General features: G+C 38.7%; 1 protein-coding gene and 1 long non-coding RNA gene across 2 annotated transcripts; one reads left to right on the top strand and one right to left on the bottom strand.

The window, feature by feature from the left end:
- Nucleotides 1–30,238: 30,238 nt before the first annotated feature.
- On the top strand, nt 30,239–131,476 carry LOC116489470. The gene is made up of 4 exons (XR_004253297.1): nt 30,239–30,347; nt 85,423–85,465; nt 130,309–130,350; nt 131,023–131,476. It is a non-coding gene; the product is annotated as an uncharacterized LOC116489470 (long non-coding RNA).
- SPON1 (spondin 1) lies at nt 90,510–269,834 on the bottom strand. Its single transcript, XM_032187876.1, has 16 exons — nt 269,541–269,834; nt 263,832–263,938; nt 234,298–234,431; nt 211,854–211,927; nt 209,593–209,715; nt 204,735–204,883; nt 116,016–116,080; nt 97,803–98,004; nt 97,504–97,644; nt 96,975–97,050; nt 96,362–96,544; nt 95,836–96,006; nt 95,554–95,721; nt 94,487–94,651; nt 92,497–92,760; nt 90,510–91,689 (listed from the first exon to the last, which is right to left on the bottom strand). Exons 1-16 carry the CDS (start codon nt 269,761–269,763, stop codon nt 91,526–91,528), a joined length of 2,409 nt encoding a protein of 802 aa, XP_032043767.1. The 5' UTR covers nt 269,764–269,834; the 3' UTR covers nt 90,510–91,525.
- Nucleotides 269,835–270,508: the final 674 nt, after the last annotated feature.

Raw genomic sequence — 270,508 nt, 5'->3', positions numbered from 1 at the left:
TCTGCCTATGTAAAGGGATTAAATATTCTAAAATGTTACATGGAATTATAGTTCTTTGTAATTCCATAAATGCACAGGATAACACCTTCATTATTTTTGTCCTGGGAAGAAGTAAAACATAACAGGTAGGCTTTTTCCAGTACACCTTGTTTTACTTCAGCAAACACTAAAGAGAACTTGATCCAGTATAAATCATACATTACTGTTTCTCTACATTTTCCATGTTAACTTAAACTTTAATTTCCTTGTGGAATTTTTGGCTTTTTGGTATACCTTGCAGATCAAAGGCAACATGATAAATACTGTGCAGTTACTGTGCAGTTGGCAGCTTTGTGTTTCTTTGTTTTGAACTGAAGACCTTAAGAATGATAACATTTATGTAATGGAAAATAATTTTTTAATAATGTTGCATGGCTGCATACAAATCACTTTCAAGTATCTTTTCCTTCCTTTTTTATTGTTTCAAGCATTCTTTGTATCATTTGTAATACTTTTGCACAGACTCAGAAAATGAGTGACTTTTACAGAGCTGAATTTAGATATAGTACTGTGTTTTTCATTTATCACAACTTACAAGATTTCCAGGCTTACTTATGCATTTTATGCTTTCCTATGGACTGTCATAGTTTACTTACAGTTGCGCTGTGAGCATGACAGTGCCAATACATTGCAATTTCTTTGAACAGTGTACACAGACTTCTCTTTTCCCAGCCAAATGAGGCTGCATACCTAAAAGAATGATTAATAGCAAGTGTAAGCAACATAGTTCTTGTTCCTGAAAATGTGTGTCTCCATCTCAAGTTGGCACAGCCCTTTCCTTAACATTGGAATTTACTCTTTGAAATCCATCTCTAATATCCCACAGAGCTATTTAAAGGAGCTTAACCAGGGTTACTGAATAGAGGATAGGAGAAAGAGTACTTGAGCTGTTTTAAAAAGGTTGTATTTGCAAAAGTGGGAGAGGTTCCTAAACTTAGGATGACCTGAACTAAAGAGGCCGGGGTACCTGGGGTAAAACAGTTCTCCTTTGGGCACAGCTGAGACAACTTTAAGTAGAATAAACTATAAAACTTATACTCTTATGTTAAAATCTCCCTCTGATTGTTTCAGGGTGTGAGGGAGTTTGCTTGTTGTTGTTGTTTTGTGTCTGCTATCAAGGGAACCTTCTAGCCAAACCTTCCTTAGGGAGGTGCTGAAGATGCTGCTAATTCCTGTCATTGTCTAGTTCAGCAGATGTTCTGTAGCATGGGTTGAAGGGGCTGACAGTTCAATTATTGCCACAGCTACATCCATCCTAGCTGCTGGTTAAAGTTACTGAAGGGAAGAGGCAGTGGTGCCACATCATTAACATTTTGAGCACTCTGTGTGCAAAACTGTGATAAACATAATCAAAACATGATTAGGCATGAGGCCTAACACTGAAGGAAGTATGCTCACCTCAGCCTAGGAATCCTTGGAGACGCAGTAATAACCAGACAAGCCCTAAGTACTGAAGATTGCCTCCCTAAACTAAGATTATGTTCTGAAAGGTGCTGAGCATCAACTCTGAATAAAATCAGTCAGAACAGAGAGTGTGCAGGGCAACAGAAAGCAATATAGAGGAAGTATTGTAGGTCTAAAAGCAGGTATGAAAGAAGGCCGCAGTTATGAAAAACTAGACTCCAGTAGACTGGATTGTAAACTAACGTGAACACTGGTATTTAGAGGCTTGAGGCAGGAGAAGGTGTTTAGGTAATCATCAGAACTGTAAACGTCAAGAGAAAAGGCTAAAGCATTGTAATGCTGTAGTATTCCCATATGGTGTCAGATAAAAGAGTGAAACTTCAGAATGGGAATTGTAATCTATCTCCTTCAGTATGTGTAAATCTAATGGATTTTGAAAGACCTCTCAATGTACACTTTTTAAGGAGATTCCTTAACTCCCATTTTTTTCCCACTAATAATAATAGAAATTTTCTTGCTGAGATGTAACGTGCTATAAATTCTGGGATTGTTTTTTCTCATTAGGAAGCACATGAAAAGATCTATAATGCATTTGCAGAGAACAGCTGCATCTTTATAGTATGTAGTCTTACTGTTAACTTTACTAAATCATGAGGGACATAACTATAACCATTAACCTGATTTTTAGCTGAATTAAATTTAACTTACTCTTCAGTCTCTACCTGAACAAATGCATTCATCAATCCTCTCCACGAGTTTGCAGCATCCTGAGGTTTCAGGCAACTCTGTCGTCCTCTGCCTGAAGGAAAAAAATGGCTCAAATCCATCTCAGTAGAGGATGGAGTTGTTTTCTCCCTCCTAAGGCAGAGCTTGCCCTTCTTCCCATGTTAGAAGCTATTTTAAAGATCTTGCACTAAAGATTTTTCTTCCTCGATTCCTGAATATAACCTTGGCCGTGTGACTCGCACTTCCCATTTAAATGATAAATTACAAACCTGTGTTTTCACCAATCTTTGTTTTAGCCTTGTTATATGTATTGTATGGAAGAAAGCTATATCTTTTATTCAGGTTTTAACTGGAATTATAGTTATATTTTGAATATTTTTCTCTGGAAGATGTCCAGTGCAGCAATAAGTCTGGATTAAACATGTTCTAAAATCCTACACAAATATAACTTTTTCCCCCCACCTTGTTTATCATTGGTAGCATCAATCATCATCATAGCACTTTAGTCCTCGCTGTCCTTATCCTTGTCCACTGTGTGGTCTGAACCCTAATCCAAGTATTAAACGAAGGCCAGTGATACCAACCTGATTCTTTAGATAGCCATCTGAGTAACTTTTATTCAAAATAAAGGAGTAACCCAGTAATAATTCTAGTTTTACAACCCCTCCTGTACCGATCTATAACTGTAGTACTAATTAGTCCAGTTTATTTTATCCTCACCCTAATCTTGAGGCATATTTAGTACTGCATTTAGTATGATGTTTTCCAGAACTCAGACACTCATTGATTATCTAACCTAGCAATATGTAACTGTTACTCTCTACGTTATATTTACTTTGATAAATAGAGTTTGTAAGTAGTACAAGTCATAACTAAACTTTTAATTTAAAATCATGCAGAAATAATGTATTTACATGAACAACTCAGTATATACATTTTTACTCTTAGAGACAGATTTTACAGAAAGCCATCATATGATACTAATATGACTAAAAGAACCCAAATATTTTTTCTGCAGCCTATCCATGTGCAACTACATGACATTTTCAGAGCATAAGGAAAAAGTCTGAAGCCCTTTCCTTCCTGCCTCCCTCTGCTCCCCCCTTAAGGCTAGATTTTTCCAAGAAGCTTCTCTCTTTAGGAGGGAGTACTTTGTGTGCTGTGCTCTCTTGAAAAATATGTCAAACTGCTATGATCTCTACATGGCAGATGATCTCTTAAAAAACCTGGCCTTCATCCAGATGAACCAACATATGTATATAGAGTACAGCCTTCCTTGGTGGACACATGGTGAGCTTGTTATAAAAGCTGTGTACATAGCATGATTTTTCATATAGATTGAATTCAGTCAAAGCACATTTTCATTGATGCATTCAAAAATACTTCTCAGGAAGGGATGTTTCAAGGCAGCTGCTCAAGTACATTTCTTCAACCATTTGAATGTTAGAATTTGTAATATATTTAACACTTTGTGAAATATTTAACACATTAAAGTGTATTTATAAAATACATCCTGTCTTGGAAAAACTAAGATTGCTGATTTTACCAATTCACTTGCTGTGAATTAATTGCAACATCCTAGCTGTAGGCAGTAGAACTTAGCTGGAAGGTTAATGTTCTCAGAGTAGTTTGGGAGCAGAAACTCCAGACCAGAATTCATCTATAAACACAGTTTGTTAATACAACTTCTGTTCTGAAATCACTTTTAGGATCTTGAAATTTCAATCTGAATGAGACTTCAGTGCACTTACGTTACTTACTATTAGATTAGTTTTATGAAGAGAATTCAAGAAACGGTCTATAGCAAGTGTGCATACAGCAGGCTAACTGCATACACGTGGTTATTGTCAACTTTTAACACTTTTATCCTGGGACTGATGAGAAGCATAAAAGCTGACTGGCAATAGCTAAGTTTCCTGCACTGCCACAAATGTGCTAAGTGCTAAGGCCCTCCCAGCATCCTGCTGCTTTAAAGGGCCACCAGACCAGTGGCTGAAGACAATGATTTCTTATTTCTTATGGGATCAAAAGGATTGACAACCTTGCTTAGCCTTGCTCCAAGCTTTGTGATTTACCTTAATAAAATACCATTTTGCCTTGGGCTTTCTGCTGACTGTGCTGTAAGACTTGTACCCAAAAATGTGTTTGTCAGTATGTGTCACATCACTTTTTATCTAGTTTGATATAGCTGCCTATTTATGTAGCCTTCTGTAGCATCAAATGCTTATCAACACAGGAATTCTGGGAAATGTTCTGTCACAGATATCAGTACAAGAATCGTGTATTCCTCCCCATCATGTTTCTGTAATGATGCAACACACCTGTGCCAGGTTATATCATGCAGCTGTAAGTGTTAGGAATCACGTAATGAGGTAAGGCTATGCTGCTAGGGAGAGATAAGAGTGAGTATGGGGTTGTAAAGGCTCAGCATCCGATTTCTGATTTGCTTTCTTTTCCTTTTTATCTGTGGAATGAGAGAGCTCCCAGTGCCAGGGGATTCTATGTGAATAAGGGATGTAAAGTCTTCAGAGTCTTGAGAATAGAAAAATGCAAAAGTGCTAACTTTGTATCTGGAAAATTATTGCTGTGAATAGAGACTGTATGTCTGTCCTATACAAAGCAGTTGGAAATGTGACAATTGCTAACAAAATAAGAGCATGGTGAATGCTTGATTGGTCAGATTAATGAAGATGGAATAGGATACAGCAGAATATATGTCAATGAAAGGGCAAAAACATGCAGAATTCTGTCATGGAAAAAAGTCATATTGCAGCTCCATGAAACATGTCATGAAACATGTCATGAGTAGTAGAAAATAAATGATCCAAACAAACAGCTAGTAAAAGAACTTGAGTGGCAGTTCTGCTGCTGACTTCGTAGTGAGATCAAGGCCCCACTTGCTAATGGAGGTAGAGGAACTCTTAAGTGATCTCCAGGCCGCTTCATTTTCTCTCTTCTGTTATTTCCTCTAATGTATGTTTTGTCAGCTCTCGGATCAAGGGGAATAGAATAACTAAATATTTTTATCAGTAAAGTATCTTTAAGATTATGTAGGGTTTTTGTTCTATTAAAAAACAAAACCAAACAAAATAAAACATTCTTCCTTATTCTGTCCTCTCTTATTTCCAGTTGTGCTTAGCATCTGGTGTCTTTTTCAAGCAAACCTTAACACTAAGCGAGACACGTATTGAATGCCTTTGTTGTTTGCCTTACTGGAAAGGTCCTAGACTTGCATTTTTCTAGGTCTTGTTCTTCTCTTTCTTATTGCTGTGTGCATCTCTTCGCTAATCTATTGCATGCTGCATACCCCATTTCTGGCATAACGTGTTAATGTTTTTCTCCTGTGCTGTTTAGGATTGCATCTTGTTTAATGTATTTGTGAGTGTGACCTTTAGCTCTCTTGTTGCTGCCCAGCTTCTCTCACTTAACTTTCCTCAGGACTTTGGGCTTTCTCTTTCATGAGCTCATTCTAAACAGCTTCACGCATCCGTAGTCTAAAATGCTTTATTAGTTGGGTCCAAAATGTTGGGTCTCCTAAAACAAAAGTTTTTTTTTTCAGCACAGTTCATGCACTTGTTGCTTAGTCTGTGTCAAGATACATACTTAGGTTGCAGGGACTTCCTGTTAACAGTTGTGCATCTCTTAGAGCTAACATCCCTGTCCTATGACACAGGGAGTAGGGATAACTTCAGAAAAATAGGGCTTCAAAGTAAATTGTGGAAACATCACACAGAGCCTGTTCATCTGCTACAGCCTTAACAAAGTAGAACTAGTATCCAAGGCTTTGGTGCATTTTGGTGATCTCTTAATTTTCCTTTATTACCATCAGCTGAGACAAATTAAGACAGGCTAAAATTAGTCCTAGCTTAGCCCAGGCTTGCCCTATGTGTGCTGATTGCTCACAACAGCACACTGGAGCCCTGCAGCTCACATCTTCCTTCTCTGTATTACTGAAGATTTCTATCTGAAATGAATATATGGAAGAAAGCAGGAAAATGAGGGTAAGGGGCCTAAGGAAATCAAAATGTGTATATATGCCTGGGAGGGGGGTAGTAAACTGTAACTGAAGAAGCCTGAAACAGTTTTTCTAAGAAAAAGCTAGTTTTGTTCTTAGTACTGTGTTGTAAGTAGGTGAGCAATGCTTGACTGGGGAGTGGGGGGAGACTACTGCATGCTTTGAAGAAAAAACAAAACACAAATCTGGTTTTGTAGATTACTTGGGGCTCCAATGTGTTTCGTGAGCTTGGCTGAGGAAGAAAGCAGAATCCTCCTGAGATTCTGGAAAATTAGGGAATTGCTGGTAGAACATAACCACTTGCTTCAAAGAACTGCTGATGGAGTGCAAGAAGATGTGTTTTGGATGATGGGGAGCTTTTGCCCCGTGTGTGCTAAAGTTAGATTGCTGCCCTGGCTGTTTGTTAGGTATAGTATATGTTTTGTGTTTTCATGTTGAGGTAGACTCTGTTTATGTTTTTCCTTGTCTAAAACAAGGACTGGTGATATCTAATTGCAGTGAATGCTCTGTTAAAAGTCTGTGACCTGACACCAGCAGAAGCTGTGCTGGCAAACAAACTGTCCGAGTTCTTATGCTTCTGGCTGACCTCTGGTTTGAGGAGCTGACCACCTCTGTAGCAATGAGCTTTCTTCTGGTCTTTGTGGCTTTACTTACCGTGTTAGGACTTTGAGACGTGTGTTAGGAGAAGCATATGCAGGTCACTTGTCTCCTTGGTAACCAGAAGATAAAATTACTATAGTTGTATCTGTTGCCTGTAATTTGATATAAATAACTTTTTGTTTGCCAAAGGATAACTACCTAGACATCGAGGTATTAACCAATTTGTAATGACTTTCTGTCTCGTGCTAAAGCAAGGGGGTCTTATAGTGGAAGAACAATAACAGCTTTCTTAACTGACCAGCTCAGGTATGCTCTTTGCCTCAAGCTTCCTGCATTCTAATTAGAAATCAAAGCATTACGAGGTGTTCCCTTTGTCTTGTACTCCTGACAGTTTATAGAGTTTCTGTACCTTTTATCCAGCCTTCTCTTTGTTTCTGTGCAAATATTTTAAATAAAAGCCTTGTAGAATAGGTTCTCTCTATAAAACTTAGACTGCTACGTCTAAGAGCTCATTTATAATATATGTCACGTAGTCGTTATTCCCATGGAGATACTAATGCTGCAATGCAAGGAGAATGAGCATGGGAAGGTGCTAAGAGTCTGATAACTGTAGGTCAGAAACACTGTAGCAGCTGTAAAAGAAGTGCTGTGTTCCCTCTAAAAGATAGATCCGGTGTGACAGGTGGTTTTTACTAATAACAGTGTGGTAACAAGCAGCAACTAGACAGATGCAGTCTAGGGAGTTTTTTGTCTCTAAGCATCTTTATTTACTAGATTATTTCTTGTGTATTGTAGTGTTTAACACAGGGAAAAATGACCACCTGCGGTGAGCCTCCTTGAATTTGATCTGTGTCACAGCTGTTGACCTTATGACTTGTTTTTTTTTTTTAGGCATTGGAGAGAGGATTGCATAGTAGGAACATTTTCCACTCTAATATGTATGTGTACATACAGAGTAATAAATCTGTTCAAAGATAACAATTGTTCCCGCAACATAGAAAATTTATTTCATCTTTTGGTTTATCTTTTTATTCTTCTCTATGTGCCACCTCTGACCTTTTACATAGGTAACAGTAAAGAACAAAGCTTTCTTAGCTCCCCTGTATCCTTTATGCCATTGTGGTGGTTTTACCGTGCTGGGCAGCTAAACCCCACAACCGCTCTCTCACTCCCCCTCTTTTAGATGAGGAGGGGGAGAAATAAAGCAAAGAACAACTCACGGGTTGAGATAAGGATAATTTAATTAAAGGGAAATAATAATCTTTATTTATTTATTATTATTATTATGAACTAAACAATTTAACTAAAGGGAAATAAAAAGGGAAAGGGAGGGGGAAAGGGAAAAATAAAAAGAAGGGAGGAAAACAAACAAAATAAATGAAGGCTATGTGGAAGTGCAGAGGAAAGAAATTACTTTCTACTTCCCACAAATGAGCGATGATTGACCACGTCCTTGAAGCAGGGCCTCAACACATGTAGCCGGTGTTCGAGAGGAGGACCAACGTTTTTTCAATGAGAGCCCACCCGTCCCCTCTTCTTCCTGTTTCCACCTTTTATTGCTGAGTGTGACACCACATGGTATGGAATATCCCTTTGGTTGGTTTAGGTCAGCTGCCCTGGTGATGTTTCTCTCCTCACTTTTTGCCCACCCCCTAGGAGGGTTAGAGAAAGGCCCGATGCTGTGCCACTGCTGCTCAGCAGTAGACACAACACTGGTGTGATAACACTGCTGTTCCAGCTACAAGTGCAGAGTACGGCACTGAATGGGCTGCTGCCGGGAAAGTTAACATTCCAGCCAGACCCAGTACAGCCATCCTTTGTTTATAGCAGAAAACCACAAAGTTTACTTCAGTAGCAGACTTTGATGAGGACCAAAACAAATCATTTTTCAAGACTGAACAGAGCAGTGTATTGGTGTGGTTTTTGACTTGTGAAGATTCCAGGTAACCAAAAAATCTAGTATCAATCTAAGATGATCAGAGGAATTGTATGTTAAGGCTAAACATCCTCTGGCTGAACAAACTAGCACTTAACATGCAAGTATTCTTTTTTTTCTTTTTTTTTTTTTTTTTTTTTCCTTCCAAACATTGGTAAACACTTTCTGAAGAAATGGCGAATTTTGTTGCCAGGAGTGTGGTTATACCACTTGAGAACAGTGGCTGTGTTTGTACTGTCCCGTGTGCCTATAGAACTGTCTTTACTTCAAACATCACATTTTACTGTGGGCTGAGGCTGCCCAACTGGCAAATCATTTCTCTAGTGCTATTAACTGTATGTACTAATTACAAAGTTGTTAATTAAAACCAATCCTTCTCCTGTGAAAAAAGAGTCTCCAAGGCTGCTGTACTCTTTTAAATTTCTGAGCTAATAAAAAAAAAAAAAAAAAGTAGGAAGAATTACAGTGCTGGTGAAAATGTGTGTTTCTTTTCCACTTTGTTGTGTCTGCTGGTTCTCCCTGTGTTCTCGAAGATCTGGTGTATGGAGCCACAGCAGACTGCTTCCAGCTGACTTTGTTGCCAACAAGCTGCAGTTTGTCATCCCAGATCTTGTGACTGTAACCATGGAAAGATGCTTTCAGAATTTAGGTTTCACGTGGTTGGGCTCTGCTTTGAGCAGGATGCTGCAGAGCTAGAAACAGTTTGAAAACCGTCGGCAGACCTGACAGTGGAGTGTTCGAGCCAGTTGTGTAGCTAGCCATGTTAGAGGGCAAGATGTTGTAATGACACTGAAATAGTTCACGTACATTTTGTTTCTGTGACTTACTTTCCAGCTCAGGACCTGATTTTGGTTACTTTCATGTTCCTATGTCCTGACAAACAATGTCCAGAGCCTAGCTTTGAGTGCTGGGCAGGTATTCCTGCCTGGAAACTTAATGCAAACTGAAACACGAATATGAAGTAAACTACTTAGTGCTGATGCAAGGTTTGCTAAGGGATTTCTAGGTACTTAAGTTAGCCATGGAGAAATGGACACCGGTTCCCATTAGCATTTAATGTTCTTCTATTTTTTTTTCCTGTGGTTAATCATTAATAACTTTGACAGTGACAGGAATGTGTGTGATGACTAAATCGTGCAAAGTGATGGTCTTTTATCACTGACATGGAAACATTGTTACTGTTTTGTTTTTTTTGTTTGTTTGTGTTTTTTTTTTGTTTTTTTTGTTTTTTTTTGACTGGTGACATAATGAGGCATAGCAAATTGTGTAGCACTAACTGCAGAAAAAAGTAAGTCTGTCTGATACATTTCCTTATTTCTGGTCCTTTAGCCTCATGTCACCAAGAGTTTTATGGGAGAGTCTGTTATTAAAACATACCTGTTTACAGTGCTCTTTGTTTTACCATGTTCTGTCCTACTTGTGTATTTGTTTGGGAATCTCAGAAATCTTATATTAAAACAAAGCTGCTGCAAACATAAACACAGAGGAGGCTATGTGTAAGGCAGCAGCGCTTGTATTGGTGTTTCACTTAATTTATTTCTTCAACAAAAACACACACACAACCCAACCAACCAAAAACCCCAAACCATGAGGGTATAAGGGAGTCTGGAGACACTAAATGTGTTAATGTAATTTTAACAGGCTAAAGTTTTAGTATGACAGAATATTCTTGAGAAGATAAAAAGATCCTGCATTATCAATGACAGCAGAAGGTATCTACAAACATTTTTCAATGTCCATATTGTAATTCCTGTTCATCTGAAGTTTTTCTGACTTTACCAGAATCTTGTAACACTCACTGAAGCAAACTACTTTAATGGGAAAAGTAGTTAATCTCTGTTCCAGGGCTAACACAGCTTAATGTTTGTATATGTTGCAAACTTAATGCTATACTGTAATGCGGTTTATGTTGCAGTATGTCAAAAATGCAAAACACAGTTCACCATTTCATAGAATTGTTCTATTAAATATAGTGTTGATGTGACTCCTGAGGTACAAAGCAAATCTCAAATACCTCACTGTGTAAATCTCAGCTCAAAAAATGTGGATTTGGTGAATTAAAGACAAATATTAGTATATCAGATGTACAAAACTGAAATAATGAACAGCATTATCTAATCAGAATTACTTCATTTCTGGATAACTAATCTTAGCATGCATATCTGATTCACTTTGATAGGGATCTTTCATCAGCTAAAGTTGTTAATGTAGCAATACAAAGCCCTGTTACGTGTGGGTAAACTCTGAAAATTGATAGGTTAGGCTGTCATTAGACCTTAGATGTTAATAATAAGTTATGAAACAAGCTATGTGCTAATATTTTCTTCTTCCAAAAGCTGATCTGTATAAATAATATAAGAAATCTGGGGGAAATGTTCACACCAATAACAAAAGAAAAAAATATGCTACAGCAATCTTGGGGAAAAACATATATAGAATCACAACAATGGGACATGTATTTGAAAGTAAAAGTTGCTTTCCAAAAGACACCTGAATTCCTGCAAGTAAAGATACTGTCATGTCTTTGGCTAGAAACTAACAAAATTTGAGAACCTTAATTTTTATTTATTTATTTATTTATTTATTTTTTTAAATAAAGAGTAAATGGAAAGGTTAGGAGCAAGTGCCTTAGTTGTCTAGAAAAGCTTACTTTTGTGTCCTTGTAACTAATGCAGCATTAAGGGTCTGTGTATCTTTGTGGTTGATGTCAGTGACAAACCTCTGTGGGTTCTTGCCTGTCCTATAAACTAGCCTTTGAATTTGATTGAGTGACCCTATGGGCAAATATGTCTGTATTACCTCCAGACATGACAAATCTTGATGTTTGTTTTCTTCCCAGAAGAGTAATAGTTAAATACTTACTCAGGATGTGTAGTCTTAGTGGCAATAATGCTGAAACCTGGCAGAGGTGGTTTGTAGCAGGGACTGTTTGGATTACATGTTCTAGCTCTCAGAAAACTGTTGGTATTTGTAAAATGCTATTGAGGTGCTCATCTCTGAAGAGGTGTTACAGAGATGCTGGCAAAGACAGCTGGTTGTGTGGCTGAATAAAAAGGCTGGGGAAGCTTATGGAGACCATGCAGTAATAAGAGTAAGTAGAGGTGAATAGTGTACAGTGCTCCGAATAAAGCTGGAGCTGCCACAAATTAAGTCTTATGTGCAGAGTTCACAGGGCACATGGTAGAGTCTTTTCAGGTATATCCGAAAGTGAAGTTCAGAGGACCAAAAGCTTTTTCTTTTTTTTCCCCCTCTGTATGGTAATTGGAGAAGGCAGTTATAGGAAGTGAGGAAGTGGAAGCAAGATTTTTTTTTTTTTTTTCTTTAAAAAGCACACAGCATTGACTTGTTGCTGCCCTTTCTGAATCAGTTGTATAACTCCATGTAATTTAATTCTGCTTCCAAGGAAATCAATTGTGAACTCTTCCCTAGTTACAACTAAAGCATTTTAGTGGTTCAGGATTGATCTAATGAGCTCTCCCTAGAATAACTAATATAAAAGTGGTTTGGTAAAGACTAATTTAATTTTGCTGACTACTACTGTCAGTTGTTCAGCTCTATTAGGAATAATCATCAAAACTCAATGGGTGTTCTAGAGGCAGTTGAGGTTGCAAATCAAAGCCTTTCTGGCTCTAGGTGATCTGATGTTCCTTCGCTCCCAGACAAGATGCTAATTTGCAGGTGCACACATAAGATTTTTACCTACATCTAGTTTCTGTCTACAGCACTGGTATGAGTTTTATTAGCAGAAAGAAAGCAGAATTAATAATGGAGCTGAAAAAAAAATTACATAACAGAAGTGCATTGAAATGGTTTGAATTTCAACTGAAGATAAATCTTGCAGCTCAGCTATCATTATGTTTCTTGTTCTTAAGGTGTCTGTAATTATTTGAAGTTAGCCTTTTATTGCTCAAATTAAATCTTTAGTTTGTGAAGGATCTTTACAGCTAGATGTAGTTCAAAAAATGTGTTTTTCTCTGGTATATATAGTTATTTTAAGCCAAGCTGCATTTAGTTACTAATGTATTGTTGTCCCACCCAAAGAAAACTGGGAAGAGAAACTGGAAAGCAAAAGAAAATGTTTTCTTTCAATAACAATGCTTATTTTTCTTATGAGTTTGGAGGTGGGGGGAATCATTTTGGAACTCTTGAACTATTTACTGTAAAATACTGTGAATTGTTTACAAGAATTATGGTTATATGAAACTACTTTAGCAGCAAGATGGTGTTTTCTATGTGACTTTTTTCTTTTTTCATTGGGATGGTTCTGATGTTAGGTTAGCCTAACACTATTTACAAATGCTCTCAAAACTTCTCAAAGCAAGCTTTTCCAGCAGACTACAAGTGAGCTTGCTTTCCAAAATTCTTGAGGTGAATACAGTTGAAGTTAATCAAAATGAAATTTTGATATAGAACTTCCTGTGTTTTCTGTGTAATAGACATATGTGTAGGAAAGGCTGACCTGGAAAGCCTTTATTCTATAGACAGTGGTTTGTTTGTTTGTTTGTTTTAAACTGTTTAAGGCTCAGTGACCGTGATAAACTATTCGTGGATTAAAGGGCTCCTGGATATGCAAGCATTTTTAATCTGGTCCAAAGTGATATGTATGAACTTCTAGTAGTTTCTGAAAAAGATGTTTGCCATTTTGGCCATCACCTGTTTATTAGCTTGCATTATGAAGTGTTGTACTGTCATATTTTGCCATCTTTGAAACATTTAAAAAAAAAAAAGTCTATGTTAATAATATAGTCAGGTCACTGGGAAAGCAGAACACCGTTGGGATGTATTTTCAAAGAAAGCAATTAATTTCATAATTTTTGCAGTTTATTTGCTGTTGCTGCTATAGTGCCAGAAGAAGATAAGTTACCAACTGTTACATATCCTATTGAGCTGTCCTGGTTTTACAGAAAATGAAGCAGAGATAATTTGTCAAGCATAGTCAGTGCAGTGTGCTAAGGCTGAAGGAGAATGCTGACATTTTGCAATTTCTTAGGAACATTAGACTGACCTTGTTTGCTGGTTTAGGGAGAAAAGAAAAGATGGTATGTTTATAGTGTTAGGATATCGAGGCTGTCTGCTACAATTGATTTTCTGGGCAATAACAGAAGTGCTAGATTAAGTTGCAATGTAAGAAGCGATGGAAGTTCTGATTCTTCTTGTACAAGGATTTTTGCTCAGAGGAGGTACAGTAGACATGTTCAAGAGCATGTTAGGAAACACCCAGTCTGTTAACAACACCCAGCTTCTTCTTTTGCCTTGCCACATGGCAATAAACACTATAACAATTGCTATTACTTGAGCCATGTAACTGTAATCTCCTGTTGTAAACAAGCTTGTGACTTCCTGTAATTTATCACTGCTAGTCAGAAATCATTAGATAAGAAGTGTTTGTATCTTATTTAGACCAAATCTAAGCAGTGTAATCCTGAATACGATGGAAGACATCCAGTAGCTCACTTATACGTATTAGCTATATCTAATAAACACGTATGAAAAATAATCACATTTAGAAGCTTTACAGAAGAGCCAAGGAAAAGATCTCAAGTCTTTCATAATTTCCTATAATTATTTTTTTGGATGAGTTAAAAAAGGACATTTATTACTGTAAAGTATACAGTATTTCAAAATGGAGCCTTCCTATGCACGTGGTGGATGCTGTATGCTGTAAATTGGCAGTAAGAACTGAGAGTCATCAAATTAAAGTGCTGCTATCCGTCAGAAGAAAATTAGCTTTTTTTTTTTTTTTTAAAGACAATTTCTGATCCAAACAGAAATGGCTGCTCTCAGACATTTGGAGAGTGAAATTTAAGAAATAGTGTATGACAGTTGTTGGTTTCAAAGTACAGGAAGTCCTTGCAAAAATTTTTCTATACCTAATTCCCCTTGGAGCTGTTGGCAACAGCTGTGTGGGATGCAAGTTGCAAAACTGTACTGGGAGATAAATATTTGTATGTTAGAGTTTAACTAACGGAATTTTACTGTTTCTCTGTGTTGCTATCAGTTCCATCCTTTGCAATCAGTGCTGCAAATATGGAATCATAGAGTGAGAAGAACTGCTCCTGTATTATCTTCTAACTGTGTCAGGTTTTTGGAACTGTCATCAGTTATTTCAGAGTAGAGTGGTGCTGTGCTGGACACCAGTGTTTTGTATTTTAAGAGAATAGGTAATTTAAATGCAGGTGACTAAGAAATTGAGATTAAAATCTTCAAAAAGAGAACTTTTGGGCCCTGCTATAAGCATTCTACCTCTATATAAAGCAATTTATTAAGGGCTGGATGGAGCCTTTTGACTTCATTGCCTTATGAAATGCTTTTACCCTCTGAAGCGTCTGAGAGGAGGCTGTTCCTCCAGGACAAACTTTCCTTTCCTCCTTGTCCTCTGGAGCAGCTCCTGTGTTGTGAGTGTCTTTGCTGTGAGAGATAAAAGGGGCAACTTCCAAAATGTTGCAAATGTTATCCTTGTGCTTAGCCATGTTTTCTCCTATTCTTCCCCACCCCTTCAGCAAACCTGGCTGTGAAGTCCCCTCTGTCCACACATGTGCTCAGTGAAGCAAGTCCTGCATGGCAAGTCAATGCATTATCCTCTCAAATTGCTCATCATAAGCACTGAATGGTGATGAGTGGTCCCTGCTCGTTTTTGCCACCTTCTAGTCTAATAATAAGATCAATGCAAGTCAGAATTATCATACCAAAGTGATGTTGCTACTAGTATTTGAACTAGGGGCTCTAACTAAGGACTAAGTAGTGCAAATTCTGTTTCTTGGCTAAGACCCTCTAGGAAAGGGAGAGATTTCTGCTGAGCTGTGGGAGTTAAGCATAGAAGATTACTGCTCAACAGGGATCATCTGCTCCCAGAGCAGCATTGGCAGGGATTGCTCTCCCCTCACACCTGCATGGGAAAAGGGGCTAAGACCTAAACTCGGGTCTCTGTAGGCTAGGCAAAGTCTTCTGCAAGCAAGTTTGTTTGTAAACTGATATTTTGAGTTCTGATAGCTGGTTTGACTAGTCTTAATACCTCCCATGCTGCTCACTTTCTGTGCAAACCTACATTAAGGTTGGACTATATGGATGTGCAGCGTTAATGTGGAACATCTATTTGTAGTTTTTTTCTTTTTTTTTTCCTGTTTGTCTGCATTGCTTTTCCTGGGGTCAGCACCTGACACTAGAAAGCTTTTTAGTATATGGAAGCAACTTATAAATTTCAGAAATTCATTCTTTTTAAATGTTTTAATGAGTACACAAATTCTGTGTAGACTATATAAATTACAAGAACTTTTGAAGCTATTTGAGTGTATATATAGACATCAATGTATCACCATTTCATCTTTTTTTTTGGTGATACATTTCTTCAATGTATCACGAATTCATCATTTCTAAATGATTAGCTAAACTTGAGTCTTAAATGGTGAATGCAACTATTTTATAAATACATATAAGCATTGCAGAAGTTTGATTTTCTTCAAGAAATACATATATATTTATCTATTTTTTTTGTCTTTGATGTTAAGAAAGCACATAAAAAATAGCTGCACAAAACTGAAAACTCCACCATCATTTCTAAAATGTATCTTGCTATCACCTTGGTTTTCTAAAAGTAAAATATCACATGTAATATGCTCTGTGGAAAAAGTGGTAGGAACATGTAACACTCAGTAAGGAAGTTTCACTTAACAGCAAAGTTGTTCAGGTCATTTTTCTTTTTCTTTTTTTTTTTTTGTTTAATCAAAATAAAATGGTAAAATAAATAAGTCACTACAGGCAGTTGAAACCAAATCACAGTAGCTCCTATGTCATGGAAGCTGTACTTAGCATGTTATTAAATGAATTTGTAGATATTGATGAAGTATTATGCTTGTTTGGGGGAGAGAAATTTTGACAATACTTGGATTGTGTTCTCTAACGTAGTGGTTACATCTCAAATCAAGGCTGGGATCCCTAGGAATATCAGTTTAGTGCACAGTGAGGGACCTAAGATTGGGCATGTTGTTTGGACTTACTGGGAAAGGAAGAGAGGACACAGTATTGAACCACTATGAATATTTAGTACATTTATGTATTAAACAGTTTGACCAGTCCCTGAAAGGAATTACAGAGGTGGTCAGAGGTATGGAGTAGTCTTATGTAAAGAAAGATAAGCAAATGAGAGCTATTAAGATTGCAAATAGAATCACAAAGGGGAGAGAATGGACATGTTAGACATCTAAACTCATGAGTGATACACAGAATCATCTGGGTTGGAAGAGACCTCCAAGATTACCCAGTCCAACCTCTGACCTAACACTAACCAGTCTTCCACTAAACCGTATCACTAAGCTCTACATCTAAGCACTCCCCCTTGTGCTATCACCAGGCATGTGGGAGAAGAGACCAACCCCCACCTTCCTACAGCCTCCTTTAAGGTACCTATAGAGAGCGATAAGGTTGCCCCTGAGTCTCCTCTTTTCCAAGCTGAACAATCCCAGCTCCCTCAGTTGCTCCTCATAGGACTTGTTCTCCAGGCCCCTCACCAGCTTCGTTGCCCTCTGGACTCACTCAAGCACCTCGATGTCCTTCTTGTAGCGAGGGGCCCAAAACTGAACACAGTACTCGAGGTGCGGCCTCACCAGAGCTGAGTACAGGGGGACGATCACCTCCCTAGCCCTGCTGGCCACACTGTTTCTGATACAAGCCAGGATGCTGTTGGCCTTCTTGGCCACCTGAGCACACTGCTGGCTCATATTCAGCCAACTATCAACCATCACTCCCAGGTCCTTCTCTGCCTGGCAGCTCTCCAACCACTCATCTCCCAGCCTGTAGCTCTGCTTGGGGTTGTTGTGCCCCAGGTGCAGGACCCGGCACTTGGCCTTGTTGAACTTCATGCAGTTGACCTCAGCCCATCGGTGCAGCCTATCCAGATCCTCCTGCAGAGCCTTCCTACCCTCGAGCAGATCGACACACGCACCTAACTTGGTGTCATCTGCGAACTTACTGAGGGTGCACTTGATGCCCTCGTCCAGATCATCGATGAAGATATTAAAGAGGACCGGCCCCAGCACCGAGCCCTGGGGGACGCCACTAGTGACTGGCCTCCAACTGGACTTGGCTCCATTCACCACGACTCTTTGGGCCCGGCTATCCAGCCAGTTTCTAACCCAACGAAGCGTGTGCCAGTCCAAGCCAAGAGCAGCCAGTTTCTTGAGGAGAATGCTGTGGGAGACAGTGTCAAAAGCCTTGCTGAAGTCAAGGTAGACCACATCCACAGCCTTTCCCTCATCCACCCAGCATGTCGCTTTGTCCTAGAAGGAGATCAGGTTTGTCAAGCAGGACCTGCCTTTCATAAACCCATGCTGACTGGGCCTCATCGCCTGCTTGCCCTGCAAGTGCAGTGTGATGACACTCAAGATAATCTGCTCCATGAGCTTCCCTGACACTGAGGTCAAACTGACAGGCCTGTAGTTTCCCGGGTCTGCCCTCCGGCCCTTCTTGTAGATGGATGTCATGCAGAACAAAGATTAGGAAGCCTCTTCCAGTACAAGAGGATGGGCTTTGATACAGAGTTCCTGAAGAATACAACAAAGGTTTGGAGCTTTTGAGGATTACTTTTTGTTTTGATTTCATTAAAATAGTTAATTAAATTATGGGATTTACTGTTGCAGAATGCAATGGAAAGCAAGATTAGCTACTCAGAAAGGAATTTGATATAGTTACGGAGAAAAAAATAAATGGCCAGAGTGTCTAGTAGCCTGTGGTACAAGAGGTTCAAGAAGTTTCCAAACAGCTGATTTCTAGGAGCTGGTATGACATGCAAGAAGATATACCTTGTTTCTTGTACTTTTTTTTTTTTTTTTTTTTTAAGGTGCTCTTGGTCTTTGTCAGAGGGTAGCTGACAAAGACAGATATACCTCTGTACTAGCTTATTTATGTTCAGTCTCAGCTGGGCTGTCAGGTTAAACTCAGATGTTCTCTTTTCAGCAGCAAGTTTGAGACCTGAATCTGCTGGATTTGGATGTGGAACAAGCAATAAGCAGAAAAGGATGGGGGGATGAGGGTGTGTGTAAAAATAATGGTTACAGGGTCATCACCATCCTTTGTGCAATGCCTTCTAAAGCTGTCCTTTCTAGATGAAACTGCCTAGCCAGCAGGCTCCAGACATTCTGTGTCCTGCCATCTGCCACAGCTGGTAAAGTTAGAACAGTTTGTCCATAGATATGTCGTCTTTGGAAACATTCTGATGTGTTTATGAGATAATTTGCATAAAATGATATCCATGTACAAAATGTGGTAGCTCTGAGCCAAATGTTTTTCCAAATTATTTACATAATATTTGCTGAATAATTCTGGCAAGGAAATTTTGAACGACCTGTTTGTAAATAACTCATGACAATACTTTTCATTTAAAATTTGAACTATTTGGATTAGACAGAAGTAAAAATGGGTGTTCCTCCTCCTTGAGAGGGTAATGCATAATGCTTAACAGTTGCAAACCTGAGGGTAGTGTTGCTTGATTGCCACCATTTTAAGACTCTTGCTTTCAAATACGCACAGTGTTTCCAGGTTGTTGGCAGTTAATTCATGATCTCCCCTCCCCTCCCTTCAGAATGTGGTAATGTTAATAATTCATCTTCTAAAAGAACTCTGAAATAGCTGTGGAAACATTTCTTGTAATATGTGCTGCCTTTGTAATTTTATCACCACCACCCTGGATATAAATACCTATATTGTATCTGAACAAACACAAATAGAAGCATGTAATGGTGTCTTGTTAGGGAAAAACAAACAAACAAAACAAAAAAAAAAACAAAAAAAAAAAACAAAACAAAACAAAAAAAAACCACGCTGCTTTGATTTTCCTATTCTATAGTGTCAGCTTCTATCCACACCTTCTGAAACTTTTCTTCCTGTGCTGTGTGTGCAAAAAGATTTAGGAAATCTTTGCATTTGAGGCTGACTCACACAAAGCGTCGTGTATGTCTTTAGAGTTCAGACATGACTACCACTGGACTGTCAAAAGCCAGCAAAACATCCTTCCAGGATATTATGCCAGCTGGCTAGGATAATTTAGTAATCCATATCTTCTGTAAATTTTTTTTTGCCTTGTATACGGACTGCTTTCAGTCCTGGAAGTGGTGAAGACTCTGGGCCCATGTGTCTCCAAAATGTCAGTTTGGAAAAGAAACAGAAAATGTTGTAGTTAGCTAATACTAATTGTCATTAATGAAACAGCATTATAAGCAGCTTCTGTCTTAAGGCAGCAAAGCATCCTCTGAGGTGTGTCAGAATTCCCATTAGGTTGGGTAACTATTATGAAAACTATAATCATGTTTCAAACCACTTTGAAGCAGTGATGTCAGTAAGAACGTGAAAGCTGCTACCAACGTTAACACAGGCAGGAAATTTAACAGGGACATGAGAAAATAAAGAACACAGCATCTTGTTCCAGTCCTTGATTCTGGTTCTCTCACAACTTCTAATGGCATCTGTTAAATGCTGGATAGAGAGATAAATGCTGAGAAAATGCTCTCTTCCTTGTTTTTGAGGCACTGTCATCTTAAGTTTCCTGGACATGTCTATCCCAATGGCAGAGTTTCAGAGAATAACTGGCTGAATGTGTTATAGAAGACAATGTCCAAGAGAAAATGCTGCTCAGTCTTTCGTTGGATTTTATCTATATCCTATATATATATATAATAATAATTGTTTATAAAGTATAACTACAGGTTGTAATTTTTAAAGAATGCATTTTTGAAGGTTTAGCAACAATTTGTATGTTATGTAGTAAAACCTTAGGATCCTAAACATAGTAGCTAGTTTTTCTTTTGTGCAACCACATCCCAGCCTGTACTATTACGCGTGAAGCTTGTACTCTTCCCATCCTTTTCTGTTCAGTGCTTGTAAAACATCTGGAGCACTGTATCCAGTCTGGGGCTCCCCAGTACAAGGAGGATATTGGCATGCTACAGTTAGGCCACCGGAATGCTGCTGTCTCAGTCAGAAGGCTGGAAAAATCTGATGTGTAAGAAGCTGAGAGAGCTCAATCTGTTCAGCTTGGAGAAGAGACAGTTGTTCCTCTCTTCACCTTCCTGATCAGAGGATACTGAGGAGATGGAGCTAGAATCTTCTTGGAGCTGTATGGTGATAGACAGAAAATAATAAAAATACCAGTTGGAATCTGGAAAACTGATCAGGTACTAGGAAAATATATTTTCATGATATATAGATTCCTGGAGAGGATGTGGAATATCTGCCCTTGGAGATGCTCAAGACTTGACTAGACAAAGCGCTGAGCAACTTGATCTAATTAGACAATAGATTCAGCACAAGTTTACTTTACAGGATGTCAGAATAGATGGCCCCTGGGCATCCCTTCCAACCTAAATTACAATTCTATAAGTTCATGGTTCTAAAAACTGACTAGAAAGGCTTTATCTCTAAAACTCAAACTTAACCCATAACAAAGATAGGTGGGAGTTGTTGCCATTCTTTCTTGGATATCATAAAACATGACAGCTGAGAGTATTTTACAGCTATCATCCTGAACTTGGGGTATCTCAGAGTGTTGTGAGTCATAGAAGAGTGGTCAGGATCATGCTAAGTGTGCTCCATAAACTAGTAAACTCAACACCCTTGGGACTTCAGTCATCTGGACTGGATCGGACTAGGCCTTGCAGCTGGTTCAAATCATTTGGAAGAAGTCACAGCCCCATTGCAAATCTCTCCTGTGTTTTACCTTTCTGTTCTATTTACCCAATTCACTGAGGTCACTGTGCTTTGAAAGCAGATCCATATTAATTCATTCTAATAAGAATTATCTATTGCTGTGTTTAAAGAAGTCTGATTTAAAGTAACAGAAGGATTTGGAACCTGAATAGCTTAAAACATATCTGGTCGACTGATTCTATTGTAGTAATATAGTGTCAAAACACATTAGCTGAAGAAAAAGCAAATAACCTAAAATGTTGACTGCATCATGTAAAACTGTCTTGGTGGAACTCTGTTGGCTTTTTCAGCACAAGCCTACTTTAGCTTAGTGTTTCATTCTCTAAAACACAAAGATGTTCAACATGACAGGCCTACTTAAGAGCATGCAGTGTGGAAGCTCTGTGAGGGAAGAGTCAAACATGGCAAAAATGTTCACCAACAGTCTTGCAAAATAAATCTTGCTCACTATATCTATAATCAACATCTAAAGTCTCAAACATTATCCAAAAAAAAACTAATCTCATTAGGTTGCTAACGGCTACTGCTGGAAGACAGGCTTTGGGACTTTGAAGGGGGGTCCATTTTATTTTGATGAGTGGCTTAAACAGGCATTCAAAAGTAATCAGAACCAAAATACTATATCGGAGTTTCATAAGGCAAAATAAGGTCATCAAGGAGAGTTTTGGAATATCCTAATTCTTCCAAACCTTCATTTAAGTGCTTGCTAGCTTCTCTGAAAATTCTTGAGTTAACAAAGGAGGCATAACCATTAAACTAAGAACAAAGTTGTTATTTCATGTTTGTATAAGTTTTATACCCATACTACACTACACTAAAATGGTTAATCCTTAAATGACTGTCAAAGCATTAGTACATTGATCTCAAGTTCTACTTTTTCAATAGTAATGGTTTATAAAGCAGTATATTCTTGCCATATAGTTTTTGTTGTTTGTTTGTTTCCTTGTTTTTTAAAAAAAGGAAAAAGAAAAAAAACTAGAGTTTTTTTTTTTCCAGAAAATCCTGTCCAATAACTGTTGTGGCTTAACCTGGGCAGGTGGCTAAGCACCATGCAGCTGCCTGCTCACATAGTGGGATGAGGGAGATAATTGGAGAAAAGGTAAAAATTCGTGGATTGAGTTAAAGACTGTTTAATAGGACAGAAAAGGAATGGAAAATGACGATAGAACATACAAAACAGCTGATGCACAATGCAATTGCTTGCTGCCCAGCCAGACCCCAAGCAATGATACCTCCTAGCTAATCCCTCTCCCCTCACTGTCCGGTTTACCATTCAGCACAGTGCCATGTGGCTTGGGACATCCTTCTGGCCAGCTAGGGTCAGCTGTCTTGGCTCTGTCCCCTCCCAGCTCCACGTGTATCCCCAGCCTCCTCATGGGAAGGGCAGCACCAGCAGCTCAAACAGCCTTGGCTCAGTGCGAGCTCTGCTCTGCAGCAGCTGAAACGTGGATGCATTATCAGCATTACTCATTCTGAATCCAAAACACAGCACCATAGCTGCTGCTAGGAAGACTATCCCAGCTGGAACCAGGACAATGACCCAGAACCTTTAGAATATAAATATTCATTTCTTCCTTTTTTTTTTTTTTTAACTCAAGAATTTGTCTAGTAAATGCATGATATCCATAGAAGTTCAAATGAAAATTAAGAGGCTGAAGAAAATAATGTTTTTGGAAAAAAAGAAAAAAAAGGGACTGTTTGGTGGACCTGGGAGAGGCCCATAGGTGAACAGGGAGGTACGGGAAGTAGGTTTGGTTTAAAATTGCATACATAGAGCATCAGCTTAAGTGCAAGCAGCTTGCTTAATTTTGCAAGAATCTCTTTAGCCACCCCCAGCTCCTACTCTTAATAGCCAGCAGTGTTATGTTATCAGAGGTTAGGGCTGGTATGTTAATATCCTGTGACAGTATTTATATTTAAAAGATGGAGTACATTTTAACTGGAAATGTTGCTTAGCAGTTTCTCTCAAAGGACATATTTTGCTTCAAGATATTGTACTGTTGTAAAAAAAAAAAAAAAAAAAAAGTTAATAGAAAGTTAACAGTAAGTACAGTAAATTTTTCCACCTACTCTGTACTGTTTTCATGATTTTTATTATTATTATTTATAGCCCAATATTCCAATATGACTATTCCTATGCAAGTAAAGCCTGCTTATACAGCTGGGAAATCAAGATATTAGCAGAAAGATGATTTTAAACCTTATTTCAGGTTATAATTATTTCAAAGGACAATGTTTTTGCATAGAAGAGATTTTAATAAAGAATTTAAAACTAAGCCAAGTAACACGCAAATGAACAAGTAATAATCAGGTAGCAAACAATTCCTGTCAGCTTTTTTTGTAAAATAAACCAGTATGTAAAAAGCTTGCAAATGTGATTAGGATGTCTGGCCTGACATTTCCCAATAATGCTGTTGACAAAATGTCCATCAGAAGTGTTTGCTTACTGTGGAAATCCTTTAAAAACATAAAACATGCAAAAGCAGATCATGTTTTTGCGGCAAGCTGTACAAGCTCACTGTGGCTGTCTTGGTATTTAACTCAGGACAGATAAGGTTTATCTTATCAGACACTTCTTCTTTCTGGGTCAGAGCCCATCAGCACAGGAGCAGCCATGCAATTCCTAGAGTGCCCAGCATGTGCTCATCAACGAACTACATTTGTGGGAAATGACATCCCTTGAGCTGCCTGAGGAAAAGGGAGGCTTGGGGGTGCTAAATTCTTGCTGCCCTAAGGTGCTTTTGAGATGGTTCAAATCAGTGGGGGTCTAGATTTTTAGGACTCCCAAACCACATATTCTGTGCCCACTGAGGGGCAGTTAGTGCTTCTGCGAGAGCTGGAAGCTGCTGGCTTGCTCAAAAATGAGGCATGAGCGTCAAGATAATCTTTTGATGGAGTTAAAAATGCATCAAGTTTCAGTAAAGTTTGCCACTATAAAAATAATAATTCATCTGTTGAGTTCATCAGCCCTTGCTAGGCACCCATTCCATACTCTCAATGTCATCTTGTTACATGCTGAGTAAAGAGGAAAAAAAAAAAAAAAAGCATGAAAGTTAGCCTTGTTTAAAGTAGGGGACTGGATCCTAAGAACTGCATGTAATGCATCATCCTAGGAACTGCCTGAGTGAGTCTGCTGTGGCCAGCCCCAGGGGAACCCTTCAGGAGCAATCTCACAATGGTCTCTGGAGCTAGGGATGCTATATGATACTGCAGCAGCACAAACAAACAAATCAGTAATGTCTGCATGATGCTACCCATGCTCTGAAAGTAATATTCCTTGGCACAAGAATGGGAGAGAACCAAAAGAGAGAATAAAGAATAGGTAAACATCTGTTAAATTGTCACTTAGTAGTTGGAAAGAAGCATATTAAAGTGTGTGTGTGTGGGGGGGGGGCTGCAGGGGAGGCCCGCTGTAGAAACTGATAGTCCTCTAAAATATTTTTGACTTTGGTCAGTTGGAATTGAAAGCAATATCACATTTGAAATGCCTTGGAACCCCCAAAGGTAGCAAGCACTCCTTTATTTATGACAGTACAAAACATACTTCAAACTAAGCTGCCCACTATATTTATTTGAGTGACTTTTAGTATGTCTTATCTGGAAAGAAAGGAGGCGGGATGGAAAAACAATAGAAGAGGAGAAAGGCTGCTCCATGTTTCCTCTGAAATGTTTCCTGGATTCTGATTGACTTCCAAGAAGGTGCTGCACTAGCAAAAAAGGGGGAGAAGAAAGCAGGAGAAGGACTGGCAGTCATTTGAGCATCTGATCATGTTCTTCAGCTACAGATCACATAGGATCTGATAGATCCTATATGATAGATGATATGAATGAATATGATAGATGGAGCCTGCCTTAGCTTCCCCTGTTAACATCACCATATTGTGGGAGCCCTTCGCTCTATTGAGCATCTGCCGTCTGTTTAATGAACATTGTTTCGAGGTAGCCTATTGTCAACATCAATAAACTTTGAAATGGTGTAAGTGTTTTTAGCTCTTGTTGGTAGAGAGGCCATGTAGCAAATACCAGCCTGACATTAGTTAGTATTTTTACTTTTTTTTTTTTTATGTAGTTGAAAATTCATGGCTTCAAGTGCTAACGCTGGGATGTTGGCTACCTTTCATCTCACAGTGATGTTAGTATAATACCAAACAGCCCGCACATTAATATCATGCAAAAATGCAGTACTCTTCCCTAGGTTGTTCTGGACTCAACAGTCCAATTTACATGTTTTACTGTTGTTGTTTTCCTATTAAATTTGTTTTTAAGTCACGCTTCTCTCTTTGAGATCGATATGCACAAATAGGAAAGCTATTTTCAGCACCATCATGGTTTTATACTACGTAAGCAGTTTAGTGCTGTAGGCAAGAAAGAGTACAGGTAAAATAACTTGTATTTTAATGGCTAGTTATTTCCTGTGTTAACGCTTCTGCCAGGTTGCACTGAAAGTCAAAGACAGCCCTTCAGGTATACACTTTGAGAAGCATCTCCTCTCAGAGAAACAGACCTAATTGGTATCTGACGCTGTTCCAAAAGGAAAGAAGAAATTAGCATCAGTGAATCTGACTGCATATATCCTTATTGCATGGTGCTTTGGGATGTGCAGCTCTTCATTAAAGCATCCTCATAAATGATTGAACTAGAAAGCATGTTTCATTTCTGAATGTATATACAGTGACTCTGGAAAAAAAAAAAAAAAGTTTATGAATTAAGTTTTGCATTGCATGATGATTTTCTGTGTGTGAAAACCCTGTGCCTTTTTGAGTTACAAGCTTCTATTATTTCCCCTGGAACTCTTGCTTTTCTGGATGCTGAATGAGATTAAGAGCTGGGTGAAATGAGAAGTGCTAATACTAAAAATACCTTTGTTTCTGAACTGTGGAGAAAGCACCATATTAACCTTTTCAATACCCTGTCTTGGAACTTGTGGCTCAATAGCCAGCCACGTACAAGGAGGCTGAAGGACCTGAGGACCTGCAGCCTCGGGACCCAGCTGCCACTGGAGCTGGGCGAGGCTGGCCTGGGGAGCAGAAGCAGGTGGGCAACTGATCTGCTCACCGCCTCTGAGAATAAATGGCAAGATGCTGACATCTGGGACCAGTGAGCCTCTGCTGTGCTGCTTTGGGCTGGAGGCCAGATCTGCAGATGTAAGAAGGACTGGAGCGGAGTGTCTTTGAGGAAGAGTAGTAAAGGGTATTGCTTGGAAGTGGTTTGTGCTGAAGCAGTGAGAAAGCAAGGGACCAGTCGTGCATCTCTAAAGCCTGAGGTGGTCTGCAAGAAAACTTGTGCAGTTGTTTAACTGTTAAACTTGCATTTTCTGATACCATGTGTATTCTACTGCTCTGTTTTATACGCTTTTTTATTCTCTTCATTAACCATTAGAAGTTCTGTGTAGATGTTAGGTCAAATCTGGTGTTCAATAGATGTCTCTTTTTCATGCCAAAGTAGTTTTTGATTCATTAAGGAGTGACTTGCCCAACTCAGCCAAAACAAAAACAACCACAAAAAAAACACTTTGCTAGGAAAACTGGTAGGCTTGTAGTAAAATTTTCTAATGCTGTGCATCTCTAAAATATCTTTTTTTTTTTTTTTTTTTTTTTTTAAATCCTAAAACAAGTTTCATGGGTCAGCTGATGTAAGGGCTCTGAAGATTTCTGGGCCACTGGGTTATAACCTTAAATCAATGCAATAGGGAGTAGTATCTAAATGTGATGGGTTTTGCTTCTACTATTAAAAAGAAAAAAGTCCTTGTGTTTTATGCACCTCTTTTATGTAGCTTCTAGTGTATAATCAAGCAGTATTAATGTGAGGTTTAAAAAAAAAAAAAAAAAAAGACAGTTATAATCAAAAATGTGTTGGTAGCTGTCAATGATTTCAAGTAGTTATAGTGAAATATTGGTAATTGTTACTGTTCTTACAGACATTTTAGTTTGCAGTTTTGATGGGTTTTTGTTTCATCTCAGATGATGTGGGCATTATTTTGCCCTGAGAGGGTAGAAGTGAAATCTAATAATGAGCTTGAAATCAACAGTAAGCAAACTTAGAAATAAAATCACATTATTTTTTTTAAGAATTACTAGTTTTTCCCCTACTTTTGTTCCTCTCTATTTAGAGAAGCATTATAAAAAAGGAGCACAGTGTGTCAAAGTCACCTCAAGATGCAGTTCTTTCCAGATACTCTTCTTGTCTGATAAAGTTGTTCTGATACAGTCAGACTTGCGTTTGCTTTTCACAAGTGTCCCTGTTTACAGGCATGTGGTTTTGTTGCAGGAGGACACCTGCTTGCTTTCTGTGTCCCAAAAAAGCAAGGAGCCCTCATGGGGTTACTGTATAGGACTGCTGAACCTGCCTCTTCCTCAGCAGAACTGTTGCTGGTAGCTTAGAGGGGAAAATGATCAACAGTCTACCTATTACCCTGCCACTTCTCCCACCCACATCAGCAGATGGAGCTGGGTCTGTGAGGATGCTCTGTTTGCGCTGTAGCTCATATTTCTTTGTGTTACAATTGGCGGCTGAATTAGCTGTCAGGCACAGGGCGAGAGCTGCTGGTGCCTTCCCACACACGCCCCGGCTCCTCTTGCTCAAGCAGAGGGCACTTGCTGTGCTCTTGGCTGTGCCTTGTTCTGTGGCTTTTCCTCTGCCTCAGCCAGGGCCTTCCCTGGTTGTGCTGCTTGTCTTGAGGCCCTTAAACCGTCTGTTTAGCCATCTGGTTGTATGCAAGTTGAGTTTGTCAAGAAGGGTGTTCTTCAGGTAGTCTGGTGTCTTCCTTGTCACGGTTGTGACATGTAATCTTACATGTGTTGCCTCTCCTCCAATGTCTTTATACTATAAGATTTGGAGCCAGCTTAGGATAACATTTTAAACTTTAATTCTTGAACCTGAGAGTTATTTGTAAATCAATGAACTTAGCTTGTTTGGTTCTGAGCATTTTGGACTTCAATAAACTAGTTTAAGAAAGTTAACAAGTGGGTTGAGCTTCCCTCTTGTGGCTACGCCATGTAACTAAACACATTTTTATAAAATAACAGCTTAATCCTGATAATCTTTTTCACAGAGGAAAAAAAAAAATCCTCTGTGACCTCTCTTGAGTCAATTGCTTGGAATTTTCTGGTTTTGAAAACTCCAGCTGTTGTTCTTTTATCGGCATATCTTATAATTACAGCATGAAAGGGGGAAAAATAAAGAAGATTTAAGGGTGACAATTAGGAACAAGTTGTAATTAAGTAGAAAACTTTATTTTCTCCCTCTGCTTGGGGAAAAAATCCCACTTACCTCACTAAGGCTTTTGGTCTCAACTCTTCTCTGCCAACTCTGTGGTCAGCCTCTTTGCTCACAAAGTGAGCAAGTTGGCATGAATGAATAAAATGCTGACCATTTCTATATTGGTTAATGGTGTCTACCCTTAATTTTTCTAGGTTCATGTTTGCTCTTCAGTAAAAAGATGGGGGTTTTATGCATCTTAAATGAACTGTGATATTAACTGCCCATAACATTCTTCCAGGAGGAAAGGCTTTTGTCACTTGTTAGCTTCCTAGGATATTTCAATGGCTTCTCTGCATTTACCTCAGTTTGGAGAAAGCTTAAAAATCGAAGTCACCCCCATGGTTTGAACTGATGTATTCACTGAGTTTGGCCATTAGGTAACTGGGTTGCCTATTCTCAATGTGGGAAATTGCAGTTATCTGGTAGGGATTAAAATGCTGACAGTGAAATAATTGGCATCCTAAGCAGCTCATAACTACAAACTACTACTCAAATTACGTGTGCATGGAGAATTGATGGTATTACAGAAGAGTAAATATAGTCTCAAAATTTCTGCTTTATCCTGTTCTAGTTACTGCATTGTGAATCTTGCAAGACCACATATAATTTCTTCCTCTTGTCACTTAGTTGATGTCTAGAGATGTTTCAGCATTTGCAGTGCCAACACTTACTCCTGGAGCTGAAAGGGGATCTTTGCTAGTCTCAGGAGATAGTACAGTGATTTACACAGAGCTTCTGCAGCCCTCCCTATGTTGTATCTGATCATTTGGTCAGGACCATGCTGCATGATTTGGAGGATGTAATAATATGTACAATTAATAGAATATTTTGAAAGACCTGTAAAAATCTCTCTGACTTAGCTGTAACAATGAATGCCAACAGAAGGTAAAAAAAAAAAAAAAAAAAAAAAAAAAAAGCAAACAAACAAAAAAAAACCACTCACCAATGCAGTATGCAGGAAGATTTAATTGAGTTTGTAAACAGAAGTAATATGATTTTCCTCTTATTAGTCATTAGTTTTCAATATTATTTTTTTCAGTAATTACTACTTTTCCTGGTTCAGCTGCAGTGCAGGTGGTAAAGTCAAGTCCACATTACAAGTGATACTTAGATGAGATTGTTTGTACAGTGAGGAAATTGTCAGGAATTCACAAGATAATGTCATTATACCTAGCGCACACAGGAAAGTTAATGAATGGACTGTGTTGCTCACCTGAGAGGTTTTTGTTTTTGTTTTGTAAAATAGGTACAGTGTGTAGAAGATTTGTAGAGGTATATAAAGTTATTACTATAGAGAGAAAATGTTGTTTTTCCTCGTTATTCTACCACATTCACTAACCCACCACTTTCCTAAAGCATTTCAGTTAATCAACAGGAAAATCAATATGATCTTGATCAATATTAGTAAGCAGAAGTAATTTACTGGTTAGTATACAAGACTTGACCCCTTGGGAGCACCATGGATAATTATTCACGAATCAAAGATGGTCTTACAGCATGAACTATTTTTATCTTTTTGAGAGCACATTCAAGGCAAAGCTTTTCTCTCAATTCACAGAGTGTTTAAAAACACAGTGCAGCCTGAAAGGAGAGACAAAATCAGAATCACGGTATGGATCCTGAGGACAGAAGTTACAGTGACAAGTCCTGAAATAAGCCTTCTATTTTTTCACGGTAAGATGTTGTTCCCATATCCTGAAATACTCCTCATTATGTTAGCTTGGAATTGCATGTTTTCTTTTTTTTGAAACACTTGATTTTAAATATTTTTTTAGTATGTATTAAATGCATGCATTTTCTCATTTAACAATTACCGTCTTTATGACGAGCAGCAAAATGTAAGTAGCCAGTATTTAACATCACATACTTTGGTATACTAACATAATAAGGTATGTGTAGTTTTCCTTATTCTGTTATGATATAGCTCGAATGATCTGTCAGTCTTTGAAGGATGAAGGGACTAAGGATGATGTTTGTAGGACAGAGGAAGATTCTGTAACTGTTTATCTTGATAAGTGGATCAGACAAAGCAGTTTTAGCGGTACTTTATTATAAAACTGTTAATGCAATGAGGATGAAGTGCATGTGTGTGTGAACATCATTAAAACTCGTGCTCTTTTTTGACTGATTTTTGGGTATGTTTAATGTGTTTCTGGTTGTGTGATTCTGAGTGGCATTGACTCTGAGGAATTATCATTTCTCTTTCTAATGTATCAGTGCATGAAGTAAGACCAAGGGCAAGGTTATACTGGGAAGGTCTATTAAATCCATTTGCTGTGGTGAGAGATAAACAGGCTCCTTTGCAAGCTGTTCCATTGGGGCATGCTGAAAGATCCATGTTCTTTTGCAGCACATGTCAGTTGATAGTGGCTAAGGGTGAATGTTTTATTATGTTTTTAGTATTTCTTAGGTTACTTGGCTTTGTAAAAGGTAATGATGATATCTAATTTCTTTTGCAAGGTGTCATGTTGCCCAAATTGGTCCAGTTTCTCTTTCCGAAGTAGAAGATAACCAAAAAGTATTTAAGGTCCTGTAATAAGCATTATCTTGTACCTGTAGCTAAGTACAGATGAATTTTTGAAAGATTCCAGTGGTACATAAGTAATACAGTAAATAGCCAGATAATAAAATTAAAGGATTTGATTCTTAGCTATTATGTGCCATGAAATGGGGGGCGGGGGGTGGGGAGGGAAATAAAGAAGCTGACTGAGAAGTGCAGTCATGTTCAGTTCTCAAGTAGGGATATTTAAAACCATCAGAACTCTGCCCAGCTAAGTGTTTAACTGTGATTTTTTTCCCCCCCTTTTGTTACTTCAGCCTTTTCTTTAGAAAGATATGTGTCACAACACTGTGATTAACAGATGAGTTGTTGAAGTTATGGTGAGGATTAAGGATGATTTTTGCTTTCAGTGTTGAAAAATAATGTCTATTCAGAATTGCAGTACTGATTTGATTGATATTAAATGTATTTTCTGAAAATATTCATTGACATCTTTAAATTTATAGTTTAACATATATCTTAGTCATCAGAGGAGATAATCTGTGTACTTCAGATATAACTGCAAGTCACTGCAATCTCAAGCGTATGCTATATTTAAAGATACTTCTGAGGCTTTTTGTTGATTTTTTGACTCCATTGTAACAGAGAATATATTTCACACGACTGTTCGCTGCTGTTCTGTCCTCTGGTTAATTTATAAAAACCATCAGACCACACTGACAGGCTTTCACATTTTGTTGTTTGAGGACTATTAGACAAGCGTTCTGTTTTTATTAGTTGTTTGTTCTTCCAGCCTCCTGTGAGTCTGTCTTGTGCTGTGATAGGTTAGAAATTCACCTCTCATTGAGTTACTTAGATTTTCATGTCACAAAGTATCTTTGAAGTCCTGAGACTCCTCAGAAGAATATGAGCTACAACCATAACTAGAGAGTTCTTCTGGTGGTACTGTACAATTTCTGGCTCTGTAAAGTGAAGAACCTTGAAATAAGATACTTTTAGATGTCAAGAGCTGTAATATATTACTTTCCTCCAGACACTGATGAATTTCAGGGTATCTCTGCTTCAAGTCTGCACTGTCTCTTAGGAGTCATTTTAGAGAGAGAAGACAGAAAAATGATGGTATAGCTGATAAAAGGGTCAGGCAGCATCAAAGAGCAAAAAAAGCAGCTCTAGTCTAGAGCATATCAGTAGATTTAGGGATGAAAAACTTAATTCCGTGATAAAGGAGATGATGTAGGCATCTGGGAGAAGAATAACTACAGAGATGTGGTGTTAGGATGAAAATGAAGAAAACATAAAACATAAATGAAATTAAATGGAAATGAAGGATGTTTAAAGAAATAAACTGAAAATGGGGAGAAGGAAACTAAAGAAAGGTGGCACAGTGTTAGGCATTAAAAGGAGCAGGAGGAACCCAGGTCAATAAATAAATAGTTTTTATTCCATTAAAATAAAGAATTAAACAACAAGCAGCTGCTCTGATTTGTATAACACTCTGAAGAGACAAGTTAAAAGTATAACCTGCAGTTCAGCCTGTGTGTTTCCTTGAAATAGTGACCTCATTGCTTATGCTTTCCTGTAAGCTCTTCGCTTAACACTATCATGCTTTCAATTTGCTCCACCAAGGGTGACCTCTTTTGTAACATTGCATACTTTTTTTTTTTTTTTTTACAAGTTCTTTGTGTAGCTGCCATTTTTTTTCCCTTGTCAATTTGTTCTTTGTACCTTCTAAATATAGCTTTTCTTTCCTTGAACATACATCACTGCTCTGACATACTGTCAATAGTAAGAAATATAGTGGCATGAGAAGAAACCATCAGGATTTAGAAAACCACTAATGTTTCCCAGGTTAACTGTGAGAAAGAGAGAACAAAATACAGTGGTTAGTTTAGACATGTTTTTTTTTTTTTTTTTTTAAGTGCTTTTTTCCTTCATGTTCTGAATCACCCTCCAGTAAATGTTCTTGGATTCAGATATAGTGCTCTGTTAACTTTCTGTGTTAAGCCATTAACTCTTTGCTGATGAACAGTCTTGTGTTATTTAATAATTCCTGTCCGTACATATCATGGGACTTCTTTGAATCAGTTACTTCAGATTAAATGTTATCCAATTAAATATAATTGCACTTTCTCATTTGTAGTCCTTTTTTAGAGATGATCCCTGAGCTTCTAATTAATTAAATATTGGCTAGCTATGGAAGTGGTGACTGTACAGATAAACCTCTTAAGTGAAGCTAATGCCTGTCTTTCTCTATTGCTATGCTAGGCTAGTTACTCACAAGCTAGCTTGGACAAGTTTAGCCCAAGATGCAGTTTGTGGCAGAGACCTGTCTGCTTGTCATAAGACTGAATATGCTTAACTGAAACCTGCAGATGAACAGCTCACATCAGCTCACTGAAAATTATTAAAGTTAGTATATGTCTGAATATTATTATTTAGTCTGTATTGGAATATAAGATGTTCTATGGGACGTTATGAAAAGTGTGAATTTTCCAGGTCTAATTACGGTCACAGTTAAACATGTGAAGTCAATTCTTTAGTGGTTGAAATGGAAATGAGACTTCGAAAATCTCAATAAAGATGTCAATAAATTCAGTTACCAAAGAGATTTCAGTTAGGGACAATCTTTTCCTTTGTGGAAAAAGAAACATACTGGATATCGCAGTGCTGCTGCTTTTGAATTAGAGCTGCTGCCTACAGCAGAGGTTTGCTACCACATATCAGAATTAGAAGCATCACATTTGGATTCAAATGCGTAGGTCCTGAGAGGCTAATGGGAGCTGTGCATCTTCTCTAGCAACCATCCATGAATCAGCACATACTCTAATGTGAAGTAAATTTAAGAAGCTGCTACCATCACTTCTGATGAAGCTCTGGCTTCGTTTTCCTCTTTCGTGACTGTGTTGGTAGTGGGTGCGTGTAGGTGAGGCTGTATTTGTGGCTTCCGTCAGCTTGGGAATAAACTGGAAGGATTTCTGTTCTTTCTAGCTTGTGATGAAAATTGTTCACTGTTCTCAAAGAATTTTGGAGAAAACCCATTCTTTCAGTTTTATTTATTAAAGATAGCAAATAAATTAATTGGAGAAGAGGATATCTAGCTGTTTATGAAATACATCTGGCACTTTTTCCAGGGGTGACTTTGGAATCTGATCTCTCATTGAATTCAGCATCTGTTTAACTCCTTGTGATGAAATTAGGACAAAAGCCAGTGCTTTTGTTTGGTTATTAGGTAGGGCTGTTTGCAAAGACGCAGGGGGGTGAATCTTCTTAAATAACATTGAGACATATATAGTGCTTGTGGGTGGAGTTGGATAAGGAGCTTTGGAGACAGAAATCCTCTGATTATTCAGAGAGCACATGGTGGAAGCAGTGTAAGCTCTTGATGGTCCACATAAAATTTTGATTTGGAGGGCTTACTACAAGTGATAGCTCATTTACACTCACCTTTGCATTCCTTCACATACCCTTTGCAAGGAAATTTCTGATTTCACCTTCAGTTAGGACCAGAAAGCTGACATTAAGAACTGAGCGGGAGACATGAGTACTTGTCAGGTAGCCAACCCAAGAGGTTTTAGGTAACAGCTTTCAGGTAATACCTGGGGGTTTGGGGCTGGTGATGAGGGCTGCATTTTAATCACTGATGTGATACCACTTCAGCACTCACCTGATGATGAAGGCTTTTATGGGCAGTCAGAAAGTTTAAAGAGACAAGTCACTCCTTAGCAGGTAGAACCTCTATCTGAAAACTAAACTTATTTTTGTAGCTCTTGGAGAACAAGTTTGTTCTGCAGCCTTGCTTGCCATCAGTGGGACTTCAGAGACCTCTCTCCCTGGACATATTACACAAAATGCATTTTATAAGCATTTTCAGTACCTTAGGATTTTTACTTTCCCATTGCACTTAACTGAAATTTGCAGGTGGATTTACAAGGCATTGAAGTCATGCAACCTCAAATCTCATTTCCTTAGGAGATATGGATAAGAAATAAATTTGCCTACAACTTGTGAGGGTAAAAAATGAGTGGGAAAAAAAATTGCTTTTGTAACAGTTTAATAGAAAGAATTGAGTCTGATTAATTTAAATGACAGTAGAAATTATCTTTACTGCAACAAATACTGTTGCTCATGTAGAGACTCATTTGTTTAAAGCTATCCAAATTTATTTTTTTAATTGCTCTCTCTGAAGCTGATAATAGTGGTGACAAGAAAAAGACCTTTACGCAGTTCAAGAATTCTTTAGGAATTTCAGTAAGACTTATGCATGCATTTATATTTTAAGTATGATTAAAAATTAATTCATCCTAAGAGAGTTATCCCTCTAATAATGATACCCAAAACAGAAGTAGAAGTGAAATAAAGTTATTCCAAGTCCTGTATTCATAAAGACTGTAACTGAATAATTTAAATTATCTCTCTTTCTAAAAAGAATTTCTGTAGATTTCTAGTAGCAGTGCTGTACTGCTTTATGATCCTTGAAAGGATGGTTTTATAGAAGGCTGTGACTTTCCATATAATTTTTTTTCTTTAATGGTAACAGGCAGCATAATTCTGTTGATGAAAGACCATTATAATGCAAGAAACCTGTCTCTTAGCTCTGACAAAAGAGACAAAACTACCTGAGGACAGTGTGTTTCTGTTGAATCGCATATGTGGAAGCCCAGTTGACTTTGATCACTGGAGACAGGAACTAGAGCAGCTTGGGAACATTAGCAAAGGGCTGCTAACAGCGCAGCTTTTAAGGCCCCGTCTTTGGCTGTGAATGCAGAGCAGGACTCAAGCTAGGTGGAAAGTGCTTGCATGATTTTTCTAGGGACGGATGCCTGCTCTGTTATTGGGTTACTGAGTCCCTGCTGGTACGCATTGATTTTCAAAGCAAAGACTGATCTCTAAGCTTAGAGTAGATGAATGGGTTCTGGATCTGGAAACTGCTGACTGCTTCTCTTTCATAAACAGCATCTCTCTTCTTTGGGCTTGTCTGTTTTGTCTGTATGTTATCTAAATCCCCCTTAAATGCTAAGAGTCTCACATGTTTGCCTCTTTGGCTTCTTCAGTGACTTTCTAGGCTGGGATCGAGCTTTTAAACTCTTTTGAAGGACTAAGCCTTGGTGTCTTGTCAAGATTTTGAATTGAAACTCTTCACAGACGTATACATATTTCCTTGAAAGATATAAATATGACAGAGCAATGATCACAACATGATAGTGGAGGAATATCCTTAAACTGTATGATCAGTTCTTATGTACTTTTAATCGCTTTTCAATTTTTTCTCCTTCCCCATAAAGTCTGTTCCTTAATTGTTACCAACAGTGAGTATCTGTAGTAATCTCAAAGACAGCTGGTTCCTTTGGTATTATTACCTGGAAACAGATAGGAGCAGATATATTATAGCCCATCTATGCCTCAGATATTTGAAAATTTCATAAAATATTAGCTGTCTTACAGAAATTGTTCAAAGTTTTGTTCACATGCTGCTTAGCTTCTTTCACGCTTAGGGGAAAAAAATGTATTAAAATGTGTGGTTTTTGGAATTAACAGTAATACTAAAAATATTAAAATCACATGGATTTGGAGAGCTGAACTGTAAGAATGTAAATGTCCTGGAGAAATATTGCTCTAGGTCTTTCTGTAAAATTACCTCTTTTTTTTTTTTTTTTTTTTTTTTTTTTTTTTTTTTTTTTTCCCCACACACACACATTCTGAGTGTGTGTGTGGAGGAAAAAAACAATTTTCATGGATCCTTGGAACTCTGCACCAGACCAGCTGCCTTCACTTCATTTGGTATATCTATAAGAGAAGCTGTTCTTTTTTTTGATATCATCCTCAGAACTATTTTCTAAAACCTATCTAGTCTCACTCTCCTATGCCTGCATTTTGTCTGGAATACCACTAGGTATGGATATTTTCTAAAATAACATATGAAGGTATGACTGAATAGCCAATGAAAGCCTTTATGATGAGCAAGAGTCACCATTTCTTAAATATATTTTTGGTATAACATGTACATATCAATGCTTTGGTTTTCTGAGTTATTTGCAGTTCAGTAATTATGTGCTTGTCTTGCTAGAAGAAAGGATTAGGAAACTAATATCAGCATTTCTGCATAGAAGTAACAAAAATTGCCAAAAAAAAAAAAAAAAAATCAGCTATGATTTTTAAGCGTGTTGCAAAACTTTTAAGAATAATATAGCATTTTACAGTTCTTCAACATTTGGTAAGCTCTATTTATTATTAATGGAAGTAAAATGAATAAGTAATATTGAATGGCAGCAGACTGTTGAATTTTGCTTGTAAAAAGACTATATTAATGGGGACTGCTGTTACCACACATCATGAAAACAAACCTGTTTACTTGAGAAGTGAATTTAAAAATCAGGCAAAACAAAAAAAAATGTTCTGAGCTAAAGCACAACTAAAAGTCTTTGAAATGATTTATTTATTGGGGGAGGGTGGTTTTTCTGCCTTTTTTTTGTTCCTTCCTGAAGACTTCTCATCAAAGTAACTGGATTAGAAGATCAACAATTACTATTTTGTTCCAATCTGGTATGTGATACCAATTTCTTTATTTCTGTATCTGCAGTGCACTTACCTATATATGAGCAGTCTCCTCTCCATGCTTTTTCATGATGTTAATTTGTATTTGGTGATGTTAATTTGTATTTAGTGCAGAATCCCAGAAAACAATACAGTGCAAGCCCTGGAGAAGCCATCTGGCTTCACCAAGGAATGTACTTTTGCATCCATAACACAGTTCTGACTTTGACAGCTGTCTAAGCTGATTCTAGAAAATGAAATTTCTTTGAAAACTGAAGAAGCACTCAAAGTGCTTTATCTGTATTCATACCTATACCTGCATTTTATTGGGTATTCCATCAGGTATGTATATTTTCTAAAAAATATATATGCAGGTATGACTGAATAGCCAATGAAAGCCTTTATGATGAGTAAGAGGCACCACTTCTTAAATATCCTTTGAGTATAATACTTTATTCATATGTAACATATAACAGATAATCACAAAACAGAGAAAGAAAGGGGAGAAATGTATCTGACTGGAGGTAGGCCATTTTAGGTGCCCACCAGGTGTCTGGCTGCCAACTTTGGCAGGAGAGGACCCCGTGGTTTCTGTGTCAGGGGGTGTAAGGGAGCTTAGTAGCATTTGTGATTCAAGAAACAGTGTAAATCAATTGAATATAGAGAAGAACTTGTGAAATTAGTAAGACTGAGGGAGAGACTATTGTGTACAGACTTGGCATGATTTTGTAATGCTTTAAAAGTCTGGACCACCAGCTATAATATATGAATAAAGAATCAGTTGGCATTTGACAGTACTAAAACTTTTGTAGGAAATATTATTGGCCTGGCAGTTGCTGACATTCATAAACTCCGAACTTTAAAATACAACAAACTAAATAAAATATACAGTCCAATGGGATAAATGTAACTAAATAAAATTCTGTTTACTTCAGCTACTCATTGGCATTATAAAGCAGATGGGGAAGAGAACATATCTAATCACATTGCTGAATGTGTACAGACTCTAATGCAGTTTTTCCTACTCTTCGCTTTGTGTATTTTGTTGTTGTTGTTCTGAGAGTACTACCTAGCAAAAGTCATTTTAGTATCGATAAGAAGTCATATTTAGTTGGGAGAATTTACTCTCTTCTAATCCAATTGCTGTTCTTGCATTCAAGCTGTCACAAAAGATTTTCTAGGACTCTTAATCAAAATAAGAGAGTTTGAACTTTTGTCTCTCTAGCTCCTTCCTTTGTTGAATTTCAAGTTGCAATGGTTGTTTAGGGAAAGCACATTTAAAATAAATGTGAAAAACAGCTCAGTTCAGAGCAGCAGGATAAATATAGGCTAACTTCTTATTTAGGAACAGTTGAATCAGCATGCAGTGCTGATAAAAAATAAATAAATAAATAAATAAAAATCACTGACATTTGTAGGTGTGGTGGTGGAAAAGTGCACATACTCTTTTAAATCCTTGCAGTACTATATAGTCCTTTATAGCTTCTGACTAATATATGGTATTATTTTCACCAAACATTTGGTTCGATAAAAGTGATGGGAAAGTCGCTGTTCTTGAAATGAAAGAAAGATTGCTGAATGTTTATGCTATGATAAGTTAACACTGGGGATTAATTTTACTATTATTTTTCATTGTGTTTCCTGCTCATTAAACTGCTTCATGGGCTTTAGTTCAGTGTAGTTTGTTTCTAATATGCATCAAGCTGGCCTTTGCATTTGCACACCTCCATTTTATCTCCTCTTTTCTAATACAGTTTGTAGTCTGAGGCATCAGTAGAACTGTACTTAATTGAATAGAACTCATCAGCAGTCCTTTGATGTAAATCCTCAGAGGGTTACTGTGGCTTTGTTGTTGCAAAAGGACGTTTGCTTCCAAATAATTCAAAAGACAGGCACAAATCAGCACAAACAAGATTATTTATTTATTTATGTATCTGGAATTATAGCTAAGGCAAATAAATGTGTTGGACATTTCTTAGCATTGCAAAGGAGAACTGAGTCCCCCACTTTTGCAGTTGTCAACTCTTCTATTATACCATTGCTCTGGACTCTGTTTGGATGCAAAAGTAGCAAAGACAGAAATTGTGCTTTCAGGATTAATACCTAGAAGTCAGCAAGTGTAAAGCACATTGCTTATTGCCTACTGAGAATAAGAAATACATTCTGCTGCACTTTCTGCATCAACTTACTGAGTATTTGACTTACTCTAAGCCAGTGGATCACTTGTTCTGCTAAGGCAGGTAATATAAGTACTTTTTTAACAACCTTGCTGAAATTATACTAATATTATTCAGAGAGTTATTCTGGGGTAATGACAATATCCAGTAACATTGAAGAACGCTTTAGATTCAAAATGAAAAATACATACTGGGTTTGGCTCTCTTCTGCAGTCTCCAGCCCCTGGTTCCACTTGCAAGTTACCACAGGTAAGGAGATGGAAAGGTTAAACCTCCATGTGCAGCTGAGAAGAGAGAGGGAACTCACAAGGATTGGGGGTATGGTTTATTTAGGATTAGGGAAGTGTCTGGAATAAATGAATTCTGTACAGGAGGGACAGGTTTATCTGAACAGCAGCAACAAAATAAGTAATTAAAATGTTGACACAAATTTTAAAAGGAATAGAATTGTTTTTAAACTAAAGTAAATCCTCTGAAAGCAGAATGGGGACTATAAATGGACACAATATCAGAAAAGCTGAACTAAAAGATTTACTAAAAGTTTTAGGGTGGTGGTGTGTCAAACAGACAAATTTGTGTCATTGTAGCAAGGAAATGCTCTACCAAAATGTAGAGCTGTTTCCAAATGGGAAATATACAAAAGCTCTTAGACTTCAGCAGGTTAGATGTAAAAGCACAAGCCAAGATGAAAAACAAAACAAAACAGCAAAAAAAACCCTACACAACAAAACCAAACAAACCCAAACCATACATTGCAGACAGAATGAAGATAAATATTAAAGCTCTTTTTTTTTTTTTTTTTTTTTTTTTTTTTCCCCCTCCCAAAATGCATCAGAATCAGGATTCCCGCAAGATGGTAAGGCCAGCAGATGATCAAGGTGTAGAAGGAGCACTCAGAGGAAGTAAGCCCACAGCAGAAACTTAGTCTTCATGTTTAATTCTGTGCTCTGCACCCAGCATAATTAGGTGATGGAAGTCTTTACAGTACGATGACACAAATTCTGAAAGCTTACACATCTTTCCCTAGCAGATCAAACAAATTAATAGAAGAGGAACTTACTGAGGGCTAACTACAAAGATGTTCTCTCTCTCTCAAAAATTACCTGAGCCAAACATCACAGGATCTGAGAGAGCACACTGCAATGTGTTATACTTTTCTTACGTGTTTCTCAGAGTGTGCTCTTACAGATTTGTTTTCCTCTCCTTTTCCTGAGAGCATCGTAAAGTTTTACTAAGTGACTCATCCATGGCAGGATTTCAGAAGACTGGAACAGAGTCAGGGTTTGAAGTGATATTCAGCATGTGGCAGTACAGTGCACTCCTCACAAGCACGTATTACGGGGCTGCTATGAAGCTGACAACATGAGAACAAGTGTTGTGGCTAGAGAGGGGTGCAACAAGAGCAGAGCTACCCTGGAAGGACAGTTCAGATAAGGGGATTAAATTAGAATTTCCTGCCAGCACCCAAAGAAAGTGTGCAGTGTTCAGTTCTCTGTCAGCTTTCTAGAAACCTGGCAGGGGGGAGGAGGGGGATGGAGAGGGTTTTGCTGGCTACAGACTCCAGGCTGGATAGACTTCTGGTCTGGATTATCCTCTGTACCTGTGGATAGGAAAGGCACAGCATTTGCCTTTCACAGGTACAGTTCCTGCTTATTACGAGTGGGGAGAGATGGGTCACTGACTGCCAGGGGCTTGGGTTGCACAATACCTAGCCACATACATGGAGAAACTGCAATTTCTCCTATCATCTTTTCTTTAAACTGAGTTATGGCAGCACTGCATATGGTTTAACTGAGCTTGAAAAAGTGACATTACTCTAACTTATCTATTAATTGGTGGAAAAGTCTGGTATAAAACCTGACTCTCCTTTTCTGACAGTATTTCATGTTACATTGTCTTGATCCAGAACTGATGAAAATCTTTTATAGGCTGAAGCAGAAGAAAAGAAAGGTTGGAACTATAGGAGAAAGCCCTTGGTTGTCCAATTTCAACATGCAGAAAGTGACTCTTAAATAACTAGTAGATCTTGCCAACTCTTGGCAATTAATTTAAAGCAGAAGTGAATGGGAGTTTTCTGTGAAGGGTTAAGCTAAGATCGACTGAATCATTTTCTTTGTTAATTTTGAAATGAAAAGTTACAGAATTGATCCATTCATTTTCTGGATCATGAGATTTTTGGAGCTGGCTGGCTGCCATTATTTACAAAATATTTTTAGAATTTTGAAAAATTAGAATAATAAAAAAGAGCTAATACTTGATATATGCTGAATATGACTTACCCTCCTGCAAAATTTTTCCTACTGATACCTCAATTCTTCTCAAATTTTGTGCCAGTCTAACATAGTTGGTTTCAGTGGCGTTACCTCAATTGTATGTCAATTTACATATTTTCTAAGCCACGTTTTTGAAGATATTCTCAATTGCCTTTTTATAATCATCTTACCAATGGTAGTTGGCAATATTTGAAAAGTTAATATTAAATAATTTTAATATTAGGCTTTTTTTTTTTTTATAGTATTATTATTTGTCTGTAGTATCACAAATTGAAGGCTGTGAATTGTAAATGAAACTTTGCTCTTGGGCTTTTTCCTAGTGTTTTCCTTGTATATTGTAGCAAAGGAACTAAATGACAAAATTATACAATGTTAATCTGTTCATTTGATAGCTGCCCTTTGGTAATTGAGCTGTGTAAGCAAGAAAGAACAGCTACAAGCAAATTATTGGAAATGGTTCTTTAGTTATATGCTAATATAACAAGATTAAAGGTGAGATTTGAATACCTATTTAATTTATTCAGGATATCTGACCCTATGAAATGTGTAGTGGAAATTATTAACTCACAGTGACTTCAATGCTTAACGAAAATATGGGTTTCCTGCATCCTCTGCTAATGTAAGGAAATAATGTTATTCTCCATGTTACAAGTGTGTAAAAGTGCAAAAAGACCTATGGCACAAACCTTCAAAGTTATTTAGACATCCACGCAGGGCAGGAAACTTCCTGCATTGTGCAGATCAGGTTAGCCTAGGTTTGCACCAGTGTCACCAACCAGTGAGCCTGTAGATTTACTTCTTTCTTCATTCAAGTTAATGCTTGGTGCTCACTGATGCACATCTGCAGCTCAGTAAGTGGCTTTAGGCCAGTCAATTCTTATTCACTTACTGGTAATTTCTTTCTAAAATCCTTGTCCTATATTGTCTTCTACACCTCAGTAACTGCAAATGAAGAAAAAAAAAAATGTCTCTACAAAAACTACTTTTTTCAACTCAAAACCATTCTTTCAACTCAGCTGCTAGCTACAATCTCCTTGTGCTCTTGTTACTGTCTCAGTGGTCATTGACAGACCATTTGAATGCAGTGTCACATAGATTAAGATAAATCATTGCTAAGGGTGGTTCAGCCTAATCTGTCTCAGCACAGAAATGGGCTAGGACTGTTCATGAAATCAGTTCTGTTGAATACAGTTAGAGAAACTTTTTATTTCTTGTCCGTGAATTTCTGTAGTTCTTCCTATTACTCTACTCAATCTCCAAAAATGTGAATGGGAGGGAGCCTAAGCATGTAGCAGGCTGGCTTCATTCTGCCCTGGGCTCCTGGTGACTTCCAAGCATGGTCAGAAGGGTGCAATATCAGTTGCTAGCATGGATGGATGCCAGATTGGTTGGCAAACGTGGAGTAAATTTGGGTATAATTAAGAGTTACAAAATTAAAGGTTCACTTTAATAGGCTAGTATGAATAGTAATAAATGTTTGAGCTGGAGGTCATCAGTGTCAGAACTATTCACCTATGCAAAAAATTATGAATTATATATGTTCAAATTAATATTTAATAAATGTCACTATTAAATATGAAATTCAAAACCTTAGCTAAGAAAACAGTATCATTTTCAGACCCAGTTAAAGGGAGTACTTTAGGAATGTTTGCAATGGAGTGAAATTTTTATAAAACGTGATTTTACCTCACAAAGGCTTTGTTAGGGGCTTTCATAAAGTACAGGTCAGAGAAGATTCTTTATTTTTTTAATTGTAAGAAGTTATAGGTGGAAGATGAATTGAATTCCATCTTTTGCTAAATTAAATTATAAAAAAAGTAGAGGCAAGATATACAGTTAAAGCTCTACAGCTGTACCAGTATTTGGTTTATTACTGAACAGCCAGAGGGAGGTCTTGCCTATTGCTGAATATTTTGTACTTCTAAAATATACAAGACATCAAATATATGTATGTATGAGTTTGACAGATGAAATTGCATCAGAGAAATACACTGATATCAAATGGGTCTAAATATTATACAGTGACTTTTCTATGTGGAAAGTCTTAACATAAGCCGTGTGCTTGGAGCCCTTTGCTAGTGCGGGGCCTAAAGGGTGGCAGGGTTGCATGGAACAGCACAGGTGTGATAGCAGGATATACAGCTACCGGTGCAGAGGTCTGAAATCTAGAGCCTGTTTCTTGAAGTTTTTCACACTTAAGCTTGTGAGGTATCTCACTGACTGCTCTGAAACTGCTAGGCATGCTTACTGATTCCTTTTTTGTTTTCTTTAGCGAGGGCTTTGCTTCTGGATGGTGTTTGAAAGCCCAAATGAAGGAGGTAATGCCCAACTTTATCCCTGGGAAAATGTTATGTTATGGATTTCATTTTTTCCCTTGTTTTACTTTTATGAGGAACAGTTTTTTAAAAAGTTGAGGAAAGCAATTTTCTTGTGCTGACCTCTGTTATGGAGTTACAAAAAACATCCATCTTGTAAATTCTAAATATATTATGCTAAGTGTTTCAGGCTAATTGACAGCCTTCCATTAATTTCCTTTGCTGAAAGGGATCTGGAACATTTCTAATGCAGTTATTTCTCCTTCCAACTCATGCATCACAACATCCCTCTTATTGCTGATATCGGTCCATTCTCTTCCAATTTTAAGACACATATATCACACAGTAGTAATTTATCATGTGCTTAGCTACCTGCTTATACTTGGGAATCTAGTTTAGTCTGCTCACAGCAGGATCTTGTCTTATTTCTTCCATTACCTTACACCAGTCTTTTCTCCTTTTTGTGATCTTGAAATTTTGCTTTACTTGAAAATCACCAGCAGAGGATACAGGGCACTACTGAAAGGAAAGTGTTGTGGTTTAACCCGGCCAGCAGCTAAGCACCACACAGACATTTGCTCACCCTCCACCCTCCCTCTCTGGGATGGGGGAGAGAATCAGGACACTGAAGCCTGTGGGTTCAGGTAGAGGCAGTTTATTAGGACAGAGGAGAAAAAAGAAAAAAAAAAAAGGGGGGGGGGGGGGGGGGGGGGGGGGCCATAATGATAATAGTACTGCTAATAATAATTTATACAAAACAAGTGATGCACAATGCAATTGCTAGCCACCCCTATATATTGTTTAGCATGATGTCAGATGGGATGGAATACCCCTTTGGGCACTTTGGGTCAACTGTCCTAGGTCTGTCCCTTCCCAGCTCCTGCTGCACCCCCAGCCTGCCCACTGGCAGGACAGAGCAAGAAGCTGGAAAGTCCTTGGCTTGGTGTAAGCACTGCTCTGCAACAATTAAAACATCAGGGTGTTATCAACATCATTCTCATCCTAAATCCCAAACACAGCACCATACCAGCTACTAGGAGGAAAATTAACTCTATCCTAGCTGAAACCAGGACAGAAGGTTACAGAGAAACTGCTTTGACATTTGGAAAGTAGGATCCGAGCCTTATAGCAAGAAGGCAGCTCCTCAAGAATGATGAATAGCCATAAAGGAGAGATCTAAATTTTTTTTAACTAACATTTTTTTTTTGAGTGATTTGATAAATACCGCAATACTGAAACATATTTCTAACTTCTTTCTTCTTCTGTGTAGCAGTCCAATCATCTGCCCCACAGTATTTGCAGATTCATAGGCCTGTGCAATATCAGCTCTTTGAAACAGGGTGAGAAGTGTTGATGAAGATCATACAGCATTTACATTGGCTAGTAAGTCTTCAAAGCAATTAAACATGTGATGCTATTGTTGAGGAGATTTTTATTAATACCAATTTCTTAATAGAGGCCATGTGTGTGTTTTTATTGTTTAAAGTCCTGGCAGATCCCTGTCCATCTGAAGATTTGGGAAAAATCAAAGTGTACTTGCAAATATTTCATTTTGATAAATATACTTTTTTGTTGTTGTTGTTTTGTTTTGAGATGCTAACAAAGTGCACAACATAAACAATAGATCCTGATTTTCATTTCCCTAGCCCTGCTGAATTGTACCTTACCCTGCAGTGGACACATTGAATTTGGGTGAAATCACTTACAGAATTATGTAGTGCTCTCGGTAAGCATGTTAAAATTGAAGCATCTTATTAGCAGGAGTAATAGAAGTTTGGAGTTTATTTCAGAATAAGTAATGTATATTTCTGAAATATTAATTACCTGAGGCTCTTTGAGCCAGAGTCTACAGCTTTACTCTAACTCTATCACTAAATAATAAGCGAAGATTACACAGATTTTCTTTGTATGGGATACAAAATGTCTCAACGGACCTGTGGTATTTACTAGAAAGGAGGATAATTCCTTTTCTAAGAACAAACAGCCAAGTTTTTGAACTTCAAATTAGGAGTTTAGAACTATTTTGTTGGGCAGTGCTTTACTTAACAGAGGGCTGCCAAGAGTGTAGAGGTGAGGTATCTAAATAAAGCAGTCAGGACAAATATTTCAAAACATATTTGTCATCCAGAAATTAACTATTTAACGAAGGTCTTCACAGGTCTCTGTGAAAATGTGTTTGAGTACATTAATGATACTATCCAAAGACATTCTCATATGCTTAGAGGTTATGGAACTTCATAGAAGCATTGAGTGGTTTGTTTTGGAAAGGATCTTAAAGCCCATCCAGTCCCAGCCCCCTGCCATGGGCAGGGACACCTCCTGCCAGACCTGGTTGCCCAGAGTGCCATCCAATTTGGCCTTGAGCACCTCCAAGGATGGGGCACCCACAGCTTCTCTGGGCAGCCTGTGCCAGGGCCTCACCACCCTCACAGTAAAGAATTTCTTCGTTATATCTGATCTAAATCTTCTGTCTTATAGTTTAAAATCATTACCTTTTGCCCAAGAGGTGCTCTAGCCCTCTCATCATCTTCATGGCCCTCCTCTTGACCCACTCTACCAGCTCCATGTCCTTCTTTTTCTGGGGGCCCCAGAGCATGATGCAGGACTCCAGCTGGGGTCTCCCAAGAACAGAGCAGAGGGGGAGAATCACCTGCCTCATCCTGCTGGTCACACTTCTTTTAATGAAGCCCAGGATATGAACTACTTTGGATTAAATAAAAATAAAAAAAAAGTATTTTGCAGCTTCTTCATTTTGCAGAAGGAGGCTATGGGGAAAGATTAAAAATACACATATTATGACAAAAAAAAAAAAAAAAAAAAAAAAAGCTCATTACCTGAGTCACAGTCAGTAAACTAGAAAGATAATTTAATCTTTGTAGTCAATCTCATGGATCTGTTTCAACAAGTACTGCAGTACACTTGCAGGCTGGGCCAGAGCCAGACCCAAATATCCTGATTCCCAGAGTGCTCATCAGTACTTCTGCTCTTTGGCAACACTTGGGAAGTCAAGTATCTCTCAAGTGCCAAGCAAGGATTTCTAGGGCAAAATTTCTAACTTACTGCAGATACTTAGGTAATATTTTGTGATCAGTGAAAACGGTAAATTTTAGGTTCAGATGGCAAGGAATTACTCCTAAAATTAGCAGACACCACTGGCTTAATCTCTTCATCTGGGTACTGTTAAGTCCATAAATTCCTCCATGCATACCAATTCTGTATGAAATAGCATTAAGTGGGGAAAACCAAGATTCACCTGTATGTTGTAATATAATAAACATGCATGTATACATATGTGTCTGTATGCATAATAGGAATAAGGAAAACTTGTGCTCCACATGTAGCCTGGTCCCCACCTAATGAAGTGAACATGAAATATCTGTACAATGTTTTACGGTTTTCCTAGTCCACTCCGTTTGGTATCAGTCCAAGAGTCAGAGGTACTGCTGACCTTGATGGTTCTAAAGAGGTGTGAGTGATCTTGGACCTTACCCTGATTTACAGTAATAAAATATCTCAGCAAGAAGCTGCTGAGCCACAGCGTCTAGTTCATTGCTCCTTAAAAACAACTTCTTGTTATCCTTTTATAGACCTTTCAGCAGGGGGAAGCCACCTTCCCTGCAGAACCTACAGAAGAATCCTTACTCCAAGGTGTAGATTATTTTCTCCCCCTCTTCACCTTCAGTTTAGACACAGTACCTCATGGATTTGGGGTGTGAATCATCATGTACATCTGTCACAATTTATTTTTAGGACAATAAAGCAACTAAAGCTTTTGCTGAACATTTTCTTGAGCCCTATGTAGAGCCTTTCCTGCAGTTCTGAATCTGCGGCTGCATATTAACTCCCAGTCTCTAAACCACATGTGGAATCATGTCTTAACAAATACGCAGGCACTGCCCAGTGTTCCTGGTAATTATTATTGAGATTCCAATGCAAGATATTACTTTCATGCAAACATGTATGTATTCTTAAACCTTTCAGCAGGAGTTACTGACTGAAAGCATGTGCCAAAACTTCTGAAGTATGTAGTTACAGCCTCCCTTCTGGAAAACAATTGAAACTTTCAAGGCTTTACAACATGTTTAAAATCTGGCTTTTTGTCCTATTTTTGTGCTGGATGCTTAAGATGCCCTAGAATAAACTCTAGAATGTAAACATGTAATATACATATTTTTTTTTTTGTAATATAATTCACTATTCTGTAAAGAAAAGAATAAGCATAGTTAAAAATTCTACCGTAATCACTACACTCATTCTCCTCTAAGTGTTTCTGAACATGTGTGTGTAAATTATGCAGGAGACAAGTCTCTCCTTGGCTTCAGCCTTTAAAGATAAAAGCTTTAATCTTGAGGTAATGTTTGTTTCATCTTTTCTTCATCAAAACCTTTTATGTCTACAAACATGCTCAGGTCTGCTCCAGTATCTCTTCTTGTTAAGAGCCCCTCTCTTCCTTTGCATTCCTTGGGAATTCAGTCTGTGTCATGGTTTTCAACAATGAGAAGCCCCGTAAGGAAATGGCTGCACCAACTCACAAAGCAGCTGGTTTGCTCCTAGAGAAAGCAACATAAACTCTTGGAGCCTTTTATAGTCATATGAACAAAGGCTGGAACAGAGGAAGCTATTTGCTACTTAGTACCTCAAACAGATTCCTAAGCATGTTAAAAACGTCAGAAACAAAGCAAAAACTGTGCCATTTGTGAGGGGGATGGAAAGGACTTGGTGGTGGTATCAGGGTTATAAAAATCACCATGCTTTCCTTCATATGCATTCTTCTTATACAGCTGCAGCTGCCTGTCTCACACAAATCCTGTAGTCATTGTCATGGCTTGATCTGATTCTTACAAGTCTATCATCCACTAAGCGTTAATGTCAAAAGCAGCATAATTGTATGCTGCCTCATCTCTGGGCCATCCCACTGTACTAAGCACAGAATGTGATTATGGGCATGCATGCTTTGCTGCCCAGCTGTTGTCTTAGTCTAGAAATATTTTATAGGAGTTATTCATAAAAGCTTGAGATTTCATGGCAATAGAAAGGGACCGTTAATGGTAAAAGCATTAAGAATTATAGAAAGACAGTTCTAAAAACTGTGACTGAATCTTCTTACCTGGGATGGTGCTACTGTGTGGGTTTTTAGGGTACTGCTTGGACGGATGCAATGAATTCTATTTCCAGTTAACTTAGTGGCTGAATTTACTTGCTTCAGTGGGAATAGGACTAAATTCTTTGATAACAGAATTTCCTGAAGAAGAAAAGCATAGCATGGTCATGGACAAATCTAATAATTTTTCTGCTCTAATCATTTTATGTCTCAAAGAGGCACTTATGCCCCATGGGGACTGGTATTTCCATAATTGTAATTTATTGGGTAAAGATTTCCCTAATGCAAAGAAACATCAAAGTGTTTGTCTTCAAGTTCTAGAATAATTTTGAACTTCACATAGAAATGAAAGGTAAAGGAAAATATTTCTTTGGAGCAATTAGAGAGAAATGCCACACCATATTTTAAATTGTATAGGCTATTTGAGTATTTTTAAAGAAATGTAAGTAACGTTTTGTGGTAAGTACTTATCAGTGCCGGTACTGGACACAATGTCCATGTACATGGCTGGGGGGGGTTGCTTGAGTATCTGATTAAGATAATTGGTTATGTACTTGAGCAGAGTGTTTGTAGAAAATTAGTGCAAATGTAAAAGACAGCTTCCTCTAGCATTTTATTTTGTCTCTAAAGGATAATATAGGGTATTGTAATTTCAGTAATTATGCCATAGTATGTATGTTCAGGAGAAATACTGATTGTTTATCAGTTACCTCAAGCTGTAATAACTTCTGATTGCACCTCTTGAATACTTAAATATAGGCTTGTTTATTTAATACTTCCATGCATTTTGTGTGCAAATTCTTGTCATCCTTTTTGTTAGTCTCAGGTAGGTTTAATTCAAATAACCCAGGGATGCAGCTCTATACTGCTTGTGGCATAATAATCTCAAGGTGCATTAAAAGTATGAATTACTCAAGTTTAATTGTTATAGCTTCCTACATATGTGGGAAGTGCTTCACTCTTCCTGCAGGCAGGAAGAAGTGAAAATGGAAGCCAAGAAATGAAGCAGGAAAGGTCCTGAAACTAAAACCACAGCTCTTCTTCTTCAGTGTTTGTTACAGTCATTGGTAATGGGTTTTCAAAGTTTTTCAGAACATAAGTATTGTGGCATTGAGGTGTTATGAGTGTTTGGTTTCAGTGACAGGAAGAAAGGCAGTTGGGAAGTGACTTTTAGTAGATTAGCTGATGCAGTTGGAGAGTGATTAGTAGAGAGCTCACACAACAGGCACATGATGAAAAGGAATGTAAGGACAGCTTGAGAAGCAAACGTTAGGAGCAGCTTCCTAATACACTCTGCCAGAAGTGGTTTTCATCCCAGCAAAACATAGGAGTGAGCGTTTCTGCTCTTAGGTGATCATCATCCTTCAGTTTCAAGAGGAAGGCTAGGAGTTTTAAAACAGTTAAAAGGCTTGGGCTTTTTTTTTTTTTTTTTTTTTTTTTTTTTTTTTTTAGCATTTTTCCTGTTTTCCTGTCTAAATGAGAGGTTGGAGTTGAAGCTCTAATTTTGTATGGATTTAATATGCAATATAAAAACAGAATAGCAGACTTGAACCTTTTATGGTGCAAACACAAGTAGGAAAGAAATCTACATACAATGCACAATGTTTTGTTCAAACATTTGAAACTGAAATAAATTAGTTTCAATGAAATGCCTTTTTTTTTTTTCTAGTTCCAAGTTTATTGAATATTTCAGTGTCAGAGAACTTCTTGGAAAATTATTCTTTTTAGTTCTTCTATTTGGATCCGATAGGGGTGATTTTTAAGTTTGTTTTTTACTAAAATTACGCTAGGGACTTCATTATAGCATTTCATATTTTGTAGCTAAGGTGCCGAAACACCTATCAATTGGCTTACACTGTACAAGGCCAAAGCCTTATCTGATCAAATACAGTAGTAGAGTATTAGATAAAAGATATGCTAGATAATTCCAAATTCTGAATTAATTAAAAACGTGATCTGTTTTCCCATGTTTTATGAGCAGAAAATCCTGGTCTTAAATTAATAGTTTATGAATTGAAAACTGAGTTTAAAAAAAAAAAAAAAAAAAAACAACTCACCAAACTTTCTGTCAGTAAGGCGCTGTAGTCAAAAGGTGACTTTTCTCAAATGTAAGCACCCAGCACATTGAGGATGATAAAAATGTTCTGTTTTAATGAGTAGTTAATGGCTCGTCAGTGCTGTACCCTATGCATTACCAGTTGGGAGTAACAAGTTCACACAATTTCATCCCTGGTGAGGGTTTTGACTTGTTTCTTTTTTTTTTTTAGCTTTTTTACTGATTTAATCACAGGTAATTCAAAACAGGTAAAGATAAAATAGGAAGAAAGGGAATGCAATAATTACTAATGAAACTGATGAAAGCAGAAAAGTGGTGGTTCCACTTGACTTTGCCACCTTCCTGTGAAAAGAATTAGCATTTTCTAGTGAGCCTCTTGGAAGGAACATCATGAGTCAAGGACTGATGGTGCCTAGGTCTGCACTGGGTCTCCCCCACTAGGTGGATGCTGTGGCATGTGGGGCTGCAGGATCTACAGGCACCAGGTTTCCTTTCCATGGAAGAAGAGGATTTTGTGAGGGTTTGCAATCTGCGCTTACCTTAGCTCACAAGGGTCAAGTTGCTCCCAGATCCTATAAACCCACTAGGATTTGCTGCAGAAAGTTAATTAATGTTCATGTGAATCACTGCACTGGGATTTTCCTTCACATTTTAAAAGTAGATAGATGATGTGAGACCATTTCTCAGACAGTATTTTTCACTCAGATTTTGTTTATTAATAGAAATTATAATGGAGAGCAGTTAATCCCCCCAAGCATTCTGATAACATGCTTATGCATGTATTTTGGTTTTATTAATCCTTTCAGTGAAATTCCTGTTATATCTCTTAGTAGTGCCAACAGTAGTTGCCCTACCAATTTTAGTATCTCAAAAGTTTGCAGCTAATTACAAATTTTCAGTGATTCTCAACTATTTTGATGATTAAATATCATATGTATAAAGTACCTCATGTATGATATACAGAACTTGGGTTTTCCTGTTGAATTTTTTTTCTAGTGGAAGATTTTTAAAGAAATTTGTCTGACAGAAATAGCCACACAAGGCATTGTTTTAGGTCTTGATTCGTCATAGACTGTAATTAGTGGGTCTCTTTCTATTGACTTTCATCGGGATTTGAAATGGGTTCTTATAATATGTCTATTTTGCTAGACATTTATGTTCAAATCTTCTAAGAGATTTTAAGGAGGAGTTTTAAGGAAGAGATTTTCTAAGGAGGAGTTTCAGGAGAATAGCATTTGGGTTAAGTGACCAAACCCTGCAGAAAAATTACTATTAAGCATCAATTGCAGGAGTATTTGAATAATGCTGGAATGAGGGGTGGGTTGCCTTGCCCTGATTTGTACAAGAAATGCCCCTGAGAGATTTACAGGCCCAGCTGTATTCCCCAGTCAGGGAGGAGATGTGCTATTTGTAAATGTTTTGGTTGCACATGCTAGCAAGCTCCTCACCTGCTCCCAACACTGAACAAGCCTCAGGCTTGTGATGCTCAGGGTCTGGCAGTTTTCTGCAGAGGCAGACCAAGTTGCTCTCCCGTGCTACCAGCCACCTCTGACCCCTGTGTTGCTTTGTTACTGCTCACTGAAACATTGAATTTTAAATCATTCTTCACTTGCAGAATCTTAATGTGACATTTTTTTTATTTTATTTTTTTTTGTCCCCCTTGTATAACTGTGTGAGGAGGACACCGGGAAAAAGGCAGGAGAAGGATGCATGATTCACCATTTGTTTCTTATAGAGAGAATTGGTATGGGGGGTGGTGGGGGTGGAATTGTTTTTGGCTTTTAACATTTATTTTAGTGGTACATTAATTATCACTTTTATCTTTGTCTTCTGACCTATTTTACTTTTGATAGTCCCTAATTAACATGCCTTTTCAAATTAAATATTGAAGTGCAACCCTTTTGACTTCTAAAGCCTGTGACTCTACCCGCTGTACTTTCTTGCTTCATGTCCCCTCTCGGAGGGTGTTTGCAGCAGGCCCCCGGCAGGATGCACGGCTGCCATGGCTACCAGCAGCACTGGCTGCGAAGGCTATCATCAGACAGTGGGAGCAACAGAAATAATGGGTGAATGTCCAATTTTATACAAGTGCAAATTGTCATCCTTCAGCTTAGGTCAACTGTGCATACATCAGCAATTATTTTTCTGCTTCCTCCAGATGTGAGTTTATATAACTTTGAGTAGACTTGTCTATTATTCATAAGAAATGGTTTTTTTTCATGTAATGATTCCCTTTAATATTAGATTGGTTTAGAAACTATAAAAACAGTGGTGAATATTGAGGTTTAAGCCTGTGAATCAGCAGGAGGTGCTAGTTAGTGAACACGTAAATGATATTGCAGATGAACTGTGGTGTATTTGTCTATTCAGATGCTAAGAAATGAACAAGTGGACAGTTGAAGACACTTAAAATTGGAATAAGCCCGAAGTAAGTACTCTGAATTTGAGGTGGTAGCACTACAATATACACGGTGCACAAGCAGAGTGCTCAGTGGGGAGGAAACCAGCAGTTCTCAAAGTGTAGATCCAAACAGTAGTGATAGAGCTGCTGTAGAATTGGGTCATTTGCTGACCACACCAGTACACCTGATTTCCCTTGCAACATGCATTAGTAGGAGAGCAGCTACACCACATGTGGAGGTAGCAGAGAAAAGGAACGTACTTGTGAAGGAGCTGTTGAAATAAACTGGCTTTTAATGTAATTCTGAATGAGGGAAAACTTATTCTGAGGTAGCATTATTATGCTTATTCACATAGTAGTCCCTTGCACAGTAGGCTAATTAATAGGCCATAATTCAACATGCCTTTACACATCTGTCATTCATGCTTTGCTGGGGGTTCTGGGGTTTAGGTAGTGAGGAATCAGCTTTAATGATAGTTTGTTGTGGGATTCAGTTTCTCTGATTTTATACAGGCAATTTGCCTTGAATTTGTTTCAGTCAATCCTTATGGCCAGTGGGACAGGTAGGATGGAGGTACCTCTTCATTTATTCCATCACAAGATTTTGTTGCCTCCACGACTAGAAACATTTTGGGACTCTGATAAAATTTGTCACATGGTACAATTGTGTGAAAGGTTTCCCTACTGGAAATAGTTTAACTTCCTCAGGCCCCAGCTTTTTACAAAGAGAATAACAGTGGGCCTTCAATTGCCCACATTTTTCATTTTGTGCATCTGAAGCAGGACTGCCAGCAAGTGAGAGCAGGGAGCTTTCAGCAGGCTCCGTACCTCTGTTCACAGAGGCATTATGAGCTGACTGCATTCGTTAGTTTTTCCCTCAACTGGAGAACCTGTCACTAGTGAGGGCTGAAAGTGGTGGATGCAGTGCAGTGAGTATTGTTTTGAGAGCCCTCAGGCACTGGGAAAACATCTGAGATGCAACTCAAGGTAGCTTTATGGCGTCTGTGCTTTGTCTGTTTGCTCAGTGGAAGCTGAAGGATCAGGTTTTTTAAAGGGGATTGGCCTATAATTCAAAAGATGTGATTTCAAATCGTAACTCGGATTTGAACTTCAGGCAAATCTTTTTAACTTGATTTTTCCTTTTGTTTCTTCTGCATGGTCAGTTAGTATGGTAGGCCTCCTGAATTCTTGCCATCAGCACATACACTGTCTGGCTCAGTGTGACTTGGGCCTTAGGGAGGTCTCTTGGTACAGCTGTAATGTGATTAAATCTGTCTCCAGCATAATAACTTTTTTGAGTTGTATTTACATTGCTCAAGCTAGACCCAAGTACACATAGGAGACTCGATAACATCAAACATTCAATAAGGATTGCATCACTGGAAGACATCGAATAGCTGTGTGGATGCTTTCAGAAGCGATAAAAGTTCAGATCACACGAGTGTATGGTAAAGCAGGTGAAAAACAATCCAAGTGCTGCTTTTTTCACTGAATCCATTGAAATCGAGTCAAGTATAACTATAGCGACAGTGTGTTGTGTGTCTTCTCACCCAGTTACATACCCTTCACATGGAGTGATCAGGGCAGAGGAGTGCAGTTTTTCACTTGTATGATTCCAGCATAAATTTGGTCTAAGATGGGCAGGAAAGGAATCATGTTTTCAAAAATACATGTACAGTTTATTCTGGCTGGTAAGTGTCCAAAATGGGTTGTTTTGTGCCACTTAGGGCAATTACGTGTACAGCTGGCAAGGTAGCCTTGTGTATCATTAGCATATGCAATTAAGCTAACTTTTAGCGATTTGATCTCCTGAGAAGGTCATGCATGTGAGTTGCTGCTTAACACATTATAAAATTGGACAAATGGCTTAAACAAGGTGACACCTTTAGATTTAACTAAATCATTAATATGTTAGTACCTTGTAGCATCTCTGATGTGTGAGGTAGTGCTGGATGTGCATGGCAGCATCACAGAGCCAGGCAGCTTATTAGAGTACCAGCTGTCATGCTTTTAATACTTTTTGATACTCAGTCTTAAGCATTACATAAAACAAAAGATTATCTAGGGGTTATTAGTGGGTGGGGAAGCATACAAGGATGCTGTGTGGACGGTTTTATACAACATGATTGCCTGAGATAGCACTTGATGACCCAGTTGATGTTTGTGTTTAGGTGATGTTATTAGTCATGATGCTGTAAGTATCTGAGAAAACAGCTCAGCACCTACTGTCACTTACTGTTGGGAAAAAAAGGACCACGTTGCTGCTACAGATTTTGGCATTGGTCATTTTCCTTTTACCTAGGAGTTTTCTGTTTCAGGAACTGAGTTGTTTGAACGCCTGTTTTAAAACAGAGAATGGGCACTTCCTGGAGAGTGTTGACTTAAAGTTGCAGTAGAGTAGACTTTGCTGTAAGACATTTGTCTAAAATTTTAGAGTGGATCCCTTCACGTTTGCCAGATCTTGGAGAATTAACTTCATAAACTTGACTGGCTTGTTGTTTGTGGCCCGGAGAGACAAATACCAACATAGGCTCAACCTCTGCAGTAAATGAGATGTGCAGTCATCTGCTAGCAAACTGAATGCCACTAGCCATATGAAAGAGTTTTAAGCTCTTTTTTGCTCTTCAGACTGTTGTCTGTAGAAAACAGTACACTCAGCTCATCACATAGGAGCATTAAACAGTGACACAAAAAGGTAAAAGAGATGCAGCAGGAGTCTAAGAGTCTGGAAAAAATGTGTTGCTTGGTAAATGTGATAAATGATAAAACTGTTGAGAAGGGGAAGTAGGGAACAGTTATTTAAAGCAAATATGCCAGATCCTTGGTGAATAACTGGTAGAGCTCTAAATAACTTTTGCTTCAGAAGTGTTTCATTTTTCAATAGGGACTGTCTTATGTGACAGCCACTGTACTACAAGGCTGAAATTGAGGGCATCAGGGAGAGAGTCTGTGTGTATGTTGAAGATCGTTGCTGATGCTGTGGTGAAGAGACTGTTGTAACAACAAAGAAAACAATATCTAAACATAGTTAATAATCTACAAAGAAAATAGCGATGATACATAGACAAGCCTAAACCATGGAGCAGATCCTCAACTGTTGTAAATCAGCATTGTTCCAGGGAAGTCAAGGGAGGAATACTAGTTTCTGTCACAGCTGGTACTTTATTTTGTTGAACATGTACTTTAATTCTTTGTTTACACAGAGGATCAGATTTACTCATCTGTTCATCTCTGTACGTCAGCCAGGATTCCCTCAGTCTGATAATCCATCATTTTTGTGTAACATCTTAATCACTTCTGATGCAATCAGTTATAATATTGTGGGTACAGAGAGGACTATAATTTAAAATGAGGAGCAAGCAGCTGAAACAGAAGAATTCTGCAATGCTACTAAATTTTTTACCACCTTTCATCTCAGGTTCTTTGTTACTTTGGTGGTACCAAAAGAGAATATGGGACATGAGAAGAGAGGATTCTTGCAGGGCTGTAATGGTGAAACAGCAATCTGTGGTGTGTCAGTCCTTGCTCTAAATAACCTAAAATCCAGGTTCTGTTTTAAGCAAAGAGTAACAGGGAATATCCATACGGTATCAGCAGAATTATGTCTGATTTAATTGTAGGGGAGTTATTTCTCTCTCTCTCTTCTTTTTATTTATTTTTTATTATTGTTATTTTTGTAGAATGTATTCTCGAGTATCTCTAGATAGTAGTTACTCTGAGATAAAATCTCTTTGCATGCTAACTGTTGAATCAAGAAAACACTCTTGGATTTTCATTACTGAGGAGCACTTTCAGGGCAGGCACTGGACAGGTCAGAGAGATAAAACAGCTACTCTCAGACTTTTTAACCCAATAGTGCTAATTACAGACATTTGTTCCTCTGAGGAAATATTTTAGATCTTGTTCTCTAATGTCAGACTAGATTGGTAACATTTGATGTATTACACACATCTAAGCTCTTTTATGACTAACACAACAATAGATGCTTCGTGTCATCTTATAGTAGTGTAAAAAAAAATAAAAAAAAGGACTTCTTGACTTCTTAATGGAAAATTTATTTTGTAATGTGATGCTACTAGGACAGGGAGAGGACAGTACTTTAGCAAAGCTTTTCATACCATGGAAACAATGGAAACAGACATCCCGTGGGACCACAGTTAGACCCAGGAGTTATTTAGGACAAATAGTTAATTAACCAGAAGATGCTTATGTCATTAACCAAAGGCCGTTTATATTGAGCCAATTAGATTCACAGATGTGGGTCAAATGTGCAAAATTGTTCATTTTTGAGATGTTCTTTGTTTTTAATTCCCAAATACAATTTTTAAATGTGAAAAAGAGGGTTTAATTAAGTGAAATGTAATTTTGGAGTCAGATGAAAAAGTGGTTTATTTGTGGAGAAAATGGGAGTATTCTGGTTGCAGGTTGACATTTTCCCACATTTTGTCTTTGGCTAAAGAACTGGAAAGCAGCGTTTTGGTAAAAACCCAGCTCATAAGGTAGGTCAGCCTGTCATTGCTGCACGCCTCCGGACATGGAGCCCTGGCCACCTGCCTCTCATCCCCCTGCCCTGTGTGCTGTGTGTGCTCCGACACCTCCCCACTGCTGCTCCCCTTGCCATCGATTTGCTCTGTCACCATGGTTTTTGCTGCTGCTGCCACCATGCCACGGGGGTGGGGGGACCTGACAGTGATGGTGACAGGTGCAGCAGTGGAGGTGGTGGCAGGAGATGGCACTTCGAGTGTTTCAAATTACAGTACATAGACTGCTTCTAGGGCGTGTAACCCTCTAGGTCCTTTCATTCGTTACTAGATTCTCCTAGGGGATTTTGTGAGAGCAGTAACAGTTCAAGGACTACGTTTGCCTTCAGTGACAAGAAAAAACACAGAGCTGAACCTGAAAATATCTGCTCAGCTTATGTGCAGAGTTAACCTCCTTCACATGCTGAGATGAGAAGCGTCGGCGGCAGTCACTAGCAGCTTCCTAAGGGAAGTAATTCGCAGTGAATGTGGTCGTCTTCAGTCACATGCTGAGCAATACTAAAATGAAATTACACTTCAGACTAATTTCTGCTGTTGTTCTCCATCTTGATAACATGGGTACAGTAAGTTCTGCATAAACTGATTATCTGCCCCTCGGGCTGCTCTTTTGTTTGCGCTGTCTGTAAGCCCTGATGCGAAGCTTTTGTTTCCCAGAGATATTGATCGTACTGTATTGCATCAGAAGGAAATGATGTCTGCTTCGGCTGAGAGGAGGCTTAGTTTCAGCGTGCAGCATCCATGCAGTAATTGCTCTTGATTTCAGGAAGGAAAATTGAGTTACGTAGAGTCAGACATCCATACGTACAGCTGTTTGAGCATGACTCTGTACTTGCAATTTAAGTGCAATTGATGAGTTTGTCATTTGCGTAAGGAGGCCACAATAGGTTGCAATATTCAAATACAGCTGTTCTGAGCCCCTGCTGGCTGCAAGATGTGCAAGTTGGATTGTTCCTGGAGCACTAGATATTTGGAAGAAGAGTGGTAACGACTGTATTTACTTACCTCTCATCACAGTAGTGGTAGTGATATTCAAGTTCAGTCCAATAAGATGTATCATGTGCTACGTATACTGATAGATTTCTTCTGCAGAAAAATGTTTGTTTCCTAGTTGATATTTATGGGGTTTGGTTGTTTGTTTTTTGTTTGTTGTTGGATTGGTTTGTTTGTTTTTTGTTTGTTTGTTTTTCCCTCAATACTTTCTGAATTTTCAGTGCAAATAGATTGCGTTTTAGTTTATGTGTTTGCCAGAGAGACAAATTGCAGGGAAAGAAATTATCCTGATGAGCTTTAATTCCTCTAAGTGGTCTGAAAACTATTCCAAAATTCTAGATGCTAGATGGCAAAGGGATACCCACGTAATACTGAATTGTTCAAGTAACTGCTGCATGATTCCCTCACACCCTCCTCTGTCAGAAGTGAAGTTGGTGGCACAGATGTATCATTGCAGAGGTGTAATTAGCCAAATACACAGCTGCTTAACCAGAGGGTTAAGAAAACAGAAGGACAGACTGACTTCTGTTCCAGGCCCTTTACCAGCTTTGTAGCCCTTCTCTGGATATGCTCCAGGGCCGTCAAGGCCCTGGACCATGGCTGGAGAGTTTCTGGAGAGCTTATTCACTCTGACGGGATGTGGTTATCTCCATGTATTAACCCTCCTCTTTGTTACTTCTACCATTTTGAAGAGAGACGACTGAGTGTAGGTTGTGCAGAGCTTTCCTCTGATAATCCTGGGGTAACTAATAGCTGTTATTGCTGCCTCATTTTGCACAAACCCTAATCCCTCTCCCCTTGAGGGATGGAGGAATCTGTCAGTCTCTCCATTAGGAGAAATTTATACCTCTTTGTTATTAGCTTTCCTCCTCCCTTGCATTTTATGCTGAAGGGATAATAGGACTCTATATTACAAAATTGCCTTCCATTATTTATCAAACCAGCCACATCCTGGCATGACTTTGCTTTTCCCTGTAGTGAGGCTCCTGAGCCAAAACTTAATAAATACATTCTACACAAATGCTATTACATCCAAAGTGCTCTGCATCACTTGGACTAAAATGGTTGTAAAGTGCCTGCTGGGTGTGTGGACCTACACACCTAACGCATATGTATATAAGCTTTTTATAGTTATGCTAAGAAGTTATTGAACATAACTAGTTGTTATCAGCGCAATGTGTTGAGAGAGTTCAGAGGTCAGGCATGTTCCAGAGATGTAACTCTGCTAAAACGAGAGGTACAGCACTCTCTGTGTGTGACATAGACTGAGCATTCGCAGGGAGTGAAGGCAGTAAATCATAAAGAGGGCCTGTGCGCTGAACACGCTGAGGTGACTGTGGGCCACTGGTTGTGGCTGGAGTGGGATACCTAAGCAATTAAGGGCCTGAATAACTTGGTGGATTTGGGATTAGAAAAAGAATTTTTAGAATCTTAGAAATGCTTTGAAGACATATTTCAACATTATGTCTAAGTATAGATGAACCATTTTCTTTTTAACTATAATGCTATCTTTTGTACTTATGAATTAATAATTTTATATTAAAATATATGTAATGATGCGGATTAATAACTGGCAAAAACAAAAATCCAGGGTACCTTGAAATGTGTTATAACACTTTACTTTCTGTTGCTGGTTTTACTAGCAGGGATTAGGACATGGAGGTATAAGCTAGTTATTGCATGAACTTAAATCTCAGTGAAAGAGATGCTGCAGAATAAAGTTAGGCACATTTGAAGAGCATTTCAAGAACACAAGAATGATGCCCACTTTTTTTTTTCTTTTTTTTTTTAACAACAAAAATGCTGTGTTGATAATTAACTAGAGTAAAATTAGGAAAAAACTTTGCTCCTGTTTGTGTTTTCTTTGTAGCAGAGCTTATCCTCTCCCTTAAAGAGTATCCAATTTCTGGCAGCTTTTTCAGGATTGCTAGTAGAAGGAGGCAGTATGGTCAGTACTTACTTTTGTACATTAGAATCTCTTTTTAAATTATTTATTGATATGTTTTTAAATGATTCACTCCATGATTCATTTTGTTTTATGCAACTTCATAAAATAAAAGTTTATCAACAGATTGCATTCACAAAACCACAGTAGTGTTACACGTTTTGTGACATTAGGAACTATGTCTAAGGCCTAAAAAGCAAACAAACAAATAAACAAAACAGGTACAACCATAGCGATAAACCTAAGGGCACAAGTCTGTATCTGGCAAGCAGAAAATTATATATGGAATTACTCTTGCAATGTCTAGCTAAGAATGTAGTTTTCCAGAGATTCCCATGAGACAGATAATTTTTATAAATGCAATTTTTTCAAAAAATTTACACAACTCTTACTTTTCAGGAAATTTAATATAAAGTAAAGGTCTGAATATTTTACATGCTGCATTTATAGACCTTTGATTACTCAATGTCAAGTTACCTTCTTGCAACCTAATACAAACCTTCTGTAAATTACAGAAATCATATTGGACAACTTAGTCCTTCTGAATGTATATAGAACTTCTGTGCAATTGTAAAACGTAGTTATTTTTTAATATTCATTAGAGCTTTTCATTAATTTCCTGTCTTTTCCTGCTACCTCCTGCATGGCCTCATATGTGGAAGGCTTAACAGATGGGCATCGGATTGTGTGGCTCCTCTGTGGGGAGTAAGAGACAAGGATACGAGAGACATGGTCGTGGGAAGAAGGGAAATTAATCTTGCCTCGTGAATTAAGAGATTTTCCATGAAGCCTGGAATGTATCAGATTTTACCACAATTTTTTTCACTGCAAGGAAACTTTCCCTTTCCACAAGCAGGAGCATGTTCTTAGCAGCTGATTGTATTCTTCCTCCTGACTTGCCTCTGTCTCTGCCCAACTGAGCACCAGCACAGATTCAGCTGCTGCAGGGGTGGCACTGTCCCTTGCAGGAGATGCTGTCTCCAGACCTCTTCTGCAGCCATGCCTAGCCCCTACAGCAAAGGCAGGGGAAGCTGGGTTTTTTAAAAGGGGGTTCCTGCATTAACTGCAAGAGTCAGAACTGAAGGAAATGGCACCGCCCTGTGTTGTATGCTGAAAACATCAGCCCACTGCTGCTCTGTGGTGGGGATGATTTATTCTGCTGCCTAACATAGATAGCTCTGGTCTTCACAGATCATAACTCAGCCATGTTACAGACTTGGTACTATTGTGGTGGTGGAGCACAAAAGCCATCCAACACTATGATTATAACTGTATAAAGGGTTTCACAGAATTGTAGGGGTTGGAAGGGACCTCCAGAGATGATCAGGTCCAACCCCCTGCCAAAGCAGGTTCCCTAGTGTCAATGCAAGGATGTCTTCTGGTCAGATTAAAATGCAGGAAGTGATGTGTACTGTAGGGGGGACTCTTGATAAAGCCAAACCCAAGTTTTGGAGATAAAATGCTTGTGTGACATGCCTTGTTTATGTTTCAGTGCATTAAGGTCTCATGCTCACAGAGGCAGGTGGGATGAGGGAACACCCTCCCATTAAGAGATGAGGCATAAGGCAATACTGTGCTTATGGCACAGTATTTTGACAGACATTTGCTTAAAAAGAAAAAAAAAAAAAAAAGAAAGAAAGAAAGAACTTCTGCACATGTTAAAATTGGTGGTAGACAGTTTGTAGAAGGGATTTCTAGGTGATCTGTGGCTGAAAAGGAAGAATGTTGAAATCTGGTGGGGGAAGGAAATTCCTTGAAATTCACTGAAAGTGGTGTGGGCTAATGCCCCATCTAGTGCTGCTGCTCCTGTGGCCTCAGCAAGCAGCAGCACCCTGGGCTCAGAAACCCCAGCAGGTCAGCAAGAGGCTGCAGAGGTAAATTCCAGATCCAAACCAAGCCAAAACCTAATGCACTCAGTGCCATCAAGTATACTGGCATGAATGATTATTTCAGTAACTCATTTTGCCACTATTGATTTTCTCTTAACAGCAACACAGCCAGATTTAATGTGGGAATGAATGTAGAGAGCTACAAGCACAACCTGTGGCATGACAGAGCAGTTGAACTTGCTTCAACTTGATCAAAGCATATCTTTGTATGACTGGAGCATAAGGAAGATTGGAGATGACTTGAACAGAAGGTCTTGTCATCTTAAATGTATACACATAGAGTATTTCCTTTAAGAGGAACAGGATGACGTTTGTGTCTTTTTCTATCTTTGTGCTTGTGGAAGGAATATTACATAAATATTGGTTGAAAGAAGCCCTTTCTGATCTCTGTACTCCCTTCAAATTCTGGTTTGTCATGAAAAATGAAAACAGCTGTAAATACGTTATGTTTATTACTTTGCATAGTTGTGAAGACAACCTCTCCTGAGAACCCCTCCTTGACGAGTAATTAAAAACTGACTCACTCATCCTTTTTGAAAATATCTTTGTATCTCATTTCCAAGTTTAATGAACCTGACTTCAAACTAACTTGAGATTTAACAGCTACCTTTACTGCTGAGAATCGTCAGCAGCAGCCCTGGGTAGACTTGGTTTGTTTAGCAGGCAGACACATAAAAACTCTTTCGTGGTCTGTGCAAGGCTGCGGCAATGTGGGACACAGGTTTGGAGCTGGACCTTGCCAGTGGTTGTTGTTACTGACCACACATGTTTGGAAGCAGCAGTTTTACACTGATTTTTGAGGTATATCATGGGTTCTAGCATTTGCTTACCACAGTGTATCCATGTTCCTGGATGCAATTTGTTGGAGAGCTTTCCACGGGATTATTGAACAGCAAGGAAAATGATGCTTGTGCCCATCTTGACAGTGCACAGCTGTTTCTGGGCACTGGTATTCAAATTTTAAAGATATATGGGTAGATGCACACGCATATCCTAATGCTCACTGTTTCTATTAGCTTTCCTTAAACAATGTGTATACGCACTCCAAGCTTGGTGTCCTAAACAGAAAAGAAAACAACCAGAATTCAGCAAATGAGGGGAAAAAAAAAAAGAAAAAAAAAAAAAAAAAAAAAAAAAAGGAGGTTTCTTATGGTGTAGTTAAGTGACGTTGTTCTGGGAGGTCAGTGGTGAGGTGTGAGTCCTCCTCTATAGTCAGTTTTAGCTGCGTTTACTCCACTAACATCAGAAGGATAAATCTTGCTTTTGTTTATCAGGTTGGCTCCTGCAGTGACAAATGAACATGACCAACTCCAGCTAAGAGGTAGCACTTTAATTATTACTTCTGATCTGCTCTAATGAGCCCACCAGACACAGATACTCATGAATAAAATCTATATTAAGTTGTTCACTTGGAGTTTCTTTGCATCTCTAGTTGAGAGGGAACCTGTAAGTAGATGTCGACCTTCATCCAAAAATTAGATTCTGGTTTGGATGCAGTTTGAATTCTGTTTTATCAACACAATTCACATCTCTTTGGGTTCCTGCTCCAAGTATATGTATAGGAAGTTAAATGTGTCAAGTTTTTACAGGATGGGAATAATATTCTGCAGCATCTTAAAACCCAAGATACCACTTAACAGTGGGGAGAAAACCCAGTTATCTCATGTTGTTTTCTTGTTGCATAGGGAAGGTTGGCAGAGTATGCTAGAAAAAGCAGCACAGCTTGCTGGTCCACACATTGATCCCTATCCTGGTTACCCACTTTCAGCCACAGAGGAAGGCAGAAGACAGGTAGATGGCTTTAGAATCTAAAGGAGTATGGCTACAATAAAGTGCTTGTGCTCGTGTGGTTGCAAATGTGCCAGGAAACTGTAATCCCTTTCTCTCCTTCAGTACTGTACAATGAATTATGTTCACTACTAATTTTCTCTTAAGTCAGTATACCGAAATGAATTGAAAAAAATGGAGTATATATATCAGTACGTATAGGGCTGAATGTTGGTATTATTTACTGCATTTTTCCCATTGAAAAATGTATTTATTCATAAGGGTATAATGTTTCAAGATATAAAATAAGCTTGAGTGGTTTTTTTTTGTTTGTTTTTTATCTGTGTAACTAAACTCAGAGTAAATTTTGGTGACCAAAAGCTGGGTATATAAAGTATATATGTGTGTGTAGGTATGTGCACATAGGTGTAGTGTCCTCAGGATGTTGTGGGTTTTCTGCTGTGGGTCTGGTAGCAGAGTCACCAGTATCTTCTCGGTCTTTGTTTTGCTGTCATGCTGGGTGTGACTGAATGATGCGTCTGAGGACTTTTCACATAGGTCACTGGCAGAGGCCAACTCTTTGAGGGGGCTTTATGGAGTCTTTTGCTCTCCTCCTTGTTCAAAGTAAACATTGCTTGGGATCAGATAGTAATTTTATTTGTTTCTGGGTATGAAAAGTATTTGAGTTCTTTTCTTAATAAAAGAGAGTGTTTTCAGGGGTTTGCAGTGGTGAATGTCAATAAGGTTATGGTAACTAAACCTTACTTATTGAGACCCCATAATTTATTTGTCTGTAAAATATACCTCATGCACCAGACTCCCTGCCTGGAGTCTCTTCTGTGAACTAATGCTTATTTTAATTGCTACCCAGAACAATACCCTTTCCTCATACAGACTTAAGCAATTCACAGTTGCCTTTGCCGAAAAATTACCGTGTTGTTTGTGACAGGAGTTAAATGTTTTCCTTAAGTAAATTGTAAATTGTTATGTGGATAACTGCAGGATTTCTTCCAGGCAATTGGCTTCTATTATATAGAAGAACCACATACTAATTTGTATTTTTTATATAAAAATGTAAAAAGACTTGTAGCAGTCAGACTGTTCACAATATGATTCCCACTTGCATTGTGTCTCCTGCTGCTAAACCACCAGTTGAAGGGTTTATAAAGTGCATTAGGACAAAAGTCTTCAGCCAGCAGAAGCAGCTGGGTTTTTTCTACAGAAATGCTGTTTGAAGAACGATGGATTTATTATCTTTGCTGGCATCAGTTCCAGGCATGCATCTCAGAAAATACAACTTGCACAACACACATGAGCAATGGCAAAGGCAAGGGTTCACTTCATGAAAGAAAGGGTCATAAGATTTAAAGCTGGAAGTGAACTCACTCTGTGGCTACAAATGCTCTCTTATCTGAAGATGTTGCTATTGTCAGGATAAATGAGCACTGCCTCAGCCAGGCTGCCTGTTTTACTGGCAGTCGTCCCTGCCCTGGTGCATTTGCCTCGTCATTTCAGTCTACAGTAGGATTTGTATTTGTGCTGTATGCTGCACTACTGAAATTCCTAAAAAATGTTTTGGCTAGGTTCTGTAAGCTGCTTGGCAGTTTGTAATCAGGACGATTTAGAGATTCAAATCTTTAATCGGGAAGAAAAATAGTTCAGAAGAGGGATCTCAAGTGAAAGAAGTCTGCAGTTGTGAGCCCAAGTTGTGAGTATCCAGGTGGTAGGTTCTGTGAGTTCCCACTCAAAGGTCTGCTCAGGGTCCTTACGCAAGTTTTGTCCTGACTCTTCAAGAACATTGCCTTTTATATAGAACAAGAGGCACTTAAAGGTGTTGCAGGATTTTTTAATAGTTTAAGAACCTGCTTTTGGCAGCTCATCCTTACTCTGAAGGTTGTTGGATGATGTTACAGTGGTTTAGACCATTCCTTGGGTCAGATCCTTATGTCCCCATTAAGACATGGGTGTTCCTTTGGTGCACAACTGAAACAGATTTCCCTGTCTGAACTAGTTTATGGTAAGGGTAGAAGATCACAGAAAATATGAAACACTCCTCCAAAATGAAATGGAACAAAATACAGGCAGCAAAAAGGTAGCAAATATTTCTCCAGATGGCCTGTCTCTGAGGTGCTCTACAGCACCAGTCCCTCGTGGGTTCGTTAAGAGGAAATTTCATTGTCTGAACCTAACAGAATTCCCTGGGTCCAGGTGATACACTATACAAATTATTCCCAAAAGATTGTACCAGTTCTGGAAAAACGATCAAGTGCATATTGTGTCTTCATTCTGGAAATCAAGTTGGCTGTTCTTAATCAAGTTTTATGTTGAATCTATTAATTTTCCAATTATCAGCAAAATTTCCAGAAGGTTTCATAAAAAGACTGACAATCCACGTAGATCAAAGAAAATCATATAAATGGCCTTTTGAAAATATGCTGGAAAGACCCTAAGCTCCAGATGGCTGACAGGGCTGATCTGTCAGCTCTATAAAAATTTTCTCATGCCATGCAAGTGATTGTTTGATTTTTTTTTCATAAATGAGTAGAATATTCCTCTTTTTTTTTCCCTCCCTTATCAAGGTGATTTTAGTTTAATTATGTTTTCATGTACTGTGAGCTATCATCTTTCAGTAATGTGGATATTTTTTCTAATACTTTTCTTTGAGTTATCATTCCTTACGCTAGGGTGTTCAATGTAGAGTCCTCCCAGATCTCAAATGGGAAGGAGCTATGCTAACATGGTGACATGCAGAAGGTCCAAAAAAAAAAAAAAAAAAAAAAAAAGAAAAGAACCTAAAAGAACCTAAAAAGAACCTAAGCATCCTGTCACTGCTGTGTGCTCTATCTTCTCTTTTTTCCTTGGTGGAATATGAAAAAGACTTGCTTGAACAGAAAGCAAAATCACAAGTCATCTGCTCTTTATTCAGTTTTTTTTTCCCCATGGTTCTCTTACCAGAATTTGAAGAAATCTTATTTCTGACCTAAAAGCAAATTTTCTGACCTAAAATGTCAACGCACCTTCTATTGTTGGATTTAAATAGCAAAATTATGCAGACATTTTTTAGTATTTAGGCAGTCAAACTAGTAAATGCTGGAAATGCCAGCAATAATGCCAGTTCTTGTCCTGTTTACATTTTAATGTTTGAAATCCTGTATAACCTTTGCTGAAACCTTTCAGAAAATTGTCTGAAGCGATCAGAGTTTAGCTTCCATTTCCTCAGTGATCAGTCAGCATATATGTTTCTTTTGCCTGTTCCAGCCTGCAGGAACCGGTTCATTTATCATTCTCCAGAACTCTGGAGGTATGCTCCAAACCCTTTTTTATATGTACAGAAGTTTCGTTTCTGCTGAGCTATTCAATGGCAAGGTCATTTATGCTCAATTTATTCATAAGAAAAAGTAATCACCCCTCAAATGGCTGCTACTTTGCAGCAGAATTGATATTTTATCAGACTTCTTCTTTCTCCCATTCCCTCAGTGGGCTTTGGCTCAATTAAGAGTTAAGAATTCATGAGCTCTCCTCATTGGTTACAAAGAGTTTTTCCCTAAGATTTAGCATTTGTAAAATGAGGTTGATATTTCCCTTTTCTGCAAGAAAAGAACAGTCAATAGTGATCTTCAGCTGCCTTTTTTTTTATTTTTTTTTCTTTTATGGTGAAAAGTATTGTTTTATTCTTATAAGTAGATAAACAAATTATTTGTAGCTCAGTGACATTTCACTGGAGTATTGGGTATCCCCCACACCTGTACATGATAAGGTATGTAGAAATTAACTAATTAACTGTATTCATTATGACATTAAATAGATTTACTTTTTACATTGTTTCATTCCAAATCCTAGTCTAAGATTATTATTTTTGTAACTCTATACATATATTTGTAATATAATCATTTTGACAGCCATTAAATGATCTAATGGTCTCATTGACAAATGAAGTCTTATTTCAGATTTCCATAGGGAGCTCCCATTTTTTATTATACTGTGTCCTCATGGTGCCTGGCATAAATCAGTGAAATGACATAATGAACTTAAATAATGATCTGCTGGTCTGCTACTGAAAAATGAAATTTTGTGCCTAGTGAACAATTCCTTAGAGTCCCTGTAACATTTCAGTGTGTCTGAGGTGGTAAGGTGGGAGCTGTGAAACCATTCCCATGCCTGGCAAGCTCCATCTTCTTTCTTCATGAGCCTTCCACATTTGGTCATTACCTTTTGCTCAGAGCACTTGCTCTTTCAGCTTCTTGGATCTGGGTTTTATTTTAAATCTTGGTATATGCAAGAAAAACTGCATTTTCTGCTTTCTTTGATTTCAACTTTAATCTGTACTTTACTGTTCATCCCCCCAAAACACTTGCTTGGTAGATAAACCCGAATTTAGAAGTGTATTTCCTGTTACTTCAGTATTTCTATAGAGAAGAAAACTGTGGAATATCTGAACTGAGTATATGTTTCTGTTGTAGCTATTGTATAAGGACTCAAGCACAGGGAGGACAATAGGGATAGGTAATTTATTTTATTAGACCATCTGGTATAGTTGGAATGTGTGTTGAAGCTCTGGGGTTTTCTATCTTATTGTCACATCTAAGAAGAATAGAACAGTCTCCAAAACAGACTAAACACCTAAAAAGTGGAACAAAGATACCAAAGTGGGAGTCAGAGGCTGGCCACCCATTTAGGAGAGAAATAAATGAGGGTTTTTCTGTGTGTTTGGTGAGATCATTAAGTTATGGATATGAGTATCAGAATCACAGGCGTGAGCACTCCATTCATAAAGTAAATCTTGATATTGGGAAATGAAGTAGGCAGGATTCACTCTAGATCTGAATGAAACCAAAGGACTCGGCAATACTAGTTATTTATATAAACATATTTACAAATATATTTATAAATCTGTATTATATGTACATCTGTATTAACAAAAACATAGTGAGAGATTTTAAGGACTGGATTGGGAAAACAGCTTGTAAATTAGTGGGTCATTCAAAGCTATTAATGTCAAGTCCATTTCAGTTATCTGTGCACCACAGATTTATGAACTCCAAAAAAAAAAAAACAACAGTGGTTTGAGTACCACGGCACGCGTGGGTAGATCTTTTCCTAAATTCCCAGAGTGATAATACTCTTTTGTTCACAGTCCTTTTCATTCAGGTTATAAAAAGGATAAAGCTTAGATCAGAGTGAGTGGGTTTCATTAAAGGGTAGATGTTTTGATTTAATACTAGTAGTGCTGTAATACCTAGATACTGCAGTTACACCTTCAGCCCATTACACTATATAGTGCATGCATGTGTGTATTTGCACTTATAGATTAGCAAAACGATGCCCTGCCAATAGGAGGATTATGCTCTGAGACTCTAAATCTGAAACAAAATATCTCTCACATACCTCAAAATACTGAGAATAACAGTGCTGAAGTATTACTAGTCTTTAAGTGTGTGCATGTTTTTGCAAACTGTGATAATCAAGGAGATTTGTGTCTACTGTGCATTTTTATTCTTCTAAGGCAAAGCAGTGACAGACCATAACCAGTTTAAACTGGAACCTAGAATTTTCAAGAGAATAAGATACTTTTGCTTTTCATATACCATTTGTATTAACATCACATTTGCCAGCTCTATTTCTCATCTGCCCTTTTTATATCACTGTTTTAGCAGTAATAGTAAGAGAACACAGGCACATATGATACAGATACAAAAGAAGAAATTGCCACAGAAATTTAGTCTTTAGACTGACTATAACAGAAATTCGCGGAAAGTAGAAACATAGTTTTATTTTCTCACTGAAGAGCTGTTGTATCTCAGCTGTGGGAATGATAAATAAAAGTATTTGTTTTATTATAATCACTTGATTATTAGTGTCATCACCACTGAGCAACTGTATTGCCAAATTAATAATTCCCATTACTTAAAATCACTATAAAGGATGCTTATCTTCCTTTACATTTCAAGCAGAATGGCCTTAATTTTCTATCCATCTTCTTAAAAAAAAACAAAAAACAAACAAACAAACAAACAAAAAAAACTATGGTTGCAATGCTATTGAAATATTGCATGTTTAATTGGAGAAAAGCAATATTATAAATACAATACCAACATCAGAGTGAGTCATAGGATTAGGAGTAGGAGGCAGATCTCTGATGAAGCACTGTTTTTACTAAATACAACAGTGGATTTTTGAGAACAGTACTGAAAGCAGGTTTTCCCTTCTACGTGCTGTTTTTGCTTGCTAATTTGAGGAGGTCCCACCTTCGTAAACCCCAATGTGTATGCACAGCATCACTCATCAGACTGTTCTGGTAACGGTCAAAAGGCAGTTTATAGGTCACTACACAGGAATTACTTTTTGTGGGGTAATAACCCTAATATTTTTGTCCCTTGGGACAGCAAAGTGAGAAAAGTGTGCTTTATCTTTTACCTTCGTTAGCTGGGGTGTGAGCTTGCTTTAGCTAATGTTCACAAAACTCTGAGTCCTCAGAGACTGGTCACCTCATCCAAAAAACAAACAAACCAAAAAATCAATAACAATAACAAAATCACAAAAGAAAAACGAACAAAACCAAAAATATTTTGGATCTGTACATAGTTTAAATGGCATTGTTTTCCATTCTGACCTGCCAAGAAACCATGTAGCCACCTATGTGCCTCCTGGAGCTCCTGGCATGCAACAAAGTGTTTGCCAAAACCATGTCTGTGCAGCTGCTGAAGTGTTTTTCAGGGTGAATGTTAGAATATGTTTAAACATTTAATAAATCTGTCTGGCTTTACAATATTATAAATACTTCTGTAGATTGCTACCTTGATGTTCCTCATGAAATATTTCAGATCAGTGCATTCATTCAAGTTCAAACTTTTGTTTAATGAAAAATCATTACAATCTTTTTTAATGTTACTAAACCTACAGAAAAATATTTCTCATTAAGAGTTAAGAAGTCTATTTAAAGCTGTTATTGTCCTTTAAATCTGTACATTTGTGCATATTACATTGCTCTGTTCTTCCCTCCAGTTCTTTCCCTAGCTTGTTGATTTACATACTAAGCTTTTGGAGGAGTGTAATTTCCTTCCAGCTATAGGTTTATGCAGTGCCTAAAGTAAAAAAGTAAAAATAAAACTGATCTTGTTAGGGGGATCATATTTTATTCAGTAAAAATGATGAATATGAACTGGAGCAAAGGAACAACTTGGTGCTAAGCCCACGGGCATGTTTTTAACCTCGGGACAATTTTCAGGGAGTACTTTTCCCATACTTTGCAGGTCTTGGTCTGATTAGCATGATGGGAAGCTGTTGTGTTCATTTTAAGGAGGCTGATTTATGAATCGCTGCTCTCTGAAATCAGCTTCTGATTAACACCACTTGAATACGGAGCTGCTGTTATTTACCCACTATATGGTATTATAAATAATAATAATATAAAATTATATAGAGATTATGTAGAGACTAGATGCATGTCCCCACAGCAATATGAATATTGACTCTGGAAAGCTCTCTCTGCTAGATCAGAAACATGCAATTTAGTTGTAGCCTCAGAGGTAAATACTGGTATTTGAGCAGTACTCTGAAGGCATAATTAAGTATTTCAGTGGCTCTGTGCTTCATTGGTGTAGGTTCAACAATTGCTGTGGAGCTCTGATCATGAAGAGGAAAGCTCTTCCCCCTTCACAAAATATTTTAGTGTTTCAAGCACGCAAATCGCCCTGTGCTGAAGACTGACACAAATAGGCTTCTGTTTGTACAGCATTCTCTCTCATGCAAAAGTTTGAATTGCAATTAAAATTTGCTTGAGCAAATTTCTGCTATCTTGAATATCTGTCAAAACATAGTGGGTAACATTATGCAGTTGTAATCTGTACTTCCTCAAGTGAAAAAAAAAAAAAAAAATTTCCTTCCTCCACCTAGAGGGAGTGCAGGGGATGAAACAAAGCAGGAAGAATGAACAAGTGAAGGGGTGTTCATGTAGGAAACGGGTTTCATTGCTGCACTACAATAAACATATCTAACAGTACATTATCCTAGACGTAGCTAAATCTGGTGCAGGAAAATATGCCAGACGTCTTAAAAGACAGAAGAACAAAGCTTGACCTGATTGGCTCCCTAAGGTCCTGATGTTTTGGGGGTGCTTTTACCCTTGAGCAGAATCCAGCTTGATACAGAACCCATAGGGAATAAGAAAGGATGTCTAGTAGAATAAAGCAGAAAGTGGCCAAAGGCAAGAACGGGTTAAATGTAAGAAGAGCAAAAAGGAGATTCAGCGAGGAGCTGGGAAGTGATACAGGCAGGCAAACACCTGTGCAAAAGGGCACGTTCAGCAGATGACTTTCCTCCCCCCTGCAACAAGGGGCTTGAATGAGCCATGTGTATTGGGAGGTCCATCCTTGTGTCAGAGGTGTGTGCTTAGGGTATAGTACCCCTGATACCGGTTCTTTTCACAGAACATGGGATCTGGAGACAATAAATGCCCTACTCACATGTTTTGTCAGGGATATAAGCAGCTACAAAGCATCTGACAAAAAGAAGTTCTTTAATTTTTGTGATTGAAAGGTACAAATAAAGGAACTTGCACAACTACTGTATTAGCCCACACTTTTTAATTTCAAACATCATCTCTGTTCTACCGAGAGTAACAATATGTCCATACTGAGGGCAGAATTTAATTCTTAAATTAATTATGCCAGATGGTGTGTACAAGGAAAGAGTGCTCCTAGACACATAACAAATACAGGAGAATTATGTCAAATACAATTTTCTGAAACATTTTTGAAATATTGTGATTACACATTTGTTGCATAAAAGTAAAAATTCTGATTCCTTCAAGCTCTAGCCTTTTGGTTGTAGCTCTGGGTGCTAGGGTATCAAGCACAATGCTGACCTTCAGCCAGCAGCTTAAAAATCAGCCCAGAAGCCATAGTGAACGCTACTTTTCAAGAATGTTTTTTTCTCTCCATATTAAGCGTTTCAAAAATTGTGGGCAAATGACTAGCATTTTTCTTGCTATTCTCTTTTCCTTGAATCTACTTGTTAAAAATATTCTTTCATTCTTTGTATCATAAAATCACAGAATTGCTTGTATTGGAAGTGACCCTAAAGCCCATCCAATCCCAACCCCCTGCCATAAGCAGGGACACCTCCCAGCAGCCCAGGGCCCCATCCAGCCTGGCCTTTGAACACCTCCAGGGATGGGGCACCCACAGCTTCTCTGGGCAACCCGTTCCAGTGCCCACTGTCCTCTGAATGAAGAATTTTCTCATAACATCTAATCTAAATTTCTCCTCTTTTAGTTTTAAAACATTCCCCCTTGTCCTATCACTATCTGCCCATGTATTTTCAGCTAACTAGATTTTCTTACTTCCTTACTCTATTGTTTCAGGAAAAAAAAAAAACAAAAAACAAAAAAAAAAAAAAAAACAAAGAAACAAACAAAACCCCAACAGTTTTTGTAAGCTATGCTGAGCTACTTAGAAAACTACAGAAGTGTTGACTGATAATTTCTGCTTAATATACATATATATGTATTGGTTGTCCTTTTAAAAACCTTTCAGTGGTTGTTAATGCTCTGTTGTGTATCCACAGTGCATTTCAAATGAATGAGCTTTTTGTCTAAGGGTGGGTGGAAAAAGGGTTGCCTCAGTCAGTGTGCTGCTGAAGATGTGGATGCTTTCCTGGAAGGAGGTCTGATTGATACACGTCATTTAAATCCTGCTGCTAAGATCACTCATTAGAATGAAACCACAACTTGTTCTGGGGGTGGGATTTACATCCCTTATAAAACTCCACTTGACTGAAACTTTCTTTGCTAGATCCTTTGAAGTGTTGTGCACATTCATGAGAGCAGGATTTGTTGTAATAACTAAAGTGAATGCTGTTTATTACACTTAAATATTCAGTATGAAAATCTTGTATGGGCATCATGAAAACTTTGTGTACCTCAGACTAATAGCAGAAACAACTTTTTGTGATTGATCTAAAACAAAAACAACAAAAAACAAGCCCAGAGGCAATGATTTAGGAGTATTTTAACAGCCTTTGGTCCTGCAGGGCATTATAACTAGGGGACGTGGTCCTTTTTCTCTCCTGTTCTTCTGAAATTGTCTTCAGTTATGCAATTATAAGTATTTTTTTTGGTCAGTATTTCTCAGGTACTCAGCATTTCACAACATGACAAGCAGCAATGATGGAAGGCTAATTTGTTCTTCATGTGTCCAGCCTCCTGTGCAGCTAGTTATATCCTGGGAGATATTTTAATATATAGACCATATAATTTATGTTAGACTGAATAAACATGGATTTATTGCATCTCAGTAGTAATAAGAGCACATAAAATCCCTGATTGTTTGAAATTTCACCTTATTTCTACTAGCGATGGAGAATTTAATGCAATTGTTTAGCAGATGAGGCGTTAGTGATCCTTTTGGCTTTAGCTAATACTGCTCTTCTGAGATGGAAGGGAACAAGTACGTTGAAAGGCATCATGTTTAATCTTATCATTTTCATGTACTAAAGGTTTTCATTATTAGGTGAAGCTATTTGAGTGGGAAATGTGTACGTAACATGAATATTTCAGTCAAGTGTGTTATGTATTTTTTTAGAGGGCATCGTTACTCATGATTTTGACAGAATGACTCAGAAGGGTTAAGCTGAAGCTACCATTATATGAACCACTTACCAAGATCAAATTGCACTGGAAAATAGGGAAATGAGCAGAATGTGAGAATTACCGTGTGCTTGAAAATATTAAAATAATCTTACAAGTATGCTTTTCTGTTGCTCTGTAAGAGCCGTTACTGTTAGAGAGAAAATACATCTTCCTTTGAACAGCTGGGAAAATGTGGCAGAGTACTTGAGCACTTGTTGAAAACTAAAAATCTACTTTTTGGATTTAGCAAATGTGAAACTACTGCAATTATTTTTGTACCAAATCTGGCAAGTCAATGCATCAGTCTAGTGCTGCCAGCATCTGTGTATCCTGTCAGAGATAAATATAAAATGTTGACTAGTGGCAATGGAGAATAAATGTGAGCTGCATTGGAGGGCAGGATGAACGTGCCTGGAGTTGGGCTCAGCATGTGTAGCAGTGGCAGTGCACACAAACCCCATATACGTGGTGACGGATGCAGATTATTAAAGGGAGCGATTACCTGTTGTAGTGTAAAGTTTGATTACTTTAATAGCAGACTAAACAAAATATATGGGAGTATAGGTTATGTAATGGAGATATGTACTTCATCAGAGGCTGTATATAGGTCCTATAGATTTGACTGTCTGAAATCTATTAATGCAGTCATAGATTAAAATTATCTGTGGAGTACAATGGTGAATGCAACAGGAAGGACTACTCTTACAGGCAAAACAATACCAACATGTGTATAAAGAAGTTGTGATTTAGTTTTTGTTATTTTCTAGTGGTTTTGATATATTTGTTTAACAATGTGAAAGTAAAAGCTGTACAGGTTGCTATATTCTCTTGAGCATAATCCCTTCTTTCTCTTTCCCTGCCTTTGCAACAATAGTCAAATTCTTTGTAACAGTAGACAATTTTGCTGTGGACGATGGAAAGCGAAGTAGATGAACACAGTTCTGCCTGAATATGCCACAAGTCCTGTGTATAGAACCAGACTTTATCTAAGTTTTAAGACATCACAAAAATATTTTACCTACCACACCAGATGACATCCTTTTATTGCAGGCAGCTCTGCAAACTCTGAGCTATCTTTTTTAGGATTATATTGTTCCCTTACTGATACTGTTCTGTGAAAACAATTCTCCCTTCTGCCTACTCTTTTTCTAGAGAAGCAGAATCGTGGGAAGCAAAAAGTTTTTAAGGCACTTAGTCTTTCCAATTAAACCCGTGTTGCATTTCAAGAGTCCATTATAATTCTCTCCTTTAAAGTCCTTTCCCCTCTGATCACATCACTGGATGGGCCCACTCTTCATGGTTTATATGACTGTGACTTTTTACAGCGAGTGGCCTACATACTTAAATGCATACAAAAGGCATTGTTCAGCATATCCTAAAAATAAACACTTCTGAGCTGGAAAGCCATCTAAACTTATCATTTCAAGGCATTCACCATTCCTAAGAGCACTGGTATTATAATGAGAAGATATTGTATAGATGCAGTTGGGTCTGGATCTTGCACATGAGAAACAGGGGCGATAATTCAACAAATACTTATTAATAGGCATAACGCTTAATGATCTGAAGGGTTTCCTGTGAACCTGCTTTCTGTAGAAACATAGAGCTAATGCTAAGCTTCATAAGGCTGTTTTTCAACTGATACAACAAATAATTAGCCTAATAAAGACAGGTAACATTAATAATGCCTACAAAAACAATAGCCCCTTGGGACAGTAAGAGGACTAAACTAACCCGTCTTGTATTTACAGAGAATATAATCACATTCACATTCTCCACCCACTTGTTTGTTGAAGGGATTTCCAGATGTGTATTAGCAGTATTTTAGCAGTACATAAGAAGCAATGTTTAAAGTAACACTTGAAGCAGACCTCGTTTTTTCCCTGTTTCTTTTTCATAACTACTATAGCCAGTATAGAGGCAGATTATATTTAGGAAATAATAATATTTTAATACAATACTTTCCTATAATAATAAGAAGAAATTATATTGTTGCCTTTGAAACTGTCAGATCTCTGTGAGATCAGCAAGTCTTGGCACACCTTTTGATTTTGTTTGCCTGCAAAATAAAACCATCACTTTACGAAATATGTACCAAACTTTTTAAAAAAAAAAAAAAAAAAAAAGTCTCTAGAAAAATAAAGTCAGACTTGTGAATAACAGCTCTGCTTTTAAAAACTTTTGAAAATCTCTGAGTCATCTTTGTTTTTGCCTGTTAAATTACTGGCACATGGAGAATGTTAATGATTATATTTATTATGCATTTCCTCTATTTTCTCCAACTGTTTAATTTATTTTGTCACTTCCTTGGCTTTCATTATATTTTATCCCTTTTATTGTTTCTTTCCAACTTTACGGCCAACTAAAACATAAGATTATTACAGCAGAGATCCAGCACAGATGGTTCAAATCCTGGGCTCAGTGCGTGGCTGCAGGGGCATGTACAGAGGGCAGAGAGGAGGAAGACTCACTCTCAGGCAAAAGACCATTTGCTAAGCACCTCCATGGAAACGTCTGCCTCCATCTGGCCTGATGTAGCCCCAGCCCCTTTCCTAGACACCGAGGAGGGTAGGGTGAGTCGGAGAGCAGCTATGCCTCATCTGTGTTTTCCCCTCCTTGGAGACATTGCCTTTTTTCTAATGATAGCACAATTCAGCATCTTTCTCGCCATTCTACAAGCAAACTCAATCTGTTCTGATGAGAAGAGCCTCTCGATGCCACAGGAAGGGGCAGGGATTGTATTTCTGTAAGCTTTCCTATTTAATGCTCATGAATAATATTTGCAGGGTTGGCCCTCTGGCAGGGAAAGGTAGCTGTGCATTTAGAGACTGCCTTTTCTAGCACGTACAGGGCGATGTCCATTCAAGGCTGCGAGGAGAACTTGACACAGGGCACTTGTATTTCCTCAAAAACGTTTGCGTTTTGTGATGTGGATTTGGAAAAAAGAAAAAAACCCTCACATACCTTAATGCAAAATAAGAATTCATACGGTCTTTGCTACTGGGAAGTTTCTTCTGTGAAATAAGGCACTGAAATTGAGCCTTGTTGAATAGGGGAGGGGTCATCTTTGTGTTTCTGTTTTGCTGCCATTTTGCCAGCTATCCTCAGTTAACATCGACAAAGTTGGGAAATTCAGTTACATCATTTCAGCCACCTCCTGGCTGCAGGAAAAGTGTAACTTGCAGATATGAAAGGTTATGAATTCGTTGGAGAGGTTTGTATTAGCCATGTGAGTGTTACGTGTTATACAATTTCTGCTGACTTTCCTACAGCCACTCAGATACGTGGCTCACAGATCAATTAATATTTCCCTATGGATTAAAATCAAAGAATGCAAGAGAGTGCTGATGAGTTTCCAAAAGAGAAAAGAAGCTACAAGAAATGCTCTTCAGATTTATTTCTCTTTATTATTATTATTATTTTTTTTGTTTCATTTATTTTTTATCTCACTGTCTGGCTGAGCTAGTTGTAGTTTTAAATTGCCAATGTGTGGCACCGTCTTTTGCCAGTAAGCTGTTTGGAGAAAATTAACAGGAAATATTATCTGTCAGGGAAAACAAACAAAATAAAATGCAGCTGTGCATAACATTATAATGATTCAGAATTTAAAATGCTAAGCAAAATTCTTCATGTTCCTGTCCTTACATTGTTGAAAAGCAATTGTTGTTACAGGTGCTGGAGCAGATGAATCAAACAGCTATGGCTTTGTGAATATGCAAGCTACATTCGACAGCACCCTTTTTAGGCCACTAAGCCTTTTGTGTTACCCAATATTTCATGGTATCAAACAACAACCTGAGGGATCCATCTCAGCATCTCATTTAATTATCAACCATCTCATCTAATTATGCTGATCTTTAAAGACCTTAACAATTGTATTTCTTTCAAAACGAAGTCCATGCTATGTATCAGTCCCTCTTGAAGGGCAGGCATAGATCTTGAGTAGCTAAGAGCATTCTGCTGGCTTTGATGTCTAGAGGAATCACGGCAGTGGAAGCACCCAAAAGCCAAAACAGACAGTTCATCTACAGCAGTAAATCAGTCCGTGATTCAGTCACTCTTTTGAGAAAATAAAATAGGACAAAAATATATAGTTTCAGTAAATGATGTCACACATCCACTAACCACACATGATGCAGGTTTACCAGCCTGTAGGGCTGCAGCCTAATTTAGTCTGAGCTGTAGATGCCTGACTCTGTTCTGGCACCTTGGATAACAATACATTGGGAGAAATTTTTAACAGTAAGCATGTGTTCAGATTCTTAAAAGTAAATAGAGTAAATAGTATTGTATGTATGCATGAAACATTAAATCAGAAGCACTCTGAAAGCATATGGTTATCAAAGAGCGAGTCTGAAATGTGAACTTTTAGCAACTTTTCCCTCGAATACTGCAAATGTTTTTCTTCCTTTGCTCTTCTTTCCCTTTTGGTGATTTTTAATGCTTCCATGAATTTCAGATGAAGTCTGCTTAAGTGGTGGACAGTTGTAACTTACCAGGGGACAAATAGGAAGCAGCATAATCATTAATCACAAAGCAAAGCCCTGGGCATGGAGTCAAAGTGCATTGTCTGCCAAACAGTTTTCTACAGATTACTTGATAATGACGTTAAGATTGATCACACAGTACTGCTCTCATAGGTGATGTGAGCTGACCTACTTTTAAAGGGGGTTAATTTGCAATTTCACTGTAGCAAACAGGGACGTTGGTTTGTGTAATGTGGTTTACTAATAGGATTCAAAACATGCACAGCCTTAACCCTCTTTTTGGAAGGAAGGATGATCAATTCACATTGTCGGGGAAAACATCTCTGCGCAGATAAGGTTCTCAGATGTTATTTCTGTTACACGGCAGAGTTCCCCTACTGAATGAGGAAGGTGTAAAAACTCATTACACTAAGCAATGTGTTATAAAACAATGCCTGATTTAACCTGGCCCCCAATCTTAAGAAGTGAGAAGTTGGAGAAGAAATTCTCAGTCTCGTCTATGTTGTCTCAAGCCCACCTGCAGCTTTGCATCTTTTCACAGTTGTGCTGCTCCATAGTCAGTGTGTGCTCAGGGCACTACGTCTTCAGAGTTACAACAGAGATTGTAACTCAGACGAGACTGCCAGGCAAGAAGGGCTGAGCGGGTCTGGTGACAGTGACAACAAGGAGTGCAGGCACCTCCCAGGCCAGCAGGCCCTCAGGTGCACATGAGGATGGGGGTCCCCAGTGAGGCTCAGCAGAGCAATTGCAGCCCACTGCTGTGTGCTAAGGTTCATTATAAAGCTGTCTAGTTTGTCCAGATGCAGATCTTCGGGAAAGCAGAAAGGTGGATGTGCTTCTCTCTAACAATGAAACCCTCCCTGCTCGATGGTAAGCCCCTGCTGCAGTGTGTTAAATCAGAAACTTGACGTGGAAAAATTTAGATTAAGACAAAATATACAATTAAAAACTAGTTTGTTTGAAAGGAAAACGTGAGGGAGAAGATGGTACTATTTACAGTTGTCATAGCAACACAGTTCTTGCTTTTAGAAAATTCTTGTCTTTGGGGATTTGAGGGAAGAGAGGACAGATTTTGTAGTTTCTTGAGCAAAGTCACACAGCTGATTGTTTATGCTCTGTTCTAGTTTTTCCGTAACCATATCTCCAAGTACCCAGCTACTTTAACATAATCGCTCCAAGCCAGCAGGAGTGGGGTTGGGGAAGGCAGAAGGCCTAAAGGAGCAATGTAAAACTTGGGGACTGAGCAGTTAGTTCCCTGCTCTTATTTATAGGATCAGATGCCTAAATTGTTGCAGGTATGTTCTGTGGGCCATGGATCTGAAGCTTTACAATGTGATGATTTTAACAAAGTTCTTTTGGATCAGTGTTAAAATTTGCTCTGAAATACTGCCTTTATTAAAAGAGAAATCTGAAGAGAACACAAAGGCATCTGTTCTGAGTTGGGCCCATTTTCAGTAGGGGCTCAAAGAAAGAACCAAAGTGACTTCCTAAAGCCCCGCAGGGTTGCAGCAGCCCCACCGCCTTGCCCGGGCACTGACTGACCCATTTGCTGCTGCCTGCGGGCACTTGGCAGGTCTGGATGGTGCTGGTAACCTGAAAGCAAGTCACAGCAGCTGTAGTCTGGGAGCTCTCCTAAAGTCAAAAGCACTCTGCTGATCCACGGGCATCTCTGCTCTGCTCATCGCCCTGCTGCCTCGTACAGCTCGTGTCTGGGTTTGGGAAGAACAACACGGGCTGTGTGTGAAAACTGCTCTCGTGCTGCCGCCTGCAGACACTGCGGAGGAGTCTGAGACGGGCGCTCCAGCCTGGTCGGGATCCAGAGGTTACAGGGTTCTTTCTGTGCATCTCCTGATGTGGAAGGGCAGTGGGTGAAATTGCCTCGGGATGTGCCAGGGTGCTTCTGAGGCTCCCTGGTGGAAGAGTGCTGAGTGCTGCAGTACAGCTGCTCGGCTCCCAAAAGCTGAGGATACCGCCCAGGGCACGGGTGTTGGCAGGGGAATGATGTTGACTGCCCCTACACCTCAACTCCTGTGTGTGCGGCCTCGTTAGGGCCAAGGTAGCTGAGGGAATGGGTTGGATGCTGCTTTTGGTGTCGCCAGTTCTTCCCCGTTCTGATAAAGACATATCAGACGTATTGGTGGTTTGGGGCTGGGTCCTTCCTTCTCATGAAGAAAGCCCCGTGTTTCTGACCTGTTCATACATGGCTCTGTCTTCATGTATGCGCATGACACCATTACAGGACTATTACTAGTTTAGAGGTCTTTCCCATAGTGTTTTTAATTATTTCCCTTCTCTAGAGGAGAGTATTTAAAATAACCATCCACAGCGGTGGCACCAGCAAGCCCAGCCCTGTTTGGGCTACTCAGCAGCAAGTAGGAACACAGCATCTCAGAAAAGCTGTGATTTTCTGTCTCCTTGGAACAGCAGAGGATCAACACATTCAGGTCATTAACACCTCTGCTGTGACCTGCCATGGACATCCTTGTCAGGCTTTGCATATGGGCTCATAGCAAATAACTCTCTGAAATCTGGGGGTAGCTTCCAGGAGTTAATTGAAGGAACCAAAGGAGTTAATAGAAATTATTTTCCCAGGAACTGATAAAAGACAAAAATAAACAATGTCTCTTTCAATTAGAGATATGTTCTGTACTATCATCTCTGTTTTTGTTGTAGTTGTTGGTGTTTTTCTTTTCTTTTCATGTAATTTTTATTTTAGTTATAAATGGAAAAGGTAAAAGATCGCTGCAGCAGGACAGAAATGACTGAGGTGTCCTTAGGGAAGCTGGTCTGGTTTCAGGTACCACAGAAATGAAGAGCTCTAAAAAACGCACCTGGGAGCAAACAGAATTTCAAGAAAGCAAAATATTGTTGATATATTTAACATATTATATCAGTAGAAGGTAGGCTTCAGACACATTTTATGCTGCTTTAGAACAAGAGCTATGCTTCAGCTTCTAGCAGCACAAAAAAGGATAAGTATGGGTTCCCCATGTGCACGTTAGACTTCTGGTAAGAGAAAGCTGTGTGGCAGTACAGCGCCGCTCCTGAATCCCTCCATCAGCAACTTTTCCACTCTTGAACTGTTCCATGCAAGATGCTCTGGAAGCCAGTGTGTGCCAAAATATTGGCCTGAGTAGAAACCAAAAAGAGAAACCTTAGTGAGGAATCTAGGATCTTAAAGGGATATTAAGTTGGCTGGCAGTTCTGTTTTGCATTTTAAATCTCAACGTGAGTAAATAAGCTTTTTATAGGTCCTAAAATCAAGTTGTTAGTAGTTGATGTTGTAGATGGTATTGTTTGAGTATTCTATTTGAAAATGTAAAATTCACACCTTAATTAGGAGATTCCTATTCTAAATGGGAGTCAGTTTGGTATATATTACTTGGAATAATACGTGCTATTAACATTCCTATTGATAATTGAAATTTTGATTTTTATTCTAAATGAAAAAAAAAAAAATCCCAACAGAAATTCATAAAGTATCTTTTTTTGATAAAGACTTTGAAGCGTTCTACTTTGCTAGGGTGAATCATACTAAAACACATTTTTTGTCTTCCAAATTGCATCAAAATTAACAAGGTTACTGTCTTCTTGATCTGTCAAACTGTTTTAATTGTAGGATGTTCTTTAATGTGAAAAAGGAGAAAGAAAAAGATGATTTTAAAAAGTTAGCTCATTTGAAATTAAACAAAACATTTAAAATATCTCAAATGCAGTGAAAATATTCCTGAATCTGTACTTGTACAGTAAGTTTTTAAAATTCTCTTTAATTCCCATAGTTTTCCATATTTGTTTTCCCTTTTCAGATTCTGAGCCAAAAGACCTCACGTATAATGCCCAGCCAGTGGTATAAGCTAATGTTTTTACTTTTTGCCAGGAAAGACATGAAGCATTTTGAAACCTGTTGATCTTGAAACTCATTGAACCCAAACTCTTTGAGATGTTTTTCTACCATTAATCACTTTTCGAATACCACTGTATGAGATCAGATTTTGAACAAAAAGGGAAAACTGCGAGCCATCCCTGCATTCACAGGTGTGCCTGGGAAGCGGCTCGATCATGTTAAGGTCTGGGGGCTGTGCACCGAGCAGCTTAACGTGTTACTCAGCAGGCTGCTGAGCTGCGGTACGCAGCACAGGGGGATCAAGGGCTCCCAGAGCAAAGCAGCTTCTCTGCATCCTGATGCACGTATTGCCTGTGTGGCAACAGCGCTGGGGGCTCGCTTAGCTGGCTTCACAGCAGGGGCAGCCACCCTGAGCTCAAAAAGTCTGCTGGGTACGGTGCTGTGCTTGGACTGCTCCGGGTACGGTTGGTAGGAGCTATCTGATGGAAATCACGGCCCAGTGTGCACTGCAGGGTGGGCTTCAGGAGGTCAGGGGGTGACTGGCCTGCTGAAGTCAGCTGTTGGACAGGTGGCATGTTAAAGAGTGCTTTGGCTTTTTTTAATGAAGCTTTACTATTTCTTAATCATTGCCCTTGTGGCTTTTCACAAAGACGATGCTTTACAAGTGCTTTTTAAGCCATGGTAGGCTCTCGGTGCCAGCTGCAAAGAGGAAAATGCCCACTTACACACTGCACAGCCCCTCACACTCAGTGGCATTGGGCATACGGGCTCTGCTCTTAGTTGGATTTTATTTTTTAGCTGTCTGTGTTGGCTTCCAGTGCCATCTGGTGGACTGTAGTTTTATTTCTCTGGTGTGTTCATGTACAGACATTACAAGCCTGTATATTTATATGCAAAGATATCAATAGTGCTTTCTGTACGCTTATGTGCCCTTCAGGAATAACCCATTCAAAAGTATTTATGATAATATCTGACATTTCAGATAGATATAAGTTAGAATTTGAAAAACATTACAGAGAAGTAAACCAGAACTATATTTGCAAGTATACTGTATGACAAATGCTCGTCTCTTCCTTTAATTCTGAGATAGTATGCAAATGTTTCAGCCTTTCTAAATTGTGTTGCTGCCTGTTTGCACTTGGAAGTACTTACTGTTCCTGTGTTTGTGCGTCTTGCTCTATCTGTACCTTTTAATGCCAATGGTGTAAAAATCATATTCTCCCAGTTGTAAGATTTTATGCATTCTGAACTCATGATGAAGACAATTTTCATGTTCTAAAGTGGACTCCTCCTTTTCTTTTCTAGACACTGGTTTGGTTCCCTCACTGCTCAAGTAGACAAGGATTCTGTAAGTACGAATTTTCCTGTTCGTTGTTTTTAACCTCTGATTTATGTTAATAAAGTATTGCAGCCAAATAATAGGTGATACCTGAAGGTTTGTAGGTAAAGAGTGGGATCTGTACTTGGGCTTTGGGCAGGTGTTTGTTTAAGGCCCTTGGTGTGGTGAGAGGGGCGGTGCTAATACCTCCCTGTGTCTGGAAACTGTGACCTCTCTATGAAACATATCAAGTGCTTATTTTAAAAGACCCATTTCAGAATAGTCCAGTATTTGCTAATGAAATGGAAGCAAACTGGGAGTCATGAGGTGCTTCGTTTTCCCCATTTGTACAGATGTGGTAAGCAAGCAGAAGGGAAGAGCTTTCCTCTCTCAATGGTTGGGAGTTCATTACTGATGGTGGGGCAAGCAAAGTTCCCTAGGACTTTCATGAAGAGGATGAGAAGACTGCAGAGCTCTGAGCGTTAGTGTTTTAGAAGCATTGAATTATCTAGGCTGCATGTGAAAAATGTCATTGCCTACTGAGCAGTTAATGTGCCCATCAGTTATGGCACAAACTGTTCTGTCTTTTGGCAGCCAGAGGAAACAGAGCTCAGTATCATTCAGGTGGCCTGTTATTGCTTTGTTTTGCGCAACACTGCATGAAGTGACTGAGTCCCAAACTTGAAAGCATTGCAATAAAGAGCTTAAATGGGTTTGCATGTGGAGCAGAGAATGCTAAGTGCCTGAAATCTGGTTGTGAAAGATTCTTAAGCACATTCCAATTTACTCAAAAAGACTTTTCCCCAGTAGTTAGTATGCTGCTTCCCAAGTAGAAAAAGACATGAGAAAAAATGGGAGTGTATACTGCATGCCAAATGCGCACACACAATTAGTTTGCATTGCAGTTTGCAGCACGGCCATGTGTCAGCATTAATAACTATATCAGAAACAGAAATGATAGTTGGCCAAATGATGGGCTTTAGACTTTAGCAAAGAGCCCTGCATAATTTCAGGGATTTGTTAGTTTTCTTGTCACCTCTGAAACTCAGTAGCAGTGATCTGGAGAATGACAGGTACCTCTAGAAGGAGAGTTAATTTAGCCACATTACAGGCCTTCACTGAGGACTTGCTATACTAACATCTTCTGGTTATGGTTCAGATGTGCTGGCCATGCAAAGAAGAGTATCTTATGTTATCAGCAGGCATACTGCCAAGCAGGTCCCAAGCACTCACTTGGATGGCTGGCATTTAACAGGCCTAATGTCCACGGTGCTGGCTTCAGGGCTCAGTGACCCCTCTCAGGTTCACTTGATGCTATGATACAGCTTTATGGGCCATAAGATCACGATTGCTGTCCAGCTGACTTGTCCTGCTAGGCTAGACTGCTGCTCACCTGCTCATGCTAGGCAGCCTCAGTCCTGTCGGTGTTTTACCTGAAGACAAAAGGATTAGTCAGGTTTTTGCTGGAGTTGCACTATTCACCAAGCAGGACTACAGAAAGGTGAGTTTATCTGATTTTGTCTTCTGACTAAAAAATATCAGCAATGCTATGGTGGAGTAACTGAAAGGAGGGCTTGCTCGGAGGCACTGCCTCTTTTGCAGTTGCCCAATGTTGCTGGAGCAGAGCTGCTGAAGCCAGAGGCAGCTCTTTGCAGGTGAGTTTGTGCGCCTCATGCTGTTGTATCCACTAACAAACCTGCCATGAAACAGCTGCTTGGAGATACCAAGCATGTTTCTCACTGGGAGCAAACAGCTACATTTCAGTGGGGTTTTACTGGACCAGGCTCTGCCTTTACTTATCAGTAAGCAACTCCATGGGTCATCTTCAAGCAACTTCGGCTAGGTCCACCTCAGCCCTGTTATGCTTTTGATTTAGAATAGGTTTAGTCCGTGAAAACACTGGTCATTTTTAGCTTTTACTTACAGTTGTTTTTACAGCGTCAGCTTTGCTGAGATGCTCCCCCTGACTGCTGGACTTTTCTCTGTAACTGTTAATGAAGTATTCACTCTCACAGCATGCCTACACAACCTGCTGGTATCACAAAATATCAGTAGAAGTGTCACAAAACATTAGACCTTTTAGAAGCTCAGTTTTAGCAGTTTTCCTATTCATGTATCGTATTCTTTTAAATAGTTTTTCTTTTATTAAACAAATCAGCATGAGAGTAATGCAGGATAACGTGAGTAAAGATGACAAGTTACCCTGTGATTTCTAAACAGCAACAAACTGTTCAACAAACACTTTAATACAAGAAAGTGGAAATAATGACCAGGTGAAATAAAAGCCACCTCATTCCAGATAGCCCATTGGCTTGAAGAGGACTAAAATGCAAATAAGAGCATGGCTCTACTCATTATATTGATTCATGTATGGTGTTTTTTTGTTTGTTGTTTTTTTATTTTTATTTTGTGTGTGTGTGTACTTATTCACAGTAGTTGAATAGAATCTCATACAAGCATAAATTTCATAGTAAAGATGTCTTTATTCCAAAATAATAATGTGTTAGCCAGACAGCTACAAAACATCTACACAAGACTTTGGTAAGAAATATTCATGGTAGCTTTTTCATAATTCCACAGCAAACAAAAACCATGAAGGAAATCTAAAAATGCGATAAAAAAAAAATGTTTTAAATTGTATGCTGCACACACAGAGTCCTACTGTACATTTGTTAAGCCCCTAACTTTTTTATTATGTGTAAAGCTTCTACAGTTTGTATGTTAGAAAAACATAACATACACACAATGCTAAAATCTGATAGTTGAGGTCTACAAAACGGGAGTGATACCTGTGCTTTCAGTTCAGCAGTATTATTCATGAGAGAAGCGAGAGAACAGTTCTCATTTTTATTGACTGATAATCAGTGGCTATTACACTACTAGAAAGTTTACAGTAACAATGCAATACTTCTTGTATACATATTGTATACATATTGTATATCAGAGCTTTTTTTTTTTTTCTCAATAGAAAATCAACCTCTTTTTTTGTTTGTTTGTTCTTTTTTTAAAAAAATGTAATAAGCTTAAATATTTTTTGTATCAAGTTAGAATAAAGACAAGTGATTTGTAAAACACTTCAACAGAAAAACAGTGTGAAAAGCTGAACCTAAGCAGGAATGATCACGTATTTCTGACCAAATGCAATCTACATTGTCATTGTATGTATTAACAAGGTGGGAAGAATCCAACATTCATAACGCTAATGAGCCTAAGAGAAATGACTGGAAATCACACTGAACAGCCTCCTTGCTAAGAGAAAAAGTACATGGAGAATCAAACTGGTAAGAACCACAGTGAAAGGAAACCCGATTTATGTATTTATTGATTTATTTTTAGTGGACATTTTTGTGGGCATGTTCAGAAATATGTTACGCGTTTCCTACATGCCTACAGGTGTATTTGGACTATTCATCCTTTGGCAAAGGGAGTCATTAAAAGACAAAACAGGTTGATGAACTGGAACGAACATGAAGAATGAAGATAGCATTATTTTTAACCCATTATTTGCAATAGCTAGCACGATTCTGCAGGAGTAGCATGAACAAGTGGTAAGGGTTGATTGGATAAAATATAGTCTGTAAACTCACAGCATTTTTTTCCATGCAAGAGCCACTTTCTTCTTCAGCTCCCCCCACCCCAAACTCTCACTGAGCCAAGCATACAAAAAGCACTGCCACAGATTTCACAGCCGATGATTATTTTTATTAATGATCAGCCTCAGCTGGCCTAGTCTCTGTCAGACTCAGCAGGAACAGCTCACAAAGGTAGGTGGAGTATGGATTTAGGCTGCATGTGCAGCCCTGCCCTGGCTGGGCACCTAGCACTAATCGCTGTAGCTCTTTGCAACTACCCGTGTCTTCACCTGAAATATCTTCATCTGGTTGCTCCTCCTGTTTCTATATCAATCATTCCATTGAATTTCATTTTATTCAAATATTTTGGTCATTAAAAGGGTAACGTGCAAGGTAAGACCATAAATACATTACTTAGGGATGGTCTCGTTGCTACACTGTAATGGCAGTGCTGTAGGGACAAAAAAAAAAAAAAAAAAAGTAAAAATTTTTCAATAGGCACAAGGAGGCAAACTACCTTGGTATTATATTATTAAATGTGCCAAGCTGTGCAAAATGTAAAGTGTTTGGTTTTAGCATGAAACCGCTTTTTTTTTTTTTTGTCTTTTCTCCTGGTTTGGTTCACTGTGAGCTTGCACCCATTTCATTTAGCAGTGGCAGGAGAGGATAAACACTGCAGTGGTTCCATTTCCCTACCCCTACCTTCATTCCAGGCCTAAAAAAAAGCAGAAAAATACCTTGAGGGGGTGGGATATGACAGCTGTGGGAGTCCTGAGCAGCCCTTGTAGTGTCCAGTGGAGAAATGATGATGATCAGCCCTACAGCATAATGCAACCAGCCCATGTAGCTACGGGGAGGTAATGAGAAGATTCCCAGAGCAGCGGTGATGAAGTTGAACAGCCTCCGTGCATTGTGTTTCACATCAAATGTGGACGCTTAAAACCTGGGCATTGGGTTCTCAGAATTGTGACCAAGTGTTAAAAAAAGTGAGTAAATTATTTAAGACTGGTTTAAAGAGACTAAAATATGAATTTTTCTCCATTCATTTCTCTCAAGCTTGTTTTAAGTGTTAGCATCAACAGTCTATATTCAGTGCATTGTTATGATTTCTGTAGAGACATAGGTGTATGCTGCCTTTCCTGGACAAAAAGATAACCTGTCACCGTCATCTCTTACCATTAATGTTAAATTGTTAAACATACAGGAGAGAATTATATTCTAATACCAAGTGGAGCTCAAGATCTCACTGGTCTACATGTAGGGATAAGAGCTGAACTCTTCAGGAGATGGCGTAAAATAGCAAAAGCAATTAGAGTGGTGAGGAGCTCTATTTTCTAACCTCAGGCAGTTTGTTCATCGCTTACATGGCCAAGGAAGACATTTATCCTGGGTGGTACAAATGCAAATGTGCAATTCTCACAAGTGTAGTAATTTTTAGATCCTCTTAAACTCTGAGTTAAAAAAAAAAAAAAAAAAAAAAAAAAAAAAAAAAAAAAAGACACTGCTGTAAATATATTATTGTATTGATTTTTAATTTTGTTTCTAAGAGTGTGATTGTTTCATTCCAGAGGTTCCCTTCCCTTTCTTTGCTATAAGGGATGCAAAAGAACCTGTCTCACTTTTTCTCTACAGTTTTTATTATGTCAAAATCCTCTTTCTCGCTTCATTTGTGATCAACATTATCATGAAACTGAATCTACTTTTTTAGCATCTTTCACGTGGAAACCTTTCTGTGATACAGCTATTGTGACTCTCTGTGTTTGGACCAATTTCTATTAGTTCTGTAAGCATTTTGAGCAAGAGTGGGTAGACCAAACATGGGAATATGGCATCTAAACATATTATGATAGTCACAAGTTTTCTTTGTGTGCTGTGACTACGTAGTGGGCAGACGTCACTATTGAGCTGCACAGATTATTTAAGTTTTAAAGAAACAAAGACTGCTTTGCATGGAGCACAACATCCATGTGAACAAAAGTATATAGGATTATCATTATTATAACTATTAGCTTAACCCAATAGTGTAAAAAGATAAACATGCACCTTTAATATTATTGAACCAGCATTACTGAAATTATTCCTTGGCATAGTTGTGTAATCACATAGGCACTGCTTTGGATTTTCAAAATCAGATCAAGAGAGAAATCCTCCCACATATGAAACATGTCACTTTAACTTAGTTATGTTAATATGCATGCATCCCATGTCTTTACGAGTAGTATTTCTATATGGCTATTCCATGTCCACAGATACATCTGTATTTCAGTTAAATGACTCACAATGACTTACTATTTTTATGCATTAAGGGCTAGCTGGAGTATCAAAGATCTACTCTCAGCATTAATCTGTGAGGAAATATTTATAAAATATACTTCTTGCACCAGCAAGACTAAAAAGCAAACCACACTGCAAAAATGAAAACTAATATACACTTTGTATATTTTTTGTTGTTTTAAAAACCAAACCAAGGTTGACTTTCCATTTAGCTCAGAGTGCATCACTTGGAAGCCTTGTTTTGCTAACAAGGATGAACATTGCATGCTCTTAGCTCCTTTTTGTCTTTGCAGCTAGTAAACTGAGTACTTTTGGATCTCTTCTTTACCATCATGTAGCGTTCCTGAATTCCACCTCCACAGAGCGTAGAACATTCTGTCCAAGCAGTCCATGGTTTCAGCCTACAAACTGGGAGAAGAAAAAAAAAAACATTTGATTGTGTACCACTATGCATGTCTGCACACTTACATCCTTGGAATTTAAGATAGCATATTGCCTAGTTTATTACAGCAGGCAATTAAGGAAGCCAGTTAAATATATTCAAGATATATCTGAAAAACATTGAAAATTGTATTTAAAAAGATATTTACTGTCTACATTATAAAACAAATACAGTTAAGAAACTGTTATATGTCAGACAATCATGAACCAGAAATTAGCAATGACTCATATCCTGATAATGTAAGGTATAAAGTCAATATAAGATACTATGTTTTACTGATTAGTGCTTGAATACTGTCCCTTCCTGAAGACAGAGCACATCTCCCTGAGCAGTCTCAGCCCGAATCAAGTTACTAAGGTAGAAGGCTGATCAATCTTGAAATTTAGCATTGAATCCAGGAACAAATACTTCCAAAGTTTGAAGGTAACCAGATGCAAAGATTATTATTAAGTCCCATAGACATTACAATCAATCCTTTGCCAGATCTCAATTCTACATTCTTCAGATTCTACACTTTGTAGGGAAGGAGCTAAAATATTATCCGTGATGATGTGGAAATATGTGAACCTTTCTCTGTTGTGCCCTAAACTCATGTTGCACTTTTGTAATGACAGCCAAACACTGAAACTGATGTACTTTGCTGCTATAAATTTCCCTGAACTGCAATAGTGAAAAAAAATTATCACAGCACGAAGGAGGAGCTGCTCACAAACTCTTTCCCGTTACACACAAAAGTCAGACATGAGCATACTAAGTAATGGTTTCACACTCACCTGGATATTGCTCGCTATCGATATTTTTTTTCGCTTGTTCACTTCTTCTTTTCTCCCGAGCTTCTTTCCAGCGCCTTTTTTCCATACCTGGGCCTCTGAGGCATTTCCTTACTCGACATTTTGTACGTTGGACAGTTTCTGGGCAAGCTGTTCCTCCAAACTGTGGTTCTATTTTAATCATTCTTGTCCTGATCATGTGGCCCTTTCCACATGAGGTATTGCATTCAGACCACTGGGACCACTCTGTTAGCTCACAGTCGATGGCTGCAAAGAATGAGAAGTATTACACAAAATCTGTGTTAGCTGCCAACCTAAACATAAGGTCAAAAAAAACCATACAGATGTGCCCAATGAGCATCTGCATCCTAAATACGGGAATGCAACTTACACCTCCAGTGTTTTCAGCAAATTTTGTGAGAGTACACATCAAAAATGTTCTGAAGCCATCTCTAGCAGAAATATTTTTTGATGCTTTCCCCAATTTCTTTTTCCAGAGAGGTGCTGGCAGACCACTAACCTTACAACAAACATGTAAATAATTTTCCTGTGCCACCTTCAGTTTTCCAGTCTGTATATATGTCTGTTTTATAATGAAAAGGTGCTAAAAAAACAAGTTAGTTAGATTTACAAACTATCTGTTACCTGAAATACAAGCCTTGCTTTACTGATAGATGTAGAGCTTTAAACTGATCTGCTTTGAGGCTCTGAGTAAAGCAGAAGAGGAAACAAAACAAACAAAACCCCAAACATAAAGGAGCTTTTTAAAGCAGAACAGATGGAAAAGAACTTGTATCATATTTTTATCAGTGTAGTGCAGTACGCAAAGGTTAGTAATACCGCTGTGTCTTAAAAGTTTTTGTCCTTTTAGTGCTGCTTATTCACAGGCCCTGTGAATAGTAATCAAAATGATATTTCACATTATTTAAGAAAAGCTGAATTAGCAAATTGCAGTAGAAAAGCCTTTTCTAGCCAATACTTTCTGTGATAAATAATGTAATCAGATATCATGCCTCATAAACCTGCTGGCAACAGTGCACTAAAAGTTATCATCTTATTCATTCAGCAATGCCTTAGGCTATCACTCCTCACCAAGACTGCAAAGCAACTAGAAATCACCACCACTCGAGAAGGGGGAGATGTTAGTGGAATAAGGTATAAAATCAACGCAGCTGCCTCCACACCATCCGCTGGCCCATACGACATTGAAAGTTGCAAAGAGACGTAGGTCAGGAAAGAGGCTAAAATACAGTTCAGAGATGTATCAGAAATGGAGCTTCTTTTGTGTTCACTCTTAGAGCTGCAAGAATTACACAAGTGATATGCTAATCTTCTCTCTCCTTCCTTGGGCACATTCTGCATTTGAGTAAAAAAATAGGCTTTATTAATTCTGTTTGTTTACTATTGGGAAGTGAACAAGCTGTTGCCCAAAGTGGTAGTATTGTATCAAATATGGAGTAACCATACACCTAAAGCAATATTGGTAATCACCATAGGACTGAGTAAGTTGAGATGAAAACATGGTCATATTCCATCTCTCAGCAGCCAAAAGTGTGCAATAAAAACAAAAAACAAACAAAAAATCCACAGGAGAGAACACTTTCATATTACATGCCCTTGTGGGCTGACAGGAGTAATACACATAGAGAGCAAGACTCAGCGCAAGACTGCATCAAATCGTTTACAGAATTCAAAGAGACAAGGAATGCTCCAATTGTGCCCCACCCCCCAAAAAAAACAGAACAAACAAACACACACACAAAAAAAAATTGAAACATAGAATTAGTGTATATAGCATTCTGGAATTCAGAGAGCATTTAGCTAAAACTTTCAAATAATTATATTTTATAGCCAAAGTTAATCAGGAAAAAATTGTCCATCAAGTAACTATATTTGAAAATAATTAAAAACCCTATGTTAACAAATGCTAGTTTGGAGCCATAGACTAACACATACAAAGAGGCCTTCTCTTTCCCAGGTTCCCCACACTTACGGCATTCAGGCAGCATGCATTTTTCTGCTTGCTCCAGTTCCTCATTGCAGTCCCCAAGCTCAGCTGCAGATTTCAGCATTCTTTGCCGGGTGCGCATTCCCTTCCCGCACGTTACGCTACAGTCGCTCCATTCAGACCATGGGGAGAGTAGGCAGGGAATAGTGTCTAATATGAAAATAAAAAGGTAATGAATGTTTGTTAGACCCCGTCTACAAAGGTATACGTTTTGAAAATAACACAGATGAAAAATATACTTCTATCTTTCATCTGCCTGCAACCAGTCACACTTTGCTGTCACTTTGGACAAAATGAATCACAGGCTGAATGATGTTTCTGCAGAAGCTCAGAAAAAGAAAAATTAAAAGGCTTGCTTGGTTTTAATACTTTTTCTTTGCTATGTTTTTCTCCATAAACATGAATAAGGTTGTTCTCCACCTTATTCATCTCTGTAAAGTCCCAGTGCTTGCAGGGAATAAATAGTTTAAGAAATAAGTTTTGATAATAATTTCTGTAAAAAGCCTTTATTCTTCCCATGCCCAGAACCAGAAATCAAATTGGTGTAGTCTAAGATAGGATATTTATTTATTTATCTTCCATGCTTTAGCTACCAAAAATCGTTTATACCTTAATTTCTTTTTGTCTTTGATGAAAATCTTACCATCTCTTACTGTAACACAATATTAATAGACAGGGTAAGGGGGAGGCTGGCTGGTTGCACAAAAGGTGCACCTCAATTTCTGAACTGCTCACAGGCTAAAATGAGAGGACATGGTTTTATTCTAGCCATAAATAGATCGCATATCCCATAAAATTAGAGTTGCTTATGTATGGCTTGTGAATACACACACCACTGTATGGGTAATACAGTAACAGCACACTGAATATGTTTTACTGATACTCTCATTCTGTTGATGAAAGCAGCATATAGCGCATGTTCCCTATGGGATCTAATTTGAAGAACAGGAAAAAGTGATGTTGTGTCTAGTTTAGCTATGTTCTGTGGCGTGATGGAGGAATGTGTCAGAAACAGCCTCTGTAGCAGAAGAGGTGAATTCACGGACACTTACGGCATTCAGGCATCATGCATTTCTCTGCCTCTGTAGTTTCTGCCTTGCACATAGATCCATCAGCAGGAGTCATCTTGATCATTCTGTGTCGTCTTTTCATTCCTGTGCCACAGCTCGCGCTGCATTCATCCCACTCTCCCCATTCAGTGACAAGGCAGCTGCTAGGGGCTATTCAAAATGGATAGAGAAAATCCTTCACTGGTAGAGCTCACATAAAAAAAAAAGGTTCAGGCAGCGATCCTGCTATTGGCTGGATTTTACAAAGCTAAATGAAATACTTACAACATTCCTCATTTACAACACATTTCTCAGTCTCTTCAGTAGGCACTTTGCACATAGAGCCATCTTCAGGGAATTGTTTTACATATCTCTCTCTAGAGCGCGTTCCCATTCCACAGGAAACACTACAGGGGGACCATGTAATCCAGTCAGACATCATGCAAGTGGAACCATCTAAAATACAGAGGACCATTTCAATTGCTAATATTAACATGTGTGCTGTCCACTCTCCTGATAAATTTGTAGCTGCCCGTTAATGTGCAGTGTTGCTTTTATGCCTCCTCACACATTCTGTCTTCTCTATCGCTTACTTTACTCCTTTCCTTTTATAATCCTGTGCACTTCATGCACCCACTCAGCTGAACTGCAGAGCTGACCACAGACCTCTTCAATTTGCATTCTTCTGCAATTATTCTTATTTTTGACATATCCCAAATCTTATGGCAACCAACAGCTTTGAGAACCTTAAAGGAAAAGTAAGAGTGGTCCCTATTCCACAAAATGTTCTCCACCCTTTCCTCTTGATTACCTTCATCACTGCAGCCTGGACCCATGCATGGCTGAAAATCTTGGGTGTCTGGACATGGCACACTCAGGTCCAGCTGAGCTTTAAGCATTCTCTGCCTCATCCTCTTGCCCTTTTCACAGGTAGAAGAGCTGCAGGCTGACCACGGGGACCAGTTGGAATATATGCAGGTCTCAGGGGTGTCATCTAAAAATAAGAAAAGGCAGTAAACATTAAAGCATATAATTTTCCATTTGATTCTCTTTACTTGGCTACTGATTACTTTAGATGTTAATATAATACATTATTTCCTTCTCTATTTAAAACTGCTCCGTTTTAACCCAAAAGAAAAAAAGAAAGTCAAATTTGATTTTAAAGTTATCATTTTATTTGTTGAACCCCAAAAGGGTTATCTTCTATTACTTTTACTGTTAATGTTATCTGCCAGGTATACATTTGATGCCTTTTCTGTAAGAGGAAAGGCTAATAGCATATACCAGAAAAGATGGAAAACTAAATCACTTTTTGACACTGAGAGGGTCTTCTGCTTCTGTCAGTTTTTTACTTTATCTAGAAATAATAGCGGAGAATGGAACAAAATATAAATTACTACAACACAAACTAATTTGAAAAGTACCTTCTTCTTTTTCTTCTGGTGCTAGATCTGCCACAATATCATCTATGTTATCAGGTACAATATTGCACTGCTCTCCCTGCAAAGAAGTGATTGTGGAGATTAGATACAGCAAACTCATGTGTATGCAGACAGAGGGGCTAAGACGGTACCCTGTGAGGCACTACAGGATCAGCAGTAACAACAGGATACACTGAATAACTCCTTACATCATCATGTAAGTTTTTCTTTTTTTATCCTCTAATTCTTGTGTATTAAAAACAAACAACAAAAAACTGTAACTAAGCAGATGCACTAATTACCAGGAATAGGATAAACAGCATATTTAGACAGTTTTAAATTTAGGAAAGTTTTAGGTATTTTCTGCCACTGTCTTTGTTGGAGGTAGGTTAGGGATTGCAGATTTGGTGGGAAGAGGAAGAATAGATTTTTGTCTGAGAGAGTGTGGTTTTGTTTCCTTGAGGATTTTATATATCTATGTATATACAATATCTTTAAATATATTTTATATAAATATACATGTATGTTATACCTTGCGTGCAATTCTCTCAATGACAACTCTGGCTACCAGCTTAATAGAGCCTCCTTCTGGATCATAAAAAGGACTTTGAGGGTGATCTAAGCTTGTAAGCGGTCTGATCTTCTCTTGAGGAACTGTAGGTTTGTTAGGCGACTGCAATCAAAAAGAAAATAAAAACATAAATAGGATTTAAAAAGAAACTAGTAGAGTAGCATAAAGATAAATATGGCATTACTTTGGATTAAATAGCTTTCGTTCTTCACTGCTTTAAGGTAAACTTATGTAAAATACATTACAAATAGTTCACATACCTCATAGGTAACTCCACTGTCTGTGCCGGCGTCCCAGGGTATTAAATCCTGAACAACTTTCTGAACCCAGCCACAGTCCTTGGTGCAGAGGTCTTCAGCCGACAGGCCCACATTCCAGTCCGGGCTGGGCCCAAGCATGGTGAGGAAGGACATCAGGTGCCGGTGGCGATCAACAGAAAACTCAGCAGAGGGAGCAGCTCTCCTGCAGATTGGACATGGGAAGGCTATTACCAACTGAATTCAAGTTAGCTGTTAGAGGGCAGTGAAGCCAGTGCTGCAAACTGAACTAGTGAACACGGGCATGACTCTGTGTGTCTGGTGTGCAGAGATGGAGGAGCAGGCAAGGGAGAGGACGAATACTGCGCTCTGTATTTTCGGTCTCCACGTGCCATCTGAGGAACAGCCTTGGCACTGTTTAGGGAGGTGTACAGCTTAGTGGGTGAGACAGAGCTAACAGTAACAACCTGCAGCAGTGTGCTTATGCCTCAAGTAGAGGATAATAATAATAAAACCTCTTAGGACACAAAAATTTGAAGAGAAAACAAACAAACAAACAAACAAAAAAAAAACAGGAATCATGCTGAGGTTCTGGTCGCTGGGATGCTTTTGTAACACCCCAGTTCCCCAGTGCAAACAGATCATACAAATCCCAGTGCTCAAAGATCTTGGAAGTTTGTGTCTGTGGAAAAAAGCGCTCATTAGCAGAGTTTTAATGCTCATGTAAGTGAGAGATTAATGGCTACTGCCAGTCCTGGAGAGGTCAGCCAAGGCTTCTGCAGGTTTCTGCCAGCGCATCTGAAAGCATCTCTGTTCATCCAGCCTTTGTCAAGCATTCTCTTGGGAAGGAATCGCGCTGAATCACGCAGCGCGCTGAGATGCTGAGGAGCAACTATCTCAGTCCTATGCAAAGAGACATTAAAATCAGGCCTGAACTGAAGGTTTCTGTTTAACAGCTGAAAAGCTGGAACTCTTTGTGGCACTTTTCCCACGAACAACAACAAATGCTGAGTTATTTAACATGATTTTGGCAGTCCTATTCCACCAAAAATTAGCCTGTCAGTGCAAGTTTCCCTCAGTTACAGGAACTACTTACGGGTTTGATACAGCATCAGATTGTTTTGGGGTTTTGTTTTCTCCAGTTTTATGCTAAAATGCATTGCTTTAGGAACATACAGACCACAAATGTTTATTTTTAAATGTAAGCTCCTCCCCCCTCCCCCCCCCCCCCCCCCCCCGTATTCTTTACCTAGTTTTTGGGGGGCTAGGTACCTGCATAGTGCACACACACTGTTCTTTTCCAACCATAAGAAGTTTATTCTTCCTATAAACATTTGCCGCACTGTAAAAGTGGAATTTTTTTGCTTGTGCATTTATTCTGGCTCCTAGTACTCTCAGTACAATTAAAAACAAACAAACCAAAACAGTCCCAGGATGGTGTTCTTGAGTACTTATCATGCAGTTTCAAAATGTAAGATGCCTAAGAAGTTAGTGTACCTACTTTCCCCTCAAGAGGAAAGTTGCATACAAAGGCAGTTGTTCATGGGTAAAATGTCCTGGCCACCTCTGTTCTGGGGTCTTCAGACACTCTTCTACTCAGAGTCTTTAATGCAATGTAAGACAATTTGTGCCGTAAGAAACAACTTCTAAGAGTTTGGTGACACTAATCCTACCTTTCCCAGAAAGAGATGCAAGTGGCTTTTTTGTTTCCCATGACAGAACTCGGATTTCAATGGAACAATTGCTCTAATGTAAAGTAATAAAAATAATGAATGAAGGTATCATCTGCTCCCTGTTAATACAGCATCCTGTTATATTTATTTGTCAAGTACGTAGCAGTTATTCTTACATTACATATACATTATTAAAAAGCCTACCTGACTTTAATTAACTACAGGACTTACTACCTTATGCGTGTTTCTAAGAGCTCCCTAAAGGAATTCTGTATTTAAAACTACACAGCAGAAGTCTAAACTATACACAGTTTAAAAAAAAAAAAAAAAGTATTTGTATACCTGATCTTATGTTTAAGAACATGTCTAAGAAGTGTGTTGCAGAATAGGGACCCAGATCAGCTCTTTCAGGGGAAGAGTTAGGGCAGCGTGGAGCCACCGTCTGCTGGGTCTAGCACCTGAGATAATATTGAGTTAGTAAGAACGTGTTTCCTGACGTTACATTTCCTGACATTACATTTCCTGACATTACATTTCAAAGTGCTGTGCAGACACGCTCTCAGGAATCCAGGAAAGGCAGACACATTTATACTATTTGCAAGCAGAGGGTTTGAAATCACTTGAAGACTACTTTAGACACATTGTAATGGAAATCTTTCGTCACTTGTTATCCCTATGATAGGCAAGGTACAATTAAGTCCTTGAGTGTTTTGTTAGGAAAGTAAATATTAATCACGTTATTAAACACACAATTAATTTTGAATTATATTAAGTCCACCTGTAGCAATATTTTGAAACTGACACAACTGAGTAGGAGATGCTCTGCCTACACGACTTTGCATGTACTTAATTGTACCGCTGATCCTGAGGCTCTCGTAGCTCTCCAGCTTTAGGACACTGCAGAAAGCAGCTGTGTTCTGCTCCTTCTTTAAGATTTTTATCCATTTTACGGTATTTTATCCCATGACTGACCCGTAATGCAGATATTTAAAATAAATAAAGGATGCACGGAAGCAAGTTTTCTCATTTTCCTTCCTCCACTCTTGTTTAGCTGTACACAAATGGCACACACTTTGTTTGCAGTACACCATAACGTGCTAACTTAGACATTTCAAAATTTTTGATACGAAGAGTATAAAAGTATGTGTCATCATAAAATACATTTGTTCAGCTTGCTACCTTATTCTAGTTGTTACTTTCTGCATGGACACCTGCAAGCAGGATACCTTGTGAATTTGAACTATTTGCAGTATCTGCATGAATGATGACTTTATGAAGCTGGCAAGAACCCAGACCCTTCCACACATACCTCAACAACACATCTGACTCAGGTGTCCTAAAATTGGCCTGTGGATCTCCCTGAAGGAAACCAGTCTGTAAATGTGCACAAGTGCATGCTAAACCCCATCTTTTTCACTTCCATATTGTGAACGCACCTAATAAAAACAAAATAGGAATGTAGATCATCTTTATCTCTGCTTTCATTGCAAGTAAATATTGCCAGTTTAAGTCCTTTACATTTCGAGGCATTTTTAATCTGTCAGAGGTTGAATGTTTGCTAATGCCTACAAGAAAAACATAAGGTTTATAACTGAGTTGATTTTGCTGTAAAAGACAAACTTGGCTCATTTCCTTCCCCTACACACGTACGTGCATAAAAATAGAGGTGAATATGGGTTGCAAAGCAAATCCTAAACTCTAGGTAACATCCTTCAGAGCCCCACAGGGCTGGGATTGCTGCTTTTTTTTTGCTTGAAGCAGGCTGTACTTTTCCACTGTGAGCCCGATCAGCCTGCTGACAATTCCTGTCACATAACCCAGAGTGAAGCAAAGTACTAGACAGTGTCCTGCATCCTAATTTTTCCCCATTTTCTTTATTTTATTCTATTTTCTCTTTGCTAGCATTATTTGGATCTCCAGCTATAGGGATGACACAAACTCAGCAAGACAAGAAAAATGCTTCTCCCCCCTCTCCCTCTATTTTCTTTAAAAAAGGTTAAGAGAGCACAACCATGACTTTGCTTTACAAGTTTTTTTTCCCTAGGTGAAATATATAGTTGCTGATGCCATCTGCTGGGAGTGGGGGGGTTAAGAAAGTCTTTGACAATGCAATAGAAAACACAACTGTCTGCAAGACATATTTTCGAGTGTTGAACCAAGTTTGCCGTGTTCTAATGCTTTGCCTATAAAATGTACTAAAGCACGGCTAAGGAAGGTGATTGTGGAGAGTTAGTGGATAAAAACAGTAAAAATAATATTTTGCTGAATAAACCTTTAGGTTACTTTTCGTTTACTATTTGAGTAGAGCACCCGGATATACTTTATGCTGCAGGGAAACAGCACAGACGCCACAGAACAGCTTCCAGGAAAAGAAACTGGAGTCGGGCTAAACACCGGTGTCAGCTGCAGCAGTGAGAGGTTAATGGGAGAGGGAAGGCTCAGAAACCTGTTATCTTTCATGACTGTTTCTCCAGGCAAATACTGTGTGGTCAAGGCTTTGCATGTTAAGGCAACACATTCGCTTAGGAAGGGAGTTAAAGAGGAGCAACAAGTCTTAAAACATCCCATAGGGTTTCTTATAGAACATGCATCTAAAAAGTTCTAGGCGCTTAGGAAATCAGTTCCTGATCAATTAATCAAAGCCACCCATTAGTTGCCTCCCCCAGAAGTTCTTTGAAGCACCCGCACCACCAACCAGCTTTTGAAACTGACTCCTAACACAGGTTGTAACCTACAAGTTGTGCCACGCTGTACTTGGATTGAATTCTCAAGTTAATTAAATCCTAGCAATGTCCGACATTTAATGCAAGCACATTGTGCTAGCCACAAAGGCATAACAAGTGGTACTAAAATACCAATGAAGTAAACCCTCTATTTTTTAGCTAAGAAATAAGTTGACTGCATACAACATTAGGTGAATCTTTGTGGTTTTTTGTTGTTGTTGTTGTTGTTGTTGTTTTTTTTTGTTTTTTTTTTTTTGAGGCTTACACTACATCAGGTATACTTTTTCCAGGATGAATGACCTGTTTATTCAACTCAGAGCATTTTGCTGTTGATACAAATAACACTACGAGCATGGAAACACATTTCCTTGACCTTCCAATTCTGCACCTACTGCCTACCAGCTGCACGTCCACAGCATCTGCTTTACTGAATGAACCTTAAAGTCACAGCATCCTGAAAAGTGCACTGGCTTTGAAGAAAATAAATGAAAATGAAGAATTTGAAATGGAGCAGAAAATACTGCTCTCCCAGAAGTCTGCAACTAACAAATTAGATGACTTATTTAGGTGATACATTACAAAAAACATAAATTCATGCAAAAGACTTAGGACCATTACATAGACAAAAATAAGTTGCATCAACACAAAAACAGAATCTGAGAGCTGCATAGAAAGAGAGAGAAAATCCTCCTATGTTCTGCTTAAAGGCACAGCAGGTAAGCAATTAACCTAAGGAATTTAACCTTAATTTACACATGTCCATATCCCAAAAAAAAAAGAACCAGGGAAAAGAAAACTACAATAAAATGAACGCTGAGTCAATGAAATTTGACTGACGGCACATAAAAAGGTTGAAATGTACTTTAATGCCAAGCTGTTATTGTCTGAGTAGCACATCAGAGGTGGTGACAGTAATAGTCTATATTGTTTCATAAAGAGTGAAGAAAGCTGTGATAAATTCTTAGCCATTTACCAGAGGGGAGGGTGGGGGAAGGCCTGCATCATAGTCTCTTACTTTGCTGTACATCAGCTATTAAAATGAAAATAGTGCCTATAACCAGCTACAAGACATGGATATGCACTCGTGTACACAGCTGGGTAAGGGATTACATCATTACCACTGGCATTAAAGCCACTAATCAGAACAAATGCAGCTATGAAATAAATAGCATTATTCTGAATATTTTTGAAAATCATTACAAAAGCGAGGGGCTTTGTACAGCAGGTTCTTTATGGCCCTTTTTTTTTTTTTTTTTTTTGTATTGACAGCTAAACGTACCTTGAATGCTACTTTATATAACGATACCTTTTTAATTAACATGCCGTCTATTTGCTTTAATACCTTCAGCGTGGTTCTAATTTAACGATATGATTAAGAAATGTGAACAGGCTTTCACTGATAGGAAAAAAGATCTCAGCTATCTCGTTAGGATTGCAGTTTCTGACAATGGCCTGTTCCTAACTATGCTTGCCACAGGTTGGTACAAACCAGTTCGGTGTGGTTATCCCACTTGGTGCTGTCAGCTCAGGCAGCATTTTTATGTTTCCCTGGTCCCTGTGTAATCCCTGAAGATGTCCAGCATCTCCCCACCGATACACATTCCATTTCATCAAACCTGCAAATGCTTTTTGGTGTCTGGACAAGTGAATGAGGCTAAATTATATTCCTAAGTATGAAATGAGATAAAGACTCATTTCTTTTATTAATTTTAAATTTTGCATATAGATTCTGTTCGCTAGAAATTTAACTAGTAAATTGTTAAATTTAGTAAATTGTTCCAGTTACTTGGTGCATATGCAGGAAGAAGGGCAGAGGATTAGTAAATAGGCACAGACTAGTGTAAAAAAAATGCATACATGACTACTCACATATTACGAAGGGAAATTATTTTGGCTCAAGGAAAGACAACAGATGGTTGGGAAAAAAATATAAAACAGTAACTATCAATGGGAGGAAGATGTAAGGAAAACAAAAGAAAAGACAGAATGGGATGAGTAACTTTGTTTTAACTGATGACCATTACTATCCACGAACAAACCGTGTAAAGTTCTTGCAGTGATTGTTAGGAAGTCTTTTCTATGTTTTAATATGCAACTTTTTTTCCTGCCTAGTGACATTTGAATTTTAAATAGAAAGTAAATGGTAAGTGATAGAAAATGGAACTGCCATATGTGCTTGCTCTGACAAAAAAAAATGATTGAAACATTATTTTTTTTCTTTTCCAGCAAACACATATGTTCTGCCTTACTTTTTGAGATTGAATTATGAATTTCTTTATGTGGGTGTCAGACCATCTGCCAAACAATGAAATTTCCCTAACTCTTAATAATACACATAACAGTTAAGACATTAACTCTTTTTATAGGTATGGTGTGATTTTTTGATTAGGCTTTACTCAAAACCTAACCAATGTATGTGACTATAACTGTGGAGACTTTGGTAAACACAGTACTCTACAGTAGCATGCAACTTTGTGCTGGAAGAGGTAGAAATTTGCAGAGGACTATGCTAGACTTGTGGTGCTAGTATACAACTCAGCATTAGTTAATCTTGTTTTCTGTTAAAAATAAGAGACTATGCTCTGTATTTAAGTTGAGATCCATAGACCCATTAAAATAGGCTAACCCAGCTATGAGGACAGCATATGGCGTAGAGTTTACTCATCCTCACTAACTTCCTAAAATGTTAATACAGTGGAAATTCATATGGTTAAAAACCTTTGTCTTAATTATCCAAATGTATATCTGTATTTTGAGCTCAACTGAATTCAATTTCAGATTTAGATGAGTTATCAAACCTGGTAAAAATGACAATTATTTTATATGCATTTTTAAACTGTGTTCGCTGAGACTTCAAGTTTTTCTTCTGGTTTTAGTGAAACAAGTACTTCTGCTCTAAAAATGTTAGGGAGATTTTCTGTTTTCAGTATAAGACCATAAAGTTACCACTTAAATCAGTTTCTTACATGAAAACTTTCATTTTGAAATCAAGGCTTTTTAAATGAAGTGTTTTGATTAGCTCTGCTGATGCATAAAGCTATCATGCAACACAAATGACTCCTGCACGCAGCTGTCAGGAGGACATCGACACTTCTGGGAAACTTCCAAAGCATGTCCCCTAAACCTCAGCACATTCTGCAAGCCAGGACCACCTGATGATTTGGGGGAAAATGGTGGTTCTTAAGACAGCACATCACCATTGAGGTGGAGAAATATCCTGCAGGAAGGCATGGTATTACCACAGAAAGCTTTCAGACCTCAAAGGCAGGCATTTACCGTTGCCAAATGCAAAGCTGGAGCACTCAGAATTGGTTTGCAGCTCCAGAGAGGTTTATCAGAAGGCACAACAACTAACTTTTTCCCCCATATATATATATTTTCTAGATCAGATTGTCCTTTATGCATTACTATTTCTGATTAAACTTGGGGTTAAATTCTTCTATTTTTGCCAATATTAAACTTCACTGGATTCATCCCAGCTATCTAAAAAAATCACAGAAGGAGAAAATAGCTGAGCTAGACACACCATCGTGTTACCATAGGAACAAGCAACTCTGTCTGGCCTTCTCATTCCTCTCATTTTGTACACAAAATCCCCAAACTTTGAAAATGTTTCTTAGTACTGCAGTCTCTTATAGTGGAAGGAAACTTCATTTGCGTCTGGACTGGCAGATATTGGATTTAACCCCATTTTAGGCTAGGCAGTGCAACGTGACAGTGGAAGATAATGAGAGGTCGGGATTTGTGGAAAAAGTCTAGATCTTTAGAAATAAAAAGTAAAGACACACATGTTGTAGTGGCACTATAGAAATAAAAAGTAGCCAGGAAAAAATCAAAATATACACTTTACAGAACATTGAGTTTGGAGGAGGGGGAAAAGTAACAAAAATCTTTGCATCACATGCTATTCGCAGGATGCATGCCATCAAACTATTTAAAATATTTAACTATTGGGTGCAAATAGTACATCCATGCTTGGGAACAATTACACCTAAAAAGCACAGAGCTACCAGAATATGGTGTTTTAATTATTTATTTATCTATATATTTTTTTATGGCTTTATCTCTTTATAGTAGTACTTTATCTAAGTACTACTTACTCAGTAGTAGGTATGATAGCATCCCTAAAAAGCTCTGCAGGAATTTATTGTTTTATTATAATTATTATAATTAACTGGATTTTTTTAAAGTCTAAAATGAGAAATATTGATTATTATAATAGCACTCCTGTTCCCATGTGAGCAGTTCAGCATGAAACTTGAGATTTAAGATAGAGCATTTTCATCATCTCCGCTAACAAATATTTTGCTAGAAAGCATTCTTCCATACAGGATTATGACAAAGAGATCTCAATGAATAAATTGAATACATAAAACTAAAAAAAAAATAAATTAATTGACATGTTTTCATTTATTCTGTAGATAATTTATTTTCCGTCTCAGAAATGGAATCTTTCTGCCTTTATTATATTTCCTATTAAAGCTTTTAATTTGAAGAAGCTTGCTTCTAAGGAAATAGGTTGGATTCAGAACAGTCCTATGACTCTAGTTTTAGGATTTTTTTCACTTCAGGATTTTTTTTTCCCACTCATAATTAATGGAAGAAAAATGTCACATTGTAGAATGACTAAAGAATAAGTGTTTCATCATCTACACTAGTCTGTGATATATAAACTGAAGTCTTTTTGCAAGAGTAATATTGGCCAGGATACAGTGTGCAAATGCTGGTTCATATACGCTGCCTTCTTCCACTTCTTGCAGTTTCACCAAAATGTCTCACTTTTACTATTGTGAATTGTTCTGCATTCCAGAAGGTCTCAAACTGAAAATGTTTCCCCCATCAGTGTGAGCTCTGCATTCTGAATTTGTTCTCACATTCTTTTTCCAGCTTCCACTGCATCTTTCCTAAAACTTTTGTTCATCCACTTATGCTTTCTATGACGTCTCAAATACGGTTAGTTTCAGAAGAAATAATGAGCTACCACACAGTAACAAGTGACCAGGGGAATACTGAGATCTTTACACATTCATTAAACTTGGTCAGATGTAAATGAGTTTTTCAAGTCATTGATTATCAAGTCATTTTTCCGAAACATGGCAATACAAGACCTTTGTAGTTAAATAACTATTATAACATTTTAAATGTAAGTAAAACACTGTACTTCCCTCTAGCTTGGCATGGAAATTTCAATCCGAATACTTAATGTACAGTGAAATTAAACCAACAGAAAATAAGGTATTGTATTAAGTATCATGCAAGGTGAACTCTAACTGATACATAAAATTTCCTGTATTTTACACTCGCTAAAAAATGAAACTGCTGGCCAAATTCACTCAGACAACAAAGTGATTGAGTGTGCTATTTTCCTATGTTCAGGCAAACCCTGAAATAACTTGATACTATTTCAAAAAGACTAAAGGTATAGTTTAATTTCATAAGGAATCTTCTAATTGAACAGGAACTGGAATAGCTGCAAAATTCAAAACTGCATCTTCTCTATTGAAGTTGATTAAAGAAAATTAGTAGATACTTTTCAGTGAATTTTAGCATGAGGAGTTTAGTGTGGTACTTGTGAATAATTCTACCAACCCTTAATAAGATGTTCCAGAAAGACTAATTCACCAAATTAATTTACAGACATCGTTGTCAGCTCTTTAGTCTGTAGGGCTCTGGGCATTTCATTATTTTTTATCTAAAGCCTCTCTGTTATCAGAGCTGAAAGGTGCATTGATTTGAATCTCCCTCTCTCAATGCTGATTAACAGCAATTTAGTAGAGAACAGCATTTGACACTGACATTGGGATTCTGAGGTAGGCACAGCAAATTGGCTGGCTCCAGAGGAGAACAGGAAGAGAGGATTTCTGGCTGGGTTTGGTGAACAGGCACATTCACGCCAAGACAGGTGGTGGCAGCAAGGCACCGAGGCACGCAGCACATCGCCTGTGTGGCAGAGCATCCCCAGGATACAGGCCGTGCACACGGGTGCTTTAATTTCATAACAGCACTGCTGAATTGGACAGATTTTGGTCGTGCGGATTTCCCCGGTGCTTAAACTAAACCATCTCTGTCTACGTCAGTCACTTACCTTTTGTCCCTGTAGAAAGTGGAGCATTTCCTAAGAGAAGTGAAGCATTCCTGCAGGAAGGCCCCGTCCTACAGGTGCAGCTGTAGCACGCAGGTGTGCACGAGATGCTTTTGTTCTGTGCCAGGGTCGCCGTGCTCTTTCCGGGGGCTGACTGGCCCTAACCATTCTGCTTCCACCGCCCTTCTGCTTCAGGCTGCTCAGCGCAGGGCAGCACGGCCCCGGCCAGCCGTGCCACCACCACACGCCTTCTGCACAGCCCCCGACCCGAAATGCCACCACAGGGACGTGGCTGGCATAAAGCGCTGCACGGTTTTGATCCAAATGTTTGTTACAACTGACTGCTGTGAGCCACGTCAAGTTAAAATATGATAAGGGAGAATAAGGATGTTGACGCTAGTTTGGTTTTACCAAAATCAGAGGTACCAAGCAATCAGGGAGAAAACAGAATTATTTTTTTTCTCTACAGTAAGATGCCTGGTCAAGGCCATGCCCTGGGCATCCATTTCTTCTTCCTCCAACTGTCTCCACATTAAATTCTCCAAAAAAAAAGTTACTCCCAAAGCAGGTAGCACAACAAGGTAATGATTTTAAATACGGCCTGTAAATATTTTTAATATAGAACTTATCAAGGGCAAAATGCTATCTTTAAGTAATGGAATGGGAATAGTTACATTTTATCTAAATATACAGTTCAGAACAAAATAGATAATTCACATACATGGATAGGCAAATTCATTCCTCATGTTCTCCAGACACACAGGCATAAACAGTTACATAAGTTATTTTAAAAAGATACTTCTGAAATATTCTAATAAAAATCTTAAAAATATTCCTCAAATAATGTATTTATTTGATAGGAAAACACTTGCCTATTTGAAATCTTCATACTGCATTTATTATTAATAGAATGCAAATTTACTTAATTTACCTATTTTCATCCCAGAGAAATGAAACAAGTAATGGAAAATCAGTTTGAACTAGAGCTAAGCAAACCATTTGCACTATCATTTATTTTAAAAGGCATTTTTGGGTGAACATAAACATTTTTTCCTAAGTTGAATTCAGTAAAAACGGAAACCAATGTAAGCGTTTTCTTTTCCAAAATCTACCGAATTTACTCATTCTATTTTAAGTACTGTGAAGGTGTGGTTAAAAAAAAAAAAAAAAAAAAAAAAAAAGGAAATGGAACAACATATTTTTGTTGGCCAGGAACAGTTTCTCTTCCAAGGCAGCCAGGGAAAAGAAAAAGCTATCGCCATTTGCATAACTGCCACAAAATAAAGAAAGACAGAGCGATTTCTATCAATGGGAACATGCCACTGAGCTGCACTTATTCCACACATACCCTGCCCCGTCTTACGAAGCTGGTTCACTCACTCTTCACCAAACATTTTCAACATGAATCTCGTTCTCAGAGACTCGTCTGCATCCTCCTTTGTTTTTTGAGGGGCAAATCCTAGTGATTGCTTTCTTTCTCTGGCTAATAAATACTTCTATAGTCCATGTAACGTTGAGCAAAAAGAATATGGTTTGTGATGGTAAGGGGCTCTCACTGTGTAGGTTGCTTTGACTTTCACGTTAGGAGACAGGCGTTGCCATTCAGATCTCATCAGGAGGAGCAGAAAATTAAACGTAGACCTTCCATGGAGCAGGAGAATCTTCCCTATAATGAGGAATAGTCTTCATTTCAATGGCCATATGGATGTGTGGCTAACAAATAGTATGCTTGAAGATTTCTGTCAGATCAGGCCCTTGCTGATAAAATAGGCAGGGGAACAACTGAATTATGGAAGTTAATTTGGGTTGGTTGCCATCTGTTGCCTATCAGAGGTCCCCTCACCCTTGCGAAAATGTAGTCAGCTCTGGGAACACTGCAAGTTGGCTGGATTTTTATGCGTTTAGTAATGTCACTAATAGCTACTTAGGTATGTAAACACTTCAGAAACCTTCAGTTGAAGATGAAAGCTGAAATTTGGGGAATTAGGTGTTTACAGCAAATGGTTGCTTAAATGCTTTCCAATGTCCTTTTGTAAATTAGCCTCTCTCTGTGAACCATGCAAAACTTGCAGTGTGTGAGAAGTCAAAAGAGAGGCTCAGCGACATGCAACATTTACAAGGCTGGAGTCTTTCAGCTCTCTGCCATCTGATGGACCTGATTAGATAATACTGGTAACAGTAATGTTGTCACAAATTGTTATTAAAGCTGCTTTCACTGCTGAAGCTGTCTTAAAAGTATGCAACTGTATACACAGCCTTGGGCTGTTATCTTTAGTTTTACACAAGGATATTTATCAGTAAGATGAGACAACATTAAGGGTGTGTGAGTGGTAAAGAGTAGGATATCAGACACAATAAATTGAGATCTTCAGCAAGGAAGAGTAAGATGAAGAGAGAGTTATTTCATTACACTTCAGAAGATAGTAAAGAGTTCCACATCTGACTTAAGTGGTTCTCCATTTAACAGCATATAAGTAATCATCCATTGACCTAAATATTGAGGGTACCTTGAGGAACAGTTTTGGGGGCACAAAAACAATAGGTTACGGTGAAAAGAAGAGAAAAGGAGAGGAAAAAAAAAGGAGGGGAGGAGGGGAACGGAGAGGAGGCACTGAATTCCCAAGGGCTGTGATGAGGACTCACAATGTACTGCGAATTCACTGCAGGATCAAAATAGTGATGACTGTTTTCCATGTTTCCAAACATTTATTTTTTTTACTCAAATTGTGGCAGAAGAATTCTGGGAGAAAGTAAAAATTGAAAGAAGTTTCACATAGAACAAAGGGAAGAATATGTAAAAGAATGTGTCTGCATCGTTTTCTCCAGAGAGTGTTGCCCATCAACCCAAACATATATTGGCTCAGAGCCCTTTTGCATTTCCCATCACCTTTCTGTAGGACACTATTTGATTGATTTCTGGAAGAGTTTGCTTTATTGCCCAGCTTAGCCATTTTATCTGTCTCAATGCTGAAAAATACAGCTGGGTGTATCCTGTCTTACTTTCTTATGTTTCTCTCTGCAAGCAAGGAAGCACAGCCGTAACCTCTTCATGGTCAGAGGAAAGATACCAAGGATACGTAAAACTTGGAATGGAAGGGGATTGATGGGATAATTTGTAGAGGATGAAAAGGATTCTAACTTATAAATTGTTTGGACTAAATTATTCTATCCATCTGCCTTGTAAAGGAATAGGCCTCCTTTTCTGCCTAGCTTCACTTTCAAATGCTTACTGAAGTGTTTTCAGGTAATCTCCAAATAAATGGGGAAGAGCTGCTTAAATGGAAAAGAAATAGAGTAAGGTCTGCAAACAGTCAGGAGGAAGAAGAAAACCACAGGACCGTGACCACTCACTCAAACATTACAGAGAGCTGAAATGGAAACAGGAGAGACATAAGGAAGGAGGAGACAATTTTTTTAGACTTCAGATAGTTCCAAATTATAATCAAGAAAAATATTTATCACTTCAATATAACTAACAACGGACAGAGGAGGTAAAAAGTTTAGAAATAAGTGTTCCTTTTGCATAGAAGTAAAAAATAAGACAGGAGCACGAAAAGTAACATTGATGAGTATTTCTGGAAAGCCTGACCTTATAATATAAGCTAATCTCATATCTTGAATTTTTGCATTGAAATATTTTGTTTACAGGTTGATCTATTAAGCCTAAAATAATTAAATAAACTAGAAAAATTAATTTGAAAACATGTGATGTTCGTAAAAATAATCACAAGTATACCAATGGAGACCTCTCTCCCGACACATTCTTTCTCCTAATGGGGGCTCCAAGACTGAAAGGGGCAGGAAAGAAATGGAAATAAGGCAGCTCATTTGTGCAAGGAAGTGAGGTTTTCTTGTCATTTTTTTTTTTAGTCTGCAAGGTTTTTGGACAGAAAGCTAAAGCCCTTTTTTCAATCAATAGTTATTTTACATTTTTTTGAGTCAATAGTGCCTTTTCATGGATCAGGAACAGCCAGAATTAACATATAAAAATACTTGGAAAGACGGAGTATCTAAAGCAGTATTTAATAATTTATATGGTACTGAGCATTTAGTAATGGAATATATAACATGCTGGAAAATAATGTCCATCCCATGTCTGATCCATGTTTGTATTAGGAACACTTCCTTGCCTGCAAGGAAACTCCAGGCAAGAATTTTAAGGGCATTAGCTCCTGTGGAGTGTGATGCACGCTATCTTTGAAAGTCTCGTCCTCTGTATCATCAAATGCTGCTGTCATGGCTTGCTTATTTTGCAGTTGCCAGATATGCAGATTTGGAGACCAGTTGTACCATCTGCATTTGCTGTATTTTATCTTTCACTTTGCCAAAGGCAAATGATTTGAATCTGAGTATGAAAGTAAAATTTGATTCCGCCTGAAACACAGCTGAGAGAAAGGCAGCAGTGAGCTGTGCTCTTGTATATACAAGTAAGATAAGAAAATCTAGTTCCATTTGACAGCATATTGTATACTGATACCATTACACTCAAGGAAGACTGCATTCCCTGCAAGTACTTTAAAGCCAGAGTTTCAGACACACAACTTGATAATGCAAACACATGCAACAGAAAGCTGGTTTATTGCTTGGTATGGCGCTCCTCATACTCCCGGCATTGCTCTCTCCATCAGGCAGCCTTAACACTAGCTCACAAAGACTAAGCAAAATTGTCTTCTGCGTGCATCAACTTAAGAGAGTTTTTTGCATGTTGGTGCGCGGGTAAGAAACTGGATGGAGAGTATTAAAGATGAATGACAAGAAGCAAAACAAATAAAAAAGCGCGATAAAGAACAAATACATATAGGAACCGAGGAGGGGAACGATAAGAGACAGTGAAGTACTAAGCTTATGGTGTGATGTAGTTTGCATAGCATGCTGTCTTACTGAGGGATGACAGGATGTCAAAATGTATTAGCCTTAACAGTAATTAACAGAGAGCATTTGAGAAAATTACTCAGTATCATTGTAGCCTTCCCCGCTTAGCGCTGGCAACTTTTCTCAGCACCTGGTGTAATTTCTTCTATCCAAACTCTTGTCTGAAACTAAAGACCTCTCCCTGGGGAGGCAGTCTGTACCCCCCTCGATCCACATGCAGAAGTCTATTTCCTTCCTCCTAAGCAGAAGAAAAGCTCCCGGTTATATTTCCCTTCTTAACTCTGGTGTCAAGAACCGAAGGCTTTCAGCATGGCTGTCAGGTTTAGAGGCAAACTTAGACACTTCTTGGCCTCAGTCTAATGAGAGCTTGAAACATTACTTAATGAGGCACCACTGGCCCTGAGGAGCTGTAGCCTCATTGACCAGCACTGAGAGAGGAGAAGAAAAACTGTTTGACTCCACGATGCATCCATGAGAGGTGCCTGGCCAAGACACCCCTCGCACACAATTTTACAGGTGACTGGAGTGGAAGCAGAAGGGCTCACCAACTGCTCCCGATCTGGGTAAGAACGAGCAGTTGCTACAGGCTCTGTCTCCCTTGCTGTTTTGGAAAGAAAGGAGGGGAGCTGACAGCCCCAGGGGCATACTGAATCGGGAGGAAAACTCCATGTGAGCAGGCTGAATTTGCCAACTTTGGGTACTTCAAACTTCTGTGAATTGGCTCAGTAGTATTATACATTTTGTAATTGTTGTAAAACACATTCAGAAAGGGTTTTAGGTTTTGCTTATTATGACACGTTGTAGCACCTCTTTGACACCAGTACCACACTATATTATATATCAGCAATATAACTCATGATTATGCAAAAGAAGGTTATTCATGACTTTTAGTCAATTGTTGATTAGTAAGATGGCTGTGTTATGCATAGTAATAGACCAAATGCTTCTCCTGAGCAGTCATTATCCAATACTTGCACAGCTCTAATCTAAATTCCAAGAAGGACGATCCATAAAGGGAAATTAACACTAGAAGTTAATGGCAGTTGAAAAATTTGTCTTCCTTTGCTGCTTAGATGCTATTTTTAAATGGAATAGAAAAGAAGAACATCATGGCAAAATATGAGAAAAAAAATTAAAAACAAAAAACAGTATCTGTAACGTGAAGTAATATTTGTTAAGGGAACGCTTGTGCAACATGTGAAAGCACAAATGCCAAGATTTATTCCTTTTGATGTTACTAAAAGGTAAGAATTAGCAAATAGAAAATGTAAGAAGTGACTGGAAGAACATCTGGAGGGTGCTGCAAAAGCATTTACATGCATGTTTGTAAAAGAATATGCCTAGAAACATGGCAAATAGTACCAAGTCCCTTGGGGTCCATTATCTGAATATCCTTTAAAAAGAAAATACTAAAATTTCAGGAGAATTACTCCATAAATAAGGAATGCTATTACTGTCAATTTGATTGACCAACTGTGTAACACCAGCCAAAAACAGCCTAGCCCACAGTTCCTGTGCAAAGCCTACAACTATGTCTCACAGTTAAAGCATATTCAAGTGACTGAAAATCTGTCTCATGTGCAGGTAAGTTGCTCCACAGGTTGGTCACACTGGCCTTACCCACACCTTCAGAGAGAATTTCCTTGTCACAGATTACCTTCGCTTCCATGCTATGAGAGATATCACAGCTTTTCTTTGCTAGATTAATGAACCATCAGATACCAGAAATCTTTTTACTACGTAAGCTGTGATCACCTCCTAACTTTTTTTTTTTTTTTTAATAAACCGAATAGCTCAAGTCCTAAGCTGCTTAGGAGTTTCTAAGCCTCTTATGGTAGGGAATGTTTTCTAAAAACTGCTCTCTTCTGGTAGCTTTTTTCTGACCTCCAAATTTTCACATACTTTCTGAAGTACAGACAACAAAACCAGACACGATATTTGTCTAACTGCTTCTCTTCTGTTTTTTACAGAGGAAACAGGACTACCTAGTCCTTAAAGTCTTGCAGTAGAGTAATTGCCCTGCTTCTCCGTGGACTTAATTTGACTCTCATCTAATGAGGGTACCCCTTATATTGAGTTCTCATCTTTAGTCACATCTTGTAAGCCTCTCTCATTTGGGCCTGGATAATTAGTATGAGCATTGGCCCAAGCACAAATAAGGTATGCAAGAACCCACACCCCATTCCCCCGCAGAGACCAACCAATAAGCTCAGGGGTTTCCTGACAGAAGAGCTTTATCCTCTTTTGTGATGAGTGCCAGGGAGCCCACAGTTAGGATCCTGGGAAGCTCCTTAGCTGTCTGACATGATGTAATATATATGGTTGTACTACCATTAGGATGACAATGCTATCATAGAGCGTTTCAGAATTTTAAAGAATTTTAAATTAATTTTAAAGAATTATCCTTTAAGAGGTTTTGTTGGTGGATTGGGGATTTCCTCAGACAGAAAACCCATTATATCTTCACATTATTTACTGTATTGGCACAGTGTGTTAACACGACACTAAAAAATACTGTGTGTAGAATGGTACAATATCAATTTGAGCAAGCTTTGCATAAATAAACATTATTTTCCAATGAAGCCACAAACTCCATGGGATGATCCTTCTGCTGCTGTACCAGTTAGTGAACCAATGCATGTAAAACATGAAGTGATCCTAGAGAGGAAAGCAGTTGTTTGCAAACCAAAGGAAAAAAAAAAAAAAAAAAAAGAAAAAAAAAAAAAAGATGAAAATATCTTTCAAAATATTTTTAGATTGTTTCTTTACAAGAGCAAATGACTGGGTGAGACACTGAGTTTAAAGCAGTCTGTTAGCCAACACTGAACACAAGGGTACTGAGCCATATTATTCCCAACTTACTTACACATTCAGAGGTTGCCAGGCAGGCCACTGTGCTTTTGCCTTGATGACTGTTAAAACCTCATCGCTCTGTGAAAAGAGACAAAAGAATAAAGTGATTGGGACAAATTTACAATGAAAGCAATATGATTTACAGCAAAAAGAGACCCTAGAACAAACCGTGCCTCCAAATTCTGATTACGAGGACTATGCTTTGTCCTTTTCGTTATCAGGGCATCTCATGTCCTCAGCTGCTTGGGTTCACTGAGGAGCCTTCATGAAAGCAAGCAATGGGAGCAGCACGCAAAATTAGGCAGACCTTGGGCACAGCCTCTTTCCTTTCTGCAGGAGCAGAAGCCAGCTTAAAACACCACCAGCAGTTCACACACTGTGGTATTTTCGCATGTCTTCCCAGTAAGAAGCTACCACTGTAGGCAAGCTAATATACCTTGGAGAATGTATGCTGCAGTATTTAATACCCCCATATCTGGAGACTCCATGGTGAATGCACTGCAACCTCCTCCAAGTAAAACTGTCGATAGCATGTGCTATTTGCTCTCTGCTTACTCATGCCAAAATTACAGGGTGAAATACAACACCTACCTCTTTGCCATAGTGTGGCAAAGCATTGTAGAAAGATTACGTCCTAAAGTCTGTAGCAATTTCTGCACCAGCAGTTTTAAACTTAATATTGATACAATAAACCCAGGACAAAGGCAGGATACCATTAATGAGGCTCTGATGCCCAGAAGACATCTATCACACATTTTTTAGAAGCATCTTCCCTATCTCCCCCAGGAATCCATCCTGGTAATTCGCCTAGAGGAACACAAAGTTCACACTTTGCTCACATGATTTCCATCGTCTTTTAAAAACATTTCCCAATTAGACTAAGAAACCTACCTCATACATTACAAGTAATTGGCACTTCCAACAGAGCTGGCCTTTCAATTTAGTGATAATTGTGCCATTTCCTGCTCAATAGCAATAGTTCTGACACCCCAGGCTAGCTCTAATCCATCCACGTACTCCTCTGTTTAAAGAAAACAATTTTCACTGGTTGTTTCCACCTCTCTCAGTATTTTCTGACTTCCCCTGTTTTACCAAAGCAAGCTTATTGCAGTGCTGATGGGCCCTCTCTGTAACACACAAGGTTTTCAGTCTCAGAAATGCACATGGGACACGACCCCTCCCTGGTCTCAGTGGATGGATAAGCCACGTTATGAAACTCCTTTTCCTAAATAAGGATGCTTGGCTGAAGTCTACTCTACATTACACGCACCGAGCTAAGCTAGCTGAAAGTCTGACTCTATAAATGCAAGAAAGCACAAAAAGCTTTTTTCATCTAGTTGGAAAAGAGAATTTCACACCGACCAGCAGCAGCCTGCCCACAGCAGCGCTGTGCAAGCAGGGGTTCAGTGGGGCGAGCCCCAGGCTGAGCTCCCAGCACAGCCCCGTCCCCAACAGCAATACGTGCCGTGCAGGAGAGATGCAGAACGGCCCAGTTCATCTCTGGCAAACCTATTCGTGCCTCCATGCCTTCGTAATGGAAGCAGCAGATTCCCCCCCAAAGTAATTTAGAAGGAAACTGATTAAACGAATGGGGTTAAAGGCCTGGCTTCGTGCACTACTCGTCTTTCTCTGTCACTAGAATTTGACTCAGCTTTCAATTTTCCTTGTTTCAACACCTTAAGACTTTCCAGAGAGGCACATTTTCATTTACTTTCCTTGAGAAGTCATCTGCATTCAGAATAATTAACTGCGCATCGTACATCCCAAGGAAAGTCTGTTATGAGTACAAATGTTTATGTTTATTAAAATTATATACTGCTTATCTAATAGAAGACAATAATCACATCAGTAACATCCAAATCACTCGTGTCTGAAAACACTTTAACATCTGCTATTCAAATTACAAATGCGTACCAAGAGGGGCTGATTAATAGTTTAGTGGTATGCACAGAGGGAAGGAAATAGGGAGTAGAGCATGTACATTCAGACAGCCCCTGATTTTTGAGGGAGATGGAAATTCAGATGCAGGAGATGAATTAATGGCCACTTTCTGAACAGCAACAAAAATTAAATGATGCAGGATCCAGTATTCTGGTGGGCCTGGAAACAAAACACGTTTCTAGTACCTAGAGTTCCTTAAAAATTACACAGGATTAGCTGTGACTTGAAATAAATCATTGTTATTCCAGATTGATTTTCTAATTACACAGTTGTCTCTATGATGTAGATTTGTATTATATCTAATTTTTTATTTGTTTTTAATTTAACAGCTACACTGCTATCAATGCCAGTGTAGGTTTACTCTTACATGCACTGATAGACATACACACACATATATCTGGGCAGATATTTCACAATTAAGGAGTTTTCCTGGAGCAAGGCATTTATATCAGGAAGATGATGTAATATTGCATTTTGTCTCTACTGTATATTTAGCTTGAATGTTCAGGGTAATTTATACTTAAAAGAGTAAGACACTGATGATAGGCTGTGATAGCCTGCAACAGGTTTTGAGGTGGCCATGGCTTTCATGTGCATATGCCTGTTTCTTTTGCAGAGACTCACTAAAAACAAGCAGAAGGCTTTCAAAAAAGTCAGATTTGGTTCAGCAGAACTAGAAAGCAAACCTTTTCAAAACAGAAAAAAAATAAAATAAAAATCAGAACAGCAAGGCTAGCAGACCAAAACCCCAGGAGATGGTTTGTACACAGCTCTGTCCAGGGTGTCCTCATTGGAAGTTGCTCCGCAGCAGCTTGGTGGCTTTTCTGAGGGCAGCACCTCCAGGAAAGGGGGGACCTTCTTCTGCCTCCAGCTGGCCTCTTTTTGAAGAGAATTTGATAAGCTTAAAACAGCCCAGGCAAACAGATGCTATGGGCTGCACAAGTTTCACAGCCTTGTGAGCAGTCTACAGGTAGAGAGCAAGCTACAGAAAAGACACAGTGCTTGGATTTTCTGGTCAATCTCCTTAATTATAATTTATCGGCAGATGGTATGAACTGAGAGGATACAAAATGCTTGAAGTGAAACACAAATTAATAATATGTACCTAGTTGATACAACCCAACTGCCCCCTATAACTCAAATGTACAGACATCAGAGAAGAGGCATAAACACCAAACAATTTAAGTTTTTATGAATTTTAGTTAACGTTTTCTAAGGGCTTCCTGTATTATGTCTGTAGCCATGTTTCTCTCCTCCTCGTACTCCCAAAGTTTTGCTTTGATTTTTGAAGTAAACAAACACTCAAATTGATGTCAAAACATGGCAAAAGAACTAGGATGTTTCACTGTTGTATGTTCCAAGTTGTCATCGTTTATGTATTTGGCTGGGAAGCTACGATTCCCAAGTAATCAAACTGTTAGATTTTCAAACAGAAAACCAGATCATCTGCAAAATGATGGAGTGTCAAAATGTAACAATGAACGTCAGAAGAAGTTAAAGGAAAGAACACTTTCATGTGGTTCTCCTGAAAATTATTCTGGTAAAGCCTTATACACATCTCTTCCAATAGCAACAAAGAGGAAGAAAACTGTCAAGCCCAAGGTACGCTTCTATGCATGTGGAAGTTGTCAAGGGGTGAATCTGGGGCTACCTGTCAGTTGTTAGAGACAGAAAGGAGAAAAGTTGCTACTCTCTTTCCCCTTCCCATTTAAAAGGCTTTCCTTCTTGCGTACATATCACGAAGCAGATACTTGAGTACTTGCTGAGCCTGGCTCCCCACCAGCTTGCTTGCAGCAGCTTCCACGCCTCTGCTTGCTGTGAGCATGTGCTGCTGTCGATGCAGCGTCTCTGCCGCTCCTCTGAGTAGGAAGTCACGATTTGGTAATTAAGCTAGTATTACCTCTTGGGAACCTTCCTGGGAAATCCCTTTCAGCAGTGCAGTTAGGCATAACGACTTACAAAAGATCGCATAAAGTCTCTGTAGAGCCCCCTGGAGCCTCGTCTTCAATTCCAGTTATTATTTCAGTTATGTAATTTCATTTTCCAGGTGTATCAGACCCTTCTCTACATGCTTACAGCTTGCTTAGAAGTCCAGTGGAGACAAAGTAGCCTCCAAAATGACTTCAATGGTTTTTGGATTGCAGCCTCTGTGAAAGCATGCAGAAATAGCTAAGAGTTACCCTTCCCTCCAAATCCTCTTTCTATTTTAGTGCTTTGAGCTGGGGTGGGTAATTGATTGGCTCAATAGTTGTTCCCTATGAAAGTACTGTCCTCCAGAAAGTCCTAAGAGTGCGATTTTGAAAAGTTGGTAGCATCATTCTCATACAGACACCTTACCCATCTTCTGAAGTTGGTAAAAATTAATCGTTTACTTTATATCCATTTGTTCCTGCAATGTCCAACTGAAGAGGCGTGAATAATAAAGTCATTAAAGGGCTCCAGATAGAACCCCACGGTATGAAACCACTGACAAGCTGGATTGTTAGCTGTGCCTGAAATCTTGAAGAATTCATCTTCAAGATCAGCAAGTGGGATGGATGTAGCTCACAAAAGCAGCATAAGTGTTTGATAAGAGGTCTTCCCAAACCAAGGGAATAAAAGCAACTTGTTTAAACAACAACATCCATTAAAATGTAATGAAAGCTTTCAGGAAAATTTTAAACATCATCTGAATACCATTGGAATAACAGAGATTAGCAGGATTTGGAAAACCATGCGTACTCTCTCATGTGCTCCTGCTGCTTAAGTGATGTGATTAGTCGATTTTCTGGACTGGAAGTTATTTTTTGAGTAATTTTTATTACTATTTTTATCTTATGTGTGCTGAATAACATTATAAAATGTTACTGTGCAGGCCACTTATCACTTCATAATAATGATTGGATTCAGCTCAGCTAAACAAATGATGGTGTACTATCTGACATCAAAATCAGAGTCTCATTCAATGAACTGTGAGAATGAAAAAACACCTGTTTTGAGCCAGAGCTTAATTTCACTCATTTCACATTGCCACTGCTTGGCATTCATTTGATTGTTTTAGAAGAGAGAACATTTAATTCTTTCCACAATACCCATCTTCATAATATCCCAGTGCCTCTCTATCTACAGTGGACTTATTTTCACAAGAAAGAAGAAATAGCAACATTATCCTCAATTCTGAGATGATGAATTGAACGCCTTCTGGAAATAAACCAACATATCTGAGTTTTAAGATAGCATCTCAACTGCGTGATCATCCTTTCTCTCAAAAAATAATTTGTAATGAAAGAGAAAGAGATAAGGTGCGAAGGAAAAACTATACCGCACAGCATGTTTCCTGTGGGGAATCAAAGTACTATTTCACCCTAATACAAATACACACTTTCTATCTAGGTTGAGAAAAGAATAAACCAGCATCTTGTCTTTGAAGCATAAGCTAACACAAAACAGATAGTTCAACATATTACGGACTTCCATGGATAATAACAGAAATATGGCATATTTTCTCCTGATTGATAAGATCCATATACATCTTGTCTCCTTGTTTTACAGCTGTATTTGAATAAAAAGGGGACACTGCTGCAGGCACACCACTGAAACTTGTAAAAACTTTTTTTGAGAAAGGAAGTAGTTGTCTGTTCTGTGGTGATAAATATTTCTGGGATAAAAGCATCCACATACAGATTTATTTGCTCTGGAGTTCATCTTCATGTAAATATACTTAACAGGCGCATTTGCTTTATAGTAACTGTGAATGTGATCTCCTGTAATGCACTTTGAATGGGCATGTTTTATTCATCATATAAGCAGTCAGCTTGGTTTGAGTCTACCCAGGCTTCCGAGCATTTCTTGCTTATGTTGAGTGTGTCAGAAGTTTCCCATAGCTGTTAGCATGGTCACTGCATAACCATACTTATGAGGCTCTTATCATGAGCTGCTAATGCATCCTGCAACACCTCTATTTTCCTGTAGGTGCAGCCAAGGAGGCTGCTGTAGTTGCCTAAGCCTCAGTGCTTAGATGCTGCTCTTCTTAACAGGCAGAGGTGTTTTGGTGAAAGAACCTGCAGAATTTGGTTTTTGGATAACCAGGTCTAGTGGGAGGTGTCCCTGCCCATGGCAGGGAAGGTGGAACTGGATGATCTTTAAATGGGTCCCTTCCCACCCAAACCTACGATTCTGTGGTTCCACGGAAAGGTTGAGCTTTTAGTCACAAATGACTGTATCTGAAGGAAGAAAAAACAAAATGAAATCTAACTAAAGAAAAAGACTTACCGCTACCATTTGATGGTAACTAAATTCTGTGTAATTGTATGATATACTTCCATTCGGGCAGATTATACTTAAACCCATTAGCACAGACTTGGGGTTACTTTAAACAACAGCAAAAATCCATTTCAGGCAGTGGAATTATACCAGGACTGTGTTTGCTCATTTTTCTCTGAATACTCTGTTTATATGACAGAGATTTTGTGAATCCTCCAGCAGCCAGTGGAGCTGAGAAAACATCACATAATTTAAGATATATAATAAATACGACTGAATTGGATTCAGTATTTGATCACGGTGCATACAGATTTGAGTTTTCCCTCTAGAAATATCCAGTTCTATCCAAACAGGTCCAGTTTCAGGAACACAAGTAAACCAGTGCTTCAGATAGTCCCTGCTGAATTGCTGTGATGCAAGGAAAGCTTTCCTGAATTGGCTACTTAGCAATTTTGCACCTACTTCTACAGGGAAAAACCTGTCTGACAGATAATCAGGCTGACATTTTCCCTAAAACATAGGTATTCTCTGTATTTTTCAGAAATTATGGTAATATGTTAGAGCTATAATTTCAGTACTGTGATTATACAGAAGCTAGGTGACAATGCACTTTTAAAAAAAGCTTTTAAAGAGGAATTATGGGAATTAAAATTCCCAATTTTGTTAAAAATTACTAAGATGGAATGCAAAAAGCAGTATGTTCATCGTTACCCTGAGCATGTATCCCCAAAGCCCTGATTCACTCTGCGCTAACAAATCTTCTGCATTACCTGTCCCACACGGTTTTCCTTCAATTCTGTGGTTCTTTCAGGAGGGGAATGTAGGTTGAAATTAACAACAGAACAGTTGCTAATGGCAACAGTGAAAATCATATGCTCTATTTTGTTTCCATTAAGGTGTGGTTACATAATTTAGGGTGTCCTAATAAAGCAATAATTCATTTTTCCACAGTAGAAAGCTTAGCAGCATGTCTTAATGAGCCCTAGGTATGTGCTAAGGACTGGAACCCTCATTTGCTGTGGCTGAGCAGATTTTGTAGGGAAAGGGTCTCCCTTGTGAGCCACTTCTTGGTTGTGAGTTGATTTGTACTGCACATTTGTCTTCACTCGCGTAGAATACTCTGCTGTCTTTAGGACTACAAGAACATTTTGGGATCCTAAATTACCTTTGCCAAAAGCAAGGGAAGACCTTTCTACTACAGTTAGGAATGGCAACTTTTTAAAGTAGGGAATTAAACTAGGTTTGGAAGCTGCCCATAAGCACGGTAATTCCCACCCTGTGCTTAACAGGTTGATCTAATAAATAATCCATTTGTCCTCCTTCTGCCTCGTCTTTCCCACTTTGATCAATGCTTTAGATTAAACCACCCCTTAAAACTATATGTAAGTGCTATAAAGCTACTGTTATCTTAAACTCACACACGATCTGGAAATGGTGAGCACACTGGAAAAGAAATGAGGGGAATAAAACACACCAAGGAGCAGTCCATCACACTGAGGCATTCTACATACAATAAACCAGATGTATGCAACTGAATGGCAGCCTGCAAGCAGTACAGCTGAAACTGCCTTCACGGGAGACACAGACAGAAGTGTTTGAAAGGATTACATTCACTCACCAGATTCACATTCAGGTAACTACAGCATTTTTTGCTCAGATTCCTTCAAATAGTTTCAAAGCAGGCATGGATGAAAGTATGGAGACAGGTTCTTGGGCATGCCAGGAATAAGTGAGTTTCACTTGCTTAAATATCAGCAGGAAACCTCAGGAGAAGACTGTGTCTGCTCTGAGAAACAGCCCAGAGAACAGGGACTGCGAACAATGCTGGTAAATACTGACAGCGAGACTCCAGGTATTACAATTATTCATCCTGTTGCTTCTCTCAGGCATTAGTCAAAAGTCATAGCTTGAATGTAAAAATGTAACAGAAATAATTATTCAGATAAGAGCAAGTGATTTTAAACAGGACCGGAAAGTTAGCCCTAGAGGTGAGCTTTCCTGACCCTTGCTAGCACTTTTCACAAACCAATCTCTTTTTTTTTTTTTTTCTTTTCATTCAGAATGTACAATATAAATATTTTAAATGTGTTTTAACTGCTGTCCAGCAGCTTACTTTCCCTTGATTAAGGATGCCATGTCTAAGACACTGTTTACCATTCCTTGCGCCTGCCACCACCTCAAAAAAAAAAAAAAAAAAAAAAAAGAAAATGTAGCCTTTAATCATATTAAGGAATTAAGGAGCCTATTGTGAGTTATGTTTTCTATAACCTGTAAAAACAGATTTCTTTTAGAGAAAGCAGCTTCACATCTCTCCCACCCCCTTGCCACTCAGCCCCTGCTGTGCCAAACAGGTTTCTGCTCCCCTGGACCATTTCTCTTGCACTGGGTAGTCTCAAGGTTTATGCTTTGGCATTAACCTGTCTCAGAATTTAATGGCCAAAACACACTTCTTTCAGCTTTTGGACGAAGCCATCCAACCAGACTTAGAGGAGCAGGATTGTAAGAGGAATGTTAGAGCTCTCCTGGTGGAGTGAAGGTGTTGCCGTTTTTCTGGCCAGGGGATGCCTTTCCCACCCCACTTCCTCGCACCTCACCTCCCTTTGAACAGCAGACAACAGCCTGCCCTCCGTGACCCACGTAGTCCTCCACGGACAGCGGCTCCAGCCGGATAACCCTGCTCCTTTCCGCATCCTTTAATTTTGCATCATTTTGCTTCTGCACTCCTTTAAGTTAGGACGGCTAGATCAAGATAGAGACAGACAGTGCTATTTTTCCTGAGGGCAGGATTATCTTTTAGGGGAGTGGATTGCTTTTGTTTTTCTCCGACAAATAATCCTCCTGTCCTTTGTCCCAGTACGGATTTTTATACAGAGGGGCCTTGTTTCGGCAGAGAGTGGTGAGGCCCTGGCACAGGCTGCCCAGAGAAGCTGTGGGTGCCTCATTCCTGGAGGTGCTCAAGGCCAGGCTGGATGGGGCTCTGGGCTGCTGGGAGGGGTCTCTGCCCCCTGGATGGGCATTAAGGTCCCTTCCAGCCCAAACCAGTCTATGATTCTGAGTTATGTGGAGACAAATCCAGGAACTCGGAATAACCCAGGAAAGTTTCCTTACCTTTTCTTAGAAACTTCAGGGGCTTGCACTAGGTAGCCTTGGCTCCCTGCTCTGCCTCTCTATCTCTAGCAGTTGGAGAGTTGGGCAATGCTACTATGTTTGTTAGCGGTGGGTTTTTCTTGTTGTTGTTGTATTTGTAAGCTATTTGTAAGCCCTAACTGTTCCCTCAGAGCAGTGCAGGAGGTCAGATGAAGGTTACCTCCCCAACTGGTGCCCATGCTACTAGATGCTTGGAGAGTATTCATGTTGCTTCAGGTATCTTTGGATCGGTTAATATAGCTGTAGTTCACGTGTCATTGCACAGAATTAATATTAGAAGAGGAATTATGTAAGACTTACAGCTTTTAAAGCAGGATGAGCTGCTATTAGAGTGACATCTGCAATTGGTGTCATAAGCATGCCAGGGAAGAGCTTGCCATTGCTTTCTAGCTGTTTTGCTTTCTAGTTGCTTACTCAGAACAGCAGACAGAACGGAGAGGCAAGAATTAAACCCTGTAGCCACAGTGCTGTGTGTCATCCGATAGCAATCAATCACAGATAACTGGGTAAAGTTGTCTGTGTAATAAGCCAGACGCGCAAAAATATGTCTGTCTTAATGAAAGCCTCTGAAGGACTCTGAAGTATCCCTAGGACATGAAATTGCTGAAGTGTTCATATACTTGCTTTATGATCAGAATAATTCAAAATTAAGTAATATAAACAGAAGTTTACCCTCTAAAAAAGACATTCACCATATTGCACTGTACTCACTCACCACAATAAGCATTCTAAAAATAAGAAGAGTTAGAGGCAATCGCTGCGGTTGAGGTCAGGATAAATGTATTTTCTTTTTAGCTGTAAAAGAGCCCTAACTGGCAAGGGCACACCTTAAAGCTCAGTACCTAAGTGTGCTGCTAACCATGTTTATGGCGACGTGTGTCCCTTGCTACTTCCTATGGTTGTTTTGAAATGATACCTACACCAACCTATGCATGGGATTATCTTGAAGTTAGATCTTGAAGTTAGGTTTAAATTTTCGCTGTTCTTAGTCATGTTACCATGAAATGACACAATGCATTATTATGCCATGAAACAAGTGTTTTGAATATTCAGTGACATGTTTAGAGCCAAAAAAGCATGCTTCGCATTATAGGAGTAAAACTCACATTACTGCTAATATCACCTGATTTGGCTTTCTTGATGCATCTAACAAACTCTTTTCTAGTACCTCTGCAACCCGAATTTAAAAGTATTAGAATTTTGCTCAACCTTTTAAAGTCAGGGATAATGTATACAGGTATTTATTTTTCATCTTTCTTTTCTCTCCCTCCAGTCCCCTCTCCTCGCAGACATACTGGGGGACTGACACCGGAGCACTAACACAAACATTATTCTCCTTTACTTGTACAAAAGTAGCAGACCAGACTGCTCCCCACTCAAGTCCTAATTCCAGGTGTTACGCTATCTTACTAAAACTGTTTCCTAACCCTTAAAGTAAAATTATTTTCTTTTTACTAATCTCTAAAAAAATTAGAACTGCTCCATTATTGCAGGGCAAGCAGCCAAAGGGGTTAATAATCAGAGCAGCAAGGCATGCCATGCATCTCATTTTGAAGCCAATGCTTAGACTCTGTTCAGTGGAGTAACTTCAAAGATACGTTGTCCCTTGCCTCATCAGAATGAATGATTTCTGATGCAAAAGCACACAGCACACACAGTGTGGCTTCATCCTGTCCTCTCCTGGCACTGCAATTGCACACTGAAACAGACTGATGGGAGTGGTCACACACAACAGCACTGCCGAGTTGTTGCTCCAGACTAACTACAGGAAGACTGTAAAATATGTAATTACTGTGGCATTCTCTATAAAGTCTGATGAGTCGATTAATAGCACTGTGTATTTTCGTGGTACATTGCCTCATTATTGGTTAAAAATGCTTTTACTGATTATTAAGTTCTAGAGCTCTCCTGTAAGTCATTTGCACCATCATACAGACACAGAAACCAAGGCAAAGTCAACCACAGCACTGCTGGAGTTATCTGTAAATCTCAAGAAGTGATAGCTGTTATTCCACAAGCACAGGTAGGGACACCAAGCTTTTTCTACAAAACCGAATGACTTCACAACCCACCTTTTGAAAGCTCAGTGTAACTACATAGATATATACCACCATCTACATATCGGACCATCAATCTGAATTTGTGGTTAAGACATTAATTAACCCAGCAAGCATGATCAAACTGTCTGTGAAATACATTGACGACATTAATATTATATTAACCAAGTAAAGATAAGGACAACCTCCAGCTCAAAACATACCTTTCACAAAACCAAGACCAATGCAAAACATATCTAAAAGGCGTGCTAAGAGCCAGGCCCTTAGCTGGCATTCACCTTGACCTGACAGACAAATGTGTCTTTCCACTCTGCACCTTGCTCGAATGGATTTCTAAATGAGGGCACTTACCTAAGGGAGATATATGAGAATTTTGAACACTTAATTTCCCCAATACTATCTAGAAAGGAAGCAGATTGCTTTATGTCATCCTATAATGGAATTATTTCATTATAATCTTTGCCTGGAAAAAAAAAAATCACCCCTCAAAAGACATTCTCTCAAACTACCTTTTTGGCCTCATCCTTTTCTCCCCTGGTTTGAAAGCAAATGACCTTTTGCCACTCCATCCAATCTTGACAATTGTCCAAACCAAGCTTTCTGTGCACCAACAGACTTTGTGCGGAGCTACCTGCTGTGCCAACACCCCAACACAAGTCATAACATTTCACAGGAACTACACAGATGAAATGAAATAATAATAAGAAAAAAGGTATTATGCACTAGAAGGAAATCACACAGTCAAGAAACAGCGAAATCCAATGTCCCGTAAGATACATTCTGCTTATCAGGAAAAGCTACAATTACCTTCAGAGCCCGGGAACTCAGATCCAGTACTCTCTGCTCATGCACTGTTCCTGCTGTTTCACATTTCTTCCCACCCCCCACTCCACCAGCTAGCTCATTAATTAAACACGTTTAATGTTTGAACTTTAGAATTACCTTAAATTTTGAGCATTATCTCTTCCTGTAAACTTTTCTCCTGTCAAGCAAGCATGTGTGAAAGCTCTGAGAACAAAACCCAGTACTACCGAGCCAAAGTTCAATGCTTTTAACCAACCAGCTTCACAGTCTGCAAATCAATCTGATCATTTCGTAGATGAACACAAACCTCTTCTTCTCACACAGACTATTTCAAAGATCTGAAGAGATCCCAATCCTTACCAATTCTTCATTTTCTGAGTCAGAGCCGCTTCATACAACAGACAGGAACATTTGCAAGTGCAGATCTAATTGTTCACAATTAACAGCAGTTTAGCTCTCAAATAACTGAACTACACAAAGATTAGTACTGTTTTCGAAGGAAGGCACCACTTACTGTAAGCATGGACAGGTGACTCTGAATTTAACAGTATGTGACCAGACTGCTGAAGTAATTAAGAGTTTTTTTCGTTACACCTGTTATGCATACATTTCTTTGTGTGCTTCCAAGACACGGGCATTTCCAAACTGCTCCTGAGTACCTCTCCCTGGCTGATCAGGAGCACAATCCTAATTTTATCAGTATTTCTCAAGCCCTGGTCTCTGAATCACTACTTCCTTGCAGGAACTTAAAGCTCTGCAGGAACTGACAAGAAGCCTTAAACATTCATAGTTTCTCTTTTCTTTCTTCTTTTCTTTCTTTCATGTCCACGTTTCTACTGATTTCTTCTGCACTTTTCCACTACAATAAATCACCCAGCATTATTGGTCCCATGTGGCTGCATGCCTTTCATTTTTGCGCACTAAAATCCAACCATCTTATTGACTGCAGCTGCTTTTAAATACACTTTGGTGTCAGCGGTGATTTACTTTTTAATTACATTATTTTATTTTAGATGAGTGGTCCTATTGTTTTCTTAATGGCTCCTTTAAAGGCAGTACTCAAAGAAATGAAACCTCAGCATCTGAGCAAGGAAAATGCATTAATTCACAATTCCTTACCAGAAGAATCTCCTACAATAACATCCTGATGAAAATATCGCTACATTTCCCAAATCCTTCACATTCTAGCACGATGATTAAGGGTGTCGTTTAGTTGAAGTATGTTCTAGCTCAGCATTCTTGGGAGATTCCTGCTAAAAAGACCAGCAGGGGCAGTGCAAAGATAAGGTTATTTCTGTCTCTCTTCCAAAAGCCCAAGAGACTGTTTTACAGGTTTTCTGTTTCAGCTGCAGCGACAAATTCTGAATCCAATGCTCATCAAAATTAAAGAGATTTGCTTTTAGTAGAAGGTCCATTTTTCACTTCTGAAGTGTGTATGTAATTTCTCGTCCGCAGTAACACATGTATGCTGTATCTGGGGCAATACTGAGCATATAGGTAAGCTAGTTAGTATTTCTCTGGGGAGAAATTACATTCAGTAAAAACAAAAACATCACGATCTTTTGCAGAAATGTATTCTTTGGAATGGAAATGCGAAGCAAGAAAACATTTATGACTCTGGAAGGTACAACAAGTTTATCCATGTTCTGCTAAGCTGATTTTGACCAATATTTCCTAACAAAAATGTCCTGGGAATGCAGGGTATGTTGTTTCTCTGACACATGCACAAAGCATCCGATACTAAAAATATGTATTTAATCTTCTAAAACATTTGATGTATTGTCATTACACTGAAACACTACAACTACAAATGATAAACATTTCCACTGGTTTCAGATCAAGAAATTGCTCTTCATGTCTGTCCAGTATTTATCTGGCTAAGTGAAGCACAGGAAATTCTAAATTATTGTAACTTTTTTTTAGTATAGGATATATACGGTATTGAAAAATAGCCAAAATAATAACTGTGGCTCAGAATTCCTTCTGATTTGGTGTTTGCCAAAAAACCAGCAGTGCCTTGCAGTGCAAGCCTAACCTCATAGTGAGGTGCAATTTTTGTTCTGTTTTTTTCTAGTTACCTTTACCTTTCTAAAGGGTATTTTCTGTTCCTTGCAGCAATCATCCTCACAAGAACAGAAAGGAGGGTGCAAAAGGAAGGTAGGCTAATGAGGAAATAGAAACAAGTTGTTGTCATGGGGGCCTTAACACTACTCTGAGTCTGGGGCTTGTTTATCCAATAGTAGAAATGTGTTTGTCTGCTGAAAAATACGTAATACTTGGCCGAGATCATTCTCCAGGAGCAGGTTGCAACCCTTGCCCTCCTGCACCTCTGAGCTTTGAAGGAGTAGGTCCAAGAAGAAACTGAAGCGGTAAACCCTGTGAGAAGCATTGCCAAAAAGTGCCTCTCTTCACCCGTTAACCAGACGTAACAGTTGTCTCCTCCCTCTCCTGAAGATACTCAAACTGTAGGTGCCCTCCTACTCTCCCTGAAGGCCCACTGAGAACAGCCACCATCTGGTTTTAAAGGCTTTCTGAGTCTTTCAAAGGGCACACTTCCATTCTTCAACTGTAGAGTGAAAGTAGAAAAAAGATAAATGCTAAACATGCAGTCAATTCAATTTTGGAACTAAACTCTTCCATTCGGATACAAATATTTATCTACCGAAAGCTTTACAAGCATTTCTGAGGATAGAATGTAACATTTGTTATTAAAAGCAAGAGGTTCACCATTTGTTCCTGCTGTGGTCTTTTGTTGGTATTAGAGCAGGGAGCTCCTACAGTATTCATTAGTTCTGTATGTTTTGTTTTTTCATCTGTTTGCTTACCTAGGCAAAGAAGAGAAGATTTGTTTAGAAGCTCCATCATTCTGCAGCCCACCAAAGGCTTTGTGAATGCACAGTACCAGTATTTCAGAATCTATACCCTCTACATACGGCTTCTTGCCATTCTCTTTACCACAACATTGGCTTTGATGTGTCAAAAAAAATCTCTAGGGTAAAGAAATGACTTATGAATGAATTACCTGAAGCAAATCATTAAGAAAATAAATTTAATTGTCACAATTTGATATTCTATTTCATTAATATACTGGGGAAAAATAACAAAAAAAAAAAAAAAAAAAAAAAGATTTGTCAAGTTTTCGTGTTCACGTGCAACACTTTTTATGCCATAACACGCATTGAAGTTGAAAAAAAAGCCTTGTGGGGATATCAGGGAACACAGAATTCCAGAAAACCACCTGGCTAGAAGCATGAAATGTAGTTTTATTTGCAATCGTGACGGTTAAGAGAAATCTTACAGATTCTTGCACTGTAAGGATATTACAGGTCTTTCTGGATATTCTAAGCAGCTTCTAAAACTGCTTTGCCTTGATTCACTTGGAGAAAAATAGAAGATGGAAAAAAAATTCAAAGTGTTAAGGTTACGACTAACACCTTCTCACACATCTTTAAATGGGAGCCAGCTTGTGGATCTGTTTATCTCAAGGAGAAACATATTCCTAAGGGTTTCCATGAGTCTGAAAGGGCTGTGCTGGCGAAGATCTGAGAAAAAGACCTAACAATCTGCTGCCTTGCAACTGCAGATCCAGTTGAAGTGGGGCTGCTGTCAGCTCCTGCCAAAGACGGAGAAGCCCACTGCTTTATCTGCAACTTCGAGGTCTTGCAGAAGACATTGAAATTCCCAGAAGAGACATCTGATACAAATTACTTGGAACAGTCTGTTATATCCATTTGGAAACGTATGTTTGTTTGTATTTTAACATAAGGCCCTTTGAATGAAAGAGTGAGGGTGAGGGGGTCTCTTGAGAAGCAAGGGGACTATCTTGTTTGGAGAACCCCCAGTATTTTGTCTGTTTTTCCAAAAACTTGGGCTTTTGTTCCAGGCTATGAAATTGAAATACTTTACAAGGAAATTGGCCCTGGAAAATCTAGGTCTTAAATCACCACAGGCTGTTGTTATTATTGAGGTGTTATTGAAGAAAGTCCAAGACTGTTACTAGCTTGCGCTGCCGGAAGATGGGATTTTCCAGCTTAGGAGCAGGAGCTAGCTTTCTTTAAATTGCTCAAGCAAAAATAATCATTTGCTTATTCATTTCTGAAGCATAATTTCTTACGGAATACATTATAATTTAAGGACTTATTATTAAACAAAATTCCCCTACCACATTCATTATACTGATTTCCATCTATACCAGCAGGCAGCTGATGTCTGGGTGTCTACAGAACGATCTCTTCTCAACACTCTCCACTAATCAACATGAATCTGGTTAACACTTTTTCCTGTCTTATCTTCTTATCCATGCATTTCTTCTTCAAAATCTGCCTGGAGGGTGATCCTTACTTTATCTCATGGCAGTAAAGGACTCGTTCTCATTGATGTATATAGTATTTGAGAGAACTAATATTTAGTAGGAGCTCATATATCAAACGCTTGACAGTTTGGGGCTGTTTTGTAAGTGAGGATCCCAGCACAATAAAGAGTCATTAACTGCTAAGAATTATTCACTTATTCATTATATACACACATCCACAGGCAAAGTTCTCGTCATAAAGTTCACGTTCTCTGATGAAAGGAGAAATGATTCTTGAATTACAGTTAATCTTGTGCAGACTAATGTAAAATATAGTACTTTTAACATACTGCCTTTAAAAAGAGTAATCTGACCAACAGCCTGGGAAATTAATTTACGAGCACCAAATCACTATTTATTGACATAATATAGTGCTAGTCATTAATAGTATTTAAAAGTTAGCGTTACAGTTATAGTTCTGTTATTTTATATGAAATATAATAGCAGCCTTTCAATACAATATTTCATCCTGCAATTGAAGTGCTGTAATTTCTTATAGGCATTCAGCCAATAATATAATATAGCTTAAATACGTAATTCTGTATCACAACACTTATAATGTAAATCAGTGCTTTTCTTATCTTGTTTGTAGAAACTGGCTTCTAAAACCCTCTGATTAGAGATAAATGGTGCTATTTTACACAATAATGAATGGAAAATTACTAGTCTCTTTTTCACTGTACCTCACATAAGTGTAGAATATGTGTTCATTAAAGTATTTGCCACTCTTATTTAACTTAATAAGCTTTTGTTAGAGACTGAAACTTCAATAAGTGATTGCTTCTTTCGCCCAGGGAACAAGGAAAACAAAGATTTATTGCAAAGTTATCAAAAATACCCCCTTAAATAAACCTTGAACGAGTTCTTTAAAATAAAAAGGGTAAATTATATTTGGTGTTCTGATTAAAAAATATATATAAAAGAAATAAAAATAATTATTAAATTAATATTCAGTGAGCATCAATGCAATTTGCTACTATAAAGATGAAGTTTGTGTACATACACTTAAAATCTGCAAGACCTAATCTAGTTTCCAACATATCCTAAGTCCACAGCTAATCTGTGCATGAAATAGAAGAGGGAAGACATATTTGAACTAGGCACAAGGCTGATAACTGATGCTTAAAAATAGAATCTTATCTCCTTCCTTAACGCTTTTCTGGGATGAAGGTCTGGGACTGGGGAATGTCTGCTTCAGGGGGAAAGTGGCACCAGTGATCCAGCTCACTGGTAGTCCTGCCCTATCTGTGGCTATGCCAGCATGATGCCCAGGCTCAGGCACTTTACAAGTGCTCCCAGTGAAGGCCAGTATTACTGACTGAGCTGAGAGAAGATTAAAAAAAAAAAAAAAAAAAAGATTAAAATCAGCATTCCAGCACTCCACAGCAGAGTGAGAACAGAAGTTTACAGGGCACAGATTTCTCTCTATTGCTGATCAAAGAAAACCGAAACACAGAATTCCAGGGGAAGTGGATTCGACCTGGGAGGCTTGTATAAGAAGTGACCTGTAGTGGTTATCAAAACTGACAGTTAGCTGAAATTAACCCTTCTAAATCTCAGTACCTTGATCTGTGGAGCCTCACTGCAAGCAGTGGTATCAGCAGCCCTTTCAGCTTTGAACATGTGCTATGATGCAGAATAAAATGTGACTTCTTGCTTTTTGTTTTAGATACTTTCATTGACATTAAAAATGTTATGCCTGCTACCTTGTCTCAGCTAATTAACATCACAAAACAAGATGAAAGCACACCAATGTTGATTCACTAACAAGATGGTATTTGGTATGTCTGCAGTGCCCTCTTGTATGCCTGTTGCAAGAACAACCAAGCCTTTTTTTAATGAATACTTTCACACCATAAGCACTAAAATCACCTATAGCGATCCAGTAATTAGCATTAATGAATTGTCACACAAACAGTATGGGGTATGGGAGAAACAGTCATGCAACTTCATCTTCCTGGTTCAGCATTACTTTTTTTCTTGGTTCACACGCAGTTTTTACTGTCTTGCTATCCCCTCATATTTTTTAACATCCTGTTGCCTTGAATTGATAGCTGCCTAGGGCAAGGAATATCTCTGTCTTACATGCCTATAAAATACAACACATCTATGCCTGGAGGCACTAATCAGGTCTTTAAGGCACTGCTGCAGCACCAGAAATCAATAATACTTGGTATGGCAGAAATGAATGAAGGTTGCTGTAAGTGAAACCATCCAGGAATTAATAGTTTTGTCGGTATGGTAACAGAGATCGTTCCCAATTCCCTTCCCTTGTCCTTCCTGATTGCCCAAAGGGTTTACAGGAAGAGACAGGTGATGGTTTCTCTCTGTGGGATAAGTTTGTTTGTGCAGATCTCTGTTGCTGTAACCAGGCTAGTTAAAAGCTAGTTTGGGTCTCTCTGCGCTACACTGCTACCACCGAACCGTGGAGCAGACACACACGAGTAAGCTTCATTTCACAGAAGTCATTTTTGTAGATACTTAGTCCTTCTTGATCTGGTTAAATTCTTCCTGTTCTTTCAGAGTCATCTGAGGTCACTGCATGCCGACCACAGCGTGCCCAAAGCCGCTGTCTCCGCTTGCGTTGTCCCCACACTCATTCCTTTCCGTGACCAGTCAGCGGTACGATATGTGGCTGGAAGGGCCTTCAGTCTTTCTAATCCATCAAAACAGCTATTGTGCTGCTAAATACCAGAAATTATGACTGGCAGAAAGGATGAGGCATTTGCACAATAAACATAAGATTTTGCCATTTCATCTAAAGCCACTGGAAGCAACAAGTTATTCTCCCAGGAGAACAGTCATGGAGAGAAGCAGAAGGAGAAAGACAGAGGAGGGGAAGGAAGAGATGGTGTTTTGATTAAGGCAATATATTAAAGCACAATGTTAACGCTATATATTATATGTTATCTTTTTGTTAAGGGCAGCTGTTATATCTTCTTACATGCTATTTGTTGCAGAGCAGGAAGCCTGTTCTGAAATATGTAAGACACTACATAAATCAAGGGCCATTATCAGTACGGCTAGATGACAATTTCTCACTGAAACGATTTCAGAAAATAATGATTTGCTGAGGTAGAAAGAGACTGGAGAAACACATTTGTTTAATGTATTTCCTCAAAGTTTCAGCAGCTTTCTGCTGGAAATACGCTTGGTTTCCCATCTAGCAAGCTGCTCAGGAGCCTGGGACCTCATTTAATTTGCTCATGACTGGATACTTAAAGGTCTCACAAATCCGGGAGTATCCTGAACGCATTCCTAAAGGGGGCTCAGCTTTTCACTCAAGCCATGACTTTCAGGTTTTTCTGGCTCCCTGCCGTGGGGTTGCGATGAGGCTGATCCTCGCTGCTGCAGCCCTGGGTTTCCAGGCTGCCTGCTGCGTGCGCTGCTCGCTGGCCGCGGCAGCCGGCCAGACAATCCGGCTGGGGAGTCGCAGGCTTCTTGCTGGGCTGGGAGCCATGCCTGAATTTAAGGATCTGCCATTACCCTGGCCAGCTTTCTGAGAGATGAAGACAGCCAGTACTGCCCCACTTTTACAAACAAATATACAAACAAAAACCCCAACATGAGACAGCCAAGAAGAAGAAGAAGAAAAAAAAAAAAAAAAAAAAAAAGTACTCCAGTTCACTGGAAAAGCAAATAACGTGCTGCTGAAAAGCTCTGAAGAGCTCATGTGGCCATCTTACCCTACATGTTTATTTTAGGCCACTCTGAGTTCGGTCACCCAGAGATGTCAGAGGGAGTCCGACTTGTTTGACCGGATGGATTGAAGCACTTGAGATGCTAAAAGAGCATCTTAAAAGCTTCACGCTTTTTACAAAAATACATACGAGTACTTAGGAATGTCCCTCTTAAAAACACTACTGTATATTTATATTTCCATAGCCTATTACTGTTGATTAGGAGATTAAAATGCAGAAAGAGCTTTTATCAAGAAGACAAAGTAGTTCTGTTGCATCCTTAAGCAAATTAGCATCCTAAACTGGATTTCTAAGTACATTTTAAGGAGTAACAGCCATTATTAAGCCACTAGATACTTGGGTTTTAAATGGAGAAAAACTCAGGCAATGTCGTAATTTAAACAGGACGCAAAAGAGATGCGGGTGTCAAGATTATTATCAACACCATGTATGGCTGGAAAGTAAGTGCCAACTCTGCCTCCTTGCACATCTAAATCCCTCCATGTGGAGAGACACTAGCAGAAGAAAGGACAAGAACAGGAGTTTTGCCAGAAGGGTTGTTGCAAGGTCACAGCATGAACCACAGAACCATTCAATGGTTTGCGTCTGAAGGGACCTTTCAAGATCATCGAGTCCGATCCTTTCTAGGCATGTCCATGAGGAGAGGCTGAGGACACTCGTGTTGTCCAGTCTGGAGAAGAGGAGACCGAGAGGCAACCTCGTTGCTCTCTGCAACTTCCTGAGGAGGAGAAATGGAGAAGGAGGTGCTGGTCTTTTCCCCTGGTTACCAACGACAGGAGAAATGGGCACGGCACAAGGCTGCGACAGGGGAGCTTGAATGCTGAACAGAAGATGAGTTGTGTTCAGAGATTCTAACAATGAGAGAATGCTTATAGATGTGTTTGATTGAGTCTTCAAATATTTAATTCCCTTATTTGACACAAAATCATTCTGTTCTCTGAAGAAAGAGAAAAACCTCAGCTTTCATCTCTATCAGCCCGAGCAAAAAATTGAACTCTCCTATTTGATATTGCCTTACTTTGACCTTTTGTTAATCCACTGGCTACTTCAAATTCCATCTTTCACACCTGGTCATACACGAAGTAATGTAACTCCATTCGTTTTTGCCTCCTCGCTGCCTTGCACTGTGACTTATTAGATTGTACAGGGGTGATGAAAATGAGCATTGATTATTGCTGTATACTTTGCTTATGAGCATGCTTTCACTGCTAAGCTCACTCTATCTATCATCTGTGCATATCCTAATATATAATGTTGCGAGCAGATCCAGTGAAGATGTGCATGTAAACGGGTAGATGTGAATGCTGTTCATATTTGGAGATACTCACAAATGAGATGCACGTGCTTGAACCAGACTGTCAATTAAAATATCTTGGATGCTTTTCCCTTGGCAAAAAAGCTATACTCAGTAGCATATTTACAAACAGATTTACAGTGTTTTTAATATTCCATTTTTCCCAGATGATACGGCAAACATTAAAATACATCAGTGATGAGCCACACGTATAAACAAAATATCCCACACCCCATGCCCCCCCCCCCCAAAAAAAAAAAAAAAAGAAAAAGAAACATAACAAAAACAATAGAGTGGAAAAAAATAAACCAGCAACCATATACTGAATTAGAGTACGCTGGATTCATTGGTAGCTACTGTGACATTGCATAAATCATCTGACTATAACTCAGTGGAGGGGCATTTGGGCCACCAGCCTGAGCCCTGGCAGATCTGAGAGTGCCACAGAGCAAATACCCCTCAAAGCCCCCTTACCCACATTTATTTCCATTATTGTCTTGAATGTACTTTCTCTGCACAATCAGAACGATCCCTAAAACACCCACTCCCTCCAGCAGAGTAGGAAGGACCTGAGGTTGATTTAAATGTTATTCTACCTATAAGAGATTGTTCTTGTTCTTGTTTTTTATGATTATTTTAGTAACATCTTCATTTCTGGGCAATTTTTCTGCCAGTGACACCAAAATTCAGCTATTGCTAGTTTTAAATGCATTACCCACTTCCTCATAATAAAACACCCATATTGATTGTTACAGCATCTATTATACTGTTATGCTATGTTATAACAGATTGTTATATCACAGTCCCTTCATGTTTATTACAGAACTAATGATACACCATGATGAAGTAAGGTTCCTTTTCAACAACAGCACCAAAAGAAGATGCTGTGCGCTCACAGGTACCTGCACAGGGGTGAAATACACTTGCAGAAAATAGTTTTGAAAATGTATAAATACAAGCAACAGCAAAACTTTAGGTAGTCCTTGCAAGAAAGCTGACCAATGTGAGATGATTTTCCTTTTTTCTGTTCAGTAGATGGCACCATGTTATGTGTTAATCTGTGGCAACTGTTACATAAAGCCCCACATGGCTGTTTCCATTCTAGTGTTGCCAGAACTTTTTAAGCAACTTCAAGAAGTGAACAAGTTTGACAGTTTTTGCCTGCAGTTATTCCTTATCTCTCAAGTTTTTCAGTAACAAAAATTTCCATTAATTCACCTCAGAAACACTGAATAGATATTGTAGTTGGGCTTTAGGGATTTTGACCTTTTTTTTTCTTTTTTGGATTGCGTACTGACATATGGAGTATGTTCTACCTATAACAACAAAATGAGCACAATATTTTATATTTTCAAGAAGCAGATGGATCAAAGCTTACTTTTATCTCATACAGTGGTATACCAGAAATACAGAGAATTCTATTTAATTCTTTTTTATTATTATTTTTCCCCCCTGTGTGAGTGGTCAATCACTCAAAGCACAGCTTGCACAGAGAAGTTGTAGAGTCTCTCTCTTTGGAGGCTCTCAAAAGCTGACTGAATAAATACATTCCTGAGCAGCCCACTTTGGTTGCCCCTGCTTTGAGCAGGAGATTGGACTAGCTGATCTCCAGAAGACCCCTCCAGCCTCAACAATTCTGTAATTCTCCCATGACCCTCTCTGTGCTTGTCCTTCATATCCTGTACATGACTTGTTTCTGTATACTGGCACAGGAAGAAAGAATGAAAAACATCTCTTAGAAGTCCACCAAATCTCATCGTAATTGTATTCAGAAGTTGAATAGCTGGCCTCCTACTTGTCAGTAAACTTGTTCTGATGAAAACCAGAGGACACTCAAAGGCTTTAAATTCACACTTCAGCAACACAATTAATTTTCTTGTCAAAGATGGAAAAAATGCTATCAACTCGGCTGAAAAGAGGTTATAGACAGTTATCTTATGCTCATAATTACATATTTCATTTACAGTTATTGTCACACATTAACTAGAATATGTTTCTGTTAGCCTTTTGCACTTCTTTAGGATTCCATTTGGTACGTAAAACATTTTGTTCAAAAAATCCATTGCCATTCTATTGAAGGTAATATTTTGCTTCATGTATGATTGAAAGTAGTACTTCTGATGTTTCTCAACTCCGCTATTTCTGAATTATTTTTTCCCACGATACATGGATATGTGGAATGAATGCAAACCACAAGTAGCCTGACTATTATTACTTACAGTATGGTTATAATAAGATTTCTTCATACTTCTTGACAGTACAAAGAGATCTTCACTTAGTCTCAGTAATGATGCTTCAAGGAACTTGCACATAACAGTCTGTTTTAACTTGCATTATGTGTTGACAATATTTTCAGCATATTGAAGATTTGTGAATGAACTTTGCCCCCCCTGTCTCTTCAAACTCCCCAAATAAAACAACTGGCTGGAAAAATAAGTCAAGTGTAACTCTCTTGTTTTTTAGCCTTAACCAGAATTAACTGTTCTTCCAGTTACACGTACAAGTTTGCACAGGAGAACATAGGAACGTTTAACATGGAAAACTTCAAACCCACAATGGTTCTTAGCGGACTTAATTCCAGAAGATCCAAGAATGACTAATGTCAGTTGGCTCTTACCTGTTTTTATTTGCACGGAGAAAACTAAGAGATTAAATATTTCTAGCCAACTAAAGTAAATTTTATTGCAATTTGTCCCTTTGTGGCTCTATGAATGCGATATGAACTGCGGGTACTCCAGGACAAGTGTGTTAATGCTGTTTCAATTCATCTACATTTATCAACAAAAGATACAGACTTTGTTTTATAATCATAGTTTTTGAGCTGTCATGTTATTTTATAGTAGTTACTTAAGAGTTTTTATTCCAATTTAATATATATTAAGTGCTTGTATGAAAATTATAAGCAGAATATTAATTATGCTTAATAAATCACACCTCTAATGAGACAGAAAAATCATCAAAATGAAACTAGAACTGAACTGACTTGAGACAAGGTCAATAAAATATTTGGTTATTTTTCATTTTATTTCAGTAAAATTTCTCTTATTGCTCCACATAAAACCGTGCTTGAACTATAAAATGTATACATCTCAGAAAAGCCTTATCTTTCCATATCAAGAGCTATAAAGTAAATTGTGTACTGATACAGAGTAACATGAAAATGTACGACCAAACTGGCACAAAACTGCAGTATCAGGGAAAAAAATAAATGTGTGTATATACATATATATATATATGTATATATATATATATATATATAAGAAATTTGCAGTCAGTTTTTACGTATCCAGATGCAGTTTTTGTATGCAAACAGCTGTTAACGGAAAGAGTGGAGACAGTCAAGACATCTGATTAAAGCCTAGCTCAGACTGAAAATCTGTAAATCTCCAGATAATGTTCCGTTATCTAAATTTGACTTGGGCCCATAAAAAAATGAAAGTATTGTATCCATCCTTCAGAGAACGCCCTATGAAAACCCACTGACAATACCAAGGCGCTAAGTAGAGCCATGGTCTAGTTGCCCCCCAGTGACAGGAAATCCTAAAATAGAATCTAGCCATTTGGCTTGAGTGTACCGCCTCAAATATGTTACCACAGGTAGTGGATTTCTTCTGAGAAACGTTAAATATCCTGTTAAGATTCCTATTAGTTTTCTCTCATGTTCTTTTATCACTGCTGCTAGAAAGTAGATAATTCAAAAAAAAGTCAGCAAATGCAAAGCCACATCCAGCTATTTCACTAGAATGATACCAATAAATGTCCTAAATATGAACATATCATTTATATTCATTATTCCTTGTGCCAGATGGGAGTTTTTAAGTTACTGCTCAACATAATGATTATAGAGTACCAATTGTTAATGAACATTTTTCTCCAAAATGGATCCTTTTTTTTTTTTTTTTTTCCAAAATGCATTTCCTGAAAGGGCTTTGCAATGTTGCCTTAGATAAGATAACTCCATTCTTTCCCTACAGAATACCTGAGAACTCTACTGAAGACATTTAGTTGGCAAAGGAAAATGAAAGTTTTTGCAGCCAACCACTCCTGCTAAGATTAGCTGTTGTAAATTCTGTCCGCAGTTTAAAAACATCCTGTAGAAAAGATTAATGTTGACAAATATACCTCTGACGTAAATAAAAGTAATTCTGTTGACTTGAAAGAAGCTATGAAAGCTCAGAAGTTATTTTATTTTTCTGTGTGTGTGTTGGCTTCTTTGTTTTGCACTACTATTTTATGTTCAGTCTTTACCTACTCCTTAACAATGAAGTGTTGATGCAAGTGAACAACAACAAAAAAGCAATGGTGCTATCAATTTACCTGCAGAGAAAATAAATTTCTCACAAATGTTCTGTCAGTAGGTGTCAATGAGACACAAATAAGGGGATAAAAAAGATCTTTCTTCTGATAAACTTTTCTTTTGGTAGTAAACTCCATGTCCATTGTAGACTGACAGTGGTAAGCACTGAGTTTTTCTAAGCTATCAAGTCAGAGAACAGGAACCAGTGGCATCATTTTTCTAATACCCAGTACACCATCACCCTGGACGTGTGAGCACCATTCCGAGTGAAGGAATAATTCATTCCCAATAATTCCCAAGGTCATACTGGCAGCCCCAGGAAGTAGAACAGAGAAGACAATGAGGTTTTGTGTTATGCACATTTGACTATTTAAAAATGAGTTGACATTAACAGCTCATTTTAGCCCAACTCATGAATATTTACAATTTTTATAGTTTCCTGTTTGGCTTACAATGAGTTGGAACTCCTGAGCTCTGAGGACATGACTAACTTCAATGAGTTTATATAATCTCTAATATAGTAACAACAGTAATTCATAATACAATTATGAATATTTATAGTAATAGGTCGAAACTTGAAAACAAGATAACATGATCTATACAGAACCTTGATCTTGGTCCTTGACAATCCCTTTATTTTCCTGGTACTGTTTACTTCTTTTAACAAATGCAAGTTCACACCATTTTGCGCTTTATATTGATGCCACACCAGGTATTGGTAAATGTGTAAATCAGTAACATTCAACACCCAACGTCCCCAGCTTTGCACTGGGCTTGCTGGTTGCAGTCTGAAGAGACTGAAAAACTCCAGAAATACTACATTCCTGGGGCAGGCCAGTGTCTCATGGTTGTGGTAGGCTACTAATGGACAGGCTAACCCTACACTTTATATTTAGAAGTACCCAGCAGATGCAGTCCCATTCAAGCCAAGGACAAGTATATTTATTAAAAAAATCACGAGGCGAAAGATTAATCGAATGTTGCAATTATCTCTCTCCTGTTTTATCAGAATGTGCCTTTACGCCTTAATGACTTAACAGCAGACAGCACAGGTGGCCATGGGGCAGAGGGGGAAAAGGGTGACTGTGGTCATTACTCCAGAGAAATCAGAGTTGTGAGAGAATTTAACATGTGCTTTGAAAAAAAAATAAAATAGATAATCTAGAAAGCCAGTGGGGCAAAAGGGATAAAAAGCCTCATTCCAACCGAATTGGCATAAAGTCAAGGCCTGTCAGAGCAATAACTGCAGTAAAACTGAAATTGTCAGGCACTGTTAGTCACTGTGTTCGTACACTAGTGCTACTGGAAGCATTTAAAGGAGGTGCCAACCACTGCTATTTAAAAACACAACCCCTGCTCTACCCACCACCAACCCACTCCAACCACCAAATGACTGAAAAAATGTACAACAATTACACCACTCTGCACGTTTGTCCTGTGGCTGTCAGGCAGGGTCAGGAAGGAGACTGCTCAGGTTCTCTTTTGTGAAAGAGATGCAGAACAAAGCTTCTCTGGCATGATTAGATACGCGTTGGAGGTGAGGAAATGGACAGAAACCATTATTTAAAGGTTACACGTGAATACATCCATTATTTTGTAGGTAGATATCTAAAATAATTTTAGATCATTCCTATTTTCTAGCTTTTCTGATACCGGATAATTTCTAAGGTATATTATTCTTCACAAATATTCCATGACCTCACCAATGAAGAAACTTCTCAAACATGTATGGGAAAATAAAAAAGCTTTGAGATGTCACTCACGCCTGGCGCTACCACTTATTGAGGATGACATACAATAACCTCTGGATATCGGTATTTTTCCAATTGCAAGATAATAAGGGAATTCATTAAACAACAACAACAAAAAAAAAAAAAACAACAACAACTTATATGATATACTTTATACTGTAATGCCAAGTACCTTAGAAAGTTGTAAATAATAGGTAATGTCTTTGATCACGCTAACATTAAAATTAATAAACAAAAATGATGTATTCTCAAATATTCCGCCATGAAAGAACATAGAAGAAAGTCTACTCAGATAGCATGCTCTGTTCTGCCAATCTCCTCCTTTTCCCAGAGGTTTCAAAACATAACACAAAATCATCAACTATGGAGCAACATTTAGAGAGTGCCACAACACGTGTCCTCAGCACAGACATATACCACTAACAGTGATTTGGAAAAAAATATAGGGACACGTGCTAAAAAAATAAAAATAAAAATCGTATGATGCAAACTCTGGCAATATGTTGCAGAAAGTTAAGAATAGATTAACTGCACTGATCACTTGATAAGCTAGATTCAGTGTACAGGTTATACACACAACGCATACAAAAGATATAATAAAAGGAACGGGATCAGAAAACCAATTTTGGGAATGACTTTTGGCTAAAAAAATTTTGGCTAATCAAGTAAGGTAAGCCATGAAGATGAACCTGTATAATCAGGTAAAAAACAAGTAGGAGAAGAGACGTCACAGGATTTGTCACTACATTATGTAGCCAAATACTATTCTTGGCTTCAACACACAAAGAAACAAAACAAACAAAGAGAAGGAAGGAGAGAGAGAGAGACAAGGGGAGGAAGAGGAAGAAAAGGTTTATAAAAAACGTAAGAATATCTGGAAATGGAAAACTAGCCTTTACAGAGGAGGCTTAGGCCATTTGATGTATTAAACCTCTTTACAAAAAGGTTAAGGAAAGATCTGATTCCTGTCTTGTACTCCTTACTGTGAAAATACTTGAGATAGCTATTTCTCAAATCTGGTACGCAAAGGAATATCAAGACAGCTCAAGCTAGAAAATCCAGGTAATATGCTTGCCACTCTGAAACAGTACCTCCATCCTTTAGAAATAAAGTGGAATTGTAACTTTCTCACTTGTACGCCTTTGAAATTAGGAGTAGGGTTATGAATCAACCAAAGAACTTCTTGGTTAAGTTATGACAAAAACTAAGAGGACATTTCAGGGAATGCCGGAAACATTGATGAAGTTAAGTCATCAATTTTTTAATTAGGCATTGATACATGATGGCGCATGAATTATTACAACATTCATCTTACTTGGGACTAGCTAGCTACAAATTAAAAGCAGGAGAGAATGTATTTTAATAATGATAAACTACGAAAGATAAATATTAGCACATGCTTTGTTTACAGGATGATTTTTAAAACCATTGCTAAGAATGAGATGGTCTCTGCTGTGCATCATTCACCAGAATAAATTACCAAAAAAAAATCTGTGAGGAAGGAGTTTCTGAGAGGTCACAGAAATGTTTAAAACTATGGTGGTGAGAGGTACTTTTAGACAGACAGACAGAAAGAAAGGCTCGTTCATATACTCAAAGCTGAGTCGAATTTTCAAGAATGACCTATGAAACACACACGTACAGGAACTGAATGTTAACTGAATGTTAGGAAGTAGAAAGGACATAGAAAAAAATAATCTTGTAAAGCCTCGGTAAGGATTCTGTAAGGAGCTACTTAGGTCTAAGTGGGCAATCAGCAGGTTTTTGAACTGATTGTAAAGCCAATAAGCCACTGAACTGGATATTTCTCCCCTCCCATAAACAAACCAGATATTCTTGGGAGTCGGGGATGCCAGTATCCTTTTCACAGGATCACTCTTCAGGTTTCACTATCATTTGTTATTTTACATATACGGGCAGTTCAGTACACTTCTTTTCCAAATCACTCCATTTTTACATCCCATCGTGTCTACCTACTTGGCCAATGGAAGTAAACGTTAAAACAACCTAACTGTTAAGGACAAAACGACCTGCTGAATTTAGACATGTTTGTTAACAGAGGAAAATACACTGATGTTCTTTACATAGAAGCAAGTAAACTGGGAAAACCCCAGCCCCAAAGCACCATCGTGCAACACTTGCAGGAAACATGGGCATATAGCTTCACAGGAGCAGATTAGTGCAGCTGCCATATACTAAGGCCTTTACCTCTGCTTAGTGGATGGAAATCATATTTTCTAAGAATTGGGAGGCATAAAACCAATGTCATTGTATTCAGGTTCAAAACTGAATAAGAAGTGATAAAACCGGTAAGAAGTGATGTGTCAGATGAAGGACACTGGACACATACAGATAGTGTTGCAGGATGCCACAGGACCTGCTAAATGCTTATATGCATTCAAGGGGAGACAGGACAACTTTATGGAGGAAGGAATTAAACAGGGATAACTATATATGAAAAAAAAAAAAAAAAAATGTAGCTGGTGGAGTGGATGAGGTTACAGTCCTTGAAGGCTGCAAGTGTATTGGGAGGAACCACAGACAGACCCAGGCAGGCCACATAAGGTTTTGCATAAACATCGATGAAAGCAAAACTTGATCCATTTTTACTTTAAGTTATATTTCTGCTCAGTGTCTAACATTTACTCCTGAATCTAACGCACATCAGCTATTCAGTAATGTTGAATGAGGCATGTTTTATGAGTATGGATTTTTGATTTAAAAGCCAAGAAATAACTACCAGTGTTGTTAATGGGTGGGAAAGCTTACCTAACAGCATCTTTGACAGTGCAGATCATCCAATTGCTCCACTCTCTCTCTGCAGGATTTACACTGTACCAGTTTTTCTTTGGGTAAAATGCAAAGAATGCCCTCCTAATTAAATATGGTCTCTGATCTCGGAATCCTTTTTTTTTTTTTTTTTTTTTTAAGTAATACTTACTTGAAAAAGTAATGTAACCAAGAACAAGAATAAGGTGAAGTGAAAGCAGTTGGCTATACTACTATACTTCTTTTTTTTTTCTTGGACAACTGTTAACTAAATTAATTACCTCACTGCTGAGTTAATTAGGTAATATTAGTACATAAATACCTCAATTAATTATCCTAAGCTAATAAAAAGACAACTGCCATCAAATGTATTTGACACAACTGTATACATTGAATGTGAATTTTCCCATTAGCTTCCCAATCCAGTTTTAATTAAACCATTATAAATTTAAGTCATTCTCATAAATGAGTTATAGCATCACAAACTAATCACTCAATGAAAGTAAACGAAGAGACAATAATCCTTTTTATAATTCTATTGCCAGTTACGACGACTTTAATAAATCGATTTCAGAATTTTAAAGTAAAATATTCACCTACTGAATGAATGTACCTGCAGATTAATGCATGAAAATGAGCCCCAAAAGATGAAGAAAATATATTTTTTCAGCAACATAAGAATCCTCCATTTCAGCAACTGCTTTTTTTTCTCAGGGACAATTTATATAGCATTAACTATTAATGAAGACAGATCTTGATTGCTGCCATCTCTTCCCAATATTGTCTATTATTTTGTTTTACTGTTTTAAAACTGAAGATTCAGTTTTATTAGTACCTAGTTTTGTTATTTAATAACAGTGTGATATTAAGAGGAAAATCAACAGGTTTAGGCTAATGCTTGCATAACAAAATAACCATAGTCGTTATTCAGGAATATACCAGCTGAATATACCAGCTAAAAGCTTATAAAATGGATAACAGCTGATAACAAAAGTTTAGTAAAAGCGCATAAAGTGGTTTTTAATTCTTTGGCTTTTTCCAGTGCATTTGGAAAGAAAAAGAGAAATTTCTGATAGTCATAAATTCATAGCCAAGAGCAATAAAACTTCTGTCTTCTTTTAGGAAAATATTTTGAAATTTCCTAAGAAGAGAAACATAATTTTTGCTTTATTAAGTCCTCATGTAGATAGGCACACTAATGTCTTCAGCATATCTATGTATCCATCAACACTTACAGAATTACACACACAAAAAAACAACACATGGATGGATTAACAATAAACACTGCATGAGCAGAAAATAGGTCTCTCTGAAAGTACATTCTAAGTAACACTTGGAGCTGTCTGTCATTTCTGCTAGCACCAGGAAGATATTAGTCACATTCAGAAAACAAGTTTTCAGTGTTTTCATTGGGAGATTCTCCTTTAACTTCACTGAATAAAATTGTTTGCTTTTTTTTTTTTGTAAATTAACACTATTGAATTGCTTCAATTTAGCCTTTTAAAAGAACAAAATATAACCCTTCATAACCTCACATTCCTTAATTCTGTCCTTTTCTCATCAAACATTATTTCTGTGTTCAAGAAGTTTAAGTCTATTTAATAGACCAGACACATTCTGTGGTTGCCACTGACATCGACAAAAATAGGATTTTATTTTTCACCAGTGTTGCCATACTATTCAACTGGTGGCACATGTTGCATACAACAAGTCTTTAGAGAAATAATAGTGGACTATGCAAATCTGAGCCACCAGAACGCAAATTCCTAAATTTCACGTTCCTGTTTGGCCTAACTTTTATTTACTTCTTAGAGAGTGTGACCCTGCAAGCAGGTTGTAATATTTACCTTCTCAGATGCCCAAATTAAAATTTGAAGACTTACCACAAGCCCATATTCGTATGCATTTTAAGCAAGCATATTATTTGCACACTGGGAATCAAGGTTGGGCAAATACATCTTTATGTCTCACTATTTCCAATAGCAGGGGGTCAGGTAGACTACTGACAGCAGCAATAGCTTTAACCAGGGCAACAAAATTTCACTGTAAAACATCACACTCACAGTAGTACACAAAAATAACAAACAAAGGAGATTGTGTCTCAGAATCTACTCAGGCTGGAGTCATGTGTATTTGTTGTCCTGTTGGGATAATGATGTAACCCACCTACTTCTTGTGTACTGAAAAAATGCAAGTCCTAAGACATCTCCTGATTAAGCCGGAAATAACCTAAATCCAGGTTTTGATTATAAACTGTAGAGAATTACCCAGGAAGTTGACATCTGACCCAATTTTATTTGAAAATTTTGCAAATAATAAAAGGTATGTCTTTTTTTCACAACCTACATTAATTTGCTTGAAGGTAACTTCCAAACAAGTAACCATTTGAAAGTAACTTGAAAGCTTGAAAGTGACTTCTAAGCAAACAGGTGACAACAGACCGAGATCAATTAATGCCTCAGTCTTTGCAGTGACTATAGTCTTCCAAATAAAACAATGTTGTCTGACATGAAGGCCTGTGTTCAAGTTTCACAGAGAGATGCCCAGCCAACAACACGATAAGGTTTCAGAACACCTCTTTTCTTCTTCATCCAGTCAATAAAGGGCTAAGAATGAGGAGTGACATGCTCCAAACTTGCCTTTTGAATGCTGTTTTACTACCCCAAGTATTTTTAATCCTGTAAAGGCACTTTTGCTGCTTTTTTCTCTTCAAAAGAGGGAGAGGAGAAAAGGGGAAGAAGGAAGGAAGAAGAAAAAAAAAAAAAAAAAAAGGAAGGAGAGGAAGAAAAAAAAGCTGCAGTGTTTGCAGCACGAAAAGAGATGGGTAGTTTTGTCAAGAGAAGAAAGTGAGATTAAGACCCAAATGGGCAGCCGGACCTACATGCCTTGGTTATGGATCAGTTTCCCTTGTCAAACAGAAGCAAAGAAAGGAGAACAAAAATCCCAAAGCTTACCACGTAGGCAGAAGGAAAACATCCTTTGCTGCTTCCAAAGACTGAGGGATCCTTAACCTTGCAGCTTGATCTAGGTGTGGTAGGCACACACTTGTGGCTGAACTTCGCTATCTATCTCCTCTGGTTCTCAGACACAGCCTTGGGGATCAGGGGGGACGCTGCTCTAAAGGAGAGACCACTCCTTCAAAATAACACCCCTGAAGCTGCGTGTGGCCTTCAAATAGCAGGGGGAAGGTGTGTTCCTCCCCATCCTGCTTCTCTGTGCAGAAGGCAGGCTTGACCTTGCTCTAAGTTGCACGGAAAAACTTGTTCAACAATGTCAAAATGGTTATGAATCCTGTCACGTTTTCTGCACAAGTATTTTCTTTTATTAACAGATTTATTATTTTCAGCCTTCTCTTCCCATAAGTCTACCCCAGAATCACAGAATCACAGAATTTTCTAGGTTGGAAGAGACCTCAAGATCATCGAGTCCAACCTCTGACCTAACGCTAACAGTCCCCACTAAACCATTTCCCTAACCCCGTTGTTATTTTTTTACATTCGCCTACATTTAACTTCATGTAAACTTCTTTAGACTTCTAACATATAAAGCTGGCCATAGGAGTGCCCTGAATACTGAACCTCATAGCAGGGGTGGAGAAGCAGAGGAAATACAAAGCGCACGTTTATTTATTGGTACTTAAGCACAACCAGACTGTATCACATTATTATTCTGATAATAGGATTTGCCATGAACCACTGCCATATTTCTTTACGAAACACAGTAGTAACCGAGAAATATGGACTGCTTTTAAACTGTTGCAGACAGCGCACCCGTTTTCATTTTGAGTTCATAGTGTTAAAAAAATGTAGCAGGAGATAAAGATCCCCGGTGTGTGGCAGTACCAGCCGCAACAGCACGTCACCGCCACTCGCTTTCACTGCAATTATCTGAAACAGGCAGAGGTGGGGAGCCAAACTGGGAATCTGCTTCCGCTGAGCAGATATCGGTGCAACATCTGTCCCATCATGTATTTATGAAAATCTTCCTGCTGTTCCAAGAATCACTTGAGCATGAAATAGCTGAGTTCCAGCGAGTCAGAATTTCTGGCATAACTGATGCCACAGTGAAGTACTTCTGCAGAAACGTGGTAAAGACTCTGCTAGTACAGAGCAAGTGAGCAAAACGACCAGCTTGCTTTCTGTGCTACTTGTAACATACCTTAAATGTGCCCAGTGGTGTATCTGAGAAACCTGAAAACAATTTATTACATCATTTTCTATTTTCTAGGTACACCAAGTCCTGTATATGTTTTTTGAAAAATCCTACAGTTTTGCACATAAAATTTACAGTTTAAATTAAGGCTGCTGCCCTCTCACTGGTAAGGGGGAAAAAAAGAAGTATTTTTCCTTGCTAGAATGCCCTAAGTTGATATCTCTCTCAAAAGCCAATTGTGTTAGCTTATGTACTTTATTTACCAGGCAGCAAAAGTGCACTGGGCATTTCTAGCTGAAGAGATTTAATTGATAGGAACTAAAAAGTATGCTTTTTGGTTTGGTTGGTTTGGTTTTGGTTTAATGCTTTTTTTTATACAATTAAAACTAAAACATTAGGTAGGTTTCTATACTGCATCTGCTCAATAATACCAAGGAGAAAATATTACATTCTTACTAGCATTCTTCCGTGTGTATACATGATGTCTACAGAAATTCAAATTTCCCTTCTTTGAGAAATATAACTTCAAAGAGAAGTGGAAAGAACAGAAAAAAAATTATTTATTTCTTGAATTGAAAATCATCTTTTTAACTTGATAAGTGTTTTATTCTCATTATATTGTTGTGACTGACCCAATGCTCCAAGAAAATTCAGATCTCACAGAAGTGTGCTAAGCAGCTGTGGCCAGAAAGCCCAGAGGAGAAGCCGGGGTCCCCCTCTCAGCGGGATCCTGGCTTCTCCTTTTAGCTCCCTAGGGCATCTCGGGAAGGGCTGGGATCCAGCAGCAGCCAAGACATACTTTCTTCTCTGGCAGGGTTCACTGCTGAGCCCTGAACTTCCCAGCAGTTGCTGGCCTCCAGCAAGACACCCCTTCACCTGTGTGCTGTCAGCTTTGGTACCCTGGGCCCCACAAGCAAGAGATTTGAAAAACTGAGATCTCAGGAGGAACTAAAAACTGTAAGCCCTTGCCACCAACAGAGGAGCACACCTGAGATGGACAGGTGTCGCTCACTTTCTGTACAGCCTCAGTGAGGTATGTTTGGGCACAACAAACAAAACCCCACCTTTCTGGCAGAGGCGATTCCCGTGTCTATGAAAGCACTGGCATGCCTCCTCCAAGATCCCCCAGCACAAAGCCTCTGGAGTCACCAGAGTTTCCACCTGGTACAATGGGAGGAGCAGCACTGCAGCAGGAGGCTGATGGAGATAGCTTCCAACACGTTACATATCCTGACAAATGGAGCAGTTTCCTCAGAAATGGAAGCGATTGGCTTAATATTTCCAAATCATGCAGACATTGGGGCTGTGGGCATGCAGTAAAGTCCAGGAATGTTGCTTATCTCATCTGACAAATACAGTCCTGAGAATATCCAATGTCTGAAGACTGTAGGGGGAGAAATCCAACTCCGAATAAGATGCAAACTTCTAACAGGAAGGCTATTACATACGAAAACTACTTATTCTAATCTGGCAGTTCTTTGGGACTTTAAATATTTAGGATGAGATTATACATACTTCAAAAACTGTACACATAAATTGTGTTGTTGGTAAAACTCTGGGCTGCATAGACGTATCAAACTGGAAAATGTTTTTGTTCCTTTCTGGTCACAGTCTCTGAATGAATATCAAATGTTATTTGTTTAGTCAAGTTATTTGACATGGTAGAACCTCTGCTGTGAGGGCCTTATTCTGGTGAAAAAGGAACAGCAGATGTGGAATTAGAGCCTCCTACTCCGCTGGTAGATTATTTCAGCTGTATTTATTCCATGTATTCAGTACTCGCTTGCATCGAACCTTCTGTTATGCTCCACGTGCCAAAAAGCTCCAAGCTTTTTGCACTACTGAGCATTGAAAAAAACAGCAGCAGAATTTTGACTCCAGAAACTGCTCCCTATTCAGATCCAACTTCCTGACATTTCTAGATCTAAATTTAAAACACATTCAAAAACATTTACTACGTTATATTAATTATATTATATTGCAGGAGTTTTTTTGCACGTGAAAGGTGAAGACTTGTCAGTCCTAACATTTGATTCCCACCGTCCTTCTCCCACTAAATTGGTTCTCAGAGGATGGCCAGCCAAGCTGGGGACTTCACGTGGCTCTTAGGCAATGCAGCTTTTCCATCTTTATGTTTAAATGGCACCATCGCTCTTACGAAACAGAACAGTGTATCACTGGCATCTTTTCAACCACTGACCTCTTCTCTGAGATGATGCCACGGCAGTAAAGCTGGGGAGATGACTTTGGAATTTGAGAATACAAAACGTGTTTCTCACATAGCCATTGTCTCCCATCTGGTGATGCACCATTTTGCAGCAATGTTGTCCTGGCTGAACTCCAGCTGGAACTTGTCCTGCCCGGGTGTTTTGTTTCATCCCGGTCTCCTGAGATACCCATCACCCTAACAACAGATCTGTCATTCATCTAGAGGTCACATGTTGCAGTGTTCTTGTATAGCTTTTTTGCACTTTAAACACATTATTTGTATGCTCTATATGGAAATAAGATTTTATGTCCAAATGGATCGTTATGATAATTTAATAGACAAACCTAAAAATTTCTTTGAAAGCAAATCTCCCTCCACCATAACTCACAAATATTTGCACTGCCATCTAACCACGAATAGCAACGAGTCAGCATGCCGGCAGCAAATATTTACCTCATTTCCATTTCTATACCTTATCCCATAATTGTAATCGCTTCCCTCCTTCGTAAATAAGAACATAAACCTGTAGGACATCTGGATGCTTAATGGGATGAAATAGCCAGTAGTTTCAAATTGTTCACTACGTGAACACTATTCCATATGCTAGAAACACTACCACAGGTCCCCTTGAAACGTAATTTCAATTATATATGCTTCTGCTCTCAAAAACTACCCTGTAAACACTAGACAGCTTCACTCAGTGGGTCTGGGTCCCTGTGGTGCATAGAGTCAAGCTTTCTGATTGAAGAATTAAGAAGGCATTTCACTCATCATTTGTTATTTCATTTAAGGTGATGTAAGCAGCCTTTTGTAGACCTGTTTCGTATTAAGAGGAATGTTTACAAAGTTCTTGTCAGATACTGAGTGCAGCCAAACCAACAAGGGGGTTAGATCAGTAAAACTAGGGTCATAATTTAGAAAAAAATGACCTTACATCAGTGTCGTGGATAGTCTCATTTGTACAGGAGAATATGAGTGCTGAAGACATGTAATATGCCTGCATGTAAATTGCAGGCATAGAGAATGGAGAAAGTAAAAAAGAAAAAAATAATAATAATAAAAAGGCCTTTTATTTATAGTTAACACACACTAAATCGAGAAATCACTGAATGAGAATGAGTCCAGAACTCCACAAGCCAATATTTCAGAACACAACTGCATTTTATGGCCTTTTTTTTTTTTTTTAAAGACCTATCATAGCTGATGTGCAACAAACTCGAAAAGCTGAATAGCACCAATGCATGTGAAAACTACTATATTATAGCCATATATCTACTCTGATCCATTATGAATTATGAGAATGAATTATTTCTCTGCCTTAACTATCTTATAAGACAGGTTTTCTTATCTGTATTTCTGGTATTTACAGCTCTCAGAAGCTTTTGTTCCTGAGTAGGGCATTTTATTTCTAAATTCCCTTTTATCACACTTCAGGCTGAAGTCCATCGAAAGTTTCCACTGGAATTTTCTCGCAACATGCACTGAAGCAAAAAAGTATTTAGGGCTTTACTAAGGCTGCTTTCAGAGCGCATGCAGAAGGATTTCACTACCAAGAGATACGATTAAGACTTAGACAAGGAAAACAGAAACCTTCAGCGGTGAATCTTTCTCCAAAGGCTGAAATAGCTTCTTGAAGGTTTAGGTTAGCACAGGCACTCTTCAGGTGAGAACTACGTTGACTAGGCACAGTGAAATTGTTTACTATAGCACAATTGTCTAAAAATGAATATAAATTATACTAGATACAATGCTTCCCTGAGGCAATTTTGTCTATGCACTGAATCTGGCCCAGCATGAGGTCATTTTACATCACATAATATAGGACCTGGAAATCCAAGGGGAAAAAAAAAAATAAGAAAAAAAAATTTTTTCTTAAGCAGAATTTTTTTCTCCTGTCTTCAAGAAAGGGTCATCCGCCCTCCAGCCTGTTTACTCAGCCATGAGGCAGGTTGCTACAAAATGCAATTCAGTGCTCTTCATTCCTGGGATGGGCACAGCATTTCTTTCCTGTGCAGCCCTCCCAGAGCTATGTTACAAATGTGCAATAAATAAAGCTCTCCTCTGCTTCCTCTCAGCTTCATACGGGACGAATTGGCTCTAGTTAGGGGGCAGATTAGTTCCTCGAGGTCAGGAGGTCCCTGAGTGCCTGGGGACCTGAGCTGGTATGTCAACCATTTGAGCTGGAAGCAAACTAAGGAGCAAAACCTGCTCCAGCTCAGGCTTTACTTGGAGCACAAACATACGAAATGGGATGTTACAAGCTTAAAAAACACCTCCAAACATCTTTACTCCATTTCCAAACGATTCTTTAGCACAGCAAATCTTCCAGAAGTTTGCTTAATTAGGATGGGATGGGTGGGGGAACAAAGGCAGTAAGAATCTTAGCTCGATGCCCTTCCTCCTATTTTTCTCATTATCTTTACTGGAAACATAACTTTCTTGTCTGTAACAGCTACAAAAATTTGGTAGCACTGCAGGAGGGACAATGCATGAAGTGCCTGGAGACAAAGCTGCTTATCCATGATATGGCTCTAGCTTATTTTTACAGATACAAACCACAAGAAGAAAAGAGAAAAAAAAAAAAAAAAAAAAAAAGTGTTTTGTACTGGCATCTTCAAGTATGATGCATGCAATGTCATAGAGCCTCCAGAAATGCCTGTCAATGCCACTATGGGCTACGTGCTTAATCCAGCTGAGGACCAGATAATGTGACACGGGAGCTGTGGTGATAACACCAGCCAAAGAAAAGCCTGTTCACAGCACGTGCTCAGTGTGCAGTGCCAGGTAATAACACACCTGTCTTTACTGGCCCTTACATAAATTTGTCAACAAATCACACCCCACAAATTAGTAAACCACAATGTGGTTCTGGAAAGTTATGTCAGGAGGCAAACAGAACATTTACAAGGGAGCAGGCAAGTCTGTGAATTTGTAGTGGGACTACAACAGCCTGCTACTCGGGGATGTGACATTGGACTATGCTCTATCTTGCTACCTACGTGCCTTTGCTCAAGGTGCAAACACGGGCATTTTTATTACACATACCAAACATTGCCATGCTCTGTAACGGCCCTAAACACAGCAGCAGTCTTGACACCTGTGTTTAATTTTTTGGTCCCCTCGTTCTACTGCACACACTCACTTGATTAGTAGTTCCTGGTTTTCAGTTTCCCTCATCCCTCTTTTACTTCCTTTCAGACCTCTCCTTAACAAAAGCATCCCTTCTATTCCTACGAAAAACTTGGAGAGGAGAACTGCCATATTTTTCTCTTCCTTTGTACAATTTTTACCTTTTCTGTGCGTGCAACCTGTTGGAGGGGAAGCTGGGCTCTTCCCTCTGACTCCCCTTTCTGGCTCTGTTACATCCCCTGCTGCCACAAAAGGCAGCTTGTGTTTGTTTGTCATCTACTCAGCTGCCTTATAAAGCAGGAGTGGGAAGCACCAATGCTGTTGCTGCACACAGCATGCACTTTTATGGAAGATAATGGTCTTTATCCTCCCTCTGTCGCAGTCAGAAAGTTAAGGAGTTCTGCCCTGCCTTCCCTGTCTCTAATTAGTGCATTGTTTATGGACCGGCACAGCGTCTCACAGGAAGCAAAACAGCAAAAATAACCCCAAAATAATCCCAAATTTCTGTTCTAGCCATTATTGAGGGCCTCTAATTACATCCACACAGACTTTCATGGAATTAAGCCATAAAACAGCCTCTTTTGATTGATTTATTTTGTTACTCCCTCTTACAGATGAGGTCCCTGAAGTGGGTAAGGTTGAAAAGTTCCTGCTTATTCTCGTAAGAAGAGATTTTTTATTGTTACAAATCTAGAACAATTAATAAGGAAAACCTGCCTGTGTAAAATTAAGAGCATAGATGTAGACCAGCCATTTGGATGGGTGAATTACCAATGCGATTTTGGAGATCGGTACCCATGCACCAATGATTTTACAGCACTGCCATAAAACCCCAATGCTATTTTTACCTATAAGAATCTGCCAACTGTCCCCTTTCTACCCGATGAAAGAGTGTACAGGCACCTTACTGCAAATCACTTGAAAGAATTCAGAAGCAGAATAATAATGAAGCTGCTAGAGGGAAGAACAGGAGAAAGTCTGCTGTAAACATGAGAATACACTGAAAAGAGAGCACAAGACATCATGTAAAACTACTCTTACCTAGTTCTTTGAAAACTCACTCACTGGCATAAAGCTAGTGGTGGTAGCAAGAAGAACAAAGAAACAGATCTTTGAACAGATCTTACTTTAGACAAATAAAAAACATTCTTTCTTCCTGCTATTCCAGAAAGCTTATCTGTGCATATGCAAAGCATCATTTCAAATGGCTGTATTTCAACAAGCAAACAAGATCTATTCACAAGGGCAGTCCGCTGCCACAAACAAACAAAATTAAAATATTCCTTGTTATTCATCATCACTGTAAGAATGCTCTTGAGGTTGTAACTCCGAAGCAAGTTGGTCTGTTCTAAGTAGCAACTCGACTGAAACAAGCAAATTAGATATTTGAGAATCATGAGACTGTTTTTGAAGGATTCACTGGAAATACCAAGATAAGCATCTTCTGATAGTCACTGGTTGCTGCATACCAACTCTTGGAAGTTAAGCATCCAGGTTGCTGAGTACAGCTCGTAACACAGAAAAGTCCACGTTCTCCATCCCCTTTGCCAGTTCGGCTCTGAGGATTTCCCAGGATCCACTCTCATGCAGAATTTCGCAAACTTTGTTGTTTTTTTTTCCCCACACTGTCCTTTCTTTTTCAGAGAGGCCTAAAGCATTAGTATAGCTCAAGAGTACCTTCACATGTGTTGCAGAAAATGGAGGAAAGGGAGTGTACAAGTTGCTGAACTGATGTTTTTCCTTCTCCACACCTTCGGGTTTGTGGGAGAAAAAGGCTAAAAACATTTGACTGGGCTGTTTTAATTCTTAGTGTCTGTTGCTGTCGGAGGCAAACTTTACTCACATTTCCTGTCCCTCTGTCAAAAACAACTCCCTGCTACTCCTAAAACTCTCGGCCAGGTATCTGCTGGGGGCTCCGATGCAGCTACAACAGAGGTGATGCTCTGGCCTCCCACCAGGAAAGGGTCCTGTTCCTCAGGCCACATGAAATTACCAGGAACAAGCAGCAGAACGGAGCAGATACATTAGACATAAGTCAGGGAATCATTCTAGACCCAGAAGTTGTGCGTTTCCACAATTGCTATAACTTGTTAGACTTCCCTGTCTAAATTTAATGCAGTAATTTGGCTGCTATCTTTTGTCTAATTAGAACTAAATGTAGACACTGCTTTAGCTCTGCTAATACTCCTAATGTCATTACCTGGGTTTTCCAGGGGTATTCAGTAACATCTGCCCTAGTGCTCTTTACATAAGGTTCATTTCTTTCCCAAGTAATAACACAGGCAAAGTATTCAAAGGCTAATTTAGTTAGAGCTAAATAAGAGCAACCTGAATTAAAAGAGAGCGAGAAGGCTTCTTAATTTGCACGGTGAATTTTTTTCCTCCTTTTGTATTATCATTGCTTTTCCATCTCCCCTTTAATAAGATGTCTCCCCCTTCTCCTCAGCATCTCTCTGCTTGCAAGGACCTTTGCATCAATCTTTTTCTCATCCTTCTATTTTTAGTGCACATCTGTTCCTGTTTTGACCTCAATTCTCTCTCATTCAGGGCTTCATTTTTCTCTGTCTCCCTGCTGCCAGACCTCCTCTCGGCAGTCAGACCCCATTCCCTCTCGCAGATCCATAACCGCTCAGTTTGGGGCCGCTGCCTGGCTCCCTCCCTGGACGTGCTGCCCACCAGGAGAAGGCAGCTCCCCGGGGAGCCCCTGCTCAGCTGCTCCTCCTCCCTCGCCCGGCTCCTTCCTTCCAGCGCTGCCGGACTCGGCGCTGTACAAGGGCTGTAGCTTGCCATCTATTTTCTCCCCCTGCCCCTTTGATATTTTTCTAATATCTGAAAGCCTTCCCAACAACTGTGAATGAAACTCGTTGGCCTTTACCAATGTGACAATAAAGGCCGCGTTTGTGCATTTCAGAGGCTGTATTTCAATTTTCCTTAGATCAGTAATTATGAATTTCATTTTGTTATGAAATGCGTTGTGTTCCACCTCATTTCCTTGTGTGTCAAGTTCTCATCCACTGGCACTGCTTCCATGCTCATTATCTCAGAACTCCATTCTCACTTTTGCTAGGTTTTGCTTTTCTCCCTTTCAGATTTTTTCTATTTTTTTTTTTTCTCCATATGCAAAATTAACATTTTTGCCATCCCTCAGGTTCTTGCCAGCATCTTTTTGCAGTGTCTCTCAGACTGAGGTCTCCAGCCAGATTAAATGGCTGCTGCTTACGGGATGGGCTCTGGAGCCGGGAAGTGGCTGGCCGCTCAGGGCGACTGCTCAGCTCGGCGATGAGGATGCTCCAGGCATCCGCACCCAAACAACTCTTGGCAGCAGAAACAGGAGCATCAGCAGGGACACTGCTCTACCCTTGGCCACAGAAACATGTTTGTAGAGGAAAGTGCTCGCTCAATCCCTCAGCACGCTGACTAAGAGGACTGCTCTGCGTCACTGGAGTGCCAACGAGAGCAGTGGTGGGTGCTGACAGGACACGCTGACACCTGGCCCTACCTGCACGCTCCAGTGGCTGCAAGTAAAGCAGGCAGAGCCTTCTGCCTCCTCCTCCTGCCCTTACTGAGACCCTCAGAGCTGTTACTGCGTTCAAACAGATAAACAAATAAATGCGAAAGTGCCCTGGGTGTGCAAACAATGATGAACTAACATAAATATTTTCCCCGTTTAGCTGATGTGTGCTATACTTTTGTTCCAGTCAAGTATCCGTGCAGTTTCTGTGTTATAAAACAGCGTTGTCGTAACAGAATATATTAACATTTAAATAAAATACTCAGGGTAAGGTTTTAAAGTTGTGAATTATAAAAAATTACTCAGGATGAGATGCGTACTACCCGAAGACAGCACATACCTGTAGCAAATGCAGATTAGATAGTGAACAAGTCAATGCGAGAAATGTCTACTTCTAATTGCATGAAAGGAATATTGTAGGAAAGAGATGCGTGCACTGCAAACACTGCTCAGCTGAAATGTTAAAAATTATCCCTTCTGCTTTTCCTCCCTCTTAGAGCACAAAGAGGATCTAATTAACATGCTCAGTGTCTCTCCAAAATTCAATTCAAACGCAAAGTATGCTATCAAAGGCTTGAACATCAGACAGAAAAGTAATTTGGGATGACTGAGCTATCTCTACAAATACATTAATTTAGCTCTAATGGGTCCACGTGAAAAATGACACTGAATGCAGTTAAAAGGACTTTATCTGCTTTTAAGAGAGAATAATAAAGTTATTCAGAATTTTCTTTAACCTCAGAGCTGTCTTGCAATTGTTGAGTATGATTGTGTAACTTGATAAACGCAGCAAAGCACGCGGTACCTTGTGAGCAGACCTGTGCGTGACATTTTTCTCTTCAGTGATCTTTTCTCAATGAAGAAAGTTTGCTCGCTATTTCTTGCGGAGACAAAATCTTTCAGAATCTGCATTTTTTCAGGTTCTCCCAGATTTCACCAAGGAATGCCATTACAGGCTTTACATTCCTTTCTTTTCCTTTTATTTTTATATTTTTTTTTTAAAGAGAATTTTATACATCAGATTTTAGGCTACCCTGATAGCTTTTCCCATCAGAGTTGAACCTTTACTTCAATATTCTGTATCCCTACATTGGAGCCCATAAACCAGGTTGCAACCTTGTTTATCATGACCGGGACTGGTGTGTCATTTCAGTAAATGCAAGATGGTAATCAGATAAATCATAAAGAAGAAAAGGAACCTAAATAGCTATTTCTTTCAAAATCCTGGTACAGACTGAACTAAAGCAGACCCTCCCACATTCAGCACAGTAAATGAATAGCTCAGTATCACCCATCAACTTTTCTCTTTTTATACAGATGCACTGTTCCAAACACATTAAAGCAATTTCGATAAGAGGGAAATGGTTTATTTTTTTTAGTCTAGATTTCAAAGAAATGTTTTTAAGAAGGAAGGTATGTCTAAAGAACAGTGCCTTATCACAGCACTCTTATTAGCATTTCTTCAAAGCTGCCTTCTACTTGGTCCCAGCTACAAAGACAAAATCTGCATTTGAATACGCATATACAAAACGAAGTTGAAAATTGTCAGTCTTATAGAAAAGATGGACACGAGCAGAAAACTGAACGGCAGCAAAAGGGAAAAAGATAGTGTGCACAGAAAAGCAGCTCTTGTGCATCAGAAAAAGAAAAAGCTGCCTACAATTCACAAGCTTCATGCTGATCACAAAAAGGAAATGCAGCTTTCACTCATTTGACTTTCTGGATACCACCAATTACCACTAGCACCAATGCCAAACCGGTCTCTTACGTTATGAAACCATTAAGTCTTCCAGTGCCTCTGAGTGATTACTGTGAAGCCCTCTGAAATACAGGTTCTGATAAAAGCAGATCTATCTGCTGGGATCCTGCTCTGCTATGGACATACAGAACAAACCCAGAAAGGATAGTTACGTAGTCTCTGTGAGTTGATTCTTCTTCATAAACCCAGGCAATTTGTGTTCAAATCTCAGTGTCATTATTCTATTGTATCCAGTTTAGTTGCCTTAAATATATATATACAAAATTAAATACTAAGATTTGAAACAATCGTTTACAATAGGGTTTAATAAAAGGTCATGACAATGAATTCCACTGGCAAACCACGCTGAACAGACAGCGCTTATTGTCCATTTCGTATTTTAAGCCTTTTAATTTAATCCAATATTCACGTATTATGAGGGAAAAAATAACTGGGAAATCCTGAGTAGTATCTACACACTATTCTTTATGTTAAGCTCTGCACAGAAAAGACATTCAAGATGCAGTTAAGGCTGCATCTTAACAGTACCCTAACAGTAGATGTGAAGGATACAAAAAAAGACTATAAGGATCTATAATTGCTGTGAAAGCAAACCATAAAAGAAAAAGAAAAGAAAAAAAAAAAAAAAAAGAACATTCACTGCTCAATGCTACAGTTAAATTTAAAAGAAATTGATGTTCAGGAATACGCAGAGTTCTGGTCTTTCTTGTAGCCACATCAAGGTGTAACATAATAAGGCTGACTGCTTTTCTGGACCCGATTCAGACCCATGCACAACGCTTTGCTTATTGCATATAGTGTGTACAGAAAGCAAACTCACATGCTGCTGAAAGACTTGTTAAACATCTATTTTCTAATTTCTTTTTCACGCTACATGGACATGTAATGTACTGAGATATTTTTTGAACAGATGCCTGAAGCAATGGAGCACTCCAGGTGAGAAGAGTTTTGCTTCGTATTACATTCTGATATTGACCCCACTACCAAGTAGAATATACCACAAAGCCTTAGCCCTCTCTTTTGACTATCCATAATTACACGGAGCTATACACAAGTCAAATTTTCTTATGGGATTTCCTATGAATTTGAAGCCATAAAACGTGCATCAGTTGTTCCAATTTCTTCTACTAGTGTTACCTTGCAGGTTTTTATAGTATATGTACAGCAAAACTTGGCCTCAAACAAAACTCCCTGACCATGGTCTGTTTGTCTGTAAGTCATAACAAGGATGTTTTCGTGTTGCAATCACCTGGACTGTTTTTTCACTAGAAAAATACAGTGTTCGCATAAGCCCCATGCCTCATTCTTAAGAGTAAGTATTTGGTGGCTTTCTCAGATACTATTCATTAACAGATTAAGGAGTCAGATTAATTCTTTTTTTACGTTACATTATGTATAAACAGGACCATTTCAGTGTTTGTCTTCCAGGAAGGTAACTGATTTCAGTGACAGCTCAGAGAGTGTTGTTGGCATGTTTGTGATTTCATTCATAGCCTTCCTCAGCTATGAATGACTACGCTCAGGCATGATGCTTCGTGGTAATTTAGACTTATCAGGACAGTCTAATCTCTCCAGGACAATATACTCAATATTAAGGTTTCCTTTGAAATACTTGCAAAGAATACGTGTCAGATAGCTATCTTCATCTTACCTGTTGTGAAGACTAATGCAGAAATTTTGTTTCTTCACTGTTTTAACTGTCTAGCAATATTTGGAGGTTTCCTTAGCAGAAACGTATATTTACTTAATAAATAAATAAATAAATTACATGCTTTACTACTTATTCATAGCATTCCTTTCTTAGTCCCTCTCATTTGTTGTATATTTCATTTGCCTTACCTAATGCTTTCACAGGCAGTCATTTTTTCTTTTTCTTCTTCTTCTTCCTTTTTTTTTTTTTTTTTATTAATTATTGAATTTTGGTTCACATAAAATTTTTAAGACCTGTGTGCCAGTATTTAACCACACATGAACATGTCTTTCTGGCCTTTCCCTTTCTTTCTTCTAGGGATAAACTTAGTTCTTGTTGAAACAAATTCAAACACACATAAGTTTTCAAACTTATTTTGAAAGAAAACATTTCAGAGTGTGAAAAAAAATAATACTACAATTGTAAGTATCACTTACACACGATCCTGAAAGAAGAGCTGAGCATGTACTACCTACCAGGTCAGATTTACTAACAGTGGCAATCACTGCCGTCTTTCTAGGTGTAGTCCTTTCATCAGCCTTAGAGAAACCTGCACACATTTCTAACAGCCTACCAGTCATTAAACGCTAAAGGAGCCTACCAAGAAGTATGGTGAGTTCCCCACGCCTTGTTTCCAAGGTCAGACTGGGTGTCTTTTCAGCTCACACTTAGCCAAAGACAGAATGCTTTAGTCAAGCACAACTGGACCACTGGGTGACTGCAGTGACTTACGCAGAGGAAAGACCTACTGACCCCTCAGGGCTCTGAACTCCATGACGAACCTATTACGGAGTACAGACAAGCATTTTTCCCTTTTTATTTGTCAGTTCATTACAGATGAACCTATTCTGATGCTATGTTGTTCTCTCAAAATTGCCACATAATGGGAAGTTTGCCCACGTACAAGATTTACACAACATTGTCCTTTTTAGTACACAACTGCTACAAAAGATGTACGTTTCCTGAATCTGACAATAACCTGTCAAATCTCTAGAGATGCCTCCTTTGAAGTAACCCAATAAGGAATAAAGGATATCTTAACAGATTAAAAAAAAATAAATGTATATACATATTTAAGCAATGTTAGCTGCTCGCTACGTAAGTACCTAATCACAACACTGATGGAAGTCTCCTAGATTTAGGCTGCAAGATACAGACTGACAGACTTTCTAGTTTTTAAAGGAGTAAGCTAAGCCAAGAATAAATGTAAAAGTATCCCTCCTGAAGCAGCAGAGAACAGTACCTTTAAACAATGCATTTAAACCAATTTGAGCGTAGCAGGAAGCAAATTTTGGTAAGCCTTGGAATTAGGCAGATAAAGCAGACATTGCTCACATCCTGATTCCCTAACTGTAATGCCTATGCACACGTTCACACACACCACTGATTTTAAAATAAATAAATAAATAAATAATAATAATAAAAAAAAAATCATCATAAAACTCAGCCCCAAATACACATCAAATTCAGGCCTCAGACTGCACCAGTTAAATATAAATGGGTCCCACTTGCTCCCAGCAGCAGAGAAATGCACATCAGTTACAAAAAAAAAGACAAACCCAAACCCAAAAGGATAATTTCACCTAACTGGAAATCAGAAATTCAGTGACTGAGAAACATTGTGTTATGACTCAGGATCATTTATAAAAATGTGTTGTCGAAATAAACGTGGCAAGAATTATGTTTATCATATTCAAGCAGCCTACACTTTCTTCCTTCCCAAACGGGTTGGGTTTGCTTGAACAAATCCAAAATCTGTAACTCTGGATGTGCACAGGAGGTAACAGACTTCATGGTAAATAAAGGGAAGAAATGTAGCATGGTTAGATTTCAGGGGAAGGAATTCAGCGAATATAATCTTAAAATGGGTCTGGTAAAGTACGCATTATTATCACTAGCAAAGTTCTCAGTCTCTGCCTAGTGCTGTGTGGCCTGAACCATTAGCCTGCTGGTTGCAAGTCATTAACACTGTCTTAATATTTGTATTGTTACTTTTTCCGAGCTGCGGGGCAAATGATAGAGCTGAACGAATATATTTGCCACAACAAACTGCAACTGTCACCATTTATTCATCTTTATATACTGAGGGTTATTAACTCCATCAAACCTTGTGCAACGTCTGTTCTACACGGTTCGAGAGAAACAAGAAAAAAAAGTATAAAGAACAAAGGGAAAAACCACAATTTATCTCACGGCTTTTCCTCCTGTGGCTTAATATAATGGTTACCAGCTACCTTGTCAAGCTGGAGATAAATGGAACAGTTGGAGCCGAAAACTGAAAACAGTTTCAAGCCTAGCTGTCCTCACATGCTAAGGAATGGCTGGAAGCAGCCACAGCTCAAGGAGAACGGAGGCCTTTGAGAAAGGCCATTACTCCAGAAGCACAGCCTATTCTCTAGCTATTCTTCCTTTTCTTGCCTTTGCTTTCCTTTCATTGTTGTTATTGTTGCTGTTGTTGAAATGTTAGCATCAGCTGGCACTCCTCCTGCTACCCATCTGCTAACATTTCAGTAAAACGTTGACTGGTCTGAGAGAAGGGGGAAAAAAGCATCAAGTTCAAAGAGCTAGTTGTATAAAAGTTCACATGAGATTTGGTCTCCTGCAGGGCTTTTTAGTCCAGAGGGTAAGTGTTTACAGCTAAATGTAATAGAAAGGAAAAGTAGTGCAGGAAAATGAGTCCTAAAATGCACAGACCACATTTTATCATCGTTATTCACACAGAGCAGCACCTCACCCACTGCCTTCGACACAAATAAAAACCAGCTACTTTCAAAATAAGCAACAGGGAAAAATACATGAAGTAAAGTATTTTTAAGGTGCACAGTGCCTTTTAACACGTACTGTTCTTCATTTCCAACACGTTACAAACCTAAATGTAGAATTGAATACACTTGGGTTTGTAAGACAATGTCTCCAGCATTACTGATGTCACCCAGCTCAACTCACACTCACGGTTTTGACTGCAGTGCTGTCACCACAGCTACAACAGATGAAGGAATCCTGCTCCACTGCAGGCCAGGACAGACCTCTGCAGTACAATGCACAAGGTCAAGTGCTGCTTCAACCTGCAGCACCTTGTCCCTCATCCCAGAGCCTAACAGCCTCTGTACTTACCTGCCTCCCTCTTGCTGAGCTGCCTGACACAGCTCCACGGGCAGCATTACTCTCCCAGCCTCGCAGGTGGAAAATGGCTTGGCTGAGGGTGCTCAAGGGCTGAGGAGCACTTCAAGGCTGCATTCCTGATCAAAAACTGTCACAGGTTCCCATCCAGCAGAAGGATGAGTGTCCCAATTAAATGGAGAAGAGCTAATAAACCAAATAAAATTTCCAATCTCACTTTCTCTTCAGACATAAACTTAAAACAATTAAAAAAAAAAAAAACAAAAAAAAAACACCCAACAAAGTTTAAACTTGAAAAGACTAAAACCACAATATTTCAGAAACAGGAGGCAGCATAAACAGAAATAGCAGAAAATTGTCTGATTTTCCCTTTCAACATTGCTGAAATATTGTCTTTACTCCACAAGTACTTTGTAGCACTCCCACTCAATTTCCTGTGTCTATAATGCAATATGTTTACAGATCTTAATAGTTTTTAATGATTTCCAAAAGACCCGGGGCAATATGTGTGATTCAAAAGTCAAAATTACAGACAGGTAACTGAGGAAAGGAATGAAGAGAAATGATTTTCTTTTTGTGTGGCATTAACAGCTGGTAGGTAACTTGGAGCTGGCTAGCAAGATAATTTATTTTTAAAAAATGTTTGCAGAACAGTAGCAGATTCTAGATTGCTCTTTTATTTTCAGGCAATAAAAGTCTTTACTGTGCCATACTTGGCTGCAGAATGTACTGTTAAGTAATAAAATTCATTCAAACTGTATTAAGTGTTCATACAGGTGTTTACTTGTGTGTTGAGAGGCTATATACCTTTACTATGCAGAAAAATCAGAATAACTCTAACAAAGAAGTTATTGATGCAACATTTTTCTTCTCACATAACTTAACCCGAAGAACTACCCTCACAGAAAAGGCACAGCCTTACATTTTTCCTGATCCGTCGCGCACCTTCTTATAAGGAAAGAAAAACATTTTAACTGTAAATTTCCCAAAATTGTCCTTTCCCCTTTAAAATCCAACTTAATGTGGAGAAGCCTGTTAGCTAATGGTATTGTACATGGCATAGGAAATGTCTCTCCCAATTTACGGGTCTTAGTGATTAAAATTAGGCAGGAAGAATATAGACCCAATTAGGAATAATTTAACTCTGTTCTTTAGTAACGCAGAAAACATTATCTAGCTTTGATTGCATCCTTCAGAAGTCTGAGAGTCTCAGAGAAATCCTCTCACCCTTAACATTTCCCCTCTACAGTCTGAAGCAACGCATTACAACCAGCCGTGATTACTGGGCCACTTTTCTGAGCTGCACTGAGCCATTTGAAGCTGATTTTTCAAGTTACGTGGAATGTCTTCCTTTTTGCAGCATAAACTCTACGATGCATTTTGTTTTCCTGAACCTGCTGTTACGTGGCTCTTCTCAAGGCCAGAAGCCAATGCTAACCTATCGTGGTGCAGTCAGTGGCTATCCAAAATAGCTCCACACCACCACTGGTGCTGCTTGTAGCATCAGCCCCAAAGAGAGGCTGCCATCAGGTCAAAAGACAGCTGTTTTGAAAACTCCTCAAGGACAACTCAAGGGCAAGACCCTTCCCAGTTGACACAGATTTGGGGCTTCTGGCTTTGAAGAGAAAAGTTCAGAGAAACACTTCACGGCGCAAATAGCTCCCCCAGTTGGAGCTGTGCTCAAGCAGGTGCTTGCTCTCCAGTTTTGACTGTGGTAAAGCAAGGCTCATTTCTGCAGAGAACCTCTAGGCCTCTTCCGAACTTCTAAGTTATCATTCTGATCTTCGAAGTTATCCCAACATCAGGATGCTTAATATGTAAGGCTTGTTGTTTGCCTGAATGTGTACAAGCTCAGAAAAGGAGAACGTACACAATGCTACTTTTAGTTATGATACAAGAGAAAACAAAAACTACTACTATACAGCCACCGTGACTGACTGCCACCTCTGGATGGCAGCTCGGTTATGACAAATTCCTGTTAGCTGTCGCTGTTTTATCAATAACTTATCTCCTTGGAACAACTGCATGTGCTTTGAGAGAGTGTTGGGGGCCGGCGCGCTGCCAGGGAAGGCGGCTCTGCTCTCAACGTGTAACCCAGCTTGCACTCCAGGTACATGGGACGAGGGCGTGCAGTTAGTACAAAGACATCTGGGTGAGGAAGCTTCCACACCAGCGGGGCTGCTGGACATTAACTCGTGTGGACAAGCTCCTTAGTTCTGCAAAAGAGCGGTGATGTAGTCCTGCCTCATTGACATGTACCGCAGGCGCTCACACATTTCATGCAACGCTGATTAAGAGACTGCTCTCTCCGGTTAGCCAGCATTTTACTTCTGTGCTGCTAAGCATCTCTGTGCTGCGAGCTTATTTCTCTGACTAATTTTAGGCACGTGGGTAACTTTTCCTGTAATTAGGCAAGAGACATATGGCTGTTAGACTGTACCTGTCACAAGTTGCCAGGTTGATTTTGAAAAGATACAGGACGAATTCTGCAGGGAGCATTAACAGGATCTCCTGGAGCGCTGGTGTTTATTGTGCAATTGCTACACTAGTGAGGACATGTGCTCGGCGTGTCAGATCACATTAACAGCCCGCTGCCCATCCACCTCCCGGCAGCCCCACGCAGACTCCAGCTGGTGAGAACCAGCGGCTGCTCACCGCATGCTTTGAGTTACGCCAGGCCACGCTAACCAGGGCCCCGGCAGCAGGCCCGCTGGCACTTATTGCCCACCTCGACCAAAAGCTTCTGGTCTTAAACCCGGCTGTTCCCCACATGCACCAGCCCTAACCCTAACCTCACCCTGCTTCAGGGCACAGAAGCCAAAACTGACGGCAAGGTCTAAAATCTGCAGCCCGTTCCCCCACTCCTCGTTCTCTTTTAATTCCTTGGCCCCAAGCCAGAAAGGAAGGCAAGTTCATAAAAGTATTTAGCCTGAAAGCATCTAGGGGATAACAGTATTTCTGCAGATAATCTCAGATAAATCATGGTCTCTGCTACTTATCTGAGATTTGCTTGATAGACCTAATGGGATGATTTTTACTCTTAATGTGTATCTGTTTCTAGACAGGCAATGTGATTACCCAGCGTTGGATTTCCACTGTAAAATTAAGCTTGCTTTCCCATATGGCAGTAATTGCAGTACAGGATCTCAGTAGGCGTATAAAACAGAGAGTACAAGAAAGATATATCGCAGGGGCAAAATATGCCAATTCTGAAAACATTTTTATGCAAATTGAAAGCTAAAACCAGCATTTTTAACTAAATAGCAGAAGAGTATTTTCAGGTTTTAGAATCAAAATAGTTTTGAAAGTCCTTACAAGATCTGACACACTCAGATATACACACATTTTTATTGGACATTACATTAAGTTGGCCAAAAGATTTTCTCTTATACGTAGACAGTACCAACTTGCTTCCTCCTTAAAAGCCAGCTTCTTTGTTGACCTCTTTGTTGGTCAGTTCCTTTCTTTTCACATACTACTTTGCCATGCAATCCACAAAACCTTAGTACTTAAGTCACTCTTCTCAGCTCAACTAGATCTTATATAATCTGTTTATTTTCTGAGGTATGTTTATATATGTTGATGAATTATCTCATTGCTTATTTTAAGAAAATGAGGTGTAACACGATTATGTAAATCCTAACAAACATTAAAGAAAACATCCCTAACTTTGTAAAGACATTGGATATTCCTATGCTTTTTCTTCATTCCCGAATTTGAATCTTTGTCATTAATACTGAATCAGTAAGGTAGGACCCAACAAAAACTGAAAAGATTTAAACAAGCAGGAAGAAAAAAATGTAAGATTCATGCTGTTGATTTTCCTCTTCTGATGCCTTTTTGTCAAGAAATAGAAGAGTGTTACAGAGAGTGCTTATTGAATCTAGAATGATCAAAAAGTTAGGGCTTTACTAGGAAACGCCAAGGGCTACAGGAGCTAACACGTTTTTCATGGGCATTTATGATGAGATCTTATATACGTGTGTGTAGGAGGGGTCCAGTTTTTCATTTGTGGTACTACTGAGTGTGTTCAGAGTGGCATTTGCGCAACAAACTTTTTCTTGCTTCTCCTTGCTGTTAACACTGCAAGGCTACTTTAGAAAAGGAGACTGGTTTTACTTTATCTCAAATACCAGTACGGGTCTTAGTGTTCCAGTACTGCTGCCAGTTCGTACATGGTGACACTAAGCAGTGACACTAACAATCTGAGTAAGTCTCAACTGATTTTATAGATTAGTTTGAGTTTTCAAAGTTGGAAGTCTGGAAAGATGTGTGTGTGCGTGCATGTTTGTAGCTAGAGGTATATGTATTCACTAATAAAATAACTTTCTAATTTTCCACTAATTTCATAATTCTGTTTTGATCATCTCTTTCCATAGTCTCACGCTATGCAGTATTTTATAAATCTCTGAAAAATCATTTAGCATCCAGAAAGATCATGGTAAACACAAACCACTGGAATAAAACTACCACTGTATATCTTTATCTTGTCACATGGGACTTTTAGTACTTCTTTAGCTCAGTCTCTTCTCTACCACAGTACATTTTTTTCTTTTTTTTTTTTTTTTTCCAAATTATTTTCAAAACCTATTACTGTGCTCATTAGAGACAGTCAAACATGTAGGACTGAAAATCTGAATCAGTCTGTCACATGAGATACTACTCAGAGATGAGATATAACCTGTATCAGTACAAACTGGTCCACAGGTGGATTCTGACTTTCAGTTCGTGAACATAATTTCTCTGTAAATATTGTATTACTGTTCTTTTCCCTTAAAGGTGGTTGGAATGGGACTTAGCATTTATCTAATACTTAAGTTTGAAAAATATTTTGTTTTGTAAGATCAAAACCTCTTTTCTCTGACCCTCAAACATACCTGCAACAAAAAGCATCATTTAATGGAGAATGCTTGTCAATTAAACAGAAATAAAAGATTACTGCAATTTCTCAGAAAATTGATTCAATTGTCTTTTTTCTTTGGGGGCATACACACTGTATTGCATACAGAATAAAATATGCATCTTCTGTTGTTTCACTAGCAGCCGATTGAGCAGGTTAGACTGGAATGGACATTTACAAATTTTTGAGTATCGGTTTTTAAAAGCAGTTCATTTTTATGTAGCACAATTAAATACTAGTGTTCTAACGCATGCTGCAAGCTTAAAAATGAGCAAAATTATCAGTAAAGCACTATGTTCCTAATTCTTTGGAATATAAACTAGCTAATTTATCTCCTTTACGTTCACTAACATTCTAGCATGAATTACTTGCTGATGTCCTCAGTTTTTCCATGCAAGTTGTTGCTAAGAGCTAGGAGTTCTCCATGCAAACATTAAATAAATCCAGCATAGAGTGTGCCACGAAGTAAGGAAGTAGTAAATCACAGTGTCTTCACATTTGTAATTAGGAAGCCATGTATTCTAAACAAATGAGAGGTTATTTGCATCTCATATATATGTGTGTGTGTTTGTGTTCATATAGGCATAGACGCATTTCCAGCCTGCTGTAATAAAATCCTGCAGCACGCTGAAATCCGCCTCTGCAGGGGAGCTATGATGGTCTGTTTGTTGTAACAGATTTTTGTTTATTTAGGGACCACAGAAATTCTTCCCTGGCTCTGAGAGTTACTGTCTGATTACAGCAAGCTCATTTTATATTGGCATTGTTACATTCATTTATTGAAATAGCTCCAGGCCCTACATGCAGAACTGCACCCCACCTCCCCCAAAGACAAAAACAAAAATAAATAACTACAAGTGCACAGCAAGAATGAGATGTACTTGAAAATAACAGCTAATTTGGCAAGCAACTCTTTAAAATATCAGCAGATCAGCATGTGGCCCTGACAAGAGAGGACATCTAAATTCTCTCACCATCCCCTCCTCGTTTTTATTGTTCTTTCAGAGGAATGGAGCAAATTGAGTCAATCACAGCATTTGGTTGGGATTAGGAAAGGCCTAACTGAAAGCTCAGGGCAGCCTCAAGCCCAGGATGGGTCTCACGCATGTATTTGGTGGCACGTAAGGAAAAGCTGCATTTATCAGTCCTTCTGGAGAAAACTTCCTCTTTTTTAAAAGCAATAAATCGTAAACAAACTTGCAAAGTGAATTCTCAAGGAATCCTATTATGGCTTGATACATTCCTATAAAAAATACTGCGTTTCCATCTTCCTAATAAGTTTATCTACAAGACCTCAGGCAATGCACATACTACACATAAATTGTTTACACTGTTCTGCAAATTATTTAAGGAGTAATATATATATCAAATTAGCCTGTAAAAGGCAAAGCACACATACGGGATAAATGGAACAGCAATGAAGAAAAATAAGCCCATTAGTACTGTAATCAGTAGTAACATCCCATTTAGAAGTACTTTAATTAATGCCAGTCCTTGAATTCTTGTGGTTACTGAAACAAGGAACAGATTATTAAGAGGCACCAATGTTTGCCCCCTAAGTAAATCCTCACGTGATTGTTTATGGTGCTTTAATTGCCTGAGAGGAGAAATCACTGCTTTAGATTTTACTGCACCCTTAATTTGTTCATGCCTTTCCAAACGCTATTTCAACAGCAATGCTGGTGGATGGTCCAGCCTTGACAAAAACCTACCTCCTAAGGCTAGCACTGTCACCTTTACCAGCCCCGATAGGCAAACAGCAACCACATATGAAATAGCTCCAGGCTGTACAGAAAAATCCCAAATCAGACAATAATTCTCTAGGGCTTCCTCCTTCCAAAATAACGCTTTTATTCTCTGTGATGAGCTAAGAAATATGTTTTACTAACAGCTTTTTCCATCTTTTTGTGACGGGTACTCTGCATAGTAAACTCCTAAAAGAATAAATTCCCTTAAACATCTTCTGGTCCTCTTTCCTAAGCACAACTCTACAATCAAGTTAGTAGCAAGCTTTCTTAGCAGTAACTAGAAAATCTGTTTTGATACACTGGCTGTGCGTTGTGCATCAGTTTGATTAATTTTACACTGCATGAGCAAATATTCATTTCCAACACATGCTCTGTGTTACACCACACTTCCTCCATAGTAAAGTTTACATAGATGTCTACACATTTGAATCTTTCATAAGCTCCCGTACTGAGTAGCAACTTAAGCAGAAAATACATAATTCAGCAGCTCCCCAAACTTCCTCGTTCACAGCCACGTTACATATGTTTCTGCTTCAATTCAACACCACCAGGATCTTTGACAGACAAGTGTGTTACTCCTGCAAACTTACACATACATCCAGAGCTTCCAAACATTTTCAGCACTCGCTGTTTATAGGGTGTTGGTATTTGTGGGGATCTGTCCTTCCCACCTGCAGTGGGAACTGCATTCCCAGCTACCCTTACACTGACTCAATATTGAAACAAACTCTGCTCCAAGCTGGTTTCTTCCCCAGTTACTAAAAGCTACGTTATGTGAAAAGATCTGATTGAACAACTTGGCCCTCCTAAAAACGCAACTGCACATGCACCCTAATCCCTACAGCTGTAGGAAAAGCCCAGTATTCAGTCTGCAGTTACCGATGATGCACATGGAAGAAAAGGGCAAATGCACAGAAGTAGAGGAGAGGTAGGCAGCAGAGACAGCAAGCTCCTTCGAGTCCACAGCTGCTGGGACCCTTCAAGTTATCTTGATGCTTTCCGATGCCCAGCTTATCAGCGTGTCAGAGCCAACATGGCCATGAAACTCAAATTCCTGAAACAAGACCAGCAACGGGAATAAAAAACAGCTCTAAGAAACAGGATCAATGCTCTGAGGGTTTCCTGTATGTTTAACAGGACGGTCGTAGCTCCTCGTCTACACAGGGCGTTTCTGCTTATTAAATACGAGGTGGAACAGTGCTCAGTGCATCCAGTTCTGCCAAGCCACCCAGACAAAACTCAGACGATTTCAATGAGATCACAGGTCAAGTCTATAATATTTTTCTTTTATTCTTTTCAGGAGACAGAGATTATATAAAATCCATCTGTTCTGTTAGTGCTGTCAGACCTCTGCAATACACAGGTGCTTGATGTATGGTATTAGCTTTCCAGGCGTTTTGATACCCTGTCATTCCAATAAGCTATTGAGATTGAAAAGTGAATTGAGAATAGAGGAGGAAAATGTCTCAGCTCCTTTGACAGCCAAGAAGAATTTCACAAATGGCCTGCTCCCCTGAAGGTATCAGCAGATAAGCGCGAGCTCTATCCCCAGGCAGCTGGCACCGCTGGCTGTCACGGGAACGGAGCTGTGCTTCCTTCCTGAGAACAGCACAAGAAAACGTGACGAATCATAATGGGTCATCAAGAAAATCTGCATTAACCTCCGTGACCGCGAAACACTCGGCTTCTGTTGCTGGAGGTAAAATCTACAAGACAGGGCAAAAAATGGATTTGGACAGAACTACAGCAGCACGTGGCTATTTCAGAGTATCTCATCCGAGCATCCCCGCTCGGTGACTATACCTCGTGGACTAGATGCCATCGGGAAGCTTTGGTTCCTTGTGAAGCTCTGCTGTTGTAATTGAATTATTTGAACTGCCTGGTGTTCTCACACAAAATTGCACAGGACTGTTCCACATAGATTGCCCCATTGAAAGAGAACGAGCAAATAGATGCTTTCAAAGCATATCTGAAGATAGAAGCATCAATTGGTCACCCCTGACTGCAGTTTCCAGTCAAGAGTTCAGGCAGTCAGGTCCACACACACAACTATACACAGAGAAAAGCCCAATGGGCCTCTGAGAAGAGAGAGCTGTGAGCGTGGCTCGCTGAAGGCTCTTCAGTGCCATCTGCGAGCTGGCAGAGGGTACCTCATGCTTAGTCCTGCCTCCTGACATGAACAGACCTCAAAGAACCTGTCACAAGAAAATATCAGATTTTCCTTTGTTGTGGATGATTTACGGCATACATTCCTGGTTAATTTATGCCCTACAGGCTTGGGCTTGAGCGGAGACTCATCACAACAGGGTAAATCCACAAGCGTTTTTTTTTCTACCCACAAGGATAAGACATGCGGGACTTTACTTTATACTTTGTTGATGCAAGAGGAGTACAGGAGTGCATGAATCAGTAGGACACGTTCCCTAAATCCACTCTGCAGAAGATTTCGAGGCAGCCAGCTTCACTGTGTACCCACACGTTCTTGGATGTACGCAACCATTGCGTGGTTTTCAGCTTCTCTGGGGAGAGATGAGAACTCCACCTGGCAGCCGCTGTGCCATGCCCTGCGTACCTCACAAGAGCTGCTGCACGCCACAAGCAGAGCTCTCCTCCCTGCCTGCAGGGAAGATAAACGAGGAGTGTTTTTTAATTAAGGGCAGGGAGAGAGAATTGTGATTCCTACCTATAAGAGATGATTTTAGAGGCCAAGCATTACGAAAAAAAAAATAATAATAATTTGTTATGGAAAGGGCAAAGTGTGTATTTTAAGAGGCTATAGGAAGCGCGGGGCAGGTCAAGCCATGCACCAGCAGGACACAGGGTCGCTCGTGCCTCTGCTCGGAGTCCTTGCTAACCTGCCTCCTTCCTTTTGTAACTGCTGAATTTGCTTTTCTCTTCAACTCCACTGCTTTTCCCTTGTGTCTGGCAGGTGCTCTCTGGTCTGGCAGCTACATCCACCCACGTATCTGCCATTTTTTTTTTACCATTTTGGTCCCATTTCTCCACTTGCTTTGTGTTCCCTGGGAAGTAATCCTCATTAGGCAATCATGCCGGATCTGCCTCTCCAATCCCTGAGAGTGGAGCATTAGCCATTTCCTCGCTGAGCTGCTGCAGGAACTGAGCTGGTGTGCTGGGGAGTAGATAGGAGGATTACTGGGAATGAAAATTAATTGCTAAGATTTTGGGATGCAGAATTGACTAAGATGAGAATGGACTCGGGAAGAGGCATGAGAATCTCATAGAATGAGGCATCAGACGAACACTGAACAGCACAGAAGCCTCCAAAACATCATACAGAGATTTTGTTCAAATACCTCATATTTTCATTATTATGCAGGGTTTAAAATCTCTTTGTTCTATCAAAAAGCGTTAGGCACATCTGAGCTGCTCTATGCCACTGCTGCCATTTTTCTTCGTGGAAATTCAGAGAAGCTTCCTTGGCACTAAGACAACAATAGGATATAGCAGGAAAATAACCATTCAGTTAAGATACCTCTGATGGTATAAAGCTCTTCAAATAAGCTTCTTGCACGCAGGCTAAAGAAGAATCTTCTTGACCTGTAGGATTAGAGCTATCATTCATTGAAAGGAAGTCGCTGAAGAATCACTGCTGAACAATTCATAAAGCTGCCTCTGAAAATGCACTTTTCCCATACTTATTCAACAAACCTGTGGGTTCATTGAATGTGCAGAATTTTCTTTTTTAAAAATAGGAATCTGTCCCTTTATTAAAATTCAAAGATTTGTAATTCTTTGAGAAGAAAAAAAAAAAAAAAAGTAAAATTAAAAGGTTTTGTTCTTCTTATGAGCACCTCTCTTTGATGAATTATACTAAGTGTGTAAACCTGCATTCACCTGCTTTTCCTCATTTAAGAATTGCAATGACATATCAAGATGAAGTGGACTACAATGTCAGGTCTACCACTGTAAGATTCAACTCTACCTTCACTATACAAATTCATTTTCCCTTTTCATTAAACTCTTCACAACGATTAAAAATACCACAATCAATTTTAAGAAAACTAAGATTATGTTCTTCAGTTATTTTTGCTTTAGCCCTTCAGTTATTTTTGCTTCAGCCCTAAAATAATTTGTCATTGATTCTAACATAATAAAACGCCAACTTTACAGCATATTGAACATACAGAACTAAGCAGCTTTGTTATTAGAAATTCATTTGCTTGTTGTATGAGATACATCTTACATCTGTAAAATTTTATTAGGATTTCCTTCCTTGTAACATAAACATAAATTGGTTTCTAGGTTGCCTAATATGTCCCATGGCAGATGCCATAAAAATTCATTGATTTCTTGGCTCTTATTTGGTAATAGCACAGTTAAGTCACCAAGTGATAAAAATGTAATTAAATAATTCTAGCATATGTAATGGTTTTAAAGTCTTATGAATTACCACACCAAATATTTGACCTCTTCAAGTTTTTCCAGCTAATTATTTTTTATATCAGAAACCCTGACCCATCAGTAGCATATAACTACATTACTTTCGTGATCTTTTAGCTCAGCTGAGTATATTTTACAGCTAATATTTTTTTCTGATCAGTGGATTCTCCAGCCTGTAATAAATATTCCAAAACCACAAGCACCAGCAGCTTCTTCCTCCCAGCTTATTGCAATTAAAGCTTTATATTTTATTCAGTTTGTGAGTTCTATGGACTGCTGTTTTTAGAAATATAATTTGGTTAAGCCTTAGCATAGTTTTGATTTTCTTTACACAATTATTTGACTAGAGTGACTAATGAAAAAAGAAATCCTACAAGGACTCCTACTATGCCTAATTTATGACATTGCAACTTCTACGCTGACTGACTGTTTCTTGCCACCAAACTAAGATCTCATACGGCTACAATAATATTGACTAGATTAAGATATTCAATGAATTAATTGCATGATTTCTATGGCCACCACCTTAGGTGCAGGAAACAAACAACAACAAAAAAAAGGAACTAAATTATTTGGCCACAATACGACATAGAGAAAGGGAACTTGGGTTTCTAACTTAGTACTGCTCCTGAACAGAAAGAAAGCAAGAAACGAAGGAGGAAAAAAAAAAAAAAAGGCTTCAAATGCACAAATATATAACGTAAAGTGGTTTTGCAGGAAACTATGTAGCATGCTCACTGCACAGAACACCAGCCTTGCAGTCCCTCAGCAGTCAACAGAAACGCAAATATTTTTGTCAGTCAGGTTAATCCTATTTTCATCACCCAAACAATAATAAAAATATTAGATTATACTACAAAAAGTACCAACTGTAGACAAGAGTTTTGAAAGGGTATAAATAACCATATAAGCTACAAGGGTTATGTGCATTTAAAGCATGTAAAGGTATTTGATAATCTTATTACATGGTGAGCGTGCTCTCTCTTCTAGAGAAACATGACTCCCACTGTAGTAAGGTATTAAAAAAAAAAAAAAAAAAAAAAAAAGAAAAAAAAAGCCTTATTCTGGTAGACAAGACAAGACAAGGTGTGTGATTATAGTCTTGGATAAAACTAAGCATGGTATTACTGCTATATAAATATAAATCATGGACCTTATGCCAAGTGAAGACTTATGAAGACTACTGCTTTATGGAGTTTTTGCCAATTATTTCTTAAAGAATAAAAAATTTAGTGCCATATAAAACAAACTGGAACAATTTTGATAAAACAATGGATGAGAACAGGAATAAGATAGTTAATATCCACATTAACACCGGGGTAGGCAAAAGAATGATGAAGAAAACTCAGTATCTGTTAAAGGAAATAATGTAAGAATAAATGGGATTGATACAGACCTTACAGGCATTAAATGCAGAACTGAGTAACCTGGTATTTGAATATATCGTGGACTCTAAGGGCATGTCTAGGCTATGAAATGCCTATTTTGAAATAATATTTTATAGACTATAAAATGTGGTGACGGTAGGAAAACAGAATGTTTTATATACTTTCCAAGGCAATCCCTGATCAGAATGAAGGCTAAGAGGACAAGTTTTTTGTTTGTTTGATCATAAGGGAAGAGGAAAGACCCATGGCACCATATGTGCCGTAACTGTAGGCGTACCTCAGATACAGGACAAAAGACAGTGGTGAACCTGAGGATCTGCATTCACATCAGTGATAAAGAATGGAAAATTAAGAAAGCTGAGATTATAACTCATACAGGAATTAAAAGGTCTATTTTTAATTACCATAACGTAATCACTGAAGCAAATCCTGGGCTGATAAAACTCAGCATTACTCAGCAATTCACTGGAGTTGTGTTTTTGCAGTGACTGAAAATTTGGCCCTAGACTGAACTATCTAGAGGACTGCTTAATATAGCCACTAGAGGATATTAAATCTTGGCAAATAATACGGATATATCTGAGAATTATAAGATGACCCGAACCTGCTGACTAAAGAAATTGAAAACTTTTACCAGTATCTCATGACACGTAGTGAAATGCTGAGCTGTAACATTAACATTCAGTGCTCATAATTTTGCCATTCTGTATTCTTAGAGATAAATACCAACGCTATTGTTATTTACTGTTTAATATTGAGTTAACAGAAGTTTTCTTCAGAATCACTGTTAAATTTTCAGAGGGTGCAAGGAAAGTAGGAAAGCTGTTGCTGTTTAAAGTGACGCCCGAAAAATCAGATGTCACTCATCTAATGGTCACTAATCTGCTTTACTGGTTTTAAGGCAGTCAAAAAATCCACGGTTCACTGGCGTTGTTCTAACAGGGAAGATTACCAGAGTAAGTACCCGAAGGTGACTACAGCAGGAAGGCAAGTCTGATGTTTGCTGTGGCCAGTGCCCGCACAGTTTTTCCTAATTACCATCTTCCTACAAGATGATACTAATTTTCAGTTTCTACCCCTTGTGCAGGTGTGGCCAGCAGTTTCCACATCTACAGCTGCCAAATGAGCAGTGCAACCACATATTTAGTTTCTTAGGAAACCAACCTGAAAATGAACTCAATATCTATGCTTTTCATGTCTTTCAACCACAATGTTGCAGTTAAGATCCTTGTTAGAAAAGCATCAACACATGTGGCTGAAGGAAAAGCAAGCATTTAAGACCGTTGAGAAGTTGTTGGGATATCATTTATCTTCATATGTCCTAGTTTCTATTTTATATATATATATGAAATATAAAATTCATCAAATATAAGGGAGGACCCACATTGCACTGAAGATATATATATCATTGGAGCCAGAAGGAGGCACTTAAAACACTTTCATGTCAACTCTTGTTGTAATAGAGCACCTGAGCAGGGAAATACATTTACTAATCATCACAGAAAAGTGACTGTTCAAATCTTTTAATTTGAAAATCTCATAGCTTATTTTTCTCCTGGCTAAATGTATGTTATCCTACTAGAACCACATACTTAAGAGTCACCGCTCTTTTTTTTTTTTTTTTTTTTTTCTTTTAAAAACAGCAATAAAGAGGTTTAGCAGTGGGTTAAAAGATGAAAGTAGAGTTAAGGCACTTGACAACTGTAATGAAAAATCTATTCTTTGCAAGCACTTATATTCCAAACCATTAACATTCTTCCTGTTATACATGACCAGATAAAAATATAAGAACCTACAAAGATAAAACAAATTCTAATAAAGGTGTCAGATTCTTAAATTGCATGCTGCACTCAAATTGCGTGACTACTGACTTTTCACTTTCTCCTAAGAAGAAATACTTTTATTTTAGAACTTAAAAAGACTAACGCTTTCTGATGAAAACCAACACCATTACATACACAAACATATTGATCAAATTGTGTAGAAACTACATAAAAAACACCTATTTATATATGCATGTTAGGTGGCCAACAATATCCACACATATCAAGCTCCCTCACTTGTATTCAAGCTAAATATCTGTTTGTAAGTTTTATACTCCCATTAGAAAATCAGGGTAAAGATAAGAAACAACTGATTATAAATTTTGTCTGAGATATGCATATTCTACATTTACTTTTCACAAAATACAATCATTCTACATCTACCTGCAAAAAGCACCTGTAATATAAAAGTGATTTTTATGAGGTATGCTTCAACGCTGAGCACTCATATTTTACCTCATAGTCAATGTTTGGGGCTATGTGTGATTTTCTGAAAAACAAGGTCAGTGATGGAAAAACAGAGAATAACGTTAATTCCAACTCAACTTTAAGAGCAGAAAAAAAAAATGTCATAATGTAAAAAAATGATAACTACTTCTCAAGTACAAAACGTAGCACTTGAGGAAAATATAAGGCAATGGGCATTTCCCTGAATAGTGCTGGTAATACTCCTGTTCAGGCTACAACAGGTGAATTTCAAGCACTATCAAGCAGCAGATTCGTGTCTGAAATATTAATTCTTGTAGCTTTTTTTTTTTTTTTTTTTTTTTTTTTAAGTACCTTAATGGATTTAAATGGATTTTGATATATCAGGAAGAACTACTTATATCTAAGAGATTTATCATAATGTGCTAGGTTTTTCTTGTAATTACCGCTTTTTTCACTTTTCCATAAAATTAATAAAGTTTACCTAAGACATTATTTCAATTTAGCTCCAATTACTATCATCTGTTAATGCAGAAAGAAGTGTGACATGTCAAGAATATCATTCCTAGATAGCTATAAAGGCTCAGTCAATTTTACAATAGTCTCTAGCAAATTATTGCATTTACTGCATTTCCCATCATTCAAATATGAAATCAGCACAGAAGCAGATATGCACCACTAGATCCCATTTGGGGAAAAAAAAAAAAAAAAAAAAGCTTGTTCCTCATGTGTGCAAATGCCATAAGTTAGCCTCAGATGTTTCACTCACCCATCTATCACCCTGATGCACCCGAAGCTCTCTAAGACCTACCTATTACACTGCTTTTTATTTAGCTGTTCTAGCCATGACACAAACCCCAAAACGACGCGGGATGCTAACAGTGCAAAACACTGCATTTCAGCATGAACAACACACCTCCATTGCTGCACCTGGGCATATTTTACTTTGAGATAATGTTGGAATCGACTCCAGAGAAATAAGTGATAAAACGTCAGTCTAATTGATCGTTATCTTTACATTCAAAATGATAATTGTTTTCAAAAAGAAGGTGGTTAAAACAAAATTGAAAGAAAAGACTGGAGTTACAGACAATATAAATAAGTACTGTAGCTGCACAGAAACTATTTTTATCGTTCAGACTGTTTCCTGGGAAACACACGGGGGAAAAACATTCAGCTTCAATTAGGTCCACAGATTTATGTATCTTTAGAAATTCCCTGTCAGGGAAAAAGAGAAGGTATTTGGAGTACAAACAGGCTCTAGCAGTCAGACAGAATGGGGACAGAAAAAGGCAGGAAAATTTGCTGAAGCCTTTTAAAATTAAGTAATTCCTCACACAGTAGTATTAAAGTCACACTGCTGCATTGTCAGCAAACACCTTAATGACTTCGAAGGTTGCAGCCAAGCTACTTTAACTCTAAAGGTGCTGTTAAGCGTATTAAATTTAATTCCACTCTGTTGACATAATGCTCCATTTGGAAGCAGGTGCCGACGGACTTAAACCACTCAAATAACATTAACATTTCTGCAAAGGTCTAATTTCGAGGAAGTCAAAGGTTCTGAGGGCCTAAATCAGTGCTAGTTTGGAGCTGTACATGCCCTAATAACTTTTCAGGGGCAAAACAGAACACTTCTGTCTGTAAAATGAGATGACAGAGGTCTGGAAATAGGCTGACAAGTTATGCTCAAGGCTCTGTAAGTGTAGACCAATGTGCTGATCAGCTCCAAACACCCTGTGAGGCAACAGACAACCAAGAAAGTATCTGCATAAAGACTGTACACTTATTTCTGCCACAGAGAGAAAGCAGGGTTCAGCACTGGCCTCACCCATTTGAATAACAGGAACCAAGAGCATCACAACTACAAGGTCAACAGAAAGGCTAACATATCTGGTGTTGGTGCAGAGAATGCATACAGAAGTTTTCACTGTGCAGCCATTGCAGATAAGCACAGCAACATGCTTTCAATCCAAGAAATCAAAAAATAAATAAAAATCTGAGTATATAACAGTTGGAACAAAATTTTAGTTTTATTGGCTGAAAATATTTCATTGGCAGGGATCATCAGGACTGCAGCACTCCAACAGGAGCTTCAACCAGACACCTCTATTGACATTTTCAAATGCTTTAACTTAAAATTGTGGCTAGCACTGTAGAAGTTGTTTCTCTCCTGAAACAAAAGAAAAGCATTTGACTAACCAAGTGTCTCTTGTGTTTGAGACTCTTTTCGCTCTGTTTTCTCCTGAGTTTCAAACTGTGATTTGGAAAGAGAGTGTGTATTGGAAATAGCGGAGAAGAACAGCTTCCAAGGTAGGAGAAAAATCATCTTCTATAGCTTTGATTTGGGAGCATCAACACTGTTGGCAGAAGCTGATCTTCTGTATTTCAAGAAATTTGCTTGGGGGAATCCTGCCTATCAAGACTCAAAGCAAGTTCTCTCTGCAAAGAAGGGAAACACACTGCTTGCAAATATAATTTTCTTTTTCATTAATGTAACATGATTCTAGCAGTAGGTTTCTTCAGCAAAAACACACTTGTCTTTAAGTGTCCTCTCTCATGTGTCAGATCGAATTCATCTTCCTCAACACAGATGTTGTTCTAGTGGATAAATTGTACTGGTTGCTTTCTATCTCATATCAACCATCTGGATTCCCAGGGTCAGAGATTCACTTTCCCAGCACCTGTATTTGTATCTTTTCTGTTGGTCATTTCAATGGAAGAAATCATTTTTTGTTTAGTCTACCGCAACAGGAAATACCAGGTTAGCCAGAAGTTGACTTAGGAAGAAAATAAGAACCGTTTGAATCTTCATATTTCATATTTTTAAAATAACCATTTATGTTCTACATTTGAAGTATTGTAAGTTTTTTCTTTTTTTGCTTGAAACCACTGATTTACAGAATCACAGAACTGTAGGGGTTGGAAGGGACCTCAAAAGATCATCGGGTCCAGCCCCCCTGCCAAAGCAGGTTCCCTAGAGCAGGCTGCCCAGGTAGGCGTCCAGACAGACCTTGAATATCTCCAGAGAAGGAGACTCCACAACCCCCTGGGCAGCCTGTACCAGTGCTCCATCTCCCTCGCTGTGAAGAAGTTCCTTCTCATGTTGGTTGCATGTTGTAACTTCCTGGGCTCCATCTTGTGGCCATTGCCCCTTGTCCTATCCCCACAAACCACTGAGAAGAGGTTGGCTACATCCTTCTGTCCCCCACCCCTCAGATATTTATATACATTGAGGAGATCCCCTCTCAGTCTTCTCTTCTCCAGGCACCACAGCCCCAGGTCTCTCAGCCTTTCCTCACAGGGAAGATGCTCCAGGCCCCGTATCAGCTTTGTGGCCCTCTGCTGGCCTCTTTCCAGCAGATCCCTGTCTTTCTTGTACCGGGGAGCCCAGAACTGGACACAGGACTCCAGGTGAGGCCCTACCAGGGCAGAGTAGAGGGGGAGGATCGCCTACCTTGACCTGCTGGCCACGCTCCTTTTAATGCATGCCAGGATGCCATTAGCCCTCTTGGCCACAAGGGCACAGTGCTGGCTCATGGCCAACCTGTCGTCCACCAGGACCCCCAGGTCCTTCTCCTGAGAGCTCCTCTCCAGCAGGTCGCCCCCAGCCTGTACTGATACTTCGGGTTGTTCCTTCCCAGATGCAGGGCTCTGCACTTGCTCTTATTAAACCTCCTCTGGTTTCTTCCTGCCCAGCTCTCCGGCCTGTCCAGGTCTCGCTGAATGGCAGCACAGCCTCCTGGCGTGTCAACCACTCCTCCCAGCTTTGTGTCATCGGTGTACTTGCTGAGGGCATACACTATTCCCTCATCAAGGTCGTCGATGAAGATGTTGAACAAGACCAGACCCAGCACCGACCCCTGGGGAACACTGCCAGTCACAGGCCTCCAGCCAGACTCTGCTCTGCTGATCACCACCCTCTGAGCTCGGCCAGTCAGCCAGTTCTCAGCTCTCATGGGAGACACCCTGCTCTCCCCCCATCTACCCAGCTGGTGATGCCATCACAGAAGGCAACGAGGTTGGTCGAGCACCACTTCCCCTTGGTGAATCCATGCTGACCACTCCTCATAACCTTCTTCTCTCCCAATTGCTTGGAGATGGCCTCCAGAACAAGCTGCTCCAACACCTTTCCAGGGACAGAGGTGAGACTGACTGGCCTGTAGTTTCCCGGATCCTCCTTCCTGCCCTTCTTGAAGACCGGAGTGACATTGGCTATCCTGCAGTCCTCAGGCACCTCTCCTGTTCTCCAGGACCTTTCAAAGATGATAGAGAAAGGTTTGGCTATCACCTTGGCCAACTCTGTCAGCACACGTGGATGTATCCCATCAGGACCCATGGATTTGTGTGCGTTGAGCCCACTCAGATGCTCCTGAACCACTCTCTTGTCAACCAGAGGGGAGCCCTCCATTTCCCAGACTCTTTCTCCTCCCTCCAGGGTTGAGGGAGGATTGTATGTATTTATCACATGGTAGCAAATCTTCATTTTCAGATGCTCCTTTGATAGGCTATATGATATAATGTACAATGTAACGGCAAAAACAGAAAGGAAAAAGAAAAAAGCAAGGGAAGGAAGGGAAGGAAGGAAAAAGAAAGAATTGCCTCCAGAGAAGAAGAGAATAGACAAATAAGGTAGAGATGGAGTTACAACCATGCAGGCCAGGAACTAAGGCCTCCAGCCAAGGAGCCTGGGCTTTTACTCTGTTTTACTTTGTACGTTCAAATTATCAGAGGTAGTCTTAAACAGAGAGCAATGGAGTCATTTTCTGTTCCACTAAAGACTTTATCTGTGCCCAACTCTTCTCGTATAAGCATGTCCTAGCCTCCAAGATGTGCTGTAAGATTAAGAGATTGTGCGGTTGGTCTTCAGATGACAGCACTGGTAAGGGTCATCAAATAAATCCTGCAGACATTAAAAGAAACTAAGCAATTAAATAAGACAGGATTGAATTCCTCTCTCCTGTGCTCAAGTCCTAAGTAATTACAATGCAAGCACGAACAGAACATATCAAAGAGCTACGGTATGCTGTGATGCAAATAAAACAATTAGGAATCAAGGAATTAATAAAGACTTCATTTGTGTCAGATCTGAAATATCTAACCAATATAACTGGCTTTAATTTCACATTTCTTTCTAGGGTGTATGACAGGAATTTAATTAAGTCAATAGATTTCTCCTCAATGTTAACTGTTTTTTGTTTTGTGTGTGTTTTTTTGTTGTTTTTTTTTTTTTTTTTTTTAAGTCTATACTTGCTTCTTGACCATTATTAAACTCAGTAACTCAAGCCAAGTAAATGTGAAAACATAAAGGAAATGCCAATTGTACATATTCAATTTTCTAGATTTTTTTTTATAGTATTTTTATTTCAGAGAACTTCCACAGCTATACATTAAGAAAAATATTAGAGACTAAATATTTATGGAAATAATCTACAAATGGATGTCTAATTTGTTGAAAATTTTCTGAGAAATACTTTGCTTTGTTTGCAAAATTTACGGGCACAATTTGTGAAAATGTGTACACGATGACCAGAACTGCTATGAGGTGAATGTTTTGAGGGACAAATTAGGAGCTTTCTCTGAATTTTGGAAAAGCAATTACAACCCTGCATGACTGTCTGAGTGTTCCCTTTATAAGCAAACACCTCTTATGACAGTTATTTTTTAACAAATATATCTGAGGAGGGAAATGCTCATTCAATGCTGAAAGAATTGGCGTACTCTTCTCTGGTACTTGCAAGTCATCACCCCAATATCCACATGCACAAAGCTCACAGCAATGTACCACGATTCTCACTCTGAGATCTTGCTCTGTGTAAAGTGAGTCCCCCGGAAAAAAAAAAAAAAAAAAAAAAAAAAAAAAAAAAAAAAAAAAAAGAACAATAGCTTTATTGGTAGAGGTTGAAACAAGATGGGCTCCTTGCTGCTACACTAGGGAGAAAGTAACATCTCCTTGGAAAGGCAAACAACAGTGGGAATATTAAGTGTCCACCCTTACAAGTACAAACCTGAAGCATGGATGCAAAAGCAGGAGATTCCCTTCTAGCAGCAACCAGAACAGCTGCAGGAAAATTAACAGCAGTGCTTTGATCAAACAGACTATCGGGTAAAGCTTTTTTCTAATATGTTCTCGAGTTTGCTGATATTGATATTTTCTAATCGCTTTCATTATCTCTAAATTCATTTTAATTCATTTATAACCAGCTTCTTATTAGAACGTCCCATGGGTATTAAGCTTTGCTTTTACATGTAGAGGCTCAGCCTGTCTATGCCTTAGCAACCTGCTCACTCCATGTATAAAGCAGCAGTATTCCTAGAATCAAAACTGACTGCAGTAATCTGTATCATTCTTCAAGAGACATTATTATTGGGTTTTTCGTCACTTGCAAATAACTTTTTCTCAGCTTTGCACTCCTCAAGTGCAACATAAAGAACAAGTTTTTTCCTGTATATTTGCAGCCAGCCTGATCCAGATTTTGCTTAAGAATTTTTTTTTTGCATTTGCTATTGAATCCTAAATCAAGCTAAAACAGGTATAGAAGTATTCTTGAAGAAATAGTCTGTTGCATGCTTTACCATTTAAATAGATCAGTTGAACCAAACCACCTTGGTAAGAATAGGATTAAGGGAATAGCCAGGCTGAATTACGCTTTTAACTTCAGAAGTGATCATTGTGTTTACCTCCAGAGAGCACTCCGAGATAAATGGCTGCTATTAAAGTGATGATCTCATCAACATATGGCAGCCTTTCTCTTCTTGTGCACACTAAAGAAAATAGAATTATCCCACCGCTTGGAACCCATCTTATTTTCTTGTGCCTCCTAAACTGAGAGAAATGATGGTAATATTACTAAATCCTAGATAACATATAAAGAATTGGTCAAATTTCTTTCATTCACATCCTCTGAATGGCAACATTTTAAAAAGTATTCTAATGAATGCTTCCAGAATCTCCTGTTTCCCCTCAAATGACGATCAGATGCTTTGTCTTTTACCTTGGAAACATTCAGATGATCCAGTACCCCCTCATCTCCTTCACTGTCAATCTCCTCTGCACGGGTCTACTGGTATTAAAAATAGCAATATGAACATTTCCTTTCTTGAAAGTCAAAAACACTTTACAAAAGCACCTACAACGTTAGCTGTCACCATATATACATGTTCTGCTTAATGTTACAGTCACTTGGCAGGCTGACTGTCTGCCACAAGACAGACTGAAGTGCCCAGTATTGCAGGACATAACAGCACTACCAGAGCCAAGGAATCCCACCTCCTGGTTTTCTCTCTTAGACAGCTGTCAAGCCACTTTTCTGTGATCCAATAAAAACAAAACAAAAACCGTAACGTGTTTTCTACACCACCCATTCAATCTTGCTAGCTAACATTCTCACTAACACTTAAGCATCAAGTTGTGGTGCGAATTAAGCTCTGAACATAGCTCTTCCACTTCATCTCACAATTAAAAAGTAGCTTGAGGCAACCCTGCAAGTCACGTAGAGTCAAAAGCACCATTCAGAGGCTCTGGCCAGGGTAATGGCCTTTGACTCAGTTTTAGTCTCACACTGGAACACCGTCTTCTTTTGCAATTTGATCTAGAGATAACACTTATTGGAGGGATGTACCACAGTCATCTTCCTTGATGGAGATGGTGATGAGTTTCTGCATAGCAAACAAGAAAAGCTGTACAGTTTTTAGAATATTTGTCCTTTAGTAGGTCCAAAAGTTTAATCCCAGTTTATTTGCTGACTTACAAGCCACACACGGCACTTAACCACTCTACACTGATAAAAACTCTCTACCCAACTTGACTGAGTAATAGGAAGTTTCTTTTATTAAATATTTTTAAAGTGATCTGAAAACGTTCGATGAATTTCCTATGAAAAGAAAACATTAATGGACATAACCGTGGGAAAATAATTTGTGCCATAATGATGGCATAGAGGAATTATTTCATCAGTTAAGTAAATTACATTAAAAAATTATAAGCCAGTCCCTTCCCTGCATTTTTACTGAACAGCTTAAATACTTCACTAACATGCCCTAAATAAATATATTCTAACTCATTCTCTTAACAGCATCATGACAAAAGAGCATACCAGCAACCTCTCTTTTACCAAAGGGTATCTCAGATTCATGGGACGTAAATGACTGGTCCAAGGTTAGAGCAATGACAAGCACGGTGGTGACTCAGCCAGATGCAAGGCTTCTGCCTCATCCCAACGTGGCCATCATTCTTTCCTTTTATGTTTCTGTAGTTTTAGCCCTTTCTTCTAAACCCTTTAAAACAACTTGAGTCTGCAGCAGGTCATATGGGAAAGCGGCAAACTTGTCCGAGAGGAAAACAAAAGGTAGCAACCACATCTACTGTCTACATTCTACAAATTCACCCGGAAAAATTTGCATTATTACATGTCAGCAACAGAAGGTTAGGGAAGCAAAAGAAAATCCTAAGCTAGAAACACTCATATAAGAAGGTTATTGCTCCTCTCAATCACTCTTATTCCACAGATTTTTCTTTCTGACTGAAGCCTGACCGCAGGGTGCTTCAAGCACAAAGGCAGCACTGCGTTGGGTGGATAAGGCCCAATCTCTTCTGCTACTGAAAAATAAAATTTTATGGGATCACAAAGCTTTAATGTTTGCTGTAAAGAGCAAGATATTTTTCTTGCTTTATCAAACAGATAACAGACCTATGACATATAGATATGAAAAGCAATTTGTTTAACTGTTACTTGCTGGGGCTTTTTTTTTGTTGTTTGGTTGTTGGTGTTTTTTTTGTTTTGTTTTGTTTTGCTTGGTTTTTTTAGTATTGCTATTTTTGTTTCTTTTTAAAGTCATCAGCAACAGGGAAAAGGTTAGCAAATTCAGTAATTAATTCAGGACATTGAAAACATGCTAGGAATAAATATTTTTACTTTGTAAAATTTCTTGGTAAATTTAACAAAAATTAGGCTGTACAGCCTAATTTCCTTTTCCCAACATATACTGGCCAAAAAAAATACCGGAGTTGAACCAAAGCCTACCCTTCCTGAAACAGATGTTGAAAAGCGATGAAGGCAGAAATAAAAACTGACAAGATGACAAGGGACTTGAAAGCTGTCTTATTATACCTTTTACCTAACAAAAAGGGTAAAAAAATTTCACATAAAACATTATGGATGGATAAAAGGCTTGCAACCAAATTCCTTCCCTACATTTGAACAGCTATTTAAGGAAAATAACATATAGCCTATGAAGTCTGAAAGGTCAAGAATTAACCAAATAGCATACAATCTGGGAGAGAGGTTGAAGCACAGGTAGTCTTTTATAGAAGCCTGGAAAACAATTTCAGAAAAGGTTGATGTAAGGTTTACTAAAATGCTTTTCAGTGCAATTCCAGCAAGATTAAAAGGAAAGATGGGATGAAAATTAAAGGCAAGACTGAATGTGTAAGGAACTTACTTCCTCTGTTTTGCACAACAAATACATAAGAAATGGTGTGGCTGTTGCGCTGTGTACTGGCTGGCAGAAAACATTTACTGGTAAGTGTCAAAGGAGCAAATTATCTCGATTTTTTCTTGTTAATTTAACTCCAGACGTTGTCTCCAGTGAGGTGACCACGGGCACTTAATGCAGCTCATCCTCTACCAGAACCTTTGGCTAGGGGAGGTGAGGCTGGGGTCCTGCAGCAGGCTTAGGCCAGGTGGATGCTATTGTTCAATGCCAAAAAAAAGAAAATTATCAGTCACCAACAGTGCGACCCACTCAAGAACTCCAGCAGAGAGTGAAAAGAAGGGCTTCCAGGGTACTGAAGGTGACAGTGGAGGAGCATTTTCTGAGTAAAATGCCCTCTTCTGAAGATTATTCTACAACATTGCCGAGTGTGATATATTTCCAATCATGTTGCTAAGTGGAGCACAAGTAATCAGCTAATTACCTGCTTTACATAATAAGTGAGGGACCTGTCAGTAAGAATGTTTTCACCCAAAGAAAACTGGTAAAAACAAGAAATATGTTTCCTGAAAGCATTACAGGGGCTGTGTTCCCAATCAAATGACATGGCACGCAGAACTGCGGAAAGAAGATGCCCAAATGCCCAACAGTTATTACCTAAAAGGCTAAGTTTCTGACTTCAAAAAAAGAAATCCTTAGTCGTGAACAAACCAACCATATACTTAGTATTAAATAAGGTATAAGAATTTATTGCAACATCTGCTGAGAATAATTTCTGTTTATAAAACGGAAACCATTTCCTTTAATCTTTCTGGGAATTCTTTACTAAAAGCTAATTTGAAAACGGATTAAATACCGTGTCATTTTGCTAATCCGAGTAAATAAAATCATAGAATACCATTGTAGCACACAAGACTTCTTGGGAAAGGAGCTTTTCCCTTGGAAGATGTTAAGTGTCACAGAAGTTAGTAACATCATTTGAAAGCCAATAAAATAACCATAAACAAGAATATCCCAAAGCTTATCATTATGATTCTGAATCTTATGCAACTTCAGCAATCAGGACAGCCAGGAAGATGGCCCAGAACCAAGTAGGTTCTCCCTGTCAATAACAATGAGAAATACTGATACTTATTATGAGAAATATTGGTATTTTTCTGATTGCCCCTGAACACTGACTTTGGATTCCATGACAGCAGTAATAATAATAAAATAATTTAGAAAATCTGAACACAATTGCTCCTGATAAAATTAAACAGTCATTAACACCATACTTGTTCTGCAAAATTCACCTAGTCTGGTGGATAGCAAACATGACCACGGTTGGCACAAACAGCTCTGCAGTTATGCTGCTGCTTATATTTTCAGTATTTTATGCCTGTTAGTACACAACCAGAAAAGAGAATAGAAGTGACCTTTGTGTTCTTTGATACCCTTTTAAAGTGACTTCCACCATTTGAAACATTCTGTTTTCCTTCCTTAGAAGAAAAGAGTAGTGAAGAAAAATAATGAAGGAATATAGGGAATAAGGGGGTTCTGCAAGCCTAAATTTCTAAGAACAAAATTTAGTTTTTGTTTCAGGATTGAACATCTCACTAGAAATGTAATTTATGCTCACACACTGAAAACTGGATTATTTCAGATCTTTATAAACTCATATTCTCCTGTTATTTGAGCAAGCAATATATAGAGAATGTGCTCTTTGACATTTTAATTAAAACCTATTTAAAAGTCTATAGCAAGTAATAAAGTACAAATTGTATCCCTCATTTTAACCTGCATTACAACTCTATCATAAATTCCAATAACCATGCAGGAGAATCACACAGCTAAGAGCTTAAGCTGAGAAAAAAATTCTGGGGCTGACACCTAATTAAGATATACTTCCCCCGATGAAGAAAGTTCTTTATCTATCACTGTATGTTACAGTGGTTCAGGCCTATATTTGAAAGGCCATTAAAAATGCACCTGAAGGCAAAGTTAATCTTTTTATTTGACAGCAATAGCAGCTTTTTCACAGCAAGTAGTGAAGTGAATATTTTATTTCTTTATGACCTAATGGCCATTCTGTTTAATCTTAATGGAGTAACGATGAACAAGAAAATATGCTTAGGGGATATACTAATACATCAATTATGATGAGTGGGAATGTATTTTAAAGAAAAAAAAAAAAAAAGTAGCAGCAGTAATCTGTTGTAAATGAAGATCTCAATAAGCACCTCTAGCCATAGGAAGAGCTAAAAAAGATGCATTAAAAATCTATTTGGATTCTGTTCATTATAGATATGTTCTTCTCAGCTCTTAAGCAATGCAGCAATCATGTAATTAACTTTTAAAAGGGAAAGCATTTTAAACAACCACATATCTATGGAACGCAGGAGGCTTTCTCCTCATTTAGTGAATTTTTCCACCTACATTCCTTAACATTGTTGGAAAAGTGTTGAAACTGGGTAACGTTTCTTCTGAAGGTATTGCTAAAATAAAGGCAATTCCACATTTTTTCTCAAAGGAATGAGGTAAGTAAAATAAGACATACTGATAAACATTGCCCGTGCTTAACCACAAACATGCTAAGCCATATAAATTAGGCACTTGTTTCCCCTGGAATTGTACTCTGAAACGTGGATTTGAATTTCATGTAGGATTTATTAAATAATTTAATGTTTTGACTTAGACCCATGTCTTGTGAGGTAACATGGGATGACACTCCCAAAAATTCCGTGCACTCCAAACTCCAAGAAGAAAGTTTACAGCATTTTCCCAGTGAAATCACTGGGACTACAACTGACAGGACTCAGGCTATGAAGATGTGGAGTTCCCACTCAAATCCCATTAAAGAGTCTTGCAGTTAGTTCTAACGATCACCGGATCTATACAGTGTGCAGTAACTTCAAGGAAAGATGTCCCACTCAGTAACTCTCAGGACAGGGCACTCTGGATTCTTGTCTTTTCACACGGATGCCCTTGTAACATAGCTTGTAATTATGGCAAAATGCAAAAAAAGCCATCTCTCCAGAACAGTTACCACCTGGGGAGTTAATGCAGCATAACTATTGTCTGTTAAGCTCAAACTGTTCCTTATAACCAAAAGATGCCCTGGGCAGCCAAGTCCCATATGTGCAAGGATGTGCTGACTTTCACAAAGGTAGGCTTCTGAATTAAGAAACGTGAATAACATTAATATTACACGAATAATCAAGGAGTAACCTGCTTTTCACATTCTTAATATTGCTGAATTAGTATCATATTGAGACTGAACAGAGGATATTTGTCTACAGACTCTCATGTGCACACATACAGAATATGAGCAGTAATCTGTAAACAAGGTCACTTACAAAAACTCAAGTCTGGGTTTTTCTGAACTCATTCTATTGCTTTTTTTCTCGTCAAAATCATCGTGAATATCATACACAGATTTGGTGCAACATCATTGCTACTGGCAGCACGAGCACTGAATCTCTGCTTGTGACAGGGCTATCTAAAACCAAGGTGGAAATACAGGGTAGACAGTGACGACAGATTGGCAAGTGCATTTTAGATACTGATGCAGAGAAACAGAGTCTTCCACGTTGCAAGTTATGTAAAATTAAATCAACTAAAGATCATTAGAAAAATGCTTAGATGACACACTAGCATTTAACAATTCAGCAGTATAAATTTGAAAAAGATTAATCTTTTAATCTAATATTTCTTAAGTCTCCCTTTGATCATCTACAGACACATGAAAAGGAAAGAGCAAAGGAGGGGGAGAATAAAAGCACAGCAGAACTGCACATGTGCACTACTTCTACTCAATCTCTAATATAATATATATATTATAAACAAAAAAAAAAGTAAAAAAAAGAAAGAAAAACAGGAAATATCCAAAGTGGCAGTTGACAGATAATTTGCTGGCAGCTTTTTATATCCTATGAGTAACTGTCTACTGTGGGTATTTCATATTTCCTTGCCCATATAACTTAAAAGAAACATTTTAATTTGACCACTGATGTAGCAAATCTGTAAAATTTCATTATTAGGGAATTATTATTAAAGAAAATTTACATGGGATGTAGAGGATGTAGAAAAATTGCATTTCTATTTGCAGAATGAAAAGTACAAGCTTCCAAACTGCATTTATAAGGTCTGTGTGTGGGATTCAAACTCCTATATTTAAAAAGAAATCAGGCATTTTCAATTTGCCATCAACACAAGCTGTTAGAAAAGTATTACACTACAAATTCCTGTCATATAGTTTAAATAAGAGTTTTCATTTATTTACAGTACTGTAGCTTTTCAAAGCCAAGGAGAAAGGAAGCGATAGTAATAGATCTTGGTTACAAATTATTTGTTAAGAACTTCTGAATGTCCTCAACATAAAGGCTGCGTGGATGGATGCAAGTGTTTTAAGGAAACAGAATGATAATTTTCGTGGCTGTTCATCAGTCGACAACTTAGCTGCACTGCAACCAACACCCCTACAAACCCAGTGACAGACCCTGCAGCCATTCCAACCCGAGACAGGCTCTGTGGCCATTCCAAGCCCTGTGACAGACCCTGCACCTATTCCAAGCCCTTTGACAGATCCTATGGCAGCTCCAACACCCGTCACAGGCCTTGCGACCGTTCCAACCCCTGTGACAGGGCATGTGGCCATTCCAGGCCCTGTGATGGGCCCTGCCACCATTCCAGGCCCTCTGGTGAGCCCTGTGGCCACTAGAAGTCCCATGACAGGCCCTGTGGCCATTTCAAGCCCCTCTGACAGACCCTGCAGCCATTCCAAGCCCTGTAATGGGAGGTGCAACCCCTGTGACCATGCGGCTATTTCAAGCCCTGTGGCCATTTCAAAATTCCTGAAAGGCCCTGCGGCCATTTCAGGATCTGTGATGGGCCCTGCAGCCATTTCAAGCCTGTGATGAGCCCTGCGGCCATTTCAGGATCTGTGATGGGCCCTGCAGCCATTTCACGCCTGTGATGAGCCCTGCGGCCATTTCAGGATCTGTGATGGGCCCTCCTTTCTCCATCTTTCTATATTTCAATGGGATTTAAAAACAGAAGCTATTTTAAAGAGCTCAGTTGTTTTCCTAGATATTTACTCTTAAGTAAGAGTATTAAATGTATTAAAGCTATTGAAAGTATTAAAGAAGTTAGTTGCAGGGGGTGGATGGTGGTGGTGCGGGGGGCTGGAAAGGGAGGGGAGGCTGGATGGGGGAGGGAGAGGGGGTAAATGACTGCATTATCAACATCTAAATAAGTATTACTGATTTATAGGGAACATTGCACTGATGGTAATTTTAAGATACCTTCCTTTTCTGCAAGTAAAATAAACTGATCCAGACACTTAATTTCCTTCACCAAGACTGGTCAGTGTTGTATAAAACTAAATATGCTAAAAAGAATAAACTGACTTGTCCAAATTAGATAATTAAATATAATATGTAAAGAATAATGTATTTAAGTGCATCATAGACCACCCCATGTATAGTGCTGGCCTCTTTTAAGTCATTAAGAAGGAAATAAGCATAGAGGTACTCACTGTTTATCCTGGGAAAGCATTCACATACATGTGATTCAGATTGCTAGCTCACATAAATTTCCAAAGTATTATGTGAAAACAAATTTCCAATAGAGCATTTTTAGATATCAATATGCCTACTTTTGAGCCTGATATATCATCTGCTACAATCTTCTCATCGCATATTGGTAAATATCAATGAAGGTAATAAATACTCCACTCTGCTGTCAACCTTCTCCTTTCCAGCCATTTCTGTATACCTTTTTTTGCACAGAATGTTCTTGGAATAACAAAGTATTGCCCATGATAAAGTAATGGTATTTATTTGAAGACATCAGTGACTGACTGAAACAAGAGTAATATGAATGATTGGAGCCATGTTTAAAAGAGAATACTGACTAGCAGAGAATCCAATAACATGCTTATAAAAGAATTCCAGGCAGTTTGTAATCAGAAATTCATGACAATAACTGCCATTTTCATCTAAGCCCAGAGTTCACTCTTGCACCTATTTCAATTCCCAGCATGTATGACAGTTTCTAAATTCATCCATTCATTATTTTCTTCCAGTGCTTGACTGGCAAATTTCAGAGAAGTGTACAGTCTGCAAGCTTATCATTCTTTTTCAAACTAATGACTAGTCAACAGCATTAACTTCCCAACCCAATTGAGTAGTTCTGTTTCTGTTTTTAGTGAAGTAAAAACTTCAGTAAACCACAACACATCACAATTCCTCCAAATCTGGAAAAGCAATCTAAGAAAACAAAATTAAAAGTTGAGATATAGACCAATGAATAACCTCCCTCTTCAGTAGCTTGGGCCAGTTGGTTTGTTATATATTAATATTTATGTAAGACCTAATACGTGATTATACTTATTCATTAAACACTAAAAGCAATAAATAGATTCTGAAATCAGTATTGATTTAAAAATTTAACTGAGAGGAGCTGTCTTAGCAAATGAGATAAGCAATGTAATATTCATATTTTTCCATCTATATTTGTTTTTTGAAATATGTATATTTGCATACAGTATTTTTTGAGTGTTCTGCCGGAATTCAGGTGAAAATAAGCATTTAATGTAATCAGGGTAACATGGTTCTTAATTGAGGTTCTTAAACAATAAAGATGCTGAAAAGCTAATACCAGAATGATGAAATTATGGTTTTTTTTTCTTAATTTTTAAGTTAATTTCTCTGATTAAACATTTGCAAGTCAAATGAGTTAGTAGGACTCTTCAGCTTCAGCTGTTATGTCATGCTGTTCCTTTGAACAATATTTACAATCCAGAAAGAGAGGAAAGAGGGGAAGATCCTGTGGCTCCTGACAAATGCTGTTAATGAGAGTTCAGGCACTTCTTTAGCAGTTGCAGCACCCCATTAGTAGGTAGCTGAAGGCCACTGGCTATGCAGCCATTGCACTTTAATCACAGGTTAAGCCTCTGCAGATGAGAGTATTCAGAGAGAAGTAAACTCTTCTTTAATTTAATTTTTAGTGGTACTCTGACCCTTAAAAAAACAGGTCAACAGGAGTTTAGCCAATGTCTCCCAGGGAAAAAGGAGCCTACACGCCAGCTCTGTATACCTGCCACACAATTCAATGTTATTCGTGTTTGTTCTTCTGTAGTTTGTGTTACTTAACATTCTGCTTGTGTTGCTCCAAACCAGTTCCCTAGTGCCTTCATCAAATGCATTTGGTGAGTCTTAGTAGGATTTAGAGCTGCCATTCGAAAACAGAGTAGCTGCAAGCAGAAACTCGAGCTCAGACTGATTTCTCTGACCAAAGTCTCATGGTAGGAGTACTGAAATTCTGCTATCAGATGGAGTTTGTCCCTCTATATTAGCAGGACAAGAGGCATCAATGTATGCAGCATGTTCACGTTTTAAAAATACTACAGTAGCAGACTGAAAGGAAATAATTTTAAAGTAATTTCACCACATCTTTCCACTGGATAAGTCTGCTTCAGAATAGTAAGAGTTTTATGACAGCGAAACAGTATGATAAAACCTAACTGCAAGAAATGAAAAGTCAAGATATTTTAAAAGACTTTGAATTTAGCAAATAACATCTAGCAATCCAATCATACTGTCTTGAACGGAAGACATTTCCTTTCAATTATTATAGACATTAAAAATGGACGGAATATGTGTTGGTCCCACTTCAGCAAGATACACCATAAGAATTTGCTGAGGCTTTATTATTTATTTATTTTTCTTCAGGAGATGCCGTTCAAGAGAGCAAACAAAATGCTTACCTTGTTTGACTTTTTAATTCAAAAAGAACCTGATTATTGGACTTTATTGAAATGCATTTCTTCCTATTTTATATTAGAAATGTGATAATTGGAAGAAAACAAGCATCAAGTCAACTTACAGCAAATGAAAAGAAACTAAGTGTTGAACAAACTGTTAAAACCTTAATTCCTTGTTTGATTATGCAAATTGTTTCATATCAATAACTGACTAATTATTCAGAGAGCAAAACTTCAAAGACCCAAACAACTCAGAGGTGTGAAGCCTCCAGAATCCATAAAGCAAGGTGAGAGCTCAAAGCCTTGAGTTTGAAAAATCAAGCTACCTTTTTATCAAGTAGTAAATGCTGTTAAGAGCACAGAAAACATAAAATAACGATAAATATATTTTTCCACGTCGTCTATACTTGCCTGTTAGCAACAGAACCGAGCCGACAAGAGATGAAGGCCAACAGGAGCTGTCGGTAAGCGCTGAGGCCCGTGAGGAGAGCGCAGGGCTTGGCTGCGGCCTCCTGCCTCATGGCGGCAGCAGGTGGGCAGCAGCCACCAGGCCACAACAGCCGGCCCTGACAAGGGTCCATGGCACCGGCAGCACAGCATTCCTTAAAATCACTTCTCTTCTGAATGGAAATGTTGGCCTGAGGGCTATACTTTAACTGCGGTAGTAAACCGTGTTCGCCATTTCTGAGCCTGCTGGTGATGGGTTTGCAGGCAGAGCACAGGCAAAGTGCTCAGCGCAGGGAGGGAGAAGTGTCTTTCATAGAATCGTTAAGGTTGGAAAAGACCTTCAAGATCATCTGGTCCAACCATAACCCTGCTACCAATGTCACCCACTAAACCATGTCCCTAAGTACCACAGCCAACCTTTCCTTAAATACCCCCAGGGATGGTGACTCCACCACCTCCCTTAGGCAATCTGTTCCAATGCCTGACTGCCTTCTCCTTCTGAGAAGAAGTTTTCGAGTTTTAAGTAGATGAAGAGATTTTCTACAATGTGAGGTGCACCGCAACACACTGAGACAGAACTCTTGGGAGAGCAATGGCATGCGCCTGTCCTCTTCTCTGTGGCATGGCCACACTGGTCACGTTCAGTCACAAAGGCTGGTGTTTTTTGCAAAGGAAATGCCTGTCCCACACGTAACACAACTGCAGGCTGGCACAAAAGTTCCTAGATCACCAGAGCGCACAAATTCTGTCAGATTTCCACAGGCTGATCTGCAGCAGCAGAACACATTTTAATTTCTCTGGGACAGCTGGCCTAGGCCTGCACATCCCTAATACAAATACACGTGGATTAAAGATGCAACGCAAATCCAACTCAGCAATGGCAACCACAGTGATCCATGGGGACTTGCAACTCTACTGACAGAGCAAATTTCCAGTAATTTTGCAGCATTTTCCTGGTTGTATTACTAACCCTCGCAAAAAGCAACTTGACAAATAATATAAAAAGGAGCTTTTAACCAAGCCGCTGATTTGTTCAAGTTTTGAGCCAAAGCTGAGCAAAATCTCAAAATTGTATTTTGCTTGGTGTTCGAAATCAGGGAGATTACCACAATCATAGAAGGACAGTTTGCACAAAATGTGTTCAATGTCTGCCAGTTCTCACAATCCTCCGAACAGAAGACCCACACATGGTTTGACTGTGCCATAAGGACTGTGCTCTAATGAGTAAGAGCTTATCCACAGCACAATGATATTTTCAGAGTACTCAATAAACACACATTTTTCTCTTCATTTTTATTGGCTGACTGCATGAACTATTAGAAGTGTGCTGAATCTTTCATGTTTTGGCCCAAGAAGTAATATACCACTTAATATTTATTAGTCAAACCTTTTTTAAAAAAAAACAAACAACTGTCATTAATGGTTCAGACTGAACCAAGCTGCTTTGTACTATTCAGAACTAGCTCCTCTGAGAGAAATGATAAGCACTTTCCAGTATTTACAGAGACTGTTTAAACCAACACCACAATAACTGGTATGACTGAAATGGAAGTGAAGCTTTTACTAAAAAATTATGTATTTTTATTTACTTATTTAACTACCCTCAAGAAAAGAAGGATTCAGTATTTTGTATCTCAAAGTGAACATTCCACATGTTTAGTTATTTTTTAGGCTAAAACAAGATTGCTTAACAGTTGCACAACAAAAGCTTTTGCAATATAATTCCAATTAGAGACTAGCTTACTGATGAGAACACACAGTGCCTGTGTTGTTTATTTAAGCCTACAGCAATAAAACTCAGTGAAAAAAAAAAAAAAAAAAAAGTTAAATTTGGGATTTTCTACACTTTCTTCAGAATACAGACTTATAGAAACATATTTACTGTTATATCAGAAACAAAGCTGATTTTCTCTTTCCTTTTAAAGAGCAGTGACTTTTAAGTATCTGCCTTATAAATCACTACTCAGATGGAAAATTCAATATTATTTGACTTTTTTTTAAATTTCAATGGTTGTAAGAAAAAAAAAAAAAAAAAGCATTTTTTAAAGATATCTTCAAAAATGCATGCTGTGTTTGTATTTTGACCTCTGTTGGCATTGTGCTCACAACAATTATTCATATGGTCATGAATACGAACACAGCACAGCATTCAACATGAGCTTTGTTTCTTATTAGAGAAGCAAATTGTTATCATCAACAAGTACTAAAAAAGAATGCAATTGTGATGAACAGCTTTGTTTGCTTGCTTGTTTTAGAGAAAGCAACACAAACTGGGAATCATCCTAGGTGGAGTTTCCAACAGTAGTTTATTAGAGAAAATTGAGGTTGTCCTGGAAGAGCTCATCTGAACCTGATAGTATGAGATGTTTACTGGTAGATAAACTTCCCTTTATGACATAAACAGACAACAATTTCTTTTTGGTAGAAATTCCTCAAGAAATTTAGCACAGTAGGGTATTTCAAAACTTCTAATTACCAAAATGCCAGGGGTTTCAAATTATTAGACAGTATATATTGTCCAAAGGGAAAGGATGGAAAATCTACCACTTAACATTTTCAGAAGGCCTAGGAAGTACTGTAATTTATGGTGGTGGTGTATGCACAGAGCAATAGAGGAATCTAACAGAGCAAACAAAAGTCTAGATTAAAATTTACAATCAAGTGGCTTGATCTATCCAGATTTAGATCAAATACAGCCTTAAAAACGTGCAACGAGGCTCTACCTAAAGTAGAAAGCATGCTGGGACAGGGTTTTACTACTTCACTATTAGACCAAGTCCAGAATCCACTGAAAGTTTCTACAGACTCTGGACAGAAACCTAAAGGGGCTTTGGACTACTTAAAACAGTGGCTGTACTTTTCACATTAGACTTTTTGGACATATTAATAGTTCCTAAATGTGGCTATCTTTTCAACAGAGAGAGAGAGACTGGTGCCTCTGAAAAGCTGCTGGGAAGCCAAATCCGTGCCCCAAGGCCTGAGGTGGAGGGGACCCTGGGAGGACAGTGATGCCATTCACCAGCGGTTTGGGTAGGCCAAGACAGACATCCCAGCCAGCTTCCTCTAGTTTCCATCAATAACAATAGGAGCAGAAATAGCAGTATTTGCACAAGACAAAATAACCTGTGTATGGTTTAATCTTCACCTGCAATGAAGGCATACTTTCACTAATGTTTAGCTGCTTTAAACAAGCACAGCTTGAACTATTTCTGCAGCAATCACAACTTTCAAGTGCAAAGCAGCCTTATTCTTAGCCCTTGTTAGGGGTATCCTGCTCTCCAAAGCTTGATTAGGTGTTCAATTTTCAGCTGTTCTGTCAAGCACAAGTGCAACTCAGCTGAACCTCCCTGGTTGGTTAGCTGATTTTAACTTCTGTAGTAACAGATTATTATTAACAATAATAAACAAAATTTTGAGCCTCTTTCAAGTGAACATGATAACATTTTTCCAAGTGCTATAACAAAATGATCAATATACAGCAGATTCTTCTTTGTAATTCAGGTGATTTACTAGCTTCAGTTGGAAGAATCTAATGACCCCACTTTTCTATGGAAAAATGCAGAGCTGTTTTAAGAAACAGGTAATGAAATGGTAGTTATTCAGCCAAAATACTGAAATTAGAGTTTTTTTTTTTTTTTAAAAAAAAAGAAAAAGAAAAAGAAAAAACAGCCAGGATCAATCGAAATTAAATCAGCCTCATTTTTACTACCATTCTTCAGTATATATACACTAAGGTGTATATATATATTTATATATATACATTAAAGTATGTATGTATTTAGGACAGATTAAAAAAAATCTTATCAGAACTATTTTGAATAAGTAAATGTATGGATAGAATCATAACAATTACATCTTTTCACTTGTAGACAGCTTGGGATATTTCAGGTTTCACCTTCAATTAAGAAACTGTCTTTACATAAATTAAAATGTATCAAAAACTTTACAGCCATTTGACTGGAAGGAAGAACTTGCTCTTCTCAAAGGTCTGGAAGCACAGTCAGCTCTAATCTAAGGCCACTGAAGACAATGGAAAAAGTCACCCCCTTTCCTGACATTTCAGAGAGCATTAAACCAAATCTGTAAGGAATGCCAGTGGAGATAGCAGCAAGGGTACTTTTTATCCAGCAAGGTATAGAATACTTTTTATCCGCATTTTTAAAATATTTAATGGTAAAATGACTTAGTATTTATCCGAAAACAATTCGACAAAAACAAGCGAGTTTTTCTTCTTTAGGTGCAAGACATTGGAACCAAGGAAGAATAAGACTGGCTCTATTTCCATCTTGTTACATTTACTTACGTTATATTTAGCTTCACATTTTATTCTTTTTGATATTTGCATATTTTAGCCTTTTTTCTTTAACAAAGCAATCACAATATTGAAGCAGTATTCCCCCTTTCAAATTCTGTATTTGCTTTCATTGAACAGGCAGTTTTTTAAATAACAGATCTTGGACAAATCAGACTTTCCGAAAACCAAAGTGTCCTGAAGTAAAAGAGTGAATACATTTCAGAGATACATGAGGTCAGTGAACATTCTTCTGCACACATCATTCCTTTTCCATCCTTTGTTTGTTCATGTATAACCCCTAAAGTTGACGCATGAATTATCCTATTGTACACATCAACCACTTGACAGATTGTTTTAGGAAAACTAGTGTCCTCTGTGCTTTCCTTCCAGGCTGCCAGGGAAAGTTTACCAAAAAGGTTGATTAATTCCTTTAAGTTCTCCCAGATAAACAAACTGCAAAGCAAGTTTGCAGTACCCAGGACCACCCATGCAAAAATATTGTACAGTAACAACAAACCAGAGCATTCGAAGGTGCTCAGTCAAGAAGAAAAGCTGCTGATGATTCAGCAGTCTGTCAGATGGGGAACAGAAGCGTTCACGCTTGAGAATCCTTAGTTAACGATACATAATTGTTAGGGCACTTCTTAACAAAGCTCCATTAAAAGAAAATAGCTTCATTTAAAAAACAAAAACAAAACAAACTTTTTTTTTTTCTTTATCTCGGTTTTTCTCAAAAATATTATCCCAACTTAAACACACTGAAAAGAAACAGAAGGTTTTTAATCAAATTTTATCAGATTTCACACAATCACAGAATGGCTGAGGTTGGAAGGGATGACCTCTGGAGAACATCCAGTCCAACCCCCTGGCCATGCAGACTCGCCTAGAATAGTTGCACAGGATGGCATCCAGGTGGGTTTTGAATTATTTCCACAGGAGGAGACTCCACAGCCTCTCTGTGCAGCCTGTTCCAGCACTCTGTCACCCCCACAGTAAAGAATTGTTTTCTCATATTCAGCTGGAACTTCCTGTATTTCAGTTGTGCCCGTTGCCTCTTGTCCTGTTGCTGGGCACTGCTGAGAGGAATCTGGCCTCATCCTCTTGCCACCCTCCCTTCAGATATTTATACACATTGATAAAATCCCCTCTCAGTCTTCTCATCTCCAGGCTAAACCAGCCCAGCTCTCTCAGCCTCTCTTCATAGGAAGATGTTCTAGTGACCTAACCATCTCAGCAGCCCTGTTTAACTAATAGACCCATTTAATTGCCATTACAGCATACGTTGATAAACTGGTTCTAGGTACTACCCAGCTTTTACACCCAATCACTGCTTGGATTAGACTGTGCCAAGGGAATCAGGAAGCCTCTTTCTCATGTAGTGCAATCATAACTATACACATTATACACGGATTTAACCTACACATGCAGCTACATAAAATTGTACATACAGCTTTATTATATGTACTGATACCTACATTTTCTCTCTCTTACCTCAGTTTCCAGTCAGTCCTTGAATTTCATGGTGGTACACATTCTAATAACAATCATGACCATGTTCCAGTATATTTTATTGTTTGCTTATTACTCTATGTAACAAAATGAAAACAATCTATAAACTACTTGAAAGATTGATTTCTGTTAAGCTAAATCAATCCCCTGCAGGATGATATACTGTAAAGGCTCTTTTGCCCTTAGCCATAAACCTGATTCATCAAGTTTTATTAGTGCAGTTGTGTAAAGTCTTCCTATTCAGCAATAAATATCACCTCACTCTCCTGGAAAAGCATTCCTAACTTGGATGAATCTGTACCTAACTGCAAATGGTGTGTCCCAGAAAAAAAGAGTGCTATTAATGCTACCACCTCCTGTAAACAAGATCAACACTTCAAAGATGAACATGGCATACTGCTCACCATCTTCAAGGTGTTCCCTTAATAAACTCTCATCTTCACGATTAAGCTAGAAAAGATGAATTTTACTTTTATACCTCTGATATATGTCTTGAATGACACAAAGATCTGAGCTCACAACACTGTATCTTGTCCTTCACAGACACAAAAAAATGTCTAGAAAAACAGGCAGCTTTCCTAATATTCTTGACTGAAAAATAGCCAGCAAAATTACATTCGTGGACATGGCAATGACAAATTATCCACCGTACAAGGTAGGATGCATTTTTTTTAAAGCATATATTAAATTGCACCTTACCTGTTGTCGAATTTCTTCTTCCATCTTGACTGGGGACCCCAGCTCTGCGACTTGTTTGACACCTTCACTTGCATATCCTCCGTACTCCCAAAGGATGTAGTTCTTTGAGTGAGAACTACCAATGATTGCAGACCAATGGTTGGTGCGCCCTTTCAGGAAAAATACAATAAAAAAGAGAAAATTATCAGTATGTTGACAACATATTGACTTATAACATCAAAACCATCATCAGAGGCTCAAAGCATAATTCCTAATCTTTCATCAAAATGAAGGGTTCAAAGTGCCCCATCTTCATCAGCATGAAACTTCTACATGTGCTGCATGCTGCCAGCTCCCACTACATTAAAACCTCATACCTTTAGAGTACTAAGGGCAAACCAATGAACTACAGAAATAAAGCATAATGTGTCAGAAATTATTGGGTATAACAGAAATTGAGAGAAAGATTGTATTCCAGCTGATCACGTATCTCCCCCAAACAGATAGCTTCATACAGACTTAGTATAATTTTTCTTCACCTGAGCTTCTTTGGGAAGTTTAAAAATCCTTTAATTTTAGGTTTCCATATAAAATATTTATGAGGATAAATCTTCCAAGGGAAGACTTCAGTTAAATCTTTGACTACTCAAAGATTTAACAAGTCGCTTCCATACTGACAGATACTGGTTTCTTGCAACAATCCACTTGATTTATGTTTGGGTGGTGACAGGAGATTACCGGCAAAGGGTAAATATAGGCATGACTACAATGTCATTAACTGTTACAGCCTTTTCAGCTTTGTGCCCAAACATTATCAGGTGGAGATAATAAAGTGCTTAAAGGCAAAAACCTCCCTCGAGCAGCTGATGGAAAGGAGATGGTAAGTTTGCTTCCCATCAGCAAATTGTGCCTAGCTGTCCTTCCAAGAAACTTGAAATACTGGTAAAAGAATTCTCTTATGGACACTCACATGGCTGTTTTCTCTGCTTGCTCACCCTTAAAGTACACGTATGCTGTGTCACTTTTTTTTTTTCTTCCCCTTTCAACAATTAATAGTGGTTCCCTTTAATTTAGGAGGGAGTGAAGATGCAAGTTTTGGTGCTTCTATAGGTGCTTAGTTTACGTGCTCTGATTTCTCATAGTGTAAGCATTGTAGAGCTAGACAAAGGGATTCTTCTTCTGGTTTCTTCTCTTGTTGAACAGGAAAGAAAAAATGTAAAAGTTTAAAGAGAAAATGTTAGAGAAGTCTGATGAAATGGAAAAGAGAAATGAGCAGAAATAAGGAGTCACAGAAGTCCCACAGTATTCAAAATAAAAATGAATTCACTTAAGTGTCGAATAGCACTCTGCAAAGATACCAGCTTAAAGGAAAAGGATGAGAAAATGAACTACTCACACAAGCAGACAGTATGGTAACAGTAGACTGTAGGAGATGAGGGAGACAGAATGATGGAGTGAGACAATATTTAACATTTTTCTTTGCAATGCAAAAGGAAGAGAGGAGCGGTAAAACCAGTTGAAAACTAGAATAAATGAATGAAAAATGAATAATGAAGTAAACAAAAGGAATGCAAATTTAAAATGTGAAAGGTGGGACAATGAAATTGAAAAAGACAGTTTTGAGAATTGAATAGATAAAGTCAGATGCAGTAACATAATCACAGAAAAATAGAAAGTAGATTAGAAATAAAAAATGGACAACAGTGGTATGGAAAAAGCTAGAAAAGTGTGGCAGGCAGAATAGATAGATGAGGGGAGGTGGCTCAACAGCACAGCAAACAGAGCCTCCACAGGTTTGCTTGGACCAAAATAAACTTACTGAGCACTGAATTACAGCAGGCTTGATGTTTTCAGAGTCCGTGAAAGCTAATCAGAAAGTGCGTCCCAAATGGAGAAAAACAGAGACTAAACTCCACCACCACCTCCCCCCAGTAGGAGGCTACACTGTCAGAAGATGGTTTCCTGATCAAAGATCTGATTCCTGCTCCTCTGATATACACTGGCACCTTTTCAAACCACAGAGGGCGTCGTTCAGCTTCAGTGATGGGACCCCCACGTATGCCCATACTTTTTTCTTAGCGCACAGGTCTAACTATCTCACTAGTCACAGACAGCAACTTTCCCTGAAACACAGTGACACGAAAACTTATTGAAAGAGATGGTTCCACCTGCTCCCTACAAAAGAAGAACGTATCACTACAGAGAGGAACCAGAGAGCCCTGAAATGTTCAGTAACATGAATTGTTCCACCTGCTCCAAAGCTTCTCTCCTTTCCTGCCCTAAACTGGGCAAGAACGCCTGATGCCTTCAAAGCCCTGCCTCCTCCACCCAACCCCTCTTCTTAAAGCTGCTGGATTTACCCCCAAGGCAGCTGGCCTCCCTTCTCGACCAAAGAAGACATTCAAAGTATACCACAAATTTGCAAATGTTTCACTCTTCACCTCGAACCTTGTGTTTCTGTAAGAATGAAGAGAACTCAATACAGTTTCTTCAACTTTTTCCTCTAAACTTCTGGACATGAAATAACCTGACTCAGATAGGGCCTGAGCTATTTTGTATCACCAGTCCCCTTTCATTAACCAATTGCTAAGGCGGCAAACAGAGTACAGACATCTTTCCAATGGTGTTATTTCACCTTTTTTTTGTGCGTGAGTAGCTCCTCAATTTACACATTTATATGCATATTTTGCATATTGATCAAGGTGTCATCACACATGAGAATGTATCCTCTGACATATCTTGCAGATGTGCCGTATGAAATCATAATGGAGAGCACACATATATGGATGATACCCAGAAAGAATAAGTACTTTTAAGCCACAGGGCATATGTAGACATTTTTTGTCTGATCAAAAGGATGTGATAGGAAATGTAATAACTCCCCTTGAGCCAGATTTAGTAACAAATGAAATATTCTGCTTCCACTAGTCCTATTATCAGGAGCTAAAACAACGTGCAAAAATTAACCAAAAAGCATGCTTGGTTTTCTTAAGCCTTAGTGTGCTCATTTGTTTAATTAAAAATTTTCAGTCTCTTTGAGATTCATGAAAGGGAAAATGTTTTATTATAAAATACAAATTAGTTTTTGAACCCTTTCAACAGCCACGGTACACCTCTCTCCATTCACTTTATGGCTAGTGCACTCAGAACAAGATTGTGTTGCACTGTTTTCTTTCTGAGCAATGTTTTAGAGACTCCTAAACACACAATAGGTTTTTAAATTCAATGGGAAAAAAAAGAAAAAAAAAAAAAAGAAAAAAAAAAAGAAAAAAAAAAAGAAAAAAAAATGGAATAAAAAATGGAATCTGTGAAAATCCCCGAAGTGTTTCCTGCGATTAACAGTTTTGCCCAGTACTTTCCAGAAACGTTTTTGTTTGACAGCAAAAGAAAATTCTTTATTTGGCAAAAGCAGTTCTTTGGAGAAAAGCTAAAGAACAGATTACTTATTACTGGGGATATTTAAAGCAAGTCAGAAGATTATTTAAGAAAAGAAGTGAAATAAAAGTTTTATGATCTGTTTTTTATTTCAGCCATACTGATGGCATAAGACTAAAGCAGTTTTTTGCTTTGTTTTGTTAACATGGTGGTTTGCCAAATAACGAGTGATTTACTACAGCCTATCATAAATAGCACTTTATTTTAATGTAACTACTGCACAAGTTCAAAATTATAAAGAATAACGTTAATCATTAGTTTTCATTTTTAATATGACTACATCTGGACGAAAGATCTTTTTCTCAACTTTCAGGAATTTCAGTGTAAAATGTTATCATCTTTTATTACCGGGATTGATCCTGCTAACATTGTGGGTTTTTTTCTTCACTCAGTCTTCTCTAGTTTTTGAGGTAAAAACACATTAATTAAAATCACCACTGTGTAACTGGGAAGAGAGAACAGTCCACTATTGTGGCAAATTATCCTTACTTGCTTACTTCACCCATACCCTCAATGTGTTGACTGACTTGGATTTAAAAGAAAAGGCATTTTTCCCTGCCTATTACATCATTAAGTCACAGTAATTTCAGAGTTTTCAAACATTTTCTTATACCCAATTTCTAACCACCAGCTGAATCCATACTAATAACGCATATGAAGTGTGACATTCAGCAGACACATAGATCATCCAGTAGCCTAAAAGAGCATTCCCACAATTACTCACTTTGGCTTATTTTATCTCCCATGCATTACACTGACAAATAATATTTGAACAATGGTACGTTCGACTTAAAATGTACTAAAAAATCAATTGCTTAGACTGTTAGAACCACAAGCAGATACACAAACCATATTTAAGCTCCATGATTATATTCTGACACTGACGGCAATAAATAAATAAAAAAGACATATAAAGGCTACATAATAAGCATCAGCCACAGACAACCTAACAAAGTTTAAAGACCAATAAATTTGACTCATGTTCTCAAATAATTTCCTTGCCTTTATTGCCACAGACTGTGAAGCTAGTAATGAAAGAATAAATGCATAATACATTTTTTTATAACTTCATCTTTTTACAATCACTTGGATTATTGCAACAAAAAAAAACAAGAATACTGATTTTGTAGGTCAGAATTTTAAAAACCCTGATAGACCCTGATAGAAAAGGAAAGCTAAAAAACCCTTTCTTATTACAAACAAATTTTAAAAACCCAATCTAAAATACATCTCAGTTCAAAACATGAAGCAAATCTCTAGAATTTATTTGTAATGTATAGCACTTTCAGAAGGATCCATGGATTTTTAATACTGAGTGTTGGCAGCACTGCATAAACGTCGTAATTTACACTACTGATATGTAAAAAAATAACTCTGTAACAAGCTCCAACTCTCTACACTATCCCTGTGTATGTAGGACAACATTAGTAAAAGACATACTCACGTGGAAAATCTTTGGGATGTGTTTTTTCTGACCAATTTCCATAAAATGTTAGCCTGTATTTGGCAGTTCCACAGGCACAACAATCTAAAATTGGTTTGTCAGTCACACCTTCTGAGGCTGAGTCTGAAAAAGGAAAATAAAATTACCTATTGAGAAGCGTTACAACTCATTATCAACAGATGACAGCAAAGTTGCCACAATAAATACTCCAATAAAAAAATTTGAGCTAAACCTACTTTCATTTGTTGTTTTTAATGTTGTTTAATACATACTGTTTAATAATGTTTAATACATACTACTATGTGTAAAAAGAGTTTAAGGACTTGACCAAATTGCCTCTTGTGTGAATGAAATGAGGTCTTTCTCATGATCTGCGAATATGAGTTTCAGATGTTTCTTTCCAATAGAAAGGAATCACCTGCTCCGGCCTACTCTGAAAGGACAAACAGTGGGACTGTATTACAGTTTTACCTGTATCTGCAACATAAAACTTTCATTAGTAAGACTATGTGTTTCTGTACTTTCCCTCATTCAGTGACTTCAGGACACAGCTCAGTACAGGTATCTACAAAATTGCCAATAGCTTTCTCCTTATCTGACGTCGTATCTAGACTAGAACAAAAGTGGTTTTGAAGAAGAAAGCCAAAGTTTTCTGGCTGTCTTTAATATTTTAAATAGAGAGTTTAATACTTCAAATAGACTGAGTAGCTAGCAATGGCCAAACACACCTTCCAGTATCAGAACTGGTCATAGACAACTAAAATTCTTCAAACGTGAAGCTGTTATTCAAAAATATGGCAAAAGTTAAAAAGTAGAATTTTGACATAACTTGGCTTCTAGAAATAAATATGCTTTAAACTTAATTCCCTATTCTTTATTTAATAGTTCTACTTTTTTTCTGCTTTCTTTTCAGGAATATTAATCAAATTCACTGTTGTTGTTTATTTTGGTGGCTTTTTACTTCATATTTGACACTGAATGTGTAATATTTTTTAGGTCAGAGGTTGGACTCGATGATCTTGAGGTCTCTTCCGACCTAGAAATTCTGTGATTCTGATATTATTTTTAAAAAGTCTAGCTTACACCTTTCCATAGTTGAAATGGTACAAAACTATGACATACAAGTTTCTTGGCTACAGTCGGGGATTTCACATTCATTAAATGCAATCAAATACTTCCCTGACACACACTCAGTTTAGTAAAAATGAAGGACAGTGTGGTAGTAACTCAAAAGAAGCATTTTTTTTTTTCCTCAGCATAGCTCAAACTAAAGAAAAACAATTCCAAACTTGCAGGGAGAAGAATCACCCCCATAACAATCATCCCTGCACTTCTGCACAACATTACTACTTTTCAAGGAAATTTGGGAAGTTTCTCCTGGAAAGAGTTATGCTATGTGATCTGGAATTTAAATCAAAAGAAGATGTGCATGCTGATACTAAGGGAGTGGTCAGTTGTTGATACATAGATACGAACAACACACCCTGCTCCTAAGATGGAAAATCAATTTAAAGGCAGATATATACTCCTAATATATGCATATATTCCTATATGCAGCATGCATACATTTACTGCCAGAGTAACAAAAGCAGTCCATCCACCACCAGATTACGGAGTGTAGCAGTCCACCTTCCCCATATCTTTTTTTTTAGCAGGTTGTGTATTTAAGAATAGGTGAAGGATTCTATAAAGTCCCTGAAGAATGTATATAAATAATTTCCCTTAGTTTAGGCCTAATCTACTTCATAGATTTCCCACCTCCATATATGCAAGCATAGTCTTGACAGCCCTCGTTCTGAAGAGACCAGAATGAAAATAATTACAGCATGCCGTAGAAGAACCAGGAGACTGAGATTAACTGGACTAACTTCACTTGCATGACTTTCTGGGGAAGAGGAATTTGCACATGCAGAAACAAAAATTACCACAAAGGACAACTAAACTTGTCTTCTCTTCCTCGTGTGAATTTTAAATACCTCCCCTATGCTTAGGTTTAGGAAAGAATGAAATAGTCTGGGATTCATTAAACTACATGCTCTGGGGGCAAACAGGTTTCACACCAGGTAAAAAGGTGCAAGTGTCACATTTAGGTGAAAACAAGGAAGGGTATATATGAGAAACATTTGCAGAGTAAGGAAGAACACTGTTGAATAAGAGATCCTAAATTTGAACCTAGATGAAACCGTTGAAGGCCTCAAATTTTTAATTGGATATAATGAGTTAGGAGAAAACAGCAGAACATGACAAGGAAGTAACCTTACCTTGTTCACAAATTTTTTTGGTGAGAGAGCCCTCATCTTGAAAATAAATGATGCGCTTCTGCACAATACTGGCTCTGCAAAGAAAAAAAAGTTTGAAATGTTTATTTCTTAAAGGAAAAAAAAAGTGTATGACACAGTAGCAGAAGGACAGAACCAGAGTGCTAAAACGTAGGCATATTTTCTTCTTGTGACAATATATACAGTACTAAGTCTAGGATATTTTTATTTCAACTTCCATTTGAGGTTGTACAGATGAATTTGCACAGCTTGCTCATCCTTAACAGAGGATCTTGTAAAGGACAGTGTGGCAAAAGACAGTACAGGCACCCAAACAAGGCTGTGAAAAAAGCTGTATGAAACAGAAATTAATAAGTTTGACTTTTACCAAAAGCAAGAGCATTATCTGCCAGCATTTGGTGGAGGGAAGCATAGTGAGTTAGCAGCAGCCATCCAGACCTAGACAGGTTGTGCAATTTCCATCCCTGGAGGTATTCAAAATTTGATTCATACTCATCCCTGAACAGCCTGATGTAGCAACATCTACTTCGAGCAGGCAGGTGGATGAAATGATTTGCAGAGGTCCCTTCCAACGTAAATTATTCTATGATCCTATGCTTTAAATCTCATTCTAAAGAACTGGTTTTGCAAAGCTTACTGTAAAAAAGCACCTACACTTAAAAATCTAAACAAACAAGAAATCAGCTTTCTGGTGAAGGAGCACCAAAATCTGCAGATAACAAAAACATTAGAAGTATTTAATTTCAGAAACAGCTATTTTAGAAATAAAATATAGAAAGGTTGCTTGAAGTTTACTTATTTTATTCTTTTTGCTGTGGTTAGCTCATCAGTGCGAAATGTCAAGGGAATTGTTTCTTTTCTAACAGCAAAAGCTTCACAACTCTCTGAATCATTATCTCTTCAGCTGTGTTTGAGATTATATATGGAGCCAATAATCCAAATTAAGCCAATGGGAGTTTTGTTGCTGACTCCAGCTGGGAGCTGACTGATATATTAGATGGCTGCATAGACATCCAAAGCAGGCACATAACATTACAATAGTCAGACAGAACTAGCATTAAACTAAATTTAAAATATTCAGTGTTTAAATAATAATTTTCTAGATTGGAGACTGACCAACTGATCAGATCAGTATATGTTCCTACTTTTAATCACTACTTGTATTTATTTCTTTATTAATTATTTTGACAGAACTTTTATTCTTCTATAAAAGTCCCGATTTTGACTAAAGACTCTTTCTTTGAGTTTTGATGCTTACAAAAATAGCTTTAAAATGGAACGGCTAACTTTTACAGAGACACAAGAAAGCTTTCAAGAATTTACACGAGGTACACATCAGCTGTCTATATAAATCCTGCCTGTCCCTTCCCACGACCAGTGCTATCTAAACTTTATGGGAAGGGGAGATTTGATTGCTTTTCCCCTACATTTTAACAGATTTAGGGGATTTTTAATTGAGTTGTTTCTCTCTGTCTGCTAGCAAAACCAACTCAGTAAAACAGGAAAAGGGAAAACAGGTCTCCCACCAACACATTAGCACACCATCAAAGAAAGAAAAAGGAAACCAATGCATCTCCAAAATCTGCTTGAGTTCTCATTACCTTCACGTGATGCTTTTCAGTATTTGTTAAAGCTTTTGCATCGCATCACATTATGAGCAAAATCATATGCATAACAAGCAGACTCATTTCCTTTTACTTACATCTAGCAGCATCTGGTTTTATTTAAAAAAAAAAAAAAAAAAAAAAAAAAAAAAGTTATTTCTGTTTTGTAGTTCTCTCAGAAAAAACAAGGGATATGTGGTAGCTTTCTGTAATATTTGCTTTCGCGATGCTGCTTCAGGATGTTCATAGGTTGGATACAAGCAGGTCACAGTCTCTGTCCTGTCATGGTTTGACCAGACCACATCTGAGCACAAGGAGGATGAGACCTGCCCTAAGAGACTTCCCTGGAATGAGAAGGCGTCTCCAGCACAATTCTGCAATAACTGTGCCATTCTTCTGGGAAAAGCTTTAGCAAAATCACATAAATTACATTTGGGATATTAACAAGCAGGAACATCATAAACCATAAAAATTCAGAGCAACCTTGGGGATGCAAGTCATACCAGAAATTTCATGATTTATTTTTTTCCCTTTTTCTGTAGAAACAGATTTAGATCATCTTCCTTACACCTTTTGTCAAATCATAACGTCAACAGAAATAATCTTACTTTAAAGTGCCTCTGTGGGTGTAATGATGTGACAAAAGAAGCATGGAAGAGGATCTATAAGAATTGTTCCTATGACATTTTTAAGCTTACATGAAAAGCATTAAGTACAATATTAGAGTTACATTTTAATGAAATAGATTTTGCCAGAGCTTGTGAATATACCCTAAGTTTAAAGGCACGTCCACTTTGTCCATTTCTATTCTAGTTCTTACAAAGCTCATGCTTCCTTACAACATGTGGTCCTCTAACAAAACATGTGAATACAATTTCAAGCATCATGTAAATGCCCTGCATGAACTGAGGAAGTAGTGAGTAAGATGCCCAAGTCATTCCCTCACCCTTACAGAAGCACAGTACCCTTTCCAGGCTTTTTTCTTTATTCCAAAAGCAAATTTCCACAGTACTTTGCTGTCTTAGAGTTCTTGGCTAAGCATTGCAACAGCTGCAGATTCAGCAGTTCTTAATACAGGATAACCTTTTTGATTCATACAAATATATAAATGTACTTATTTATGGGAAAAGAACTTCTGGTGACACTGGGTTTTGCCAGAAGTTGCAGACCACCAGCAAAATCAACACTTGAAAGTCTGTGAGATAGCAGGGTAAAATTCACTTTAGGAAATTCACTGGAAAAGTAAAATATGGATTAAGAAAAAAAAGAGTACAAAAAAACACACCTGGATATTAAGAAAATATAATAAGCTCCTGGACTACAGACAAAAAAAAAAGCTTTGTTCTGTATTACTTATGGGTTAACTTTGTCTTGCCCTTCCAGCCATCAAAACTATTTTCTTTGATCATTCCATTCTTTACTGATTTAGTTATATTACTTTAAGTTCCTTCCCACCTCAGAAAGCCACCAAGAACAATTATATTTAATAAGATGTCTAATGCTTAAAGTTTGTTTGCTTTTTGGATTTTGTTGTCTTTTAAAGATAAAGAATTTCTATGGTTAGCTCTGTACCATTTACCCTGGCACTAGAATAATCATATAGTTACCTCTACCATAGTTTTCTTGGTGTTGGTGTATAGCTTAAGTGAATTTCCTAATTCTAATGAACTATTTATGGGTTATGGTAAATAACTGGTAATATGGTAATAATAATAATAATAATAACTGGTAATATGGTAATTCTAATGAACTATTTAAGGGTTATGGTAAATGGGGCTGTGTCAGGCTGGCGGGCGGTCACCAGTGGGGTCCCTCAAGGCTCCATTTTAGGGCCGGTACTTTTCAATATTTTTATAAACGATCTGGATGTAGGAATAGAGGGTATTTTGAGCAAGTTTGCTGATGACACCAAACTTGGAGGAGTTGTGGACTCGAATGAGGGCGGAAAGGCCTTGCAGAGGGATCTGGATAGGTTGGAGAGCTGGGCGATCACCAACCGCATGAAGTTCAATAAGAGCAAGTGCCGGGTCCTGCACCTGGGACGGGGAAACCCTGGCTGCATGTACAGACTGGGCGATGAGACGCTGGAGAGCAGCCTAGAAGAGAGGGATCTGGGGGTCGTGGTAGACAGCAAGTTGAATATGAGCCAGCAGGGTGCCCTGGCAGCCAGGAGGGCCAATCGTGTCCTGGGGTGCATCAAGCACGGCATCGCTAGTAGGTCAAGGGAGGTGATTGTCCCGCTCTACTCTGCGCTGGTGCGGCCTCACCTCGAGTACTGTGTGCAGTTCTGGGCACCACAGTATAAAAAGGACATGAAACTGTTGGAAAGTGTCCAGAGGAGGGCTACGAAGATGGTGAAAGGCCTGGAGGGGAAGACGTACGAGGAACGGCTGAGGTCACTGGGCCTGTTCAGCCTGGAGAAGAGGAGGCTGAGGGGAGACCTCATCGCAGTCTACAACTTCCTCGTAAGGGGTTGTCAAGAGGCAGGAGACCTTTTCTCCATTAACACTAGTGACAGGACCCGCGGGAACGGGGTTAAGCTGAGGCAGGGGAAATTTAGGCTGGACGTCAGGAGGGGGTTCTTCACAGAGAGGGTGGTTGCACACTGGAACAGGCTCCCCAGGGAAGTGGTCACTGCACCGAGCCTGTCTGAATTTAAGAAGAGATTGGACTGTGAACTTAGGCACATGGTCTGAACTTTTGGGTAGACCTGTGCGGTGTCAAGAGTTGGACTTGATGATCCTTAAGGGTCCCTTCCAACTCAGGATATTCTATGATTCTATGATTCTATTTAGGATTTTCTCATTTCGTTTCCTTCTGTCTTGTCTTAGTAAAAACCCACAACTCTGTTGTGCTAATTCGTGTAGTTGACCAACATCATCGACTTTTCTTTCAAATGCTTGTATTAAAAATCACTTGAAACTCCTCTGAAACCATATGCAGCTCTTTAGCTACTCAATGCCTAGCAATTTTTACGCTGGTAGAGTATTTGACAACTATATTCATCAAAACACTTTTCAACTAGGAAACTGAGCTCAGTCTTACCAAAGAAAAAGGTCTCAAACCAGAATCTAACTTTGTCACCAGACTTTGTATTTCATGTTGGATGAGCACAATATTAATGCCAAGTGTATCAGTTTTCCCACATTTACAGCTCTACATGTGATGATTGTCTTTCCTCTAGTAGATCAGTCAGCTGAAAAAATAATAAAAGCTTCCAAAATAAAAATAAAAAATCAGTGCATACACATACACTGGAATATCCTTCTTCAGTTTTATTTTTAAACATTTTACCTGCACTGTCAGAAAATGCAACTGAGCAAAACCCCACAGCAAGAGCAAAGTACTCTAAACTCACCTTTACAACCTTATTGTAGCTTCAAAGTCCTTTTGGTTGTCCTTCATATCATACTCAGGCCTATTGTCCCATGCATACATGGAAGCTCACTGACTGCAGGACTGATCTGGCCATCATATATAATACAACAAAAAGCTCTAAGGAAAAACAAAATTATATATGCTGCTATCTTGTATTTGTCCTCAGAAAATCTCTCTGTTCCTTGCTTGAATGGTCGCAGGACATAAATATTAAATCTAATATCTTCAGGATAAAAACTCGGCATGACAAAATCATTTCTGACATGTACGCTACACCATTTACTTGCAAAATCAAAAAAAAAAAAAAAAAAAGAAAAAAAAGAAAAAGATGAAAGAATGAGCTCACCCAGGTCTCTTGAGAAAAATTCCCATTTCTTAAAACCCATTGCTATTTGTGAGCTTTATCTTCACCATGTATTTTGATAGTCACAATTTTTGCAGCAAGTTCCATCTCCTTGAGTTTCAAACTACGCTCTATAAATTATACTGCAAAGAAGAGTCAGAAAATATTGGCTAGGACTGGCTGGTTGGAGGACATTTATTTTGTTATTCTAAGTGCTGATTTTGTATAGAAGATAGAAGAAATCTATCGAATGTTGGAGTATAGTTTTTATTAAGCTAGGGAGCTCAGAGCTGTACTATCTGATAGCTATATCAGTGAGCTAACTTGCAGTGATCTGATGTAGAGCACTTGTGCGTTAACAGACAAATCCTAAAATCAAAATAATAAATTGAAACAAAACAAAACAAAAAGCTGTTCAAGCATGGTTCTATCTTTGCTTTAAAAGTCCATGCAACCTGTATAACACTCACCCACTCGCACAAGGAACTCAAATGTTTAATCCCTCTGGACATTCAAGAGAAGAAAGAAAAGAAAGAGAAAACCATGTCCCCATTTTCAGAGCTGGTAGCCCACTTCATCTGCTATGACAGAACGTGGCAGAGAATGAACAACATGATCAAAGGATATGTTCAAAACCCTGCCACATGTTACTCCTCATCAGTCCACATTAAAAATAATATTAAAAAAAAATCCACATCACAGCTTGTCCTCTGTTGGTTTGGCCACTAATGAAGAGCAAGCATGGGTGGCCTTGGCACAGTATAAAGCATATTTACCCCTTTACAATATCCCTTTTAAGCTATATACCCTACATGTATTTCCCTTCCCTCTCAAACTCCCTCCCCATGCTCCAGGTTGGGGGATTAAAAAAAATAAATAAATTTTGTGGGTTTTATTTTTTATTCTTACCCTTTTCTGTTTTGTGCACTGCATTACCAAAGCAAAATAAGTTAAACTCATCTGCATGAGCGCCCAGTTAACAAAGCTTGAAAGCAATCCCCAAGATTTTAGAATAATTGTTCTAAATTTTCAATATTCTTATGGGATTTGGGAAGGAATTGAATCAATAGATACTAACAAAATATCAGAGCTGTCATCCTCCAACTCCTCCTTTAGAATATGTCTCCATTAGCAATATGCAAAGTTATATTTCAATGAGTAAATTATTTGCTTGTACAGACAAGAATTGTGTATCAAAAGCAATATCCTAATCAAGTCCACCCCCTTGTAAAATACCGATTATGTGGTATTCAGATGCAGGAATCCAGGTAGGACTAATGTTTTTCATGCTTCCAAGTTCAGAAAAAACATTGCCACATTTTAGTCTACAGGAGCCTGAAGGCTAAAGCACCACAATGGATGACAAGACAAATTAATACCAATTAAAAATAAGTATTAAGTATAAGTGCCTAATACTGACTTCTTAAGAGAGACTTTAATGTTATGAATGTATTTGCCTAGAGAAGTATAACTTTGATGTGTCTCCTACTGTAGTTGAGATTAAGTCTGACATCCCAAATCCGTTGTAGCTGGATCTGGAGCAGGATCAGAAGAAAGACTTGTTATTTTGTTGGTGCAGCTTATCCAGAGACTTCAGCTTTCAAGAATTAATACCTTTAACAAGTGAATCTCTTCTACTTCATCTTTTCTAAGCACTTTAACTGACAGCTGAGACTACAGCCTACTGAACCGTCAGACGCATGATGCCAGGAGATACTGGTTGTTTACGCTGGAAGTATGAGGACAGAGAAAAGAACAGACTGATAAAAAGAAGAGGGTCAAGATCTGCAACCTTTCCACTTTCCCCATTCTGTGGGAACAGAACACGGGACATGTGAAGAAGGCACATTCAAATTGTATTTGAGAAATAGTTGAAAGAGTATCCCACTCATGCAACATATGCAATTAAGAAAGAATGATCAAAGTAATCCATTAAATGACTTTATGCTATCAGGAAAGTTTTAACAAGGCTCATCCTCTTACTCTTTTTTCAAAATCTGCTGCAACAAGTTTGCAGCTGCAGACAATGTTGGAGTGGTGCCTTCAGTTCACACAGTTGTTTTGGCTGAAAAAAGTATCTGGAGTAAGGATTTGTGGCAAATATTGTTGAAAAACTTTGGTACATAAATTGCTGGAGGATGCACCTGCAGGGAACTTGTGCGGCACGCATTTTGCTCTTCCTAATTCAGTTCCGTGCATGCCAAATTCAATACATCCTTCTCATGTCTGTTCAGCTGCTGCACCCGTAGCACTGGTAGCAGTTTTGCTGTAACAGGTCCAAAGAACAAGCCAGTCCCAGTAATCTATGAATACATAGAAATATCATAGAAATAGGCAATATCATGGAAATAGGCATTATTCAGCCTATGTTTGGGAATGCTTAGCAGCTGCCTGGACAATACAAAAACCATGTGCTGCCCCTATCGTGATCCAAATAGATGTGTCCTCCGAAGTATACTCTCCCACAATCACTGACAGGAAGCACAGAGCATCCAATATTTCTGTTGCTCTATAGGCATTAATATTAACAAACCAGAGATTAACCTCAGAAATCTTCAGTAACCTGATCTCTTTAAAGTGTGCTATAATCAATATGGGAGCAGAAGGTCAATGCCCAGTCATTTACAACACCAACTATGAACAGGACTGAAGGAAGATTTTGAAGGATTTCAGTACAAAATTACAGCACAAATTACCTTTGGCTCACTGATGGAAGTTCAATGAATATTGATGGCAATGGTGCTGAGGGCATGCATGCCTTGAACCTGAATGGGACAACATAAAACAACCACTCCGAGCAGGTCAGCCCAGCAGACAACAATAATCCCTAAGGTTTAAAGGCAACAAAAGGCTGGCTGTGATTTTACCTGCTTCAGGTTATTGTGTGAAGGGAATATGACACTGGATGTTTGACTGGGTTAGGAGAAGCTAAAAGGAGGGGTGACAGAGGTAATTTTGCTTAAGGATTGATGCAAAGAAGATTTATAAGCAGGGGAATTGTGATGGGGGTCAGTTCTCAATTAGGCATCTAAAGGCTGAAAAGAATAAGGCTCTAGAGCAGAATGGGGTGAAAAAGTCGACTAAGCAGCTAAAGCAGCAGAAGACCTGCAACATTAGGAAGTGACATTAGGACAGTTACCAGAGCACAGCAGAAACAAACAGATCAAGAAGGTAAATGGAGAAAGAATTGCGAAACACATTACGTGAAAATCAGGAAATTACTCTTAGAGTTAAGGAAGCAGCAATGCTGTAAGGTACAGAAACAGGTGTTAGGAAATGGATCAAAAATTGTCTGAGATACACAGAGGAAGGACAAGACCAAAGTCTAGTCAGACCTTTTTACTACAGCAGCGGATTGGCAGACTGTGGATGTGGTTACAAATAGGTTATACACATTAGCTCCCCAAAAGAGGCTGGGGTAATGAATACTCAATTCTTTTGAAATGACTGATTCTTTCTCAAAATGGTTTGAAGCCTTTTCTGTAAAACAAGATATAGCAGCAGGGAGCAAGGGAAAAAAAAAAAAAAAGATCAGTTTCAAGAAGCCTTTTGCTTCTGTGGGAATCCTGAAACATCCCTGACCCAGATAAAGGTCATCATTTCATGGAGGAAGTGATTACAACTATGCTTAAAGCATCGGGGATTAAACAAAAGCTACTCAGTCTGTATCACTCTCAATCATCAGAACAAGAGCACATGAACAGAACTATTAAAGCATTATTGTGAACAGTAGTAAGTAATAATGGAAACGATTATGATGATAAATTACCCTTAATATTAGAAGCTGTAAGAAGCGGGCACAGACTAAACTAAGAACTGGAATCCAATCCTACCAAGTTTTACTTGGAACAAAAGTGCAATTAATTAGATACTTAATTTCATTAGAAACTCCTAGAGAGGAAGATACTTTAACACGGACAGTCAAAATACACCAAGAGTGATCAGAGATATGAGTGCAAGGGATCAAGCACAGCAGACACAAGCAGGGGCGCTCCTTCTGTTATATGTATGGGAAATAAACAAACTGAAAACATTTTTGAGATTGACACCTAAGCAGTGCAAGTTAAACATTTTCAATAGTCAGTTTAGATTTCAAAAATGAAGTATAAAGGAAAACAAACCTGATCTTCGAGACAAACCATAAGTTGTACCTATCTGACTTCATAAATATATACGTATAGTTAGCAGTTGTTTACACCTACAAAAAAAGAGACAGAAAGCCACACACATTGAAAATTGAAAACATACAATTATTAGATACCCTGATGCTGAAATGTTTTGAAAACCTAGATGTGTGCTGCAATCTCATGCTGCTGATGATTGTGAGATGACCTTCTACTGAGAACTGACCTTCTTTTAAAATCAATTACCAACTTCAATTTCACTTAATCAGATGAAAATCACAGCCTTAATTTCTTCTGAGTAGCCTCTGGAATACTAGAAAATTATAAGGACATCACTTAAAACTGCCGTATTGCCAAGCAAAGTTGTTTTTTTTCCTGGTAATATCAATGAAGAAAACACATATCTGAATATATCTGAAATTTGCTTCCTCTTCATGAGTTTGGCTTTATTTTATTTACTGGCTTGAAAGTTTTTAGTACTTTCTAAGTTCTAAGTAGAACTACGGGTGGCAGAAATATAGACTGCTACTATAAAACTGGCAAGAATGAAGAGCTATTTGTGTTTCTTCACTACATTGAAGACAGTGCTTTGTCTATGATTTATTCAGACAAACTAGATAAATGCCTGTTAGGATTTGTTATCTAAAGTAACTCTGATGAAAAAGAGAATTTCTTTGTGAACTGACATAAAATGGTGGTACCTCATATACACGGAAACATCTCTGCAGTGTAGAACGTTGTTTTATTTTGTATGAGTTTTCTCTCATCATATATTTATTTCAGCAAACAATCGCAAGGCAATTGCAGCACAGGAGAGCACACCTTTTTTTCCAAGTACAGAATAAGTTTATATTGCAGCTTCAGAGAGAAAGCTATGGGAAGAAACATTATGTCAGGTGATCTGTAGAACTTCAGTTGTTGGAAGATATTCAAGTTATCACCAGGCTATGTACACTGCGCAGTGAGTGAGTGTCAAATTAACCTCCTAATGAAGAGAGCTGATTATTTTTGTAGCCAAAAGGCCCTGTGTCTGCAAGTCTGCCCTTTCAGCAGCAAAAGAAAAACCAGAAATAAGAAAAGAATTCAAGTTTGCTTTCTGGTGCACTGCAAGACCTTAAACTACGTTCTGAAAAAGCAGTGAACTGACTGGGCAACAAATCCATTTCTGCAGGAAAGCAGAGCAGGAAGCATTCAGACTGCTACTGTTAGGAAAGCAAAGATACTGAATGCATATCCAATGAAGTAGAAAAGACAGAAAAAGTGGCTACCTAATTACTGAAAGGGAAAGAAAAGAATGGTTGACCCAACTATTTGCTGAATTTTGTATTTCAGTCCATTCACACATCCCTTCCAAAGATCATCAGACGAGATAAGTAGAATGACAAGAATCGATTCAGCAGTCTGTTGACACAAGGAACAATTCCTTTTCTAGGTGATTTTTTCTGTTTATCGTTTCAAAAGAATTACAACAATACATGCAGCTGCTCCTTTAAAGAAACAAATCAGAACTGATTTTGTGGTTCTTCATAAGAAAAAAAGAATCAAGATAAATACCATGTTCAGGTTCTGGGACCTTGATCTGTGTAATACATCGCTCTTAGAGAGTCTTCAGTTAATACATTTAAATCTACACGAGGAGTTAAATACTTTTCACCATAAGTAATGATGGCATAATCTAGCATTTTGTTAATTCAGCCATTTGCCTTTCATACTAAAATACAGCTGTGCCTGAAACTGTGAGATGCACTATATAGAATTACTTTAGATCTCTGTGGGCATGCAGACAGTCCAACAAATACTGAACTCAGCAAGCCAGAAAAAATCTGCTAAAAATATGCCTATATACTTCTTAAATTTAACAAGTTTACTTTCACACCCTCACAGAAACAGTCTTGAAATGCCTGAACAGATATTACAGAAGGAGCAAATGACCAGTAAGATACACCCTTTTTACGACTAACTTACTTTGTAACTTCTAAGAATTGCCAAAGGGTTGTAGGATTAAGACCGCATAGTGTTAATTTTAACTCTCTTTCCTGGGTCTACGCACATTTAGAACAATGAAAGATCTTGCCAAGATATTTCACCTGCACGTTACATTGAAGCCTCTTACTCACTGGGCACACGCTGGATAAAATCACTGGTTAATAAAATTAAAAATGAACCACATTAATGTTACTTAACTTTTTCATGATCTTATTTCCTCATTGCTGGATCCAATTTGCCCTTCACTTCTGTTGATGTGAAATGAGAATACCATTACACTACAGTGAACAACATTACGATTGTATGAGATTGAAACCACTGGTGCTCTGGTTTTAATATAAAAATCTTTTTCCCTGTAAATTGTATAAGTAATATGACATTTGATCCATATGTATACACAAATATGTAGGGTTTTTTAATGGTATTCCATTTGTTTTCTAAAGTGTACTACATTAAAACAATACCTTCAGTTCCTGACATAAGAGACAAATAATTTCTTGAACATGACTTATTGTGCATTGAGAAAGCTTAATTTCAGTTCATGTGGTAATAAAAAAATAGATTAAAAACATTCAGTCAAAAAATGTGGAAACAATTCTGATGTCATCAATAGTGACTGTTTTATGTTTTGAAAGGAAATCAAATTATGACTACTGTGATTATTTCTATTCCTTCCTCTGTTTCCCCTCAAAATTGACAATGTCATTGAAGTCAAATTAAACATCTGTTTGTAAAATAAAACAGAGTGCTACTGACAGCTGCTGCAGAATGGCAAATGTTCTACAGCTGCCAGGCTCCTAAATTAACAATGATTTTCATTTACAAACACCAAACAACAAGAAAATAATAGAGTGGGTTTTGTGTGTGTGTGTGTGTTTTTTTTTTCTCCTCCCAATACTTGGAATTTATGAAAACACAGACTGTACTAGGGACCTACCCAGAAAGAAATCAGAATTTAGTGCTTTTACTTCTGCATTTACTGAAAGCAAAATTCAGACAAAATCAAATTGCACTGCAAGATACTTTGGAGAACTTCCATCCATAAATGTCATAATCCTTTTGCATTGGATATGCAACTAGATGTAACAACTCTTACAGGATTTATCCTTTTCCAACACAACTTTTGTCAATTAAATAATACTACTGAGTAAAAACATTTTACCGATTCTTCATACCTTTTCTAGATTTTTATATATATATGTATACATCAAACTAGCAATTTTTTCAACATTTTATTAAAAATGCTTGCATCAGACTCAGATGGCATGAATTTCTACACCACCACGTTGAAGTATTTAAAACAAATGAATTTGTCTTCTTGTGTTTAGAACTCAGCTGGAACTCACTGAAGGGTTTCAAGTTCAGTGAGGTTATGCAAATATCAACATTTTCATTAATAACTTGAATGATGGAATACAGAACAAGCTACTGACTGCAGACAATATCAAGCCGCAGTTGATTAAAATGCAAAGCGGTTCATAAATCTGAGGAATTCTGAAAAACAGTAATTAAATAATGTTAAATATAAAGTCCTAGTTTTAGATAAGAATAATTACTTGCACAAAGACAGAAAGGGAAAAGCCAATGAGACAGAAGTATTTGATATCAGGATGAAGGAGTTCTAGTGGATGAGAAGCTGAATACAAGTAAATGTTATTCTGTTACAAAAAGTACTCCCCTGAAAGCTCTTTCTCTAAGACTGAGCAGAGCCACATGAGCTATCTGTAGGATTAAAATGCTCAGGTTTAAGTAGCACTGTTTAAGGATACCAACCATTTGGAGAAAGTTCAGACAAGACTACTGAGAAGAATCAGATATCTAGAAGGTGAAAAAAATGAAGGAGCTGAGGTTAAACAGTCTAGAAAAAAGTCTGAAGTAAAGATATGGGTTGAAGAGGGGGGTTGATGAGGTAAAATTACAGCACCTAAGGTTAAGGGCCAACAGAGGAATCATTTTAGCAAAACAGTAGCAACAACAAATAAGTATTGGTATCAGTTACTTATGAGGACTGTCAGGACTCCATCACTAGAAATTTAGAACAGAGGTGGACAGGGACAACTCAAGCAAAGCTCATCCTGAAGTCAAACAGCAAAAGACAGGTATTTCACCAAATAAGTCCCTTGCATCAGAATTTATTATGAGTTCTCTATTTATATTGAAGCTTTGGATCAGAAAGTAGAATTACTAGAAACCACTAAACCTGATTTACTACTGCTTCATGTGTTTTTTTTTTCAAGTGCACAATTTAAACACAATTTAGGAAGCAATAAGTATCCTCAGAGTAGTGTTGAGCATCTAGAAGGAGCATGGAAGCCAAGCATCTATAACTGTTAAGATATAAAAATAGAAGCTTTAAATTTTAAAGATTTAAAAAAATCTTTGCTAAGTACCAAACGGGAATCCAATTGACTTCTGATCGTTTCCATGTCTGAGTTACTGTCAGTTGTTACCATTAATGGTTAATCTTAATTGCAGCACTTCTTTACCAGAAAGCATGGAGAAAACACAATGAAGACCAAAAAGAGAACTGATGGCACTGTCTCTGTCATTCAAAGTGCTGTACTTTTCTAATGCCTGCATTCACACACCACTGCATATCAAAGGCCAATATTGTTTTTGGTCATTGCTGTTCGGTTTGGGTTTTTTGGTTTTAGTTATTGTTGGGGGATAGAGCAGCTTCTGTTTAAGAAAAAATACAAGTATTTGTGCAATACAATAACCATTTGGACTGATCAGTTGCATGAGTTGCTCACATTTATCACAAAATGTGCCATAACGCTGAATTTTTTTAGTGTGAAATCTTCATATGCTCTTTCAAGGTACAATGTGAAACTGTTGCAAAGGGGATTAGCGGCTTTGCTACCGCAAGATGGATTTGTTCCTTGAAGACAGTGAAGCAACAGAAAAACAGCAGGATTTTTTTTTCATTAAACAAACACTTTACGTTGACTAGCCTGAATTCAACGTTATCATTAATAATAAAACCGTAACCATATTCCCCCTACCACAAGAGGAAAGATCATTCTTTCCTTACTCTGTGCACGTTACGTGGGCAGTGTGCTGTCAGTCCCACCACTCTGCTCCCCATCCACTGCTCAAATTTTAGTGACCTCTCACAACACAAAAGACTGAGAGGTACTAGGAAAAGCAGGCCAGGCACCTCTTGTATAATGCCAGCTCCAAGTCTGGCTTGATTCTATTGCAAGCATCTCCACCAGCTGAAGATATTCATATCTTCTCTCAAACCTGGGACCAATAAATTGCATCTCCCAAGCAACATCCACAGAGCTGGCTGCAGGATATGCATCTGCTTATGCAGCCCAGTCAGAAGAAGTAACCTTTAAATAACCTTTAATCCTTTCCTCTTCATAATGGAAAGATTATCCACTTTCCCCATCAGCAGAATACACACCCAGCTGCCATCCACTTGAATCATTAACATCATGGATATAGGCAGAAACAGTCACCATCTCACAAGCTTCTCAAAAAATCAGGGCATAAACTCAATTTGCAGGCATGCCCCACACTATGAAGACAGTTGCAGAAACGCATACAAATTCACACACAGGGCCATTTCGTAAATGATTGCTAACTGTTTAAGACAGCTGCTAGAAAGTATTCTCTTCTGGTCCTTTATGAACAATTATTTAATTTAAAATGCATTTAATTATAAATGTATAGGAATTTAGAACAAAAATAAGTACAAAAGAAGAATAACGTAAATAAAATTGAAGTGCAAATTTATTTCTCATTAAAGTAGAAAATGTTGATTTCAGACTAGTCAATACAAAGAGCTCGTTTCATGCAAAACAATATATTTATTTTTTTTTCCATTGTTTTCTATTGCTTTGCCCTCTTCAAGGAACAATCCCATCCTTCCATCCTTCAGTAGCAGAACCACTAAGCCCCTTTGCAACACTATGTCTTTGCAAACAAAACAACAGAAATGACTCTAGCTGGATTTTATGGGATTACTCTATTAATTGTACCGTAAAAATATTTGTAAGAGCATAAAATTACATGAAAGTCCATTTACAACAGATAATTTCCAAATTCATGTGTTCCACTGTGAAAATAGAGAAGCAGTATTAAATCTGTGAGAAAGCAAGTGCTTAGTTTTTTGTAGTAAATGTAGATGTGTTCAGTCAGTAGATTAAAGTCAGAGGTACCTATACATATTATATATATAGTAATATAGAGATATATATTACTGTATATATTAAAATGCAATTATGCGTTTTTATAATACAATATTAGACCTACTCTAAATATAGAAGCTGTGTAGAAGTACAGAAGGTTATTCTTCTTTCCTAGTGCAAGTAAATTCTCTGTGAGTATTTTGCCTAAAAAATGAAAGACAGGACTGTAATAAGTTGCAGTAATATTGCAAATTTTAAAGTTTTGTCCTATTTGTTTTGTAAAAATATATACATATTAATCTGGAAGAAGAAAACATTTCTTTTCAAGTAATTAGAACAGTAAAATACTATCTTTTTTTTTTTTTTGGTCTTGCGGTGTTTTATAAAGAGTCCCTGGTTGCTTCTGAGAAAACTGGAAAACTGAGGCATTGAAAACTAAGCTGAGCCCAATGTGAAAGACAGGAATGGACAAAGCCTTCTCACTTCCCATCTCTGTCCCTAGTCATTTAAAGCTGTGTACATTCCCATTATATCAACTCCTAAAAGTGAAGAATGGAGAAAAATAAAAGCAGCTCGAGATTTTCTATACATCAAAGGTTGTATTTGTTCTAAGGACATCCAGAGATATCTTAGACTGCTATCTTAATTGCATAGACATGCATAGAGTGCCTAAATAAAAGATTTTATTTAAGCTACACACAAATATGAAGCTATGCTTCCATTGTCTATATCAAAAAATGAAGTACAGAAGCTACAGCAGTTGCCATGTGCTAATTACCTGGAGGAAACAGGGTTATTATTTTCCAAACTATTTGTACATGAATTCCGATCATTTCTCTGCATGCAGAAGACTCAATAATTCTATTGGGAAAATCAGTATAACTATTTATAATACGAGAAAAAACTTTTTGAAAATATTTTATAACTGCACTCAGGTGCTCCAGTATTTGTAAATATATATAAACAAATAAAAACAGCAGAAAACCTTCTGTTTTTTTTTTTGTTTGTTATTTTAAAGTATTCTAATTGACAGTCAAGTAAAATAGTTGGCATTTATGTATCTGGACAATCATACAGGAAGACTGAAGAGAAAATAAAAAGACTGCATTACCACTCAACATCTAATCCAAATGAACTGAAGGTACTTTTGGGGTTTCCACACCTTGCACATTTAGAGGCATTTGTTAGTGAAGTAGCTCCTCATAGGTGTTCAACTATGTACCAGCAGCTCAAGTGCTTCAAAGTTACCAGTGTGGCTTTGCAATAAGCAGAAATACGTGAATCTGTTTTTCAGGAAATACAATCCAGAATTACGCAAGAATCATAAATAGTTGGTAAAATAATATTTCATTTTTAAGCTCAACTCTGTGATCATCTAGCAGATTTGCAATAATTTTGGAAGAAGCACTCTAGCTCCCATCCACCTAACAGAGGAGTCTGACTGATGCAGGCCCACTCTACCACTCATTGACTATTGAAACTTTGTTCTGTTAGGAGCAAGTATGTTCAACTTGCTGTTGTGCTAGAGGATCATAGTATCGATTCTCTTACTCAGACAGAGTAATTCTGAAATGCATTTCATTCTGACCATTTCAGTCTGGCATTTCTGATAAACACTTTTCTTAAAACACTGTTATTGAGTTGGTAGTGTATCATTAATTCACGTACCACAGAGCTCCTCTCACGCTTTATGGGTTTTGTTATCCAGATGTGTCATGCTCTAGTTCTCCCCCAGGAGCCCTCTGGTTGGATCTCATCGTGAGTTTTGAGTATGGAGAAGAGAGGGCTGCATACCAAGATCGTTTCAGTAAGCTATGAACTCATGGGGTTTTGTGACACTTGGATCCTTTGCATTTGGTTCTTCTTTTAGTCTTTTCAACATCACATCTCAGTGTAGTGCTTACTCAGACTGAGATGTCAAGCAACCTGATGGAACACTATGCTTGAAATTACGAGAAAACAAGAAGTGCACATCCAAAAAACTCTAGCTGGATTTCATTCACCTTGAGAGCTTTGAAGGCTCAAGAGCGATAGGATTGCCAGAATCCACATGGAGAATGGAAACTGAGTATTATATCCAAGGAGTAGGCCCATATGCTAGCACTGAAGTATCACCCTGGAAGTATGACAGCTTTGCCAGAATAGCACAACTACCTAGAAGTTTTTGCCACTATCTACATTGATATACTAAATCTGTCACAGCTTTTATTTGGAAGGCCGCAATTCTTTAAATTTCTTCTATTTTCTGTTAACCACATACAACCAAAAAACTGTGCAATTCAAAACAAGAGAATTATGTATGCAGGAAAAAAAAAAAAAAAAAAAAAAAGAGAGAGAGAGAGAGAGAAAGAAAACAAAACAAAACACTTTTTCTCAAAAATTATAAAACACTCCCCTGAACATGGCTCAGAAAACATTTCCAGAAACAAACAGCAGAGAGATTATGACAAATATGGTGGATTTTTGCAAGAAGCAGTGTTAACCAACAATATTTACAGATAACAGATTTTAATTTGTTGGTTGTTTAAGCATCATACGTATAGCAGAAATAAGTAACTTGTAAGCAAGAACTTCTGCTAAATTTATCATATAAATCACATCCATCGCCCAAGAAGTCTATTATTGCATGAACTAATCACAGAAGTGTTGTTTCTTTTCTAAATAATAATTGCATATTACTTATCTGCATGTGGCCAAAGTTTACTACATTAACAATTAGACTCGGTGAAAAATGTCAAATACCAACAGAGGAAAAGATAATTACCACCTAGCAGTACTTGACTCGTCATGCGATCTTCACCAAGTGACAGATTTAATCAATTTGGATATTAACAAGATTCTCCATACCAAGAAATTTTAATACGAAACAAGCTAAGACGATTTACAAAATTTTCTTCACTCCTGTTTTCTATCACAGAATTCTACAAGTACTTGCAGAAAACTATTTCATTCTGTATTTTTCATCAGTTACATGGGCTTGACCTTTACCTAACTCTTCAGTGATGTGAGAGCACCACACTGAGAGACATTTTCTCTTGAGGAATTCAACTAACTAGTTGCGTTTGGAAATCTGGGGCTAAAAGAAGTGATTCTGCATCACAGCCAAGCAACTTCTAATAAACATTTATTCAATTTTTTGTCAATGATGTATATCACTAATTGAAATCCAGATTTAAGACTTTCCTTGATAAAATGGACACATTTCCACTAGCTGCTTTTGCTAGAGAATCATCACAGCTGATGCCTGAAAATAATTCATCTTCTCTTAGTCAGTTTGAAATGTGTGAAAATCTTGCTCTAAAAAACTACAGCATTAAGCTATAACACAACAATAAGTTATAACCAGACAGAAGTACTGATCTGGGGAATGAAAATCTCTACATATTAGTTCTGAATTATACAACCAAATAATGCAAATGTGTGATTTTTGCTAAGAGACTGAAATAAGTACAACAATTTTTAGGTGTGTTTTGCTTTTAAGGGTGGTTTTTTGTTTGTTTGTTTGTTTAAGTCAAAATAAAAGTCTTTAGATTCACTTACACAAAATATACTAAATATAGAAGTAGACTGGCCAAGTGAGGGTTCAAACCCCTGAAAATTGTTCGCTTCCATGCAATGATGTAAATATTACCAGGCTCTGCCACTGCCCAATTGTCTTTATAATGATTAGTTTTTATAAAAATTGCGCATAGCAAAAATAATTTAGAACATTTCTCAGAGTTTTAACAGTATGTTTTCAAAGGTTTTATAGAGGAAATGCATTCTGAGGAACCCCCAAAATAAGCAATAAAGCTTTAAAACAGCAACTTTTATCAGAAGGTTAAGGAACCAATGTGGTCCTTCCATATTACCATGTGGTACCTTAGTGTTCCATCAGTCACAAGGAACAAGGGACAGTACGTAGGGATAGAAGGAGGAAATGCTGCACTGTGAACAAGAAATCAAGTAGGCTGCACACAGCATGACAGCTCAGGATAGTCCATACAGATGTCTTCAACCACAGCAGCAAGAAAGATGTAAGCAGTTTCTAAAGCTAGCACAGATGTTAGGGCAACCAAATGAATTCTTATTGCTAAGTAAGACCCTGGTATATCCTGTTTGTGTTTCAGTAATAACTTTGTTCCACATAGCAATACTTTCTATTCCAGTACCTAGTGCCGTGAGACAAGGCTGACTTCTCAATTGGACAGCTGATGGTGCATTCCAGTCCTAATGTGTAATCCTAAAAATCAGTGTATAAAATCACCTTGCAGTATCCAAGGCCATCCCCAAAGTGATGTGCTGTTTCTCTATTTCAACCATCTAGAGAAATAATTTTAAGAGCTGGTATGCTGGAGTCTCTGTACCTGTATGTATTTGGATTTAGCATTTAGGAGGCCAGGGAAAAGAGTGCTTAAAGGTCTCTTGAGGTGCTTGAGGGTCTCTTCCAATCTATGTGTGACATCTAATCAAAGTCCTGCGTCTAATTCTGTCCTGTGTCTTCAGTGAGACTCAAGCATGGGCTTAAATGCGTGGACAAAGAGAGGCTCAGAGTCCAAGGACTGAAACACATGTGCATTGATAATAAAAACTATTTGCACTCCATTACACACAGAGAAAAGAAAAATACAGAGGGCTTTTTCTTCTTCTAAAGTTCAAGGCTTCAGAATTTTCCCATGATGGGTTTGGATGTAACTATTTGTAATATAACTGTTTGTAGACTGTTGCTTTTATTACTGCATTAAAGCTCACACAAATGTCAGAATAATTGTGAAAACTGCATCCAATGTTTCTATGCTATTCTGTGGAAGATGACCATAAAGCAGGTTTATAAAGAATGTTGACTGTAAGCTCTAATTCAGATGTGATCAAAGTTTGACATCCAAAAGAAAAAATGCAAATATTAATGCTGAAAATACATTGCAATGTATACGGTATGGTGCCATATTATTATGTTAATTTCTGACATTAGCAACTTATAGTAATCATGATTGTTTCATTCATTCTTTGAAGTGCTCTCAGGTCTAGTTACTCTCCCTCTGAGGTCAACAAACCAGCCACTGGGAGCAGGTCTGTATTTTTCACATATTTCTACTGAAAAGTACCTAACAATTGCCTTTCACTTTCAGCAGTACATAGACACGTAAGATATCTGCATGCACTGTAAATAGGTACTTGCAACACTAAAAATTCATCCTCTCTGTGAACTTCAATTTGTAAGATGTTCCTTTAGTTCTTGTTTGTTGGTTTTTTTTTTTTGGTTTGTTTGTTTGTTGGGAGGGGGGAGGGATGGGGAAGGAGGTTGATAATGACAATCCTGTTTAGGGCGGTAATTAAAAAATCCACCAATTTGAGTTGTTACATACCATGACTGGATGACTGGATTAAAGTTTAAATCACATCTGTCCAAAAGCAGACATGAAAAATCATCACCTTATTAAGCTACAGCAAAAATGCCTTGGGTATTTGTTATGCGACTAAGTGGGAGGCTGTTCTGAGTGGAAAAACAAATAGCCTTACCGATAAACAGCTCAACAACTCTGAAAGAATTATCTGGATTGCTGAAGGAATTCCTTTGAAAGCTTTCACATAAAAACCTTAACACACAACCTGTCTGGCCATGCAGCAAGCAGCACACTTAACAGTTTATTTAGCTACAGTCTCATATGCACTTGTTTGTCCTGAGCTTAAAGAAGCCCACAGCTGAATTCTTGGGTTGTTTCAGTAAGCATTGAAACAGGTGTTCTTAAAATTATTTTACTGATCCCAAGAGGCAACAGATAGATGTGCACTGCCAAAGGTTTGAGACTGCTTCACAGCCAGCGTCAGGGCTGAGACCAAATCACCCCCATGTTGCTTGCGCCACTGAGCAGGAGGAGGAAGGAGAAGCTCTGGGTGAGAGGGCAGCAGGCAAGGACCAGCTTGCTGGCCTGTTGAGCAATCAGTTGCAGCTTTAACAACACATTTTCCTAACATGGCCTGAACTAACTGCAGCACAATCACTATGATAGCATCCCCCTTAAAAGCCTAGGGCTGTTTTGTGTCTCTGAAGATATTCCCAGTACTGATAAGACTGAAATTTTTTGGTTTACTGCAGGGCACATCTTAGCAATTGCAAAGGCTTATCCCAGACAGAAGTTCAAAGCAAGAAAAGAAATCCCAATTGTCTACAGATATTTGACCAATCTATCCTATTAAATATGACAAGCAAAATCTAAAGAGATGAGATAATGTTTCTCTGGCACTTTTCTCCAATACTCTTAGTAGTAAGAAGTGACTTAAGATTTCTACAGACAAAAGAGTGGCCCAGCACAGTGCACCTACATAATACTGCCTTTGTCTACTGCTTGAAAAGCATGAGTACACATGCAGCAAACTAAAGAGATAATAGGAAATCAACAGTAAAAGGACACCTGCTCTAAATAATGAAAGTACTCACCTATAAACAAATCTGTTCTTACTGATAAAGGTCCATTTAGGAACTCCTGACTACAGAACTATTGTTCATCTCAACCTAGACCATGATTTTTTTATATGCATCTCAGTGAGAAGGATGCAGTTTTGATCTTAAAGGTTCCAGAATCTTTAGGTTTTCAGGTGCAATAAATAGAAATAAAATTTTCAGTAGACTGAGAGCCTACCAAGTTCCATTAGGGTTACCAACTCAAGGGTAACTGAAAGCATCAAGTAACTTTTGAACACTTGGGCTCTAAGTTATTAACATTTAACTGTGCAAGTAGAACTATCTTTGTTCAAATGCACTAAGTGAGAAGAAAGTATCTAAGAATTCAGTTCGTAAACTAATAAATCATAGATTTACTACTAATTGAATTTGACTTTAATGATAAGTTTAATATGCATAAAAATACTCACTTTAGAATTACACAGCCTGTGCCAGTAGGAGGAGCCGTCCAAAACACTTGAATGCGTGTCCTCCTTCTAGGTGTGCTCTCAGTAACTGCAACAGGACAATTACTCATGAATTGCGTTTCTTCTTCATCTATGATCTAAGGAAAATAAAGAGAGGAATGTAAAAGGATAAGGACATACATAGACAATATCTCTCAAATGCATTCTGTCAGTTCATGTTTTCTTTCATTGGGATTACTTAAAATAATCTCTGCTTAGCACAGCGCTACTTGGTAAATTGATTTTAAAACATGCAGATAACTCACTATAATAGAAAAAAAATGAATATAGAAGAATATTTCAGTTCTAAGTTTATATAAGATTGTCCTTTCTATGCACAGCTGCAAATAACCTTGTCTGTGATTCTGATTACAGGAGTTCCAGGTAAATATTAATGACCTGAAAATATTTAAGGATGCAACATTTCCTTTTTCTTTTTTCTTTTTTTAATTATAGCAACTGGTTAGGACACATGGAAAAAGCTAGAAAAGAGGTTTTCAGATTGTTTACTTTTTCTTTTCTTTCAAACTAACTTTTGTTTAAACAGTATTTTTCACCAGGTATAAAAATAAAAATCTTCAGGTCAGAAGAGGTAACACGTGAATCATATTGATTTATAATTCAGAGCCTGTTATTTAGTCCAATATGCACACATTTTTACTTTTATGAGTGAATGATACTGAACAGTAAGGTTTAAGTGACATAAGTTAACACAAAACCAGAGAGGCTGACTTGGAACTGGTGTTGTTCCAAGGATTTTACTCAAAAGTGTCTGTGACAAAATAGCTTTCTCACTACATATGTACTTCATGGATTGTACTTTAAGCCTTCTGTTCATCAGATCTGAAAGAAAATTCACCAGAAGCTGCCAAGTTTTATTTGGAAACAGCCAATACTGTGATACTGCAAAATTTCTCTTCAAAATTATTCAGTGGTCCACTGTCATTGATGAAGTAAAATTTCACACTACATTGGGTCATGTTTCAGGCAACAAATTATAAATCATATTGTTTTGAGAAAGAGCAAAACTCATCCCTGAAGGAGCTTTTTTTCAGAATTCTGGTTTTAATAACACACACTCTTGCCAAATTACATTAAAAAACCATCTTCATCTGTAAATATAACTTTAAACAAGTATTTTGACTCAAAATACAAATTTACCTTATAAAAAAAAAAAAAAGACAATATCTATAGTTTGACCAGATTTGCTTCAGTGAGCAGGCATCTATATTGCCTTACCCAATCCTACTGCCTGCATTCCCAAACATTTCTAGCTGACCCAACAAATCTATTTCTCGTTTTCCATGACAAAAGAGAGGCACTGACACAGAGGAGTGAATTTAAACTCTATTTAGCTGGTCAATACGATGGTGGTTAACGAGTTTTAAATCTAAAGCCATTAATATTCTTTGACTTTTTCAATGCTGCATAAAATCAGAGTAAACATAATGTATGCAGCTACTACTTTGCTAGATTTTAATTAATGTGAGGTATTGGAAAACATGGGAGCTAGTATAAGCTGAAACTGGCACTGCTTTACTGTACTACTGCTTCCAATCTAATTCTCTTAACTTGAACATTAAAAAGTCACTAATCTACAGTTCTGCCTTGATCATCAACAGTATTTATTCTGTCTGCCTTATTCTGGCAACATATTTCTCAGAAAGGTTGTCTCAATTACTGAGGAGCACATCAAGTGATCTTTTGTTCATATATCACAGTAAAAAGTAAAAAAATAAAAAATAAAAAAAAATCACGGAAGCTTTGAATATGTGATTTTAATTTATATAAAATAAAATACCATTATATATTGCACTTCATAAGACTAAAGGATAATTCACGTTGAAATGGCTGTGAGGTCATCTACAAATTCTCAAGAAGGATATATTTTCTAGAAAAACAGAACCACTACAAATCACTGGATGAGTTACACTAGCTCCATGTTCCGTGGCTATTAAAAACTGCTGTTGCTCTATCTTAACTGACATCTTGGCATAAAAACTTCAAAAATATATTCAATTCAGGTCAAGTAAGATTAAGCACTTACAGGTAAGCGTAAATACTTTGGCTGAACAGATAAAAGTTACTCAATGAACCTTTCACATGTTGCTTTTTACAAATCTAGCGTAGCTCTTGTCTGAAACACACTTCTTCAAGGAATGTTTCTGGAGAAGGCCAACTGAAATGAATCTGTGTTCTCAAAGCACAGAGTTGCTATTTTCAGCTAACAAGCATTCAGCTGCTTTCATATCCCTAGACATGATTCTTCCCACAGTCATCACTGTAGACCCATCTGTGATGCATTTAAGTGTTAGGTAAATTCTTTTCTGCAGGCAAGTCAACCCTGCTTTTTTGTACAACAATGAATTTCAGAAGGAAAAATGAAACAAAACAAAAATAAAAGTAAAAAAAAAAAAAAATCCAACAACTAATACTTAAGAGAAGAGCTATGGAGCAACTATGAGTAGTTATTGCGGGTAGAATTTCCGGTTACTGCAAAAACAGAAGCCAAAATATTTGTCTAAATTCTAAATAATTGAAGCACATCCATGCACATTTCCACTAGCAATAAATGAATACATAAATGCAGGTATATTTCGCATTTCTGTAGCCTACCAAACTGCTGAACCTTGCAAGTTATGAATTTTCTCAAGGAATACAGATGACCAAAAAGAAATAATTTAAAAGTTCTGGCTGTGTTTTAGAGCACAGTCCTGGAAGAAGAGACAGTGTTTGAACCTCAAGGCTACATCACGATTTCCTGCATCAGTTACCATCAAAGCAAGAATACTTATTGCATAAGTGTTTGGTGGGAAAAATGACCGTAAAAGAATAAAGTCCTCCAAAAAAAGGGTTCCTTTGAAGGAAAATTAAACTGAAGCTTTCTTAATAAAGACTACTGATGTTGATAGAATACAGTACAGAACTCACATGTTAGTTAGAAAAACTCAAATGCCAGATGATCTGAGATATTAAAATACATATTTTAAGATATTTTATACATTTCAGATTCTAGTACTTCAGGAAAATACAAAAACATCTCGTATATGTATTTTTTAAAAGGTGGGGTTTCTTCCATATCCATGGAGGTTTGATTTTCTATAATAAGTTCCAAGGTGCAATACAGGAATGGTTCACCACTTATATAACAGGACTCCAAATGACACAATATTTTAGGGTGGTGGATGATATTATTGCAGTCTCACATAACACACGGGAAAGCAATAGTATCCTGGCCAACGCTGGGGAAAAAAAAAAAAAAAAAAAAAAAGAAAAAAAGAAAAAAAAGATATGTAATCTCTGAAAATAATACAATCCTGATTTTAATTCTGGAATCAAGTCAGACCACATAGGCAAGAAGGAAAGAACTGGCAGGAAAAAAAGCATGCAGATTAAAATGTAGCATCTGCAAAATTATAGCCTGCTAAACTCTAGGTTATGTGTAACAGGAAGCCTCACATTTTCAAGAATGGACCAGCAAACTAACTGTATATTAAACAAAAATCCTAAAAGCTAACATGAACACTTGGCCCAAGAATCTGAGGTCTCAAAGGGAGTATATCTCTATGCAATGAATTCTTTTGAATCCACGAATTCAATGATATTAAGTCTTAACATTTTATTTAGTGGCTTTTGTTTTTGGTTTGTTTTCTATTACGATTATAATATTATCGGAATAATTTATTCCCTCAGGGAAACTAGTGTAAATCCTGAACAAGACTCTTGGAGTTAACCTGGATTTGAATGAGCATCACAGAGAGTAGAATTTGGCTGAACTTTTATAAATCTACAAACATGGAAGTAAGGATATTAAAAGGGAAAGTTTACCAGCCCCAGGTTCAATCTTGCATTCTTTGCCTAGTCCAAACATTGAAGAGGTTGAGGAATTTTGGGTGTTCCTGAAAAGCAGGACTGGATAAATGCTTGGTTGTTAAACAGATGAATGAGTGGTTTGCTTTTCTAAGAATTACAACATTTCATGCTGAGTGATAGACCTCACTATCTGACTTCTATAAGGTGTTAGTCAAATAAGCTAATTCAGGAAGTAATCCTCTCTGCTGTTAAAAGCACTTAAAAACGTACACCGGTGTTAAAATGTTGAAATACATACAAAAATAGTTATGTACACCACAAAGAAAGGAATTAATATTAAGTACAAAGGAGATGAAGTTACATAAATCCTCTACTGGCTTATGTCCACTGTTTAAACCACTGGCAAGGACCTTCAGCACCATTCCTTGTTCTGTGTGGACACATCATCACTTTCCACCCACTGAACATCTGTGCTCTAATGGAACGACCAAATTTAAAAAAAAAGTTCAGAAGACAAGCATTTTTGTAGGCAGTTTTCTTCTTTGGAAGAGTTAATAAGGAGTCAGACTTCCAGAATGTTGCAATCTACTTGAGGAAACTTTCCCGTTATGAAGAAAGCATTGGGTTTACATAACAGTAATAATATTTGGTCTTTTGGATTTAATTTAGAACAGAGCTTATTATATGGAAGGGAAAAGTACTGATGTACAAAGTCTTAGCATATCTACCTTGAAGATACACTTTCCTTTGTAATCAATTTCTTTGAATAAGGGACACGGTATTTCCTTTGGAGTTTATACTTAGATGAATCAAACATCTAAGGGACGTTTTTAAGAAGTGTCAGTGATCTGTCCTGCTGCAGTCTGCAATCCAAAGCTGTGTAGCATTAATAAGCACTGCTGGGCTCATTGAGAGTTGCCTTCTTTAGCACTGCACCTGAAGACTGGACCAGCCACCTCGGAGCACTGGTGAACAGTATGCACATCTGTCAAAGAAGGGCATGGCGAAAACGTGCACGTAGTTTTTTACTATGTAACTCCCAGCACAGACTTTACATAAATAGACTACAAACTTGTTATTGGAAGTCAAATTTAATTCTGTAATCATTACCTGAGTAGAGATTTTATTCAATCAAAGGTTTAATGTAGTCAGGTAATGTGATGGTAAGTCCTGTGAAAGCAGTACCAGCACGGGATTCATGCTGCTCCACCTGGCTGCCCGTGTGTCCAGCTACCTGCTTGTTTTTCATCGCAGGCACAAGGTAGTTGGAAGCCTGCAGTAAAAAAAGGACCCTTCCACTTCTACAAAAGTACAATGCTAGATAGTCAGATCAAGTCTTTGATGCAAGAGAAGAAAAACTAAGAGATACATGTAGCTTCCAAGACATTAACTAACTAAATGGTGTGTGAGACACTATAGGGAAAAGTATTTGAATTCCGTCCACTTGTCCTCTTCTTTCAACCAAAAATTTTGAATAGTGTGTTCACTGTGAAAAGGCTGTGTTGGATATCAACAGGAAAGACAAGCTACTGAGAGAATCCAGTCTGAGAACCTTATTAATTAACACGTCCCAAAAGTATTCACTATCAAGAACCTTGTTTATGCCGTACTGTATTGCAAACTGGTCTGCAGTCTAAACTAACCTAGAAGCTAGATTACACCTACCAGAGGACAGGCCATAAGGTCTATTTCAAGGTGCAATTCAAACAAGAGGAAGAAAACAGTTTGGTGTAACAAGAACCTGGCATACAACAAGCATAAAGCACTGCACTACCAGCATCTACACCAAGCAGCCTGTCCTGCTGAGAAACTGCTTACGGAAAGCTTAACAGCAATTTCTTCTTTACTTAACTCAATATATAGGAAGAAAGAACACCTGTATCAACAGTGATGGGTAACAACAACTTGTCATCAATTAGCATTTGCAAAATGTTAAATTGCATACTTTCTGTTGGGTTTGAACGATTCTCAATTAGCTCAATCAACGTGACTTGTTGAATTCCTGGGCTTGTGCTGAAGGCATTAGCAAGTAGACTGAAAACGGTCCATCAAGAAAACACCACACCAGAAACTTTCAACATATGAACTCTGGTTGTTATGAATTGAGAAATTTCTATCTATGCAGTCACAAAGAGTGGATTTAAGGTTCACAAAAGAAGAACCAAGTTTTGTTTCCTATGAATTTTTATCCTTAGCTGTAATATTAACATTTATATGAAAATGGTTGGCTGAACTGTTTGAAGCTCCTTTATCAGACTACATTACTAGCATTTTTGACAGATAATACAGCTTTTTCCAGATAACATATTACTTTTATAATCTCTAACAGAGAAACTCTATTAGGCATGGAAAGCTGTCATTATTCTCATAGCTATAAATCTCATTTTGTTCCATCTATAGGTTTTTTCAAAAAGTAGCTCTTTTGACTAAGAAAATTCCTCTCATTTCATGTATGAAAAGCTCTTAGTAACCACAAGGATCCAGCAAGGAAAGAGCAAAATCTTTTTGAACAGTATTACCATATGAAATCCCTTCAAAAATTCTGGTTTCTTAATGCAGCCAACCCTATCCAACCATCCTCATCAGAAACAGGAAATTACTCTAAAGATTTAACTTGTTTTTTTCACCTTGGCACGCAAAGGTTTGAAGAGCACCAGTTGACTATTGCCCAAGAGAATGCCCCGGTGTAAGCGACAGAGTGCACAAATCAGCACGAGTAAACTGGAAGGGGACTTCTTGTGACATTTTGCACAGAAGTTGCAAGTTGCTCTATGCCCCGCATGGCAAATGGTTGAAGGCTTCATGCTTCAGTTCACGTTCAGTCTACACAGCTCATTTTACAACATTTAAATAATGTCACAATCTTGACCAAGACTGAAAATTTTAGTTTCGAAGAAATTTTTGGCTCATCCCAACATATAATTTAGTGAGGACCTAAATCTAGAGTAAATTTACTGAGGTCAGAGGCTGTACTGAACAGTTCAGCACACTTTTGTGTTGGTTTTTGTTTGTTTGTTTGTTTTGTGTTTGTTTCTGTTACATTCAGGTAGTAGCTAAAAAACTGAACTTGCTTTTCAATGCAATCAGGGTTTGTTTGTGGACTAAATACAGCTTGCATTTGGAAGCATGAAATGAGCACATGGGAAAGGATTGATTTTATGAACACTCGGTCAAATGGCAATGAAGAAATACTACTTTTGCAATTCTGTTCTGAGGATTAAGACGCAGAACCATCCTACCGCAGCCCTGAGACAGAGTAACAACCAGCAGGGATGACAGGGATGCTGAGCAAGGCTGTGCCGTGGCAATCCCTTGCTGGCAGAGGCCCCACAGGAACAGTCAGCATTAATCAGCGCAGTCCTCTAGCTGCAGTTCCATCACCTGAGCCAAGACCAACCCAAAACTGCATGATTACAGTGCTAACATACCTGTTTCAGAAAAGACTAACCACAATAAATTCAACGAAGATAAATGGAGCATTTGCTGGGCAATGCTTTCACAGAGGGATTCTTTCATATTCAGTGTTACTGTCAAACTATTTCCGTATGATTAGTCACTTGGCAAAAAATAACCACTGTTTCAAACTGGTAAGTAGTTTTGGCAGGGAAAAGTTAACGTTTGATATGTGGTGTCTCAGCTGCTTTCACCTTGGGAGAAATGTTGTTTGCTGAAAGTGATGTTTTATAAAAAGTCAACCTCGCAAACCATCATGGATTTTTATAAAACAATCCTAAAGTAGTATAAGTTTTAGGATTTTGCACATTTCTTTTGCAGTCACTACAGTTAGGACCATTCATTTAAGCTTGTAATATTCACACATTTCTAAAAAACAACCTCTTGCTCTTCCCTGAGAATATTTCCTGCCATTTTGTCTAGTCATATATAACACGATTAGCCACTTCATATATAAGAACCTATTTTAATCTGATTTTCTAGACACATAAAAGACATTTGGAAGTTGTGCAAAGAAAGAAAAGTTTTTCACAGCCTCATAAAATAAAGTGAGATAAAATATAGCAATGTGGATAAAGCACTCAGTTGGAACTCACAAATGTGAGCCTCACTGCTGAGCAACCCCTCTCAAATCGCTTCAGTGTGGTCTGTTTCCCAATTGCTAGTGGAGATGCAGACACTGAGCTCCTTTTCCAAAATGGTATGTGCAATGCTCTTTAAAAACGCACCTATTATTATCCTTAACAGCTTGTCACGCCTCAAATTGGCCTCAGACGTCATAAACAGAAGTTCTTCAGGAGATTAAATATGAGATGTCAGATATTCAGCCTATGTTGTGCCATACCGATAGCTCAAATTGGATGGAAAAGTACTTTAGAGAATCAACTAGGAATTCAAGTCAGGTGAATCCAGGGAAGCTAGGGATTGCCCCATGTACCACCCTTCTGTCTCACTTTGGTAAAATGAACAGCCCACTTCAGCCAAAGATTGTTGCATTGATGCCCACAGAACCCAGCAGGCAGAACAAAACCAAGTCTGGCAGAGCTCCAGTTTGAGAATTACATCTTTTACAGCTGAGGATGCTCTGACAGCATACTAAGGGATAATTACTTTTAAAATTGTAATTACTTAATTACTTTTAAAATTGAAATTTAAGTACTGCTAGGAATAAGGACCTTGTTTTGCAAAATATATTTGGATTCTGATTGTCATGCACACTGGTCTAAGAAGGAAAACCTTTTTCACATCTTTATCTTGCAAAAGCTGAAAGGCATAGTTGAGCATGCTCTGGGACCACCATTTAAGACCCCACTTCTGAAATGCAAGATGCAGATTCCCATGTCCATCCTGAATCTAGCTGCTCACTAAAAGCGTGAACTTTGCCAAAAAAAGAGTAACTTTCAGCCACTCTCTTCTCTGATCCGTTCTACCTCACGTATGTTCTCACTGAACCGAGGGAAGAACTGCCTCTACAGTCAGGTCATGAAAGCACTGATGTGTTTTCAAATCACTGCTCCATTTCAAGGACTCTCTCTCCAAGTTGTGAAGCCAGTCTTCTCACTCGGACAGCAGGGAAGTATTTTACTCTTTCTACAAAGCAAAGAGGAAAAGACTGAGAAACCAACCCTGAAGCTGACTGTTCCTGCATGTAGGAGCACTCCTTGGGGCTGCAAAACACCCTGGTGGAATCCGTGTTCTAGACGACTCAAAACATTTGTCCCTCCACCCAGATACAAAGTCTTCTGTCACTTCTGACAGACCTCTTCCTCTGACTAGAAACCATGCCTTGGGTGAAAAAATTCCCCCCGGTCAAACAATTGTGAAAATTGATACATTGCATTAAAAGGGTCAGTATATTGGCATTTTTATTCTGGTGACACAAGATTGAAATGTTTCCCCCAAAAACTGAAAGTCCCCTCTAGCACTGGTTTGCCAGCCCAGGATTGAGATCCACGTCAGTTCTAACAGTGATAACTTAAAAACGTTCAATTAAAAACCGTATCAAAATTCCTCCCACATTTGTTTCCAACCCCCACAAACAAACATCCTTAGCTGAAAAGGCACGAGACAGACTGAGTTTTCCCCCCAGACTTGACCTTGTATGGTGTCTTGAACTAGGGCTCATCGATAGTCTTCTCACGTCTCTGTCAGGAGATTACATTTAAGCCAGCATGAGCACTTTGCCCATGTTACTGCTGCTTATATATATATGGTGTTGCTTCTGCCAGCACCAAAAATTCATAAGAAACTTTCTGTGAATAAAAGATTAATCTCTGGTTGGCTCAGTGGGCCACTCATGCATGGAGAAGCACATACACATTTTAAAGAAGAAAAAAAAAAAAAGGAAAGAAAAGAAAAGAAAAGAAAAAAAAACTCTAAGTATACATTACAAATTATATGTTTCCCCTACATTTTCTAAATCCATTTGGTAAAGAATTCATTCAGATTCTTCCTGTCTGAGCATAAAACAAAGATTCATAAATGTACACTTAACTTCAGATCTTATGCTAAGCATGCACTGAAGGTCACTGATCAGAGTGCTCAGTACCTCGCAGGACTGAATCCAGCTTGAATTAGAGTTATGTTTTATGGATATGCTTGTGAAAAGCTGAAGGGCTATATGATTGCTGGGAGCACGTTTTCCTGCTGTATTTGTAAATTTAGATAAAAATCAGCACTAGCATTTTGCCAAATCCAACACGGAGTATCTTGTCAGCAAATTCTTAATAATTTGTTCAAACTGTAGGAACCTGTTTGCACCAGTATTAGGATTTTCCCCTATTTCTGCAGCAACTGTCTTTACCTGCCTGAGCCCACGTGTTTTTTCTTCTGTCAATACATGAAATTCTTTGAACTAATATACCATTTACAAATAGTTGAAAGGATGTGCCTTCACTGGAACTAATAGACGTTTTGTTAATAAGCACCATTCAAGCCCAGTCAACAACATGTTTAGAATTCAGCAGCCCAGAACTTCACTCACCATCAAAATAAGCTTTAAGCTCTCAAATGGATGAGAAATGCAAACAACTGAAAACCTGAAATCCTCTTGTTCGTAACAAGAGAGAGAAATCGTGATCCAGTCCTAAATCCACCGTTCACGTCCTCACTTCTGGAAAGCTTAAGTAAAAACAGACAAGGAGATCTGAATTTCACGTAACAGGAAGCAAGCACACGTGCTGGGTATCGCCACCTACCAATTCCTGCACTTTGGTAACGTTGGTATTCAGTGATGCTGCTGAGGGTGTAACCCTTCCCTTTGAAACGAATTACACGAGGAATCCTTTGATAAGATTATCATTTACGTACCACTGCCACAACTGTATAATAACAGTATCTTTAGCACAGTAATGAGCTGTACACAAGCAATGGGAGTGCCAGAGAAATATTTGCACAGAAGACGTGGACGTTCCTTATCTTCTGCTCACACAGGCACTTCTCATTTACATTTCTGTGGCAAGAACTGCAGGTTCCCTGCCAATTTAATTTGCGACTGTTACTCAGGAACTAGCCTTTTCCTTCAGCACAACATCTCAGATAAGAACCCAGTTGCAAGACCAGCTGATCAAAGGAAAAGGAATGGTAAATGCAAGGAGACACATAAAACACCAGGTAAGGAAGAAATTATCCAGTGGCTAGCCAAACCACATACGTAGCTCTCCTACTGCAGCCACCTCTGTGTCTCAGTTCTTCCTGCAGAGCGATGATAACAGCCTTCCTTCTTCCCCAGCCACTCTGTTTTGCTTTTGTCAGAGCATTAATTGTCAGGCAAAGGAACCTTTTCTAACCATCACCAACTGCAACGTGTGCTTAAACCTGGGGCTTCCTTTCCAGTATAGTCAATAATGGTATTGTAGAGATGACACTCTCCTACAATACGATACAATATTGGGGAGTAAAGTACAAAGGTAATGCCTCTTCTGCCGCTAGGTACATCGGAACTGATGAAAGTCATTTGAAATACAGAGTAAAGTCTGCATGTTTTCCTGGATCAGCATTTCTCAGTTACTTACTCTGTTCAGGCATTTCATTTATCCTTCATTTTAGAAAGTATTACACCACTCAGCATTAAGAAGACGCTGCCAAGAATAGCTACCTCACTTGGAGCTCCTCATTTAAGTTAAGAAGGGATTTAAGGATTACAGAAAAATACATATTTTTAATAGCATTATTGTCCTGCTTGATGCCAGAGCTTTGAAGCATCAGCAGGTCTGGCACACATGGTCTTCGTGAATTTCTCAGTGCCAAAATATACATCCCAACCTAGTCCAAGCGTATTCCACACAAATTCCCTCAGCCTTCAGAGGGCTGTGTACAGAACATTATCTACTTCAGAGAGAGTTAATCCATTGCTAAAACCGCATTTCGAGCAGAAATACTGTTGATCTGGAACTACAGGCTTTATACAGATAAATTTAAGAAGGCTTTTACCTCCTTGGAAGAGCTGACGAACCTTTTGCACAGTTACTGGCATCAGCTCAGGAATACTGCTCATAGAGAAGGGGTGCAGGGCATGGTTGGTGACAGCACTGACAAGAGTTGTGAGCAATTACAAAGTCACCGGTTCTTTGTGCATGTACGAGTGCGTGCTGGCACACCAGGCACAGCCAAGAGCTAACAACCCAGGCTATGGCTCCTTTTCCTTTTGAAATGCCACTGAACTATTAGCGTGCAGATCCTCAGATTCTCTCCTCGCTTAAAAGGCACCGCAGATCACACAGGCTATTCATGAACTATTTCTCTGTGTGCAGGTTTTTCTATAAAGCCTAATTTCACATCACCTGCAGTACCCTTCTGGTAAGCGAAATGCGCTTGCTGAGAGTTTCAAGGAAGCCAGAAAGCTCTGCCTTCTCCCTTCTGGCAGGAGAGGATCTGCTTCAGAAAGACAGGCTGCAGCCAGGCAGCACTGAAGCCGTACCTTGGCGAGAAGGGGAGCCCTGTGGGCAGGCTTTCGGTTTCTTTGCAAGTAGTTGGTAGGCTCTCATTAAACTCTGCCTGCAGTCCGCACGGGTTAAGCGCTGTGCCTGAATGAAACCTCCCAGCGCCAAATATTAAAACTGAATTTGTATAAAAGCAGCCTTTTGACACTCTGCCTGAATGCTCTCTGACACAGGATGCTCAGAAAGGGTGCAAAACAATGGCAAAAGTATTATGAAAAAGAAAAGTAATTTAGTGGAATTTTTAAAGTTCTGTGTTCCCTTGACTATAACAATATATTTCATCATGGTACAAGGTGGCTGCTGGAGAGTTTTAAAATCTTCTCAAGGGAAATAAATACGTGGAAATGGATTCTGAAAAAAAAAAAATGAATACAGAATCTTAGGAAAGATATAATAAAATCCTTCATAGCTTTGTAAATTGAAATACTGAAGAAAAAACAAAACTGCAACAACAGAAACTGAACTGTATCAAATTGTACTTTGTGCACAGAGTAACACTATAAGAACTGACAGCCCTTTAAGTTCCACAAAAAATAATAATATTGTGGTTTCTTGCTTTTATATTAATTCCAGGCAGGGTAAAATGATGAAGATGAGGTTTGTTCAACATATCTCCTACTCACGAAACCCGGCGTGACAATCAGAAGTATGCCTCGGTGAAAAGATTTCATCCTAACCAAAAGGCTGAAGAAGTTCAGCACATTTAGCAAGATTAGAGGAAAAAAGCAGCATTTTCTTACGCAGGTGTTGCTGTGTACGTAATGTTAAAATGCTACAAAATACTTGCACAGGGTAACCAGCTCCAAGGTTGGTGTTGCATTAGGATCTAAAAGAAAACTTCCCCACTCACACATCTGTACAGGGGCTCTGCACAGCCCTGCGGACACCCTGATGCCATTTAGCATCCCAAAATGCATTGAATAGCAAGTTTGCTTAGCTGTACTTCTGTATTAGCGTCTGGACCATGAATCTTGTCAAATATGTCGAGCACACCATTTTTTAAGGGAATTATTAAAGACAGTGATTTTGATTGATCTGCTTCTGAAAAGAGTTTGTGCGTCGTCAGTGCATTTCCAAGAAAAATGGTGCAAGGGACAGCAAATTCCCAAAGAATGGCATCACTGCAGGACGAAGGTGAGGCGGGCATGTCTGAAACCAGGTCCTGTGCAGAGCCCTGCTCCGAGGCAGAAAGGACAGGAGGGTCCCAAGGGAGAAGGTGGGCCACCACCCGCACGCATCTCTTGCCGTGACACTGCTACGCCGACTGTAAAATAAAGATCCAGGATTTATGGCACTGCCACACAAGAGCTAAAGCTGCAGGCGGATTTCAGAGCAACCCCATATATACAAACATTAGATTAAGTCTGCGCCTCCTGATGTCTCGGCGTGTTGTTTTGAAATATAAGCTTTCTTTACGTGTGTCAACTTCATGGCTGTAAATAGACTTTCCAATTAAAAATGTGCACTCCCATCATACCGTACATGCAAATGACAGAGCACAAAAGCTTCAGAAAAAAAATATCTCAGTCTCAAAGGAATTTAATTCTCTTGAATATGTATATCAAAACTGTGAAGCTGTTTCATTTGAAATTTCATTAGGGCAAATAGAAATTCAGTGTATGCAGTTGCAGACTGAGGGGGAGTTAAGTACATTTTCTTTGGGGAAAAAAAAAACAGCTTTTTGTGACATTCATTAAGAAACTAGAAAATTCATTTCCAAATCAGTTTGACACATAAGCAAGGAAAACTTAAACTTGCAGATCTCTAGCAACAACAATCTTCTCAGCGATATTCCATCATTGCGAAACAGGCAAACGTGTATGGCATCAAGAATACGTAGAATGGAATAAGTTATAACGCGGGATTTAAATGAACAAAAACTGTATTTACTTTGGTTCTACTTCCAGTGTTTTCCTTCACAGCAAATCCAGGTGAAATATGACAGATTTCTAAAAAGATATTCCATTGTTCCAAAGACATGCTTCAAAATAAGCTGTTTCTAGTTGACTTGGTGGCCTTTCACTGAAATTTAGGCTTTGGAACTCCTCTGACTACTAACAGCACAAAGTAGGAAAATATTAGTTCACAGAGTTTCCAGTTTCATAACATAGTTTTGTCAAAATACATTTTTCTTCTGAAAATATGCTGTTTTAGTCAATACCATGTAAAACATTTGTGTAATTCCAAATGCATTCGTAACAATCTATCCTGAAATTACATGTTTTGATTTTTCATCACCTCAGGTAGCGTTGCTTCAATATTTTATGATCTATTATAAATAATGCAATACAAGGAATAGCATGCTTCATTTTTATCTACATATAAAGTGCTGGCAACCTTTTGATTGGAAATTTCCAAGTCATTTAATTGTTGCATTAGTTAGCACAACAGTGCTAACTGTTGACAGAGGACATTTCTCATTTCAACCAGTTCCATTCCTCTGTGTTATTCAAAGACCCCTCTGTGTAGCCCTTTTTGCTACCAGCCTGAGTTGTGAAGAATAAATAATTCTTCTGTGTTGTTTGGGTCTGCCTTTCATACAGAAAGAAAAGTGACAGAAGAAAACAACAAATAACTGCAAGGCAACCAAAATTGCCTATACTTTCTGCTGATGATCTGAACTGTCTTAAGCAGGCTTGAGATATTATTGCTCGTGTGCTACAGCTGGTCTGATGCTCAGTCCCAGTGTACACTCCTTCTGTTCATCTATGGATGGATATTAGAGACGATTCCTTAAAATCTCAGGATCTTTGCACTCAGCTCTCCCCCACTACTCTGGTCATTGAAATACAAAGAGACAGCAATGGTCGTGATGCAAAAGAAGGCAGCAGCAGGTGTTATGCCATAAAGCATTCCTTTTTCTTTTGGCAAACAATCAATTTGCAGTGGAATAAAAGAGATGAGCCCCCTCCTACTGCGCTTCTAAGAGCCATCTAAAAAGATCAACAAAACTGAGGTCCCAAACGGCTGAACTTCACCTATGCATGCTCTTAGTCATACTTTTCAAAGATGTAAACATTCAGAGAATTTCATGGAACTGAGCACAGAATAATAATAATGTCTACACGTGATGTTTAAACGGCAGCGTGCAGAGTCTGGAAATGGACAGGCACGGTTCTAGGAGAGTCGCGGCGCTTTTGTGCTCATCTCATGCACGACATGCACCATCCACCACCACAGCACCATGCTTAATTCATGTGGGCAATTCTACCCGTAACTGAAGTTGGAAAGTAGCAGCTGGCTGCTACACTTCTTCTAGCTGTGTTTTAACTGATGTCGACGATGACAGCTTTTAGCTAAGGGGTGACACAAGCTCAGGTCCTGCCGCACGTCCTGGAGACTTTAACGCAAAAATGATGGCATGCAATTAAGAGATTGGAAAGCAAACAGAACCAACGTTTACAGCTATGGAATTAGAAGTTCCAAATTTGCAAAATAAGGCTCAAACTACCTTTTTTTGTTTGTTTTACATATATGTTAACTCTTTCTTAGTGGCAGACAAAATTGCATACAAATCTCATCGTATGGAACACACACAGCAAAAAGCATCTGTAATAAGGCTAAAACAGCGATTTAGTGCAGTTTATGGGATGCGGTTCCTTTACACTTCCTTGTCTTTGTTTATGACACTTCATCTGCTCAAGGTTGAGAACACTACCTGAAGGAAAGCTTCTTTCAGTTACAGGACTTTAAACAGGTTAGGGAAAGTGTCCTGCAAGCAAGAAATATAATGGAAAATTAAGTACAGCACCAAATAGAGTGAATCCAGACAATACTGCCTTCTCTAACAAGTGAGGAAGTGTTGGTATGCAGGGTTATAAACAGCTGACGCTTCCTCCTAGGTTAAGTGAGAACCTCCAGCAGATAGCTGTGAAAGTTTTGGATGTTTGTTTGTTTTGAATCTGTTCTTTTTAATCTGAGAACAGGATGCATCCAGAATCAACAGAAGTGACACAAACGGTCTAACCTACCTATGCAAACATCGGCAGAACACGAGCAGCATGGAAGCACCAGCAGTAAAACAGATTTGCACTGCAGAAACTAAATATGGCCCAGCAAGTGCTTCCTAGCTCTTGAAAAGTCTTTTTCGTTTCTAAGGCTGAATTTTGGTGATAGAAGAAATCTATCTCAGCGTTTAAGATCAACCACACCGGCATGAGTTTCAATGTTATTTTGAATTATTCTCAATAAATTTCTTTTACATCTTTATACACACTAATCATGCAAATTTTGTAAAAGTGTTTCAGAAAACAATCCTCTGAAGCATGCCACTGTAAAAAGACTTTAAAAACAAGATATAAAAAATGTTGTCTCAAAAGGAGGGAAAACAACTTCTGATGGCCACATATGAAGTAAAAATTAATTTTCAGGAGATATGGACACTTTAAAAGTGATGGCTTATCTCCAGAATATGAACCATGTAATTAGAGAAGTATTAAAATGAGAGGTCAGGAATCATGTTTAATAGATAAGGAGATTATTACTTCTGGGATTGTTTTATTTTTTTAAATGCACAATACTTCTGTATTACACAGAGCTCAGTAGGCATTATACCATCCACTTCACTAATCCAGAATACATATTAATGCTACTCCTTCAGATTCTGCACTGGCAACAAGGAAGAACTATAGTGCAGCATGGATCCAGACCCATTTCTTGGCTTAAACGATCAAGCCTAAAGTGCTAAGAGTATTTGGAGGGTTTTTTGTCATTTAAATATTGTAGTAAAACTTTATCTTTCAGGTTACATACCAGCACAATGGCTGCCATTACCAGAACTGCTTTTAGGGACCCCACCAAACAGACAGCATTATTCTGTGCTCTTCTTTTAAAATCCCCGTGTTATATTTTACACTCATGGCAGAAATGTTACATGTTTCACAAACATTTGTTATTTTATGCATGGACAGTATTTACACGCAAGAAGAAAGAAGACTATTTAAACATTTTTGATTCGAGCGGCAAACGCTGTGCGTAAGGAGCAGAACTCCTGAAGTTTAATCACAGCTGAAGTATGATTTGTGATCTTGATTAAGTTGCTTGACAGTTTATTTTTCTGTAAACTGGTTTTGATAACTCCACATTCTATAATTTATTTTTATGGAATGTAGTTTACACAAAAACTTCAAAATCTTCAGCAGAAAGGCCATATCAAAGCATATTTGAAAGCTATATTACATCCATAAAGGTTCATGCAAGTCTGGTAGCACTGACAACAGGAAATTTTTAGGACCAGATGCAGTAAATTTAATCAGAATATAAACGTAGTAATGATTTCTCTAAATTCATAAGAGGTTTCATCAACAGTCAAGCACCTTAACAGCAGCGACTTCAGCATTTTATCCTGACTTTGTATGTTTTCCATATTTTTATCCTTGCCCAGGTCCTTCCCACATTTACATTATTCTGGATTATTTGGCTCAGGCATAAGCAGTTTTTTGTACATCATGTGTATGGATGTAAAAATACGAACAGAACTGTTGGTGCTCCAGAAACAGCTTCCACAATGGTTATATCAGGTTTGTTATTCTCCAGAAATTATGTCAAATCTCTTTCGTACTTGGCAACAAAAGGCAAATGGGTTTAGAAACCGAAGAAGATGTGGCTACGTGCACTGCTCTTTCTGTGGAAGCTGGCAGTTGCGTAACATCTGCACCACATGCAGAGCTGGCTGTTTGTTATGTTGGTTTCATACATTTTGCAACTAGTGCAATCGGATGAGCTGATTAGTGAGCATAAAATGAGCTAAAAGAAAAAAACAGGTAGATATACATATAATTTTGAGGAGGTAGTTTATAGGTATTTTTCATCCTTAACAAAAATCCTACACAACCTCTAAGAAAAACGTTCCAAATTAGCGTTTGGAACACACAATATTTGAAAGTGAGGCTATTATATAATCCCACTGTCTAAATATATCATAACCGAATTCTAATTTATGTTTGTACTTTGGATAACCTTTGACGATGAGAAAACTAGGTTACTGAAAGAATCTCATAGAAAGCCAAGAAATTGTGTCTAGCCAAAAAAAAAAATAAAAAAAATACGCTGGTCCTGCATGTACAACAAACAGACATTTATGATTCAAAAAACATTTATGATTATCTTAATAGTACTAGGATTCATCACAACGTGTGGGCAGACTTTCTTAACAGGTAGGAGTAGCGTGGGAGGGGGTAATTTACTAACTTCAGATTCTGGCTATATTCCTATATCTAGGGTTCCCACAATATCATGTACAGAGGCCAAAGCAAAAGGACCACCTATAAGAAGCAATCTGCTGCCTTAGCAACCATTTAAAATACCTCCCTGTAGCTTCCAGAAAGCATTTGTCTATTAATAATATAAAACAGGTAGCTAATTTTCATAAGAAAGTGATCTACTGCTCAAAACAGGTCACAGGATAAAGTATTTATCCAGTTTCAGTATTTGTTTGCTACTTTACGTACCCTCTCTCCCCTTCTGTTCTTCTCCTCTTTAAAAAAAACAGTAGGTTAGCTAAAATAGGTTTGAGACAAACAGACTTAAACCAAACAACATCAGGTATTATTAAGCCTGCTATGCAAGCAGGTCAGCTTTACTCATGCAATTGGGGAAAAAATGAAAAAAATAAAAAAAAAAATAAAGATTTAATAAGTTCCAAGAGAACAAAACCCTGATGTGTGCCTGACAAATCATGAACAAACACCAGCAACGCCCTAAGGAACCTGTACTATGCTAGTGACTGTAGCAATATATATATATATATATAATCTTTATATATATATATATATATATATATATATATATATATTTATATATATATATAAAATCTTTAAAGTTATAGAACAGTAAGTACTAAAACTGCTTCTTATGTACCCATTCTTTTAAATGTTTCTTTTGAAAAGAAATGCAGGTCTAAAAGAGCTATGCCCACCCACAAGGACAAAAAAAAGAGGCAAGAGCAACAACAGTGCCTCAGTTCACACAGATGAGAATAATTGGAGCCCAGTTCAATCTGTGAAGTAAACAGAAGCAGGATGAAGGCTTTTCAATTTACACCTACAGCCTACAAATTAGTAAGCAGTCTGCTAGGATGAGTTTGCCAGAGATTGCATAATAATCCTACCCACAGTGACAATGCAGGGAATGGGGAACAAAATGGTAGCTCTATACCAGCAGGGAATTTCCCTTTCTAATTACTGAGCGCTATGAAAAGCGTTCTCGAGAGCCAAACGCTGGCTTTTATGAAACTGGATCAGGAATTTCTTGCTACTCTTGATTTATTTTCATAGGAAAATTAGTTTTTAATACACCGCTGTTTTAATAATCAAAAGTAACTACACAGACAAAATACAAAATACTGTCCAGCAAATAGTTATTTGGAAAAATTAATTTAAAAAATCTTGTACAGAAAGTCCAACGGGTTACCAGCAATAACGGTGTCTTGAAATGTCTTGCCCCTGTAGGTATTCACTTGTCTGTACAAACTGAAATCAAAAGTGCCTAGGTCAGAAAACTCTGCTTGTGCTGCCCTTGTAGCGTACATTCACAGCCTGCCCCTTACAGAGCCATCAGAAAAGACAAGTGGAAGATGCCATTTGCAGTTTCTCTCAGTAACTGCAAAGGGCAATGGAATGGGGAGGGAGGGGGTAGCTGAAGACAAAGAGTGAGAAAATAAAATACTAGCCAGCTGTGGGGAGTGTAATTACTTACAAGAAACTGTCCTGTCCCCTGTCAGTGACTGCTGGTAGGTATATTTACACTGGGGGTGACTCCCAGCAACAGCTCCCTCCAGAAACACTTGGAGGAGAAGTCAGGAATCATTTCGGGCACAACTATAATGGCAAGTGGCGCATCATTTCAGGACTGGTCTCAGTAGCAAGACCGTATCTAAAAATGCCTGTTTTCGCTTGTCTTTCGCTTGTACAGCCAAAAAAAAAAAAAAAAAAAAAAAAGCTAAGAGGTTGAGGGGAGGAGGAGCAAGTTCTGCCAACACAGAAGGGAAAAACTCCCCCTATTTTAAGAAATGGCTCAAAACTAAAGGAGCGAGTCTAGGACCAGGGGAGGCAGAGATCACCTTACCTCCTGCTTGGAGTAAAAGCCAGATCTCCTAGCTTTGTCTGCTGGGTAAGAGGAGAGTCTTGCGTAGGATCAGGGCAATTCTGACAGAGAGTAAGTGAGCAGATGAGAAGCCAGCAATAAAAGCACGACTCTTAGAGCAGTGATGACAGCAGCCAGGTAATCCAGGCAGAACAAGATGCAGGGGGCTCGCTGGGATCAGAGCACGTGGGAAACAGAAAGGGCACCAGAGAACAGACAGGACTGAACAAATGGCACCAGTGGGATGGCTCACGGGGCAGTGCCTCAAGAAACCTTTCCAAAATCATAGTTAGGTCCTAGATGAACACTGAGAACTTCTCTTACAGGACTTAACATTAACAGAAAGAAATATTTTTCAGGTGATCATCAGCAGAGTTTAAGGGGATGTCAAACAATTGGAGGGAACCAGAATGTGGGGTGACAGACCAGGAGAAATCCTAATGAGAGATCTCAGTCCGTTTGTCCAAAGAGGCTCTTCTTTATCAGTACTTTCAGTTAGAGATATCCTTAAAATCCCAGACTTTAGAAACCAGGGAGGAACAAGGCCACATTACACTGAAGCAACCCAGCACTGTGCTGGAAAGAGACAAACTCCCAAAGTCCTGCAAGAGTAGATCTGGGAGAAAAAGCAATGTTATATAGATTTTTGGTCATGGACCCCAAATAGTCTCAGTCTCGTCAGGGAAAGGAGATGTCTTAGAGCTACATTCTGGTCTTCTCTTAAAGCTTTTAAGGAAAAGAAACTGAAAAAAAAAAAACAAAAAACAAAAAACAACAAAAAAAAACAGGTATTTTAATCAGAAATATGTCTGCAAAGTCTCTTGAGTAAAGGCTATCATTGAAGCAAAACATCTGATGTGTTTAAAATGAAAAGGTAGATTTTTCAGTTTTACAAGCCTTTGCCTATTCTGAGGACATCATTGTGGATTTCCATTCAGGACTGCATGAAGTGAAGAGACTACAAGCAGTTATAAATGTGTATTAGGATAAAGTACTGAAAAGCAAACGTGTTGAATGCACCAGAATCAAAATACGTTAATTTCCCTGAAGAAATCTTGCATCACTGTCACTGTAAGACAGAACAGCAATATTGTTCATCATTACCTGGCTTTTATGTCCTGCGGTACACGGAGAGGAATTCAGGCCATAGTCTACACACACCGCTCTGACGTAGAGTAAATACACTGATCAGATGAGTAATGATCCTGGGTTGTTAGGTCATGAGAAAGAGCTATCACAGCAGAGAGAATAATCAATTACAGCTATTCAGGACAGCAATGGAAGCTGAAACAGTATCCCTTAGCAAACACCCAGAGGTTCCTACCATCCGCAGAGAGGGAACAGTTGCAAAGGAGGCTGAGTGTCAGGGCAGACCGCAATCTAGGTCTAAGAAGGGCACACATGCAGTGGGGAATAATGAAAGCTAAATACACGGTCACTGTGGTAATGCAAAATTGCCTGCTGAATTCAGAAAGTGATCTCAAGACAAATGGCACAGCAAACAGCAGGTTCCAGCTGGTAGCAGTGAATTCAGCAGTGAGTTGTGATGAGAGCTGACTTGCCTCATGACCACGGAGCCCAGGGAACTGAAGATCTCTAATATGGTCTGAAGTGCAGCTAAAAGATTTTCTCTGTAACAGACATTCGTGAATCAGTGAGACAGACAGATTCCTAAATTTGTAAGAGCTATTTCCAATCCTAAACCACCAGAAACTCTCTGAAGGCACTCAAGACCATTAATTAAAGAACACAAACAAAGCACCACTTAAATTTAACTGGGAGACCTCTTACTGGTGCACGTGTTCCTTTCTGGAAACTCTAGAGGACCGAAAGCAGGATTTTCTTAAAAGAGGGGAAATGTCCATACAGCCTGGAGAAACTGCCCAGTTGAGCCTCAGCCTCTACCATCACCTCCACCCCTCCTACCTTCCCCCCTGCAAACACTTGAAGGGAAAAGAAAGCATAATATGAGAGAAGGCTTTCAAGTACTTCTATAATTTTGCACTTCTGCACTCTACTCATCGTAGTCCGGCAGCTGGCAGTACTTATCTGAAGAGAAGCATCAAAATGAGCACGTTTCCCCCACAACGTCCATTCCTTTTAAAAACCCTGTATCAGTCTGCGGGTAGCGTGACTGTCCAGATCCATAACTTATCATAACTAGGATTGCAGGCAGCAATAGCTGAAGAAGTCCGGATGACGAGGGAATAGCTGATAAAAGCTCTGTAACCTGATGCAAAGTGGAAGTGCAAAGAACAGACACTTGCTCCGAGGTCCTGCTGATTGGAACTGACACACCGAAGGTTTTCTGATGCTGCAGAACAGCAAATAACTGCAACAGGGGTAAGTCACGGAGCATTAAAGAGAAATAATAAGAGCTAAGGAGATAACAGTGGTGATCTAGCTCAGCAGAGCCACAAAGAATCAAAATAATTGCTGAGAGCCTTAGACGAAGCTGGCAAACAATGAGACAAAAAGGGAAATCTAGGAAGGAAAGCCTGATGGCAACAGTGGGAGTAAGGAAAAAGATGCTGAACTGAAGTTTCAATGAAAACAGAGCCCAGATACACAGTTATAGCCCGTTTAGCCTGTGCTAACTGCAAAGCATCTGGCTATTGCCACTGGGTTAAATGTCTTTGCTAAAATTTCTTTCTTCAGACAGTGACTCATCTATCTGACACTGGAGCAACGATGCCTTCGGTAGGTTACCTGGGCTGGAGGAAAGGGGTATTTAAAACACCTTCCTTTAGAGTCCCTGGGATGGATGTGTCCTCTTCAGCACTGCCTGGGGGGGAAGAACACGCAGCTTCTGCTCATGGACAGAAGAGAGCTGGTGGGATCTGCACGCATTGACTTGGGCTCTGAATTGCATAATTGCAAATGCAAAACTGGCTGTGGGTCTGGAAGCAAGATCTGTACAGAGGACTCCTGTAAAGCATTAAATGGTCCCAAGAGGCTAAGAAGGGGACTCCCAGTGCTCACGCATGTGACAAGCAGTCTGGAGTCTCCGAGGCAGACAAGGACAGTGCTTCCAGTGTCATTTCCTCCCTTCACATCTTCCCACATAGGCAGGAGCTGATTTGTTAAGCACCAACGCCAAATTCCAGGAAACAATTATCTAATGAGTCTCTTCAGGAGCCTCCTGGGACCAGAAAGTCTTGCTAATCCAAGGCAGAGAATAATCTAGTAGATATTCTTTTCCACTAGAGATTTAAATAGGCAGCTCTAATACCTTACCATGACACAGGCTGGCACTGCAGAGGTAGACAGCACGCACTGGCAGGCTGCAAGGCAGGGGAAAAGTTACACTTGAGACAACCTGATTCTGATAAGCCTTGAATCCTGCAGTTTTAGCTAATGTATCTCAAGAGGCATGTTTTCTGGTTTTTTGTTTGTTTATTTCTTGTTCACCTCTCCCCACCCCAGGGGAGCAGGTAGTTGTGGTTTGTTTTTTTGAAAGCAGAACTTGAAATATCAACAAATAAAATATTTGTAAATAAGTACATGTAATTACTATCGCAGAGCTGTTCTGCAAGTGCCTGATGCTCACCACTCTTCTTTTATATGATAATCTTTTATTGTCTGAAGCAAGACACAGCAATTTTTAACCGAAACCTTGCCAGTAAGTGGTTCAGGTTACAGTTCTTCCAGTGTACCAGTCCTTTTTATATGTAATCGCATTCAAAGGGTTCATTCACATTTTCTAATCACTGGAACTTGCTGTGACAGATAGTCAAGGATTAAATATAAGCTTTAAAAAAAAAAAAAAAAAAGTATCATGATATGAGAGTCAGGGAGCTCTAGAAAATGTGTGAAAGTTTCCATCAAGGACAACCAATTCCATCCTACACAAAACAGGAGCTAAGGCTTATTTTACATTTTTTAATTTTTTTTTTTTTTTGGTCTAGAATAATGTGCACAATGATTCTTGTGCAATAACTGCAAGGAAAGATTGGATTTTAGCAGAAAATCAGGAATACTGTGGCAAATTGAAAAGACCAGGAGACATAAATATAACATTTAATTTTTCAAAATTCATCTCGCCTTTCTCAGGCTCCAAATCATATACCTGGCACATTCTGACTCTTTCATCTTTAACACATTCCTGTAATAGCATTGGATTGTGCATTTAATGACTGTATACAGCTGTTTCGCATTGATTTATCTCCTGCTGATGGCAGAACTGCTGATCAAAACTTCAGAAAGAGAATTTTCATTTAGGGGCTTGGATGCAACTGCACCCCCAACCCCCGCCCTTTGTACGGGGGTGTTACAGCAGCTGGCTCTCTTTGAAGCCAATGCACGCAGCTTTGTGTCCTTCTCTTTCTGATAAACACGAACTAGTTATACATGTGGTGGCCACATAATTACTGGGCTTAAAGGCATAAGGAAATAAATAGTGTCCATCCTTTTCTTACCCCCCTCCCCCCCAACCTCACCTGTCACTCCAGGATTACATATCCCGATGTCTGAACCCTCCTTCATGAAAATCCTGAACAATTCTTCAAGTTTGAAGTTTTAATTAGATAGGGACAACGCACTGTCATTCACTGGTGTGAGGAACCTTCACCACGAAACTTAAACGATATGGTTTTAGTATAAACTGAAAATTAATCCCACATGATTTGCAAACCACCAGATGATTGAACGTTTCACATCAAATCAGAGTAAAAAATCATTACTTCCATATGCTTACGAGCAGTAAGACGGTTGACTGTTCCAGCGATAAGACGCTGGGAAAGTGAAACGGCTAGCAGAGTTTTGAGCAAAGCAACATCATTTCGTACATCTCAGAATAAGCCATTTACTCATTGCCTGATATGCTCAACGTGGGATATAAGGTTAAAAAAATATACAGTTGAGTGCAACATCAAGATGGCAAGTGTAGCTTAATATTAACAATAAAAAGCTTCATAATTAATTGCAGTGTTTTTTAAATATAAACTCATTTTGAATATAAATTCGTGAACTAGTAAATCATGTCACAGTGGTAGAAGCCTTTTTACACTGCTTTCAAAACGCAGTGTCGCCTGCTTAAAAAGGCACAAGATTCCTGTAAAATGCTAGAACACAGCAACTGAGGATCTGCTTTTCTGAGAGCTTGTAAAAATACCTTTTAATCTAAAAGCTTTGGTAAGCACTTTAGTCAGCTGAACAGCATCAAAAGAAATGATCACCGTTCAGCAAACAAAGGAACAAAGACAAATGTTTGGGGCAGTTCAGGGTAAACCTAGAGAAGGAGGACTTAGGATAAAGACCACTTACCTTACTTATCTACTACTGCTCCAACTTTCCTTACATGTTTTCTGCTTTAGCACACACCCCCAGCTTTTATGTGTGTCCTGTTTTTAATGAAACCTTCACTCTTGCTCCTGTTGTGCCTATGTATGTTCTTACATTGCTTCTCGGTATGTTCTTACATTCATTCTAGAGCACAGAAAGTGAAACCCACTTATTTTCTTATCAGCTGAGCAAAGGGATAGTTTCAGGGATACTACTGTGATGAACGCTACTACATTCAGAAGTAAAATATCACAAAAACAGTGGACATCACACAAGAGCCTAATGGCTGATTATGCTCAAACAAGACAGATAAATGTCTAATTGTGAGCTGTTGAGTCTGTTTATCACCATACATCAGAAAAACACGTCACATTTGCACAACGCTCAAGTTTTCCTTGAAATTTCCATAAAACACGAGATGTTGAAGGGTTTAAACACACCACTTGGAGAGATTTCGAATGTTTTGTTGCTGTTGAATACTTCTTAAGAAAAGATTCAGAAAACATCACAACCCCCAAGACTTTCCTTGGAGTATTTATTCTTCCTCAGAGATGAAAATGAATCAGACAAGGTTCAGCACTAAACTTCTATTATTATACATTATTTACTAAACTAAATCTATTACATTGCATAATCACGCTGATTAAAATGGCCTGTATAGACGCTGCTCTATAGTCTATCAGTTCTTGATTGTTGCCCCCGAGTATAATTTGCTTTTAAATTGCCTTCAAACGATTTGCAGACTGTTGCTAAACATTACAAAACAGACGGATCAGCATTCTGCACAACAGCAGTTGGGAAGGTTTGTGTAAAGAGACCAATGGGACACAATAGTCGAAGCTCTCAGAGTGCCACACTGCACCCCCAACTTTACAATTATCACTGGCGTAAGTAAAAGCCATATTATTACATTCCCATATTTCTGTGACTGAATTTGGCATATTTAACTCCCCAGCTATATTTAGTTTAGCTACTTAATGTAGGTTTGTGGGAAACAACGTGATTTTTTTTTTTTTTAAACCCAAGTTGTGCCCTGGGTGTGCTACAAGGACAAAGAAAAAGAAGTTTGGCCTCATTAATAAAGAAATGGTAAAATCAGACCTAAAAAATCTCAGTTTTCTCAGTGAAAAACAGAATGGTGGAGTCCAAACTACACTTCTGTAAAGGTCTCTACTCTGTGACAAGTACAAAGGTAACCAAAAAAAAAAAAAAAATACAGGAGAAAATACCTGTTCAACCAAGAATTTTAACAGCTTTGCTATTTATAGGATCAAGACCCTGCAGCTTAATGATTAATGAAGACTGACCGTACCTGCTGACTTGCAGTCAGACAGAAGTCAACGAGCCATGAGGAGGTTGTAAAAGGCAGAGCACAGCCCCTGCCGGGCAAACTCACAGCAGCCGGTCACTACACGTTCATCCCGTCCAAGGGGGCTCGCAGCAAAACCCGCTGCAGCACGGCCATGACCCCAAACACCACGTTTTTCCATACCACGGCTGTATCAGTCGCTGAGAAGGCAGTGCTTATTTACCACCCTGCTGCTCTAGCACATGCTCCTCTACGTTGTTTTGAAGCATTAGGCACAACAATCAGGTCAACGCTCAATGGCTCTGTGCAAACCCAAAGGCACAGCCCCACGGCACCTTCACCTGAGCACAGTGCCCGTACAGGTTTTGCCCAAGAACGTCTGGGCAAGCCACGTTTTGTGATTGGAAAGTAGCATGCACAGACTGGAAAATACGGTGGGTTATGTTCTCTGAGGGCAGGGAAGGAAAAAACAGTCTTAGGTTTGTCGGCCTCGGGTTCCTTCAATCCTGGCTACGCTACAAATTCTTGCTGCTATAAATGAAGCACTTTGCTTCATGCGGTGCGTTTTATGTTCCTTGCTCTGTTGTGATTATTATTTGAACAGTAAATATGTTTCTTTGTGGAGGCAGAGCTTTATTCCAGTAGCCCAGAACTTGCATCCAGACTTTTGCCACTATTTAGCGGTTTTCAGCAAGTTCTGTTCCATTAGCTAATTCATTGAGTAACATGTTCTCCATCTGAGCACTGGAAATACAGAACTGCAAATGGCATGCGAGTGATGCTACACGTCGTATTCTGTAAAACTGTTTAGACACCGTTAGGATCTTCGTGTCACAAAGCAAACAGCGCAAACTTCTGCACTAAGCTTGCCTATTCCTCTTCCAGTAACGAGCACCTAACCATGATCCAAGAGACATCAGTATTTATCGCTGTAAGTATTCATTGGACATTTAAACAAAATTCTTCAACCTGCATGAACGCAGGCAGGACTGGCAGGCACTATCTAAATGAGCTTCAGTTAATTGCGCTAATGTCCGACCAGTACAGTGAGTACTGCCCGCCCCACAGACATACAAATTTAGTTGCAAATAAAATTTGAAACTCTCCTCTGCCAATTAGAATACCAATTTCAGATTGCAATCCGTATAATAAAGCTAATTAAACAACCTTTCCTCCACTGAGATCCATTAGGCTTTTTATGTTTTGATATATTTAGAATTTCCATTTGCCTCCCACTCTCCACTGACTTGAAAATTCCTCTGTGTTTCGGGAAAGCTTAGTGAGTTTCTCACTTTATTATGAGTTAGACGTACATCTGGCCATACAGGAAAAACTCCGGCCAAGTCTTTCCCATTAGCCATGCTACAGAGACATTAACAACTGAAACAGAGAAATTATTGGTGACAAGTTTCTTTCTAAAACTGATGAAGCACACCATTTCTACTTCTTAGCATCAGCTGAGGCTTTAACGCTGGTTTACTTTTAAAAAAAAAAAAAAAAAAAAAAAAAACTGTTCATATTAAACAGATTTATATAATATTAGGAAAACATTTAGTTTTAAGGAAGGTAGAATTATTCCAATATCAAATACATTATCATTTGTTCCAGGTTTTCCTAGAAAGCATATGAAAACTAGAAAGAGGCCTCTAAACAAACTAGATAGGAACACAAATACTCAAATAGGTATTGAGTTTGCACAGCATATTTGCTATAAACAAGACACAGAAGACCTTTAGGAAGAGATGCTAGCATTACGCTGATTTCTGTCCCCCTGTAGCTCACCAAAGTAAAACCTTTGAGTATTTCTCTTGAACACACAGAGGTGCTTCTTAGTGGCAAACAACATATTTTACACATAAATTATTATTGAAATTACTATCAGTATTATTAACCATCCTGTAAACTATAATCAGTACCATGTACAACGTTGCTAAATTTGGAAACAAACAGCAAACAATACCTCATCCGAGAATCTTGGGCAACAACAAATCTACACAATTTCTATCCATTTTCATAAATACGTTGTGTATTCTCAATTTCCAGATTTTTTTTCATGCAATGTGAATTGAAATAGACAGAAATAGTATTTTGTGAATCACCGCTCTGGGTTCCAGTCCTTTGATAATGCTAAACAACATTTCATCCCACTGAATGTGTTCGTTAAGTAAAGTACTACTAAGCATCATGAAACAGCAGAACCTAATTTATGACTGATAAAACAATCATTACAGCTGTGGCAAGCACACTTCGCAGAAGGGTAATCTACATCTGAAAGAACAGAAATACCTAGGCAAAGAAACACAAAAAGCAAAACAAATAAAATACATTTCATGCTCCCTTTGGATAACAATTTCAGGCTCTAGTTCAAATATTTTATGCACGTGCTTAACTTGAAAAGTGTAGGAAGGCGAGTTGAAGTCAAGGTATGAAAGCCTTGACCTCTTGAAGAGATTGCATAGAATATAAAATACGTTATTCTGTTCTCATGTCAGCATCCACCAATATTTGTGCTTACTTAAGCATATTCTGCATTCTCTTGTGCAAATAATAGCTCCCTATGAGCCCAGCATACAGTAAGACAGACTCCTAGCAGTACAGGTCAGGGAAAGATCTCTCACCTGAAAAGTTCCTGCATGGTCTTCTTCTTTGTCACCTTCTTTTCCTTCCTTGAGAGCAATCAATGTGAACCCTCGAAAGTACGCAGGAGTGGCAGCAGAAAGTGTCACTGAAATATAAGAAACAAAGAAAACGTACCATTAGTTGTGAAGGCAGACACATGCATATAATTTCTCAGTTCAACGTGAAATGTGTGTGTTTTAAATTGGTATTAACAAAAGCGAGAGCACTAACAACATGGAGCAGAGCCAGCCAGAACGCAAAAATCTTCAGTCCAAGTTTCCACATAAACCAAAAAGCACTGGCAGAGTACTGATGTGAAATCTCCCAGCTATTTTTTCATGCCCTCTTTTTTTCCCCACAGAGATTGCTCATCTGTTCAGCTCCACAGGAGGTTGTGTTGTTTGTTGTTGTTGTTGTTGATGATGCCTTTTTGTTATTGTTTTGTTCTTATGCGAAGAAATATCTTCTGAAACATTTGGCTTCAGCTTTTGTCCTGCTTTGAGCACAGACAAGGATCTAGGCATTAGTACACGGAAAGTTTCTTTGACTCTAAAGCAACGTGACCAGACCACGTGCCTCAGCTTAACTAGCCAGAGGTGCTAGCTTTAAAACTATCCTTCATCTTCTTCGTCCTTTATCCTGCTTCTTCCTCAGGGCAGAACAGGACACGAAGTTGAACTCCTGGGTAAAACCGATGTGTATGGCTGTGCTGCCAAAGCACCCTACGTGTCAGCACAACACCTATCTTCACACTCCGATCCTGACCACGACGGTGTTGTTGACTAGAGCTGCTAGCAGAGAAGAAATAGTGTAACACTGCCTGTTCTGATTTTACTATGCTCAGCATCGGGACTGCATCCCTCATGTTCTGGTGGTGCAAAACACCTTTGTTTGATCTTACTATTTGCCGCTGCCAGCACCTAAGCATCACCTGAGCTTCATGTCAGCTACAGCTCTTCTGAATGTTATAAAGCAAGATGAAACAGGACAGAGCTTTGAGGCAAAACTTTTGGGGGTATTTATACATTACTCAGCCTTTTTCAATGCCTTATAGGAATCTCAGTCTGAAACAGAGACAAATTTTATGGAAGAAATCTGTTTGGATTAAAGGAAAATGGTCAGAAAACCAGACTAGAAATACTAGAAATCCTCGTGAGTAGCTTTTACTTCAGCCACGATGCAGCCAGCGCTGCTTGTAGCGCACTATTGTCACGCTCTCAAACCCTGCCTGGCACAATAGGAACTGAAGACCACCCAGAGTTTTCATGAGCAAACAGCAACTGCCAATTGCAATCGCTGCTTCCTAGCTGGGTATTCCCGAGGGACTGCCTCTCACACAAACAGCAGGCGAGGAGCTGCACCACGTTACTAACGACGACAGACAGCCCTGAAAAGATACTCCTTTCAGAACGTGTTCAGAGTTCATTTGGAATACGCGGAGCCCTTTTTGATCTAGAAATTCTGTAACAGAAAAAAATATAATAAGGTGTTTGAAGGCTTCTAAGCTTTATGCAGCAATATTTGGGGCTAAAACCAATGGTGTTTGAAAATAGCAGACTGGACAAATACACAAAAGGTTAAAAACTGCAAGTGCCACATTTACACCAAAGTGAGTTTTTTTTTGTTTTTTTTTTTTTAATAAAAAATATAAACAATAATATAACAAATATAAAGCACTTATGGGCATATGAGCAAGCCCCTAAACTCCCATGATTTTCTACTTGTTCCACAGAACCTTAGCGTGAACTTGAATCTCATCATTTCTAGGGAGGAAGAAACTTTCACGTTTTATGTATGGGAACCAAGTGGCTGCACAAGAGCAACTAATGTTTCTATGTTTCTAAGCGTTGCTCTAATTTATTAATTCATTATCTGCCCAACAATTACTATTGCTAGTCCAATTTTGCAAACATTTGCAGCCCAATCTAAATGAAAATTCATGGCCAGCCCTTCGGTTATAGTAATTGGGAACAGCACTGCTGAACTCAGTGGGGACGAACCCATTGCACTCTTTTGAACACTGGTTCTTGGAAACTAATTGCCATAAAAGCATTTCACATGCAACAACTTTTTCCATATATTATATGTAATTCAAAAGTCTGAATCACCATGAGCAAAAAGTTACACCAGAAATACTTCAATGCTTACACAAGGAAACAGGGATTCCAGCTGTGAATTGACTCAACTGTTTTCATCCTCCTCCTCACATTTATGGATCAACCCAGTTTCCAAAACCCCTACCAAGAAACCGAGGACATCTGAAGTGCTACAAAAGCTCTCAGGGGGGGAAAAAAAAATTAAAAATAGAGGAGAATTCCCAAACCTGACTTTCAGCTGTTGCACGCCCGGAGTTCCCACTGGGCTCCTGCTGAGGGCTGGGAGTTCCCCTCCCTGGGCTCAGCACTGCTGGTGGCGTTGCAAAGAGGGGCTGAGAGCTCATCCCGGACACAGCAGCCCCTTCAGAAACCCCCTAAGCACCTTGCAAAGCGGCTCTCCCACACACCTCCCAGCCCTCCTGCTGCCCCGGGGTCCCCAGCTGAAGGGGGGATGAAAGCAGCAGCTCCTTTGCTGCAGGGCGAAGGCTGCCTGACTCCGTCCCACGCTGCTGCACGCCCTGCATCTGCTCTGTGCAAGCACCAACAGCTCCGCTCCTCTATCTGCTTCTCTCTGCAACTGGTGATATGGGAGAAGTGCTGAGATCGTTACAGAAGAAGGGCTCGCTTGTACATCACAGACGAGCGCTCGCACATCGGGCAGGAGAAAGAAATTCAGAAAATTCAGCGCTCCTTGGAAGTGAAGTCCCAAAGAGGACACAAAGGGAGCGCAGCGTGCAGCACCAGCCCAGCTTGGCCTTGGTGGAGGTGGGAGTGCAGACTGCTGCAAACAGGGGCACAGGGAAGGACGGTGCTACCCAAGCAGTGCAGCGAGGGACTGCACAAGTCGCATCCTCACCCTCCTCAGCAGTGCACCTGTTCCTGGGTATCACGGCAGGAACCAGGCGCTGCGCGTCAGCACGTCAAATGGATGCTATTCCGTGTATATTTTTAAGAGGTTGAAACTTAACTCGTTTTTCCTGGAAAGCTCATGCAAAATTAACAATCTACAGATCGATAGAGCTAAGACTGATTAGTTTCAAGGACAATTACCCGGTACCACTGAATTAAACTTCAGGGCTGTCTGTGCCTTCCCCTGGGAGGAAGGGGAAAAACCATGTGTATTGGGCTACCTCGGGCCCAACTTGAGCAGCAGGGAGAGGGGACCGTGCCCCAGGGTGGTGTGCCCACAAACAAGCCTGGTACCAGTGGGAGACCAGCTTCCCACACGCATTTCTGTCTGCTCCCCAGGGAAGGAGGCGACACTGCAGGCTGAAGGACCAGGCAGAGAAAGGCCACGGCACCAAGAGCCCGAAATAAGATGTCAGAAACGTCTGTGCCCCATGGGGGAGCCACAAGACCCAGAGCCATTGCTCCTGCATTACACCTGAGGGAGGAAATGAGGATGACTGCAACCACTGGAGCGCTGCAGCTCTTCCCATCACCACAGCTCCAAGGCCTGAGGCAGAAGGCACGTCGGGCAGCGATCTGGAGTAACAGACATCGCTGGACGCCTCCACACCACTGGGGTAGTGGCGGATGGGATTTGTATGTAGAGTGAGTCCCCGCGTTATCCACCTTGCATAAATACTCGTTTATTCCAGGAGCCCACTAGGAAACGTGCCAAGGATCCAGATTGAATTAAACGAGACAGGGGCCATGGAAACAGGCGGCTTTGGCTCCAACTCAACTGAGGTTGTGCAAATCCTCTGCAGCGTAGGCCATCTAGCAATTTACAGCTAAAACCCCTACAGATGTGCTATAATCCCACGTTTTTAATTGTTAGTTAGATTTTCTAACCTTTGTATAAAACAGTAGCATAGTTCCAGTTGTAACACAGAGTTTCCTTCAAAAATGAGCTCTTAAAAACATTCCATGGTGCTGCTATTGTCACAGATAATGGATATATTAGGCTAACATTTACTTATGTTCTTCCAACCTTCCATAAAGCATCCTTAAAGGACCGTTCAGATAAAGTATTCAGGTGGCACATAAGCTTAATATCAAAACCACGTGTTTTGGTCTACATTTTCAATTTTTATCATTAGCTGTAATTTTCTCATTTCTAAGACACTACAATATGCTAATGTGATTATTGATTGAGCTCCTAACATCAAGATCTAGCATGTCCACAAAATTAACTCTAATCCACTGGGGGCTTTCTTTGCCCCTACATTTCCATGTAATAGAAGCTTCTTTGGCAGGTGCCTCTAAATATCCGGTAATACTTTCACAGAAGTAAACTCCCAAACTTCTGCAGAACATTCACGTATTTGTCACTGTTGAGGAATTTGACATTTACTTCTCTTTATCCTGCTTGGTAGACGTGCAACATGGTGTCTTTCAGACTCCTGGTACTAATCCTAATGCCTAGGTTAGGGTTAGGCTAACTGTACCGGTTAACCGACTGATGGGCAATGCACATTTCCTCACACCACACTCAAATGTCAGTTATCGAGAAAAAACTTTATCACAAATCCCACAAAGCTACAGCCTGGTACTCAAAACAGGTTAATCAATGCAGCAGAGATTTTCTTCCATTCTTTAAGAGAACATGATGTGTAGACTTTTTTTTTCTCCCCATCTGCCCTAAGACTCCCATGTTCGTGCAATGGGAAAACGTTGCTCTTTACACTGACTCCAAGGAAGGTCAGGAGAAATACTTAGAAGAAACACTCAAAATTGGTTTTCCAAAGTGATGATTTCCCCAAGAACCCATTCATTTTGCCTATAAAAGAGATAGGGTAAAGTACATAAAATAAAAATAAAAGTCCAATTTATTTTCAAAGTACTTTTAAAATACAAAGGTGACAGTGTATTCCATGAAGGTTTGCTTCCAAAGGGACTGTGTAGTGAGGCAGGAAAAGTGACCAAAAACTGCCTTTATCTATTAATTAGAAAAAGATGCTGAAGAGTGCTTTGGAAGTTAATTTCAAGGATTGTATGTGAAGCGTTCAGCAGAGAATGAATGCCTCCATCTCTTATTTACAGTGGTCATTAGCACCATCTCCTCTGCCTCTTTCCTGTTTGAACCATCTGTTCTTTACCCCAGGAAAAAAAAAAAAAAGAAGGGGGGGAGGTAAACAGAAGTGCAAGATGTGGGAAGTTGGCAGCATGCTGCATCACTGTTTGCCCATATGCTAACTCATTATATTAACATTCATATTTCAGGGCAAGACCGACCAGCTCCGAGTTTCCTCTCCTTGCTGCTGGATGCTGAGGCTGCTACTCGCTGCGCTAGGTTTAAAGGGGGAGGAAGAAATCCTACAGAAGTCGGTGAAAGAGGGAAAGAGCGAGCGCGTTTTGTATCACGTCAACTTGTAACGCTGAGCCGAGCCGGCAGAGAGAATTCATAAAAGGAAGGAAAATCCTCTTAATGCTGAGTTCGTGCTTAGGAGTAAAGTGACACCGTGAAATCCAACTCGCTCTCACTTGTCAGGAAAGCATCCCCGATAAAGCAGTGCGTGGGAGCACCTTACCCTGCCTTCACCCACACAGCCACACGCGCTCCCGCAGGGACAGGGAGGTGAGGGGCACGGAGAGCCCCGCTGTAGTTTTGGGGACACTTGTCCTGACCGCGCCGCTGCTGTGGGAAGGAAAGGACGGCCAACTTACCCCGGTAACTGTTCCCAGGCTTGTAAAATTCGGGATCGCCCTCCACCCTGAGGCTAAATTCATTGTACCCTTCCCTCCGGGTGCCTTGGGCTCGCAGGATCCGGCTGCAGTATCCCTCGGATTTCGCGGCTTTCTCCAGGGTTTCGTCCGAGAAGCCCTTCGCCACCAAGGGGACCGTCAGCGCCAGCAGCCGCAGGGCCAGGGGCTGCAGCCGGGCTCCCATCCTGGGGGCTCCGCGCAACTTCTGCCCCCGGCTCGGCACGGCTCGGGCAGCGCCGGCCCCCGGCAGGAGGCTGCGGGCGCGCAGGGACCGGGCTGGGCGGCTGCGGGGAGAGAGGGAGGGGAAGGAGGGGAGGGCAGAGCCGGAGGAGAGAGAAGGGAGGGGAGGGGAGGGGAGGGGAAGGGAAGGGAGGCGGGGAGGGAGGGGAGGAGGGGATCACAGCCTGATGCTGCCCAGATCCCGGCGCGGGGCTGGCGGCGGGGTGGTGCCCGCCCGCGGGGATGCTGCGGCCGCAGCCGGGCAGAGGGAGGGGGACGGGGCCGGGGATGGTCCCGGCTGCACCCCCCCGGCCCTCGCCTGCCTCCCAGCAGGGGCACATCGCGAACGGCAGCGCCTGAAAGGAGCCGGGGAGCAGCCCCGGGGCGCCCGGGCACGGCTGGGCTGCTGGCGCACCCGCACGGCAGGACCCCCGGCAGCCACCCGCAGCGAGAGGGCAGCGCCGCTCCCGCTTAATCACAGAACCACAGGGCTGGAAGAGACCTCAGGAGCATCGAGGCCAAGCTCCGAGCTGCAAGGACGCCGAGCGACTTGCCTGGATGCCCCAAAGTTCCCAGCAGCAGGGAGAATGGGGAGCCTAGGCCATAGGGTCCCCGCACCCCCGGCGTGCTGAGGGGTGCAGGAGGGCACCAAGCTCGGTGCTGTTGTCCAAATACAGGCAGCTCTCCACCGAGGGCTGTGGAAGGATGCT

This window comes from Aythya fuligula, chromosome 5 (assembly GCF_009819795.1).
Source record: "Aythya fuligula isolate bAytFul2 chromosome 5, bAytFul2.pri, whole genome shotgun sequence".
Lineage (NCBI taxonomy): Eukaryota > Metazoa > Chordata > Aves > Anseriformes > Anatidae > Aythya > Aythya fuligula.
This window is presented reverse-complemented; position numbering and strand designations above follow the sequence as displayed.

Excerpts from the sequence above, each read along its gene's own strand:
- SPON1 (XM_032187876.1), bottom strand. The coding sequence starts at position 269,763 with ATGGGAGCCCGGCTGCAGCCCCTGGCCCTGCGGCTGCTGGCGCTGACG. Across the intron at positions 204,884-209,592 it reads ACATCCCAAAGATTTTCCAC|GGCGCACCAACCATTGGTCT; the intron begins GTGAGTATGTCT and ends TTTTCCTGAAAG. Across the intron at positions 96,007-96,361 it reads TCCAGGCTGCAGTGATGAAG|ATGGTTCCACTTGCATGATG; the intron begins GTAATCAAGAGG and ends TCTGTATTTTAG.